We start from the raw sequence: 288,358 nt of genomic DNA, 5'->3' as shown, positions 1-288,358 counted from the left end.
CTGTTTGCACAGCCAGATTTTAAAAGTGTTATGTTTCTGTACTTTTCAGGAGAGCTGAACTGAATTAAATTTGCTGTTTGACTGCCTCATTTGTATAGATTGTGCCAGCACTACTACGTGTTTATTATTTCAGACCCTACCACCTTCAAAAAATAAGTTCAGGAAGTTTCTTAGCAGGACTATTACTATATGTACCCATGTTTATGTCATCATGCCACATGTCAACCCAGGTACAATTTAAATGACACAAAAAAGACATAAGACAGTGTCATGAAGGGCCTTGAACATGCAAATCTAGTGATCCAAAGTGAGAGTCCTAGACCCATATTTAATTATTTTTCTCTCCCAGATGAAGAAAACAAAAATAAATAAAAATGATATAAATAAATATAAATATATATATATATATATATATATATATATATATATATATATATATATAGATATATATATATCCTTGGCCTCTTCCAGTTTGCCCCAACCATCTCTGTCTATCTCGCTGCCTGTTTCTAGTTGCGTATATTAAGCAGTTCTTTGGCATCTTTGTCAACTTCATCTGTCCATCTCTTTCTAGGTCTTCCAATTGGTCTTCGTCCATCCATGCTCCTTGTAAAGAATCTTTTTGGGATCCTATGGTCATCCATTCTAACCACATGTCCTGCCGATCTAAACCGTTGCATCCTTATATGGTCTGATAGTGGAAGATCTTTATATAGTTTATGCAGCTCATAGTTGTATTTAATTCTCCACACACCATTCTCGTGGGTGGGGCCATAGACTTTGTGTAATATCTTCCTTTTAAAAGCATTCATTTTGCTTGCTAAATTTTTTGTAAGTATCCATGTTTCACACCCGTAGGTAAGTATAGGCCTGATTATGGTCTTGTATACCTGGATTTTGTTGTTCCTTTGGATATGCAATGACTGAAAGATGGGTGATAGGGCAAAGTATGCTCTGTTGGCTTACATTTTTCTTCCATGGATTTCTACTGCTTCACTTCCATCGCTGTCTAGGTTGACTCCCAGATATTTAAAATGTTTTACAGATCATAGATTATCGTCACCTATTATGTTCTGTGATGGTCCTCTTTTTCTTGACTGTCTTAGAAATCTTGTCTTATCAGTGTTTATTATCAGGCCTACCACCTTGGCCTGATTGTTTATATTGATATAGGTTTCTCTTACCGCTGTCAATGTTCTGCCAATTATTATATCATCTGTGTAAACTATTATCTGTACAGATTTATTTATTAGAATATTTGTTGGATGTATTGTCATTTTTCTGATGACATACTCTAGGGCCACATTAAACAGTACGTATACGTATTTTAATTAATTTTATCAGTTTATTGGGAATGCCAAACTCCCTTAATAGTTCATATACTTTTTGTCTAATGACTGAATACAGACCATATTTTACAAAGAGGGCCATAGCCCCCATGCCACCAACAAGGCACTATTGATGTAAACTGCAGATTCATTTCAATTTATGTTTCTGAAAATTAATTTAGGAAAACAGCAACCTCTCTGCTCTGCACACAATCTTCTATACTCCTCCAGAATAACTCTCTTGTGTTTGTGCACACTATGTATGGTTGCTGCAGTCACACTTATGTTATATACCATCTAAGTATTATGTACTACAGCACCACAGACAATGGTAGCACTATGAGTAGCACTACAAATGAATAATAAAAATAATAATATTTATTGAAGGTGAATAGTGTAATCCTTATGAGTCTGAGGTCATGCCAGGCAGTCAGATGGTATCTATCTTAAGTGCTGCTCTCATATTCTTTGTAATGTGTTGTTCTGAGGGACAGCATGTACGATATGTTTACTGGCCACAGTCATCAGATTAGATGCTCAGTTCAGTGTGAAAGATGAAGTCTTGTGCCGCTGCTGTGCCATCTGTCACTTCAAGTACCCACACTGCTCGACTACATTCCAGTGAACACACACACTCGCACTCAGACCATATCATTCAAATTTCAACAGTCAAGCTTCAATGTGCTTTCAGTTTTCTTCAACTCTGACCCAACTCTACCCTTCCTCCAGAGAAAAGGGGAAAGACAACAGCCCAGCAAGTGGGACACGCAAAACAGACAGTCTTTGTTCCCTTCTTTTTCTTCCTTTGGCCCGTTTCTTTTGAGGTAAATAAATGAAAAGGCTTACCCAGCCTTTAAGAAGTGGGCATAAAGCAGTGCATAGCCTTTAATCTATCTTACAGAATATTGTTACAAATCCTCTAGATATACATCTGAAGTCTGGGAGAGTGTGTAACTTGACCATAATTACATGACGGAAAGTGGTGTTAGCTACATGAGTTCCAGCACACAAATGCATGTCTGTGTTTCTGTTGACAGACAACTTGCTGGAAAAGATAAAAGTAACTATTTACAACAGTCCACCATTCTGTTTTTCAGCCACCTGCATACTGCTATGCAAGAATGTCTCAGCAATTGTTACACTACTTTGCAAAAGGTGTTTATAAATGTAACAAATTATTGCAATATATTATAAACCATTTACTGTATCCACTTTTAAAGCCTGTTTATCCCATCATGCAGTATACTCCTATGACTGACTTTATTTCTACTCCAACATACAGATTATCTTCTGTTTTGGGTGACACTGCTGAAATAACCCAGCTTCAGCTCCTTCTCAGTACAAAGTGTTTACAGATATTTATCAGCACTAGGACAGTAAGATAATTGTGAATGTACCCAAATAGAGATCAGCACAGACTGCAGTTTGTGAACCATAAAGCTCAACACACGTTAAGTGACATTAGTATTGACGGATCTAAAAAATGGTGTAAAATAAAGAACTGCATTACTGAGAAGGGTCTTGTTTTAAAGGATACTAGAGCCAAAGCATATACGGAAAACGAGGGGAGCAGGTATGTGTTGGTGTAAACGGGTCCTTAACCACTTAACCTCCTGGGCGATACAATAATATCGCCAGGGGGCGCCGCAGCACTTTTTTTTTTATCATGTAGCTAGCCTCCGGCGATCAGAGCAAACGGGAAATCTCGTTCAGAACGGGATTTCCTGTTTGGCTTCCCTCATCGCCATGGCGACGATCGTGATGATGTCATCAACGTCATCCATGTCATGGCGTTAGAGGGAGTCCCGATTCACCCCTTAGCGCTGCCTGGCAGTACACGCAGCTAGCAAAGTGCTAGCTGCGTGTAACAAAAAAATAATAATATGCAAATCGGCCCACTAGGGCATGAGAAATCCTCTGCGGCGGATTACCCCGAGCTCAGCTCGGGATAATCGCCCAGGAGGTTAAGGACTGCAGCCTTAAAACCCTTTAAAGAGACTCTGAAGCAAGTCTACATTTACCTTTTTAACATGCAACCATGTAAAGAACTATAACCCCAGCTAAAACGCCACTATCCAGCTGCAAAACGAGGGGTTAATACCCCCCAAATCCCCTCCGTGGTCCCGGGGAGAGCTTCCTGAAAAGGCAGAGCGAAGCCCTGTAGCTCTGCCTTTCAGCGCGTCAGTCTTCCTTCACAGAGAGGGGCGGGGGAGAGGCAGAGATTCGCGCGGCAATTGACACACATGGATGCAGAGCTACAGCTCATAGCTCTGCCTCCAGGAAGAGCAAAATCCACGACCAACAAAGTAGTGGATTTTGAAGGGGGGGGGGGGGGATTTGTGGGGTATTAACCCCTTGTCTTGCCGCAGGATAGCGGCGTTTTAGCTGGGGTTATAGTTCTTTACATGGCTGCATGCTAAAATAGTGAATTTAGACTCACTTCAGAGTCTCTTTAAGGACCAGACACTTTTTTTTCCATTCAGACCACTGCAGCTTTAACGGTTTATTGCTCGCTCATACAACCTACTACCATCTAAATGAATTTTACCTCCTTTTCTTGTCACTAATACAGCTTTCTTTTGGTTTGGTGCTACTTGATTGCTGCTGTGATTTTTAGTTTTTATTAAATTCATCAAAAAAGACATGAATTTTGTCAAAAAAATAATGATTTTTTTTCACTTTCTGAGCTGACATTTTTCAAATAAAGTAAAATTTCTATATACATTTTTGTCTAAATGTATTGTGCTACATGTCTTTGATCAATAAATAGACACTTATTGGATATTTTTTTTTGTTTGGGTAAAAGTTATAGCGTTTACAAACTATGGTGCAAAAAGTGAATTTCCCCAGTTTGAAGCATATCTGACTTTTCTGAGCACCTGTCATGTTTCATTAGGTGCTAGAATTCCAGGATAGTAGAAATACCCCCCAAATGACAACATTTTGGAAAGAAGACATCCCAAAGTATTCACTAAGAGGTATGGTGAGTTCATAGAAGGTTTTATTTTTTGTCACAAGTTAGCGGAAAAAGTTTCCATTTCTGCTAACTTGTGACAAAAAAAAAAAAAAATGAAATCTGCCACGGACTCACCATGCCCCTCTCTGAATACTTTGGGGTGTCTACTTTCCAAAATGGGGTCATTTGTCGGGTGTGTTTACTGTCCTGGCATTTGGGGGGGGGGGGTGCTAAATTGTAAGCACCCCTGTAAAGCCTAAAAGTCCTCATAGGACTTTTGGCCCCTTAGCGCACCTAGGCTGCAAAACAGTGTCACAAATGTGGTATCGCCATACTCAGGAGAAAAAGTATATTGTGTTTTGGGGTGTATTTTACACATACCCATGCTGGTTGGGAGAAATATCTCTGTAAATGAGTTTGTTGTTTTTTTATTTTACACACAATTGTCAATTTACAGAGATATTTCTCCCACCTAGCATGGTATTCCGTTAGGAGTATGGTGAGTTCATAGAAGATTTTATTTTTTGTCACAAGTTAGCGGAAATGTATTTTTATTGTTTTTTTTTTCACAAAGTGTCCTTTTCCACTAACTTGTGACAAAAAATAAAATCTTCTATGAACTCAACATACACCTAACGGAATACCTTGGGGTGTCTCCTTTCTAAAATGGGGTCACTTGTGGGGTTCCTATACTGCCCTGGCATTTTAGGGGCCCTAAACCGTGAGGAGTAGTCTAGAAACCAAATGCCTCAAAATGACCTGTAAAATCCTAAAGGGTGTATTTTTACATATACCATGCTGGGTGGGAGAAATATCTCTGTAAATGAGAATTTTCTTGATTTTTTTACACAAAGTTGTCCATTTACAGAGATATTTCTCCCACCCAGCATTTGTACGGCGATATCACATTTGTGACACTTGTTTGCAGCCTAGATGCGCTAAGAGGCCCAAAGTCCTATGAGTACTTTTAGGATTTCACAGGTCATTTTAAGGCATTTGGTTTCCAGACTACTCCTCACGGTTTAGGGCCCCTAAATGCCAGGGCAGTATAGGAACCCCACAAATGACCCCATTTTAGAAAGACAACACCCCAATGTATTCCGTTAGGAGTATGGTGAGTTCATAGAAGGTTTTATTTTTTGTCACATGTTAGCGGAAATTGATTTTTATTTTTATTTTTTCACAAAGTGTCATTTTGCACTAAGTTGTGACAAAAAATAAAATATTCTATGAACTCACCATACACCTAATGGAATACCTTGGGGTTTATTTTTTCTAAAATGGGGTCACTTGTGGGGTTCCTATACTGCCCTGGCATTTTAGGGGCCCAAAACCATGAGGAGTAGTCTGGAAACCAAACGCTTCAAAAATGACTGTTCAGGGGTATAAGCAATTTTGGTGACAGTTGTTCTATGAGGGGTCGAATTTTGTGGAACCGGTCATAAGAAGGGTGGCCTCTTAGATGACAGGTTGTATTGGCACTGAAGTGCAGGAAGCGCAGGATGTTCTCAAATCGTGACAGGGACATGGCAGCAGAGAACATGGGCATGTGATGTACTGGGTGCGTAGACAAATAAGACCGCAATACATTCTTTTTGACTAGACCCATGTTAAGAAGAAGGCCCAAAAAAATGTTAAGTTTGGAAACTTGGAGTGGTTTTCACCGAAAAGTCTTGGCATGGTAGCTTCTCGGATTGGCGGTTGCGTATTGTGTGGCATAACATTTGGTCTCAGCCACAATTAAGCCATAGAGATCCACGGTGCAGAACAGATGAAAAAGTCTACAGCTGATCCTAGGTTATCCATCTCCACCTAGACCCCAGACTGTGCAGTGAAAGGGGGCAGTATGGGTGCGGCGGAACCAGGGGATTGAAAATTGGGATTTGCCAGCACCTCTGGGAGACTATGGGTAGTACGAGCCTGTTTTGCTGGTGGCTGCGACTCGGGTCTTAATGCACGTGCCACCGAACCAATTTCTACTACCATGCTGGTGCTCGCCACTTCACCAGGGTCTATGGTAGTACTGGTGCTAGGTCCAGGAGATGCTACGCTGCTGGTGCATGCCTCACCAAGAAAACTAGGATCAGCGCTAGCACCACTCTGCTGTCCTTGAGTCTGATCCTGCGCCACCTGCGGTCCAGTGACATGGGGTGTGGTACGCTTGGCTCTAGCCGGGACCTCAACCTCGTCATTGCCATCGGTCAGAGAGCCACTGCTATTCACCGGTTCGTATTCTGACCCGGATGATTCGTCGGATGAGGCTTCCCAATCGCACTCACCCCACTGGGCCAGAATCTCGGTGGCCTTTTCAGCGGAATACCCCATTTTTGCCATGGTGGACTGCTAAATTTAGGGGGTATTCCTCTGAGTTTACCCAGGAAAAAGAGCACCTACCTAGCAAAAGGGAGTACTTGTGAAGTAGAACGCTGTGGTCACTGAGTCTTAATTTAAAAAATCAAAACTGATCTTTACAGCGCCACAGGTATTGTAGTGTTTTTTGCAGTGATCAGAATAAAAAATTCTATCACTGCGGTGGGGCGGGCTGAATGCAAGTGCAGGCGAACGATCAGGCCTGATCGGTCAAACACTGTGTTTTAAGTGCATCCTAGTGACCCTAATATAGATCTGACTGCGATCAGTAATGGTCACTTACAGAAACTATATAGTAGCAATGCTGATTAGCGACAGTGATGATGCTAATCAGCAACTAATTAGTGACTGCGGTGTGGTGGGCTGGGTGCTAACTGACGCCAACTACCCAACGAAGGGCCCTAGCTAAATAACTGGCCTAACTGTTAACACTAGTGATACTAAAAAAGTGACAGTTTTCACTAGGATAGTGACTGGGGGGGGTCAACGGGGGGGGGGGGGTCTGAGGGGGATCTGAGGGTGTGGACGGGTGACCAGAAGCCCGCAAGGGGCAAATTACGGTCTGATCTGATGGGTAGTAGTGACAGGTGGTGACAGGGGGTGATTGATGCGTGATCAGTGGGTGATTAGAGGGGAGAACAGATGTAAACAATACACTTGGGAGGTGATCTGAGGGCGGGCCTGTGGGTGATCTGAGGGTGTGTGCGGGTGATCAGGTGCCCGCAAGGGGCAGGTTAGGGTCTGATCTAATGGGTGGCAGTGACAGGGGGTGAATGATGGGTAATTGACAGGTGATCAATGGGTGATTACAGGGGAGAATAGATGTATACAGTACACGGGGGGGGGGGGGGTGATCAGGAGCCCCTAGGGGGCTGATTAGAGCCTAATCTAAAATATAGCGTTGGCAGGTAGTGACAGGGAGTGATTGATGGGTGATTGGGTGCAAACAGTGGTCTGAGGGGGTGATCATGGGGGGTCTGGGGGGTGCTGTGGGTGATCAGGGGGGCAGGATCAGAGAGTGTGTGTGTGTGTGTGTGTGTGTGTGTGTGTGTGTGTGTTTATATACACAGCTGCCTCCTCCCCTGGTGGCCGCTCGATCACCAAGACCACCAGGGGAGGAGGCAGCCAATATAATACACTTTGTTCGATTAACAAAGGGTATTATACATTTAGGAACAGAGAGATCGGGGTATTTACAACCCGCCGACGCTGCTAATTGGCCGGCGGGTTGACTTCACGGGTGGGCGGAGCCTAATGCCAGCGGATGCGTGCGCATCCCTGCGTGCGATCCCTGGCTAATTAGTTCCCCAGGTGCCGCCCGCCAATCGGAGTTACGCGGTCCTGGGGGAGCCACCTTGCCGCCGCCCATAGGTAGTGGGCGGTCGGCAAGTGGTTAAAGAGGAACTGTTGTGAAAGTCTTAAAATTTAACACACATACAAATAAGAAGTAAACATACTTCTTATTTGTGTATATTTACATATATTTTAAATTTTAAGATGTTGGCGACACAGGTCCTTTAAGAAACTTTAGTTATGTATGTAAAACAGCTTCACTGAGTTCCACAACCAAAAAAAGTATTAGAAAGCACTGTCTTTTGAAGCTCTTATGTCAAATGTCTCATTGTTTCTTGTTTGTTTATGGTTTTCCTGCAGAGGAAAGTTGAAAAGGTCATTAGCTCTGCTCTGTGAATCCATTTAAAATGCTGAGTGTAATGTGTAAACTGCACATATTAGAGAATGATGCAATGTTACAAAAAAAAAAAAAAAAAAAGCTATGTAACTGAAAAATAAAAATATGAGATTTTTTTTTGCTACTAATGTTCTATTAATTATCCGTACTACACATAGAATTACACATAGAATTATAGAATATTAATTACAGGTACTTCTCAAAAAATTAGCATATTGTGATAAAGTTCATTATTTTCTGTAATGTACTGATAAACATTAGACATTCATATATTTTAGATTAATTACACACAACTGAAGTAGTTCAAGCCTTTTATTGTTTTAATATTGATGATTTTGGCATACAGCTCATGAAAACCCAAAATTCCTATCTCAAAAAATTAGCATATTTCATCTGACCAATAAAAGAAAAGTGTTTTTAAAACAAAAAAAAGTCAACCTTCAAATAATTATGTTCAGTTATGCACAGGGCTGTGGAGTTGGAGGTGGAGTCGAAGTCGGGGCAATTTTGGGCACCCGGAGTCGTAGTTGGAGTCGTAGTTTCGTAAACTGAGGAGTCGGATGATTTTTGTATAAAATCCACAGCCCTGTTAAGTATTAGAATAAGGAGTCAGAGTCGAGGAGTCGGAGCCATTTTGGGTACCCGCAGTCTGAGTTGGAGTCGTGGTTTCATAAACCGAGGAGTCAGAGTCGGAAGATTTTTGTACCGACTCCACAGCCCTGGTTATGCACTGAATACTTGGTCAGGAATTCTTTTGCAGAAATGATTGCTTCAATGCGGCATGGCATGGAGGCTCCCTTAGCTTGCTATTTCAATTGGCCTGGCACTGCTATTGGCCTGAGGAAGCGGGCTCAGACCCGTGAAACGCGTTGCCTGTGCTACCAATAAAATCTTTTGTCCCTACAAAGATTTGTCGTCCTTGAGGTAAGCAACCTCAAACCTTTATCGGTTTTAAAACTGCTTTTAAACGCTTTTATATACCACCAGGGCGCCTCTTTAAACCATTTAGTGCATCCCTAACCCCCATACAATACCCGTGTGAGGGGTGGAGGCAGAACATATGTGTTTTACACCACGGTGGACATCTGCCTCCCTTCTTTTTTCCAAGGAGAGCGACCGCATCCAGGTCCTTAGTGACCTCCCCGAGTGGAGTCGGGTTAATTGTCTCCACCTGCTTCCTGTGGTCGGTTGCCCCTCTGCAACCCACTCTTGTGAGTAGATTCTTATCTTCTACATTGACAATTTTGACTAAACATATTACACTATTGTATATAAGTAAACAAGAGTAATAGAGGCGCCAAAATAGGGTAAAATAATTAAAATCAGTTTAAAAGGAGGGACATGGGTGGATTCACCTACCTCAGGTATAACAATGACCAGGCCGAGTTCAGCTGTTAATTTCACAACTAAATTTATTTTAAAACAATCTACAAAAATTGATGCAACGCGTTTCACGGGCCAACATCCCGCTTCATCAGGCAATTGTAAAAAGAGAACACTGGGGAAGAAAGGGGAAACAAAAGAGGGAAAATAACTCTACTAGGAGGTGCTCAAATACTTCAGCTGTAGTTTTTCAAATTCTTAAGTGATATTTTTTACATGTCCTCCATTATACAATATAGTATTTATGGCAATAAGTAGATCTCATAATGCAATAGAAGAATTGTACCCATCATTTATAAAATGTAGATCAAAAAGTGTCACCGTTCAGACATCTATGTGAGTAATTCCCATCTTTTCAATAGGCTTTGTTTAGTTGTATAAACTCATTTTTCAAATGCCCGACACAAGAAAATCATCATGCACGGCGGCATGTATATAGGATAACGAAGATATCTTGGTACTTACCAGCTGAAGATCAGTATCAAGCCAGAGCGCCTCTATAGAGACTGGACGCTCACTGCTCAGCTGTTTATAGGGGGAATGGCGGCAAAAAAACAGCCGGGCGGGTATGGTGAGCCGGACACGGACGTGACGTATTCGTGGCGTCATGCGTCAATACGTACGCACGTATTGACGCATGACGCCACGAATACGTCACGCACATGCGCAGAGAGTGCCCGGCAACAGGAGCGCGATGTAGGACGCGCTCCGCCGGGCAGCGCAGGCGTACTACTCTGGGTCATTGCGACCCGGAAGTAGTAAGAGGCCCATGGATTGGATGTTCGCACATCTCTAATCACCATACTGTCTGAAATGCTTGTTGGTGTGATTCTGGACAGCATGCAGCAGGTTTTTGTAGCATGTATCCAAATCTCTATAGCCGCACATGGCACAACGATAGCAGTGCCAATTCGGAAATGGGCTGGACATCCAGTGGAAATAGGGCCTTAATCTCCCTGGCGGTGCATTTCTGTCTGCAATTATGAGTCAAAAGTGGTACATTTTTTTCAAGAATTTTAGGCCTCCAATTCTTAAGTCATAACTTAACCAAAATATATCAGAATAAAAGCCTGGTAGACATTCTGCATATAAATAGAAGCCTGGAACACAAAATTGTTGAATTTTTTAAATTTATGAATAAACTAAAAAAATTGTACAAATAAGGCAGGCAGAGAGTAGTCAAAATCCATGCAGACTTCGGTGCAAGCGGCAGGGATAGGAAGTCAAAATCCAGGCAGACGTCGGTGCAGGAGGCAGGCAGAGGGTAGTCAAAATCCAGGCAGACGTCGGTTGGTACCTATATATACACAGATATGGATGTATAAAGTTGAGTCCACTTTAATTTTTTCCCACCCCCCTCGATGACGTCATGCCGACTGACGTCACGCCACACTGCCTCCCTGATTAGCCGCCTGGGACCCCTAAAAGAAGAATTAAGCTAAGGGGATCCTGGCGTCCTGCTGTCAGCGCCGATCAAAACCGCCACGCGCGGGCTTCTCCTGGGTCCCGCGCGCGGCGGTTTTGAGCCAGCCTGAGCTGAACTCGGGCTTACCGTTATGGGTAAGTGAATCTCAGCCCGAACTCAGCTCGGGAATACCACCAGGGGTGTTAAAGAGAAGATCCGGGTTCAATAAAAAAAGATCTAATTACCTGGTGCTTCCTCCAGCCCTTGGCAGCCGTCCTGTGCCGTCGCCACAGCTCCTCCCGCAGCCGGTGGCTTGGGGTCCCCCTCCGTTGCAGATGCCAACTGGCACTTACTGCGCCTGCGGGAGTGCATGGCAGCGCCGCTCGTGACAACGCTCAAGAAGCCTGAAGCTTTCTGCGCAGGCACAGAACTACTGCGCCTGCACAGAATGCTCCAGGCCATGTGAGCACGATCATGAGCGGCGCGGCCGTGCACTCGAACAGGCGCAGAAGATGCCAACCTGGCGAGGGCGGCATCTGCAATGAAGGGGCCCCTGGGCCACCGGCTGGGAGTGGAGCTGTGGCGAGGGCACAAGATGGCTGCCAGGTGCTGGAGGAATCCCCAGGTAGATAGATCTTTTTATTTTGCTTGGATCTTCTCTTTAATGGAACTAGATACTATATACTATACTACACTATATATAGTACTATATGTACCCATATTTATCTCATCATGTCACAAGCAACTTCAGGTATGCTTTAACTTCCTACTTACTTGCCATACAAAACAAGTAAGCAGTTTGTATATAAGTACACTTTAAAATCCTTTAAAATCCTAGTTCAGGAATAGTTTGCAAATGTGTTCAATTGAAAATTATTATAAATTAATTATCATATTTTTGGACCATAAGATGCACTTTTTCTCCCACAAAATTGTGTGGAAAAAGTCAGAGCATTTTATCGTCCGAAAGTATGCCAGGTCTGCCTCCCCTTCCCCCACCACCACCTATCGTTCAGCATGCTCTGAGTCCTTCGTCTATCTCCAGCCAGTGCTCTGAGTTCTCTGTCTATCCCCTGCTCTGAGTCTGCGCTGCAGGTCCTCAGTCTGCCCCCTTCCTCCATCTCCAGACGGTGCTCCAATTTCTCTGTCCTTCCTACTTTCATTGTCTCTGCATGGTGGCACCTGTGCACTATCATGCTTATGCTTATGCATGATAGTGCACAGGTGCCACCATGCAGAGACAATGAAAGTAGGAAGGACAGAGAAATTGGAGCACCGTCTGGAGATGGAGGAAGGGGGCAGACTGAGGACCTGCAGAGCAGACTCAGAGCAGGGGATAGACAGAGAACTCAGAGTCTCTGGAACCTGTGCACCACCATGACATACAGCAGATACAAGCAGAAAGACGGAGCTGTAAAATGGAGGACAGAGCATGACAATGTTCTGTCCGATCATGTTGCTGTAACTCCCATCATCAACACCTTTTGGAGACGGATGAGGAGCAGATGGAGGACTTGGAGTGCCCAGCTGCAGATAGAGGAGGAGTCAGAGGACTTGGAGTACACTGTCTGGATAGGATAGTTTAAGATGGTGGGGCCGCAAAGTTTAGTGTAGGGTAGCTATTGTAGCTGGTGCGGCAGCAGGAGTTAATGTAGCTTAGATAGAGTCAGCTTGGGGGAAAAGCTCCACAAGAAGGCCCTGCAGCATGGATGCCCCAGGTGTAATATATATTGGTTTCCCCCTGACTCTTGACCTCTAAACCTAGGTGCATCTTATGCTCACCAGTGTCTTATGGTACAAAAATATGGACCGTAACAGATTTAAAATTTTTTGTAAGAAGCGAAGTAATAGATCCTCTACTACCACCTGTGACTGACAGCGGCTTTCTAAAACATTTCAAGCTTAAAGGGAACCTTAACTGAGCAGGATATGGATTTTTCCTTTTAAAATAATACCAGTTGCCTAGCTCTCCTTCTGATCCTGTGTCTCCAATACTTTTAGCCACAGTCCCTGAACAAGCATGCAGATCAGATGCTCTGACTGAAGTCAGACTGGATTAGCTGCATGCTTGTTTCAGGTGTGTTATTCAGCCAATACTGCAGCTAATGAGATCAGCAGGACTGCCAGGCAACTGGTATTGCTTAAAAGGAAAAATCCACATCTCTCTCAGTTTAGGTTCCCTTTAAGTAACATGAGCATGGTGTAGGGGTATTGCTTCTCCAGCTGAAGCCAGGCCTCTCTACTGAATGCTATCCTATTATGTATTCATACTCACTGTAAGAGGAGAGCAGGAAGTAATCAGGTAGCTGGAGGTTGCCGAGGAGGAAGTGAGGAACTATCAACTTTTTTTTTTAACTAAACCATTTTGTGTTTATACAAAACAATGTTCTAATAAATACATATGAAAAACTTTGCCAGACCCTGGGACTTTAATGGCTGATTAACATAACATAATAAACTGGAACACATCAGGGGCTACTTTCTATAAATACATGGCACATTGGCGCCCATCAGTTTGGTGCAGAGACCTAAATAACGGCTCACTCTGCTGCTGCGTAAACTCTGGGCGCCTGTAATTACCATTTCCCCCTTGAGTTGTAGCAGAGGAAAAAGTAATTTGGGGTCCGACAAATGCCAGATCCGTGTATTACACGTGCGCAGGGGGCGAACTATAGCAATACCAAGCGCCGGCGCTACGTGGCGCGCGCCAAAGAGCCCTGCTTCAACTTTCTATACCTCTTCTATTATAATAGGATACATCATTTAATAAAGAAGAAATGCTGCCCTAAAAGAAGAATCAAAGACTCTGGGCAGAAGCTGAACAAAACAATATATTGTTCGGTGGTATCTGTCAATGATTGGAAATGTTTAATGTCTTTCCTGGAAGAGTGTGAGAAAGTATGAGAAATATTATCAGGCCCAGTGATGTATGCTGCATTGTTTGAATAGCTAGCCCACTGGAGAGGGTTTCAGATTCATGACATCTTTCATAGCTCATGACCTCCCACAGTATTCCCCAGCCAGGCTGAGGCCTTTTATTCTTGTCCTTCTCTTACTTCCCCATAACTATTCAGCCTCTTGCTACTGCTTGGAGAGCATAGCGTGATCACAAGTACTACTGAGCACACACAGAAATACCTTGTTGTTCAGTCATCATTTTCCTGGCAAGAAAGGAAAAAGAAAAGGAAATGTGGAACATAAAGGGGACTGGTGAACAATAAGAAGAAATTTGCTGTCTATTGAGATGCTAAGTGCCCAGTTTATCCAGCCTGTTCAAACTCACTTTTCTTATATATCAGTTTATTTCCAACGTTATATATAGAAAACAAATCAAAGGAACTGGGAAAAGTCCTCAGTCTTTGCTTTTGAACTGCATGAGTGATTATGATTCAGTTATAAAGACACTGAGTTTCCTCGCAGAAAATGAGTAATTATAATTTGCAAGCCTGATCATATTCTGCAAGGCCAGCCATACAAAAGATGGAGGAGATGACCCAACACAGGAGGGCTGCTGCTCTGTATGCTTAGCTGAAAAGAAATAAAATATCTGTGCCACTGGGGAAGGATATTTGCACTTGGGTAGCATCTGCAAAGAATACAAAAACGGCTCCTTCCATTTACTTTCACTGGCAAACTTTTGCACTCCCAAGCCAGCCTTTTTCTGCAAACAGTAAGGCACATTCGTATGCAAATACTCGGTATTGTCAGCTTTTAACCAATTAGCTGCTCGGTCATCATCAATGTGACATGCAGAGTTTTACATGCAAATGAAAAGCTGGTTGAGAATGCCTTTTTAGCACAACTTGTGGCTCCAATACACAACAAACCACCTACAAAAACCAAATGCAAACACATCTGATCTCATAGTTGTTATATTTTGGAGCAATACATGTTTACATTAACAATAATAAAAACTAAAAGCATAACTCCATGAAAACACCATTTAATCTTGTACTGTATTAAAAGCGTAATGAAACCCAGCATTTCTTCTTTGCTCTAATAGATTATTTACAGCATATCAGTGTTCTCCCCAGGATTTTTTTCCAGCCGGGTGGCATGAAAAAGTAGCCGGGTGGCGTGCGACGGGGAAGTGCAGGACAAGTGCAACTCTGCTTACAGCATAGGGGGAGGATGAGGAGACGAGCCGATGTACCTGCTAGGTACACACGATGCAATTTTCTGACAGATGTACTGTCGGATGGACTATTTCCAACATGTTTAATCTGATTTTCAATCGATTTTCCGTTTACTTGGACATGTTGGAAATAGTCCATCTGACAGTAAATCTGTCAGAAAATTTAATCGTGTGTACCTAGCATTAGGGAGAAAGTATTTCAGATTATGGTGCTCAGGTTACTTTAAAGCAGACCAGCACTCAGAACTTTCTCTCTTCTCTAAAAGATAAGCAACAATATAATACATTTTAATGGAAGACATTTCATTGTTACAGCTGATACAAATTCTACAATAAATCTGCACTGTTTCTACTTCCTCCTTTCAAGGAAGCAGACATTGTTAACCTCCTGTGCTTTCAAAATAGTTTATCTGCTATAGCAGTCAGGTGACACAGGGAAAAAAAAACTACAAATTGTGATTAGACAAGAGGGGTAATTAGACAGGCCAGGCTCTATAAATACATGCAGGGTACATTTCACCGTTTTCCTTCTATGCAAGAGTTCAGGTCCACTTTGTTCATGCAGAGTGATTGTTGAAGGGGGAGGTGGAGCATTACTGATAGGATGCAAGCTGGGGGGTAGATACAGACACAGCAGGAGAGAAGATTGCTTTTTTTTTTTAAACTTTAAGTTTGGGACTCCGGAGCAGAAAAGAGCTGAGTGCAGAGGAGGCTGCCTCGGAAACACCCTGTCACTCTACATGCCCTGTAATGCTCGATCCTCCCCCGAACTGAACATAAAAGTAAAGCAAACGTCTGAGCTCTGAAGTTATATCACCTCTTCTAGCTGATTAGACCAGCAGCTCCTTATCTGAACGGCATTGTTATCTGCTGTCTGCGGGGATGGTGAATGAAGAAGTCGCTTCTGACTGACTGTCCCTGTTTGCAGAAGGAACGCACATGGTCTCTCTCCTCGCATAACTTCTGCAGGCTGCTGAGAAAGATGTGTGGGCGTGCTTGCTTGGCTGCCTCTCTTTCCATTGGCCAGAGAGCTGCCAGCATAAAATAATGCCTGTTTCATTGGAGTGCGGGAGGCAGAGACAGAGCAGAGTTTCCAGCTAGATGCATGGTGCAGCCCCTTACAACCCGCCCAGCCAATCCCTGCTCCACTAGACCAGACAGCGTGAGGTGACAGGCAGAGAAGCGCTCCTCAGCTCCTGCAGTGTACAGCGTCAGCTCTCCCTATTGTGCGAGAGCTGGACGCTGATTGCTAGCAGGCAATGGAGCGCTCCTGCCTGGGTTTTTTTGCAGCTGGGTGGGTGATTGACAGCTGGGCGGGGTCTGAAACCAGCCGGGCGGCCCGCCCACTTAATTGGCCCTGGGGAGAACACTGCATATTATCGACAAGTAGCATTTTTTTTTCTAGAACAGCATTCAAAGGGTTACACACAGGACAGAGGCCCAGTGCACATCAAAAACCTCTAGCAGATCCGCAAAACGCTAGAGGTTTTTGAAGCAGATTTCAGAGCGATTCTAGGCAGGTTTTCTAAACATGCCTAGCGTTTTCTGGGGTGTTTTTGTGTAGCAGATCTCAAATATTGTTACAGTAAAGCTGTTACTGAACAGCTACTATAACAAAAACGCCTGGAAAAACCACTCTGATCTAGCATATTTCAGAGCGGTTTTCCATTTTCCTATACTTTAACATTGAGGCAGAAACGCCTCAGAAATCTAAAAAATGCTGCAGCCCCCGAGTTTGCGTTTGTGGAAAAAACGACCCGCTCTGGTGTGCACCGTCCCATTCACTTTCATTAGCAAAGCGGTTTCCCCCTGCAAGCATTTTAAAAACCGCTCCAGAACCGCTCTGGTGTGCACCAGCCCTTAGAAGTTCCCTGCCAGCACAGCTGGGTGCATCCAAACTTTAGATAATGTTATCTTGTATTTAATTGTATCACGTGAGGAATGTAAATAAACACTTCTCTGACACTGCAGGCTCTGCTGAACAGAGTCAGACAATTAGAAAGCAGTTCTGCTTAGGTTAGAACATGAATAAAGCAGTTATAATAAAATGCAAAGTCAGCTCTCAGGGCAAAAAAAGTGTACTTTGGGAACGTATAATTTCTAAATAAATAATAATACTTATGCACAAAAGCAAATATGATAACAGTATGGTATATAAAAAGTAGGAAAACATGTTTTTATTGAATATTATGTCAGGGTTTTATACTGCTTTAAGTAAAAAACTATAACCAATCTCACATACACCGAGGAAAGCAAAATCGGGACACAAAGCCACAGACTTCCTGTTCCACCTCGAGAAAATGAAAACATTAAAAACTTTACAGACCACAAACAGAAAATACTGTAGTAAGCATATACTGTATTTATTATCACTCATTGGCCCATATACAGTGGGTTGCAAAAGTATTCGGCCCCTTTGAAGTTTTCCACATTTTGTCACATTACTGCCACAAACATGAATCAATTTTATTGGAATTCCACGTGAAAAACCAACACAAAGTGGTGTACATGTGAGAAGTGGATCGAAAATCATACATCATTCCAAACATTTTTTACAAATAAATAACTGCAAAGTGGGGTGTGCGTAATTATTCGGCCCCCTGAGTCAATACTTTGTAGAACCACCTTTTGCTGCAATTACAGCTGCCAGTCTTTTAGGGTATGTCTCTACCAGCTTTGCACATCTAGAGACTGAAATCCTTGCCCATTCTTCTTTGCAAAACAGCTCCAGCTCAGTCAGATTAGATGGACAGCGTTTGTGAACAGTAGTTTTCAGATCTTGCCACAGATTCTCGATTGGATTTAGATCTGATCTGGACTTTGACTGGGCCATTTTAACACATAGATATGTTTTGTTTTAAACCATTCCATTGTTGCCCTGGCTTTATGTTTAGGGTCATTGTCCTGCTGGAAAGTGAACCTCCGCCCCAGTCTCAAGTCTTTTGCAGTCTCCAAGAGGTTTTCTTCCAAGTTTGCCCTGTATCTGGCTCCATCCATCTTCCTATCAACTCTGACCAGCTTCCCTGTCCCTGCTGAAGAGATGCACCCCCTGAGCATGATGCTGCCACCACCATATTTGACAGTGGGGATGGTGTGTTCAGAGTGATGTGCAGTGTTAGTTTTCTGCCACACATAGCGTATTGCATTTTGGCCAAAAAGTTCCATTTTGGTCTCATCTGACCAGAGCACCTTCTTCCACATGGTTGCTGTGTCCCCCACATGGCTTGTGACAAACTGCAAATGGGACTTCTTATGCTTTCTGTTAACAATGCCTTTCTTCTTGCCACTCTTCCATAAAGACCAACTTTGTACAGTGCATGACTAATAGTTGTCCTATAGACAGAGTCTCCCACCTGAGCTGTAGATCTCTGCAGCTCGTCCAGAGTCACCATGGGCCTCTTGACTGCATTTCTGATCAGCGCTCTCCTTGTTCGGCCTGTGAGTTTAGGTGGATGGCCTTGTCTTGGTAGGTTTACAGTTGTGCCATACTCTTTCCATTTCTGAATGATCGCTTGAACAGTGCTCCGTGGGACGTTCCAGGCTTTGGAAATCTTTTTGTAGCCTAAGCCTGCTTTAAATTTCTCCATAACTTGATCCCTGACCTGTCTTGTGTGTTCTTTGGACTTCACGGTGTTGTTGCTCCCAATATTCTCTTAGACAACCTCTGAGGCCCTCACAGAGCAGCTGTATTTGTACTGACATTAGATTACACACAGGTGCACTCTAGTCATTAGCACTCATCAGGCAATGTCTATAGGCAACTGACTGCACTAAGATCAAAGGGGGCCGAATAATTATGCACACACCACTTTGCAGTTATTTATTTGTAAAAAATGTTTGGAATCATGTATGATTTTCGTTCCACTTCTCATGTGTACAGCACTTTGTGTTGGTCTTTCATGTGGAATTCCAATAAAATTGATTCATGTTTGTGGCAGTAATGTGACAAAATGTGGAAAACTTCAAGGGGGGGCGAATACTTTTGCAACCCACTGTACAATTAACTTTTTCTCCTGAGTTTTCCCCTAGGAGATAATTTTTCACATTGCATTTTAAATTTTTCAACACTTTGCAATGGAAAAAATTTCAAAAAGTGAGTGAAAAAAGTACTATCATAATTACTTTGTGTATTTTCTTGCTTACTGGTGGTTTAAAAACCATTTTATTGACAAGGTGTGAAAATATTACCTAGGAGTAAAGTCAGGAGAAAAAGATAATTTCATATGCGCCATTTTCTCTACACTTACAATCATGTTATCAAATTCATTTCTGGCAGGGGTTTGCTTTAAATAGTATGTCAGGCTTTTTTTTTTATTTTTAATTTGAGCAATATCAGTTTTTCTGGATGATTTGAATAAAGTTGTATGGACACACCATAGGTTGGCAGCACATTCTGGGCAGTTGGGATGTTAACACCTACATCACATGCAGTTATATTTCAAGGTTGTTAGAGCACACAATCACACTGTACATCTGATGCACCAGAATGCTGTGTACCATGAAGGACATTAAAAATCATTCACTTTCAGCCAGAGGGCAACATTGAACTTTTTAGTAGCAAGATTGTCTGTGCATTAGCTTCCATTAGTAATGTGCAGTCCATAATTAATCAAAGCCAGTGAAGATATGATCCTGCAGCTCTATCTATTTATTAATCTGATGTTGGACAGGATGTGAATTGACCCAAAGAAAATATGGTGAATCTCAACCCTTGAAATGCCATACAGCATGTAAGGAACAAAATGTGACCACAGTATAACATAGCCAGCACCACAAGCTGGCCATCTCTGATTTCCATAGAAAAAAAAATATCCTGATCATACCATTTCATCTGTACTTGGTGGCCATACATAAATCTGTACATTTCTGGTCCGGATCTGTCCTGTCAGTTTTGCGTCAGTTTTACCTGACTGGAAAGGAAATGTACACCTTTCATGTGTGAACATATCCATAGAAATCCATACAAAACTGATAGGACTGGACTGGAAATGTACACCTTTTATGTGTGAACACACCCATAGATACACATACAAAACTGACAGGACTGGACTGGAAATGTACACCTTTAATGTGTGAATGAACACACCCATAGATACACATACAAAACTGGCAGGACTGGAAATGTACACCTTTTTACAGTATGTGTGAACACAGCCATAGAAACTCGTACAAACTGACAGAACAGGACCGGACCGGAAATATACAGAATTATGTGCGGAGCCCAGCCATAGAAACACATACAAAACTGATGCCAACTGTCAAAAACAGTTTGACAGTTGACTGGACACCTTTTTATATGTGAACTTAGCCTAAATCATATTACTCACATTCACAATGAAATTATGTTTTGACCCTTTCTATGCCCTTCATACTCCCATCTGACCTCATCACACATCTCCCCCTCATCTTAGATCAACAAACATATCCACCTCACACTAATTCACTACACCAAGCATTTCTTTCTGGTCTTGGAGAATTTAAATACTACTTTCTTTTTCTCCTTTTTTATGTTCAAGTGCCATCTTAATATAGCTTTAACATTTCTTAGGCCCTTTCACACTGGCGCAGTACATCGCGGCAATTTACCGCTCTTCTACCTCAGGGCAATGAAAGTCTATGGGTGCTTTCATATTGCCTGCGATGCAGTGTGGTGCTCCAGAGGTGCTCAATCTAACGCGATACATAAACGACATTAGCGCGCGTATCTGTATTGATAAGCGGTGGACCAGAAGTCATGTAAGTCTATGGTGACGCAGATATTTTAAAAATGTTGGCGATGGCGGTGTGGCGATGCAAGCGTGGAAGCAAATTTTTACAATACCCTTCCGTGCACTTCCGTATACCCGAAACAGGAAGTGAACGCAAGCGGGCGGCACTTCCTGTTTGGCCAGATGCCAGAAGGTGAATACCTCATAGTAACGCAGTATTCCCAGAAAGCCTGTCTTTGGCAGTACAGTGTGGTGCAGCAGCCACACCGCTGCCGCTGGTATTCATTGTTAAGCCAGGCAAGTGTTGGCAGTGATGAGATGCCTTTTATATTACATACTTTCAATCAACAAGATTGTTATATGCAAATTTGAGGAGTCTGAGTCAATGGAATCATAAACTGAGGAGTCAGAGATGGATGATTTTTGTATCGACTCCATAGCCTTGGGTAGAACTATCCCAAATGAATTGCACAATCACAAACTGACCTGGCAAAAACTACAAAAAAAAAAGTTAAACACTCCACATTTACAAAAACGTTCGAGTGACAACACATACTGTAATATAAGAAGTCAACCAATGCTAAATATGGAAAATACATTTGAATTTAGGCCTGTCCACGACAGCTTCATTGAATATTTTGTTTAATGATAAATGTCCATCTTACTATTAAGACAGGCTTGTATAATCAATGGCAAAGGTTTCTAAAACATACCAATGCAGTTACATGAGGCAGCAACTTGTGCTTGAGCATTACATTGTCTTGAGTACAGACATCAAAAATGTTGTGTCAAGTGTACGTCTAAAATGGGCTTTTTGTAGAGTACAGTGGCTTTTTGTATTCCTAGAACACATGTGAATAAAGGACGAGGCCCTTGCTGGCTGAGCACAGGCGCCATTGTGTGTGCATGCTTCAGAACACGCCACAGCTAATCTAAGTTCATATTAAATTTATAGGCCGCTAATATGTGGTTAGTATTTAAACAGACTTTCTAATTCTATGTCGCCGAGCGAAGTAAATAACATGTCATGGGGCAGCACGGTGGCGTAGTGGTTAGCTCTCTCGCCTTGCAGCGCCGGGTCCCTGGTTCGAATCCCAGCCAGGGCACCGTCTGCAAAGAGTTTGTATGTTCTCTCCGTGTCTGCGTGGGTTTCCTCCGGGCACTCCGGTTTCCTCCCACATTCCAAAAACATACAGATAAGTTAATTGGCTCCCCCTAAAATTGGCCCTAGACTACAGTACTTACACTACATAATATAGACATATGGCAATGGTAGGGAATAGATTGTGAGCTCCTTTGAGGGACAGTTAGTGACAAGATATATATACTCTGTACAGCGCTGCGTAATATGTCAGCGCTATATAAATACTAAATAATAATAATAATAATAATAATGTCTGAAAATTACAAGCAGATCACTAAATGATTAATGCTGGCTGAATAAACACATTTTAGCAGCTTGTGTTTCCTGTGTGGGCAGGAAGAGTCATAACTGCTGTCTTGCTACATTCCTAGAAACAGAGCTGTCAAGTATAAATTAGGAATGGCTAAACAATCTGAACAACCTATACAAATGGCAAATGGGTTAGGATTAGATGGAATTTCTACTTTGCTGTACAAATATGAGCATGGGAAACCTCCTATGCCAAGAGGTTTACTATAAACCTAATGCCTGGAACACAACATGCAATTTCCCGTCAGTTAGACGGTCGAATCAATCATTTTCGGCAGGTCTAATCTGATTTCCGATCAATTTTTTGATCACTTCTATACAAAATCGATCAGAAAAATGTTCAGAAAGCAGATCGGACCTGTCAGAAATGATCGATTAGACCGTCAATCTGACCGGAAATTGCATGTTGTGTACCAGGCATAAAGCTAAGTACACACCCAGGATAGCGGTCATCCAAAACAACTGTTCATGATGAATTTGGGGGACAGTTTAGGAATAAATGAGCAGAATTCCCTGTTCTATGGAGAGCGAAGAGGGAGAACAAATAGGTACTACGTGGGCATAAAGAGGTAGCGCCACACAGGTGTCACCACAACACCACACAATAATGTCCTTCATTATATCACAATCACTGTGTCATGACATATGGAGCAGTCTCTCTCATAACACCAACACCAAGGGAGTGGTGGAGGTTCTTCATATTGAAGATTTAAAGGATACTGCATATCATTCAGCTTTTGTTATGAGAGAGACTGCTCCATACGTCATAACACAGTGATTGCAATATACTGAAAGACTGTATTGTATTGTGTTGTGGTGACACCTGTGTGGCGCTATCTCTTTATGTTGTTACAATTGTGAAGAGAGAGGGCGAACCGGGAGGGATATACTGCACAGCGTCTTAGCATACGTATTTTGTGTATACAAAACCTATAAGCTAGCGCATTTGTGTTGAATCCTTACTACGTGGGCAGGTCCAGCTTAGAAAAGAAGAATGACATCCCCCAGATCCAAGTAGCAGGCAACACCTGATAACAAACCGCAGTAACAGATACCACATGAGAGGTTAAAGTAACATACAGCACCCTAAGACAGAATCGAATGACAGAAAGCCACATATGACAGGCCCCAGTATCAGACAGAACCCCAAGAAAGACTCCCAGTAAAAGACAATACCCAAGTAACAGATCAGACCTCTTCACTCTATACTCCCCCTCGCAGTCACTTTAGCTGGGGTAGGGCAACAACATTCACTTAGCATACATTTACTCTAGATGCTAATGAGTTTGTTGTGAGTTTTTATTACTGATATTACACAATTAATTCTATATTTATTGTGTTAAACTCATCCTAATCCCTTCTGTCACACTAACTTCTATGTCTACCTGGAAAACCTAACACTACTCCAGCTACACCTAACACTACCCTTCCAACTCCTGACAGACCCAACACTCTCCTACTACGTCTCCTATTAATGCTACACCCACATTAACATCACTGCCGCTGATAACCTTCTTACCCATACACCCCTAACCTTCCTAGCTCTACACCTAACACTACCCTGCCTTCTCCTACTTCCTTTCTGATGTAAGATGTCCCATCGTAGATCGTATTACCATTTTCCCAATCCAAACATAATACAGACTAATCTATTGACGAGTGCCCTGAATCTAAGCACCCCCGCACACCATAGTAGATTATAGTAGTGCTGAGGACGCTGCCTACTTCCTGCACCAAAAGTGAATGCTTTACTCTTATGATACTCCTCAGCCAAGAAAGCATTCATGGTCACACTGTTTTCATAGTGGAGCACAGTTGCACCCCAGTAATCTGATGCCCATGACACAAGTAAAGCTGTGTCATACCTTAGATACATCTCTGGAGGTACGCCACTCATGGAACTACAGTAGTGCTGGCCAAGGTTTTTCTGGCTTGAACAATTGCTGACAGGTACAACACTGACATTGGGGGACACCTGTACACAGGGGCGTAGCAATAGGCCCTGCAGCGCCTGCGCCCGCGGGGGGCACCGCCCCCCCCCCCCCCCCTGGGGCCCGCTCGGGGCCGTTTTTTGGGGGCTGGAGGGGTGGCAGCATGAGGGGAAAGCCTTGCCCACAGTCGGCGGGGAGAGGGGAAGTTCCCCCCTCTCACTCACCTCGGGGCTCTCCCCTCTGCGCTCCCCTCCAGCTAGTTACCGTCTGTGGGCAGCGGGCAGCAGCGGAAGTGACGTCAGCCGCTAGAGCGAGAAGGCGGCGATGGAACGCAAGGAAGAAGGTATGTATCCCGCCGCCGCTGCTGCCCGGCCCGCTGCCCACAGACGGTAACTAGCTGGAGGGGGGCGCAGAGGGGAGAGCCCCGAGGTGAGTGAGAGGGGGGAACTTCCCTTTTCTGGTGTCTGCTGCCCACATTGCGATTTTCTGGTGTCTGCTGCCCACATTACGATTTTCAGGTGTCTGCTGCCCACATTGCGATTTTCAGGTGTCTGCTGCCCACATTGCGATTTTCTGGTGTCTGCTGCCCACATTACGATTTTCAGGTGTCTGCTGCCCACATTGCGATTTTCAGGTGTCTGCTGCCCACATTGTGATTTTCTGGTGTCTGCTGCCCACATTACGATTTTCAGGTGTCTGCTGCCCACATTGCGATTTTCTGGTCACTGCTGCCCACATTGCGATTTTCTGGTGTCTGCTGCCCACATTACGATTTTCAGGTGTCTGCTGCCCACATTGCGATTTTCAGGTGTCTGCTGCCCACATTGCGATTTTCTGGTGCCTGCTGCCCACATTACGATTTTCAGGTGTCTGCTGCCCACATTACGATTTTCAGGTGTCTGCTGCCCACATTGCGATTTTCAGGTGTCTGCTGCCCACATTGCGATTTTCAGGTGTCTGCTGCCCACATTGCGATTTTCTGGTGTCTGCTGCCCACATTACGATTTTCTGGTGTCTGCTGCCCACATTGCGATTTTCAGGTGTCTGCTGCCCACATTACGATTTTCTGGTCACTGCTGCCCACATTGCGATTTTCAGGTGTCTGCTGCCCACATTACGATTTTCAGGTGTCTGCTGCCCACATTACGATTTTCAGGTGTCTGCTGCCCACATTACGATTTTCAGGTGTCTGCTGCCCACATTACGATTTTCAGGTGTCTGCTGCCCACATTACGATTTTCAGGTGTCTGCTGCCCACATTGCGATTTTCTGGTCACTGCTGCCCACATTGCGATTTTCTGGTGTCTGCTGCCCACATTACGATTTTCAGGTGTCTGCTGCCCACATTGCGATTTTCAGGTGTCTGCTGCCCACATTGCGATTTTCTGGTGCCTGCTGCCCACATTACGATTTTCAGGTGTCTGCTGCCCACATTACGATTTTCAGGTGTCTGCTGCCCACATTGCGATTTTCAGGTGTCTGCTGCCCACATTGCGATTTTCAGGTGTCTGCTGCCCACATTGCGATTTTCTGGTGTCTGCTGCCCACATTACGATTTTCTGGTGTCTGCTGCCCACATTGCGATTTTCAGGTGTCTGCTGCCCACATTACGATTTTCTGGTCACTGCTGCCCACATTGCGATTTTCAGGTGTCTGCTGCCCATATTACGATTTTCAGGTGTCTGCTGCCCACATTACGATTTTCAGGTGTCTGCTGCCCACATTACGATTTTCAGGTGTCTGCTGCCCACATTACGATTTTCAGGTGTCTGCTGCCCACATTGTGATTTTCAGGTGTCTGCTGCTGCCCACATTGCGATTTTCAGGTGTCTGCTGCTGCCCACATTGCGATTTTCAGGTGTCTGCTGCCCACATTGCGATTTTCTGGTGTCTGCTGCCCACATTACGATTTTCTGGTCACTGCTGCCCACATTGCGATTTTCTGGTGACTGCTGCCCACATTAGGATTTTCTGGTGTCTGCTGCCCACATTACGATTTTCTGGTCACTGCTGCCCACATTGCGATTTTCTGGTGTCTGCTGCCTACATTACGATTTTCTGGTGTCTGCTGCCCACATTGCGATTTTCTGGTGACTGCTGCCCACATTGCGATTTTCTGGTGACTGCTGGCCACATTAGGATTTTCTGGTGTCTGCTGCCCACATTGCGATTTTCTGGTGACTGCTGCCCACATTGCGATTTTCTGGTGACTGCTGCCCACATTGCGATTTTCTGGTGACTGCTGCCCACATTGCGATTTTCTGGTGACTGCTGCCCACATTACGATCTTCTGGTGACTGCTGCCCACATTGCGATTTTCTGGTGAGTGCTGCCCACATTGCGATTTTCTGGTGACTGCTGCCCTCATTAGAATTTTCTGGTGACTGCTGCCCACATTAGGATTTTCTGGTGACTGCTGCCCACATTACGATATTCTGGTGACTGCTGCCCACATTAGGATTTTCTGGCCCACATTACGATTTTCTGGTGACTGCTGCCCACATTGCGATTTTCTGGTGAACTCTGCCCACATTACAATTTTCTGGCCCACATTACGATTTTCTGGTGAACACTGCCCACGTTACGATTGTCTGGTGAATGCTGTCCACGTTACGATTTTCTGGTGAATGCTGCCCACATTACGATTTTCTGGCCCACATTACGATTTTCTGGTTAACACTGCCCACGTTATGATTGTCTGGTGAATGCTGTCCACGTTACAATTTTCTGGTGACTGCTGCTCACGTTACGATTTTCTGGTGACTGGTGCCCACATTACGATTTTCTGGTGAACTCTGCCCACATTACGATTTTCTGGCCCACATTACGATATTCTGGTGAACACAGTGACCACATTACGATTGTCTGGTGAATGCTGTCCATGTTACAATTTTATGGTGACTGGTGCCCACGTTACAATTTTCTGGTGACTGCTGCCCACGTTACAATTTTCTGGTGACTGGTGCCCACATTACGATTTTCTGGTGAACTCTGCCCACATTATGATTTTCTGGCCCACATTACGATTTTCTGGTGAACTCTGCCCACATTACGATTTTCTGGCCCACATTACGATTGTCTGGTAAAATGCTGCCCACTTTACAATTAATTTACAGTGAAACGATGCCCTATTACGATTATTTGGCACCTATGGGGGGGCCCCCATCCAAATATTCGCAGGGGGGCCCAGTGATTTCTAGTTACGCCCCTGCCTGTACACCACCAAAAGTAATAATGAAGAATAATTTTGGGTGATTAAAGTTCTTAAGTATGTATGACCCTTACCTACCAAACCTTTGCTAGTACTAAGCATCAAACCCTTACATGTTGCTAGGGAGTATGGCACACCTGCAATGTAGATGCTGTGATGTGTAATGGCAGCATCCCATTAAGAGTAGACATTTTTAGCAGTGGGTTACTAGTAACAAGCTGCTAGCAAACAGCTAGCCATTTCCTCCTGTCACTGTAGAACAATGAGGTGGACTATAAGCACGCAGTTTCCCAGCACAGATCACTAGTGAACAGTGATCTGGAGCTTGTTATATTTTAATGGGAGCCCTTAATCTCACCTTCATGAAAGCCATTCCCTTCAGCTTCTGGAGTGACACAACAGCAGCACTCGCCAACATTTCACCCAGCTCATCTATGCAAATATCTGATCACACAGAAACAGTAGATGTGATAGGTAAATCAGTGGGCTATCAATTATTAACCCAACTGCAGGGCTAATTGATCTTGGCTAGCATGCTTGATTTGCCTGCCACAGCTTTTGCTCTATGTGAGAGGATAAGTTACGTCCTGTTGGTTCTTACAGTGTGATGAATGACTTCAATGACCAATGGAGGCTAACAGAGACATTCACGCGCTCCCATCATGACAGCTCTGCATTAATTGCTTTGCAATTAAGATACTCTCTGATAATACATTTTTTCATACAGCCCAGATTTACAATAGTCCTGTTTCAATAGAAAATTCTACTTAAAACTTTATTTTGTAACCCTCTCCTCTATTCTATAGATATACATAAGTACATGTAATTGTGAGCTAAAGAAAAGGCCATGAACAAGTCTATAAAATTAGAGATGCCAAGCAAAGGTGCATACACATGCTCAATGATTGCACACAACAGTTGTGCACTGACCATTAGGGCAACAAGTAGGAGCAAGAGCTATAGCCCAGCATTATATACTGTTCAAGGGAGAGGGGAGGAGGGATGACAGGTGGCGCAGGAGCTAACAGCTTCCATCAGTAAAAGAACAAAGTGTTCACAATCCCAAATAACTTGGCCAAAGCCTGTCTAGATTATGTATGATGCTCCAGTGTTCTTATCTAGTGCTTGATAATTAAACAGAATCTGTACTCTAAAATTCTTACAATAAAAAGCATACCATTCTATTCCTTATGTTCTCCTGGGCCACTCTGTTCTGTTTCTGCCACTCCCTGCTGCAATCCTGGTTTGTAATTAACAGTTTTAGGCAGTGTTTACAAACAAAAGACTGGCTTCCAGAGTATCATAGGCTGAGAACTAGCTTACTGTGTGACTCATGCAGAGCTTGGAGGGGGTGTGTAAAGCTTCTGCCAATGACAAGCAGCGCTGCACATTCCACACATCCCGACAGACACGACAGAGGAAAGGAGATAATATTTATTACAGAGACAGTGCAAGTAGGAAAGGCTGCAGTATGCCAGAGCACATTAGAACAGGCACAGGAACTTATAGGACAGAAGAAATAAGGCTCAAAATTTTGTTACAGAGTCTCTTTAAAGCGGATAGGTAGATCTTTTTCCAGGCCATTTTGTACAGCCCTTCTTACCCAACAATAAAAACATACCTCTCCCTCCAAAAATACCTTCACATTCAGTTGTAACCAAAGTCCCTCATATGTGTGCTTCCCCCTGTGTTCTGATGTCTTCTGGTCCAGTATTCCTTCCACAGTGTTTCTGTGAATGAGCATGGTGCATGCTGCCAACCACCCTTCATTGTTCCCTATGGGAGGTATGGCTACTCAACCCCCCATAGAGAACAATGGGGGCAGTGGGAGGAAGGTGTTGCTATGAACATAATATGCATATTACCTGACTGACTGACCTAACAAAATGTAAATATTTGTATTAGCCAATAAGCCCATTACATTAAGGGGAGCTAGGTTGTAGCCTCCCCTTTTTTTAAGTTGTTTTTCTTTCCCTGCGGTGCTGCAGATACAGTATGGTCAGTTCCACCTATTGCACATTGCCATTGACCATAAGCAGGCACAATAAACTATCCCAACAAGCCTCAGGATGGAAAGCATGCTACACTGCACTGCAACAATGCTGTACAAATGTACATAATGATTCATTGGCTTCTGCATGTTGATGTCTCTTATACCTACTACATAATATGTTGGCTATGACCTAGATGATACATGGAACATTGATACAAGTGGATTGAGAGGCAGTGCATAATACATGGATCAGTATGGATAAGTACTAATGCCACAGTACTCCAGAAGATTACATGAGCATTCTATTCTTCATTTCCACTATAACACATAAATTGTGAGCCGTGGAAGTCAAATCGCATACACTCACTGTTCTACTCTAGTTCAAAATGTGATTACATAAATTGAGCCAAAAAACATTATTTCTTTTAAAGATAAAGCCTGCCTTGAGGGACAAGTACAAAATCGCAGTAAAGCTCACCTCTTCCTACTGATAACCTGAAAGTTACATAATTAAGAATACAATTGGTCTCAGGCTCAGATCACAAATCTGCAAGTTGCCATTTTAACCATGCTGTCCTATAGGCTCATGCAAATGTAACTATTATATTGCATGTATGTTGTGGTGTTAAGTTTACTGCAGAAATATCAGACGCAATACAATTTTCCCAGACAAAAACTGTTTTGTCTTTCATCCAATGCATGGCACCCATTAATTCTGGAATGGCAGTGGACCCCACAATGGCACCTGGAACAGTACAGCGAACGCATGCAATACCAATACAATACATCTCCGCTTGGGTCCAGCATAGCATGAACTGAGCCTAAAGCATCTGTATTTTAGTCTGAATGCATTAAGTGGAACTTTAGCCAAAATCAGAGAATCTTTACTTTAAAGAGGCGCTGTCAAACAGATGACTGAACCAAGAGAAGGTAGTTGCTAATAACAACAACTAGTTGATAGTACTACTGACTAGTCGCTGCAACTAGTTGCTGTCCCTGGTGAATACATTAAACAATAATATTTTTATTTCCCTGGGGAATCAAATCGCTGTAACCTGTGTTATGCAGTCTCAAAGGCTCGGGAAAAGAGGTGGGTTTTAAGTGTACTTAAGACTTGTCTCAACTACTAGTTTCTGTAATACTTTCTAGAAACTCAATCATCCATAAAACTTGGCTCTGAGGCTTCATGCACACTGTATACATTTTCATAATGCTGTGCATTTTTATACGTTATCCTGAATGAGAGCGCATCCTGTGCATTTTAATGACACTATTCACACTAAGTGCAATTAGAATGGGGCAATAGCAATGTTTGCGGGCACTAAGTTATCCAGCAATCCTGATCTCGATGTTTAATGCTGGGAATACAAAATGAGTTTTTTTTTGGGTCGATTTTCCGTCCGATCGATTTTCAATTCAATTTTCCGCCGAATCTCTTATCTTTTCTTATCTATTTCCATTCACTTCTATGAGAAATCGATCAGTAAAATAAGATCGGACATGTCAAAAATTATCTATTGAAACATCTACCTGTCGAAAAAACGTATGGTGTACTCCCTGCATTAAAAAGGTGTTTGCTGGTAAGTAGCTGTTTGCAAGCCTCGCCTTCCTCTTATCAAAATACAGTAGGGTCTCTTTTATCCGGCACAGGTGCAGATTTGCCAAATTTGTGAAATTCCGGTTGCTTGAGAATTCAGGTGGACATCCATGTAACACTAAACCCCCACAGAGCCTTCTCTCCCACTAATGCAAAGCAGCATGCAGTGGGAAACCACATACCAGAGCTCCTGTCCTCTCTACTTCTTACAGCTGATGGCTGTTCTGCTGAATGGGAAGCCCACAGAAGATGCAGCAGAACAGCCAGCAGCTGTATGAAGTGCACTGCTCTGCATTAGTGTGAGAGAGAGAGAGACTGATCCATGGTCCCTGTAAGTTTCGGTTAGTTGAGAGTCCCAGTTGCACTGAGTTCCGGTTTCCCAGGACTTTACTATATAGGCAGGATTCTACTGCATGAGGTGTTTATTGTGCAGCAGTAGGAAGTGTATCTGATCTAGTAATATTTTAACTTTGAACAGAGTGAAAGAGGGTAAAAACATTTAAGGGTTTTTATTGACATCTGTGTTCTAACTGAAGAGAATTTATTTCATTTCCTGTTACTAGGACCACTATGGAGATTTAAAGGGAACCTAGGGTGGGGATTTAAACTAAATAAAAAATGTTACCTGATCCGTAGGGCTGTGCGGATCAGGTAGTAACAATCCTTGTCGCTCTCATGGCCTGCAGTCTTCTCATTTCGGGCGCTGGAAGAGCTGCTCTGTGTGTCTCAGGTGCGGCACAGGAAGCAGCGTGGAGAGGCAGAGCTGACCATTCAGGATCAGAATCAGATTTATTTCGCCAAGTACAACGGGGGTTGTACCCAGAATTATTTTTGGCTCATACAGGGTCGGAGATGGTACAACACATACATGCAATCCAACACATACAATCAGGTACAGTATACACAGTAAACATCTACCTATATATACATAATGCACATAACCATAGTGAAAAGGACGCGTGGAGAAGTCTGGAGTGCTGTGTGAGGGGAGCAGCCTGCCAACTATCGACGGCGCTCGCTCGCTCCACAGCAGTTCCAGATGCCCCGCAGTGTGTCCTGAAAAAGAGTGGATAGAGAAAGAGAGAAGGGATAGCTAAAGAGAGACTGAGGAAGAAGGAGAAGTGGCAAAAGCAAGAGGAGGGAGACAGAGGCAGAGGCCTTTTAGGGCTGCAGATTGAGAAACACCCCTAGTACCGACAATCAGTCCAACAGTCCATCCCTGTGGTCCGGTTCCCCGATGTAGGAAGGTGGGCAACTGGTCTTCAGAGCTGGGTGGTGGAGCAGGCTGGCACGGTCCTCAACAGTGGGTGAGGTAGACACCGGGTGACCGAGCAGGCTGGGGGCTGCGGTTGGTGGAGACCCTCTCTTCGAGCTCAGCTGAGGATCTCTGTCATGTGGGAGGCCCAACAGGAAGCGGCGGTGGTAGGGCCTTTTGTGCACATGAAATGTCCCCTATGCCCTGGTCTGGCGTCCTGGACTCCTAGGCAGCGGCCCACGTGGTGGAGGGGGGATCCTGCAGCCTTGTCATTCCCTGGCTGCGGAGGATGGGTGCTCCTGCAGTAGGCCTGAAAGATAAATCGAATTTAAATCGAAATCGCGATCACCAAGATCACAATTTCAGAATCGTCAAAGCGGCGAATATATCGCGATCACGTCATTTCCACAAGAGGAAGCTTGAAGAACTTGCAACTTGGGGAACAGAGGAGGCACAGAGAGAGACAGCGTGGGCACAGAGAGAGACACAGGAGACACAGAGGGTGCACAGAGAGAAACAGAGTGGGCACAGAGACACAAAGGAGGCAAGAGAGAGACCCAGAGAAGGCATGAAGAGGCAAAGGGGGCACAATGAGAGACGGGGACAGAGGGGGAACAGACAGGCACAAAGGGGGGGGGGGGGCAAAGCTTGATTTGAAGGAAATCGTGAATCAAATCGAAATCGTAATTTTGGACAGAAATCGCTCAATTCAATTTTTTCCTAAAATCGTTCAGGCCTATCCTGCAGTGCTGGTGGCGTCCTGGGTAGCGGGGGTACAGTAGTCCATACGACCCGCACCATGTGGACACTGAGCTCTGGGACAGCAGCTCTCCAGAGAGCCTGCTTAGGTGTGGGGTCTCTGGGGCCTCCTGTAGTTGCGGTGGCTGGAGGAGCTAGCTCGGGGCAGCAGTCGGGCCACAATCGGGGATCAGACGCTGGTCCAGGCCACGGCAGCAGCGGTGGAGAGCTGCTAGTGTGGTCCTGCCTGACACTGAGTGCCAGAGCGGCTGCAGGGGGCAGCATCCTGTGAGGCTGGAGCAGCAGCTCGGTCCTTCCGAGAGCCGAAATGGATGGCGTCAGGGCCAGCGTGGTGGAGTACAGATCAGGGCACGTGGGTGGCCGCCCGATCAGCTGGCATGCCGCCGCCGTCATGCGATGATGATCAAGCGCTGCGGAGAAGCTCTTCTGTGTCCCGACATGTGCTGATGATCGAGCGCTGCGGAGAAGCTCTTCTGTGTCCCTAATTCCCCCCTGGTAGGCTAGGGGGGACCTGGGTGGTATCGCAGATGGTCGATGGTCCGGGGGCACCGGCAGCAGATCAGCAGAGCACAGTACTGCCTCTGCCTCTCCATGCCTGCACGTGGGCCCCCGAACAGCTGATCCTATCGCCGTCCATCGTATCTCGCGATCCGTGGCTAGTGCAGAGCCGGACCAGCAGTGCCCATGTCCCCCGCCTCCTACCTCAGCAAGAGGTGAGTGGAGGAGAGATTTTCATTTAAAAGAGCAAAAAAGGCCGGAGCCCTGTGGCCGAGGCGTCCGAGTCCGGCGCCATCAGTGTTCGTGTGCTGGGGAAGACCTACAGGAATGCCCCCTGTTGGCGTTTAGATGCCTCTGTGTCCCATCTGCCCCCGCCCCCCCCCCCCCCCCATACTCTTTAAAGGAGAGCAATAACCATAATAACATGATAAATTGCTTGTTTTTTTTTGTTTTTATTTTTTACAATATTCATGTTTGCACACTGTAAAATCTTTTCTGTCCCTGATTTACATTCTGAGATTAACCACAGACGGCAACATCATTAGCACTGGCAAGGGATCTCTGCAGAATGTTCCTTTACTGACAGTTCTAAAGCCAGTACAAAAACGTAGCTGGTCTCCCAGAATGCTTTGGGAGGAAAATTCTGCATGATAAACAACCTAGGATAAGACTCGGGGAGAGTGGGGCTACATGCCAATATACAGCAATATAAAGCTATAGGTTTAGAGTGACAAAAAGGAAGGGATAGTGTAGTAGGTTAGGCTGCAGTAGATCAAACAAGGAAATATACATTGCTGTTCCTCTAAGGCAACCACTTTAATGGCAGGTGTGGAGATTATACCCGACCTTACTCGGGCTAAGAAGTCACTCTCTGTAGAGCATGAAGAACAACAATAACAATAACAATAATATTTATATAGCGCTTTTCTCCCTGTGGACTCAAAGCGCTGTGACCCTGCATTATGCAGTCTCAAAGGCTAGGGAAAAGAGGTGAGTTTTTAGCCTTTTTTTAAAACTGTCCAAAGAAGGAGCCTCTCGTACTGATTGTGGAAGCGAGTTCCATAGAGTAGGGGCTGCATAGGAAAAGGCCCGAGCACCAAATGTTAACCACTTGAGGACCTAGGGCTTTCTACCCCTTAAGGACCGGCCACTTTTTTTCCATTCAGACCACTGCAGCTTTCACGGTTTATTGCTCGCTCATACAACCTACCACCTAAATGAATTTTGGCTCCTTTTCTTGTCACTAATAAAGCTTTCTTTTGGTGCTATTTGATTGCTCCTGCGATTTTTACTTTTTATTATATTCATCAAAAAAGACATGAATTTTGGCAAAAAAATGATTTTTTTTTAACTTTCTGTGCTGACATTTTTCAAATAAAGTAAAATTTCTGTATACATGCAGCGCGAAAAATGTGGACAAACATGTTTTTGATAAAAAAAAAAAACCCATTCAGTGTATATTTATTGGTTTGGGTAAAAGTTATAGCGTTTACAAACTATGGTGCAAAAAGTGAATTTTCCCATTTTCAAGCATCTCTGACTTTTCTGACCCCCTGTCATGTTTCATGAGGGGCTAGAATTCCAGGATAGTATAAATACCCCCCAAATGACCCCATTTTGGAAAGAAGACATCCCAAAGTATTCACTGAGAGGCATAGTGAGTTCATAGAAGATATTATTTTTTGTCACAAGTAAGCGGAAAATGACACTTTGTGAGAAAAAAAAAAAAAAAAAAAAGTTTCCATTTCTTCTAACTTGCGACATAAAAAAATGAAATCTGCCACGGACTCACCATGCCCCTCTCTGAATACCTTGAAGGGTCTACTTTCCAAAATGGGGTCATTTGTGGGGTGTGTTTACTGTCCTGACATTTTGGGGGGTGCTAAATTGTAAGCACCCCTGTAAAGCCTAAAGGTGCTCATTGGACTTTGGACCCCTTAGCGCAGTTAGGCTGCAAAAAAGTGCCACACATGTGGTATTGCCGTACTCAGGAGAAGTAGTATAATGTGTTTTGGGGTGTATTTTTACACATACCCATGCTGGGTGGGAGAAATATCTCTGTAAATGACAATTTGTTAATTTTTTTTACACACAATTGTCCATTTACAGAGATCTTTCTCCCACTCAGCATGGGTATGTGTAAAAATACACCACAAAACACATTATACTACTTCTCCTGAGTACGGCGATACCACATGTGTGGCACTTTTTTGCACCCTAACTGCGCTAAAGGGTCCAAAGTCCAATGAGTACCTTTAGGATTTCACAGGTCATTTTGAGAAATTTCGTTTCAAGACTACTCCTCACGGTTTAGGGCCCCTAAAATGCCAGGGCAGTATAGGAACCCCACAAATGACCCTATTTTAGAAAGAAGACACCCCAAGGTATTCCATTAGGAGTATGGTGAGTTCATAGAAGATTTTATTTTTTGTCAAAAGTTAGCGGAAAATGACACTTTGTGAAAAAACACAATTAAAATCAATTTCCGCTAACTTGTGACAAAAAATAAAATCTTCTATGAACTCGCCATACTACTAACGGAATACCTTGGGGTGTCTTCTTTCTAAAATGGGGTCATTTGTGGGGTTCCTATACTGCCCTGGCATTTTAGGGGCCCTAAACCGTGAGGAGTAGTCTTGAAACGAAATTTCTCAAAAATGACCCGTGAAATCCTAAAGGTACTCATTGGACTTTGGGCCCTTTAGCGCAGTTAGGGTGCAAAAAAGTGCCACACATGTGGTATCGCCATACTCGGGAGAAGTAGTACAATGTGTTTTGGGGTGTATTTTTACACATACCCATGCTGGGTGGGAGAAATACCTCTGTAAATGGACAATTGTGTGTAAAAAAAATCAAAAGATTGTCATTTACAGAGGTATTTCTCCCACCCAGCATGGGTATGTGTAAAAATACACCCCAAAACACATTATACTACTTCTCCCGAGTACGGCGATACCACATGTGTGGCACTTTTGTGCACCCTAACTGCACTAAGGGGCCCAAAGTCCAATGAGTACCTTTAGGATTTCACAGGTCATTTTTGTTTCAAGACTACTCCTCGCGGTTTAGGGCCCCTAAAATGCCAGGGCAGTATAGGAACCCCACTAATGACCCCATTTTAGAAGGAAGACACCCCAAGGTATTCCGTTAGGAGTATGGTGAGTTCATAGAAGTTTTTATTTTTTTGTCACAAGTTAGCGGAAATTGATTTTAATAGTTTTTTTTCACAAAGTGTCATTTTCCGCTAACTTGTGACAAAAAATAAAATCTTCTATGAACTCACCATACTCCGTACGGAATACCTTTGGGTGTCTTCTTTCTAGAATGGGGTCATTTGTGGGGTTCCTATACTGCCCTGGCATTTTAGGGGCCCTAAACCGTGAGGAGTAGTCTTGAAACCAAATGTCGCAAAATGACCTGTGAAATCCTAAAGGTACTCATTGGACTTTGGGACCCTTAGCGTACTTAGGGTGTAAAAAAGTGCCACACATGTGGTACCGCCGTACTCAGGAGAAGTAGTATAATGCGTTTTGGGGTGTATTTTTACACATACCCATGCTAAGTGGGAGAAATATCTCTGTAAATGACAATTGTTTGATTTTTTTTACACACAATTGTCCATTTACATAGAAATTTCTCCCACCCAGCATGGGTATGTGTAAAAATACACCCCAAAACACATTATACTACTTTTCCTGAGTACGGCGGTACCACATGTGTGACACTTTTTTGCAGCCTAGGTGCGCTAAGGGGCCCAACGTCCTATTCACAGGTCATTTTGAGGCATTTGTTTTCTAGACTACTCCTCGCGGTTTAGGGCCCCTAAAATGCCAGGGCAGTATAGGAACCCCACAAGTGACCCCATTTTAGAAAGAAGACACCCCAAGGTATTCTGTTAGGTGTATGACGAGTTCATAGAAGATTTTATTTTTTTGTCAAAAGTTAGCGGAAAGTGACACTTTGTGGAAAAAAAACAATAAAAATCAATTTCCGCTAACTTTTGACAAAAAATAAAATCTTCTATGAACTCGTCATACACCTAACAGAATACCTTGGGGTGTCTTTTTTTCTAAAATGGGGACACTTGTGAGGTTCCTATACCGCCCTGGCATTTTACGGGCCCAAAACCGTGAGTAGTCTGGAAACCAAATGTCTCAAAATGACTGTTCAGGGGTATAAGCATCTGCAAATTTTGATGACAGGTGGTCTATGAGGGGGCGAATTTTGTGGAACCGGTCATAAGCAGGGTGGCCTTTTAGATGACAGGTTGTATTGGGCCTGATCTGATGGATAGGAGTGCTAGGGGGGTGACAGGAGGTGATTGATGGGTGTCTCAGGGGGTGGTTAGAGGGGAAAATAGATGCAATCAATGCACTGGGGATGTGATCGGAAGGGGGTCTGAGGGGGATCTGAGGGTTTGGCCGAGTGATCAGGAGCCCACACGGGGCAAATTAGGGCCTGATCTGATGGGTAGGTGTGCTAGGGGGTGACAGGAGGTGATTGATGGGTGTCTCAAGGTGTGATTAGAGGGGGGAATAGATGCAAGCAATGCACTGGCGAGGTGATCAGGGCTGGGGTCTGAGGGCATTCTGAGGGTGTGGGCGGGTGATTGAGTGCCCTAGGGGCAGATAGGGGTCTAATCTGATAGGTAGCAGTGACAGGGGGTGATTGATGGGTAATTAGTGGGTGTTTAGGGTAGAGAACAGATGTAAACACTGCACTTGGGAGGTGATCGGACGTCGGATCTGCGAGCGATCTATTGGTGTGGGTGGGTGATCAGATTGCCCGCAAGGGGCAGGTTAGGGGCTGATTGATGGGTGGCAGTGACAGCGGGTGATTGATGGGTGGCAGTGACAGGGGGTGATTGATGGGTGGCAGTGACAGGGGGTGATTGATGGGTGATTGATAGGTGATTGACAGGTGATTGACAGGTAATCAGTGGGTTATTACAGGGGAGAACAGATGTAAATATTGCACTGGCGAATTGATAAGGGGGGGTCTGAGGGTAATCTGAGCGTGTAGGCGGGTGATTGGGTGCCCGCAAGGGGCAGATTAGGGTCTGATCTGATGGGTAACAGTGACAGGTGGTGATAGGGGGTGATTGATGGGTGATTGATGGGTAATTAGTGGGTGTATAGAGGAGAGTAAACGCTGCGCTTGGGTGGTGATCTGATGTCGGATCTGCGGGCGATCTATTGGTGTGGGTGGGTAATCAGATTGCCCGCAAGGGGCAGGTTAGGGGCTGATTGTTGGGTGGCAGTGACAGGGGGTGACAGGGGGTGATTGATGGGTGATAGGTGATTGGCAGGTGATCAGTGGGTTATTACAGGGAAGGATAGATGTAAATAATGCCCTGGCGAATTGATAAGGGGGGGGTCTGAGGGTAATCTGAGCGTGTAGGCGGGTGATTGGGTGCCCGCAAGGGGCAGATTAGGGTCTGATCTGATAGGTAACAGTGATAGGGGGTGATTGATGGGTGATTGATGGGTAATTAGTGGGTGTTTAGAGAAGATTACAGATGTAAACAATACATTTGGGAGGTAATCTGACGGCGGGTTTGCGGGCGATCTAATGGTGTGGGTGGGTGATCAGATTGCCCGCAAGGGGCAGGTTAGGGGCTGATTGATGGGTGGCAGTGACAGGGGGTGATTGATGGGTGATAGGTGATTGACAGGTGATCAGTGGGTTATTACAGGGAAGAACAGATGTAATGAATGCACTGGTGAATTGATAAGGGGGGGTCTGAGGGCAATCTGAGCGTGTGGGCGGGTGATTGGGTGCCCGCAAGGGGCAGATTAGGGTCTGATCTGATAGGTAAAAGTGACAGGTGGTGATAGGGGGTGATTGATGGGTAATTAGTGTGTGTTTAGAGGAGAGAATAGATGTAAACAATGGATTTGGGAGGTGATCTGATGTCGGATCTGCGGGCGATCTATTGGTGTGGGGGGGTGATCAGATTGCCCGCAAGGGGCAGGTTAGGGGCTGATTGATGGGTGGCAGTGACAGGGGGTGATTGATGGGTGATTGACGGGTGATTGACAGGTGATTGACAGGTGATCAGGGGGGATAGATGCATACAGTGCATGGGGGGGGGGGGGGTCTGGGGAGAATCTGGGGGGTGGGGGGGGTGATCAGGAGGGAGCAGGGGGCAGGGGGGGGGGGGTATAAAAAAAAAATAGCGTTGACAGATAGTGACAGGGAGTGATTGATGGGTGATTAGGGGGGTGATTGGGTGCAAACAGGGGTCTGGGGGGTGGGCAGGGGGGGGGTCTGATTGGTGCTGTGGGCGATCTGGGGCGGGGGGGGGAGAAAATCAGTGTGCTTGGTGCAGACTAGGGTGGCTGCAGCCTGCCCTGGTGGTCCCTCGGACACTGGGACCACCAGGGCAGGAGGCAGCCTGTATAATACACTTTGTAAACATTACAAAGTGTATTATACACTTTGTATGCGGCGATCGTCGGGTTAACATCCCGCCGGCGCTTCCGTATGGCCGGCGGGATGTTGCGGCGAGTGAGCGGCGACAGGCGGAGGCGGAGGATCGCGTCACGGATGACGCGATCGCGTCACGGATGACGCGATCGCTCCGCCCATGCCCAAACAAGGACCGCCGCCATTTGTCAATACGGCGGTCCTTGCGGCGTCTGCTTCCCGGCCGCCATTTGTCTATACGGCGGTCGGGAAGTAGTTAAGTGTATCCTGGAAATAACCAGCTTCATCTTGTTGGCAGAGCGGAGGGTGCATGGAGGGGCATACCACCAACACCTCTGTTTTGTCAGAGTTCAGCCTCAGCCAGCTGGTGTTCATCCAATTTTGTGAAACCACTAGACACGCATTTATGGATGCTGATGGGTCTTGGGTGCCAGGCTTGAAGGACAGATACAGTTGTGTGTCATCTGCATAACAATGGTATCCTAGGCCATAGTTCTGGATTATTTTGCCCAGTGGGAGCATGTAGACTGCAAAGAGTAATGGTGATAGTACAGAACCCTGTGGAACTCCATAGGCAAGTGGCACTGGATTAGAGTAGTGTGTGCCCAGACATACTTGCTGTGTCCTGCCAGATAGAAAGGTCTGAAACCAGCTAAGAACAGTACCCCTTAGGCCACAGTAATTCTTCAGTCGCTGGATTAGTATTTCATGATCCACAGTATCAAATGCTGCAGACAAGTCAAGAAGAATCAGAATTGAGCAATCACCCTTGTCCCTTGCAGTAAGTAGATCATTCATTACTCGGACTAATGCCGTTTCAGTGCTGTGCCTTTTCCTGAATCCTGACTGAAAAGTATCAAAGATGTTATCTGTAAGCCTGGCTTCTAGCTGGTTGGCGACTGCTTTCTCGATAACTTTTGATAGGAATGGTAAGTTCGCCACAGGTCTGTAGTTGGTTACAGATTTAGGATCTAAGGGGATAACACCCCTCCACCAAGTGTGGACAAACTTTCAATGGTTAAAGGAATACTATCAATACCCAAGTGTTCTAAAATTACAATGTACAAATAATGTCTAAGTAGCTGTGTAAACATTTTCCTACTTTTCATGTTAAATATCAGAGGCAAAAGCTGTAATTTATTGAGGGTAGGATTTAGCTATATTGGGACAAATCAATTGCAGAAGGTGTGTCTGCTTCAATGCACAGCCAGAGTTGCATATCAGACTACAGAAATCAAATATCAAACATATCAAACTCTGAAAAGCAAAAACAGTATGAAAAGCTGTGACAATTAGTTACATTTCCTCTGCTCTCTTCAGACACTTCTGTCAGAAACACAGGATCTGCAGCTGTTGGGAGCTCTCTCTCTCTGTCACACACAGAGTTACACATAGAGTTAACTGATCAAGTGTGAGGGGAATTTCCCCTCTCCTCATGGCTCAGTCTGCCGTCAGTTTTGGCGTCAGTAAAGTTTGAAAGCATTTTGATAACAGTAAACAAAGAGGTTGCTACTAAAATGTATACACCAGTACTTTCCAAACAATTCCTTTGTCAATTGAAAAAAATATGTGAATCGATAGTATTCCTTTATTCAAAACAGAGGCGGTCGCTAGAATAAAATACACTAAAAACAGTTTTAAAATGGGAGGTAGTGGTGGACTTACCTCCCCACTGAAAACTCAAATAATCTGAAAAGAAAAATGGATATTGTACTCTACAAGATATTGTAACATGTTTTGCAGGTATCTCACCTGCTTCTCTAGGCAGTAACAGGAATACTTGGTAAAACTCGGAAGTAACGTGCCTATTTCAGGCAATTTGAATCTTCAGTGGGGAGGTAAGACCACCACTACCTCTCATTTTTAGACTGTTTTAAGAGTATTGTATTCTACCTGGTGTTTCTGTTTCTATTAACCATTGCAAGCTATAGGAAGCTGCTGAAAACATGATATTTAATGTAAAAGTGGGTATCCTGAATAATTTTCTGCATTCTACTATACGTCGTTACAGTTCCTCTTTAATATAAAACTGGTCCCCAGTAGTCCCCAGGACAGGGAATGAGGGGCTGCAACAAAAAACAATTCAGGGATTCTAATGCTCACCCATACAAAAATGTTTTATTTGTTACTGGCTGTGAATCTTGGAGAGACTTCCCACTTCCTGCCTAGTGATGGAAGTTTTAACAGATGGGGACACAAATCAGCAATAAAAATCCAAAACAGGGTCTAATTTCTCTCCAAACTGTCCAAAACCAAAATGAAATGTAACAGCAGCAGAGGCCATAACAACTTTCATCCTATAAACATTCTGGCACGTAATTGCACAAATAAACAAAATAAGAACATGTTATGAAATGTTCTAATACTTTCTACAAACAAAACTGCATATTGTTCTATTTAGTGATGATGTTAGAGAATCAACAAATAATGTGAGCAGGAGGTGCTGCTGTCGCAGGTCTTGCTGGTGATAATCTGACAAGGCTGCAGCCCACCATTGCTTTATAGACCACAGATTTAGAACCACTGTCTTCATGGATCCTCAACACTTTTTATGAGCCACATGTCACACAGATCAACTTATGCTACCAAGCAGAGGTCCTTAGTTATGACACGCCAGTGGCATAAGCAGTCTCTGCAATCTCCGTGTGTGTGTTGGTGGGGGGGGGGGGGGGGGGGGTTAGCAGCAAGGAGGAAGGTCTATACTTCTACCTTCCTTTTCCTCCTCTACCAGGCCCGTGCTCCCCTTACTGTGTCCAAACCACAAATCAGCATGGTGATAGTGACTGTGGTGTGGTGGCTTGCCTCTTCCACCACCAGTCTTCTCCGGCGCTCCCACCGCAGCCACTAAGTGTCCCTGTCCTCTCTGGTATCTGCTTTCCTCTCTGTCTTCCACATGTCACATGCATTGTGCAGAGAAACTCAAACCAAGAGGAGGCAGAGACCAGAGAGGACAACTAATGGAGCACTGGAGCAACCCAGCGGCTGAAGCGGTAAGTCCTGGCCATTACTGTCGCGGTGCTGTTCTGTGGGTCTGACACAGCTAGAGGAGCACAGTAAGGGGACCGGATGGAGGAAGTCCAGAACCATCCTCATCACTGGGCCCCTACTCCCCCTTGGTCCTGACTGTAGGAAGGGGGTTCCCTAAAAATTTTGCAGGGGGGCCCTGTGATACATAATTACGCCCCTGGCACACACATTTATGATGTTATGTGCTCTCTACAAAACTAACAACTTAAGGATCATACGTACTTAAAGAGATTAAACTCCACTAAGGTGGCTGCTAAAACCCCCCTTGGGAGAGAATCTGGTGTGTGTACAGCGGTACTGATACTTTGGCGAGGGATCCGGCATGCCAGATAATCTAAATCAAGCGCAGCTTGACACCATTGCTATCAACCTTGCTCCACCCCCTCCATCATGAATTGCATATCGTCCCTCAACCATCCTCCGTAGGGACAGAACCCGTTGTTAGCCTGAAGGCTAGTCACATGTCTGCACAGTCTTCTAATGGCTAGTAAAAATAAATAAATAACTAAAAATTGGGCACAGATGCTAAAATAATGGCTAATATTGCTTGCTAAACTGACAGCAGTTAGAGAAAAACTGAAGCGAGATGGAAATGGAGGCTGCAATACTTATTTCATTTTAAGTAATACCAGCTGCCTGGCTATCCTGTTGATGCACTGCCTGTAATGCTTTTAGCCATAGACCCCGAACAAGCATGCAGCAGATCAGGTGTTTCTGACATTATTGTCAGATCTGACAAGATTAGCTACATGCTTGTTTCTTGTGTTATTCAGACACTGCTGCAACAGATCAGCAGGGCTGCCAGGCAACTGGTATTGTTTAAAACGAAATAAATATAACAATCTCCATATTCTTCTTACTACAGTTGGTATTTAAAGAAAAGTCTTTTCATGTTACTAATATTTCTTTAAAAATCCGTTTACTGCTGATGCTGTGAACAAACACAGTCATTTTAATAAAACGTTAAAGAGAAACCGTGACCAAGAATTGAACTTCATACCAATCAGTAGTTTATACCCCCTTTTACATGAGAAATCTATTACCATCTGATAAATGTCAGAATGTAAATCAGGGAGAGGAAAGATTTTACAATGGGCAAACACTGACTAAATCATTTATACATAATTATTGTAAATATGAAGCACTTTTTTATTACATCATTTTCACTGGAGTTCTTCTTTAACACGCAGAACAAGGTATGCACAGGGAATGTATTATATTGTTGCTGGGACATATATTAGTGATTCTGCAATGGTACATGCAGCAATAAAAGCCTTAGAAAGCTATAATATGAAGTATTTGCATATGTCTAATGTTGCTCTCTAAGATTTATATCATTCCCCATATCCTCTGCCTGCACTGTAAGCAGTGGGCTTTCCATTCCATTTTGTTCTATTTGTTGTTTGTTGGCTGCTCTCACTTTCCAAGAACTAGAAAAAGCTACCACACTTATTTCTCATTGACTCAAATTTCAGGAAATAGCTGGTATTCACACCTCCACCAACCCACTTAACTATAAGTCCACCAATGCAGAGACTGCAGTATGGTCAGGTGACTGGCATGGCTACAGTCTCTGCGGTCATGTTCATTGCCAATAAGGGTAGATACAGTAGGCCTTGACAGAGCACCACACAGGTTGTTCTTTGAAATATGTCCTGAACAGATGGTAAAGCTGCACAGTATGAAGTCTTACCCTTTAGCTTTGCCTTAGTACTATTTAAAAATGTATAACACAGGTTCATATTAAGGTCTGACTACTACACAATTATGAGATTCCAGATGTAAAATTTTTAGTACCTCTTGCAGAATACAGAAGATAAAATGATAGCTGCTGTGAGCAAGAAAAACACATTTTCTTTCTTCCAGTGCTCATGACTCTTTCTAGTTACAATATAACATGTTACAGGCTAACATCACCATATGACATTTTCATGTACACAATGAACCTCAAGCAAATAAGATGATTTATTAAAAGTGAAGTAAAAGAATCTTGAGCGCAATTGGAGCTGCTGTCATACTAACCAATCAGGTTTCATCTTGTATCCCCTAAGAAAATGAAAAAGAGTGTGATGATTTCCTCAGGGAAGTACATTTTCTTTCTACCCAGATGTTCAACTCTGTCCCCCACACTAACTGTGAATTAAAAATACAGAACAGTTGATGTGGTGGAATGGTTTCTCACAGAGAGAACATGGATTACACAAAGTATGGGTGGTCCACATGTTTTAAAATGGACAGGAAAATGGATTCAATGTAATGGCATGGAACCAGGCACACACTTCAGTTCCTTTTAATCCGCTCCATTGATGGAATGGAAAGTCCCGACCTGCAGTCCGGACCTATAACGCAGGGGACACACTGGCCTTTCAGTTTTCTGTGCACGTTTTCCTGCATGCATTCTCTGCACACCATGTTTGTTTGTATGCAGAAAAACGTGTGTGTATTTTCACAGCAGCTGATTACTGCCCAAATGTCTTTTGTTTCATCATTCATGTGGAAACATCAAAGATACCACAAAGGGATGTCACTTTTGTCCTCTAGCTTGGTCACCTCCTCTCACTCTCGCATCCAGGACTTGCCATATGAACGTGTACCAATTTTGGCAATATCTTAAACCACACATTAACTATGTATGTATTTGTACTTATATTGCTGGATGTCATGAATGTACAGTGTCCTGAACTTCTAATCTATGTTTACCAATATTTGTATTTTGTGGTTTGTCTTCTTAAAACAGAATGTATTTGCGACAATTCAGATTTAAGTGGGTAACTGTGGTTAACTACAGTGCATTGTGGGTAACCACAGTTACCCACTTAAATCTGAATTATCGCGAATACCTTCTGTTTTAAGAAGGCAAACCACACTGTACACTGCTTTTTAGTAGGCGGGCTTTTCGGTCTCTTTTGGTCCTCTATGCTTTCCTGGTGACTTTGCCATGATGCACATTGAAGATTCTGAGGCCACATGGAAAAAAGATTTTATGGTCAAATGAGACCAAGATAGAACTATTTGTCCTAAACACCAAACAGTAAATATACCTGGCAGAAAGCCAATACAGCTCTGAGCTCACCATTGAAAGAATACCAGACCTTTGTTAAAGCATGGAAGTGGTAGTAGCCTGTTGTAGGGGTGTTTCTCTGCAGCTTAGACTGTGAAACTTGTTAAGATAGAAGGAAAAATAGATGAGGGGGAAAATACTGTCTAATTCTTGAGGAAAACCTGCTACCCTCTGCCAGAAAGTTGTCAATGGGAAAAAGGTTTACCTTCTGACATGCAATGACCTGAAACATACAACATCATGGAGGACACAGTGGCTAAAGGATAAAATGGGGTGAGTGTCCTTGTGTGGGCTAGTCAGAGTAGAGACCTAGACACTATGGCCTCAATTCACTAAGCTTTTCTCCTGTCTTTAATAACTCTTCTAGAAATGTCACCATGGTGATAAGGCATGTAGTATTCAGGAAACATTTTACCTCAGGCAAACCTAAAGTTAACTCTTCTGTCTTTAAGCTAACTCTTCAATTCTTAAAATAACTCCACAGATAAAGACAGGATGTTTATTAACTGTGTGTGAAAATAACTACAGAGGAGGTCAATTAACTACAGAGGAGGTAACTTAAGGAATGAAGAGATAAGATAACTCTCTCACGTGTGGAGGTAAGTTTTCTCTTGCCTTATTATCTCCAGCATGATCTTAGTGAATTGAGGCCAATGAAAACCCATGGAACAACTTGCAGATTGCAGTCCAGCATGCACCATTCAAATACACTAAGCTTGTCCAATACTATAAAGAAAAGTGGGCAAATACTGCATAGCCTAGCTGTGCACATTTGGTAGTGAATTATCTCAACAGTTTCAAGGTTAGAATAAAAGCAAATGGTGGTTCCACACAGTACTAGCATAGCACAAAAAGCATACACAGCAAGGGAAGAGGAGAACAATAACTTCCAGTGTATAGCATCCCTCCTACCACACAGTAACTCTCTAAATAACAGCCCCACCTACTGTTTCCACCCCACCCTCAATCTACATGATACGATTCTATTTGTACGATTCGATTACGATTCTATTTACGATCCGATTAAATCCAACATGTCCGATAGGGATTAGATTCGATTCAATTTGATTTGCCATTGCAACAATGGCAAATCGAATTGAATCGAATCGAATCCCGATCGGACAGGTCGGATTTAATCGAATCGTAAATCGAATCATAATCGAATCGTACAAAGAATCGTATCGTGTAGATGGGGCTTTATTAGATTGTAAGCCTCTGGCAGGGTCCTCCACTCCCTAGTGTAATCTACAGGATCATGTGCTCCTGTCCTATGACAGCCTGTACTTGTATTACTGGGCCTACCTAACCAGCCCATATTGCATGATCATGTATTTTGTACAATTTGCATGTATAACTTTGTTCTATGTGTATAATATAACCCTATGTCTGTCATCCTTGTATCATTGTATATATTTATTGTCCAGTGCTGCGTAATATGTTGGCGCTTTATAAATACAATAAATAATAATAATAATAATCCCATGAAAGTTCTCTAAAGTGTCTTACTGCAACAAAGTCTATGCTAATAAGTGTTTAGAACAACACTGATTAATTCAGTAGGGCAATTTATCAGCACAGGTGTAAAGAAAACTGCAACAAAAGTGAAGCAGCTCTGCAGATCAACCAAACTGTTCTAAATAAAAAATTCTGATTGGTTGTTGGGAGCAAATGTTCTGATTCCTACCAGTTCTCTTTGCACTTGTCTTGATAAATCAGCCACAATGACTAAAACTGGATACCAATAGGCTACTATTACAAAATATTTAATGTAGGCCAGAACAGTAAAAATGATTGTGAGTCTATTTTTGATGCAGTAGTTACATAGACCTATTTAACCGTAAAAGACAGATTAATCTGATGGGTCTGCTCTTCCAACTGTCAGTTTCCCTGAAGAGAAGACACAAAAAGGGTGCACTCTGCTACAGACGTCAGAACATTGCGCTGTCAGTCTTATCATAGGCAAAGGATCACTGTCTGGCAATGGGATATGCCATTATGCTGATAGTGTGTCTGACACAACTATATCTTCAGCAATCTGCTGCAAAAGTCACTTTGTCAACTGCACTCCAGACTCTCAGTAAAACCAATTATTCTAGCATGGCTATGTCATAGTTGCATCACATGATTCAAAACAGAAATACCAAAACCACGTTTTTGGAGCAAAAAATAAAAACGACAGGCCTCTGACGTGAGGTAACGCCTAGCGCTCATGTACCATTTGACAGCAGTCAAACTCATAAAAGCAGATTAATAATTGTTCTGGGTTATGCCACACTCTTTTACTGCTACAACATGCACACAATTATTTATATTTATGAATTGGTGCCATGGATACAGTATGACATTTATAATTCACCAACATTGAATCCAGCAGTCATTAATATGGAAACTATGCTTCACAACACAGAGCAGCACCACATTACCCTTAGGCAGTTAATGATAACCTTTGTAAAGCCATAAACAAAAGGGCAAACATAAGCAGGCTGTGCAACTGATATCTGAACCGGTTTTGGCATTTACTGAAAGCCAATGTTTTTTCAAATGTATTAGCAAAATGGCTATGCTTATGCAATAACAACCCCATCTAGAATCTCATCAACTGTTTAACACGTACTGTACCTAGCATGATAGCATCACATTGTATGCGGTACCAAACTGCCTATACAGCATTCTCATCAGCAGGGCAACTTCTGGTTTAAACAAACAGTGGTGGGTGCACTACCTAGCTATTAAGTGCTTTCAGCACTAGGAATTTCTAAGCATACTGTACTGGAGATGACACAGTGCTTGAACAGTGCTGTACCTATGTATGTTCAGCGGACTGAGCGCCAGCCAACCGCCAAAGCGGCTGTCCACTGCAGAGTAGCCACACCACATGTCAAATTCTGACAAACAGCAGTTATGAATGCTATATGGTTGCCTTAAATAGCAATAGAATGGTGGTGGACCCTGGCAGATTGGCGATTAGCGGTTGGTATGCCCCAGTTCAACCGTCCATGGGAAGTAGCCCTAGCTGATGGGCTCACCCAAAGCATCAGTTTACCCTGTGATTCTGTGGAATGAGTCAGTTCTTGAGTATCTATTTTTGCAGCCCATTTAATAATTCAGAGAGAATGTGAGGCTGCAGCACCTGCCATGGGCCCTGAGCATGCAGAAGTAACCAGCATAATCCTAGGGAAGGCATACATGATAGGATGCCCCACCATTAGATAACAGTCTGAGACAGTATTGAATGCTGGCTACTAGTAGACCGTTTTAATGCCAGTCAATATTCCCCTTAGGAAACCACTCTCATCCATTGTGGGAAAAAAAAGGGCAAACAGCTCCCTGATCGATTACTGAGAATAGATGTACCCAGCCTCCCATGGGCAGGCAGATCATGGCATAGCTATTGCTGAACTTCCTAGCAGAGGGACCCGGGGCATTTTATAATGTGTGACTGATGGCCACCCATCTACATTGCAGAGGAGAGATCATTAAACTTCCCCAGCAGCCTGCTCATGGTGGGTGTCACAGAGGAGACAGGCTTTGGACGTGACTGTAGCACTATCTCAGCGCTTATCCACAGCAAGCAAAGGAATAAACCGATTACTGCAAAATGCATCTGTTGCCTTGCAGCAGATCAGTCCCGAGGGGGAAGATTCCTAGTGCTCCTAACAGCTCAACTCCCCACCCACCTTACACACAAGTGCTGACTGCACGGAGGCGCCCCATCTTACCTCCGCCAGTGCCTCCTCTCCTGCAGATGCTTCAGCGCCAATGCCTGCTGCTGCTGCTGCTGCTGCTGCTGGGATGGATGCAGGCTGTCCTCCGGAGCGCACACACACAGCCGCTTCTGCAGCCTCTGCTCAGACCAGCATCATCCCAGGCGCGTCCCCGACCCCGGGCTCCCTCCAGCAAGCTGGGGCGCGCGCAGGATCGCCTGAGCTCGTCCCCGGGTTACACGGGCGCGCGCCTGCCCACCTGTTCGCGAAGGGCTGAGGCTCGGGCACGGCCGGGGATAACTAGCGGCAAAGCGGGCGCGCGCGCCGTGTCACTATTCCCTCTGCAGGTGCTTTCTCTATAATACGTCATAGCAGCTCCGCTCTCATTCACAGAACACAGCGCAGGGCAGTCACCCCAAACTTCAGCAACAGCTACAGAGCAGACGTAAAGCCTTCTCTTGTCCCATTCAGTACTTGGGGATGCGGGTTGTGTGGCTGGTGATGTCTGGCCATCAAAATGTAAGGAGATGGGCTGACAATGTTCCTATCAGAAGTGCAGACAGGCAGAGAAAGCCTGTGGTAGAAGTGCATACACTTTTCTGTTCTTATCGTTTAATTGCTGCTCTAGAGAATCTTTATTCGGCCTCTTGCACACTGCAAGCAAATCAGATTCAGATTCAGATTTTTAATCTGTTTTTACATCCGATTCCGATTCAGATTTTTAATCTTAACTGCATGCTGCGTTTTTTGATCCGTTTTTCTGTTGAATGTATTCAAGGAAAATCGGAAACGGAATCGGAATCGGAATCGGAAACGGAATCGGAATCGGAAAACGGATTTGCAGTGTGCAGGGAGCCTTCCCCTGCTTTCCAAATGGCTGTCAGTCACTAGATGTTTCCTCAAGGTTAGGAGCACACTAGGCGGAATTCTTAGCGTTGCGGAAAACGCATGCGTTTTTGCCCATTATGGAAGTCTATAGGTCACCGAAAAAAACGCATCTGCATTAGGGCCGGTTTCCACTCGCCGCAGCGCACGGCTGAGGGCGCGATTCCACTTCAGTGGCGCGTGTCTACGAGACGTGAGCCGGCTCTTCTGGGTCTACGGGAAAGCAGACGAATCCCATCAGCCGTGCCATGCACGGCTATGGGATCTGCAGCCTCCCGCGACGATTTGGATGGAAATGCTGGCCGAATTGCTAGCGGTAGCGATTCGGCCGGCGTTACCATTGCACCCTATGGCAGAGTTTTCCCGCACTATTCGCCTGTGGCTGCGGGGAAACTCTGCGGATTCGCGGCGGTTTCCGCTCAAGTGGAAACGCGCCCCAAGAGACACGCAGCGGTACTTCCTACGCAGACAAATCCCAGAAACCATGCCATGCATGGCTATGGGATTTGCTGCTGCCCGCAAAGAAAAATGTTGCAATGCCACCCGAATCACTAAGGCCAAATCTGCATACAAACACACAGTGTGCAGAATAAAGAGACATTTGCTGAAAACTGAAAGACTAGTGTGACCCCTGCCTCATGCATTTTTGATGCATTTTTTTAAACAATAAGAAAAAGGGAAACAATTGAAATAATGCGAATGCACCAAAAACACACAAAAATGCACCCCAAAATGCGGAAACACAATTCTGCAATGCCAAGTGTGCTCCTAGCAGGAAGCAAGCTTTACCTCACACATGGCACATGGTCTCTTACTTACAAATGACTCCAGTTGCAATGTTTCATTCATACAAATGTTACTACATATTTTGTTGTTACATGTTACAATATTGTATAAACTGTTGTAAATAGTTTAAAACAAATTAAAAGCACACTGAAAACAACCAAAAATAGTGTTTATACTATAAGGGCTTGTTCACACTATGACAGTTTGTGATTTTTTTTTAAAGAAAATCTGTAACGAAAAAACCTCCCATGGGGGGTACTCACCTCGGGTGGGGGAAGCCTTTGGATCTTATTGAGGCTTCCCCCGTCCTCCTCGGTCCCATCGTGGCGGCGAAAAACCTCCCGGAGCGGCAGCGATGTAAATATTTACCTCTGTGGCTCCAGCGCAGGCGCAGTATCTGCTCTTCCCACGGAGATAGGTGGAAATAGACGATCTCCGTCGGGCCGCTCTACTGCGCAGGCGCAAGTCTTCTGCGCCTGCGCAGTAGAGCGGACCCAACGGAGATCGGCTATTTCCTCCTATCTCCATCAGACGAGCCAAAACAGCGCCCCCGCTGGAGCCAGGAAAGGTAAATATTGAACAGGCTGTCGGATTTGTCGCGCCGGCTTTGAAGGGCTGCAGCGAGACCCCCGTGGGACAGATGACGGGGGAAGCCTCATTAGGATTCTGAGGCTTCCCCCTCCCGAGGTGAGTACACCCCAGGGGACGTTTTTCTCGTTACAGTGTCTCTTTAAGCGCTTGCGATTTTGTAAATCACTCTAAACGCGCAATGATTCCCTATGAGAGTGTTCACATTTGAGCGTTTTGGCTCAATGGAAGCTATAGGGAAATCACAAAGCGCTTGAAAAAGCGCTTTGTATTGTGATTTCCCAAGCACTTTTATGAATAAATACTGTATTTATTCATTTCCGAGTCCAAGAGTTCACTTCCTGACTGACATCAGGAATTGTCTAAATCAATCGCTCAGCAAAAGCACTGAGAAAAGTGCTTACACAAGTGCTTTTCTAAGTGCAATGTGCAGGGAAAGGCACTTTGAAAATCGCTCTATAAATTGCTCAGTGTTTGCGATAGCGATTTATAATGTGAACAAGTCTAAATCCAGAGTTGTCCCAAAATAAATCATTTACCCACAGCTGGATATATGTCTTAAATGGACCCTAAGCAGAGCTCAAAAAAGGTATACTGAACTTACCTGCGGCTTTCTCCAGCCCACCGTAATCTGTAAAGGTCCCTCAGCAATGCATCTTCTGGGTCCCCTCTGTTCTTCCGCTGGTGGCTCCGTTAGCTGCACAGGCTAGCCAGGAGTTGTGTGCACCTGCGCATGTGTGGCCTGTCCACGTGCACGTCTCGATCATGCGTCCATCACTGTAAGTGTCCTTTTACCCTTGAAGGACATCCGAGGTGAAAATAAACTGATGAGATAAACATAAGTATCTATCCTCCTCCTCCTAAAAATGACTTTTTAAGATATCCTAAATTTTTATTTTATATTAAATCTAGTTTTTAAGTTTTTACTGTTTCATTGTATCTGCTCAATGACACCTTCATTGAAGTATGCCAGAACAAAAATCTATGAATTATTAACGCTTTTTATATTTTTCCTGCTCACAGAAACCATTTACCGTCAGGAAAGTGTTTCAAGGCTGTAATTCCTTATTATCAGTGAGGGTTATGCTATACTGTAGTCTGACCCAGTCCAACCCGGGCCCAACCTGGACAAAAACTTTCACTTGGATAGCTGATTTTTTAACTTTTTCAGGCATAAAAAGAAAAAAGGAACAGCTCAGTCATTTGTGTGCTTGACACTGTACATACACATGTCTATCTCACCATATCACGTCACCTTGGTTGTCCTTTAATGCATTGGTATGCATTAGTGTGCCTCGGTAGGCATTTTTTTCCTACATGGCAGTGCACTGCCAAAAATCTTTCCATTAAATGCGTATAGTGTGAACTGTGCCATAGGAAAACATGGACATTACTTTGAAAATCAGTTGCATTTCAGTTATAACTGAGAGCAACTGATTAAAGCGGATCTGAGATGAAAAACTAACTATAACAAGTAACTTGTCTATATATCTTATATAAAGTTTAGATAGTTTACACAGCAAATCTAGCTGCAAACAGCTTTAATAGAATATGATCATTTCTTCCTGTGGCAACAGTGACAGCAGCCATGTTGTTTGTAAACATTACACAGAGGCAGGCTTATCTGCATCTTGAGCAAAAAAAACCTAATCCCCCCTCTTCCTCCCTCCTGCCTCTGAAATCTCTGGCTATTAATACCTTCCCCTCCTCCTGCCCAGACTGAGCTCCCATGAGCCCTTGCTGCTGTCTGAAAGTGCCTTGGCTCTCTGAAAACCTGTGGGTGTGGCTTGTTTAGTTTATAGGGAATTAGAGTATTAAAACAAAAACAAAAAAGGTATTTGGCTTGTGGAATGCCCTATAAACAATACGAAAGGAACACAATTATGCAATGAGTAAAAGTTAATCTCGGATCCACTTTAAGTGTAAAAGGGCCCTAAGTTTTGTGCACATGCGTGGTTCTCAAAAGGTTGAATGGCGCATGTCCAGAATGCTCACGGCGACAGGTGTGTGATTGAGACAGGTGCGGGGACATGCGCAGGTGCATACCACTCCTGGACGGTAAGTTCAGCATTCCATTTTTTTGATCTGTTTAGGGTCCCTTTAACACACAAATACAACTTAAAGATAAACTACTGGAAAGTAAAGTGTTTGTAAGTAATGGAAACCTTGTACAGACAACGTTACAACGTTTTAAAGATACAAAGTTGTCTTCTTGTACAAAATACACTACTGTTTTTTATTACAGTACATGTTTTTGTTGCTAAATTTTACATAATTGTATAAACTGTTATAAGAACTTAAGGTGGCCATACACTATACAATTAAAATATCCAATTTTACACCATTTCGATAATTACGAATGGTTGTCCCAAAAAATCTATAGCTTTTTTTTTTATTCGTTTGAGAAATCTGATCGAATTTCCTGTTTTAATTTGATAAAAGAAGATCTGGAGTGTTGGATTTTTTCTGATCAATTTTTATGAAAATTAAATGGTGCGTGGTAGATTGTCAGTTTATTAATATATACTGTACACCCAAGCAAATTTCTAAGAGTTCCTAATCATTTTTATCATAATTGGGGAAAAAGTGAACACTTGTATAGCATTTTGAAATGTTATAATCAGTCAGAAAAATTGATTGCAATTCTTGAATTGAACAAATATTAAAAAAATTGTATGGTGTGTGGCCACCTTTACAAACACTTTATAGGAAAACTGAAGTGAGAGGTATATGGAGGCTGCCATATTAATTTCCTTTTAAGCAATACCAGTTGCCTGGCAGCCCTGCTGATCCTCTGCCTTTAGTCATAGACCCTGAAAAAGCATGCAGCAAATCAGGCGTTTCTGACATTATTGTCAGATCTGACAAGATTAGCTGTATGCTTGTTTCTGGTATTATTGAGACACTACTGCAGACAAATAGATCAACAGAGCCGTCAGGCAACTGGTATGGTTTAAAAGGAAATAAATATGGCGCTTCCATATTCTTCTCACTTCAGTTGTCCTTTAAATGCACATTGAAAACAACCAAAATACATTGTTTATGCTATATGTCCAAATCCAGAGTTGTCCGAAAGTAAATCATTTATCCACATTTTCCCATGTTTAACACAGGACTCAACTTACAAACAAATTCAACGTACAATCTCCCACAACGTAACCTGATTTTAAAGGATACCCAAGGTGACATGTGACATGTTGAGATAGACATGTGTATGTACAGTGCCTAGCACACAAATAACTATGCTGTGTTCCTTTTTTTTATTTCTCTGCCTAAAAGAGTTAAACATCAGGTATGTAAATGGCTGACTCAGACAGGAAGTGACTATAGTGTGACACCTACTGATACGAAATTACAACTATAAAACACTTTCCTAGCAGAAAATGGCTTCTGAAAGCAGGAAAGCGATAAAAAGGGTCAATAGTCCATATATTTTAGCACTGGCATACTTCAATTAATCTGTAATTGAGAAAAATCAATAAAACAGTAAAAACCTGAAAAGTAGATTTAAATATAATATAAAACTGTGGAATATCTTAAAGGGACTCTGAGCACCTCTCATGGGCATGCCTTTAAGACAGACGACTTCCAACAAAGTCGTGCTATGATCCCTCTGGAGGAGCCTCTTGCAATGACCATGCGTGTCACTTCCTCTTCCTGCTTCATTCAGTGATGCACTTCTTTAACTGAGAAGAGAGGGGTGACCCGGAGGTTATAACATAGCCAAGATGGCAGCCGCAATTTTTAAATTGAAATCGAACAAAAACTATTTGGTGTAGAATGGTTCAGATGATTCAGACATCAAATGAAAGAGGAGAGCACAAGCTACAAAATGGTATGCATCTTTAAGTACTTTGCAGTACTGGTCGGAGTCTTAAAGGCATGCACATGAGAGGTGCTTGGAGTCCCCGTAAAAAGTAATTTTTAGGCGGAGGATAGGTACAATTGTTTAATTAGTTTATTTTCACCTCGGGTGTCCTTTCAGTATCAAACAACATATGTTTGATTAGTTCCCGGTATTTTCAATAAATAATTCAATAATAAAGTACAATCCATTTCCCAAATACAAGTTCCTGTCCACATTCGCCGGTTTTATTTTTTTTTAAGTAAACAAACATCCAGAGCTGGTTATAACAAGGCTCTCCACCATCAGAGGCAGAGCACCCCCAAATTGTGTTGCCCCAGTATAGGCATTAGATGTGCCCTCAATATTTGATAGGTCCCCCCTCAGTATACTATAGGTAGTGAGATGTGCCCGCAATTATTAGGTAGCCGCCCTCCCCCTTATAGATAGCAGATGTGCTCCAATATTATTAGATAGCCCTCCATATGCAGTTGTGTGTGGAGTGTGATAGAGAGTTTACTCAACTCTCGGCAGTGGGATCTCTTTTCAGCCAGATTGCAGCGTCCCCTCTCTATGACACCTCCAGCGGCATGCATCACATAATGAGGTTTATTCATTAAAGATTACTGCGCTAAGCAGTGCGGGTAAAACCAGCGAGTGCACGCTCCTGTCAGCGTAGTGTGTGCTCCTAAGCTATGCTTTCCTTGAAGCTACTCACGATCCTTTGAAGTGCCACGCGATGGTATGTTGTGTGACCGCGATACTTTACTACATAGTAGTAGTTGCGCTAGTAAAGTATTGCAGTTGCACTACTGGTGATGGGGGCACTCAGGGGGACACAGACACAGCAATCACAGGGAGGGGTTCCTTCTGTGTCCAGGTCTTTCACTGCAAACATCCCATGTCCATCTCCCACTAGCCTTCAAAAGTAATTTTTTTAAATATCTCCTAAATAAACCTATAAAAGTAATAAAAAAGTAGTAGCCACATGACCAAGGCAGTTTCATGGGTTCATGGCAAGGAAATGAACAGCGCTACTTAAAAACAGACAAGTGCCTACCTGCAAAAGAGTGCAAGCCCCACTTGTGGGATAAAATACACACCTAGCATACACATGACCTGTCTACCACTGGAGGATGTTGGTTTCCGTAACAGCTTGCATGCAACCTATTAAGTACTAGTCCCTCCCACTGCGAAGAAGTCAATCCTCCATGGGAGGGGACCTAACACTAACTAAATTCTAACCTATGTATATGCATAGCCTGGGTGCGGCTAATCAAGTAAATTCAAAAATGTGCGCAGTTTCATGGGTTCCCTCTGTTGCTGCTGTGTTCCAGCCTCATCCTCCATTCATCTTGGCAATGTACTGGGGTACCCAGAATAAGGTTGGAACATGTGGACAGCAGCGGAGCCCAGAAGACACAGGGACATGAGCAGGGGAATGGAGAGCCAGCTGGGACCAGGAGAGATAGCTATTTCAAACCCTTTCCAGCACATTCCACTAATTTTAAAGAAAATCTTCAGAATTGCCGCACCTGTTAGGCCTTGTTCACATTGCATTTTGCTCGCGTGTCCGTCCGTGTTGGGCTGTTGGGTGGGTGATTCGTTTTTGTGCTTAGCGGTTTTCTAAGCGTTTTTCCAAGTGGTTTGTAATTCACTCCATGACGCAAGTCAGGAAGTGAACCGCTTTACTGAACGGACAGCGCACGACCCGCGCTGATATGAACCTTCTCATAGACATTCATTGCACAAGCGTTGGTGGGCGATTTTAAAAATCGCCCACGTGTAAAAAAAAAAAAAAAGAAAACGAAAATGCCTACAGTGTGAACGAGCCCACAAAGTGGAATTAGGGTCATTTAATACTGCATCTACAGTATTGGGCTTGATTCAGTAACCCAGTTAGCACGCCTAAAGACTTTGGGCGTGATAACTAGGGTGCTAACTGGGTTAGCAGCATTTACTAAATTCACATCGCGCGCAAAGTTCCACACGCAAAACTTTGCACGCACACAGCGCGGTGCACGCGAAATGTTGCATCGCGGTGCGACGGAAACGGCGCACCCGGTTCGCCTATAAGGTTGCATTGGGGGCGACTTTAACGTCGCATGGAAGATAACTTTGCGCGCGGGACTTTGAATTTGAAAATCGCCGGTGCTGAAAATATAGCGAAAATGCCCTAGGTGTGAACAAGCCCTAAAGGTGGGTACACATGTAGTATGAGAGCCATACCTGCACAGTCTATTCTAATGAGCTGAACTCCCCATTAGATAAAAATCTTTGCAAGATGCTGCACACAAAGATGATGCACACATGCAAAAGATCAGTATCTGCAAAAGATCAGTTCCTGTAAAATGCATTCATAGTCTATGATATCTGCAGATCCTCATACACACCTTAACAGACCTTCATCTGCAGATCAGATCCACCAGGATGGATATTTGGATCTGCAGATGATTGTCAGATATGCAGATGAATGTCTGTTAAACAAGGTGTGTATGAGATCTGCAGATATCATAGACTATAAATGCATTTTGCAGGAACGGATCTCTTGCATGTGTACAGCATCTTTGTGTCCAGCATCTTGCAAAGATTTCTGTCTGATGGGGAGTTCAGCTCCATAGAATAGACTGTGTAGGTATGGCTCTCATACTACATGGAAGGTGGTAATATTGGTCTGTGATCTTTCATTTTCCAAAGACTTTTATCTGATGTGTGTACCCACCTTTAGGGCTTGTTCACACCTATGGCATTTTCGCTATTTTTTCAGCATCAGCGATTTTCAAATTCACCCTAAAAGTGCTTGTGCTATGAATCCTTATGGGAGTGTTCATATCATTGCGTTTCGTCTGTTTTCCGCTGACCAAAGCACTGCCTGTACCATTTTTGGTACAGGCATCTCACAAAATCACAAACCGCTGGCCTCAGCAATTGCGATTTTAGATGTGAACAAAGTCTGACCCTATTATTATTATTATTATTGATTTATAAAGCGCCAACATATTCCGTGGTGCTGTACAAAGTAAGAAACAAACATGGGGTACATAATAATACAGACAATGCTATACAACAAAATACAAGATACATAATTAGTGACAAAATACAAAGAATGATACAAAAGCAAATTATAGAATTGGTGATGACAGTGATAAAATGAACATGATGGATAACATGTATGATGGTTACCAAGACACAAAAGGGGGAGAGAACCCTGCCCTTGCAGGCTTACAATCTAAAGGCAGACCCTATAAAGGTGCCCATACATCTAGCCATGTATGTTAAATAGACCAAGAGCATGCCTCTCTTTGATTATACGTGTTCATAGCCATTGTCTTCTTAATTCTTAAATTTAAAAAAAAAAAATATAGGAAAAAGAAAAAAATCATGTATATGAATGATTGATCCTCGTCCCATGCCGCAATATGATCAAAGCAGAAAAATGGCTGCCCTATTTGCACCACACTAGACAAATTATATGGAGTAGAGTATAATAAATCACTGTAACGAGCAGCGGGGATATGAGCTCTGCCGTCCCCGCCGCTCAGCCCGGTTCGCCTCGCACTGGCCTCTCGCCGGCGCATAGCGTCAGAGCGACCAGCGGTGAGACCTTTACGCATCTCGGAGACGCATCAGCTGACCTACAGGTCGGCTGATGTCACGAGGAGTGCTCCTCGCTCCCGATTGGTCTGGCTGGCGGGGTCGTGCTTGGGAGTTCCCTGCCAGCATAAAGGCAGCGAGCTGTCAGTAGCTCGCTATCTGCTGTTGCGAATACTTATGTGCTAGCGCTCAGACCTTAGATAGTATCCGGTGTGCTTTGATCTGGGAGGAAACCAGGGATTTCACACAAGACTAGGATTAATGTATTATTGTATATTTGATATTTTGTGTATGACTCTGCTTATCCTCTGACTCTGCTCTTGCTTATCGATTCTGTACTTCTGCCCATCTGATTCTGTTGCTGAACTTGGCCTGAATATCTCACTACTCTCTTGCCTGTCGATTTTGTACTATATCTGCCCGCCTGTTACCGAACCTGATCAGTCTGACCACTCTACTCTCACCAGAGGGCGCTGACTCTGGTGAGGGGCTCTGCACTGTTAGTACCCACCAGCTCCTCTGGTGAGGTATTGCTATCTGTCTGTACTACTGTTGCACTAAGCACTACATTTTCTAACAGCTACTACTTCTGATTGCCTGGTATACTTGTATTATTGGTGATTCTGCAGATCACCATATAATCAGGTATATACAGGGAGTGCAGAATTATTAGGCAAGTTGTATTTTTGAGGAATAATTTTATTATTGAACAACAACCATGTTCTCAATGAACCCAAAAAACTCATTAATATCAAAGCTGAATATTTTTGAAAGTAGTTTTTAGTTTGTTTTTAGTTTTAGCTATTTTAGGGGGATATCTGTGTGTGCAGGTGACTATTACTGTGCATAATTATTAGGCAACTTAACAAAAAAAAAATATACCCATCTCAATTATTTATTTTTACCAGTGAAACCAATATAACATCTCAACATTCACAAATATACATTTCTGACATTCAAAAACAAAACAAAAACAAATCAGTGACCAATATAGCCACCTTTCTTTGCAAGGACACTCAAAAGCCTGCCCTCCATGGATTCTGTCAGTGTTTTGATCTGTTCACCATCAACATTGCATGCAGCAGCAACCTCAGCCACCCAGACACTGTTCAGAATGGTGTACTGTTTTCCTTCCTTGTAAATCTTACATTTTATGATGGACCACAGATTCTCAATGGGGTTTAGATCTGGTGAACAAGGAGGCCATGTCATTAGTTTTTCTTCTTTTATACCCTTTCTTGCCAGCCACGCTGTGGAGTACTTGGACGCGTGTGATGGAGCATTGTCCTGCATGAAAATCGTTTTTTCTTGAAGGATGCAGACTTCTTCCTGTACCACTGCTTGAAGACGGTGTCTTTCAGAAAGTGGCAGTAGGACTGGGAGTTGAGCTTGACTCCATCCTCAACCCGAAAAGGCCCCACAAGATCATCTTTGATGATACCAGCCCAAATCAGTACTCCACCTCCACCTTGCTGGCGTCTGAGTAGGACTGGAGCTCTTTGCCCTTTACCAATCCAGCCACGGGTCCATCCATCTGGCCCATCAAGACTCACTCTCATTTCATCAGTCCTTAAAACCTTAGAAAAATCAGTCTTGAAATATTTCTTGGCCCAGTCTTGACTTTTCAGCTTGTGTGTCTTGTTCAGAGGTGGTCGTCTTTCAGCCTTTCTTACCTTGGCCATGTCTCTGAGTATTGCCCACCTTGTGCTTTTGGGCACTCCAGTGATGTTGCAGCTCTGATATATGGCCAAACTGGTGTCAAGTGGCATCTTGGCAGCTGCACGCTTGACTTTTCTCAGTTCTTGGGCAGTTATTTTGCACCTTGGTTTTTCCACACGCTTCTTGCGACCCTGTTGACTATTTTGAATGAAACGCTTGATTGTTCGATGATCACGCTTCAGAAGCTTTGCAATTTTAAGAGTGCTGCATCCCTCTGCAAGATATCTCACTATTTTTGACTTTTCTGAGCCTTTCAAGTCCTTCTTTTGACCCATTTTGCCAAAGGAAAGGAAGTTGCCTAATAATTATGCACACCTGATATAGGGTGTTGATGTCATTAGACCACACCTCTTCTCATTACAGAGATGCACATCGCCTAATATGCTTAATTGGCAGTAGGCTTTCGAGCCTATACAGCTTGGAGTAAGACAACATGCATAAAGAGGATGATGTGGTCAAAATACTAATTTGCCTAATAATTCTGCACTCCCTGTATCTGCATTATAGGTGATAATGCAGATCACCTCATAATCAGAACTCTGTTTTTGCTGACACATATTATTACAGAACAGCAGACCAAAATGTCTATGGATGCACTGCGTAGCCAGGTTGAGGCCTTGATCACAGCGGTTAATAATTTAACTGTAATAGTCAATACCCAACAGACACAAATCACCCAGTTGTCTGAGGTTGTTCGGACCCTCCAGTCTGCAACCGCACCAGTGCACTCCCCTCCGGTTATTGAGCCTAGGATGCCCCTCCCTGAAAAGTTTTCTGGGCACAAATCTGATTTTCAAAATTTCAGAAATCGCTGTCTCTCTTATTTTGAAATGAGACCTATTTCATCAGGGACAGAGAGTCAGAGGGTGACCTTCATTAAAACCTTATTATCAGGGGATTCACAGACTTGGGCATATAGTCTTCCTAGAGTGCATGAGGTTTTATCTTCAGTTCAGGAGTTTTTTAAGACCATGGCTATCATTTACGATGATCCGGATATTGCAAGTACTGCTGAGAGAAAGCTTAAGACCCTTAGGCAGGGACGCAACACAGTAGAGACATATGCCGCATAATTTAGAAGGTGGGCTGTGTCGGCTAGATGGGGACAGTTTGCCTTGTTAGATTGTTTTCTAACAGGATTATCAGACCCGGTCTCTGATATGCTGCTAGGTCACCCTGAACCTAAGACAGTAGATGAAGCGATTGCGTTGGCGGTAAAGGTTGACCGCCGCATCCGTTATCAAAGACAGACTCGGGGAAAATATTCAGTGAGATCTTTTGCTGATGCATCTCCTTCAACTTCTCCTCCTCTGGATGAACCGATGCAGATCGGACATTCAAAATTATCAGAGGTGGAGAAGAACCGAAGACGGTCAGAGAAACTTTGTCTGTACTGTGCAGAAGGGGGTCATGTTGTGCAGAATTGCCCTAAGAAGTCGGAAAAATCTGCCCCCTAGGTGTAGTTAGAGGTACTACCCTAGGCGAGCCTGTGTCACCTCTAACCGATAATCGTTTACTCCTTCCCTGTTCTATTACCTGGGAAGGTCAAGTGGCATCCACTCATGCTTTTGTGGACTCTGCAGCCAATTTTATTGACTATGATTTTGTTAAGAAATGAGGGATTCCTATAATCCCGTTGGATAGACAAATTTTTGTCACAGCAGTAGATGATTCCCCTCTGCAAAGTAAACAACCCCTTTGTCAGACTCCCGAATTGTTATGTCACATAGGGGTATGGCATAGGGAAAAGTTACAGTTCTTCGTGCTCAAAATGGCTACTTCTACAGTGATTCTTGGTATGCCATGGCTACAAGAACATTCTCCTCAGATTGACTGGAGTTCTGGTCAGCTATTAAGCTGGTCATCTCACTGTCATCATCATTGTCTGGAGAAAGTTGCTGTTTGTGCCACCAAGGTTCAGATGGAAGGGTTGCCCGCATATTATAATGATTTCCTTGACGTCTTTTGTACCAAAGCCGCAGATAAACTTCCGCCACATAGAAGTTTTGACTGTGCTATTGAATTGAGGTCAGGTTGTATGCCCCCTAGAGGCCATTTGTATAACCTGTCGGGCCCTGAGAAACGTGCTATGCAGGAGTACATTAAAGAGAATTTGGCTAAAGGGTTCATCCGTCCTTCACAGTCTCCGGCCGGAGCGGGTTTCTTTTTTGTGCAAAAGAAGGACGGTGGCCTACGGCCATGTATTGATTACAGAGGGTTAAACAAAATTACTGTAAAAAATTGTTAGCCACTCCCTCTGATAGATGATTTGTTTTCCCAGGTTATTAATGCCAGTATCTTCTCCAAACTTGATCTCAGAGGGGCATACAACCTGGTCCGCAAAAAAGACGGCGTTCAATACGCCCAACGGCCACTACGAATATTTGGTTATGCCCTTCGGCTTATGTAATGCTCCCGCCGTCTTCCAAGAATTGACCAATGAGGTTTTCCGGGAGGTTCTGGGGCGGTTTGTCCTCGTTTACTTGGATGACATACTCATTTTCTCACCCAGTTTAGCTGAACACAGGGAACATGTGAAGTATGTGTTGAGAAAACTGAGACATAACTCTCTATATGCAAAACTAGAGAAATGTCTCTTCGAAGTCTCCGAAGTCCCTTTTTTGGGTTATGTCATTTCTTACTGCTGGTCTCACCATGGACCCCAGTAAAGTATCTGCTGTACTGGAGTGGCCACAACCTTTAGGGTTGAAGGCACTCCAGAGGTTCCTTGGATTCGCCAACTACTATAGGAAGTTTATTAAAGGATTTTCCTCTGTGGTGTCACCCCTCACAGAACTTACTAAAAAGGGAGCAGACACTTCTAATTGGTCGGTGGAAGCACATGCTGCTTTTGTAACATTAAAGGAGTTCTGTTCTGCTCCCATTTTGCGGCATGTTAATATCATTCTTCCCTTTATCGTAGAGGTGGATGCCTCTGAAGTAGGGGTTGGGGCTGTGCTGTCTCAACACTCAGGTCTGCAGGGCAGATTGCATCCGTGTGCTTTTTTTTCTCGGAAATTCTCTCCTGCTGAGAGAAATTACGATATTGGGAACCGCGAGCTCTTGGCGGTCAAACTCGCGTTTGAGGAATGGCGCCATTGGCTCCAAGGAGCAGAGCATACGATCACAGTCTATACAGACTGTGGTGATATATTGGGGTGCTGATGATGTAAGGATAACAGGAACATATTTCTTTCATTTTCTATCGCCTTCAGCTATATATTTTGTCAGAGGTGTAGGAAGGCCAGCCAGTCTGGCTTTTGAAAGGTGTCACCTGGATATGTCTGTATGTAGATTAAAACAGTCATTCAGGGCAGAGATCAAAGGAACTGCCAGTGTCTTATTGAATAGACCAGTCACCTTCAATAGGCCAGGAAGGGGCTCATTAGGCCACTAGCAGTCACCTGAGGGAGAACAATAGCAGACAATCTCGGATGTGATTGTCTGTGTCTGTTTACAGGCAATCTTTAGATGTATAGACATTGTAACCTGGGGAAATTGGACGAAGGAAGTCTTTTGTTGGGTGTGTGTACTATAGTGGATGTTGGATCTCTGGAAATCCAATTATGACTGAGGATGTAATTAACCACTTCTGTACCACAGTGTTTTTTGCTGATCGGTGCTGCGTGGGCTCTCCAGCCCGCAGCACCGATCAACTGGCAGCCAGGGCGATCAGACTGCCACCCTTTTTGCCCCACTAGGGGGATGTCCTGCTAGGGCGGGTCTGATCGCCGCTGGGTGCTTGCGGGGGGGGGGGGGGGGGGCTCTTCAAAGCCCCCCTCCGCAGCGCTTTCTGGCCTCCTTCCCCTTCCCTCCCTCTCCCTTCCTCTGTGAGCGGCGCAGGACGGATTTCAGTCCTGCGCCTGATGGGATAGGCTTTAGCCTATCAGATGCCGGCGATCCCCGGCCAATCAGAGGCCTCCTCTACGGTGCTACCGATCGGCTCGCAGGGTGTTCACGGAGACACCCTCCGTGAGCTGACATGGAACGTTTCCATGGAATCCACTTCAGGATTCAGGGGCGTACTTAAGCGTACACAGAATCCTGACGTGGTTAAATCTAGTCGTCCCCCCCCCCGTCCACACAGGCTTACAGCCTCGAGGTGAATTTTTCATTATAAAAACCAGGGGACAGATACCTCAAATCAGTTCTCTTCTGATGGTAGCGGCAGCTGGACTCCCGGCCCAAGCTAAGGGGCTCCTGGTCAAAGCCAGAACTGTGTCCGTCCACAAAAGTCCAAGATTCTTCTATCTGGATCCCTGTATTTGGTAAGCAAATCGCTTTTGTGTGTATCTTTGTAACTCTTAATTTTGTAACTTTTTTACTTTGTTTTTTTGTACATCTTTTGTATATATTATCTTCTGCATTGTTCCATTTTTTTCGGGAATATTAAATTATTATTTAATAAGTTATATATTCAAAAATTAGAGAGGTAGTGAGGCTATAGGTAATCCCAATGACTAGAACATATCCAAGTGTATCCAAAATATCCAAAAAAGTTTTATTCAAAATCTATAAAACATACAATAAAAAGCGTATGGGACGGCCATCCCAACAGGCAACCAACAACACACTACACCTCACTCCAGGCACACTCTAGCTAAACTGGCCAGTTGAATGTTTTCAAGGAGTGCACTTCACCTCAATAGGATATTATTTCCTGCATGTATTGCTTCATACAGTGAATGATGTAGCACCTTTGCTCATAGTATCAATCAGGAAGAATCCAGGCATCTATACATGATAAATGGACAGTTTCCAATAAGCCAGAAAGCCACAATCAGCCAATAGCAAAGCGAGGGATGGATGCAAAGCAAATAGCAATACAGTTTAGACATGAGGGTCTCACCCGATCTTGGGTTGCTCACAGGCTCTCTCTGCTGCGTGTTACTCCCGATGGAGGGGGTTTGCCCGTGAGTAGGTCGTGGTCTGTAACCCTGGTGACAAAGTTAACACCTAGGGGACCAGTGATGAACCAAATGCGAGATCCAGCATGGCTTCCGTGGAAGATGGCAGGCAATGAGGCAGTGTGCAAGGTCTCCTAGTGGTGCAGAGCCCGCAAGGTGATATGTCCTCTCACGGATGCTGATGGATAGGAGTACTTCATGTGTAGGTGCAGAGGTGTGGAGGTCGCCAGCGGGTGGCCGTCTCAGAGGGTGCACGGCCCTAACATGTTTCGCCGGCTTCCGGCGTCATCAGAAGGCGTGGCCCTGTACTGCAGCCCATGCATACAAATACATTCATGCGGCCAATCGCACGTGAGGGGCGGGAGCGGCAGGCGGAAATGACGCATGCGTTCCAAGAGGAGGACGCGTTTGCGCTCCCTCCACTCATGCATGCCGACAGTCCCGCCTACTGGCAACACTTCCCTATCCCCTCAGTCCGAGAGTACGCTCTCAAATATCTTTTTTGGATGCATAACAAACCTACATGGTTTTTATTCCATACAGCTATATTCAAAGGAGGAGGTAGAGCAAATAGCTATTTATGATACAAGACCCGTGAAAAACAGGAGATTTACCATATTAACCCTATAGTGTCCCGACATCTAAACAATGTCATACTAGACACAAGGGGAATCATATATATCAAGCTCAAAAATGTCAGCAAGTGGGAGAGCAAGCATCCTGACTCAAGTTCAGGCACAACCACACAGACAGAACAGCAAAAGGATGGTAAATGTGTATTGTATTGAATCTCAAGGCCCAAGCACAATTTCCTAAATGGGTAGAAAGTGTGCAAAGCTAAAAGACTCATTGAGGCCTGGACTCTGACATGCTTTTAATTCAAATATCCAGCGTGTTTCGCGCTGTAACAATAGGCGGTCAAAATTGCCGCCTCGCAGAGTTTCATAGACTCTATCAAGTCCTACAAACCGTATGTTTTCGCCAGTGCAATTCCGGCATTGCCTTACATGCCGTGCAATAGGAGTTAATGATTCTTTATTACCGATATTTTGCATGTGTTCAGAAATCCGTTGCCACAATGGTCTCTTAGTTTTGCCAATGTAAAACCCTCCGCATGGACAGAGCAAAAGATACACCACTAACTCCGTCTGGCAATTGGGGTAATGTTTTAAAGAAAAAATCTTACCATTAGGAAGTGGGACCGTCCTGCCTACCCCTATGTATCGACAATAAGCACAACCACCGCACGTGTATGTCCCCAATACAATGCAGTGTCGTCTCGGATTAACGCCACCGAAATGGCTCTGCACCAGGGTATCGCGGAGAGACTTCGCTCTCTGAAAAGTAAGGCATGGGCGATCAGGAACTAACTGGCCAACTGCCGGGTCGTTTAGTAATAGATACCAATGTTTCTGTAAAATACCATGCAAAGCAGAATGCTGGGTGCAGTACCTAGTCACAAAACGTAGTGTGCTATCTTCTTCTGGCTTTTTCACTGTATCACATGGTCTACTACACAAGAGGCCAGGACGGTCCCTTCTTTTGGTTTTATTGAATGCTTTCCTCAGTGTTCCATCTGAATACCCTCTATTCAGGAATCGGGTACGTAATAAATCTGCTTGGGCCTTAAAATTCGTATCGGAGGAGCAATTACGCCTCAATCTTAAGTATTGTCCAGTGGGGATGCCCCTAATGGTGTGGAAGGGGTGGAAGCTGGTGGCATGGAGCAGGGCATTGGTGGCTGTCTCCTTCCTAAACAGATCGGTCGCGATCAAACCATTTCCATGATGGAAATGGAAATATCTAGAAATGAAATTGTGCTCTCATCACAAATCATTGTGAATTTCAAATTATAATCATTCACATTTATTTTTTCCACAAACTTAGTCAAATCCACATATGTGCCGGTCCATAGGACGAGAATGTCGTCAATAAACCTGTGCCACGACAGAATGTGGCACAGGTATATGTCGAGATCCTCGTCTGAGAACAATCTTCTTTCCCACTCCCCCAGGTACAGGTTAGCATAGGACGGGGCACAAGTTGTGCCCATTGCTGCTCCCTGCACCTGGAGGTAGTGGGAACCATCAAAAACGAAAATATTGTTGGTAAGTAAAAATTGTAATAAATTAAGAATAAAGAGATTGTGCTCGTATTCCTCACGACTGCGTTCGCCCAAAAAGGCCGCCACGGCCTCCAGTCCTTGGGCATGCGGGATGCTAGAATAGAGGGCCTCCACGTCCAGGGACACCAAAATGGTGCCAGGTGGCACCACTATGTCATCCAGAACCTGTAATAATTGCGTGGTATCTTTTATATAGGACGATAAACTCTGTACGTGGGGCTGGAGGTGCCCGTCGATGTAAATGCTGATTTTCTCTGTAAGTGCTTCTCTACTGGATACTATTGGTCGTCCCGGAGGGTCAGCCAACCGTTTATGCACTTTGGGTAAGCTATAAAATGTGGGGATTATGGGGTTAATGACCTTCAAATATTCAGCCACATTAGAGTCAATAACCCCCCTCTCAAGTGCATCATCGACCAGCACCCCCAGCTCCACCCCACATCTTGTGAACCTGGACGGGGTGACCCTCCGATAGCACCCCGGATGCCCCAATAGATCAAGACACATCTTACGATAATTGTATGTGGTCATTATGACAACATTTCCACCCTTATCGGATGGTTTGATCGTCCAGTCCAATTTGTCCCTCAACCATGCCAGTGCCTCCACCTCCTCCACACTCAAATTAAGGGGGGTGGTATTACTCTGTATATCTAACTGTAAGATATCACGTTCTACTGCCCGTATGAACGTTCTCAAACCTGCATTGGTGGTTAGGGGAGGGAACCGCCGTGACCTGCAGCGGAACTGTTTATTAGTCTCATTGTATGTGTAAGTCTTATGTGTGCTGATACTGGCCTGAGATGGGAGTACTACCTCCTCGGATGCCCCTGACCAATTATTTAATAAGCCTGACTTCTGCTGTACTAAACTAACACTCATAGCCTAGAAGAGACTGAAGTGTAACCGTGTATAAGTTTCATGTCTAATTGTACGCTTGAGCAACACTACCGTATGAGAGTGTAATTGCATTGTGTGTATGAGGCACTTCTGCGCTCGACAGCCGAGTGGGAAGTCTAACAGTATCGTTCGGAACGACTGTTAGTGGTTTTGCTGCACGACAGTGTAACTTGCATTACAAATCAGTGCCTGATTGTGCTGTGTTACTGTACAACTGTACTGTGTGTGTGGGTGCGTGGCATTCCCGTATTCGGCCTAAGCGCAAAGCTGACCCAAATACGAAAACGCGGAGTGCGCGCTGAGGACTCGACAGCAGAGTGGAAGTGTCTAGCGAACCACTAGTGGTGGCAGTGAGAGGTGTTATGAGGGGTCCCAGCCTTGTTTTAGCTTAAATAAGGCTGTTCCCCACTTGATCTGGTCAAACCCGCGGGCCGCGGGCCGGTTCCTGACATAATGGCTGGCAGTGGTGGGATCGTTTAGTACATTAGTACGCAGTTTAGCTCGCTATTCTGAGTACTAAAGGCTGGAAGCTTGCTAGAAGCAACTATCCTACAGAAGTCTACTCAGTGCAGAATATATATACCTTTTTTTGTTTAAAGATACACACTAGGCATTTTGCTTCCCCTCCCCCCGTTTTTTCCTTTTTATTTTGCAACACGATGGCTCAGAAAGCATCCAGCTATGCAAGGCAAAGCAAAGAGATACTACTCAACCTGTGTGAGCACAAAGGCATCGAGACGGTGAGCGGCCAGACTAAGGAGCAGTTAGTTCGTGCCCTCGAGGAGTATGATGAGGCAGAGCAAGCCCGTGCTTCAATGTCAGCGGATGCAGCTCACGACACGCCAGAGGAGGAATCGCTCCCGCCACAGGATGTGAGTGGAGACGATGTCCTGGATGATCCACCGAACACGGAGATGACATCTCTGGAAGCTGATCTACAGCTACTGAACTCGGCTGATCCTGAACTGCGCCTAAAGCTGATCCTACTGCACCAACAGGCAGAGAAGGAACAAGCAGCACAGCGACTCCAGGCCGAGAGGGAACAAGCTGCACAGCGACACCAGGCCGAGAGGGAAAGTGCTGAACGGCGACACCAGCTGGAGCTGGCTAAACTTCAGCAGCAGAACCGGTCTGCTGGACCCGCAAAACGCGAAGGTGAGCGAGTCCACAGAATCCCCCTGGATAAGTTCCCCGCTATGGACAAAGACTCTGACATAGACACTTTCCTACAGGGGTTTGAAAGGACTTGTCGGCAGTATGGGGTGCCCCGTGAGCAGTGGGCAAGATACCTCACACCAGGGCTGAGAGGCAAGGCCCTGGAGGCGTTTGTGAGTCTCCCCCAGGACGAAGAAACAGACTTTGAGGCAATTAAGAAGGCCATCATTGCGCGATACCACCTCACGCCAGAGGTGTATCGCAAACGTTTCAGGACAGTGCAGAGAGGTCCAAATGACAGTTACCTGGATCATGCGTGCAACCTGCGCACTGCCTTCCAGCAGTGGTTCAAAGGACTGTCAGTCAAAACCTTGGACGCCCTGCAGGAGCTGATGATAAAAGACCAGTTCCTACACACCTGTCCTGTTGAGGTCCGGCTGTTTGTGCCGGATCGAGAACCCAAGACAGTGGATGAGGCTGCGGAAATGGCCGATTCCTACACCGCCCATAGAGCACCCGAGTCCCGGAGGACTACTACGCCCAGCTGGAGGGGAGAACAGATTGCTAAACCTGTGTCACCCAGCACCCAGAGGAGGCAAGCACCGCTGTCTCCTGGATTCAGGCAACCAACCACGGACACTCGGAAATGCTTTGTATGTGACCGGGTGGGTCATATCAGCATGACTTGCCCAGAGAGGAAGAGGGAGGCCCCAAAATCCAGTGAGGCCTCAAACCCCAGGGAAGTCCCAACTGCTTTGTGTGCTACGAGAAATGCCAGTGGCTATGCAGAGAATCTGCAGCTTGTCACGGTTGGGGGTACAATTGCCACTGGGCTGAGAGACACTGGAACAGAAGTGACCCTCATACATCCCCAGCTTGTGAACCCAGAGCAGTACATACCTGGGAAAATTATTGCTGTCAGAGGAATTGGGGGTGTCACCCCAGCAATACCCACCGCCTTGGTCCACCTGGATTGGGGGGCTGGCAGCGGACTGAAAGAAGTTGGGGTAGCTGACAAAATCCCCACCAACGTTTTGCTGGGTACTGACCTAGGACGGTTGGTGGCCCGGTATGAGCCTACTCCAAACCCCGTAGAGCCCACCTCCCCAGCAGAAGTTCAGGACTCTTGCCAGGCGCTGTTTGATAATGCTGTGCAAATGGGGGGTGCTGGTGGGTCTCCCGGGGCTACGGACTGTATACTAGGAGCCAGCCCTAGTGATCCTCCAGTGCCTAGGCCTGGAGTGGGACATGTCGATACAAAGAATGCAGAAACTGATGATGTCATTCATGACGCACGGACTATCGAGGTGATCGATGCAGGAACTGTTGAGGCTACTTGTGAAGTGCTGGGTAGCACTGGGTATAATGCGGCAGATAATGTTGATGTGGAATGTGGTGTTCTAAATGTCAATATGTGTAAGACGGATAATGCTGATGTCATATGTATTGTGCTACATAATGCTGTGTGTAATGTGGGCGCTCCCTCAGCTGCCGTGGTAACCCGCAGCGCTAGCGAGTCTACAGCAGAGGGACTGTCCACTGAAGTGACAAATGTTGCTGGGTCAGCCACATCCAATTCAGAACCTGGCCCTGAGGGCCCAGGGGCCTCTCCGTCTGCAGCCTTCCTGGAATGCGTGACAGGCAGCACTGAGCTCTCTGGGGCTGGTCGATTTGACAGCAGCCTGGAACAGCTCAGGGGTCTGGCCAGCAGGTCACCAGCTGGGAGTGGCGGGCTGAGAGGGTCCTGGGAAGTTATTCCCTCGGAGCTGTCCGAAGTGGAGGAGGCAGACCGGCAGATAATCGTTTCCCAAAGGGACCGAGAGATAGCTCCTGCCACTATAGAGAAAGTGCGTGTAGCGACGGTTGGAACCCTTCCCCTGCTGCAGCACGGTCTCTATGGTTGCGAATTCACGGTCGTCACTGACCCGCATTCCCCTGGTTTGTTACGTCAGGTTGCCAAGGGCAACGACACATTGCAGCAACCTGACCTAGCTTTCCAGTCGTGTAGCTTGGAGCTAACTGACAGGTGGGGAACCCTCCTGAGGATGCTAAAGGGTTACCCCACCCGGCCGTCAATGTAGGCTTTGGCAGGATAATTCGTTAGAATCATCTGCCAGAGCCATTCTAAAGAGGGGAGGTGTGGTGATATATTGGGGTGCTGATGATGTAAGGATAACAGGAACATATTTCTTTCATTTTCTATCGCCTTCAGCTATATATTTTGTCAGAGGTGTAGGTAGGCCAGCCAGTCTGGCTTTTGAAAGGTGTCACCTGGATATGCCTGTATGTAGATTAAAACAGTCATTCAGGGCAGAGATCAAAGGAACTGCCAGTGTCTTTGTGAATAGACCAGTCACCTTCAATAGGCCAGGAAGGGGCTTATTAGGCCACTAGCAGTCACTTGAGGGAGAACAATAGCAGACAATCTCGGATGTGATTGTCTGTGTCTGTATAGATGTATAGACATTGTAACCTGGGGAAATTGGACTAAGGAAGTCTTTTGTTGGGTGTGTGTACTATAGTGGATGTTGGATCTCTGGAAATCCAATTATGACTGAGGATGTAATTAAATCTAGCCCCCCCCCCCCCCCCCCCTGTCCACACAGGCTTACAGCCTCGAGGCGAATATTTCATTATAAAAACCAGGGGACAGATACCTCAAATCAGTTCTCTTCTGACGGTAGCGGCAGCTGGACTCCCGGCCCAAGCTAAGGGGCTCCTGGTCAAAGCCAGAACTGTGTCCGTCCACAAAAGTCCAAGATTCTTCTATCTGGATCCCTGTATTTGGTAAGCAAATCGCTTTTGTGTGTATCTTTGTAACTCTTAATTTTGTAACTTTCTTACTTTGTTTTTTTGTACATCTTTTGTATATATTATCTTCTGCATTGTTCCATTTTTTCGGGAATATTAAATTATTATTTAATAAGCCTGACTTCTGCTGTACTAAACTAACACTCACTGAAGTGTAACCGTGTATAAGTTTCATGCCTAATTGTACGCTTGTGCAACACTACCGTATGAGAGTGTAATTGCATTGTGTGTATGAGGCACTTCTGCGCTCGACAGCCGAGTGGGAAGTCTAACAGTATCGTTCGGAACGACTGTTAGTGGTTTTGCTGCACGACAGTGTAACTTGCATTACAAATCAGTGCCTGATTGTGCTGTATTACTGTACAACTGTACTGTGTGTGTGGGTGCGTGGCGTTCCCGTATTCGGCTTAAGCGCAAAGCTGACCCGAATACGAAAACGCGGAGTGCGCGCTGAGGACTCGACAGCAGAGTGGAAGTGTCTAGCGAACCGCTAGTGGTGGCAGTGAGAGGTGTTCTGAGGGGTCCCAGCCTTGTTTTAGCTTAAATAAGGCTGTTCCCCGCTTGATCTGGTCAAACCCGCAGTCGGGAACCGTATACGCAGGTGTGCCGCGGGCCGGTTCCTGACACAGACCATAAGAATTTAGAATATATCGAGGGGGCCAAGAGGCTTAGTCCCCGACAAGCCCGTTGGTCCTTGTTCTTCGCAAGGTTCAGGTTTGTCATTACTTACAAACCAGGAAGCGAAAACATCAAGGCAGACGCTCTGTCTAGATGTTTTGAGCCTGAGACAGTACAGCCACCAGCCCCGGAGAATATCCTGCCGGGAAAAATAGTCTTGGCAGCCACTGAGACTTGGGAAGATTGGTGCATTACTTTAGGCCCCTATCAACAAGGTGTTCCCGAAGGAAAACCTGATGGGGTTCTATTTGTACCGCTTCCTTTTCACCTGTAGATCTTACAGTTGTTTCATGCACATAAGAATGCAGGACACCCTGGAGCTGCTCGGACACAGGATCTGCTTTCCAGATGTGTCTGGTGGCCTTCTCTGACTCTAGATTGTAGAGAATTTGTGAAGGATTGTTCCATTTGTGCCAGGAACAAGCCGTCCCGTCAGGCTCCTGGGGGCACGCTGCAATCATTGCCAGTGCCTAAGGAACCCTGGACCCATTTGTCCATGGACTTTGTGGGAGAACTCCCCAGGTCAGAGGGTAAAACAGTCATTTGGGTGGTAGTTGACAGGTTCAGTAAAATGGCTCATTTCATTCCTCTGGACGGACTCCCCTCTGCCCAAGAGTTGGCAGATCTCTTCATTCAGCACATTTTCCGGTTGCATGGCATTCCGGAGAATATGGTGTCAGATAGGGGAGTTCAGTTCGCGTCCAGATTCTGGAGAGCGTTCTGTCATCATCTTGGGATGGACCTGTTATTTTCCTCTGGCTACCACCCACAAACTAATGGACAAACTGAAAGGGTTAACCAGTCCTTAGAGCAGTTTCTCAGATGTTATGTGGCTGATGCGCAATTGGAATGTTCGAAATTTTTGCCATTCTCAGAGTTTGCGCATAACAACCTGAAAAGTACTTTCTCTGGCTTTTCTCCCTTTCAGGTAGTAACGGGGAGATCTCCCAAATTTTCTCCTTTGCCAGTGGTGTCTCCTCCTTTTCCGGCTTTGGAGGAGTGGCAGGGAACTTTGAAGGAAATTTGGGCTATGGTTAAGAGGAATTTGGAAAAGGCTTTTCAGACACAAAAGAAACTGGTAGATAAAAAGCGGTCAGTGGAATGGGAATTCGTGCCAGGAGACATGGTGTGGGTATCAACCCGACATCTGGCTCTTAAACAGCCTTCAGCGAAGCTGGGCCCCAGGTTTATAGGGCCATACCCTGTTTTTAAAAACATTAATAATGTCTCTTATGTCATTTCTCTGCCACCCAGTATGAAAGGGGTAGATTCCTCTACCCCCCCCCCCCCCCCCCCGTGATGATTGAGGGTGAACCTGAATATGAAATTGAACAGATTTTGGATTCTCGTCATGTGCGTAACTCGGTGCAGTACCTTGTTCATTGGAAAGGGTATGGGCCCGAGGAGAGGTCTTGGGTACGGAGGAATGCGGAGGAACTTAAGAAAAAATTCCATGAGTTGCATCCTGAGAAGCCATGCAGGACGTGTCTGGAGTCCACGCCTCAAGGGCGGGGGTACTGTAACAAGCGGCGGAGATACGAGCTCTGCCGTCCCCACCTCTCAGCCCGGTCTGCCGCGCACTGGCCTCTCGCCGGCGCATAGCGTCAGGACTATGCGCGCGCGCGGCCAGCGGTGAGACCTTTATGCGTCTCGGAGACGCATCAGCTGACCTACGGGTCGGCTGACGTCACGAGGAGCGCTCCTCGCTCCCGATTGGTCTGGCTGGCGGGGGCGTGCTTGGGAGTTCCCTGCCAGCATAAAGGCAGCGAGCTGTCAGTAGCTCGCTGTCTGCTGTTGCGAATACTTATGTGCTAGCACTCAGACCTTAGATAGTATCCGGTGTGCTTTGATCTGGGAGGAAACCAGGGATTTCACACAAGACTAGGATTATTGTATTATTGTATATTTGACATTCTGTGTATGACTCTGCTTATCCTCTGACTCTGCTCTTGCTTATCGATTCTGTACTTCTGCCCATCTGACTCTGTTGCTGAACTTGGCCTGAATATCTCACTACTCTCTTGCCTGTCGATTTTGTACTATATCTGCCCGCCTGTTACAAAACCTGATCAGTCTGACCACTCTACTCTCACCAGAGGGCGCTGACTCTGGTGAGGGGCTCTGCACTGTTAGTACCCACTAGCTCCTCTGGTGAGGTATTGCTATCTTTCTGTACTACTGTTGCACCAAGCACTACATTTGCTAACAGCTGATTCTGCAGATCACCATATAATCAGGTATATATCTGCATTATAGGTGATACTGCAGATCACCTCATAATCAGAACTCTATTTTTGCTGACACATATCGTTACAATCACCTTTATTTAAACATCAAGAATAAAAACATTTAAAAACAACAGGGATCTGGAGTCCACAATTATGAGTATAATATTCTATACAATACCAATCAAAATAGGATACAATAATGACATAAACAAGTGGAAGTACCTCTCAATGCCAAAAAAGATAAATACATACAAATAGACACAAGATAATGGTCACACTCACAGCGTGTCTAAAATTATGAAAAAAGCACAATGCGCAAAAATGAATATTTAGGATGCTACTATGAAACAATTACCAAAAATATAAATCAATATAGTGAGATCGCTCAAGGCAAAGTGATCAAATTACAATGGATTGGTATATAATCTAACGTGCATAAACATGAAACAAGAATAAAGTGCAATGAGTGCAATATATTACTGTACATAGTCGCAACCTTGAATGAAAAAATGTGTGCAATGTAATGGCACAAAGATGAAGGAATATAAAGTGCAAGGAGTGAGGCAACGCTGCATTTACTGAATCAATGGCAGAAGAGAGGACCCACACCCCGGGATCAAGGCCTAAATATTCATTTTTGCGCATTGTGCTTTTTTCATAATTTTTGACATGCTGTGACCATTAGCTTGTTCCTATTTGTATGTATTTCTCTTTTTAGGCATTGAGAGGTAGAGATGGCCCGAACGGTTCGCCGGCAAACGGTTCCAGGAGGTTCGCGATCGCGAAGAACCACACACTTTTCTGGAAGTTCGGTTCGCCCCCATAGTGCACCATTAGGGTCAACTTTGACCCTCTACATCACAGTCAGCAAGCAAATTGTAGCCAATCAGGCTACACTCCCTCCTGGAGCCATCTACCCCCCCCCCTTATAAAAGGCAGGCATCGCCCCCAATTTAATCACTCGTGTGCCTGTAGTAAATAGAGAAGGGACAGCTGCTGCAGACTCTCTCATAGAGAAAGATTAGTTAGGCTCTTGTAGGCTTCTTAGCTTGCTCCTTGCTGATTCTTATTGCTAAAATAGCACCCCACAACAGCTCTCTTGAGAGCTAATCTTGTTCTTGTGATCTATTTTTTTTTCTGTGTGTCCCACTGACACTTGTGTTGCATAGACAGCCTTGATAATTCATACTGTGTGTGCCACTGCCAGGCCCAGCACATTCAGTGACTACCTGTGTGTGTGACAGGTGCACATTACCCATCACTGCATATACCTACCTGTTGTTCACTGTGCACCCACCCACCTACCTGAGCGCAGTGTCACTGTGCCTGTCCGCTACCTGTCTGTGTGTGACAGGTGCACATTGTAATACCCATTACTTACTGCATATACCTACCTACCTGTTGTTCACAGTGCACCCACCCATCTACGTGAGCGCACGCAGTGTCACTGTGCCTGTCCACTACCTGTCTGTGTGCAACAGGTGCACATTGTAATACCCATTACTGCATATACCTACCTACCTACCTGTTGTTCACAGTGCACCCACCTACCTACGTGAGTTGAGTGCACGCAGTGTCACTGTGCCTGTCCGCTACGTGTCTGTGTGTGTCAGGTGCACATTGTAATACCCATTACTGCATATACCTACCTGTTGTGTTCAGTGAACCCACCTACTTACGTGAGTGCACGCAGTGTTATATACCACTCCGTGCATACCTGTTAACTGCACCTGTGTGACTGCTCATTGTATTAGTCAAGTCAGTGCATACCTTCCACTTCATCCCCCCCAATATGGACAAAACAAAAGGCAGAGGCAGGCCACCTGGCAGGTCTGTTCGAGGTCGCGCTGTCATGATTTCGTGCGGCCCTCGACCAAAGTACAGTGTTCAGAAGAAGGCACGTGCCATCAACCCCCAATATTGTGAGAGCGTAGTTGACTATTTAACACAGAACACCTCATCTTTCTCAGCTTCCGCACGGAAACGTGACATATCTTCCTCCTCCTGCTCTGATTCTGGCACACCACTTAACACTCAGTCGGCCGCCACCACCAAAGTGCCATCACCCCAGGGCTCTGCGGTGTGGACATTTTTTTGTGTGTCTGCCTCAGATGAGAGCAATGCCATCTGTACTCTCTGGCACCGAAAACTGAGCCGTGGAAAGACCAAGACCCGCATAGGGACAACTACCTTACGAAGGCACATGATTACAAAGCACAAACTGCAATGCGATGACCACCTGAGGAAAAGCAGCACACAAAAGCAAAGCCACACACCGCAGTGGAAGAGATTTTTTCTCAAAAAAGGTGATACCTAAACTGTACCGTGATGTTGAAAGGCAAGTGGTGACATCTCTGGCACACAGCGTTGGGTCAAGGGTCCATCTGACCACGGATACCTTGTCTGCAAAGCACGCTCAGGCCTGCCCAAAGACTAAGTCAGTCCCCACACACAGCATCTCTGCCAGCACGCCGTGTGACTGCCTGCCACAAGACTAAGTCAGTCCCACACACAGCATCTCTGCCCGCAGGCCAGTTGACTGCCTTCTTCGCCACCACCAACAGGGTCCAGGACTCCAGGCAGATTCCTGAATTTTTAAGGCGACTGCTAGCAGCGGCCGCTATACTAATTTTTCTGGTGCGTGTACATGCCTGCCTAATTTTTCTGGCCGCACTGCAGCTGCAACAACAAAAGAAAAGGCATGTACATGTGCCCATTCCCCTTCATGATCATTAACTTGCTGCGGTGAAGGGGCTTGCATATCACAATGAAGCAATGACTGCCGGCTATATGATATATATTTCTCGGGGAGTGGCAGACCAAAGATAATAAGGTTGTTGCTTCATTGTGGACAGACCAAATTTGATCAGCTGGACAGTCACTGTTGTTCTATCATTGAGCTACCACAGCCCGGCGACCATATGGGCTTGAAAACCGGCACAGCCTGCACTCTGGCCATGGTGTGCACCAGTCCAGCATGGCCGTTACTACACAAACAGCTGTTTGCAGTGCGTTACACAGTGAGTTTGGTGTGTCAGTGTGAAGCAGTACTCTAATTACAGTACCTGATTGATGTATACACATGCAAGATGTTTTAAAGCACTTTAGGCCTGCAATTTGGCATTCAATGGGATTTCTGCCTTTAAAACGCTGCTTTGCATCCAATCCGGATTTTTGGCATGTATCCCACTCCGCCATGCCCCCCTCCAGGTGTTAGACCCCTTGAAACATCTTTTCCATCACTTTTGTGGCCAGCATAAGTGTTTCTAGTTTTCAAAACTCGCCTCCCCATTGAAATCTATTGCAGTTCACGAAAGTTCGCGTGAACCGAACTTTTGCGCAAGGTTTGTGAACTGAAAATCGGAGGTTTGGGCCATCTTTGTTGAGAGGTACTCCCACTTGTTTATCTCATTATTGTATCCTATTTTGACTGGTATTGTATAGACTATTATACTCATAATTGTGGACCCCAAATACTGTTTTTACATGTTTTTCTTCTTGATGTTTAAATAAAGGAGATTTATTATACTCTACTCCATATCATTTGTCTAGTGTGGTGCAAATAGGGCAGCCCTTTTTCTGCTTTGATAATCGTCGAATATTTTGCCCTCTGCACACCTAGTGATTTATTGCTATTGAAATTATTTTGCGGTGCTGGTTCTTAATTTCCTACCTTGCCCCAAGCCGGTTGTTATCGGCCGCCCCAGCCCAGTTTAAACTAGTGTGTGTACATAGCTTTAGTCTTGCCACATTTTATGACGTGACAGGTTTACTTTAATGTGGAATAACAAAAAGAACCAAAATTATAATAATGGCCTCCCACCCAACCACTCATCATGCTGTCCTATAGTGTATATAGCCACTATAATTTGATAATAATGTAAATTGCTTTTAAATGAGAACCTGATCAATAATGTAAAGTAACTGCATTATTGTTCTTGGCCATGGCGAATATACAGAGAACAGCCAGGCTATGAGATCAAAAGCTGTGTGTTGGAAGCATATATCTGTCAACCTCTCTCTAAAGTACCCGCTGTTTGATCCTTTAACTACCTAATGTGCCTCCTAAGTGACAACTTGGTGGTGCTGGGTGCAAAACAGTTTGGTCACTTCTAGGACCTTGAAGTGCTGAGATGCAGCTTCTGAGGAATCTGGGAATTATTTATTTCCTTCTGTGCTATCTGTTATCTTGGAAGTCAGGTTGAATTGTGATGTATCTGTGTAATAAAGGGAGTGCCCTATAGTGCATTAAAAGCATAGTTTATTTCTGCATAAAATCTTAACAGACAGGCTCCCCTCTGCCTCACGCTGTCATCCAGCTCACTTCATGGCCGATGGTGCGGGCTCCAGATGACCGTGGAATCGGGAAGTATCAGCGAGGACTCGTGGGCATCATAAGAATTGTGATGTATGTTATATCAGAGTGCTGCTTGCCAGATAACTGTTCATTCTGTCCGTTTACACTACATATATGTTCCATATTATCATAAATCCATTGCAGTGCTAAGCGCCCACTCATGTTCAAAGCAACACCTAATGCATTGAAAATCAGCTGCCACACCCTCAGCTGCTGCATGTTTAGCAGTTGAAATTAATTGAAATATACACCTGTGAAATACCGGTAATACAGATTAACTGATAAATGTCCACTTCTGAGTCCTAACAAACAAGCCGCTTATCCGTATATCTATCGCTGCCACTATCGCACACCTGACCCCTCCCTTTTTAAGTGAGATCTTTCTGTCTGGAGTGATCAATTGTTTCAATAGAATTCAGATGGAAATTGAGTAGCTAGGTTGTGTAATTGATCTCTGGCAGATTCAATCATTGGGCCTGATTCACAAAGCGGTGATAACTCAGTTATCACGCCTAAAAGACTTTAGGCGTGATCAGCTTTGCACCACTGAGTTAGCACCGTTTTGTGCTCTTTATCGCGCGCAAAGTCCCGCGCGCAAAGTTTTGCGCGCGCAATCGCGCAACTCCATGCGCAGCGCCCATAGGGTTTTGCGCGCGGGTTTCATTTTATCACGTTTAAACTGAGTTTAGGCGTGATAAAGGGCTTTTCACAGGCGTGCAAACACTTTGCACCGCTTTGTGAATCAGGCCCATAGTGATCAAATCTGCTGGAGAAAATTGGCAAGTGTAAGGATACCTTTATTCACTTATCCTAGTCTGCCTGCACACAGGTTAAGTGTGCATACACACATCCAATTCTGATTGTCCAATTGTACCATTTCCATGTTGTATGAGGGCTTTCATACTTCATGGAAGTGGTAAAATTGGTCAGCGATTGGTCAATTAAAATTGGATGCGTGTACGCACCCTTAGGGGGTTCACAGTGGGAATGGTGTTGGGGCCCTGTAAAAACAAGAATGCAACGGAACAAAAAAATATCACTGCACATTATACGACCATTGCGTCACATGCAGTGGATAAAAAGTATGCATTATTAACACGTGCGTTATGCGGTAACACATTGCTTGCAGTGCATTGGGATTCGGCACTCCGATAGCTCGCACCACACTGCCCGCACTGTAAAAGTCGCATAGATATTGAATGAAGTGCGACTTTCCTCATTACAATGCGGCTGTTATATTACTTCGCAATGCCTCACTGTGATCACAGCCTTAGGCAGCCCACTTGGGAACCATTTTTCTTCAGTCCTACCCATTCTGAACTCTGCTGCTCAACCAATTCACTTTTGTTGCTGGTCCCCTCCGTTATCCTCTCTATTAACTGCTACATAGTCAACAAAGATGGGTCAGCACCGCCAGAAGTGAATTATAGCTCTTTTATTGGCAAGGCAGCTGCTGCCTTCCCAATAAAAGAGCTATAATTCACTTCTGGCAGTGCTGACCCATCTTTGTGGACTTGTACTGTGTACCCCTAAAAGTGATGGGGTAGGGGTTCTGGCACGCCACTTCATTCATTGGGTGCGCCTTCATTGCTTCATTGTTGTTCTATTAACTGCTACATAGACACTATAAATTAATTTAGACCAGCACGGCTCCTGGTAGAGCCTCCCCTGAGGTGGTCTTTACCGGCTTCCCAAGCTGAGTTTAGAGTGTGTTATTTAGCTTAAAGAACACCTGAAGTGGGGTAATAAAGTTGACTTTAATAACCTGTGGCTTCTTCCAGGCCCCGTAGCCTTTGTGGCCCCCTCAGCGTTCTCTGGGTACCCCTCATTGTGCCATTTCTAGGAAGCATCCATACTTTAGGTTATGTTAGTAACACATTCGTTTTTATTGTACATCATGATGCAAAACATAATGAAACATGAAAATGCAGCATGTAAATGTATGTTATGTACCTATTGTATTTGTTTACACAAGACTGACATTATTCCTGTTTTACGTTGCAGAGGATATTGAACAATACCCACTTCTCTTAGTCCATTTCTGGGCCCCAAGCTAACCTAACATCGTTAACAAACTCTGAGCTAGGTTCCCTAAAAATGGGAGGACAGGTTATTTGAAATTATGATAGCCTTTCTCCTTTGGCATCATATCAGTGATGCTGTAAATTAAAAATCTTTGTTAAAGGAATACTATCGATGTATGCATTTATTTTTAAATGCTGTATGTTGTAGCACATATTAGGGCAAGTACTAGGAGCAATTTGATTCCTCACACAGCTCTGCCTCTTAGCTGTAAAATCCTCCGTCAGTTTTGGCGTCAGTGTTGGATACAAAATGTATCTAATACTGAGCTCCCAGAGGGCTAGACCATATCTCTGCACAGGGGATTTGCTATCAACTCCTCAGTTTATAGTTTAATTATCACCTTGCTGAAAGAATCTTGTTGATATGGTGGTAAGGGGTTAAAGATTCTAGCAATGTGTGTTTATTATCTTTGCTTCTCTTTACTGATAAAGATACTAATAATGCTAATTGTAGACAGTGGTCTGCCCCTCTCAGCAGCTTGTAAAGTGGATGCAGCCTAGAGTGGGATCACCTCAGCAGGCAGCCAGTCTGAGTGTAAACACAGGCTATTGTTATAGCTAGTTATATTCCAGCAATATTCCAGCTCATTTAGTTACCTGTTACCACCTCAGATCAGCCTATTTCTCCTCATGTCTGCTGCATGCTGTGAGACTGACACAGTGACATATATTTGTGAGCAGTGTGACAGAGTAACCAAGCAGCTCAGGGTGACCCAAACTACTATGAGCTGTGTGAGAAATGAATTTTTAAGCAGGGATAGTGAGAGAGAGACCTGGGTGAATAAATAAAGTGCCCCTAGCACTAGTGGTAATGTGTACACTAATATAGAGTATTAAAAAAAAAAGTCGTTTCAATCGATAGTACTCCTTTAAACAGAAGTCCTCTAAAGAGGAAATACAATAATCATGTTTCTGCAGTGACAAGACAGCAAGTTCAGAATATGGACAATTTGGGTCCCTTTTATACTTGGCGCGGTGCGATTTGAACTATTGCACCATGCGTTATAGCCTCAGTGCGACCCAAGAAAAAAAAAAATAAACGCACTTTTGGGATTAGCGTGGTAATGGCATGGTAACACCCTGCAGCTTCTCTGCTACTGGGAGCACTTACATCACATTGCGTCGCTTTGCAGGCAGTATGTCATGTTCCATTGATCAGAATGGCCATTGCAATAAAAGTTCAGTTCGAAGAGTGTACCGTGACCCAACACAATGCAGTAAGTGTAGAAGGGCCCATAGGCGTATACTATTTAACTGAAATCATCTCTGAGCTTGTGCAGAAGGCTATTCTTTTTTTTTCAATAACCTTACCTTTTTTTGTTAATTAAGCCTTCTATGGCCAGTTTGGAGGGAATTTAGTTAACCTGCAGCAGTGGCGTATCCAGACAAGGGTTCTGGATGTATGGAACACCCCCCTGAGACTCCTGTGCCTTTAAAAAAAATTCCCTGAAATCGCTGAAGCAGACAAGCTGGTAAATATACAGAGGCTTGCCTGCAGGGTCTGTGGGAAAAACTCAGCTCTTTCCCTATTGCAAAGACTGCATGTAGACAGCTACATAAGTTATGTCACAGGTTGAAAAGTTTTTGACAGTCCCTAAACTCCAGGAGGGCTGCCTGCAGCTTGTGTGAGGGGCTGACCATCCCTTACATCCTCCACACCCCTATGGACGGTATATCTATATCATTCCCCTATTCCTACAATCCTCCCCACCATGTTGTTAATGTTTTGTTTTTGCTTTGGCAATGCTAAATGTATTTGGTCCTGCCAATAAAGCTTTTTTTGGATTTGGCTGGCAGGGACAGGAGACACAGTACATGCAAGTAGCCTCTGTGTGATGTGGGACTGCAATACAGATACGCTATCTGCTCTATCTCAGTCTCTCCACTCCACCTGGGGGGCAATCTCCCCCCAGGCCCCCTTTCATTCAGTGATTTAGGGGTGGTGTCTGGTGTATTCAGGTTTGTTGTTGTAAGGCAATGCAAAATACTAGGCTAGCTGATAAAACTGCAATTAAAGGGCAGGCAAGCTGGTATATATACACAGCATGATGCAGAGCTTGTCTGGAGGGTCAGTGGGCAAAAATCTGTCTCTCCCCTATGTCATAATGACTGCATCTTGTTAAACAAGGTGAACATTTTTTGACAGTCCCTAGACTCCAGGAGGGCTGCTTTCTGACTTGTGTGAGAGGCAGGGACAGGAGTCCTATTACAGGCAAGTAGCCTCTGTGTGATGTGGGACTGCAATACAGATAATGCTCCATCTCAGGCTATTTTCAATTTCTCTCCACTCCTCTTCTCTCTGGGCTAGTGCACGCCAAAATCACAATAGCAATCGCTAGCAATTAGTGAGTGCGATTTTCAGAGCGATTTCTGAATGAATCACTCAAAAAAAATGCTGCATGCGGTATACCTGCGATTTTGAAACAAAACACAACGCTGCTGTGGGAACACCCACATAGAGTAACATTAGCCAAGCGCTTTTCAAATCAATGTTGATTTGAAAAACGCTCAGAAGCCCTCTTGGTGTGCACCAGCCTCCTTTATTCACCTTTGTTTCCCTCTTCCCCTAGTGCTGCTGGCTGTGTCTTCTTGTCATACAGGAAAGATAAATAAAAGTGCAATCCTGGTGAGGCAAATTATTATTATTTAGTATTTATATAGCGCCGCCATCTTCCGCAGATGCATATATCCCTGCATCATATGGGTATCGCTTGCGCTATGTGACATGTGACATATTCCACTGAATTGTCCAAACTAAGTCTATCTCCCGTTCCTCTCTCGGGGAGTTGTTCCAGCGGTGTCCCATGTTCAAATTTGCTGCTTCCAGAAGCCCTCAGAAACACTTGTGTCCTTGAGTACTTCCAAAGATAGGCAGCTCCGTAATACGCCAGCGCACTTTTGTGCATGGGCAGTATGGAGCCACCTGTATTCGGAAGCACTCGGGGACATAAGTGCTTCTGGACCTTTCAGGAATCCCCCCCTTAAAAATCCTGCGTTTGCCCCTGCTGCAGGTATGTTTTCTGAATCTGTGAGGGACCAAATGGACAAAAGAGGCAAAGCAAGAAAGCACAGAGATATGTTCATGCTGTAGCTACATGTGTTTTATGTTCCTTTACTAGATCCCTACACTCCCCTCTGTCTCTGTAATCACTCCTTGGAAAATGTGACGTTCTGGTAATGTCAAATTTTCAGACAGGAAAAGGCAGGCTTGCTGCTATGTGCCTTCCCATTACCCTCCCTTATGCTCGAGGGGTCATGTGACATGATGAGACAGACATGTGTATGTACAATGCCAAGCATACAAATAACTAGGCTGTGTTCCTTTTCTTCTTTTTTCTGCATGAAAAAGTTAACCATTTATGTATGCAAGTGACAGTTTCTCTCCAGCATAGCCCTCACTGATTCACAGCCATACAAATATTTCCTGGAAGAGAACAGCTTCTTAGTGTAAACAGATATGAAAGGGCAGCATGGTGGCATAGTGGTTAGTGCTCTCGCCTTGCAGCGCTGGATTCCCAGTTTGAATACCAGCCATGGCAAAATGTGCAAGGAGTTTGTATGTTATCCCTGTGTCTGCATGGGTTTCCTCCAGACAGTCCGATTTCCTCATACATCCACAAAAACATACAGATAAGTTAATTGGTTTTCCCCTAAATTGCCCCTACATACACTACCAGATGCATACATAGGCATAGGACTATTGCAGGGACTAGATTGTGAGCCCCTCTGAGGGACAGTTAAGTGACAAAAAAATATACTCTGTACAGCGCTGTGGAAGATGTCGGTGCAATACTTATACTATATTAATAATAATAAAGGTCAATAGTTCATATATTTTAGCTCTGGGATATGGAGACTGTGTGAAGGACTGTATCATTCATATGAGACAATAATACATTAAACTTTCCTTTGGATCTCATAGAGCCTTCTCAGTCCTCTCTGCCCCCCTCATTTCACCACTGCCCCCTGGTGAAGTTATTTGACCAGCTTGCTCAAATAACTCTTCAGGATTGCTCATGCAGTTGGCCCTGGTTGAAAAGGAGGGGGAGTTTATTTGATTGCAGCTGGCACCTGCATGGTGCTGCCACTGTTTGGGCCCCAGACTCTGCACAGGCCCCATAGGCGTTACCAGTTGTACCGCCTTGGTGGTGACCCTGGACCAAACAACTGCAGTGGGTGGTATCTCAGCTACAGTATTTGTAGTTGAGATACCGCCCACAGGTGGAGCACAGAACTACACTGACCACCATAGACTAAAGGGGTCATGTGCATGGGGGCAGTAGACATCCACAATAGTTCATGCAAATTCTGCTACCAGCATGAAAACTGAGGCAATGTTCATGAGGCCCAAATAAGTAAAGAATAACAGTATGCAAAATATACCCTGATGAGACTTGCAAACAAGAAAATAAATGGCCAAAGCCAGACTAATGTTTAGCTGGTTGGAAGCAGCTGTCCCTTTAGCAAATGAAAGTAAACTGTTCATGTATAACATGGGTGGTGTCAGCACCTTGGGGTTGGTTGCAATGGTGTTTCTGTTATTGAATTGCCAAAGTCAGCTATAGATATTGGGCTCTAATCACAAAACTTCTCATACATGACTTATTTATCACCTAATTAATATAAATAACCTTTCAGCATATTTACAAGCAAAATAATCACTCAAAGGCCTGGTGCACACCAAAACCCGCTAGCAGATCCGCAAAATGCTAGCAGATTTTGAAACGCTTTTTCTGTAGCGTTTCACCTAGCATTTTGCGGTTTTGTGTAGCGGTTTTGGTGTAGTAGATTTCATATATTGTTACAGTAAAGCTGTTACTGAACAGCTTCTGTAACAAAAACGCCTGCAAAACCGCTCTGAACTGCCGTTTTTCAGAGCGGTTTGCGTTTTTCCTATACTTTACATTGGAGGCAGAAACGCCTCCGCAATCCAAAATCTGCAGTAGCCCGGGAGTATGAGTTTCTGCAAAACGCCTCACGCTCTGGTGTGCACCAGCCCATTGAAATACATTACCTTAGCATTTCCACATCCGCAATCGGATCTGAAAACGCGACCGAACCACTCTGGTGTGCACTAGGCCAAAGTAAGTTGTTCATGATTAACTTAATTTCAATATTACTTTTCTTGCCTTAATTATATATATATACACTTGCTCTTACGTGCTTGGCTTTACTATAGCCGAGCCTCCGCCGCAAAAAAAACATAACCCTCTGCTGCACTGCAACCAAACCCCTGGCACTTAATAAATAAATAATAAATAAACTGCTCTCTAATGTAGCAATCATTTCAGTGCATGCTCTACCCCACGATGTGCCTGACCTTGGTGCCATCAGCAGGGTGAGCTGTCATTTGTCTGACCTTGCCCCCAACTGACCAGGCGACGGGATAATACGTCCTGCCCTCCCCGGAGTGCTTGGCTAGGCTACAGAGCACCCATTGAACAAGCAAACCGCCGGAGCTGAACTCCACTCAGCTATATTATAGCTGAGCGCACATCCCTGAAGCACCAACAGGTTCTACCTCCCAATATTTTATTGGACAATTTGTTTTGTGCATTTTATATTTACTTTACATGCTTATTCTGTACCTTTTTTTTCTGCATAATTCTAAATATTGTCTTCTTTATCTTTGTTGTAGATTTTCTTTCTGCTGCTTTCAGCCTTTTATTACTAGTGTTCTAGTGTTACAGGTAAAGAATGTGCTTTAGAATAAAGAACATGCTTTAGGGTTTTCAGCAGGGTTCAATGCATTTGACTTGCTAATCCATAAAAAATAATGTTTTATTTAAATGGTATAAACTGGCTAGACAACATTGCCCAATTGATAGATGACCTAATTTATTCTGCCTCCTCTAAATATATTTATATTTATTAGGAAATGTAATTATTTTAGTAAAGGATTCCTTTGAGAGAGTAAATCAATTTTTAAATACTGTTTTATCAAATACCCTTTCAAATTAGTACAAAAAAAGAGTACCTTCATTTTGCATTATTTTATTTCTTACAAGCATAAGCTGTTATTTGCATCAGTTAACCATACAGTTAAGTCCACATTTGGGAGGTATTCAATGCCTCTGAGATGTTGCATGTGACAGTTCACTGGCATAATGACCGAGGAGCACGGCCCACTTGTGATTCTCCCAATGCAACCTCGTTACTGTGATGTCTGATCAGCATTGAACTAGCATTGGGACAAAAGGAGATGGGGAGAGCAAGAGTGGGGTTTCCAGGGAGAGAAGATCGCTGTGTATTGCAAGAGGTAAACGTACAGTTGATGAATGGGAGGCAGATAGCAGTGTGGGGGTGCGAGGAGGATGGCACTGCAGGGGTCAGTACTTTTCTGCATAAGGGTTGAAGGATTCTGCATAAAGGTTGGAGGAAAAGGCTGGGCACTGTGGAGGACATATAGCTATACTGGAATGGGAGGCAGTAAGCATTTGTGGGTGCGGGGAGGACCCTGCTGGAGTTACTCCTATTAGGGTCATAACTCTCCCTAGTCCCTACTCATATGTGTTTGCTAAATAAAGATGTAAATCTTCTTGCTATTGTATTTTAGTGGAACTAATGATCATGTGACTACCCTAGGCTGCGTCCTGCCTGTACCAGACCTCATACATGGGATTGGAGCTGTGGAGGTCAGCTTCATAGAGGTTCATGTGGTGATTTCTGCAAATGTTGATCTCCCAGGATTCTTATGCCTAACAATCTCTAGAGTTTTCTCAAAATGTCAGTCCACAGCCAACTATTACTTCCAAGATATTTCAAAATAATTAAAGTAGTGTTCCTTGTACCCATAGTAATAGTTCATTGCTTGATTAATGGGGCAACACCAGTTTTCATTTCCCTGGTTGTGCAATTGGCTTGGGAAGAAGGGAATATTAATTTAATGTGCCAAGCCAAAAAAAAATCATTTTGCAGTGAATGTATCCCTTAACACATTTTCTGACTTGTTCAATTCAAGGTCATAAATCTTGCCTTATGTCTTGTGCCTCTATAGTTGCAAACAGACATACTAAGGTGTGCTACAGGTCATTAATCTCACACCCATATGGTGCCCATATGCAATTAACTTTTTCTCCTGAATTTTCTCCTAGGTGATATTTTCAAAATTGTCAATATAATGCCTTTTAAACTGACTGCAAACAAGAAAATACTCAAAATCATTTTGATAGTACTTTTTCATCTGGTGTTGGTACTTTTCCAGGTAAAACATGCTGAAAAGCTATTTAAAATAGAAGATAAAAAATTATCTCCTAGGAGAAAATTCTTGAAAAAAATGTAATTGCATATGGGCCCCAATGTAGCTTAATGAAAAACACAAGGGCCCATATGCAGTTAAGTTTTCTCCTAGGCGATACATTTTAATTTTCTGTTTAAAATAATTTTCAGCACTATGCAGTTGAAATAATACCAAATGTAGGTGAAGAAGTACTGTCAAAATTAGTCGGTATATTTTCTTGCTTTATGGTTGCTTAAAGGACTTCCGAGGACAAATAAAAAAAAAAAAGTGAAATACCTGCATCGCATATAAAGGCACGGAGGACGCTGTCCGCGCCCTCCCGCCGGGTCCCTGCTGCTCAATAGCCCCCCGGCCCGGGCTCTCCTGCCTCCACAAACATGGCCGCATGAGCTGGCCACAGCTGCGCAGTCCGCATAGCCACGAGTGCGGCCGCGCAGTTCTAGGGCCTACCCCCCCCCAATCCACGCTACAGGCTGTTTCCTGTAGTGTGGATCAGGTTGGTAGACCCTAGAGCTGCGCAGCCACGGCCAGCTCATGCGGCCATGTTTGTGGAGGCAGGAGAGCCCGACCCGGGCTGTGAGGTCGGGAGACGACCTGGGGGCTATTGAGCGGCAGGGACCCGGCGGAACGGCACGGAGGGCGCGGACGGCGTCCTCTGTGCCTTCATATGCGATGCAGGTATTTCACTTTTTTTCGATTTGGCCTCGGAAGTCCTTTAACGACAATTTATTGACAAGATGTAAAAATATCAACTTGGAGAAAACCAAGGGGAAAAGTGAATTGCGTATGGGCCAAGAGCCCTTATTCAATTAACTTTTTTCTCCTAAGTTTTCTTCTATGAGAATTTTTTTTTTAATCTTCCAGCACTTAGCAATTGAAGGAGTACCAACAAGTAAGAGAAAAAGTTGTGTAAAATTATTGCCCTGCTTGCTGGTGTTTTAAAGGGCATTTTATTGTTCCGGTGTGAAATTATCACTCTGGAGAAATCTTAGGAGATAAAAGGCCTGACCCAATTCACTTTTTCTCTTAAAGGACAACTAAAATGAGAGGTATTTGGAGGCTACCATAATTATTTTCTTTTAAAGTATACCTGAGATGTGGTGGGGTAGAAAAAATGTATACATACCTGGGGCTTCCTCCAGCCTTCTTCGGCATTATTGCTCCCTTGCCGCCGTCTTCCGCCTTCTCCTTAAGGGCTTCCGTAAGTTTGGCCAGTCGGTGCATGCGCAGTGCAGCTGTGCGTGCTTCCCGCACAGACTGCTGCCAGCCACGGGAGTGCAATGGGGGGTTTGCGCACAGCTGAAATTACGTGAGCCCTTACTGAGAATCCAGAAGACGGAGGATGGCAGCAAAGGATGGATCAGGCTGAAGGGTGCTGGAGGAAGGGTGCTGCAGCTCCTAGGGACAGGTCAGTGTAGGGAGGGGGGCCCCGGAGAGGGATACCTGCATGCGGTGCCCCCTGCTGGTCACACGACTGAGGTCTCTCTCCTGTCTATGGCCACCCGTTTCAACTCTTGTTGGATTTGGTACTGCAGACACAGGTGCATGTATTTGCATCTTTTTATTAGCTGACAGGCTGTCTGTGGACCCATTTAAAAGGCAAATGCTGTCTTGGAGGGTGCATTTTTACCCTGTATTTGGAATTTCACTTCTGTGGCAGCCGTGGGTGGTTCCCCCAGTTGGTGGGAGCACTGTGGTCCACCTGCGCTGCCCTTTTGGTGTTGCATGTGGAGTGGGGGTCCCGGCGCAGTGGCAGAGCCCAGGGCCCCTGCTTCTCATGTGCCCTAGTGTTTTTTGTCATTTAAACTCTTACTTATGCAGCTCCTAGGGAAAGGTCAGTGTAGGGAGGTGGGCCCCGGAGAGGGATACCTGCACACGGTGCATTCTGCTGGTCAAAGAATCTAGGATTGTGTGCAAGTGACGTCTCTCTCCTGTCTATGGCCACCAGTTTCAACTCTTGCTGGGTTTGGTACTGCAGACATGGTGCATGTATTTGCATCTTTTTATTAGCTGACAGGCTGTCTGTGGACCCATTTAAAAGGCAAGTGCTGTCTTGGAGGGTGCATTTATTTCCTGTGTTTCCTGGCATTACTCAATAATACATTGCTCTGTATTAGTCAATAATACAATAATAACAATAATAATAATAATAAATGTGGCACAAGCCAACTTTTTGCTTTATATAAGTATCATACATATAGTGCTACATTTCAGCTATACTCAGGCTCTAACTAACATTAGATACAAAAAGGAGTCGTTATACTTCACAGAAAAGATCTATGAAAGCTGAAACACATTAGACATTAACCCTCCTGGCAGTAAGCCCGAGCTCAGCTCGGGGTATGCCGCGCAGGAGGATTTTTCAGGCCCTGCTGGGATGATTTGCACAATTTTTTTTAATTACACGCAGCTAGCACTTTGTCTTTCCTCTGTTCTATAATACAAACACAGAACTCCTCAAAATAACAAGCTGTAGTACTGCCTGGTGCAAAAAAGAACCTTTCAAGCAGTGTCCGATGTGTTGCACTGTAACAAGGTGGGCACTGGATTTGCTTTCACATGGACTCTTTCTTCTCACTTGTCCATTGCAGTTCTGTGCTCTGACCTGTATTATAACAACACATAACTTTGTTTATGATTGCAGAACACGTTGAGATTCATCAAATGAATGGTACACTCCTGATTTCAATCAATTGTGCAACAGGAATGTAACTCAGCATAGGGAAAATGTCACATTGCACATTATGTGAGTGTTGCTTCACATACAGTGCTGCCCAATTATTCATACCCCTGGCAAATTTTTTCTTAAAGTTACTTTTATTCAAACAGCAAGTAATTTTTTTGACGGGAAATAACATAGGTGTCTCCCAAAGGATAATAAGACGATGCACAAGAGGAATTATTGTGGAAAAAAAATTCTCAGCTTTTATTTACATTTGAGCAAAAAGTGTTCAGTCCAAAATTATTCATACCCTTCTCAATATTCAATTAAAAAAAGCATATTACAGCAATCAAACGCTTCCTATAAGTGCAGACCAGCTTTTGACATGTCTCCACAGGTATTTTTGCCCATTCATCTTAAGCAATGAGCTCCAAATATTTCAGGTTGGAGGGTCTTCTTGCCATCACCTTGACCTTTAGCTCCCTCCACAGATTCTCAATTGGATTCAAGTCAGGACTCTGGCGGGGCTACTCCAAAATGTTAATGTTGTTGTTTGCTAACCATTTCTTCACCACATTTGCTGTGTGTTTTGGGTCATTGTCATGCTGAAACGTCCACTGGTGCCCAAGGCCAAGTTTCTCATCAGACTGCCTGATGAGGTAGTTGAGAATCCTCATGTATTGCTCTTCTTTCATGGTGCCGTTTACTGTGATTAGGTTCCCTGGTCCATTGGCTGAAAGAAAACCCCAAAGCATTAGGTTCCCACCACCACGTTTGACAGTGGGGATGGTGTTCCTTGGGTTGAAGGCTTCTTTTTTACGCCAAATAAAGGAAACATCATTGTGACCAAATAATTAATTTGTTTCATTTGACCATAACACAGAAGACCAGAAGTCTTACTCTTTGTCCAGCTGAGCATTTGCAAAGGTCAAGCAAGATTTTTTTGTGCCTTATCTGGAGAAGTGGCGTCCTCCTTTGTCTGCATCAGTGGAACCCGGGAGTGTGCAGTGTCCATTGGTTTGTCTGCCTTGAGACATTGCCACTAGCAGAGCCTAGATTCACCAGGCTGGCCGTGGTGGTGATCCTTGGATTCTTTTTCACCTCTTTCACAATCCGCCTGGCCAGCACAGGTGTCACTTTTGGCTTCTGATCACGTCCTCTGAGATCTTTCACAGTGCAGAACATCTTGTATTTTTTTTAATAAAACTTTGCACTGTAGCCACTGGGACTTGAAAACATTTAGAACTGGCCTTGTAGCCCTTTCCTGAGCAGCCTCAATGCGCAGCTGCAGGTCCTCACTAAGCTTCTTTGTCTTACTGTAGAGTGCTGCTGTTTTTCACCTGTTGAGTTGATTAAAACAGCTGTTCCCAATTAATCAGGGTAATTAGGATGCTTTAGAACCACTTGGACTATTTGGATTGGTATAGAACTTTGGATTTTCCCACAGACTGTGACAGTTTGTGAAGGATATGAATAATTTTGGACTGGACAATTTTTGCACAATTGTAAATAAAAGCTGAGAAATGTTTTTTCCACAATGCCTCTTTTACATCATCTTATTATCTGTTGGGAGACACTTATGTAATTTCCTGTCTAAAAAATTACTTGCTGGTTGAATAAAAGTAACTAAGTCAAAATTTGCCAAAATTTTAATCATTATGGGCAGCACTGTACAATACAGCATACAGGCAATGGAAAATATACGTCACTGTCACTGTTAATGCACCAGTTAAATCAGCAGTTGAAAGGTTAATCATTAAACACTGAAGTTTTATTTGTGACAGAATTATTGATATGGAGTACTGGTGGGTGCAACAACACATTTCTCAGTAAACACAATATAAAGCAGAGGCTTTATCCAATCAACTCCATATGATATTTACAGTATTTAACGTACATCACTTAATGCAAGTTGACCCACTAGGAGAGGGAGGAGAATCTCTCGTGAATGGCATCCTCAGCAGATGGGGGGAGGGTTACTAGCAGGTTAGATCTGTGAACAGAGTTGCGTTGCACTCTTACCAAGAACCAAGCCAATTTTTACACTTCTGCTATGCCTTTGCTGGAGTTGAAAGATCTTGTTTTTCTTTTCAGAACAAACATGGCTTTCATTTGATATCATTTACCTTATTTTTCAGACTATAAGACACTCCAGACTATAAGACACACCTAGGTTTAGAGGGCAAAAACCAGGAGGAAAAAAATACTAAACCTAGGTGCGTCCATGTTCCAGGAGTGTCTTATGGATCTTCCCCCTCCCTGAGTACATAATATCCCAGCGTTGGCCAGTTGGGCACAGGGTGAGCCGAATGACGGGTCTCCCTGCTGCCGCTAAACTCCCCAGGGGCATTTAATACTAATTCCCATATGTAATTCGGGGTCTGGCAATCGCCAGATCCCAAAATTACTCTTATGCACCCCACACAAGCCTAAGCTGATTAGCTTTGCGCCTTTCTTCCCCAGTGCATTATGGGAGAAGTGGTGTTTTTTTTCTTATTAAACTAAGAACACACACCACCCAAACATTCCTCAGCAATGCAGGTTTCCAGCACTAAAGATGTCTCCATCTTTGATACATTTTAGAATGTAAGTCAGGATGAAGAAAGATTTTACAATTGTTAAACACTCCTTTATAAATGATTCTTGGAAAAAAAAAGCACTATTTTATTCATTTTCACTTCCATTCCTCTTTAAGAGAAGCTCTACTGTATCAGCTTTAGCTATTGTAAAAAGAATAAACCTTCCCACATTTAAGGTGTCAAGGCTATTCTTGCATTGTGCCACTTCACAACCCTAAAAATAGATTGTAACAGAAATGTGTCAATAAAGGTGTGAAATACACACTTTTCACCTTTATTGCTAAAAGTGAATTACAGCTGACTTCAGCTTGTTTCAAACATAGCACCCAATCTATCATAATTAGCTTCCTAAAAATCCATGAACCATTCCCATAAAATACTGTATGTGACTTCAAGAACTGGCACTTGTCATATTATTGTTACTGCCATGGCTCTCCGTGCTCATGTCTGAAGAAAGGTTGGTGGAAGTAAAGAAAGGAGGTAATTGGAGCACACGGTTATGGGTCATATATGCCAGTCTGTGCAGGACACTGACATGAGGCCTAGTTCTGGCAGTCAGTAATGGATACTGACATGGGTAATGGAGCTGGCAGTAAATCTCGGAGTCAGTACAGGATATTGACATTTCATAGATCTGGCAGGATACAGACATGGGTCATAGATCTGAAAACATGTAGAGGATACGGACATGGGTCACATATCTGGCAGTAATTGCAGAAAAGAGACATCGGTCATAGATCTGGCAGTCAGTGCAGGATAGGGACATGGGTCAAGTATCTGGCAGGCAGTGCAGGATGCAGACATGGGTCATAGATCTGGAAGTCCATGCAGGATACGGACATGGGTCATAAATCCAGCAAAGTCTGTGGAGGATATGGGCATCTGTTATGGATCTGGCAGTCAGTGCAGGATACAGACATGTACACATAGAGCTGGCACAATGTGGAGAATACTCACGAGTCGAAGATCTGGCAGTCAGTTCAGGACAATGACTTGAGTCATAGATCAAGCAAACTTACATGGGTGATAGATCCAGCAAATTTCATGCAAGACACTGACATGAGTCATATAATCAGCAAAGGCAGTGGAGAATACTGACATGGGTCATAGATCATTAAGAGCCAGACAGGAAGTTTTGATTAATGGAGTAGTAGATTGATGGCCCATAGAATTGCACTGCATCAAGCAGCACAACGCTGTGGATCGATAGATTTCATGCTGAAATCTAGCGAATATCTATGGGCAGTGTGTAGAAGGAATAAATCCCTCTCTTTCAGATTTCAGTTTTAGAGGATCTAGATTTTAAGCATATCAGGCAGCCATCTACCAATGGCCACCTTTAGCTCTCTGAACTTCTTACATTTTCCCTTAGCCATTCTCTTCTTATATTAGTAGAAATGTATACTTTATGTGAAATTTCATATAGACCTACTCCAATATATTTTATTAGCACTGTTTGTGCATAATTTTTCGCATTTTTACCTTTAATATAAAATAAAAAGTGGAGTCCGAGTGTGGCTCCAATTTAATAGTAGCATTTATATGTATATTTGAAAGAAACAGAAACCTCAAAAACATAAATCCATGTTTTAATCTTTATAAACACTACCCCAAGCTATTTCAAAACTTGTAAATGTGACGAACACAGTTTATATGAAATACACCATAAATGGTATAATCCGGCAATCTAATACTTCTCAGTCATGATGAAGCAGTTGTGCTCCATTTTCAATTCATTCCCTCAGGTATTAAGGTTGATGAAAGCAATGTTTACGAATTCACAGAATCCATTAAAAAGAGTGGCTTATTTTTGTTTCATGTAGGCTGTGTAGGTTTCTTTGGCATCCCTTTTACATTATGCATTTTATTTACTAGTGTCTGCTCTTGATGCATTGAATTATGAGCTTTAAGTGGACCTGGTTATTGATTTTTAGAGCATTTAAAGATTTAAACTTCTCACAGGGGTATTGCTTCTGTTCACTTTAGAATGTGAAAAGAGAATAAGCTTTGTTTACGCCAATTTTTTACAGATCAAACATTTCACTCCATACAGTTAATATTTCCTGTAAAGATTTCAGCCATCTTGTTGGGAAGAGGGTGACAAGAATTAAAGTTAGGAGGGGCACAATTCCAATAAATAAATAATGCAGATCTGCAGGTCAGTAATGACAAGTGCAAGAACTTTCTTCAGCATTTCTGTAGATACTTACCATGTTCTGTAAAGCATATACCAACACAAGGAAAACAATGAGGGTACAAACACTTTTTGAAATTACTGTAAAAAGTTTGTTTTAGCCTATTGCAAAATTATTTTTTACAAAAGGATCCATTTAACATAATAAAAGGAAGCAGAGGTGCCTTTTACTTACTGTGTTATTCAAATAAATTGTGTCATGGCGAGCATCCAGAAGAGACTTCCAAGTTAGGATTGTGCAATCCATTTCCCAAAAAGCTGGGACGTTACACAGATTGTATGTGAAAAAGGTTATGATCTGTAAATAATTCAAATTTAATCAATCATTTAAACAATTACACAATCATTTAAACAATTGAAAAGGCTACAGAGACAACATATGAACTCTGTATGACATGTGACTCTAGGTTTACACAATCTCTGACAATGGGCCTTTTAGTGTCCTGTTAGCCAATGGGAAAAAACAAAACAAAAAAAACCCTGTGAAAGTTCCCAAATACAATCTCATCAGCGTGCAGTATTGTCACTGGTTTTTATCAACAATCGAGAACTGTATTTAACAGCTTTGGAGAAACGTTTAAAGCTATTGCAAATGTTCAGTTTTCTTCTGAATACATGAAAAAAAAAATACTGAAGTTAGTTGCGTCAATGATCTTAAACATTCCCAAATGTTAGGAGAGTTTCCCAGTACTTTTGTCGAACTAAATAGTGTGACTCTGGATTTCATGTGTGTGGGCTGGAGTCATAGTGACAGCTGAGGGATCACAAATAAAGAAAACTAGAAACCAGCGTTAGCAATCCTTAGTGGAGGTCATGTATCATGATGAAGGAATTGGTATATGTGCAGCAATATAACCGGAATCAGCTGTGAAACATATCAACAAACAAGAACACGCTGCCATGGCGAGGCTTGAAAAGTTTATTAAAATCACACACATACAGGGAAAACTTTCCCTGTGAAGAGTGGAATAAGCATGGAATTGAGGTGTACCACCAGAGCAAGTGCCATGGCACAACGCAGCTCCAACTTCTACCCTATCCAACCACCCCCACTGAGGGGTCACATGGTCACTATACATTTTGAGGGACAATCCCTTCATCAGGTCTGATGAAGGAGGCTGGCCCCTGAAATACCTAGTGACCGCGTGATCTCTCAGTGGTGGTGGATGGATAGCACAGAAGTTCTTCTTGGAATATACACAGTAAAACATTTCTACTCATTTTGGGAACTATAAACTTGTTTCGGCCAATAAACAAGAGTTTTGTCCAAGCACATACAGTATATGTAGTGCTACATTTTTAAGTTAGTTTATTAGGATGCTCACACTGCTATTCCCAGTTCACAGCAATTCACAACAACATTTTATTTGAGCCTACAGCCAATTTACATACACAGAAATTACATACTTAAACATAAAATTAGAGATAAAAAAAATACACTTCACACAACTAATTAACCAGTTTATATTTTATTGAACACATGGGCAAGTTTTCAGATCTATAATGTGAACTTCCATAAAAATGTGAAACTGTCAGCAAGAGAGCCTATGAAAACCCTGTAAAAGGCTACATTTTAATTGAGTTTAGTTCTGAATTTTGGCAAAATAAAACAAATTAAAAAATTATTACACTATTTAAAAAAAGGATGCAGAATGTTTCTAGTAGTTATGAATTAAAAACATGGAAATGGAGCTTTTTAAGTTTACAAAAGGCAGTAAAGCTCCTTATTGTTGGAAGTAGTTAGTATAGTACATGAACACTAAGTTAGCTACGAGGACAAATACTACCGATTTCAAGTATCAATCCAAAAGCAGAAGAAAAATAAAACGTCTTACAGTTAAAAATGATAGCCCTGCAGTGATTTTTTTTCTTTTAATTGTTGTTGAGATAAGATGGTTTAGAGCCAAAATTCATAAAACACTTAAGTGTAGCTGAAAGAAAATCTACCTTAGAATTTACAGCTGATCTATAAGTTCAACCAAATGTATAAAATATGAAGTAAAAGAGTGTCTGTAATACCTATACACTTACCAGACATTTAACTTAATTCCAAATGTTAACCACTTACCAGCTATGGGGCACAGATCTAGACTAAATTGTGAAAGCAACACACATGGGAATGGATTAGCAACCCTTCTCCATCCCATGATGTGCACTACTGTGCCTATGGGGTTATGCAAATAAAAATAACAGTTTCCAGGCTGAAAGGTTGCCATGCTAAGCACAGACTGCTCCAACTAGCTGGGAACTGTATGCCAATCAGGGTTTCAATTACACCCGTAAGAAGGCTGCTATCTTTACCTGACTTCAAAATGCTGATTCCCTGCCTGTAATGCTGATCCTCTGGCTAGAATGGTTTCTAAATTACTCATCTAGAACAAGTATATCCTCCCACTAGGGTTATGCCATAGCCACTTTTCAGCCAGCCAAGGTGTGGCAGAACATCCATCAGTAATGTTGAAGGGGATGAAATATCACAAGAACACCGGTGGCTCAGTAGCTTTTAAACATTATTATGATGACTTTAAGCCGGGACATCCATGATACTGAAAACCCCTGAATTATGACAATATCTACATTATAATGTATATATCGTATCTGGAGTCCTCTTTGCAAACCTCAGAACAATGGTAGCCTGACTGCCAGTAAATGTCACAGCCAATGTTACCAGCGATACGCAACTGCCCATCACTTCTGATCCTGCAGTGAATGCCAGTCAATAAATATTATACAGTATGGGCTGTCTTCTGAGGTTATGGGGGCTGCACTTTTTGTTTATTTAGAATGCCTTAACTGGTGATGTTTATCTGACAGACCTAACGATTAGCAATCAAGCCAGTAAACTACAGTAACATTTTTACAATCTGGTAAAGATGACTCAAGTTATTAAACCAAAACACCTTCTCAATCACAACAAAGTAGCCTCAAATCACACAGGGGTTAAACATAAACCATATATTTTGGTTTTTAACATGGAACCAATTTGTAAAAAAAAAAAAAAAAAAACAAACAAAGTAAAAAATGTAGTTTCTAATTGAAACATTGCTTGAATTCTGAATGTGAATTTGCGAAGACAAGAATACTTGTATTGCCTTGTTTTGAAAGTCGGTTTGAAGCCAGTTCCCTAGCTAACTTCTTCCATGCTTTCACCAGTCAGTAAATAACTCACCCAAAATGAGAACACAACCCAATTTAAATGCTGCAGCCAGATATCTAGGAAACAATGTCAACTGCTAAACTTTAATAATCTGTTTTATTTTACTTAATCTACAGTGTTGAATAGACATTAGTAGATCGTGGCAGTGATGAGTAATACCTGTAAGCAGTTATTGTAAACAATGTTTTGGAGCAGTAGGCAGCTTAAGCTAGGTACGCACACTGGATTAAACTTGACAAAGGTGGACGCCAAGGACCCTCTTGGCCAAGAATGTGGCGTGTATGGTAGCCCCTGCCCTGACATCGCCTAAAGACCTGGCATGATGGATGTCACTAATGGGATATCCTCTTAACATGAAGTGTGCATGCCCTCAGGGGTACTTATGTTGTGCTCAGGGGTTTACCAATTATACTAAATTTTGAGATTAAAAAATTACAAATATTGTAGAAATAAGCGTAAATAAGTATTTCAGGTATTTAAAAGCATGAAGGAATGTGTGAAAAGTATTTTACACAATTATAGAGGTAGAAAAAAACAAAGTCTTGTAAAAGTAATACCTTTTAATGGCTAACTGATAAAGGTATTACTTTTACAAGACTTTGTTTTTTTCTACCTACGGTACATAATTTGTTTGGCTAACACTGTTCAGAAACATTTTTACTACTATATACAAAATTATAGAATATTTCTATTAAATATGTATGTGTTGAGGAGTACTCAAGATTATTTTCCAATAATAGGGGGCATATGGCAAATGTAGTCATTTATAATGCTTTAAGAATGTGGAGAAACTCTGCTATTGAGGTCTTTGAGTAGATATTTAATACAGTATATAAAAAATTATTCAGAGCACTAAACAGCTCTCTTCCAGGAAAGGAATCATTCACTATATCTACACTTTAGACAGATTAGTATGTGTAGAGGTTAGTGGTTTAGACTTTGTATCATGCCTCCAAAATGATTCAGAAATATATATTTTATACAGTGCAATAGTCTAGTTTTAAAAGCTACCGTAATTGTATAGTGAGTTAATCGAATATCAAGTTGCGCCTACTTATGGAAAGATCGTGCAATAATAGATCAGGAAAATATACATTATCACTTTTTTGTTAGTTTTTTTTTTGCTCAGCAGCAACAAAAACTTATCTGTACAAATATAAGTGCTATAATTCATTATTAATGATACAGTCAGGGGTATACCTATAGGGGAGCTCAGGACTGTAGTGTGCCCACTTCTACTAACCTTCCCTCCCTTTTTATACAGGGATCCATCATCCAGATCAGATTTTTTTTTTGTGGCTACACTTGTTATGGATGTGAAGATTATGAGCCTTGCAAGATGGGCCCCCGGGCTTTGAGGTTCACCAAGAAGAGACAGCAGAAGGGATGTAAACCTTTGGGTGTCCCATGGTTTGTAGTTACACTTCTGTTGTCAGTCGAGAAGTGATTCATTTTTTTTAGCAAATGCACTTCTAGAAAACCTTATTAAAAGCTTTCCAGCAATCTGATTAGGTGAAGAATTTGTACGTTTCTGAATAGATGGTCACGATCATGTGATCGTATCTCACTTCGGCTTCCTGTTTTAGCCTACACAGGGAGTAGAAGATGACTGCTTGATTGCAAACAGTTATTCCAAGACTTACGAATCACCCAATACAAATAATAACCTGATCAAATTGATCACATGATTCTCCATGATTTTTTCTCAAGGGGAATTTATGTAGATTAAACATCTCTCTATACTAATGTTTAACAAGAAATATACAACTCAAACTATCTGCAATAAACACCATGGTGCTTCAAATGGATATTTTAAGGTTTTTTTTATTGAACTAAAAACGTTAAGGAAGTTGTGGGCAACACAACCATGTAATAAGCATAAAGTGATAAACTCTAAAGATAAATCAGTATAACATTTATCATCTTCCCTATGAACAGCCTCCATTCCAATTCCTATTAAATGCTTAGCAGGAAACAATTAACTAAAATATGTATTGTGCTGTAAGTCAAAGATTCATCCTCCACTGATCTGACTTCAGTTAACCAAAGTGGGATTGGCTGGAAGAACTGAATACGCCTTCGGCTCCCTGCACACTGAGTAAGCAGTGACACATGGAAGCACTATCAGGAAAGTTAGATACACTATGTGGGAGGTCCCCACCTGTCAGAGCCACAAACATGACAATCAGATCAGTCAATGACAGATTGCATTAGTATATTCAGTGAAACTCTGTCTTTCTTTCCCCAAATTAAGTTAGCACATGGGGTGTCTGGACCCACCTCCTCATTGGGTGTATTAGCAATGGGTGTGTGGGAAGGAGGGTATGCAGTCAGGTGTCCCCTCCATGATTGCATCATTGACTGCTAAGGTACTTCATTTTGGTCTATCGGAGTGCCTAGGCTAAATTCTGATGATAGAGCTTGATGCAATCAAATTTAGATATAACAAATTATTAACACTACTATTCATGTCAAAGGGTTAAATGCTTGCATTAAACAACAACTGTGCATAAACTGAAATTGTATAAAAACCTGAATTCTCACTGTACACCAGAGTAGTATGACTTAGTAAAACAAAATGGAAGTAGGGTGCCCTACCTTCTGGGATATGAGATATATTTATAAATATATTATGCATCAAAGGGATATGGCATAGAAAGGTTTTTTATTATTATTTGGAGATCCAGGAGAACAGAGGAAAGAATCTGATAGCACAGGAGTCCGGCACTACATTAGAAAACAACATTAGGGACAGTAGCATTTACATTACAAAACAATCAAAGACTTCACACCTCAGATTCAGTATACGATAAATATCTGTTGGTGGCAGATTTCCCTCAACTTGAAGTCTAACATGTTCATTTCCTTTAGAAAAGTAGTGAAGAGGATGCAATTTACAAGAATGTGCTTTGCGTGGCAGGAATTTCACTTTGCAGCCTGCTGAAATCAATAGCAGATTTTAAATAAATAATTATGTATAAAGCTGCACAAGTCCAATGGATCAATAAAAATGATAAAAGTAAGGAAGATTATATACAATATGTACACCTTTTCCTCTGAGAAACATTGCCCATCAATAAAAAACCTACTTCAAAGGAAGCAGTGAGGTCCTTCTCTCTGCAAAGGAATTCTAAGCAGTACCTCCACAGACCGTGATCCCTTTACCCCTTAGTTGCCTCAGATTATGTAAACACCACATCAGTAATGTGGTAAATATTACAGAGCCTAGATGGTGCCATCTGCAGATACAAGCCTAAAAACAGAGCCTGTGGCATACATCTGTATCATGCATGCAAATTTACAGCTTGGAAATCAGTGGCATGCCTTCATACATCTCTCTTTTTAATTTAATCCAGTCACACATATACTGAATAGTTTTTCTTTCTTGCTTCAGCAGCTTGGCAGCTTTCATCAGTTTCCTCTCATTTCGCTCCAGATAGCGCTGACCATCGGACTGTAGTTGGTTAAGCTTTTCCTTGCGGTTTTCATCCAGTGGTATGTCTTCATTCATGATGGGGTTGAAGCGGAAGTATGTGTCTTGCGGCAGCAAATCATCCAGCGTTTTGTGCACTTCTGCAGTTATACAAGAAACCATGCATTAAACAATGTAAACAACAGTGTGCTTAAATTATATGCAGACTTAGGCCTCGATTCATTAAGACTTATCGAATCAATTACTGACAGCTCGGTAAAATACAGAACTCGATAAGTTGATTTTAGGATTCATCAAAGTTATCTACAGCTGTTAGCGAGCATTCGGTAATCATTCGGTAATGATGCAATCAAATGGAAGAAAGTGCAATTCATGAAAATGAAAGTGGGTGTGGTTTAGCGTTACATTTAGGATTAGTTATCTCCTTCACTGCTCTGTCGCTATTCCGGTCAGATCATTGCTGACAGAGAAGATGTTTAGACAATGATGAATCGAGGCCTTAAATTGTTAAAACTTCTATATCCCTTTGCCCTGATTTCCCTTCTAATACTCTCTAACGTTGCCCACACCTGAAAGCAGCCAGTCTTTTCTCTGCACCATAACTGGCCTAATCACAACATCTATATCGTTCTGGCAGCCTAGCCACAAACACTGCAGTATATGCATAGCTCATATTACAGAAAGGTAATGTGGAGGGAAAGGAAGGGTTTGTAACTAGTTCCCATAATGACTATGTACCTCTAGTGACAAGAACCGTCACCAAACACCATTATCTTCTCTAAGTTAGGAGGAGGATAGGTTCATACTGTAGCATCTGAAGCAAAGTGTTGGGGTACAGATTGTGTTCATTTTGCTATTCCCATAGAGTTTTCTTGAAAGCAGACAGGTCTATATATTTAATTTATTAATAATTAGGTTAGAACCAGTGACAAAAAATTACATAAGGACCACTTGCGAAACACCAACCACACATGGATGGATACCCATTCTAGGTATCCTCACACCGAGTTGCATTCTGAAATTTATCACAGATGGTGACATCTTTAGTGCTGGCAAGAGCATTGCTGCAGAATGGCTGTGTGTTGTGTGATCTGAGCTGAAAAGAAAAAACACCAGGGCTCATATGCAGTTAACTTTTTCTCTTGAGTTTTCCCCTGTGATATTTTCAACCTGGTCAATAAAATCGCCTTTTAAATCACCAGCAAGCAAGAACATACTTACAACTGAACTAGTCCTCAGTTCTGCTTCTATACACACCAGAATCCCAGGGCTGTGCAGCATGAGAATACCCATTACTCCTAGGCACCTGCACATCATGCTGTCCGATAGTCTTTTATTGTTATATGTGCCATAGGTTTACTTTAAAGCATTTTCCACAGAAACGTCCCAGGGTATGTATTCAGTATGTGCATTATTAAGTCCTGTGCAACCTCCTTGTAGGACACAGCATAATGGTTCAGTGATGCATAAAGCATTCATGCCTTTGAATGTATATGCTTCCCATGTGCCACAATGTTTACAAGACAAGTGTTGGAAAAGCATCATCATTTATTAACAGCCTGTGTGCCGTCTCCTGAATCAGCTCTGCAATGCGCATTGGAGTTAGGTTTCAGTTGAATTAATGTTGGCTGTGCTCAGAACTGCAATCCACTCAACTTGTGAATATGCTGAGATGGCAGAGCAGGACAACATCAGCAGATTAAAAATAGCATCAACATCACTTTTATTGTTCGCTTGAAACACTGAGACAGTGACCATGGAAGCCAGTGAAAGTAAAAAAGAAAACAACCATGGATATTAACATGCTTTTACAGCGTTTAAATAGCAGTATATTCTCCTGGAGAGGACACATCAGTTTCAAATGTGTTAGTGTGATAATTAAGATATTTAAGATCATTATACATTTATTAGCATTAAAAGAAAGCACTAAGTGTTCTTAATATTTACATTATTTGTAGACCAGCAGTTTTACTAGGAATACCAACCTGAAAGCATATTTTTCTTCTTCCAGGATTAAATATGGGGAATGGATAGAACCTCTGTCAGGTTGTTGTTGCTTTCTCAATACTGATTTGGAAGATTTACCCTTAAAGCGGAACTGAAGATTACAATAAATCAAAGCGTTTCACTTACCTGGGGCCTCTGCCAGCCCCATACAGCCTTCCCGTCCCACGCCGGTCCTCCACGATCCTCCGCTCTCCTGCCGCCAGCTACTTTTGTTAACGTCGATGGCAACGGCGCCCCCCAAGCCATGCATATCTTTACAAGTCGACAGTAACGAAAGTAGCTGGCAGTGGGAGAACGGAGGATCGTGGAGGACCAGCGCGGGACAGGAAGGTTGCACGGGCTGACAGAAGCCCCAGGTACGTGAAACACTTTGATTTATTATAATCTTCAGTTCAACTTTAAAGGACAGCTGAAGTTAGAGGGCTATGGAGGCTGCCATATTTATTTCCTTTTAAACGATGCAAATTGCCTGGCTGTGCTGCTGATCCTCTGCAGCACAGCACACATAAAATATTAGAATAGGTTAGCCACAGACAGGCATGCAGATCAGATGTTTCTGACTCAAGTCTGATTGGATTAGCCACATGCACTACTACAGCCAAAGAAATCAGCAGGACTCCCAGGCAACTGGCATTATTGAAAAGGTATTAAATCTGGCAGCCTCCGTATCCCTCTCACTTCTGGTGTCCTTTACATTCCTGAGCTCTAGGCTAGAGGCCTGCAGCGGGTCGGGTACTCACGGGTTACAAGAAATGTGGGTCGGGTGCTGGTACCCGAATTGATTCGAGCTGTGGGTGCGGGTTGAGTCGCGGGTAGCGAGTTGAGGGTGCGGGTTGGGTAGCGGTTCTGCGGGTCGGGTCGCAGGTAGTCAAAACAAGCATAAGATAATTCTGTATGTTTTGCCTTCCCAAAATCTGTGATGAATGCTGGCACCAGAATTCTATCTTGCTGGCTTGTTTACTACTTCTCATCTTTAATGCCAGCAGGCTCCTACCTGCTCTCAAGCTGACACCTCCATACAACTGGGAACATGCCAGTGTGAGATTGAAGATGTGTTTTTCATAGAGGACCAGAAATCACTGGGGAATGCTCTTAGAGGAAAAGGTGCGATAGGAAAGCTGTCTGTTAGTGACTGGGGATATTTGATAGGACAATAACTAGAGAATGTTCTGGCATGTTCTCTAAAGCTGGAGGGAGGAGGCACAGAAGCACATGGCAGATAGAGAAACACATATCACATGTGACACGATCTGCTGGCAGACAGTGTAGCTGCATCCACAGCTACATAGCACACACAGGTATGTGTTTGCTGCATCTGAAAAGAATAATTAAATACAGGATTTTAATATAAGACAGGTACAAGACAATAGGGGAGATTTATCAACACAAGTGCATGCAAAATGGAGAGAAATCTATTGCAAAAGTGAAACAATTAATGTGTGTGCTGCTTTTTATTTTCTTTTGGTTGTGATAAATCTGTTCCAATTAACTTTGATTTTGATTGGCAAGTCCTGAGTAGGTGTGCATATACAGTATATTTGTTCTCCCTGCTTAAAAGCCTTGTTATACTCTTATGCAATCCTGATTTTCTTAATGAATTGCTGTTTATTTTGCTGTTGAGCTACTGTAAAGAAGAAAAGATAATTTAGGGTGTATATACACATCCAATTTGGATTGGCCAATTACCTCCCAATTTTACATCTCCCATGTAGTACGAGAGATTACCTACTCGATTTGCTCATGGTCGTTACAGCCACATGACACAAAGCCTAGTACACCTAATCGCACACACTCGAATCCATGTCGTTTCAAGACAAGTTATTTTTGGCACATAATACTTTTTCTCAGGCCTGCACGTTTTTGCACAGGTAGATCTGCCAAGCACCTCCATTCAGCAGTAGCTCATCATTAACAAATAAAGGTTCTAACAGAAGTACCGTATTTTTCGCCGTATAAGACGCACTTTTTCTTCCCCAAAATTGTTGGGGAAAAGTGGGTGCGTCTTATGCGGCGAAGGTACAGATTTTGGAATGCAGAGGTGCGCAGGGAAGCGGTATATACGTTACCTGCTCCTGCCGCCGCGCTCCTGGCTCCAGTCCTGCTTCGGGATCCTCTTCTCCCATCTACCGCTGTTGCAGCCGCCGAACATCGCTGGCCGGTGAGTCCTAATTAGCCGCGCGGTGATTACGCAATCAGTACACGTGCGCCGGGGTCATGCATGCGTGACCCCGGCGCACGTGTGCTGATTGCGTAATCCCTGCGCGGCTAATTAGGACTCACTGGCCATCGATGTTCGGCGGCTGCAACAGTGGTAGATGGGAGAAGAGGATCCCGAAGCAGGACTGGAGCCAGGAGCGCGGCGGCTGTAGCAGGTAATGCATATACTGTAATTACGCTGCTGGCACAGGGGGATATGGACAGGGGGACATGGCCAGCACAGCGGGACACGGACGACACAGGGGACACTGACAGGGGGAAATGGCTGGCAGGAGGACACTAACAGGGGGACATGGCTGGCACAGGGACACAGGGGGGCATGGCTGGCACAGGGACACAGACAGGGGGGCATGGCTGGCACAGGGACACAGACAGGGGGACATGGCTGCCACAGGGACACAGACAGGGGGACATGGCTGCCACAGGGACACAGACAGGGGGACATGGCTGCCACAGGGACACAGACAGGGGGACATGGCTGCCACAGGAACACAGACAGGGGGACATGGCTGCCACAGGGACACAGACAGGGGGACATGGCTGCCACAGGGACACTGACAGGGGGACATGGCTGGCACAGGGACACTGACAGGGGGGCATGGCTGCCACAGGGATATTGACAGGGGGGCATGGCTGCCACAGGGACACTGACAGGGGGACATGGCTGGCACAGGGACACTGACAGGGGGGCATGGCTGCCACAGGGATATTGACAGGGGGGCATGGCTGCCACAGGGACACAGACAGGGGGACATGGCTGGCACAGGGACACCGACAGGGGGGCATGGCTGGCACAGGGACACCGACAGGGGGGCATGGCTGCCACAGGGATACTGACAGGGGGACATGGCTGGCACAGGGACACTGACAGGGGGACATGGCTGGCACAGGGGGACACTGACAGGGGGACATGCCTGGCACAGGGACACTGACGGGGACATGGCTTGCACAGGAGGAGACTAGTGTTGGGCGAACACCTGGATGTTCGGGTTCACGAACGTTCGCCGAACATGGCCGCGATGTTCGGGTGTTCGCGCCGAACTCTGAACATAATGGAAGTCAATGGGGACCCGAACTTTCATGCTTTGTAAAGCCTCCTTACATGCTATATACCCCAAATTTACAGGGTATGTGCACCTTGGGAGTGGGTACAAGAGGAAAAGAAAAGTTTAGCAAAAAGAGCTTATAGTTTTTGAGAAAATCGATTTTAAAGTTTCAAAGGGAAAACTGTCTTTTAAATGCGGGAAATGTCTGTTTTCTTTGCACAGGTAGCATGCATTTTGCCGCCATGCAGTCATAAATGTAATAAAGATAAGAGGTTCCATAAACAGGGACCGGCAACGCTAACCCAGCAGCAGCACACGTGATGGAACAGGAGGAGGCGCAGGAGGAGAAGTCCACGCTTTGAGACACAACAACCCAGGCCTTGCATGAGGACAAGAAGCGTGCGGATAGCATGCATTTTGCCGCCATGCAGTCATAAATGTAGTAAAGATAAGAGGTTCCATAAACAGGGACCGGCAACGCTAACCCAGCAGCAGCACACGTGATGGAACAGGAGGAGGCGCAGGAGAAGAAGGCCACGCTTTCAGACACAACAACCCAGGCCTTGCATGAGGACAAGAAGCGTGCGGATAGCATGCTTTTTGCCGCCATGCAGTCATAAATGTAATAAAGATAAGAGGTTCCATACACAGGGACCGGCAACGCTAACCCAGCAGCAGCACACGTGATGGAACAGGAGGAGGCGCAGGAGGAGAAGGCCACGCTTTGAGACACAACAACCCAGGCCTTGCATGAGGACAAGACGCGTGCGGATAGCATGCATTTTGCCGCCATGCAGTCATAAATGTAATACAGATAAGAGGTTCCATAAACAGGGACCGGCAACGCTAACCCAGCAGCAGCACACGTGATAGAACAGGAGGAGGCGCAGGAGGAGAAAGCCACGCTTTGAGACACAACAACCCAGGCCTTGCATGAGGACAAGAAGCGTGCGGATAGCATGCTTTTTGCCGCCATGCAGTCATAAATGTAATACAGATAAGAGGTTCAATAAACAGGGACCGGAAACGCTAACCCATCACAGATGGTCATTGTTCATGTTACTTGGTTGGGGTCCAGGAGTGTTGCATAGTCGTTTCCAATCCAGGATTGATTCATTTTAATTTGAGTCAGACGGTCTGCATTTTCTGTGGAGAGGCGGATACGCCGATCTGTGACGATGCCTCCGGCAGCACTGAAACAGCGTTCCGACATAACGCTGGCTGCCGGGCAAGCCAGCACCTCTATTGCGTACATTGCCAGTTCGTGCCAGGTGTCTAGCTTCGATACCCAATAGTTGAAGGGTGCAGATGGATTGTTCAACACAGTTACGCCATCTGACATGTAGTCCTTGACCATCTTCTCCAGGCGATCGGTGTTGGAGGTGGATCTGCACGCTTGCTGTTCTGTGGGCTGCTGCATGAGTGTCAGAAAATTTTCCCACTCCCAAGGACACTGCCGATACCATTCCCTTTTGGGCACTAGCTGCGGCTTGTGTTGTTTGCTGCCCTCCTGGTCGTCCTGGGTTTGCGGAAGTCAGTCTGTCGGCGTACAACTGGCTAGAGGAGGGGGAGGATGTCAATCTCCTCTCTAAAGTCTCCACAAGGGCCTGCTGGTATTCTTCCATTTTGACCTGTCTGACTCTTTCTTCAAGCAGTTTTGGAACATTGTGTTTGTATCGTGGATCCAGAAGGGTATAAACCCAGTAATTGGTGTTGTCCAGAATGTGCACAATGCGTGGGTCGCGTTCAATGCAGTCTAGCATGAATTGAGCCATGTGTGCCAGAGTCCTGCCAGAATCCTCATCATCCTCTTGTGAGCGTTGTGATAGTTGTGATGCATCATAATCGTCACCTTCTTCCTGGTCTGCTTCTGCTGACCATTCGCGCTGAATTGTGGAAGTCCAACGTGCACCACTCTGGCCCTCGTCAGTGGTGGCATGAAATTCCTGCTCCAACTCCAGCTGTTCCTCCTCCTCTTCTTCGTCATAGCTGCTGGGGCCAGCGTTTCCTGAGGCAGATGGCCTGATGTTGGTATCATCACACTGATCGTTTTCTCCTTCAGATTCCCCCAGTTGCATCATGACAGCTGTTTCCTTGATTTTCAACATTGACTTCTTCAGTAAACACAGCAGTGGTATGGTAATGCTGACTGAAGAGTTGTCACTGCTCACAAGCAACGTGGATTGCTCAAAATTTTGAAGGACTTGGCAGAGGTCCAACATGTTGGCCCAATCGGATCCACAGAAGCTTGGCAGCTGTCCGAATGCGCCTCGGTACTGCGCCGTCATGTACTGGACCACTGCACTCTTCTGCTCGCAAAAGCGGGCTAGCATGTGCAGCGTAGAATTCCAGCGCGTAGGGACATCACACAGCAAGCGATGGTGGGGGAGATTGAAGCGCTCCTGCATCTTGGCGAGTGCCCCCGAAGCAGTACTGGAATTTCTGCAATGTTTGGCCACTCGTCGCACCTTGAACAGAAGATCGGCCACACCTGGGTATGTCCTCAGGAACCGCTGAACTACTAGGTTCATCACGTGCGCCAGGCAAGGGATGTGTGTCAGCTTAGCCAACCTTAAAGCGCGAATGGGATTACTCCCATTATCACACACAACCATGCCCGGTTTCAGGTCCAGCGGTGCCAGCCACAAATCCGTCTGTTCCTTTATTCCCCTACAAATTTCCTCCCGTGTGCTGCTTATCCCCAAGGCAGATCAGCTTCAGCAGCACTTGCTGACGCATGCCAACAGCTGTGCTGCACTGCTTCCACGATCCTACTGCTGCTGGGTTAGCGTTTCCGGATGAGGTACAGCTTTGAGATGCGTTGGAGGAGAAGGAGTCAAGAGAGGTAGGTGCTGCTGTTGTTATCCAGTGGGAGGGACGGCGGTGCAGCTGTTTGCGGCGTGGGCAACACCCGCGCCGTAGCAGGTGAGGAATCGCTGCCAGGCTCCACAAGGTTCACCAAGTGCGCGGTAAGGGAGATGTATCGACCCTGGCCGAACGCACTCGTCCATGTGTCAGTGGTGAGGTGAACCTTGCAGGCAACGGCATTCTTCAAGCTTCGGGTTATTTTGCTGAACCACGTGCTCATGCAACTCAGGCACTGCAGAGCGCGCAAAGTGGTAGCGGCTGGGAACCACGTAACGTGGGATGGCCACTGACATCATGCCCTTGAAGCTTTTTGTCTCCACCACTCGATATGGCAGCATTTCGCAGACCAGAAGCTTGGCTATGCTGGCTGTTAGTGCCACGGCCCGGGGGTCATTTGCTGGCAATTTCCTCTTGCGCTCAAGCATCTCCGAGACAGACAACTGAACCGTAGGGCTGCACACTGAACGGCTGTTGGTTGTTGTGTTTGATGACTGGGAGACCTCAAGAGCACTATTCCGGAAAGTGACAGTGTCAGCGTCGTCTGATGTTTGTGAATGTTGTTGTGAACCACGCAATGGCTGGGCTACTGCTGCTGCTGAGGAGGGTCTGGTGGTGAGTCTGGTGACCCCAAGGGAGGCAGTGTTGCTAGTACCCTGTCCTGGCGGCCACAGAGTGGGATGTTTGGATACCATGTGGCGGGTCATGCTGGTCTTGGAGAGGTTGTTAATATGTTTCCCCCTGCTCAGGCAGGTCTTGCACACCTTGCAAATCACCATGGTACCATCCTCACTGCAGTCTTCAAAGAAAGGCCAGACTTTGGAGCACCTGCCTTGCTGGCGATTTCTGTTTGCGCCTCTTTTGCGTCTCACTTGAACTTCCACGCTTGTGGTGCCTGAAATTTCGCGCTGCCTACCTTGTGGCACAAGGCGAACTCGTGCAGCAGTGGGTTCTTCAACAGACTCATCTGTGCTGCTGCTACGACGGCGATGTTCTCCTTCACATACAAAATCTGGGTCTCTGTCAACATTGTCCATACCCTCCTCCTCTTCCATCTCCTCAAACTCGTCATATGTGATTGTGGGCCGCCGCCGTGGCGTAGAGCTCCCCACAACAACCTCTGCGCAGCACACTCCAACGTCGTCTTCAAGATCTTCTCGGCCGACCTCCTGCAATTGAAACCCCTCCTGCCCAACTTGCTCTGGGATTTGGGTTTCAAAGTCCTCCTCGGACTCGCCTTGCATTTCAGTGCGCGGTGCATTTCCCACAGTCAATGGTTGTGAATCCGGGCACAAAATTTCTGGCTGTTCCATTGACCTTTGAAAGGTGGAAGTTTGTTGGGCTGGGAATAGCTCCTGCGAATACCCCATTGTGTCCTGAGGAAATTCTTCGGACTGGTTATTTGGCAGTTGTGTGCGTGGTGTCGCTGCCGGTTGTGTCAGCTTTGTACCCACTGGCTCCTTGTAACTGGCTGAGGACTCGGACCTCGTGTGTGATGTGCTGGTGCTGCTTAACCCACTGCTGGACGCTTGAGAGGTCATCCAATTAATTATCTGGTCCTGTTCTTTTGGATTTGTGAGGGTTGATTTCCTGGACAACATGGGCGGTATTGAGTGGGTTTTCTTCGGTGCTCCACTGTGGCCTGTACGTGAACCGTCAGGGGAAACACCTCTTCCCTTGCCCCTCCCTCTTTCACAGGATTTCTTCTTCATTTCACTTATCCTTAAAGTACACGCTGACTGGCAGCAGTACAGTGGCAGTACAGAAATGCTATACAGTGGCGGGTGAGCGGTGTACTACTATTCCCAGCAGCGACACAGAGCACAATGCTATACAGTGGTGGGTGAGCGGTGTACTACTATTCCCAGCAGCGACACAGAGCACAATGCTATACAGTGGTGGGTGAGCGGTGTACTACTGTTCCCAGCAGAGACACAGAGTGGCAGTAAACACAATGCTATATAGTGTGGCTGAGCGGTGTACTACTGTTCCCAGCAGCGACACAGAGCACAATGCTATACAGTGGTGGGTGAGCGGTGTACTACTGTTCCCAGCAGAGACACAGAGTGGCAGTAAACACAATGCTATATAGTGTGGCTGAGCGGTGTACTACTGTTCCCAGCAGCGACACAGAGCACAATGCTATACAGTGGTGGGTGAGCGGTGTACTACTGTTCCCAGCAGAGACACAGAGTGGCAGTAAACATAATGCTATACAGTGTGGCTGAGCGGTGTACTACTGTTCCCAGCAGCGACACAGAGCACAATGCTATACAGTGGTGGGTGAGCGGTGTACTACTGTTCCCAGCAGAGACACAGAGTGGCAGTAAACACAATGCCATATAGTGTGGGTGAGCGGTGTACTACTATTTCCAGCAGCGACACAGAGCACAATGCTATACAGGGTGAGCGGTGTACTACTGTTCCCAGCAGACACACAGAGTGGCAGTAAACACAATGCTATATAGTGTGGGTGAGCGGTGTACTACTGTTCCCAGCAGCGACACAGAGCACAATGCTATACAGGGTGACTACTGTTCCCAGCAGACACACAGAGTGGCAGTAAACACAATGCTATATAGTGTGGGTGAGCGGTGTACTACTATTCCCAGCAGCGACACAGAGCACAATGCTATACAGGGTGAGCGGTGTACTACTGTTCCCAGCAGACACACAGAGTGGCAGTAAACACAATGCTATATAGTGTGGGTGAGCGGTGTACTACTATTCCCAGCAGCGACACAATGACCGGGGGACCCTGGCTAGCCTGGCTGGAGAGAGAACTACCCTGCCTGCCTACCCAAAGCTAAACCCACAGACAAATGGCGGAGAAATGACGTGGATCGGGTATTTATTTACCCGAACCACGTGACCCGTTCGGCCAATCAGAGCGCGTTCGGGTCCGAACCACGTGACCCGTTCGGCCAATCACAGCGCTAGCCGAACGTTCGGGTAACGTTCGGCCATGCGCTCTTAGTTCGGCCATATGGCCGAACAGTTTGGCCGAACACCATCAGGTGTTCGGCCGAACTCGAACATCACCCGAACAGGGTGATGTTCTGCAGAACCCGAACAGTGGCGAACACTGTTCGCTCAACACTAGAGGAGACTGACAGGGGGACATGGCTGCCAGAGGGGAACATGGTTGGCACAGAAGGGCATGGTTGGCACAGGAGGACATGACAGGCACAGGGGGAAACAGCAGGCACAGGGGGACACAGGAACAGCCAATCCCTACACTGACCACATAGGGGAACACAGGCAGGCAACATGGGAATAGGCAATCATTACACTGTCCCCTTATGTGGTCAGTGTAATAGTATGTAGAGTAACTGGGGGGTGAAAAATCCATAAGACGCCCCTGCATCATAGACGCACCAAGGTTTAGTTTTTTCCTGATTTTTGCCTTCTAAATCTGGGTGCGTCTTATATGCCGGAGCGTCTTATACGGCGAAAAATACGGAAATTGCACTTTGGGTGCATACACACACATGCACACAATTTTGATTGGCTCTCATACTACAGGGAGGATCAAGATTGTGTGTGTATATACACCCTTAAATCTGAAAATTATTTACATGAGACTGGACGCAGTGTCTATGCCTTGCAACTCATAGCTGCAGCAGTGGAAGGGTCACCCTGGCCACCACAATGCATGCTGGGACATATAGTACATTAATGTGCCTACATCTCCTGTAATTACATTAATGTACAACGTCTCCCAGTGTGCATTGCAGTGGCCAGCGGGGAGGGACACTTCCAGTAGATGTAGTGTAGATGAGGAGCAGCCTACAGCATACAGGGACAGGGATATGGGTGCTCTGCTCTACTATTTGTTGTTTGAGCAGGACTGTTACTTCTCGGTTTTTATTGATTTTAATAAGAGTAAAAAAAAAAAAATTAAAAAAAAAAAAAAAGGCTTTAAAACACTTCTTTGGCTTTGGTTTGTGTATAAAAAAAGGGTTTTTATTTACTTTACAACTCCCCAATGTTGCTTTAAATGTGCACTTTAGAAGAAAATGGAAAAAGCGGGTTGCTGGTCGGGTAGCCGGGCTGCGGGTCGCGTGCAGGTAGCGGGGCTGCGGGTATCAAATTCACCTGAAAGCGGGTTGCAGGTCGGGTGCGGGTATCGGGTATGAAAAATTGGACCAGCGCAGGCCTCTACTCTACGCAGAGTCAAAGAACAGGAAGTATTAGCGAAACTCTCATGAAGGTGCGGTATAAAAAAACAACTTGTATAAAGAAATGTAATATATGCAAGTTAGGGCAAATTTTCTCAAAGAGTAAATAGACAATCTGATACATGTTCTAATTTTTTTCCATATGAAAGGATAGAGTTGAGTGTATTCCACTTTGATTCACTGTCACAAATCAATTATCACTGGCGTCTGGAAAAATTAACTTGAACCTCAGTAAAGAACCAATGTTCTTTAATATCACAGGACAAAAATCCAAGCAGTATGTGCTGGAATTCAGCTGGCAGTATTCAGCACGGGGCTAATTATTAAATTTAAATGTTAATTTGTACAGTGAGATACACAGTACAGGGCAGGAGTGAACAGGTGCTCAGTGTGACTTATCAAAGCTACTTAACTCATCTACCTGAGAATCCAGCACATTTACAGGGGCTGGAGTTTCTAAGAAGAGAGTATTCCCATATTACAGTAATCCTCCATTCAACTAGGAGTCTACATAGCACCCTTCACTTGCAAAGCAGCAGCCAGATGAAGTGGGCTGAACCTGCTAGTCAACCTTTCCTGGAATTGCTAGGTCTGCTAATTTCAGTCTGGCTGGTGATCACTTTAAGACTGAGGTGAAGATTACTATGGGCCCCACTCACCACTGAGAAAGCATTGTATGAGAGTGGGGTAAGGAGACAGGAAAAAGACTGGAAGAGAAGAAAAGCACATGGGCACAAGTGTAGGAAGATGGCAAGGACAGGGCAGCAGAAGGTTGTGGTTGGAGGACAGAAGGGAGTAAAAATGTGTGGGGGTTCGGGGACAAAGGGACACAGGTAAAGTAAGTGGGTAGGAAAGGGGTAAATAGGTGTGCCAAGACTGGGAATATAGTTGCAAGCAGACTGTATATGCTAGAAAGTGGTGAAGAATAGATAATGGAATTAATGCTCACCTTCTGTATCAGTAGCGCTGCTGATCACATTGGTTATTTTAGCTTTCAGACTTGTGTGGGTTGCTGTGCTCTTGCCTATACCTTCATAACGACCCGTTCCTAGTGAGATTACACACTGGAAATCCACACCGGGCCACAAACGTTTACATTCATGAATTGCCAATGCACATGGGTTGTTAATATGCAGTCCTCCATCCTGTAACAAAGAACAGAGATATTAAAATCCGTGAAGAAACAGAGATGATGGCAGTTTCCAGCTCTATCATATTAAAGCAGCAGGGTCAGCCATACTATGCCAGGATAAAAAAATAACACATAAGTGTAGATAACTTAACGACATGCTCTGCTTACAGAACAGATTTATTATACTGTCCAAATTTTGATTTCTGTGAATTTTATATAGTAAATAAAGAGAATTATCTTCCAAGCATTTGCCATCTTGATTCCCTCTGACTGAAGCCAATACTGATGTCATTTCTTCCCTTACTTTTTTCGCCTAGAATCATAGCTAGATAGCGTTGTAAACATGTGAGCACAGCAAGATCAGATGTAAGCCTTGTGTCACACTGAACTGCCCTCAATCAATCAGTGAGGAGCAGGGATGTGGGAGGGGAGATGACAAGCTTCCTTGTCATCGGCCAGTCTGACTTCTAACAATCTTTCCAAAAAGATTTTAAGCAATGCAGGAAATGTCTAAAAAATATGACCTAGAAGGCTTTTACTATGAATACTTTTAGTTAAAGCAGCAGGATCAGCCATACTATGCCAGGAACAAAAACATATATATATATATATATATATATAAGTAGATAACTACTAATCTACTTACATAACAGATGTATTGTACTGTCCATGTTTTGATTTCAGTTAATTTTATATGGTAAATAAAGAGAATTCTGTTGAAGGCATCTTTCATTTTGGTTCCCCCTGACTGAAGCAAATACTGATGTAAGTTCCACCCTTAGGGCTGGTGCACACCAAGCGTTTTTGATAGAGTTTTCAAAACCGCTGCTGCCTGTGAAACCGCTTGGCTAATGTATCTCAATGGGATGGTGCACACCAGCGGTTTGAGGTTTTTAGCAAACCGCAAACGTGGCTCCCGCAGCATTTTTGCGGTTTGCAGATGCGTTTCTGCCTCAATGTAAAGTATAGGATAGTGAGACAATACTGAGTAGGAAGGAACGTTAAACAGTGGATGGTACACGCCTATAGGAAAGTGGAAAAGTGCTCTGAAAAAATTTAGATCAGAGCGATTTTCCAGGCGTTTTTGTTACAGAAGCTGTTCAATAACAGCTTTACTGTAACAATATATGAAATCTGCTACACAAACACTCCAAAAAATGCTAGGCATGTTTAGAAAACCTCTCTAAACATGCCCACAATCGCTCTGAAAATCTGCTTCAAAAACCTCTAGTGTTTTGCAGATCTGCTAGCGGTTTTTGGTGTTCACTGGGCCTCACTCCTTTTTTCTCCTAGAATATGCTCTAGCTAGCTTGCTTTGTAAACAGGTGAGCACAGCAAATTCAGGTTTAAGCATCATGTCACAATGAACTGCCCTCAGCCACTCAGTGAGGAGCAGGAATGTGGGAGGGGTCATGACAAGCTTCCTTCTCATCTGCAATGCACCAAATAGAGGCAGGCTGATAGATGAGATTTATTACAGTAGAAACATTTCTAATTAGAGTGGAGTGTTTGCAATGCATGGTGAGGTTCTAGTCTGCATAGTGAACACAGAGCAGTGGGTAAATGGAATTTGATTTTGTGCCTGACAAGTCCTCTTTGAGACATCCTAGAGTTCCTGTTTAGACTATTAAGATCAGGGGTCTTAAACTCGCGGCCCGCGGGCCATTTGCGGCCCTCGATACAATATTTTGTGGCCCTCACTGGCAAAAGCTTCCTTATAGTTCGCTTCAGTACTCACAAGTAATTTGCCGCATCCCCGCCGCTAAACAAGGGCTGCAGAGCCCCCAAATCGCCCAGGGGGCAATCCGCCGGCATTTCCTGGAAGGGGCAGAGCTTTGAGCTTAAGCTCTGCCCCTCCTGATGTCAATCACCGCACGGATCGCCGCCTCTCCCCGCCCCTCTTGTGAAGGAAGAGTTAGAGGGGCAGGCAGAGGCGGCGATGCGCCGCGATTGTGAAATTCCTTATGCGGCCCAGCCTCATCCTGACTTTGCCTCCTGCGGCCCCCCAGGTAAATTGAGTTTGAGACCCCTGATTAAGATACTGTATATTTCGGGATGTGCGTGAACAAGAGTGCCAACAACTTCAGCCAATATGCTGCTCATACAACAAAACCTACGTGTTATACTACAGCTGCTATTTAGAGATACTAAAGTTACTACAACAATCATGCTAAATGATAAGAACACTAAACATAGAAAGGGAAAGACAAAACACTAGCTTTGTTCTATACCTAAATCATTTTTAAGATAAAATATTATGAAAGCAACAAAAGCTGTAATAAGCAAAGTTTGTGAAAATAGAAGCTCAAACAATTGTATGGCATGAAGCAGCACAAAAAATAATGTGATGACTGCATAAACTAAACAACCTACGGGAATTCACCTTACAGCAGCCAGACAAACAGATGAATAATGTTCTCCCTCATTGCTGAGACACTGCACTGCACACAAGAGCTGAGAACTAAAAACTGGAGCAAGCAAATCTACAAATGGCACGGTTTCCCACAAACACAAGCCAGCTGTTATTTATTCACTGAGAAATTGAATCTAGGAATAGGACTGGCTGCTTTGGGCAACTGCTCCACTTTTCTCTAGACTTCATTTGCTCCAGTTTGCCATTGTTACCGTACTGTCCTCATGAGCTCTGAGCTTTTTAATTATAGAGTGAGAATCAGGTATGTGTACCTGGACAAGGGATGCTAATAGCATCACAGACTCAGTTTAATGTATCTTCTTTTTTTCCCGCCGGATGCAATTACTGTAGTTAGGCATTAGAATTCACACCATTCTCAAATGATCTGTGACTACGAGCATTTTCAGTGTATTAATGTCACCCTTTGAAATTCTCCCACATAAACCAGCCCCCCTCCCTTATTTCTTTTGAAGAGAACCTTGAGAGATCATCATGAATTATTAACTGGTGATTCATACAGAGAGGGATCCCTTTACTACAGCACAGATGGATGCATAAGGGATGTTAAATTGGGCCAAAGAAAAAAATATCTTCAAGTTTTCAAAGGCTTGGATAGATACCTAGAAACTTGAATTTTCTCAAAATAAGTGCAATACTAATGAATGGAATAAATAATAGACCAAATTTATGTAATAACTCCAAACCACTGTAGATTCTGTTTTCTGTATAAAGCATCAAATGTTTCACAACAGCATGGACTGTCTAAACAAAGAACAGATATATACTGTTTATTACCACAGATAGAATAATCTGAGGATAAGTCACACACACACACACTACAGTGGTAAAAATGTTGGGGCTTAACTTAAGTCTTAATAAGTACTGTCATTTGTTAGCATTAGTTGTCATTACTGTATAGGGCACCTCACACATGCCTTCCCGCAATGTTTTCAAATGCGTAAGAGAGGCAGCTTTAAGTGGAAAAATATATGGCCTGCCAGAGCTCTAGATACACACATACCAACACACATACACACACACACACACACACACACACACACACACACACACACACACACACACACACACACACACACACACACACACACTGCCGTGACCGGCCAATAAGTGGACCCTAATGAGCTACCCTAGCGCCCCGCGTAAAGAGTGTGTTGGATACATGCCTGTGAAAGCATAGCTACCTGTCCTCACTTCAGCTTGCATCCTCCTATCTCCCCAGCAGCTTCCAGGCTCACTGTCATGAGACCACAATGGGCCTGGACCTCTAGTAGACAGTTCAGAAGCTGCTGAGGAGACTTAAGGATGCAAGGATACCTGGGTGGTATCCGGCAATTATGATAAAAGGTATTTGCAAAAGAAAGTGGATGTTCAATAAACCACAACTTTTGTGTTTGTTCTGAATTTTTGTTTTTAATTTTTTGTCAAGCCAGTAGAATGCCATAATCACACTGAAAATTGTAATAATCTCCCAGTGTGGAGAGCTCTGTCATAACAGGGAAGCTTTCATCACAGCATATATTTGTACACCCATATTGGATATTTTGATGTGGAGGATATTGAGCAATCAATGATAAGAAGCATGAGGATGACTGGAATGGTTTGCTTATACATTAACCTGCCAAATAGCGGAAAAGCTTTTCCAGGAAATAGCATTCCTATTTAAGTGGACAGTCAAGACAATGTCAACTAACTACACTACATGACTAGAAATACTTCATTACTGCTAGAAACAATGAGCATGCTAAAACAGGTAATAAGGTAACCAACAGCTCAGCCATATTATATGAGACACATCTTACATGAAGTGGCTAATAAACTAGTAAATAGTGTTCAACATACACAGGAAACCACTTGCAGCAAGTCTACTCCTTTCCTATACAGCTAATGGTGGTATTTATGCTGCTGTATGCTCATTTTCCCTACAGTTTGTTAATGCTTTAGCTTCTGACCTAAAAGTTCATTCATCATGCATAATCTAAACTCATGCTTGGACCTTGTTCACACCACTGTGGCTTGAAATTGCATTATTCATTAAGCAGCATTATTACGCTGTGTTAGCCATCAATTAATTGTCCTTTTTACTGCATCTATTGAATTCTGTCATAGTGGACAATATAATCACATCCCAAACAATTACATTTTATTTCTATGGTACGTTCACATTGGGTGTGGTGAGTTTTGTTGGAGTAAGGCTGCTTCCACACAGGGACGTTACAGGCGTAACGCTCCCCCAACGCACCGCAATGTAACACAAGTGGAGAGCCAGCTACAGTAGCCGCGCACATGGCTACTTAATATTCACTGCACTGGCGGCCACTGATTGGCCGGCGGGACCACGTGATGCGGAGTGTCTCGCTCCGCATCACGTGGTCCCGCCGGCCAATCAGCGCCACTCTGGGAGACCTTATAGGGATAGAGCCGCCTAACGCGGCTCACTCTACCGTCCTCTCTTGCAGCACCATACGATGCGTTAGGTGCACGTTATGCGACCTTAATGTGGCACCTAATGCAACGTCTTGGTCTGCAAGTAGCCTAACTTGCAGCATACATTGCATTTACAGGACAACGTGCGCATTTTAAGTGGTAGTGAAGCATACTTTCGATGTACTATATGCTCAAAACAGGTAAAGAGGGCGCCAGAGGCACCCTGGTAAATGGGTGCCATCATAAGCACTTATGTAATTTGGGAGCTTTATGCCAACATGAGACCTAATGCAGCAGCATTCATTTCTATATTCCGTTATCACGTGAATATGCAGAAGCATTCATTTCTATATTCAGTTATCATGTGAATATGCAGCAGCATTCATTTCTATATTCAGTTATCACGTGAATATATGCACCAAACATGTACCATGCAGGTTATTTTCAGTCTGGCACAGGGCTCTATTACATAAACTAAATCCCTGCTTTACCTGGCTCTGACCTGATAGCGTTTAGTTACATTCAGCTAAAAAATGGGCTGCGTTGCATCCTGTAACAAATGTTTGCATTTTTTAAGAGCGGGTAATTCAATGGCCCATATGTACCGTATATACTCGCATATAAGCCGACCCGCATATAAGCCGACCCCCCCACTTTTACTTAACAAACCAGTAAAAAATGATTGACCCCCATATAAGCCGGGGGTAGGAAATGCTGGCCGCCTTATTCCCCTAGAGTGTCCCAGTATCGCTAGTATAGTGCCCAGTATAGCTAGTATAGTGCCCAGTATAGCTAGTATAGTGTCCATTATAGCTAGTATAGTGCCCAGTGTAGCTAGTATAGTGCCCCAGTATAGCTAGTATAGTGCCCATTGTAGCTAGTATAGTGCCCATAATAGCTAGTATAGTGCCCATTATAGCTAGTATAGTGCCCAGTGCAGCTAGTATAGTGCCCCAGTATAGCTAGTATAGTGCCCAGTATAGCTAGTATAGTGCCCCAGTATAGCTAGTATAGTGCCCCAGTATAGCTAGTATAGTGTCCATTATAGCTAGTATAGTGCCCAGTGTAGCTAGTATAGTGCCCCAGTATAGCTAGTATAGTGCCCATTATAGCTAGTATAGTGCCCATTATAGCTAGTATAGTGCCCATTATAGCTAGTATAGTGCCCATTATAGCTAGTATAGTGCCCAGTGCAGCTAGTATAGTGCCCCAGTATAGCTAGTATAGTGCCAATTATAGCTAGTATAGTGCCCAGTGTAGCTAGTATAGTGCCCATTATAGCTAGTATAGTGCCCCAATATAGCTAGTATAGTGCCCCAGTATCGCTAGTATAGTGCCCCAGTATCGCTAGTATAGTGCCCCAGTATCGCTAGGATAGTGCCCCAGTGCCCCCCCGCCTCCCCTCTCCCCCGCGGCCGCCGCTGCTTTTATCTTAGCAGGCGCCGCTTCTTCTATTCCCCTCCTCTCTGGCTCCGTAGGACAGCAGCACTCTTCACGGTGGCTGCTGTGATCAGACAGGAAGCAGCGAAGAGCGTGGCTTCCTGTAGCGGCGGTTGCTTTGGGAACCGCTCTCTCTCTCTACTGCAGCCGCCGTGAAGAGCGCTGCAGTGATTTACGGAGCCGGACAGGAGGGGAATAGAAGAAGCGGCGCCAGGCAGGTAATTGCAGCGGTAGCGGCAGCCGCGGGGGGGGGGGGGGGCGGGATCGGTTTTGACAGTGCGGGGGGCTCGGACCACCATCACCAGCACCAGACTCGCATACAAGCCGACCCCCCAACTTTTGACCCCCTTTTTGGGGGTCAAAAATTCGGCTTGTATGCGAGTATATACGGTACTTAACGTTTATAGAAATCATTTTCATATTCTCTTTAATAACTTCAAAGCATTTTACAATGGAAAAAATACCTACAAGTTGGTGAAAAAGTACTATCCAAATTATGTGTGTTAAAAAAGGTGTGAAAATATAACTTAGTAGAAAACTCAGGAAAAAAAGTGAATCTGGGCGTACCTTGGCTATTCATCCTACACCGCAGGGGGGGGGGGGGGGGGGAGGGGGGGTGTCTATGCAGTGTAAGCACAGAGGTATTGCCTTCAGGCTGAGCTCTACACTCACCTTCCACTATCCATAAACCAGTAAACCTCTCAAGGGCCAAAAATGGTGCTGTCATTTGTCTGGATAGCAGAAACCAGCCATTCTTCAGATGAGCTTAACATTAGTAAAGTCTCCATCAGCACACAGAAAAGTTTTAGGGGGGGGGGGAGACTTTTTAGCACATTTTTTGTGCTGAAAAATTGAACAATTAGGCTTATACGAGAGTATATAAAAGATACAACAATACTAAAAACATAAGTACAGGTAGTCCCAAGACTTACGAACGACCCGCCGATACTAACGACATGGATTCTGTGTTTCCATGGGAACAAGTAAAAAAAAAAAATTTTCAAAGTGGACTTGCAGTTTTTGAGAAAATCTATTTTAAAAAGAAATCAAAGAAAAAATGGCTTTTAAACTTGTATAAACAGGTACAAAGGGCAGAGGTGACACAGAAGGGGACACTGGAGGCACAGGGGGGGCACATAGGAGGTACAGGGGACAGAGATGACACAATGTTCCGACTTAAGAACAGTTTCAGGTTAAGAACGAACCTACAGTCCCTATGTCGTTTGTTAGCGAATTTCATATGCATTAAACAGCAAATTTATTGCAAAAATGTGTATAGGCAGTATAAGTCAGAAATATTTTAATGGTGGAGCCAACATAACACTGTAGAATTGTTGCTGTCCTAAAGGATGCTATTTTTTAATTATACAGTATATTTGTTTAATATTAAACTTGAATTCATCAAAACACTGTTTGTTTCAGTTTTGTAATTGCCAACAATGATTAAATGCTTTTTATATACTGTATAGTGCTGAGGGTTTGTGAGGTTTTGTCATTTATAAGAAGAGACGGGCCCTGGCCCACATGCAATTCACTTTTTGCTCCTGAGTTTTCCTCTAGATCATTTTTCATCTTCTCTTTAAAAGTAGGTAAAAAGTACAATCAAAATGTTGACTATTGTCTTGCTTTCTGGTGGTTATAAAGGCATTTTATTGGTAGGTTGTGAAAATATCACCTAGAAGAAAACCTAGGAGAAAAACGTAATTGCATATGGGCCAAGGGTCCTTATTCAGTTTAAGTTTTCACCTATTTGGTATTTTCACATCTTCTAAATAAGCCACCAGCAAGCAAGAAAATACTCAGAATAATTTTGACAGTACAGTATATATAAAAAGCATTTAATCATTGTTGGCAATTACAAAACTGAAACAAACAGTGTTTTGATGAATTCACATTTAATATTAAACAAATATACTGTATAATTAAAAAATAGCATCCTTTAGGACAGCAACAATTCTACAGTGTTATGTTGGCTCCACCACTCAAATATTTCTGGCTTATACTGCCTATACAGATTTTTGCAATAAATGTGCTGTTGAATGCATATGAAATTCATCAGTATACTGCTCTTTTGTTCCCCTCAGAATGTACAGTGCAGTAGAATACAAAGCAATGTGCATCAGAATGCAGTATGCACAGTGAGATATATGACTTGGCACATACAGCTGTGATATTTGGGAGCAAGGTCTGCTGACTCCATAGTAACCATTTCACAGTGTTTCAAAAGACATGCTTTGCATTGCTTTATATTCTCTGAGTTTGCTTCCCTCATTTACAGACACTCAGAATAATGTCCTTCCATTACTTACAGGTGCCCCTTAAATATTTATTTCATCAAATTTTAATTCCAATAGTACAAACTAAAGAATTCTTCACATCTTGTTTTATTAAAAACAAAAACCCTTTATCTTGTTGGCACTATGCGTACAAGTAAAAAGGGTGCCGTGATAATTTGGGAGCTAACAGATAGTTGAATATCAGTAAAGTGACCAATACTCTACTATTGGGCAGTGGTTATTCCGATAGTAGAACATCAGTAAATTTTACTGATATTTTACTATTCCTAAATCTTATCCTGTTCTCACATTAGCCCTTTTCTCTGCCGATGCCTAACCCTAAATGACCCCCCAACTGATGCCTAACCTTAACATACTTCCGCCCTAGCCTCAAAATCCTCCAATATTTATCACTAAGCCTAACCCTATTCTAACACAAGCCCACTATTTAGTGATACTTGCCTAAAGAGAGGGAATACTCAGGTTCCTACTGAGACTTCCCTCCCTGCTCTGATGTGCCCCGTCGCTGAGCGCAGGCCCCTGCAAAATGGTCACTTTCAGCTCATCCCATCACACTGGTCAGGTATAAAAGGTCCCATAGACTTTGATTGCCGAGCATTAACATGCGGTAACGCAACGCAATGAAAACGCACCAGTGTGAAGGGGGCCTTAGGAAATCTGATTTCCCATTTTGCTCATTTGCTTTCCCTTCTATCGCTATTTGGACTATAATTTGCTTTGAGCACCTGTAATACTTGAAAATGGTTGTGTTGTACTTAAAGATATTTGTAAATCCAAAAAGTATTGCATAAACCTTTAGGTCCCTTACATGACTAAGTGCTTCAGCATTAAGTTATCAAGCATGAGATCTTCTATGTATAAAAATGTGAAATATTTTGGAAGCAGTCTTGTCTTCCCATAAAATACCAATGCACAGAGTGTTGTAAATAGTCAGAATAGCAGACAGACACGATACGTTGCTAAGCAGTTTCCCTTTATTTAACACTGTGTGTTTACTTCCATAAATAAAGTTTAACAGACTTAATTCATTAAGGCAATGTAAATGAATACATTGGAATCAAGCAGCAATTACCCTGCATTGTTTTACACTGCTCTGCAATGAAGACATGCAAGTCTGACTGACTTTATTAGAGATGCCAGAAGTGGAGTTCTCTTAGGTAAATGACCGACAATTCAACAGCATGGTCTGTATAGGTCTTGTGACAGGGAGGCCACAGTATTTGGTTGGAAAAATGGGGGAAAACCAACTTAGTATTCTGTAGTTAGACAGGGAAGACATAGGTGTGAACTCAACAGATCCAGTGGTTGAGAGGACTTAATGGTACTTGGCAGCTGCCAGATTCCTGGCAGGAGCAACAGTTCTGTGGAGTGCAGCTTCAAAGTTATATTTACCAGAAGTATCTGGCAAGAAACAAACAAGGCTAGACTCTAGCAATGACCCTAAAAAACACTGCAGTAGTCAAAGCTGTAAACTAAGCCTTTGGAAATTTCCTTGCCAGACTCCAGTATCCAAATTCAATCCTGGCGATGTTTATCATGGAGACATGTGGCAACAAAATGTCCTTTGGTTGTAAAGACTAATGCGAGTTAGCTCAACAATTGTCTTTCTGGCCATTCTGCAAATGAACCTCCAGTACTGCTTACAATAAGACTGGATAAAATGGGTGGAAGGCCTGTTCAAGTCCTGCCATACATGGTATAATTTTGTTCATCCAATCTTACCATTTCAATGTAGTATAAGGGTAAATTAAGTGAATATACTCAAAGGATCATTTAGGCAGTTCCCCTATATTACATAGAAATGGTAAGATTGGATGGAAAAAAATTGTACCGGGTATGGGCAGCATAAGAGTGGTGATATGGTTATGCTTGGACCTTGTAACCTCAGATCAGTTCCAGGACCAGTTTATGGATGCTTTCATGGGGTCACCAAGCACTACCCTTTATGCTGGGTACTGTCTGATCCCAGCTAGACCCTGAAAGAGTGGTGATGTTGGGATGTAAAGGACCAGCAAATTAAAAAAAAAACAAAAAAACTAAGAAACTATAGCATGACTGTAAACATATACATATACATGACTGTAAAGATAAAGATGCAACAGAGAGAAGTAAACTCACAAGACATAGTTATGAAAAATAAATTGTGTTAATACTGAGTAGTATAAGCACACTAACAGCACAAAACATACATTACCTGTGTGCTGGTGCTAGGTAGCAGGGACTATCCCCATGCACACAATGAAGAACAGGCTTTGCTATATGAAGGGTAACATTGTTCTACTGTATTTGTAAAGCTTGGCAACTGATGCCAGAAGGCACAATATTCTGCTCACAGTAATAGTTTTTATTAGTGTCAGGACTGTCAGTCTGAAACCAAATCATTCCAATACAGATTTATTTTTTTGTTTTAATGGGATCAGGTCAAACATAGACTAGAGAGGAATAACGAAGTGAAGTAGGGGGAAGTATTGGACATGATTATCCAACAGCCTTCAGGCGCATTTACAAAGCTGTACTCTGTGATGATGTTCTAATAAATGTTGCACACACGCAATACTCCATCATGCTATGGGAGGAATAGCTTATTCTATGCATTACAAAGAGAAGACAATGGGTAATCAGAAGCCACACTTACTTGATGCAGGTCATTTCCAAGTAAATACTCCTGAAAGTACCCAGGTGCTGCAGAAGAGGCTCTAATTGCCTGCCACAGATAATTCTGACATCCTCCTAAATAATGAGATTTTACACCTGGAAAATGGTTGTAATTCCTGAACACATACGCTTTGAGAGGTAATCCTCTATTAACTATGGTGCTCACAGCCGCAACCTAGAAGACAGTGAAACAAAGTTTATGAGGACACCGATAGCACAAAATTACAAAAAGGTTATCTCTACATTATATATAAAGTATAAATGTCTAAAAGAGAGATTGCCTGAGGCTTGTAAATTAATAATGGCGTAAAGTTGGATGAAAAGCCAAATCCAAGCACATTAGACAAGACCAGTTATTGCTCTAGTTGAAAAAAAAAATGTATAAAAAAAATAAAAATAAAACAAATTATATACCGTGGGACTTTGGTTTGTGAGCATAATTTGTTCCAGAAACACACTTGTAATCCAAAGCACTCATATCAAAGTGAATTTCCCCGTAAGGATAAATGGAAACTCAGAGGATTTGTTCCACAATCCAAAAGAATTTACAGAAATATATTTAATATAAAGTACTATATAAAGTACTATATAAAGTAAAAAAAAAAAAAAAAAAAAAAAAAATCACTATAACTAAGGGCCTGTGCCCACTGACGCAGTTGTGTTTACTTTTCAGTTACACATCCGTGGGTACTTATCCGTTAGCCGGGTGCATCCGGCAGGTGGCGGCAAAACTCCACCAGAGTTGCATCTTTCCCTACTATCCATGGCGGCCTGGAGGGGGAATAGTAATTAGCGCCACCTGCCGGATGCGCCTGACTAACGGATAAGTACCCATCAATGTTACAGATACTGAATAGCAGACAGAAGCGGACACAACTGCATTAGGGCTCGTTTCCATTAGCGCAATTTAAGCCGAGCTTTTGGAAACGTGATCGCAGGGACATCAGAGTGCATAACTGCACTGTCTTGATGTTTCCAATCCATCATATTGCATAGTTGCACGCATTTTGTCATGTTTGCGCCGATATCCCATGCATAATAAATTAATGGGATCTCAAGCACCACCTCTGGGGGAATCACGTGCAACGCAGAGCCGCGCTGATGCACACCTACCTACATTGCAAATGAAAACAAGCCCTTAGTGGGCTCAGGCCCTTACAAAATCATTGCTATCTGTTAGCTCGCCCAACCTTTTTTGTGTGGCTTTAACAAGGAACTTATACAATGACAGCTGCTTCTGCCTACTTTTGAGCTTTTCAGGGAAGTTAAAGGGAACCTAAACTGAGAGTGATATGGATGTTACCTTTTAAACAATACCAGTTGCCTGGCCGTCCTGCTGATCTCTTTGGCTGCAGTAGTGGCTGAATCACAGACCTGAAACAAGTATGCAGCTAATCCAGTTTGACTTCAGTCAGAGCACCTGATCTGTATGCTTGCTTGTTCAGGGGTTGTGACTGAACGCATCAGAGACATAGGATCAGCGGGAAAGTGGTATTATTGTAGCCACCCTGGCGTTCTATTTCCCCAGGATTTCCGTGCAAAAAGTGGTTCAATTAATTTCCAATAATTTTCAACCAATTTTTTTTTTGCAATCATTTTTTTTATATTGAATTCAATACGGGTTATTGTATTGAATTCAATTAAAAAAAAAAAAGGGTTTGCTGCGAGATTTTGATGATGCTGTGTGACACTGGTGCCATCAACGCCGATCAACGGGGGACATGTGATCGCCGAGGGAGAAGCAAAATCCGCCAAGGGACATGGAAGAAGGCACTGGGGAAGCTATCAGAGGTACGCGACGAGGGATCAGCATGCCAATGGTGAGTATAAGAACCAGATGTATTAGGCAGATGTACAGCCAGGTATAGTTAGCAAGATGTGCAGCCAGGTATTTAGGGAGCAAGATGTTTGCCAGGTGTATAGGAGACAGATGTGCAGCCAGGTGTATAGGAGACAGATGTGCAGCCAGGTCTAGGGAGTCATATGTATAGGGAGCCAGGTTTGCTGGTGCCTCTGCCCCCCTCCCCATTGCCCCCTGACTGTGGCCGGGTGTCCCTTCTGTGGGGGGGGGCTCCCCTTCTGTGCTGGCTGGTAGTGGCCGGCGGGGATCCCCTCTGTGGGAGGGGGGGGAATCCCCATACTGTGCGTGCGGGTGGCCCTTCTGTGTGTGCGGGGGGCGGGTATCCCCTCTTATGGGGGCTAGCTGTGGTCGGTCGGGGACACCCCCTTCTGTGGTGGTGGGGGGGAGGTGGGTGTCCCCATCTATGCGGGCTGTGGGTGGCCTCTCCCTCCTCTTCCCCCCACCCCTCCCTCCCGATCCCCCGTGTTCCCCCCCCCCAATCCCGTGTCTCCCCCGTCAGAAGCCCTGATCTACTCACCTGAGGGCTTTCTCCTGCAGCGGAAGCGGCGCACCTCCTCCTCCATCGAGAAGTCTTGTGTTCTCTGTAATTACAGTAGGCGGCTTAGTGACGTCACCAAGCCGCGTACTGTAATTACACAGACCGGGACTTCGGCGATGGAGGAGGAGGGTGTCCATCGCGGCCGGCGCAGGAGAAAGCCCTCAGGTGAATAAAGCAGGGCTTCTGACAGGAGGGAGACACGGGATATTGGGGGGGCACGGGGGACAGAGGGGGAGGGAGAGGCCACCCACAGCTTGCATAGAAGGGAACACCCACCTCCCCCCCCCCCCCCCGCACAGAAGGGGGTGTCCCCGACCGGCCAAGACCAGCCCCATAGAAGGGGATACTGCCCCCCCCCCCCCGCACACACAAAAGGGTCACCCTACATGCACAGTATGGGGATCCCCCCCCCCCCCAGCACAGAGAGGATCCCTGCACCAGCCACCCGCCGGCACAGAAGGGGAATCCCTGCACAGCCCCGCACATTCTCTGCCCCGCTGGCTGCACAGGGATACCCAGGGTGGCTGGATGCTAGTTCTGTATGCTGTGGGTAGCACAGATCGCTACCCACAGCGTGCTGACAGGCATCCAGCCATCCTGGGGAATCCTTCTGATGAGGGAAAAGTGCAGCCGTCGGGGCAGAGAAACAAGAAATCTCCCTGGCGGTATTGACGAGCTCAGCTGGTCAATACCGCTTTCAGCAAGTTTTTCCTGGACGAGCTGAGCTCGTCAATACCGCCAGGGTGGTTAAAAGGAACAATCCATATGCTTCTCAGTTTAGGTTCCCTTTAGGTAGAGTTAAGTACAAGCCTGCATCGTAAAAGGGAGAAAAACCATTGGCTCAGTTGTGATGAGGTGACTTGCATATATGGTACATTCCGTGATTGTATATAAAGATGTTGCGTGTGTGTTTGTGTGTGTGTGTGTGTTTAGCATGCCTATGCTGTGTAAGACAGTACTAGATATCCATTAACTGAATAGCATGCTATGCAAACTGCTGACCGTTAGAACTAACAAAGCATTCAGAATGTTCTACTGAGCCTTATAAACTATAATTCACATGATGATCCAGCACTTCCTGTGGGTAAGACTCACTCAACACGGAATCATTTAAAGCACAGTGGCGACACTCATTAGGAACTTTTTTCCAGTTGTACAGGCAGCGTGGCTGACATTCAGAAAATCAGTGCGTCTGCTGCCTCCGTCAATCGAATTACTATTTTGCAATGTAGCATTTTATAAAGTGGCCTTTGTGTTTTACAGAAGCCAAACAGCATTACATCATCACTTGATAAAGCAGAACATAGCAGTGAATAAACTCCCCAGCCCACAGTTGTATTATGTTAACTGAATAATTGATCTACTTAAGGGTAAGTGATGCTTTTCAAAACTGGAAAACAACTTTCTTTTCCAAAAAAACTTTTATATTGAAATTGTTAAGCAGAAATAGCCATTCATATTTTTTATTTTCATTATTCTATAGAAAGGAAAAAAAATGCTGAGCCTCTGATTTGCTTGTCTAAGAACTGAGCGCACTAGTTATATTTATACTAGGCATGTTGGCTGAGGCACCAGAACAAAGAATTGGCCCAGTATTCAGGTACGTTTCTCAACATTATCACAGCACATACCCCTTTATTAATGACAGTGATGGCCGCTGTGAGTAACATCATCCCAAGTACCCCTTGGCACATACATATTGCTTAGCCATACTTCATAATTGTGTATTCATGCCTTTCAAACACTCCTTGATGGTTTTAATCGACTATATACACTTATTATACTCCCTCACACTGAAGGAAAGTGGGGGGAAAAGAATAACATAATATGGCTGGGAAGGAGAAGGAAGTGGTATTTACAAACATAATAGACATCGGAGGCCCAGGCATGACATAATGGAGCGCTGGTAGTTCCAGCATAGTATAATGTGACACTGGTGGCACAGAAATATCAATGGAAGCTCACGTGTTTTATAACATATTAGTAGTATAGGATAATGTGACACAGAGAATTAGAATGACATAATGTAGCTCTTAAGGCAGCAACATTGTACAATGGTACACTGAAAGTCTACATATGACATATTGAGGCTCTGGAGGTAGCAGCACAAAGTTGATGGCACTGGAAGTTACACAAAGGGTTATGCAGTGGCCAACAGGTTATTAATAGTTGCCTTGCAGCTTTAGAGTCCATTGATTTGAACATGATCACAACACACTGTATGTAGTTGACATGTTCTACATAAGTTTGTGTGGGTATTATTCCACATGCCAAAAAACAGAACAGCAGGTGTATACACTGGTTCTAGGTAAGGAAGTCAACAAATGTAAAGGATCAGTATGAAAAAATAAAAAGGTGTAGCACCTTTTTTTTTTTTTTTTTTTTTAAGAAAAAAGTCAGCTATAGTAGCTTTAGCTAAAGATCTGCTTTAAATATATATTTATTAATCTCTTGCAGTTTTAATAAATTATATGGCTCATAGTATTAAAAGCATATTTTGACAAGCTATTCATCACAAGTACTCTGCCCCCAGGTAGCCTGTATTACTAAAAAGACGGCATGGTTACCTCTTTAAATATGTACAACTACCTATCAGAATGGCAGACAGGTTGTAGTGCTGAACATTATTAATACATTAAAAATGCATGTGTTTATGGAGTCAGTGACAGAGGAAGAGGATTACCTTCTCTGACTCTGCTCCACTTCCAAGACTACTAAAAGACAATATGAACATGATGCTCACATATTCATTTTTGATTGATGCTGAATGTCAGAAGTAGCCTACATTCTTGCCACCAATAGACCTTGCATAATAGTGAGGAAACACTGAATAATAGCATACAGTATTGATTCATTAATTTATTAGGTTTCCTGATGAAGACTTCCACATTCTTTGCTCCCGCTAGATGCTAAATGAAATCACTACACCAAAATGTGCAGGTTATTAATCATAGAACAGGAACAGCTGAAATAATGTGCACTTTAAAGGTAATGTGCTGGAAAAAAAAAACTAGGTTTTCTATATTTTAAATAGCAATGGTTGACGATTTTGTTCTCGTCTTAAAGCAAACCTATGAGGTTTGCAAATTAAAAATGTGATACTTACCTCAGTAGAGGAAATCCTCTGGATCCTCTAAGGGCTTCCAGCGTCCTCCTCCAACAGGCCATTCCAGCGCTGAGAGCCCTGAAGCTCATGGACGCCAGGATGCACACCGTTTGTACAGTAGCATACACCCGCTTGAGCTTCAGTGAAGGAAGCCGAGCCTAATCAGGTCCATGCTACTGCGCAGGTAAAGATGGCTTGCACATGCGCAGTAACCCAGACCTGCTCAAGCTTCAGTGGAAGAAGCCGAGCCTTATCAGGTCCATGCTAATGCGCAGGTACAGATGGCTTGCATGTGCGCAGTAGCCCAGACCTGCTCATGCCTCAGTAGAAGAAGCCAAAGCTAATCAGGTCCATGTTACTGCGCAGGTACAGTTGGCTTGCACATGCGCACTAGCCCAGACCTACTCAGGCTTTAGTGGAAGCTGAGCTTTATCAGGTCTATGCTACTGCGCAGGTACAGATGGCTTGCACGTGCGCAGTAGCCCAGACCTGCTCATGCCTCAGTAGAAGAAGCCAAAGCTAATCAGGTCCATGTTACTGCGCAGGTACAGTTGGCTTGCACATGCGCAGTAGCCCAGACCTACTCAGGCTTCAGTGGAAGCTGAGCTTTATCAGGTCTATGCTACTGCGCAGGTACAGATGGCTTGCACGTGCGCAGTAACCCAGACCTGCTCATGTCTCAGTGGAAGAAGCTGAGCCTAGTCAGGTCCATGCTACTGCGCAGATACAGATAGCTTGCAAATGCACAGTAGCACAGACCTGCTCGGGCTTTCGGCAGAAAAGTCCAGCCTGAACAAGTCCATGCTACTGTGCAAGCAGTCAAAGGTCTTTCGGGGTGATACAGCACTGGGACAGTGAAGGACGATGGGGAAAGCCTCTGGATTATCCAGAGTCTTCCCTCTATTGAGGCGAGTGCCCCTTTGGGGCACTTTTTTCCCCTACAGGTACACTTAAAAGGCAACGTCCCTGTAAATCCTTTAAATATTCAAAGGCTATCCAGCTACATATTTAACTTAGCAAAGTCTTCAATACCTTCTAGTTCAGTTACAGTTGTACAGCACGCTGTATTCTTAGCTCTGTCCATCAAGGACATTCAAAATTAGTTGTTTCCCTGCTGAAGCAGCAGAAACAATGGATCCAATTTACTAAGGATACCCCCTAAACTGGAAAACACTGGGTGGCACTGGAGATTGCAAATGATCCTGTAACCTTGGCCTGGATTCATTAAATATTGTCTGGGTTCCCAAGTTTTCTGGGTCATATAAGATAATAGTGAGGAATATGGAATGGACAGTCAGTTAGACTTCGTGTGCCATTACAGCTGTGTGTACAGGCCTACAGCTGGAACCATTTTAGGAAATGCACGTTTTCTTGGATTTACTTAAAAAAAATTATAGTGACCAAAAGTAGGCATGAGCAGCACACAAATGACCAGTGTGCACTGGAAATTTCACCTGTATACTAATAGGACTTAACAGTAAATGACCAAAGGGATCCGTTCCCACTCTGATAACTTCCACTTATTAAATATTTAAAAAAATAACACAATGGGATAAAATCACACATTTTCAATGGTAAAATGTAGTGTTGATGCCAGTGACACCAAACCTTACTAACTTGGTCACTGAGTGACTGTGTGTCAAGGTTTAAAAAAGTGGGCTGAGCCAACAACAACCAAATTAATACCTGGCAACATGGGTTTTCAGCGAGTATATATTAGTAAAGTGTTGTATATATACTGTAATATAAATGTATTGTTCACTTAAATAAAATGCATACCTTGGGACAATTAGGATTTCTTGCTGTCTCAATCATTAGCTCTGAACCCATTCTTTCCCTGTCAGACAATAACACAAATGTCAGTTTAAATCTAGAAAACAATGTCAGAGATATTGAAAAAAAGTATACAACATACTCTACTCAAAAGAAAAGCTGAAGTGAAAGGACTAAGAAAGATACGATTATGGATTCATTCTGCTTGCTGCTCCTCTGCCAAAATTTAAGTATGCAGATCAGATGTTCTGAATCAACTGGCTGCATTCTTCTTCTTATTAATATTTTTTATGACAGTTGTGTGTGACTATATTACCGTATTTTTCGGACTATAAGACACTCCTGACCATAAGACGCACCTAGGTTTACAGAACAAAAACCAGGGGGAAAAAATATACTAAACCATGATGCAGGGACATCTTGTGGATTATGCCCCTTTGTACCTTATGCCCCCTTGTACCTCTTGTGTCCTCCTCTGTCTCCCTTGTGTCCTCCTCTGTCCCCTCTATGTCTGCCTCTGTCCTCCTCTATGCACCTTTGTGCCCCCCTTGTGTCCTCCTCTATGCCCTTTTGTGTCCCAGTGTCCTCCTCTGCATGGGCACAGTACAGTAAGTCCCCGACTTTGCAGCGAGTTGGAGGTACGTAATGGCAGGCGTTCACAAGTCAGGAACTCCCTGCATTTGGACTATAAGACGCAGTGACTTTTTTGCCTCACTTTTTGGGGAGAAAAGGTGAGTCTTATAGTCCACAAAATACAGTACATTCTGATAAGAAGGAAGAGAAAATGTAACTTGCACATTGTTTATAAACTACAGCACAAAGCCTTCTCTGCACTTTTGTCTTGACTCCTAGACCTATACCCTGCTAATGTCTTCTGTGGTGCTGAATAGAGTAATAAACAGCAAAATCGAAAGAGGTCGGTACCACCAGTAGTATTAAAGCTCAATTACGTTTATTTGCGCCAAACACATGACCGTAACAAAGACAGACCGCTGTTTCAGACTTTCGTCCTTCTTCAAGCTGCATATATAGACTATATGCAGCTTGCAAAAAGACAAAAGTCAGAAACAGCGGTCTGTCGCTGCTATGGCCGTGTTTGTTTTGCATTAATAAACGTAATTGAGCTTTAATACTACTGGTTGTGCTGACCTCTTGATTTTGGCCCCTAACGTTACCAGGGAGCTGGTCTTGGCACACCGTGAAATATTGTTTTTGAGTGCTCCTTCTCCCTACAGTTTAGAGTAATAAACAGTGGTACATGATACAGAGTTATTAGTCAACAAAAATATCAGTGAAATTATCGATAGCGCCGGATGAATGATCTTGCATGAGCAGAGACACACAGATGTAGATTTACGGCCTTCCATAGGGGCAAAACTGGGCATTTGACCAGGGCCGACAGGTTCCCTCAGTGCTGTCTGAACAGTCTATTCTATAAACTCATATAAGCAGGACTCTGGTCTTTTGTGTTTTGGTTTGTCTCGTCTAGGGATGCTCATTCAGAATCCAGGAAAATGTAATTTCCGCATTTCCGATTGGAAATTGCATTCCTGCATCGAAATTCGGAAATCGGTAATTCAAGTGCCGTAGGCGGTTTTTCACGGAAATTGCGGAAATTTCCACCGACTTTAACATCAATTTTATCAAAAAGTACAAGGTCTTTTTGAAAGATTTTTTTTCCTGTCTTGTTCCCACTATTCTGCTTAACAAACTCTAAAAAATTTGGTGTTTCTAGCACCTATAGGGGGCTTTGCTATTAACCTCTAAAGTCTGCATCCTACCACATATCGGTAATGCAGATTTTCTGCATTATACATTACAGTGTACAGCTGCCGACATTAGCAGTTTATAGCAAAGCTTCCATAGGTGCTAGAAACACCAAATTTTCATATATTAAGCTAAAAAGAGTAGGAACAAGAGGAAATAAAATCTTTCAAAAATACCTTGTACATTTTGAGAAAATTGATGTTAAACTCGGCAGAAATTACCGCGAAAATCTGCATCGGAACCACTATGCGGTATGATGCCGACTCTAGAGGTTAATAGCAAAGCCCCCACAGGTGCCAGAAACACCAAATTTTCAGGGTATGTTAAAGGGGTTCTGTGGGGGAACCTTAGGAAAAAAACCACCACTTACCGGGGGCTTCTATCAGCCCCCTGTAGCAGTAATGTCCCACGCCGTCCTCCTCCGATCCGCCGTTCTCCGCCGCCGGCCCCGGTCTAGCGCAGCACACCGCCCAACTGCGGCTGCGCAATTGTGGCCTGCTCGCTACCTCCCGCATCATCGGAAGGTTACTGCGCAGGTGCAGTGCAAGAAAACTTCATACTGCGCAGTAAGCTTCCGAGGTCGCGAACGGCAGCGCGCATTATTAGGCTATGTCAGACGAATAATGCCCGGTGCCGGGGAACAGCGGATCGGAGAACGGCGTGGGACATTACTGCTACATGGGGCAGATAGAAGCCCCAGGTAAGTGACAGTTTTTATCCTAAGGTTCCCCCCACAGAACCCCTTTAAGCAGAAGATTGGGAATAAGGGGAAAAAACAAACTTTCAAAAAGACCTTGTACTTTGAGAAAATTGATGTTAAAGAGAGTCTGAAGCGAGAATAAATCTCGCTTCAGACCTCATAGATAGCAGGGGCACGTGTGCCCCTGCTAAACCGCCGCTATCCCGCGGCTTAACGGGGGTCCCTGATCCCCCAAATCCCCTCCGTAATGCGGGGGAGCGCTTCCTGGTTGGGGCAGGGCTAGCCGCTGCAGCCCTGCCCCACCGCGTCTGTCAGCGCGTATCTCCGCCTCTCCCCTGCCCCTCTCAGTCTTCCTTCACTGAGAGGGGCGGGGGAGAGGCGGCGATGCGCCGCTGACAAACGCGACTGGAGGCAGGGCTGCAGCCGTTAGCCCTGCCTCCAGGAGCGACCAAGTCTGCGACCAAGTGTCGCAGTGGGGGGTTTGGGGGTCAAGGGACCCCCGTTTAGCGGCGCTATTGCGGTGGTTTAGCAGGGGCACACGTGCCCCTGCTAACTATGAGCTCTGAAGCGAGATTTATTCTCGCTTCAGAGTCTCTTTAAATTCGGTGGAAATTACAGTGAAAATTCGCATCTGAATGTGAAAATTGGTAGCGGAATCGGTAGCAAGAGCGGTAATCGGTAAGGACGGAAAGCGGATTTTCCGCGAAAACGGAAATTGGCATTTCTGACCATCCATACTCTAGTCTTAGTGTTGCGGTTTCTGTTTTACTGTCATCTATATATGCATTAAGTAAGGAGTGCCACACAACTACGTATGATCTAGACTGGTTTTGTTTGACATGTAATTTGTTCTTCGTACATACTATATTTCTACACCACAGCAGAAATGTTCTCTTGGCACATCTATTATGCAACGTGACATGCGTACATTATTTTAATGTAAAATATATCGTCTTATAGACGGCATTTTCATTTTCTTTGAGCAGTAATATGTTATTGCGCATGTTCGAATTTGGCACTTGCACCGTGCAAAACACTGAAGATGACCGCACACAGGGCCATCTGCTTCTTAACTTGGTGGAGTGCTATCAGGGACGTAGGTGTATTAAGGCTGCTGTAAGAGCAGCCTAACAAGGTGGAAATGATGCATACATAAAAAAGGTGCAGGGGATTGCCGCTAGTAAAATATCGCTAAAGTAAGCTAAGTAATATTTACCGATATTTTACTATGGCTAATCATAACCCTATGCTCACACAGAATCCTTTCCTGGTGGTGCCTAACCCTAACCCCCCTCCTCCCCAGGTGGTAAATAACCCTAACCACCCCCCCCCCCGGTGGTCCTAACCCTAAGACCTCCCTAATGGTGCCTAAACTTAACACACTCTGGTGCCGCCTAACCCCAAATCCCCCCCCTAAAGCTAACCCTCCCTCTCTCGCAAGCCCACAATATTTTGGCACCCCAAGGCACTCCGTGCTTGGTATGCAATGCCGCAATTTTGCTATCCGCAAGCCAATTTTGTTTTCCGCATGCCTGTCCGCCGAAATTGCCCCCTCTTGCCGCTAATTGGGCGCCAAAATTTACCTGCTTAGCCACATAATGCGGCTATTCTAAAAACTGTTCAGTAAGCCAGTATTGTCATGCGCTGTTTCCGCACATCGATAATACCATTAGTTAGTGCATCAGGCCCATTTTTTTATGAATAAAGCCCCTAGAATGGGAACAAGTGTTTAGACGTTTGTGGGTGCATGTTTTTTACTGGTCAGTGAAAGCAACAGGCAGGGAAGCCATGGGAAAGAAAACACCCCAGGAGTTCACATGCCTAAAAACAGATTTAGCAACAGTGGCTCCAATATTTCTATCCATGAAAAACTGCATTAACATTTATGTGTCAAAAAATATTTGAAAATGTTTAAGGAAGACTCAAATTAGGCTGGATTTACACTGAATTGCATTATAACATAGGTGCAAAGTGACCCCCGGGGAAACATGGAAAGTTCCTTCTCATCAGCTATCCATTGCGTTATACCTGACAGCAACTAATTCAGTGTAAATCCAGCCTTAATGTTTTCTCGCTTTTCTCCCTTCAAGCTACTCCTATTACTCATAGCTATTCCACCTGCTCAAGATTGATTGTCCTATATAAACCACCCACATTGTGCCTTGTCAAGGACTGACTCATAATTGAATATGCCTACATTGGTGGCCAAAGTTAAATGTATATCTCAGCAGGACTGCCAGCATAGAAAGAGTCTGATAAACTGTTTTTATGCTGCCAGTCCTGAGTTGTTGCTCAAATGCTGTACATTTAAAAGTCATAATATTACCTTGTATTCACAATCAAACAAGTGCACTAGAAATGATTAAATATATGGTCTTCATCTTTTGTTTTATAAAGAAGGGGGGTGTGTACCAACCACCATCCGCCAATCCCAAGATTGAAATAAATCACTACATATAATCCCAACACGGCTCATAGTGGTTTGAGTGAAAAGAAATTGTAAAAGAAAAGCTGAATCCAATCTGCAAATCAAAACACTCAAGAGTTGTGCAATTAGAAATATGAAAATAATTTATTAACCTCAATTAAAATACTAGCAGAAAGAAAAGAGAGAACCGGCACTAGATTCTGCAGCTGGAATAGGGAATGGCTGCCCTGGGATTATGTACCCACAAAACACGTGCACTCAGGAACAAAAAAATCCATGTGCAACGAAATAGAGAGTGAGGCACTGTTCAAGCTGTTTTGGGCAGTTTACGCTTCCTCAGAGGCTTCAATGGTTAACTGAGGAAGCGTAAACTACACAAAACAGCTGTCAGGCTTGTTAACCCCCACTGCATACACCGCTGTTTGTTTGCCTGATGATTAAAAGGTTCCTTTTTGCATTGAACAATGCCTCACTCTCTATTTCGTTGCACTTCAATTAAAATATATGCAATACAATGCCTAAAATACCCTCCAAAAGGGCAGTATAAAGAGACACGGCCTGATAGGGCACAGCTCCCAAAGACCAGCCAAAAATAGTATAATTTGTAAGGATGACTTATAAAACGAAATGGGCCTATAAAAGTATCACATTGGCAGTCCCATAAACAATATGCTTCCAGTGTGCAAGATTTTGATTATACATATCACTGATGTCCAGTCGCAGCATCCGTGATAATCATAATGATAGTTCGCTTGAATAATCTGCCAGATCACAACAATGGTATGTCCAGATGTGTATGGTTACTGGTAGATATTGATGTCCAATCGCAACATCTTAGCCCTGAATATAAGAAATTAGTACAAGTGTTTTCTGATGTTCTAATGCAACATACTGATCCTCAATGCAGGAAGTTATAATTGTGCAGCAAAGTCCAGCACCCAGCATGAATAAAAATCCACAGTGATGTCCAATCACAACATCTTCTACTTTCAACAAATGCATTGGTATCTCAATGTGCTCAGAAAAAAGATATGTATAGTGTCCATGGCAGATTATATTCTAAGAGTAGCAAAGTGATGAAAAAAAATAGAGAAGCAATAGGCATAGCTACCATATTTTGAGGACGGATCTGCTGGACAAAGTCCTTAGGCCTAAGCCATGCATGGAAGAGCGTTCGCTGGCAGTACGGAGCTGATAATTATGGGGCTTGCACCAGTTTGAAAGGTCGACCGGTTTCGCAGGGGTACCCGGCTCTTCAGGACCCAAGACCGTGTGGAGCCTGCCGTATCATGATCATCATGGATGTTGAGATTGGACATCAGTGATATCCTCTTCATCTTTTGTTTACTTTGCAACCATCTAGGCTTAATACGGGTCTTTGTGTCTCTCAGATCTATGGGCAGGACATGGTTGGTGTTGGAAGGAAGGTTGGTTGTTGGGAAGGAGAGGCAAGAAGTGGGTGGATTGGGGTAAGCTATGCTATTTTAGGGCTATTCTCACTAGTGCATTTTGCGATCCAATTACATTGCGATAACTTAGTGTAATTTGCCTTCTTAAAACAGAAGGAAACTTGCAATAATTCAGTTAGCTTCAGCTAGCTGCTTGGTTACTCTGTTTTACTGGAAAACAGCGCTTAGGCTATGTTTACATTATAAATCGCCAGCACTATCGCAAGCACTGAGTGAGTCAGCGCATTTCCTTGCGCTTTACGTTTAGAGAAGTGCTTTTCTAAGCGCTTTTGCAGGGCGATTTGCTTTTTCCCTTCCTGACGTCAGTCAGGAAGTGAACTCTGACCCAGAAAAGAATAAATGTATTTATTCATAGAATCACTCGGGAAATCGCTATACAAAGAGCTTTTTCAAGCACTTTGCGATTTCCCTATACCTTCCATTGAGCCAAAGCGCTCAGAAAAGGGTACAGGCAGCGCTTTTGAAACCGGATCACAATCGAACCACCCATATGTGAACACTCTCATAGGGAATCATTGCACAAGCGCTTTTATGGTGATTTCTAAAATCGCCAGCGCTTAAAAAAATACACAAACGCTCATAGTGTGAACAAGCCCTGACTGTTAATTTAGGCAATTGTCATAATTTGGAAAATGTATCGGTATTTTCTTCCCTTCTTAAAAGAAGACAGACAATTGTCAGTTCAGTAGGTGAAAATGATTATCCAATAAATATTAACCAAAAACGTTCCTATACCACGGTCCGCAATGCAGGCTTAGCTTCTTAGTGAACCTGATGTATCCTATGCAAAGCATGCCTAGTCTGCCCAACAATATTTGAGTGTGTAAAACAGATACACAACATACAGACAGTACATATACAAAACTGTGACATGTAAATGGCTTCAGGCTTTTGTCACCCAGGCAAATACTGAATTCACTCTCTGTTTATTGTGCTCCATTAGCATATAGTTTTGCTGTTTAAAGAAATAGGTCTTTCCACCACTCACAGTGTATTATTCTACATCTTGTAGAACTGGCTATGAAAACGTATGGTTTGAACGTTTTGCCCTATATGCTTAAAACAAATGTTGATCCTTAGTACATGCATCCCATCACCATTGAACATTTCTACAGTGCCTTTATGTGACTTTACTTTGTGTGGATGAACAACGCTAACACTTTTCCAACACTGTGTGTTGCTCAGCAGGAAAACTGAAGTGAGAGGGATATGGCTACAGCTATAGCTTTATTTCCCTTTCAAAAGTCAGCTGCTTGGCAGTCATGCTTATATTTTGGCTTTAGAGAGTTCTGAACATCTGCAAACAAGCATGTAGCCAGTGGAATAAGAGCAGCTGAATTATCAAAACAGGGGCAAGGAAACAGAAGAGAACTGGTGGAGTTCCCAGAACAGGCGCTCAGAATTCTAAAAAGGTGCAAGCCAAAAACTGGTAAATTTTGCTTTGAAGATTCCCTGAAGCAAATACCATTTGTCTTAGCGAATTTTCTAAAAAATACAATTCAGAATTAGCTGCTTTTTTCCCCTTTTGTAAAACTTACTGATAGAGAATGTAATACAATGGAATTGTCTCTGAAAGACTATCCATTGTTTTCTACCCACTTTTTTTCAAATGTATTTTTTATTTCTTTTAGTCTCTCCCTTCTCCCGCTCTCCTCCAGTTTTCCACAATCTCAGTCTGCCTTCTACTGGCTCTGTTCTCATGATCATCTGTCAAAAATGTTAGGTCTTATCTCAATAAACTGCCCGTGGTGCGATCTGTCACTGGCCCTGCATCTTCTTTGAGACAAGAGTCTGATAAATTCCCTCTCCCTTCTCCTGTAGAGTGTCCTCTTTAAAGCGGACCTCCCTGTATCCGCCGGCTTGGCCCTGCCCCCCTGCAGAAAATGTATGGCAATTGTGTTTTCTCTACTTAAGATAGATAAAACAAGGCATTTGTCTGCAGGGGCGCAGGACTTCGCACCGGAAGACAGTGGATACAAAGCTCAGAGACAGATTTGGGGGAGAGGACACAGCAGGTAATTACAAGAGGACCAAATACTATTTTCCAGCTTACTCCTGGCTGAAAGTCATAAAATTGCAGGTAACGGGGTAAGGTAAACAATCTTGAAAGAACATAAATAAATGGATGGGGGGACTTGTGGAGGACAAACATTGAACAGTAAAGTAATCCTACATGTGTATATATAGTGTTTTTGCCCAATTGATTACCCAAAAAATTGCCCACAGATCCCCCTTGCATGTCCTGTGTCTAATACATAGATCTCTCCAGTTCTCTTAAGCAGCAGGAAAAAGTGACCTTGCTGAACCATGTGAGAGCAAGCTTTTAGAATCAATTACATTGCTTGTGAAAAAAGATGCTGAGTTGTCTTACTTGCTATAACTGCACACATAACACAAACCCCGCTTAAGGCCTAGAAAATAGGGTATTGTAAACAGAAGTGGGTCTTAAGTGGCTTGAGCTGTTCTAACAGCTCTCAGTAGACAGCTACGGTAAACAAATGGTATAAGGTTACATTTTCAAGCATGCAGGTGCCTCAATACATTAGAACCAAAGGGGATAAATTACATAAGCAAATTATTCAATGAAAACACTCAAACACGTACATAACTATAAATGAAAAAAAAAATCTATTATTTCCTGGTACAATTTGATTTTCTCTTCTACAGTCAATTATCTCTTATGTATCAGATCAACTATCTTTTATGGCTTCTCCACAAAAAGTGGAGGGTGTAAAGCCCCCAATTATGATCATGCAGGCCAAGATGACAATCTACTCTGGAACCCTAAAGCTATTAAGAAGCTGTTGGAGGATGACAAGGCACTCCATGCATGCGTCTGCTGCACTCTGTCACAGATATTGTTAGGTTGTCACAGATATTGTTAGGTTGAACTGCCTAACACTTTCACACGAGGCTATTGGGATCTCTACAGGCATATATATTGGGCCAAGTGATCAAAAAACACAGTTTTTCTCATAAGTACAAGCTTTTATATAAGCAGATTTCACACTTACTTTAGCATTTTTTCCCACATTTCACTGTCATAATAGGCATGGCTCCAACCCATTTTCACTGTTCCCAAAATAACATTCTGTTTGAAAACGTCATTTCCTAATTTCCGATATAGTTCTTCACACTCATCCAGTGGGATTTGGAATACACCTAACATAAAGGCCAGGATTGCCCCTAGGAAGAAAGAAGATATTTATAAATGTGGTCTGGAAATACCGGTAAGTGCTTAAGTGCTTTACATCTGAACACATATCAAGTGACAGCTCAGACACAACCACCCAAACATCCAGCCTTTGTTTACACACACAAATGCTGCTCTGCCCAATGCTTGCTATACCGTAGCTAAGAACATTATATTCCAGACGACGCTCTCACAGCCATTCCCTAAGCTAAAGCAATCACTATAGTATAGGGATTAGTGGGCCACACATGAGATTACAGAATTAAAACTCAAGAAAAAGAATACGGAGCATCATAATGTGAATTAAATAGAACTCAGTTTCACAATACACATCATGAAATTAAAATGCTAGCAGCTACTATTAATAAAATATTATATATATACATACACGTACACATACATACATACATACATAATAGTTACCCAACAGTAATTTTCCTTTCCCTGATGCATACATGTCAACACATGTGGGTAGATGCCACGACCCCTCTACCCCAGAGGGCCCATAGTCTATAAATTTGCGCTAGTACCTCCCCTGTCCAGTCTTCAATATATCTTGAGCTCGACAAATTAGAAGGGAGGGAGTCCCTGTGCTGACATGTATGTATTGGGAAGGGAAAATTCCCATTAGGCAAGTACACAATTTTCCATTGTCCCTATGCTTCCATCTCAGCACATGTGGGATTTAACTGGTTACCAGAAAAAAAAAAGTGAGGTAAACATGTTGCCTTTGTTATGCTTATTTAGTGACTATATTTACTTACTTATAATAGATTGTGATATCAAAACAGATTTTACAAAGTTGACTGAGGAATTTGCTGCCAAATCCACTGTGTAGTGTTGCATAAATGTCCAGTATACAATGTCCAATGTCCAATATACAATGATCGATGTCCAATATACAATGTCCAATGCTTTTGAGGCTCACCAATGGTTTACATCTTGTGGTGAACCCTCTGTATTCTCTCTGGTGAAGTCTACTCTTGATTGTTGACTTTGACAACCAAGTATTAAAAAGTTAAAGTTTAATTTATGATTTGTATTCTGTCCCATTACTTTTGGCCCCTTAACAAGTGGGAGGCACATATGCAAACTTGCAATTCCTACACGGTTCACCTGATTCGGATCTAAATATCCTCAAATTAAAGCTGACAGTCTGCTGTTAAAGCACATAGGCTATCATTCATAAAGCATTACTGCATGCGGTAATGCTGAAAACAGCTGACTTTACTAAACACTTAGCAAAATGTAAATTCATAAAAGCTGTTACCGCATGAAAATTTCAAATTACAGAGCAGTGAGGCAAAATTACCGCCTTGTGGGGAAATTAGCTCAACACATGTCACTAAATGTCAATTCATAAAGATAAGAGCAGGCGGTATTGGGACAGAGAATACCGTTTGCTTGGAGGAAATGATAAGCATGCGGATAAGAGCAAAGTAGGCTGTGCAGGGAGCCAAAGTCTCTGCGAGTCAGTCTGTGCGAGTCTGTGCAGAGAGCCGAAATCTGTGTGAGTCAGTCTGTGAAGGGAGCCGAAGTCTGTGTGAGTCATCTGTGCAGGGAGCCGAAGTCTGTGTGAGTCATCTGTGCAGGGAGCCGAGGTCTGTGTGAGTCATCTGTGCAGGGAGCCGAAGTCTGTGTGAGTCATCTGTGCAGGGAGCCGAAGTCTGTGTGAGTCATCTGTGCAGGGAGCCGAAGTCTGTGTGAGTCATCTGTGCAGGGAGCCGAAGTCTGTGTGAGTCATCTGTGCAGGGAGCCGAAGTCTGTGTGAGTCATCTGTGCAGGGAGCCGAAGTCTGTGTGAGTCATCTGTGCAGGGAGCCGAAGTCTGTGTGAGTCATCTGTGCAGGGAGCCGAAGTCTGTGTGAGTCATCTGTGCAGGGAGCCGAAGTCTGTGTGAGTCATCTGTGCAGGGAGCCGAAGTCTGTGTGAGTCATCTGTGCAGGGAGCCGAAGTCTGTGTGAGTCATCTGTGCAGGGAGCCGAAGTCTCTGCGAGTCATCTGTGCAGGGAGCCGAAGTCTCTGCGAGTCATCTGTGCAGGGAGCCGAAGTCTCTGCGAGTCATCTGTGCCGGGAACCGTAATTACAGCTTGTGACAAAAGAGAGATATTGCCACACTTCTGCTGTATCACTCAATGGGCTGCGGTAATTTATTGAACTTCAAAGGCAGCTGTGAAAATCTTTATGAATTATCACACAAAGGTCTAAAATACCGAATGCTGTATTTTCCCGCCCAAATTTTTTTTACCGAGGCTATTGGGATCTCTACAGGCATATACATTGGGCCACTTTTATGAATGATAGCCAAAGTGTTCGTTTCATTTCAAATTGATTGTGGTTGTGTATAGAGCCAAAATTGTTTGAATGGTGTCGATGTCCCAATATTTATGGACCGGACTGTATACAGTGCATCCGGCAAGTATTCGCAGAGCATCACTTTTTCCACATTTTATCATGTTACAGCCTTATTCCAAAATGGATTAAATTCATGGTTTCCTCAGAATTTTACACACAACACTCCTTAATGACAACGTGAAAAACGTTTACTTGAGGTTTTGGAAACTTTCTTTAAAACTGAGATCACGTGTACATAAGTATTCACAGCCTTTGCTCAATGCCTTGTTGAAGCACCAATTACAGCCTCAAGTCTTTCTGAATAGGATGCCACAAGCTTGGCTCACCTATCCAGTTTTGCAAATTCCTCTTTGCAGCACCTCAAGCTCTACCAGGTTGGATGGGAAGCATTTCATGCATAACCTATTTAAGATCTCTCCAGAGATGTTCAATCCGATACATGGTATATAGATACACACACACACACACAGTGAGGGAAGGAAGTATCTGATCTGCCGCTGACTTTGCTCATTTGCCCTCTGACCAAAAAATTACCAGTCTATAATTGTAATGGTAGGTTTATTGCAACATTGAGACACAGACTAACAGGAGAAACCTCTATAACCCAGTGCTCCAACATCAGTGCTTCATATGCATTGTAATGAGTGAGTAAGAATTTGATCCCCTATCAAAAGATGACTTAGTACCCTTTTCGGCAACCACAGAGGTCAGATGCTTCCGGTAGTTGGCCACCAGGTTTGTTCACATCCAAGGAGGCATTCTGGCCCACTCTTCGACAGGTCCTCTCAACGTCAGTAAGGTTTTGAGGCTGATGTTTGTCAACTGGAAACCTTCAGCTCCCTCCATAGATTTTCAATTGGATTAAGGTCTGGAACCTGGCTAGGGCACTCCAGGACCTGCATGTGCTTCTTCTTGAGCTACTCCTCTACTGCCTTAGCCATGTGTTTTGGGTAATTGTCAAGCTGGAATACCCATCTATAACCCATTTTTAACTCCCTGGCTGAGTGAAGGAGGTACTCAACCAAGATTTGATGGTACATGGCCCGTCCACTGTCGTTTCAATGCAGTAAAAGGTAAATACCTTCAAAGCGTACGTAATGTGTCCACCTCCATGTTTGAAAGTGGGGATGTTAATTAAGGGGTAATAGACCGCATTCTTGCTCCTCGAAACACAGCGAGATGAGTTGAGGCCAAAGATGGTCTCATCTGACCACAACACTTTCACCCAGTTCTCCTCTGGATCATTCAGAGGTGCATTGGCAAACGGCACATGGGCCTGTACATGTGCCGTTGTGAGCAGGGGGACCTTGCGGCATACATTTGAAATCGGCACAGGAAGACTGCCGGTATATGGCTGATCCTGCTGCACAAGTCCCGGCCACGTTAATTACTATTCCCCCTCCAGGCCGCCATGGATGGTGGGGAATGATATAATTCGGCTTCCAGCTATTGCGGGAGGCCGAATTATTGCGTTTAAAAGTAACTTCAGCTCCGTCTTCTGACTGCACCGACGTTACTCACTGAGCGCCGCTATAGATGTAATTCCTCATTATAGTCTATGGTGGCGCCGGCTGCGCCCAAATCTTCCTGCGCTGGAAATGACCGCTCCAACCTTGCGGGCTCTGCAAAATTTGAGTGCGTCATGGCGCAGTGTATTACCTATTGTTTTCTTAAGTGACTATGGTCCCACCTGCCCTGAGGTTATTGACAAGTTCCCCTGTGAAGTTTTGGGATGTTTTGCCACTGTTCTCATGATCATTACAACTCCACAAGGTGAGATCTTGCATGAAGCCCCAGACAAAGGGAGACTAACAGTTATTTTGTGTTTCTTCCATTTGTGAATTATCACACCAGCTGTTGTCACATTCACATGAAACTGATTGGTGATAGTCTTGTTGCCCAGTCCATTCTCGTGCAGGTCTACAATCATGTCCCTGACATCCTTAGACATCTCTTTGTTTTTGTTTTTTTATATTTTGTACAGGACTTGTATAAAGTCAGAATTAGGAGCACTTCCTTAGCGATGGTGCTCTCAGCACACTACCTGCATGCGGTGAAAACACCTAGGAGCCTGAAAATTTGCAGGTTGATAGAGGATCAAATACGTAGTCACTCATTACAATGCACATCAAGCTCTGACTTTGGGGCATTGGGCTTTGAGGGTACTTTTGGATGTTATTCTGTTTCTCACAGCTATAATAAACCTACCCCCCCCCCCAGTGGTGTCTAAACTTACCCCCCTGTGATGCCTAAACCTAACCCCCCTTCTGCCACAAAATGCGGCTATGAAGGTAAATTTGGACGCTTGGAGGCGCCCAATTACTGGCAATTACTGTTGTGGCTTTGAGGACGCTGCAATTTGCATCAAATATAGTAAAATTGAACACTCTGAGACGCCAACTAACGGCCGCCATGCGCCAAAATTTCCCCCTAATGCTGCTAAATGTGGCTTTTATCATAGGCGCCCATAGCGACACTGTTCTTTCCGTAAGGGCTCCTATGCCCTTTTTCCTGCTTCGGCGTGTGATGTATGTATGTATGTATGTATACATACATGGTGGCGTAGTGGTTAGCGCTCTCGCCTTGCAGTGCTGGGTCCTCAGCCATGTGAACATCTGCAAGGAGTTTGTATATTTATCCCTGTGTCTGAGCCCCTCTGAGGGACAGTTCGTGACAAGGTGATATACTCTGTGTAGCGCTGCAGAATTGGATGGCTATATATACATATACATATACATACACACAGACACACACACACACACACACACACCATTACGATCTATTATATGTCTTTTACACTTTTATGTACAGCTCAGGATTGGTAAACAGCCATATGTTTTTTGATATTTCATAATATTGTTCTGATTACCACCAAAGGGCACGTCAAAAGCATTGGTCATGCTCTATTGCAAGACCATTTCATAATTAGAGTGAAAAGAAATTGTTTGTGTATAAAATAAGAATGCTCCACTACTGCCATCTAGTGTGTGCATAAACTAACAGAAACACAGTGAAGTAATGCTGATCTTTGCCCACAGATCACAAAAGAATATCTATATTAAATTCAACCTCATGCTTTTATAGTAAATATAAACATTCAATATCAATCAAAAAAAGAATGCATGTATAAAAACACTAAACCTCATGCTTTTATAGTAAATATAAACATTCTATCAAATACATCTTTATGAATACAAATAAATAACTTTGTACTGGGATCACGATTCATAAATTGTAAGGTGACTATACACAGTCCAATTTAGATTTTTTTTCCTCAACTGAAACAATTTGATCACTTATACTGTGTGAAAAATCATACCAGTTTTACTGTTTGGAGAATCATTTTATCCTATCTTCCACTATTCACTTGTCTGGAAATGGAATACGAATTTTCCCACAGCTGACTAGCTAATTTTCCAAAAGTTTGAGAAAATTAAGTGAATCAAATTACCTGCACATGGAGCTTTCTAAAAAAAAATACTGTTTTATTAAATAAACAAGACAATGAAAAAGGGTGACTGTATCAAAGACCATTGCACAAGTGTGCAAGTGTAGTGTTGCAGCTACACGCTAACTAGAATTTACTGTTAATCACTTCACCCCAAAGCTGTTTTTACCCTAACGGACAAGAGAGATTTTCACCTTTCAGTGCTCATCCCTTTCACTTGCCAATAGCTTAATCACTACTAATCACAATGAAATGATCTACAGGTCCTTCTCAAAAAATTTGCATATTGTGATAAAGTTCATTATTTTCTGCAATGTACTGATAAACATTAGACTTTCATATATTTTAGATTCATTACACACAACTGAAGTAGTTCAAGCCTTTTATTGTTTTAATATTGATGATTTTGGCATACAGCTGTGAGGAATCGCAGGGAAGCAGACGCCTCTTCTCAGCGTGAGGCGGCTGCTTCCGTGAAGGGCATGGCGGAGCGCGGAAGAACAGCTGCCTCCACTCAGCGTGAGGCGGCTGCTTCCGTGAAGGGCATGGCGGAACACGAAGAAACCGCCGCGTCAGACGGGGCGGTTAGCGTGCATGGCCCTGTCACGGATACACCGCAGAGCGGTGATGGTGTGGCTGGGACTCGTGGTCCACCAAGATTCAGAATGACGCGCGTGCGCGCAGAGAGGCAGAACTTATATGGCAGCCAGAAGTAGGTCAGCTGACCAAGCTGGTCAGCTGACAATTCAGAGTCCTCTCATTGGTCCAGCACTTGGGGAGGTGCTGGAGAGTAGCTGTGTATATATACTGCTGGCTGTTCAGTTGCTGGTTGTCTGGCGTTGCGATACATAGTGGTAGCACTCAGACCTGAGTCAGATCCTAAAGTGTGCCGGGACCAGCTGGAGCTGTAATCCTACACTTAGTTCGATTCTGTTGATAGTTTAAAGTACTAGTTTGATTGTGATTATCTGTTATGACTTTCTGCCTGCCTGACTATTCTCCTGAACTCTGATCCTGTACCTCGTTATTCTGATACTTTGTTGCCGAACCCCGGCTCGTTCTTAGACTCTGCATCTGCCTTCTGATTTTGTACCTCGATATCTCTGATACCCTGTTGCCGAACCCTGCCTGTACCTTAGATTCTGCCTCTGCCTTCTGAATCTGCACTCTATCTGTCCGTGTGGTTACTACCTGGCTTGTCCGACCTCAAGAACCGACCTTACTGTTAGAGACGGTTCCCAGTCCTAGTAGTGACACTCCCCCTTGAGTGTCACTCTCGTTCCTTCTCTCTGCCTGACTCCTCCTGAGAGAGTCTAGAAGGAATTGTGCTGGACTCCTTACTGTTCTGAGGCCCAGTCCTCTGTATATTACTGTTTGCACCAAACACTCTTACTCCTCAGGTGACCAGAGGTTAGTTTATATATCTGATTATCGGTGATACTGCAGATCATCTATAATCTGGTATATATCTGTATTCCCTGTGATACTGCAGATCACTGGTAATCAGATCCTCTCTCTGTGTTACACCGATCGTTACAACAGCTCATGAAAACCCAAAATTCCTATCTCAAAAAATTAGCATATTTCATTAAACCAATAAAAGAAAAGTGTTTTTAAAACAAAAAAAGTCAACCTTCAAATAATTATGTTCAGTTTTGCACTCAATACTTGGTCGGGAATCCTTTTGCAGAAATGACTGCTTCAATGCGGCGTGGCATGGAGGCAATCAGCCTGTGGCACTGCTCAGGTGTTATGGAGGCCCAGGATGCTTCTATAGCGGCCTTAAGCTCATCCAGAGTGTTGGGTCTTGCGTCTCTCAACTTTCTCTTCACAATATCCCACAGATTCTCTATGGGGTTCAGGTCAGGAGAGTTGGCAGGCCAATTGAGCACAGTAATACCATGGTCAGTAAACCATTTACCAGTGGTTTTGGCACTGTGAGCAGGTGCCAGGTCGTGCTGAAAAATGTAATCATCTCCATAAAGCTTTTCGGCAGATGGAAGCATGAAGTACTCCAAAATCTGATAGCTAGCTGCATTGACCCTGCCCTTGATAAAACACAGTGGACCAACACCAGCAGCTGACATGGCACCCCAGACCATAAACTGACTGTGGGTACTTGACACTGGACTTCAGGCATTTTGGCATTTCCCTCTCCCCAGTCTTCCTTCAGACTCTGGCACCTTGATTTCCGAATGACATGCAAACGTTGCTTTCATTCGAAAAAAAGTACTTTGGAGCAACAGTCCAGTGCTGCTTCTCTGTAGCCCAGGTCAAGCTCTTCTGCCGCTGTTTCTGGTTCAAAAGTGGCTTGCCCTCGGGAATGTGGCACCTGTAGCCCATTTCTTGCACACGCCTGTACACGGTGGCTCTGGATGTGTCTACTCCAGACTCAGTCTATTGCTTCCGCAGGTCCCCCTAGGTCTGGAATCGGTCCTTCTCCACAATCTTCCTCAGGGTCCGGTCACCCCTTCTCGTTGTGCAGCGTTTTCTGCCACACTTTTTCCTTTCCACAGACTTCCCACTGAGGTGCCTTGTTACAGCACTCTGGGAACAGCCTATTCGTGCAGAACAGAAATTTCTTTCTGTGTCTTACCCTCTTGCTTGAGGGTGTCAATGATGGCCTTCTGGACAGCAGTCAGGTTGGCAGTCTTACCCATGATTGCAGTTTTGAGTAATGAACCAGGCTGGGAGTTTTTAAAAGCCTCAGGAATCTTTTGCAGGTGTTTAGAGTTAAAGGGACACTGTAGGGGGGTCAGGGGAACATGAGTTGAAGTTACCCGGGGCTTCTAATGGTCCCCCACAGACATCCTGTGCCTGCGCAGCCACTCCCCAATTCTCCTGCCCGGCCTCTGGTTCACTGCTGGAATTTCAGACTTTAAAGTCTGAAAACCACTGCGCCTGTGTTACCGTGTCCTCACTCCCGCTGATGGCACCAGGAGCGTACTGCGCAGGCCCAGTATGGTCTGTGCCTGCGCCTTGCGCTCCTGGTGACATCAGGGGAAGCGAGGACACGGCAACGCAGGTGCAGTGGTTTTCAGACTTTAAAGTCTGAAATTCCAGCAGTGAACCAGAGGCGGGGCCGGAGCATCGGTGAGTAGCTGCGCGGGCACAGGATGTCTGCGGGGGACCATTAGAAGCCTTGGGTAACTTCAACTCATTTTCCCCTGACCCCCCTACAGTATCCCTTTAATTAGTTGATTCAGATGATTAGGTTAATAGCTCGTTTAGAGAACCTTTTCATGATAAGCTAATTTTTTGAGATAGGAATTTGGGGTTTTCATGAGCTGTATGCTAAAATCATCAATATTAAAACAATAAAAGGCTTGAACTACTTCAGTTGTGTGTAATGAATCTAAAATATATGAAAGTCTAATGTTTATTAGTACATTACAGAAAATAATGAACTTTATCACAATATGCTAATTTTTTGAGAAGGACCTGCATATCTTGTTTTTTTCACCACCAATTAGGTTTTTTAGGGGTTGATATTTGTTTTCAGTAATTACTTTATTTTCTATGCATTTGAAAGTGAAAAAAAAGGAAAAAAGTGAACAAAATACACTATTTCTCCAATTTCATCCCCTATAGGTTTTAATATAAACACTGCTACTGTACATAAAACCCACACATTTTATCTGCCTATTTGTCCTGGTTATCACACAATTTTAAATTATGTCCCTAGTACAAAGTATGGTGGCAATATAGTATTTGGAAATAAAGGTGTATTTTTTGCCTTTTATGCAAATATTGCAGCATGCATTGGGCCTGATCCAATTCCCTGTGGTATTTCACATATTTCAACAAAATTCCTTTTAAGCCATCAGCAAGCAAGACAATGCGGAGAATAGTTGTTACAGTACCTTTTAGCATACTTTTTGGTACTTTTTCAATTGAAGTGCTAAAAGCTATTTTAAACAAACAGGGGGTGAAAATTATCTCCTAGAGTCAGATTGGGCCCATTGTGGACGTGACCCAAATTGTGCTATATGTGAAACACGGGTTACGTTGCTTGCATAAACATTGGTAGAATTGCCAAGTGCTGTATGTGCACTGCTATTTTACCATAGTTAAGTGAATCAGCTCCAAGGATTCTTATTGGCTGCTATGAGTAGCTGCTCCAATTTTTCTATAAGTTTAATTTGCATACACACACCCCCCTCCCCTTGGTTCCATCCTCGATATGCTGTAGTTTAAAACATCATCAGATTATACTTTACCTGTGCTAACACCACAGATGTAATCAAAGAGATGATGAATCGGTTTCCCTGTGAGTTCTTCTAGTTTATGGAGAGTTTGTAGTGCCACTAAACCTCTGTAGAGATGAAAAACAAATGAGATTCTAAGATGAGTCCCAGTAAGCAGTTATTTACATGATAAAAGAAACCATTGTTTCAAGTGTAAAGCATTAAATAAGAACATCAACTTATTTAAAGTGCATAACACAATTCTAAAATAAACATGCAACTTACTATAGAAAAAAACCTCATGGACAAAGCAAGAATATAGTGCAACGATGCAGAAATATATAGTATTTTATATTAAGCAGCCATTATCAAGTACAAATAGCCAAAAATGAATATGGTAATAATGGTGCCTTAATTTATTCTCCAATTTTAAAAGGCCTCGGCACTCATATGTTTGGACATTAAAAATGGTCGAAGCCAAGGAATTTATAGGACTGTGTTTTAAAATGAAGCATAATATTGACAAGCTTGGAGAAGATGTCTGGCCTTATTAAATCACTACACGTCCATTCACTACTTTCTTAATAAACAAAAAGAAGTGCAGAAATGAAATAACACATCAATCGCAGCTTTATTTTACCTAGTTCCTCCACCATCAATTGTAAGAACTCTAATTCCTCTGCCTTTAACGGGATCAGTATAACCAATCAGGGCTAAACATTCTCTTACTGCAGCCTGTAAGCTTTCATCTTGTGTTTGTCGCAGTCGCAATAAACATGGAATGGCCTTTTCCTGCAATTAAAAAAGCAAACAAACACAAAATAAAGAATTGCATTAACAATACTTTATCAACACAAGTGTTCACATCAACATTTTTATGACCACACATGGTTAAATGTACGCCATGTTCATGGATGCTTAGTCCTCGTAGGTTTTTACTAGCCCGGCTTCTCACGCTCTTGCCATGATCATATGCATGTACCATCATGAACTCTTCTATGGAGTTCTATGTAAGGATCAGGAGCCAGTTTCATTGGCTCCTAAGACAGAAGAACAATCCCTGCGCTATCTTCAACTGTTAGGAGGTTTGACGTCAGACGGCATCCCCGCGACCTGGCTCCGCCCACCGCTCTCGACTCCTCCGCTAACAACCACGCTCCCCGCTGCTCTGGCCAAGCACGGGTGACAGGAAGCGATTGCCGGCAGGCTGTACAGGCGCATTTGTACTACGATACACTGTGAGTGTAACTTTTTATTGCGTGTGAAGTAAAAAGGTTTATTGCACCAGCGGTGCGCTCCTGTTTTCTTTTCTATCATTGGCTCCTAAGCCTGTGATCACTGTGAGCCAATCACAGCAATCACAGGGCAAGTATTGCAAACAGTGTGCCCAGTCCTTAAAGGGAACCAGAGATGAACGTTTCACACAAAATAAACATATCAGTTGATAGCTTGTAAAGAATAAATGCTCTACCTGATAATTTTGCCGCTCTGGTGTGCCTTTTTTAGTGTTTTTTTATCCATTATTGCTCCAGGAAAAATCAAATATGGCCGCCGGCTCATATCCCTTCTCCTTCCGGGTTATATGAGTTGTTCTGGATGTGCTGTCAAGGCTATATGAGACTATGCTGCTATCTAGGCTAAATGCAGCCTTTCATCTATGTGCTTTCATTTTGGTATGATCTGCCTGTAGGAAGTGTCACTGATAATAACTGCAGTTTCATTCCTATGAGAATCTAGTGCACACAGAGCACACAGGGATCATATTACAGCCACAGAGCTTCTCTCTCAGGAGCAGCAGCCCCTCCCAGTCATCACAGCTCTCAGTATGCAAAGCAGAAGATCTAAGCCAGGAGGGGGAAGGCTTGGGCTTGAAAGGACTCCACAGAAGAGTGACTCAGCTATAATGATTCCAGGTCAAACCTCGACTGAATAGTCGGTGGATTCTTATCACAGTTGCTAATAGACTAATTAAGCAGATAACAGTGAAACTAAAAGCAGGGTAGGTGTTTACTGTCATGTTCCCACTGATAAATGTAATAAAATACATGAGGGTGCTTCATCTCTGGTTCTCTTTAACCCATTCAGGTTCCGTGGTTTTCACGAGAGAAATGTTCACCTCCTATTCATTAGCCTATAACTTTATCACTACTTATCACAATGAACTGATCTATATCTTGTTTTTTCTGCCACCAATTAGGCTTTCTTTGGGGGGTACATTTTGCTAAGAGCCACTTTACTGTAAACGCATTTTAACAGGAAGAATAAGAAAAAAATGGAAAAATTCATTATTTCTCAGTTTTCAGCCATTATAGTTTTAAAATAATACATGCCTCCATAATTAAAACTCACGTATTGTATATGCCCATATGTCCCGGTTATTACACCGTTAAAATTATGTCCCTATCACAATACATGGCGACAATATTTTATTTGGAAATAAAGGTGCATTTTTTCCATTTTGCATCCATCACTATTAACAAGTTTAAAATAAAAAAAATATAAAAATATTTCATCTTTACATTGATATTTAAAAAGTTTAGACCCTTAGGTAAATATTTACATGTTTTTTTTTTTATTGTAATGTTTTTTTTTATTTATAGTAAACATTTTATTTGGGTAGTTTTGGGAGGGTGGGGGGTAAACAATAGATTTATAATGTAAATGTGTGTTGATTTTAATTCATTTTTATTTTCAGGTGTAGTATTACTTTTTGGCCACAAGATGGCGGCCATGAGTTTGTTTACATGACGTCACTCTAAGCGTAACACACGCTTAGAGTGGCGCATCAGGCAGTGAATGGCCAGAAAAGGCGCAGCTTCCGAGAGAAGCTGTCGCTTTTTCAGCGGGGGAGAGGAATCAGTGATCGGACTTCATAGTCCGATATATTGATTCCCTGACTACCGAATCCGCGGCCGGGAGTGCGCGTGCACGCGCGCGATCGGCCGCGGGGGCGCGCGGTAGCGCACATGGTTTCTGGACGTAGTTTCTACGTCCAGAAACCAAAATAGGTTAAGGAGTGCCTCTCCTGTTAAGAACACCTCTTCCCCTCTTAGATTGCCAACAAGCTGCTTGTCAATAGATTGGGGGGGTTGTTCAGGGAGCTGTGCTGAGGGGGCACAGAGGCATGTCCTTTAGCTATACCTCTGTGTCTGATTTGCACACACTAATCTGCCTCAGGTATACTTTAATGTCATGAGTCTTAGGCTACATACACACTTGAGCTAAGAGTCTTTGGAAAAGGCAAGATCACAGACCAATTTTACCCAATTCCATGTAGTATGAGAGCCATACTCTACACTGTCTATTCTATTGAGCTGAACTCCCCATCAGATACAAATCTTTGCAAGATGCTGCACACAGAGATGCTGTAACCATTCAATAGATCAGTATCTGCAAAAGATCCGTCCCTGCAAAATGCATTCATAGTCTATGAGATCTGCAGGATCATCATACACACCTTGTTTAACAGACTTCATCTGCATATCTGACAATCATCTGCAGATCTGAAAATCCATCCTGGTGGATCTGATCTGCAGATGAATGTTTGTTAAATAAGGTGTGTATGAGAATTTAGACATGCCAACAGTGTATTGCAAAGCATCATATAGACTGACGTATTTTTCGGAATATAAGTAGCAGGGAATAGAAGGCGCCCCAAAAGTGAGAGGAAAAGGTCAGTATGTCTTATGTTCTGAATAATACATTTGGACCAGTGCCAAGGTGTTCCAGGTACCTCCAATGTTGCAGCCATCTGCTGCCATTACCTGCTAATCACGGGTGCCCTCTATGGCTTCAATTCATAAAAGGCTTTGCGGTAAAAAAAATCTGGACGGGAAAATACCGCATTCGGTGTTTTAGACCTTTGTGTTAATTCATAAAGATTTTCACAGCTGCCTTTGAAGTTTCGTAAATTACCGCATCCCATTGAGGGCACAGCAGAAGTGTGGCGATATCTCTCTTTTATTCCAAGTTGTAATTACGGCTCCCGGCACAGATGACTCACACAGACATCGGCTCCCGGCACAGATGACTCACACAGACTTCGGCTCCCGGCACAGATGACTCCCACAGACTTCGGCTCCCTGCACAGAGGACTCACGCAGACTTCGGCTCCCTGCACTTTGCATTGGTAAGACCTCACCAGAGGTGTCTAATTATCGTCTGGCTTACCGCTTGTTGAAGGCTTTATAAATTGACATTTGCTGACAATTTACTGGCATGTGTTGGAGGCAATTACAACCAAGTCGGTAATTTTCCTCACTGCTCGATAATTTCAGTTTTTCATGCGGTAACAACCTTTTTGAATTGACGCTTTGCTAAGTGCTTGGGAAAGTCTGCTGTTTTCAGCATTACCACATGCGGTAATGCTTTATGAATTGAGGCCTATGTGCTCTTTGCACTTTTTTTGTGGAGGCGGTATTTCACTGGTGCCAATGGTCTCATGAGCAGGACCAAACCTCTGTCATTGGGGCCAATTACTGCACCATCTCAGTAGCAACCTATCAGATGTCAGTGGGCATTGTTCATTAACAACGAAAAAAATTACACCCCATGACATCTGATCGGTCACAGCCACTCAGAGAGTGTGGGGACTGGCCCCAATGACGGAGCCTTGGTCCTATCCCAGAAACCATCAGCACTAATAAAATACCACCTCCACAAGCAGGAGTGGACTGGCCTGCCTCCTACTCCTGTATTAACAGCTGCATGCTATTTCCCTGGTTTTTGGCCTCTAAACCTAGGTACATCTTATAGTCCGGAGAGTCTTATAGTCTGCAAAATACAGTAAGTGGCATATGTCTGGAGACTTCATAAACTTTGCGAAAGACCTGGGAATACAGGTTGATAAGTAGCAACCATATGTAATGTCATGCAGCAGTAGCTAAAGCAAATTAAACTCTGTAATGAATAAAACAAGAAATAAAAAGCATGAGAAGCTAGCATAATATTCCCTCCTTATAAAATCACTTGTAAGGCCTCATGAAAGGAACGTGATATAATTTTGGACACTGCACCGTAGAAAGGTCATTAAAGTTTTACAACAGGTACAAAGATGGGCAATTAAAATAATCACAGTGAGGCCTGGAACCCACTAGCAGTACGTTACTAAGCCAAGCGCTTGTGATTTGAAAAGCTCCTGCTAAGGGCTCTTTCATATAACCAAACCGATTCCGTGCACACTATAATTACCTGCGGCGTGACGTCGGGAAGTTGCTGTGCGACGCAGATTAAAGAGGAACTGTAACGACAAAACGGCCCCTGGGGGGTACTCACCTCGGGTGGGGGAAGCCTCAGGATCCTAATGAGGCTTCCCACGCCATTCTGCGTCCCTCGGGGGTCTCGCTGTAGCCCTCCTTACAGCCGTGACGCAATATTTACCTTCCTGGCTCCTGCGCAGGCGCTCTGATGCCTCTCGGCGCCGAAGTAGGCGGAAATACCCGATCACCGTCGGGTCTGCTCTACTGCGCAGGCGCAAGTTTCCGGCGCCTGCGCAGTAGAGCGGACCCGACGGAGATCGGGTATTTCCGTCTATTTCCGTGCAGAAAGTCGCCACAGCGCCCCCGCTGGAGCCAGCAAAGGTAAATATTGAACTGACAGTCGGCACAGTCGCCGGCTGTTCGGAGGGCTGCGGCGAGACCCCCGTGGGACAGAGGACGGCGTGGGAAGCCTCATTAGGATCCGGAGGCTTCCCCCACCCGAGGTGAGTACCCCCCAGGGGATCTTTTTAATGTTACAGAGTCTCTTTAATGTCGGTAGTTCTAATTCACCCGACGGAAAAAGCCGCGCCTGGACGATTCGAGGCTCCCAGATGCGTTACAACGCAACACTCTGGAACACTTTGTCTAATGTGAAACTTTACATGAAAGTCAAATAGACTTTCACGTTAAGTCTAAGCACACGGATCAGCTCCTAGTGTGAAAGAGCCATCAGGTAATGCTAGATGTGTGATCCAACTTGAGCAATGTGATTTTATAAAAAATCTCCCACAGCATTGCATTAGCAAGAGCTTTTCAAATCACTAGCACTGCAAGGCTGCTAGTGGATTGCAGCCCTGGTGGAAGGTTTCACGTAGAAAGAAAGGTTAGACTAACTGGGCTTATTTTGCTTGGAAAAGAGACTACATAGACGTGACATCAAGGGCTGTGTTCCCTTTTCTCCTGACAGTTTCCCCACCTCCACCTGGGGCTCTTCTGCTGTTTGTGTTCATCTTATAAAGCAAATGTCACACAAGAGCCAACAGGATACACTCGCACATGGATGAGAGAGGATCCACAGATCAAGATGGATGAATCAAGGAGGGGTTTACTACATTTTGAAATTATCCGATTACTTTTGTTTGCCTTCTTGTGATCTGTACTCGTATGGTAAAGGTCTCTTTTGGACCTGACTGATTTGGGATGTATTTACAACTGATGCTGCTACTGCAATTCTGTTACAGTAGTATGTAAGTATTTAGGCTTTTTTTGGGGGGGGGGGGGGGGGGGTTGCGACTGTATTTGCTGTTTTGTTAATAAAACCACTTTTAAATCGTTGTAGAAGTAGAGGTGGACAATATATCTTGGGGTACCAGGAAATGCTTGTAATGTGAAGTCTTGTGGAGACATACCAAGTGTACACATGCACATTTACTATCCCCTGTAGCTTTCAGGACCCAACAGCTAGGATGATAATTCCCAGCTTGAGCACATACAGATACAAACTCAGCTACATCTGAGTGATGTGTCTGTTGCTATGGAATGGGAAGGAAGGATGATAGTGCGACTTCCACTGGTGGGGTAAAGAGTGGAATAATGTGCTCATTCATCTCTGTCATTTAAAAACCAGGTATAAACCTACCATAGAGGCAAAGTTTAGTGTTAGGTATATCTAGAGTTAAGGTTAGAAATAGACTTGAGTTTTTTAATGAATGTTAGGTGCAAGTAGCGTTACAGATTCAAAGGTCAAAACCCGTGCTCCAGAATGAGAGTTCCTCAGTCTAATGAACCACATTTGTGGAATCTCTCATCTTTACACCCTGCTGTCAAAATCTTAACTGACTTGTTGGACCAAAAAGGTCATTTCAAAATGGTTTAATTGCCAAAGTAGCAATTGATGCAAATTGGAGCACGTTTCCTTCCTGAAGCTCCACCTGCATCACAGCTGTGCCGGACACTTCACCCACAACTTGAATGCACTTTCTCCACACAGTCAGTCATTTACTTACCACTAGAAAAGAAGGGCAAATAACATCTGTTCTGGCAGCCTGGTGGCATGTGAAATCAGCTGACTGGTGCTCTTTGTATAACCTCCTAACTGAACACTATAAACCATCTTTCCTTTTAGGCCACTTTCACACTAGGCCACTTTCTTAGCATTGCGCTACCCTATCTGCACGCAGGGTAACGCAGCAGCAATGAAAGTCTATAAGGCCTAGTACACTAACCAAGTCGCGATGTGCCGAAAGTGTCCGATTCGCAGTAAAGTCAACAGCATGTTATGGTTGAACTTCCATGAGAGACCGAATGCATGTAAGTTAATGGGCGAAGCAATGCTCTGGCTAGTTGTAAAACTGGCCTTAAAGGACCTTTTTCGTGAAAATCTTAAAATTTTAAATACATGTAAACATATACAAAAAAGAAGTACGTTTCTTCCAGAGTAAAAATGAACCATAAATTAATTTTCTCCTATGTTGCTGTCACTTACAGTAAGTAGTAGATATCTGACAGTACCGACAGATTTTGGACTAGACCAGGCATGGGCAAACTTGGCCCTCCAGCTGTTAAGGAACTACAAATCCCACAATGCAATTGCCTTTACGAGTCATGACTGTGGCTGTCAGACTCCTGCAATGCATTGTGAGACTTGTAGTTCCTCAACAGCTGGAGGGCCAAGTTTGCCCGTGCCTGGACTAGACCATCTTTTCAGAGGGGGGGGGGGGGTTTCTCAGGGGGTTCTTTATCTTTAAAAGCACTTAGTGAATGTCAGTTGCTCCGTCCAATTGCCAAAAAAGTGTGCAGCGAGCAGGGATGCTGGTCAGCATCTTTGTACAAATCTTTTTCAGGGAATGTCTTTATAAAGAATAAAGACCATACTGAGAATCCCCCATGAAGAGATGGACTAACCCAAAACCTGTCGGTAATGTCAGATTACTACTACCTACTGTAAGTGACAGCAACATAGGGTAAAAGTAATGTATGGCTCATTTTACTCTGGAAGAAATTTACTTCTTATTTGTATGCGTTTTAAATTTTAGGATTTTCGCGACAGTTCCTCTTTAAACAATACCAGATGCCTGGCAAACTGCTGATCTTTCATGAATCAACAATGTCTGAATCACACACCTGAAACAAGCATGCGGTAGATGCAGTCAAACACTTCATCTGCATGCTTGTTTAGGGTCTAAGACAAAACATATTAGATGCAGTGGTACAGCAGGACAGCCAGGCACTCTGCATTATTTAAAAAGGAAAAAATAATACATGCTACTGTAATTAAAACTCACATTTGCCCATTTGTCCCGGTTATTGCAGCGTTGAAAAATTTTCCCTAGTACAATGTATGGCGCCAATATTTTATTTGGAAATAAAGGTGTATTTTTTTCAGTTTTGTGTCCAGCCCTGATTATAAGCCCATAATTTATAAAGTAATTGTAATACAACGTCTTGACATACATATTACAACAACAACAAATAACATTTGTAAAGCGCTTTTCTCCCGTAGGACTCAAAGCGCATAAGCATGGCTCAAACCATCGTGGAACAGAGGAAGAATTTTAGTCCGGAAATGCCAGGCTAAACAGGTGGCTTTTCAGTCTGGATTTGAATAGCTCCAGGGATGGTGCTGTCTTTACTGGGTGTGGCAGGGAGTTCCAAAGAGTAGGGGCAGCATGACAGAAGGCTCTGTCTCCAGATTTTTTGAGGTGCACTCTGGGAGTGGCGAAGTTTATAGAACTATAGAGCTGATCTGAGGTTGTGAGAGGTGTGGTGTAGCTTCAGCAAGTCCTTCATGTATCCAGGGCCCAGATTGTACAGGGATTTGAATGTCAGCAGTCCAATCTTGAAGAGTATTCTCCATTGTACTGGTAGACAGTGCAGTGAGCGAAGGATCAGTGTAATGTGACAGTGGCGAGGCTGGTTTGTTAGCAATCTGGCAGCAGCATTCTGCACTAATTGCAGGCGACGCAGGTCCTTTTTGGGTAGGCCAGCATAAAGGGCATTGCAGTAGTCCAGCCGTGATGTGATGAAGGCGTGAACTAGGGTTGGAAGATCCTCTGGGGGAATCAGATGTTTAATCTTTGCAATGTTCTTCAGATGAAAGTAGGAAGATTTAACTACAGATGAAATTTGGTTTCTGAAACTCAATTCCCCATCAATTAGTTGGAGCTGTTTATGTCTGAATTCCCAATCCTGATTGGTGTTGCTTTAGGATACAGCTGTTTTGATGGCGAGCGCTGGCTTTGGACAAAAAGGACCTCAGTTTTGTCAGCATTCAGTTTCAACCAGTTATCATTCACCAATGCCTGTAGCTCAGCTAAGCAAGAATTTATTTTTGGAGTAGGGTCTGTTCCACCAGGTTTGAAAGACAGGTATAGCTGTGTGTCATCGGCGTAGCAGTGGTACTTCAGGCCATGTCATTGGATAAGTGTACTGAGTGGCAACATGTAGATTGCAAACAGCAGAGGGGATAGGATTGATCCTTGTGGCACTCCAAATTGTAGAGGTGCAGGTTTGGACATGATAGGTTCTAGGGATACTCTGTGTTCTGTCAGTCAGGAATGATCTAAACCATATTAAACCTTCCTGGGGGTAAGCCCGAGCGGAGCTCGGGCTATGCCGCGCAGGAGGATTTCTCAGGCCCTGCTGGGCCGATTTGCATAAATTGTTTTTTTTGTACACGCAGCTAGCACTTTGCTAGCTGCGTATACTGCCCAAACGCCGTCGCTCCCCACCACGCTGCCCTTCCCTGAGGGGTGGATTGGGACTCCCTTTGACGTCACCAACACGTCACGACGTCGATGACGTTGGTGACGTCATCCCGCCCGTCACCATGGCGACGGGGGAAGCCCTAATGGAAATCACGTTCAGAACAGGATTTCCGGAGGGGCTTGATCGACGGACACGATCAAAGAGAGTGGGGGGATGCTGCTGCACAGCGGCTGTCATGTAGCTAGCACTAGGCTAGCTACATGATTAACCACTTGCCGACCGCCCACAGCCCATGGGCGGCGGCAAAGTGGATGCCTTAAGGACCGCAATACGCCTTAGGGCGTTGCGTCCTTTTCCTATGCCGGGGGAGCGATCGCGTCATTGATGACGCGCGCTTCCCCCGGCAACTGGCTCCGCCCACCCGCCGTAACATCCCGCCGGCCATACGGAAGCGCCGGCGGGATGTTAACCCCGCGATCGCCGCTACAAAGTGTATAATACACTTTGTAATGTATACAAAGTGTATTATACAGGCTGCCTCCTGCCCTGGTGGTCCCAGTGTCCGAGGGACCACCAGGGCAGGCTGCAGCCACCCTAGTCTGCACCCAAACACACTGATCTGCCCCCCCCGCCCACTGATCGCCCACAGCACCCATCAGACCCCCCCTGCCCACCCCCCAGACCCCTGTTTGCACCCAATCACCCCCTAATAACCCATCAATCACTCCCTGTCAACGCTATTTTTTTTTATTCCCCCCCCCCTGCCCCCTCCTGATCACCCCCCCACCCCTCAGATTCTCCCCAGGACCCCCCCAGACCCCCCCCCCCCTGTGTACTGTATGCATCTATCCCCCCTGATAACCTGTCAATCACCCATCAATCACCCCCTGTCACTGCCACCCAACAATCAGCCCCTAACCTGCCCCTTGCGGGCAATCTGATCACCCACCCACACCAATAGATCGCCCGCAGATCCGATATCAGATCACCTCCCAAATCCATTGTTTACATCTATTCTCTCCTCTAAACACCCACTAATTACCCATCAATCACCCATCAATCACCCCCTATCACCACCTGTCACTTTTACCTATCAGATCAGACCCTAATCTGCCCCTTGCGGGCACCCAATCACCCGCCAACACGCTCAGATTGCCCTCTGACCCCCCCTTATCAATTCGCCAGTGCATTAATTACATCTGTTCTTCCCTGTAATAACCCACTGATCACCTGTCAATCACCTGCCAATCACCTATCACCCATCAATCACCCCCTGTCACTGCCACCCATCAATCAGCCCCTAACCTGCCCCTTGCGGGCAATCTGATCACCCACCCACACCAATAGATCGCCCGCAGATCCGACATCAGATCACCTCCCAAATACATTGTTTACATCTATTCTCTCCTCTAAACACCCACTAATTACCCATCAATCACCCCCTATCACCACCTGTCACTGTTACCTATCAGATCAGACCCTAATCTGCCCCTTGCGGGCACCCAATCACTCGCCCACACGCTCAGATTGCCCTCAGACCCCCCCCTTATCAATTCGCCAGTGCATTAATTACATCTGTTCTTCCCTGTAATAACCCACTGATCACCTGTCAATCACCTGCCAATCACCTATCACCCATCAATCACCCCCTGTCACTGCCACCCATCAATCAGCCCCTGTCATTGCCACCCATCAATCACCCCCTGTCACTGCCACCCATCAATCAGTCCCTAACCTGCCCCTTGCGGGCAATCTGATCACCCACCCACACCATCCGATCGCCTGCAGACCCGCAGTCAGATCACCTCCCAAGTGCATTGCATCTGTTCTCTCCTCTAAACACCCACTAATTACCCATCAATCACCCCCTGTCACTGCTACCCATCAGATTAGACCCCCATCTGCCCCTAGGGCACCCAATCACCCGCCCACACCCTCAGACCCCAGCCCTGATCACCTCGCCATTGCATTACTTGCATCTATTCCCCCCACTAATCACACCTTGAGACACCCATCAATCACCTCCTGTCACTACCTGTCACCCCCTAGCACACCTACCCATCAGATCAGGCCCTAATTTGCCCCGTGTGGGCTCCTGATCACTCGGCCAAACCCTCAGATCCCCCTCAGACCCCCTTCCGATCACCTCCCCAGTGCATTGAGTGCATCTATTTTCCCTTCTAATCACCCCCTGAGACACCCATCAATCACCTCCTGTCACCCCCCTAGCACTCCTATCCATCAGATCAGGCCCAATACAACCTGTCATCTAAAAGGCCACCCTGCTTATGACCGGTTCCACAAAATTCGGCCCCTCATAGACCACCTGTCATCAAAATTTGCAGATGCTTATACCCCTGAACAGTCATTTTGAGACATTTGGTTTCCAGACTCCTCACGGTTTTGGGCCCGTAAAATGCCAGGGCGGTATAGGAACCCCACAAATGACCCCATTTTAGAAATAAGACACCCCAAGGTATTCTGTTAGGTGTATGACGAGTTCATAGAAGATTTTATTTTTTGTCAAAAGTTAGCAGAAATTGATTTTTATTGGGTTTTTTTCACAAAGTGTCATTTTTCACTAACTTGTGACTAAAAGTAAAATCTTCTATGACCTCGCCATACACCTAATGGAATACCTTGGGGTGTCTTCTTTCTAAAATGCGGTCACTTGTGGGGTTCCTATACTGCCCTGGCATTTTAGGGGCCCTAAACCGTGAGGAGTAGTCTAGAAAACAAATGCCTCAAAATGACCTGTGAATAGGACGTTGGGCCCCTTAGCGCACCTAGGCTGCAAAAAAAGTGTCACACGTGGTATCGCCGTACTCAGGAGAAGTAGTATAATGTGTTTTGGGGTGTATTTTTACACATACCCATGCTGGGTGGGAGAAATCTCTCTGTAAATGGACAATTGTGTGTAAAAAAAATCAAACAATTGTCATGTACAGAGATATTTCTACCACCCAGCATGGGTATGTGTAAAAATACACCCCAAAACACATTATACTTCTTCTCCTGAGTACGGCGGTACCACATGTGTGGCACTTTTTTACACCCTAAGTGCGCTAAGGGGCCCAAAGTCCAATGAGTACCTTTAGGATTTCACAGGTCATTTTGCGACATTTGGTTTCAAGACTACTCCTCACGGTTTAGGGCCCCTAAAATGCCAGGGCAGTATAGGAACCCCACAAATGACCCCATTCTAGAAAGGAGACACCCAAAGGTATTCCATTAGGTGTATGGCGAGGTCATAGAAGATTTTATTTTTTGTCACAAGTTAGCGGAATATGACACTTTGTGAAGAAAAACAATTCAAATCAATTTCCGCTAACTTGTGGCAAAAAATAAAATCTTCTATGAACTCACCATACTCCTAACGGAATACCTTGGGGTGTCTTCTTTGTAAAATGGGGTCATTAGTGGGGTTCCTATACTGCCCTGGCATTTTAGGGGCCCTAAACCGTGAGGAGTAGTCTGGAAATCAAATTCCACAAAATGACCTGTGAAATCCTAAAGGTACTCATTGGACTTTGGGCCCTTTAGCGCAGTTAGGGTGCAAAAAAGTGCCACACATGTGGTATTGCCGTACTCGGGAGAAGTAGTATAATGTGTTTTGGGGTGTATTTTTACACATACCCATGCTGGGTGGGAGAAATACTTCTGTAAATGGACAATTGTGTGTAAAAAAAATGAAAACATTGTCATTCACAGAGATATTTCTCCCACCCAGCATGGGTATGTGTAAAAATACACCCCAAAACACATTATAGTACTTCTACTGAGTATGGCAATACCACATGTGTGGCACTTTTTTGCAGCCTAACTGCGCTAAGGGGTCCAAAGTCCAATGAGCACCTTTAGGCTTTACAGGGGTGCTTACAATTTAGCACCCCCCAAAATGCCAGGACAGTGAACACACCCCACAAATGACCCCATTTTGGAAAGTAGACACTTCAAGGTATTCAGAGAGGGGCATGGTGAGTCCGTGGCATATTTCATTTTTTTTTGTCGCAAGTTAGCAGAAATGGAAACTTTTTTTTTTTTTTTTTTGTCACAAAGTGTCATTTTCCGCTTACTTGTGACAAAAAATAATATCTTCTATGAACTCACTATGCCTCTCAGTGAATACTTTGGGATGTCTTCTTTCCAAAATGGGGTCATTTGGGGGGTATTTATACTATCCTGGAATTCTAGCCCCTCATGAAACATGACAGGGGGTCAGAAAAGTCATAGATGCTTGAAAATGGGAAAATTCACTTTTTGCACCATAGTTTGTAAACGCTATAACTTTTACCCAAACCAATAAATATACACTGAATGGGTTTTTTTTTAATCAAAAACATGTTTGTTCACATTTTTCGCGCTGCATGTATACAGAAATTTTACTTTATTTGAAAAATGTCAGCACAGAAAGTTAAAAAAATCATTTTTTTGCCAAAATTCATGTCTTTTTTGATGAATATAATAAAAAGTAAAAAAAAAAAAATCGCAGGAGCAATCAAATAGCACCAAAAGAAAGCTTTATTAGTGACAAGAAAAGGAGCCAAAATTCATTTAGGTGGTAGGTTGTATGAGCGAGCAATAAACCGTGAAAGCTGCAGTGGTCTGAATGGAAAAAAAGTGCCTGGTCCTTCAAGGCGTAGAAAGACTGTGGTCCTCAAGTGGTTAAAAAAAAAAAAAAAAAAATGTAAAAAAAAATAGTGCTGCGCTGCCCCCTGGCGGTTTAAATTGACTGCCAGGAGGGTTAAAAAAAAAAAGTTCAGGTCCTAAGGTATATATAGATATATATATATATATATATATATATATATATATATATATATATATATATATATATATATATATATATATAGATAGATAGATAGATAGATAGATAGATAGATAGATAGATAGATAGATAGAGAGGAGTGTGGGAGGTCAGGGGCTTATTTAAACCGTAAAAATGGGGTACAAATAGGTCAGTTTACTATTTGGCGACAAGATGTCCTCGCAGGTGTCTTCCGTATGTGTAGTATTACGACGCAAACAGGAAGCACTGTGTGGACGGACTTTGTGAATGGCGGCGCCGTGGTCATTCACACGAGGACTTAGATCAATGAATGGGAACTGTGTTCCCATTCATTGATCTAGTGGTTAACGATCGGCGGCGGTAACAAGCGGGGGGTGAGCGGTAACGCACGACGGGGAGGAACGTGAGAGCTACACCCATACAAGCAGTTGGCATTTTGCAGGGACGTAGTTACCCGTCCCGGGGGAGGGGAAGTAGTTAAACAGCACAATGTACTACAAAATGTAAATAGAACCTGACGTTTGGCATATTATATTGGTACTATCAACACTGTTGAAACAAAGATCAGACATTTCCATGCCAGGAATGGCAGGTCGTTTTTCATGTGACAGCATGTCATATTCAACAACACTGGAAAGCTGATGAACCATTACCACTGCATAAGGCTTACCTTTACGGCAACCCCTCTTGTTTCTGGAAACTCCAGAAGATGGCAGTTCAGCTCTTCAACCCGATTAATGCACAGTCGCCGATCAGTGGCCCGCTTCAGTGCCTGAACCAGTGATCTTGTTCTGTTATCCACACTCACACGTGCAATAATCTATGTTTGCAGTATTAAAAAAAAAAATAAAAAATATATATATATATTTTTGAGATACATTAACATCTAAAAAACCCCCTAAAAACAGTATCATGCTGTAGGAAACGTATTTATTACATATATAAAGATACAACGTTCAGTACGGTATGTAGATGTAATGCCATAGCAGTGTTCAGTTCTAAGTCTTCCTAACTCCGGAAATACAATTATTATTATCGGTTTCTGTCAGTTTTGAGGTGGCCACTAAGGGCCTGAGCCCACAGACGCAGTTGCATGCACTTCTGTCTGCTTTTCAGCATCTTTAACATTGATCTGTAACTGAAAAGCAGACACAACTGTGTCAGTAGGCTCAGGCCCTAATGAGGGCTTTACAGTAACCATGAAGTGAAAATATATGGCCGAATATTTACAGTGTGCATTTCCTTTGAAAAAAATACCAGTTTCCTGGTTGTCTGGCTGATATTTTGGGTTCAAGAGCACCTGAATAGCAGGCCTGAACAAAGCTTGTGGTTACGCGTGGTCATGTTTTAAGAGAGCACCTGATCTGCATATTTATTATGGGTCAGTGGCTTGACACACTGGAGGCAGAAGATTACCAGGACAGACAGGCATTTGCCATTGCTTAAAAAGAAATACACATGGCAGCCTCCATAACTCCCTCATTACATTCACACTTCTGAGCTTTCTAGATTTCTTTTCCTATACCTAAAGTGCATGAATCACGATCAACAATGTAAGATGCATCAAAAAGCTCATCTAAGATATACGGTAAGTAAATATGTATATTAAAATGCAAGAGTGAATGGGATCAGATCCTTTACAAACACTCAAGTCAGGTATCACTTCACTGGCTTCATGACAGGCTACTGTATGTCTATGACAGAGTGAAACTAAGAAGTTAAGCAAGTATGATAGCCCTGCAGGCAGCATCATTAGCTCGCACGTCAACAATGGCAGTTTGATATTTATATCCAGAAACCTTTTGACACTAGCAATCCCCATGCAAGGCACAGCTCACAGTATGTGTAAGTGAGAAGGCATACATATAATCTAGTAATGCCATTGGCAACAGTGGAGAAGAATCTGTGACACAACTTCCTATTACTAACAATGAAAAATAAAAGCACTACATAAAAAATTACCTGTACTAGGCTACAGCTGCTAGATACACATTAGCCCATAAGTCTGCTCCAAATTCTCATTTTCCATAACTAATGGTCAAAAAGGTCTTATTTTTGCTGCACCAACAGCATCCTTACATGGAGCTATGCCTGCATCAGACGTTTCTAATTCTGGTGGGTCAAGTTTCCATACACCTACGTTTAAGCGGACCTAAACTCTTGCACAGCAGACATGGGAAAACGCAGAGAAACTGTGTTTCAACAACTGTGCATGCGCGCCCCGAGCTAAGTGGAGCTTTCTTCGCATTCCATCCCGTAATAACATCCTGTGCCATTAGCGCCAATGTGGGCTGGAACGTGAAGAAAGCTTTGCGTAGCCGGGGTGCACAGGCGCAGTTGCAGTCGACTTACAAGTTGATGGTAGCAAAACGAGCTGGCGGCGGCAGAACAGGGGATTGTGCAGGACTGGTGCGGGACAGGACAGCTGCTGGCGGCTTGGGGAAGCCCCAGGTAAGTGAAACTGTTTGTTTTTTAAGGACTTCACAGTTCCGCTTTAACCCTATGTGTGTTTACAGAGAACCTACTGTCTAATTCTCCCTTATCTGCAAGAAATGAACAATTTTAAATCAGGGCTATTAAATGTGTGAACTGTGCCGACTTCTGTGCTAATAACGTATGTAAACAAAGGACGTTAACCCTTGCTGTGCTCCCAGGAAATCAGGACGTAAACACTGCAGGATCTCTGTTGGGGTTCTATAAGTAACTAAGAAATGTTTTTCTTTAAATGTTATTATGCTGTTGCTTATCTTTTAGAGCAGAGAGGAAGTTCTGAGTTTAGATCCGCTTTAAGTGGTACGTACATATGCACATGCCATCTATAGGAGCTAGGACCACCATAACTTTATGTTGAGCAAGTGCAGCAAAGAGAAGATCTCATGTACCACTTCTTGTGGAAAATGCAAGTTGGAGGCAACAGAACTTATAGGCTAATGCTGAACTAGTCGTAGTGGCCAAGTGCAGGGCAGTGAAAAAATGTAAAACAATTTGAATACATACATATAAGATGTACATTTGTTCCAGAGTAAAATGCACTATAAATTACTGTTTTTCCACTTGCTTAACCACTTGAGGACTCAGCCTTTACCCCCCCCCCCCCCCCCCCCTTAAAGGGAAGGTCCAAGCAAAAAAAAAAAAAATGAGTTTCACTTACCTGGGGCTTCTACCAGCCCCATGTAGCCATCCTGTGCCCTCGTAGTCACTCACTGCTGCTCCAGTACCCCCCTGGCAGCTTACTGACCTCGGAGGTCAGGGCCGCATTGCATACATTTTTACGCATTCCAGCTAGTGCAGGAACAAAAATGTATGCGTTGCACCACTAACGCATAAAAATGTATATGTTAATGTTCCTGCACTAGCGGGAATGCGTAAAAATGTACGCAATGCGGCCCTGACCTCCGAGGTCAAAAAGCTGCCAGCGGGGGACTGGAGCAGCAGTGAGTGACTACGAGGGCACAGGATGGCTACATGGGGCTGGTAGAAGCCCCAGGTAAGTGAAACTCATTTTTTTTTTTTTTGCTTGGACCTTCCCTTTAAGGACCAGCGTGGTTTTGTATGATCTGTGCTGGATGGGCTCTGCAGCCCCCAGCACAGATCAGGTTACAGGCAGAGCAATCAGATCGCCCCCCTTTTTTCCCCCCTATGGGGATGATGTGCAGGGGGAGTTTGACCGCTCCTGCCTGCCTGGGTGTTGCAGGGGGGGGGGGCACCTCAAAGCCCCCCTCCGCGGCGAAATTCCCCCCCTCCCTCTCCTACCTCTCCTCCCTGGTGATCGGGGCTGCACAGGACGCTATCCGTCCTGTGCAGCCTGTGACAGGCTGTCCTCTGTCACATGGCGGCGATCCCCGGCCACTGATTGGCCGGGGATCGCCGATCTGCCTTACAGCGCTGCTGTAGCAGCAGCGCCGTTCAATGTAAACAATGTCTATTGCGTTTACATTTAGTCTGCGAGCCGCGATTAGCAGCTCGCAGGCTATTCACGGAGACCCACTCCGTGATCTAACAGGAAACGGCCGCTCGCGCGAGCGGCCTTTCCTGATTAATTAGGGAGGCACCTGCGTCGCTGGTCCTCCAGCTACCACTTTGCCGCCGCACGGTATGAGTGTGCGGTCGGCAAGTGGTTAAGGTGCCCATTAATTAAAGGTACAAAATTTTCCTCTGATGCGCTCAGATGTGTACGATCAAATTATACAGAAAACTAGTATGTGGAGAAAGCCGGCTTGAAACTATTCTATGGCCAATTGGCACACGGAATTCAGTTGATTGGAATGTTGGATTTTATGATTGTATCTGAAGAGAGAACATGCCCTAATTTACCAGTTTATGGGAACAATAGATAATTACCTTCCGATTACTTCCAATCCTGCAAATCTGATCAAATGATTGCATCTGAGGAAAATAATGTTTTGGACTAGTCCATTTACTTACAGGGGTTTGTTGTGATTTTCTTTATTTTCAAAAGCACTTACTGAAGGGTAGTTGCTCAGTCCAATGGCCAAAATAGTGTGCAAGCAAGTAGGGAGGCAACTGACATCTTCGTATAGATCCTTTCCAGGAGCTTCTTTGGTAAACAAAGGAATACTAGGAATCCCCCATGAAGAGATGGACTTGTCCAAAACCAGTCAGCTTTTTTTTTAGTAATTTATAGCAGATTTTACTCCGGGAGAAATGCACATCTTACAGTAGAAGTATGTGGGAGGCAGACCCTTTCTCAGTGGCGCAGCAATAGGGGATGCAGAGGTAGCGACCACACCAGGGTTCCTGTACCAGAGGGGCCCTCCTTCAACCACTTTATTAGCTCTTTATTGTTGCTAAGTAGGTAATGACACCCTTTATATGTGCTTTGATTAATTATAATCATTAATAGACTGTTCTCCTTCCCAACCACCACCTACCCTACACTGCAGCTGTCCTTGGCAGGTTTTGGTGCTCCATATTAATTGTTATGTAAAGTACACTTGAGTGGGCCCAATGTAAAACTCGCACTGGGGCCCAGAGGTCCTAAGCCTCACTACTGTCCTTGCTCAACCCCTGTGTGCTAATCGCAGCAGTTTTTTCTAATGATTAGGTTGGGTATTTTTCCACTCATTCACTGGTCAGTCAGGCCACTTGATACAGAAATGTCACGTGGCCTAAACAAACCAACAAGGAGTCAGCAGAAGATGTTAAAAGAATTGCAGCAGTGTTAAATCCTACAAAACTGGCCCATTATAAACGGGCTTGTGCTTTGGTTTTCAGTGCCCTTCAGCAATGCTGAGTGAGTTATACAGTGTGCTCTATCACCACTTTACAAACAAGCCCCTGAATCACTGACCTAGCATAAGACCATAGATGAGGTACTCTACTGGGTGCATGCTTGTTCCAGGCATATCACCAATACGCTAATGAAGCCAGAAGATCAGCATATCAGCCACACTATTTTAACAGGCTAGCAGGACAGCCTCCATATTGCTAATGATTTCAACAAGGCATTTGTGAAGCTTTCTTTTAAAATATGTTCCGGTGTCGCTCAGATCCACAACTGCTGTAATCAACTAAAACTAGGCACTGTAACTTAAAGTGGACCTAAACTATAAATACTACAAGGAATGGAATGCTACTTTGCTGACCTTGATCTATAAAGAAAAAATGCTGCTTATCTGGTTGTGAACTGATCTTTGCATTTCATATTTTCTGAGTCATAAACCTACTTATCCAGAAGGAATAACACACTGACATCCAATGTTCACCCTAGCTTGGTGCAGGTGTGTGACTGCTGAAGTCATAAGATATGCAGTGTGATATCTAGACAATCAGTATTTCTGGAACCAGGTCACCAATGATGGCCTTCATGATCTCTCAGTAAAGATCCAAGTGCAAAATGCAGCAATGTAATTTATAGACAGGGCTTCATAGCATAGATTTCATAATCTCTTAGTAAAGATCCAAGTGCAAAATACAGTAATGTCATTTACATTGCAGAATAGCAGCACAACATTTCACACCTTCCAATCTTTCTTGGGTTAGCACCAATTCCACATTGGCAAGATATGTGTAGAGATTTACAAGATATAAGTAACTCCTTAAAATGTAAGCACTTGTAACATTCCCCTTAATGTGGTCTTCTGCTGCATAAAATCAGCATAGGATGATGTCAATAATATTCAGTCTGCCTCAATCTGGGGGTGTGTCCAGAGCCACGTCCATTTCTCCCAGATCCCCACCTGCTCCTTTCACTTTCTTGGCTGCTTGTTTAGGTAGAGGATTGTGTGTTTGTCACTTAAAAGAAAACTGTAGTGAGAATAGAAGGCTGCCTTATTTACTTCCTCTTAAACAATACCATTTGTCTGGCAGCCCTGCTGATCTATTTGGCTGTGGTAGTGTCTGAATAACACCAAACACAAGTATGCAGCTAATTCAGTCAGATTTGAGAAAAAAAAAGTTAGAAACACCAGATCTGCATATGTTTGTTCAGGATCTGTGACTAAAATTATTGGAGGCAGAGGTTCAGTAGGATAGCCAGGCAACTGGTATTGCTTATCCTATATAATAATAGTCAAGTGTCCCTGTGTCATCATGTCCGTGTGTCCCCCTGCTTCCAGACTTGACAGTTTACTGTATGTGAACCTCAATGCATTGTGGGAAATAACAGCTTTTTCCAACTGCCAAGCAACCAGTATCTCCCTGTGTGCGTATACTTTGGACAGTGGTGGGAGACGGGTGAGCAGGACGCATCGGTATGAACGTTGCCGGGGTTTAGCGGCCGTGGCCTAGCGCCTGTTTTTTAACGGGCGGGCCTTTTTTACTAGTAAGGATATAAGTATGACAGCCTCACTTCATTTGTTTTTTAAAGCCTGTTCACAAATGAACTACAGGTCCTTCTCAAAAAATTAGCATATTGTGATAAAGTTCATTATTTTCTGTAATGTACTGATAAACATTAGACTTTCATATATTTTAGATTCATTACACACAACTGAAGTAGTTCAAGCCTTTTATTGTTTTAATATTGATGATTTTGGCATACAGCTCATGAAAACCCCAAATTCCTATCTCAAAAAAATTAGCTTATCATGAAAAGGTTCTCTAAACGAGCTATTAACCTAATCATCTGAATCAACTAATTAACTCTAAACACCTGCAAAAGATTCCTGAGGCTTTTAAAAACTCCCAGCCTGGTTCATTACTCAAAACCGCAATTATGGGTAAGACTGCCGACCTGATTGACACCCTCAAGCAAGAGGGTAAGACACAGAAAGAAATTTCTGAATGAATAGGCTGTTCCCAGAGTGCTGTATCAAGGCACCTCAGTGGGATTGCTCTTTAGGATCTTGTAAAATGTTATTTTTCTCCATATTAGTGTCTTTTGCAAAGTATGAGTTTACATGATTGGATATGAAATTGTACGTTTCCCCAAAGTTAGTAGTGAGATAGCTAGCATGGAACAGGCCCACCCTGGAGTCAGAGCCTTCATAGGCAGAGTCTACAGGGCTGGCTTTGGTGAGATGAGAGGTAGTTTCTTCTTTGCCACTTTCCCCAGATTTACCTTCTGTACTATCACCCCCCCCCCCCTGAATCTCTGCGAGGTAAATATTTACGTACCGCGATCCTGCGCAGGCGCATTAGCCACTCTTCATTCGGGTTAAGGCGTAAATAGCCGAGCCCGATCGATCTACTCCACTACGCAGGCACGAGTCCTTTTATGCCTGCTCAGTATAGCGGATACAATTGGGTTTGGCTATTTCCGCCTAGCCCAAACTAATTGCCGCTACTGCACCTGCGCTGAATCCTGGTGAGGTAAATATATCAAGCCTTGTCAAGCTTGTCAGGGGAGGATTGGGGTAGGATTCGGGGGAGCCAGCGCTGAATTCCCTGAAGCTACAAGGGAGAGGGAAGCCTCATTGGGACCCTGAGCCCCCCCCCCCCCCCCCTCCAGGTAAGTATCCCCCAGGGGTTTTTTTTTATGTTACAGTCTCTTTAGTGAGAGAACATAAAGCGAGAAAGAGATAGTTTATTCAGCTTGGTCAATTGAGAACCATTATTATCCCTTTTCAATGACTGGAGTTACACTTTAAAATTAATGGATAGCCAATGAGGTGCAAATAATTTGGGTTGATGCAGGGTTATGTACATTTTGAATACAAATTTATACAGCTAGAAAATGGACCAATCTATTTCCACCTCGGTGAGATCTCATTGGTCCCACTTTCAAGCTGTATAAATTTACATACAAAATATGCATAATCCTGCATCAAATCGGATTTGCACCTCATTGGCCCTCCCTACTTCAAATAACTGGCAAACCCACCTTTTCCCTTTGAAGAGACAGTCTCTTGGCTTTGTCCTCCATAGCCTTTTCTTTACTTATTTCTTGCTCACTTTTGCTCTGAGTCTCCCCTGGTTCTTGATCTTTCCCTTTCTCCTCCAACATGTTCTTCTGATCTGTCTTCATCTTGGGCACAAAGCCTCCGAGATAGCTTCCGACAAAAGACTGAACATTACTGGACTGGTTTGACAGAAAGTTTGAAATACTTTGTTTGGTAGAAACTGAACTCTCTTCTGCTGTGGATGAGCCTTCTTTTTCTTTATCGTTGTTTACATCCGTTGATTGCTCTTTAGGATCTTGTGAAATGTTATTTTTCTCCATATTAGTGTCTTTTGCAAAGTATGAGTTTACATGATTGGATATGAAATTGTACGTTTCCCCAAAGTTAGTAGTGAGATAGCTAGGATGGAACAGGCCCACCCTGGAGTCAGAGCCTTCATAGGCAGAGTCTACAGGGCTGGCTTTGGTGAGATGAGAGGTAGTTTCTTCTTTGCCACTTTCCCCAGATTTACCTTCTGTACTATCACCCTGTGTGGTACTAGCTTTACTTATTTGGACGTTTTCATCTTTACAACTGTTGGAGGGATGTGGCTTTGAGCGTACGATCCGCGATAAGAATTCACTATGGGTGCTTGACACAGCTTTGGTGACAGAATCAAATGTATTCTTGATTCGTGACATAGACGTCTTAGCTACTGATAATGCCTTTGAGGAAGTAGTGGTGAGTCTGGAGCTTTTATGGAAAGCAGTTGTTTGCTTATTAATATGGATTAATCTCCTTTGCTCAGCTTTCTGTGTAGATGCTTGCATTGCTGTACTCTAATACCACCACATTGGTTGCTTGGATCACATAAATGCAGGAGCTTTAAATCAGATTTCCGCCAGATGCTCCTTTTGGAAGTCAGAATATAAATGTATGTATCCAATAACAAGAGTATAGACATTACTTAGGAGTCTGTCCGTTCAGGAATAGGGCTTTATAACCATCTGAAATAAGAAAATAATAAACAGTTTCAGAAAAATGCACTTTTTTGACTGTAAACACAGAATGATGACTGATACATCAAACCCTATACTAGAAGCGACTGGCTGGAAAGTATCTGTAGTGATAGGTCTCCTAATGCTGGGGAATACATGATGAGTTTTTTCGGCATATTTACTGGCCAATCGATTTTTCGATTTTTTCCCAATCAATTTGCATTCACTTCTATAAGAAAATGGATCAGACAAACATTCAAAATCCGATCAGACCTGTCAAACATTATTGATCAAGCCATCTATTAGGCCTGAACGATAAATCAAATTTAAACCGAAATTGCGATCACCAAGATCACAATTTCGGAATCATCACAGCAGCTATTATCGTGATGACGTAATTTCGCATGGGGAAGTATGAAGAAGCAGCTTCAAGCTCCCGGCGCTTGCGGCCCGCAGCATCGGCAGTGTTGGAAATACCTTCCATGCGAGTCCAATGCTGTCCGTCTGCCTTCTCATATGCATGGTATACTTCCTGGTTCCTGTATGCCACATGACATACAGGAAGTATGCCATGCATGAGAGCCTGCAGGAGGCAAAGTGGATAGACAGGCATCGCTGGACTCGTGCTGGAAGCTATGTCCAGCACTGCCGCAATTTGGGCAACAGAGAAGGCAAAGAGAGAGAGAGAGAGAGAGAGAGAGAGGAGACACAGAGTGGGCACAGAGAGACACAGAGGAGACAGAGCAGGCACAGAGAGATGCAGAGCGGGCAAAGAGAGACACAGAGCAGGCACAGAGTGAAACAGAGGAGACATAGAGAGAAACACAATGGGGGCACACAGAGAGACAAAGGGAGCAAGGGAGAGACCCAGAGGGGCACAGAGAGAGACAAAGGGGGCACTAAGAGAGACACAGAGAGTGCACAAAGAAAGACAGGGACAGAGAGGCACAGAGGGGGAACAAAGCTTGATTTGAAGGAATTCGTGAATTGAATCAAAATCGCAATTTCGGACAAATCGCTCAATTCAATTCTTTCCCAAAATCATTTAGGCTTACCATCTATCTGCCCAAAAAAACTTGTGTATTCCCAGCATCAGATCCCAGTTTTATTAATGAAGCATTTCCAGAACCACTGCAAGGGTCAGTAGCCACTGCAACCATGTCCATTTCTGCACACAACTGCCTTTGGGGAGCATGTGATGAACTGTCTTGAGGAGAAAAAAGTAGGGGGGGGGGGGGGGGTTGGAGGGAGAGGAGCACTTTTAGTGGTCTCCAAATGTTGGCATTTCATATGATTAATAAAAACAGATCTTGGAAGTGCCAGCTCCTCTTCCTGTTTTCTTGTATCTATATTGCCAGTGACATTCACTCACAGAGCCAAAAGTACCCACTTCACTCTACATTTGGTATAACATGGGGTACGTGGCATATAGCCTAACCCTGTATAGCGAGTATCAATAATTAAGGAATATTTTTGGGCATCTATGACACCTTGAAGTAAATAGAAACGTAAAACTCATAGGCTGAGATATAGTGAGTCAAAAATAGGGCTGTGGAGTCGGAGTTGTAATCGTAGTCGAGGAGTTGGGGCAATTTTGGGTACCCGGAGTCATCATAAACTGAGGAGTCGGAGTCGGATGATTTTTGTACAAAATCCACAGCCCTGTTAAGTATTAGACTAAGGAGTCGGAGTCGAGGAGTCTGAGCCATTTTGGGTACCTGGAGTCGGAGTTTCATAAACTAAGAAGTCGGAGTTGGAGTCGAAAGATTTTTGTACCAACTCCACAGCCCTGGTCAAAAATACTTATGCTGGGTACACACGATTCAATTTCCCATCCAGTCAGTGGTTAATCTGACAGGAAGTTGTGTTATGTGTACACGTCCAAACTGTTTCCCGATCAATAACGGGATCGTTTTTACCATGATAATTTCAGAATATCGATCTCGTTATCCAACGAGATGAGATTGGACGTCAGAAATGTTTGTCCAATTCCCATCAGTTGGATGGGAAATTGTACAGTGTGTCTTTAGTATTAGCTTGTAAAACAAGTACTCTGTCCACCAGTTTGTTTCTACAGATGTTTTCCATCAAAATGAAACTACAATTTGCCTTGTATTTGCTACAGTGGGAACACAGCTATTCTCTTTATGCATGTGGGGGACTGATACGTTTTCAATAAACTAATCAATGGGATGTGACTGGGTTAAAGCCGAAAAAGCCATAATAATGTCTAATTTTCAACAACACTGCAATCCAATAGGATTTCTGAATGGTAAATCTTTATTTTTATTCTTTTCCTACTACTCTTGGTTACTGAACTTTGCCTCATTAAAAACGTCAGACTGGACTCCAGATAAATTCTTTTTGGATGAAATCATCCTGCTTGCTAGAAACTCTCACTTGATTTGTCTTTAAATTTGTTAAGGAGTGCAAAATACTCTTTAATATTCCTGAAATACTCCCCCATTCAACCCCCCCCCCCCCCCCCCCCCTTACACTTTAAAATTACAGGTTATTACAGACCTACAGAATATGTTGGCGCTACATAAAAAATAATAATTTTTGTTCTGAAAACATACGTCTGGCAAACCTTCAGTAAAGCCTTAATACAATAAAGCACGCCCACTACATATAAATGAACAGAAACATGTCCACCTGGTGCATGCTACCTGCACCTGAAATAAAATAATAATTAAAAAAAATAAATTGTGATTTCTTTGTACACTGATGAGAACTGTGAATACTCATGATCCAAGAATTCACTATAGAGAGGGATTCAATTCAATAGCTTAGGTCCTTGGCAAAGATTTGTTTTTATCTGGTCAGGTTTCATATCTAGGAACAGACACTCCTGTTGTGTCCCACCAATCACAGCCCTGAACAAAGTACACACCTCCCAGCTTTCACGGAAAGGCTAGTTACTCTTAGAACACCGGACTATATACAGTACAGACACATTCCAGCACTGTAACATGCAAGATCATTCTGCTTCTCAGACTTCAACCCCACTCTCCAGAATAACCAAACACATGCTCCTATAGCTAAGTTACATACAACTTATGTAAGGAAGAAGCAGGCAGGTGTTTTGCACCTGACAACAGAATATACATAAGAATATTTAAAGGGAGTTTCACTTACCTGGGGCTTCTGCCAGCCCCCTACAGCCACCCTGTGCCCTCGCCATCACGGAACGGTACCCTACCGCGGGTCAGTTTCGGTATCGCCGACTTGCAATTCGATGGCTACTCTGCCTGCGTGGCCCTGGCTGGGCGTGTCCTCATTCGTGCTCCCATCGCCAGGTGAAGTATGAGAAAATCTCTACTGGCTACAGGAGCACGAATGAGGATACGTGCAGCCAGGGCCGCGCAGGCGCAGTGGCCATCAACTGCCAGAACCCGAAAGTGAGACACAGTGGGGGGGCCAGAGGATCATTCAGTACCAGCACGAGCTTCAGGGGGCTGGCAGAAGCCCCAGGTAAGTCAAACTTTTTTTTTAACTTATTTCAGGTTCCCTTTAAAGGGGGTTCTCTTGCCTATATAAAAAACAAAACAAAAAAAAAAAAACTCTATCGGCCCCCTGCAGCTGGAATGTCCTGTGCCATCCTCCTCCAATCACTCGTTACCCACCACTGGCACCGGTGTATTTATTCGTCTAACTAGACTAATAGAACTGCGGCTGCACGTGGGAGCAAGCACGTGCGCCTCATCAGGATCTTACTGCGCAGGCGCAGTACAAGAAAACTTTGTACTGCACCTGCGCAGTAAGCTCCCAATGACGCACGCGGAAGCGAGCATGCACTTGGCCATGGCCGCGCAATTGCAGTCCTATTCATCTAGTTAGACCAGGCATGGCCAAACTTGGTCCTCCAGCTGTTACGGAACTACAAGTCCCACAATGCATTGCAGGAGTCTGACAGCCACAGTCATGACTCATAAAGGCAAATGCATTGTGGGACTTGTAGTTCCGTAACAGCTGGAGGGTCGAGTTTGCCCATGCCAGAGTTAGACAAATAATTAGCCTGGTGCCGACGGCAGGGAATGGAGCATCGGAGGAGGACGGCGCTGGACATTCCAGCTGCAGGGGGCCGATAGAAGCCGCAGGTAAGTGGCAGTTTTTGTTTTTTTATATAGGCAAGAGAACCCCCTTTAACCACTTGAGGACCACAGTCTTTCTACCCCTTAAGGACCGGCCACTTTTTTTCCATTCAGACCACTGCAGCTTTCACGGTTTATTGCTCGCTCATACAACCTGCCACCTAAATGATTTTTGGCTCCTTTTCTTGTCACTAATAAAGCTTTCTTTTGGTGCTATTTGATTGCTCCTGCGATTTTTACTTTTTATTATATTCATCAAAAAAGACATGAATTTTGGCAAAAAAATGATTTTTTTAACTTTCTGTGCTGACAATTTTCAAATAAAGTAAAATTTCTGTATACATGCAGCGCGAAAAATGTGGACAAACATGTTTTTGATAAAAAAAAAAACCATTCAGTGTATATTTATTGGTTTGGGTAAAAGTTATAGCGTTTACAAACTATGGTGCAAAAAGTGAATTTTGCCATTTTCAAGCATCTATGACTTTTCTGACCCCCTGTCATGTTTCATGAGGGGCTAGAATTCCAGGATAGTATAAATACCCCCCAAATGACCCCATTTTGGAAAGAAGACATCCCAAAGTATTCACTGAGAGGCATAGTGAGTTCATAGAAGATATTATTTTTTGTCACAAGTAAGCGGAAAATGACACTTTGTGACAAAAAAAAAGAAAAAAAAAAAGAATCCATTTCTTCTAACTTGCGACAAAAAAAAATGAAATCTGCCACGGACTCACCATGCCCCTCTCTGAATACCTTGAAGTGTCTACTTTCCAAAATGGGGTCATTTGTGGGGTGTGTTTACTGTCCTCGCATTTTGGGGGGTGCTAATTTGTAAGCACCCCTGTAAAGCCTAAAGGTGCTCATTGGACTTTGGGCCCCTTAGCGCAGTTAGGCTGCAAAAAAGTGCCACACATGTGGTATTGCCGTACTCAAGAGAAGTAGTAGAATGTGTTTTGGGGTGTATTTTTACACATACCCATGCTGGGTGGGAGAAATATCTCTGTAAATGACAATTTTTTTCATTTTTTTTACACACAATTGTCCATTTACAGAGTTATTTCTCCCACCCAGCATGGGTATGTGTAAAAATACACCCCAAAACACATTGTACTACTTCTCCCGAGTACGGCGATACCACATGTGTGGCACTTTTTTGCACCCTAACTGCGCTAAAGGGCCCAAAGTCCAATGAGTACCTTTAGGATTTCACAAGTCATTTTGCGGAATTTGATTTCCAGACTACTCCTCACGGTTTAGGGCCCCTAAAATGCCAGGGCAGTATAGGAACCCCACAAATGACCCCATTTTAGAAAGAAGACACCCCAAGGTATTCCGTTAGGAGTATGGTGAGTTCATAGAAGATTTTATTTTTTGTCAAAAGTTAGCGGAAAATTGATTAAAGTGTCATTTTCCACTAACTTGTGACAAAAAATAAAATCTTCTATGAACTCACCATACTCCTAACGGAATACCTTGAGGTGTCTTCTTTCTAAAATGGGGTCATTTGTGGGGTTCCTATACTGCCCTGGCATTTTAGGGGCCCTAAACCGTGAGGAGTAGTCTGGAAATCAAATTCCGCAAAATGACCTGTGAAATCCTAAAGGTACTCATTGGACTTTGGGCCCTTTAGCGCAGTTAGGGTGCAAAAAAGTGCCACACATGTGGTATCGCCGTACTCGGGAGAAGTAGTACAATGTGTTTTGGGGTGTATTTTTACACATACCCATGCTGGGTGGGAGAAATAACTCTGTAAATGGACAATTGTGTGTAAAAAAATCAAAAGATTGTCATTTACAGAGGTATTTCTCCCACCCAGCATGGGTATGTGTAAAAATACACCCCAAAACACATTGTACTACTTCTCCCGAGTATGGCAATACCACATGTGTGGCACTTTTTTGCACCCTAACTGCGCTAAAGGGCCCAAAGTCCAATGAGTACCTTTAGGATTTCACAGGTCATTTTGCGAAATTTGATTTCCAGACTACTCCTCACGGTTTAGGGCCCCTAAAATGCCAGTTCAGTATAGGAACCCCACAAATGACCCCATTTTAGAAAGAAGACACCCCAAAGTATTCCAATAGGAGTATGGTGAGTTCATAGAAGATTTTATTTTTTGTCACAAGTTAGTGGAAAATGACACTTTGTGAAAAAAATAAAAATCAATTTTCCGCTAACTTTTGACAAAAAATAAAATCTTCTATGAACTCACCATACTCCTAACGGAATACCTTTGGGTGTCTTCTTTCTAGAATGGGGTCATTTGTGGGGTTACTATACTGCCCTGGCATTTTAGGGGCCCTAAACCGTGAGGAGTAGTCTTGAAACCAAATGTCGCAAAATGACCTGTGAAATCCTAAAGGTACTCATTGGACTTTGGGCCCCTTAGCGTACTTAGGGTGTAAAAAAGTGCCACACATGTGGTACCGCCGTACTCAGGAGAAGTAGTATAATGTGTTTTGGGGTGTATTTTTACACATACCCATGCTAAGTGGGAGAAATATCTCTGTAAATGACAATTGTTTGATTTGTTTTACACACAATTGACCATTTACATAGAAATTTCTCCCACCCAGCATGGGTATGTGTAAAAATACACCCCAAAACACATTATACTACTTTTCCTGAGTACGGCGGTACCACATGTGTGACACTTTTTTGCAGCCTAGGTGCGCTAAGGGGCCCAACGTCCTATTCACGGGTCATTTTGAGGCATTTGTTTTCTAGACTACTCCTCGCGGTTTAGGGCCCCTAAAATGCCAGGGCAGTATAGGAACCCCACAAGTGACCCCATTTTAGAAAGAAGACACCCCAAGGTATTCCGTTAGGTGTATGGCGAGTTCATAGAAGATTTTATTTTTTGTCACAAGTTAGTAAAAAATAACACTTTGTGAAAAAAACCCAATAAAAATCAATTTCCGCTAACTTTTGACAAAAAATAAAATCTTCTATGAACTCGTCATACACCTAACAGAATACCTTGGGGTGTCTTTTTCTAAAATGGGGTCACTTGTGGGGTTCCTATACCGCCCTGGCATTTTACGGGCCCAAAACCGTGAGTAGTCTGGAAACCAAATGTCTCAAAATGACTGTTCAGGGGTATAAGCATCTGCAAATTTTGATGACAGGTGGTCTATGAGGGGGCGAATTTTGTGGAACCGGTCATAAGCAGGGTGGCCTTTTAGATGACAGGTTGTATTGGGCCTGATCTGATGGATAGGAGTGCTAGGGGGGTGACAGGAGGTGATTGATGGGTGTCTCAGGGGGTGGTTAGAGGGGAAAATAGATGCAATCAATGCACTGGGGAGGTGATCGGAAGGGGGTCTGAGGGGGATCTGAGGGTTTGGCCGAGTGATCAGGAGCCCACACGGGGCAAATTAGGGCCTGATCTGATGGGTAGGTGTGCTAGGGGGTGACAGGAGGTGATTGATGGGTGTCTCAAGGTGTGATTAGAGGGGGGAATAGATGCAAGCAATGCACTGGCGAGGTGATCAGGGCTGGGGTCTGAGGGCATTCTGAGGGTGTGGGCGGGTGATTGAGTGCCCTAGGGGCAGATAGGGGTCTAATCTGATAGGTAGCAGTGACAGGGGGTGATTGATGGGTAATTAGTGGGTGTTTAGGGTAGAGAACAGATGTGAACACTGCACTTGGGAGGTGATCGGACGTCGGATCTGCGGGCGATCTATTGGTGTGGGTGGGTGATCAGATTGCCCGCAAGGGGCAGGTTAGGGGCTGATTGATGGGTGGCAGTGACAGGGGGTGATTGATGGGTGATTGGCAGGTGATTGACAGGTGATCAGTGGGTTATTACAGGGAAGGACAGATGTAAATAATGCCCTGGTGAATTGATAAGGGGGGGTCTGAGGGCAATCTGAGCGTGTAGGCGGGTGATTGGGTGCCCGCAAGGGGCAGATTAGGGTCTGATCTGATGGGTAACAGTGACAGGTGGTGATAGGGGGTGATTGATGGGTAATTAGTGGGTGTTTAGAGGAGAGAATAGATGGAAACACTGCGCTTGGGTGGTGATCTGATGTCGGATCTGCGGGCGATCTATTGGTGTGGGTGGGTGATCAGTTTGCCCGCAAGGGGCAGGTTAGGGGCTGATTGTTGGGTGGCAGTGACAGGGGGTGATTGATGGGTGATAGGTGATTGGCAGGTGATTGACAGGTGATCAGTGGGTTATTACAGGGAAGGACAGATGTAATTAATGCACTGGTGAATTGATAAGGGGGGGGGGTCTGAGGGCAATCTGAGCGTGTGGGCGGGTGATTGGGTGCCCGCAAGGGGCAGCTTAGGGTCTGATCTGATAGGTAACAGTGACAGGTGGTGATAGGGGGTGATTGATGGGTGATTGATGGGTAATTAGTGGGTGTTTAGAGAAGATAACAGATGTAAACAATACATTTGGGAGGTAATCTGACGGCGGGTTTGCGGGCGATCTAATGGTGTGGGTGGGTGATCAGATTGCCCGCAAGGGGCAGGTTAGGGGCTGATTGATGGGTGGCAGTGACAGGGGGTGACAGGGGGTGATTGATGGGTGATAGGTGATTGGCAGGTGATTGACAGGTGATCAGTGGGTTATTACAGGGAAGAACAGATGTAATTAATGCACAGGTGAATTGATAAGGGGGGGTCAGAGGGCAATCTGAGCGTGTGGGCGGGTGATTGGGTGCCCGCAAGGGGCAGATTAGGGTCTGATCTGATAGGTAAAAGTGACAGGTGGTGATAGGGGGTGATTGATGGGTGATTGATGGGTAATTAGTGGGTGTTTAGAGGAGAGAATAGATGTAAACAATGGATTTGGGAGGTGATCTGATGTCGGATCTGCGGGCGATCTATTGGTGTGGGGGGGTGATCAGATTGCCCGCAAGGGGCAGGTTAGGGGCTGATTGATGGGTGGCAGTGACAGGGGGTGATTGATGGGTGATTGACAGGTGATTGACGGGTGATTGACAGGTTATCAGGGAAGATAGATGCATACAGTACACAGGGGGGGGGGGGGGGGGTCTGGGGAGAATCTGAGGGGTGGGGGGGTGATCAGGAGGGGGCAGGGGGCAGGGGGGATAAAAAAAAATAGCGTTGACAGATAGTGACAGGGAGTGATTGATGGGTTATTAGGGGGTGATTGGGTGCAAACAGGGGTCTGGGGGGTGGGCAGGGGGGGGTCTGAGGGGTGCTGTGGGCGATCAGTGGGCGGGGGGGGGGGCAGATCAGTGTGTTTGGGTGCAGACTAGGGTGGCTGCAGCCTGCCCTGGTGGTCCCTCGGACACTGGGACCACCAGGGCAGGAGGCAGCCTGTATAATACACTTTGTATACATTACAAAGTGTATTATACACTTTGTAGCGGCGATCGCGGGGTTAACATCCCGCCGGCGCTTCCGTATGGCCGGCGGGATGTTACGGCGGGTGGGCGGAGCCAGTTGCCGGGGGAAGCGCGCGTCATCAATGACGCGATCGCTCCCCCGGCATGCCTAAGGACGCGCCGCCTGAAGGCGTATTGCGGTCCTTTAGGCGTCCACTTTGCCGCCGCCCATGGGCTGTGGGCGGTCGGCAAGTGGTTAAACCGTGTCTTTCACTAATTTTGGGTTACCTTAAAACTCTTGACCAGATTGTTCAGTTTTATGCTGGGTACACACGTTGCGATTTTCCCGCTCGATTCGCGGGATCGAACAGATCGATTCGATTATTTCAAAGATGCTCGATTGGATTTCGATCGTTCATGCCGTCGATTTTGCATACGTAACATATAAAATCGACGGCAGGAACGATCGAAATTCAATCGAGCATGTTTGAAATAATCAAATCGATCCGTTCGATCCTGCGAATCGAGCGGGAAAATCTCAACGTGTGTACCCAGCATGAGGCCCTTCAAAAGGACCACTATCACAAAAAATGTAAAATGATAAAATACACATGTACATTTAAGAAATACATTTATTACAGACCAAAATGCACTTTAAATGACTGTTTCCAATGTAGCTGACACAAGAGTAGGTAGTATTAAAGAGGAACTTTAACCAAGAATTGAACTTCTTTCCAATTAGTAGCTGTTACTCCCTTTCCCACAAGAAAACTTAACATTTTCGTGAATAGAGAACGTTCGAAAGAATTCGCTGCCAGGAGACTTGGGCGCAGGATACAGCCGGTATGGCTTATCCTGCTGCTGCACAAGTTCCGGGCCGCGCTAAATACTATTCCCCCTCTAGGTCCACGTGGATAGTGGGAAATAATGTTATTCGGCAAGGCGAATTAGTGTTCTAAAAGTAACTTCTGACTGAAGTTACTGACTGTGCGCCGCTATAGCATTAATTCCTATCACAGTCTATGGTGGCGCCAGTGGCGCCCAACTCTCCAGCGCTGCATTTCCAGTGTTCACATCAGGGGGTCTGTATGGCTGATATTGTGCTTAAACCCCTTCTACAGTGTGATGCCATGACCATGGTCCTGACAGTTTGTTGTCCGCGAACCTTGTTGCATTGTGGGAAATGACAACCTTTTCCATCTGCCAAACAAGCAGTGGTGGTAGTTACACAAAAAAAGTTATTTGCAGTGCATTTCCTCTGGGACAAATATACATCTCATATGCATGTGAACACATATTTAAAATATTACAGTTTTTCATGATAGTACCTGCCGCATTTATAAATGGTGCACGGCTGTCAGCCGTAGCACGGTTTATACACGGCGGCTGGTTTGCGTGGATGCCCGTCCCCTCGCTACAAGTATCCCACATGACCCAGCAGCAGAGTCGAATGATTTTTGTACCCACTCTATAGCTATGCAAGGGCTGTGTAGCAGGAGTTGGAGTCAGATAAATTTAGGGTACCTGGAGTCGGAGGTTTCATAAACTGAGGAGTCAGAGTCGGATGATTTTTGTACCGACTCCACAGCCCTACATGTGACATTGGCAAATAAATACATCTTAAAAAACCAAGCCAGCAAGGTAGTAAAATATGAATGCAGAAATGTTTTTTGTCCAATGCATTTCATAGTATATGATCCATGCAGTGAGAGCCAGGAGGGCGCGGGGGACCTCGCGGCCTACGGTGGGCTGGAGGAAGCCTCAAGTAAGTACAAATTGTCTTTTTTTTAAAGCTGCACAGTATCCCTTTAAACAGATGAAAAAACATCTCTTAGGAGAAAACTTTGAATTGAAATTGAATTGCAGATGGTCCAATACGTGTTAAAATAAACTTGAACTGGGTTTTGACAGTATATAATATAGATTCAGGGTCTCTCTGTTATTTCATAGAATTTAGAACCTAGATGAAAAAGTATAAACTTGGACACAACATTTAGGGTCCATTCTCACTTGAGTGGGAATCGCGTGATTCCCGCTCAAGGCAAACTGCTGGCGGTTTTTAAAATCTCCTAGCGGTTTTTAAAATCTGCTAGCACATGTAACACTACGGCAGTGTTCTCGCTGCCGCGTTTGCGGTTAGCTTTAACCGCAAACATGTTAAATGCAGCGGTTTGCCGGCGATTAGCGATTGCCATTAGCATGCATAGCACCGCTAATCACGGTCACTCCGAAAACGCTGCAGTGTCCAGTGATTTTTTTTCGCGTTTATCAGGAAAAATCACTCCCGCAAAACGCCGGCGATTGCGGTTTTAGATGTGAACGGAGCCTCAGGCTTGGTTCCCACCTGCTGCTGGTGCAGCTAGCAGGAGCTGACAGTGTAGTAACCGCTCTGATGGTCCACTGTGGTCCGGCTGTAACCCGGGGCAGATGCGTTACGCACACAGACTATATGGTGCATACATCCGCCTGCCTGGGATTATAGTGCACTGCACATAAGTGCGACCTGCTTACTGCAACGGGTCTCATGGATCCATCACACCCTGACAAGTGTGAACGGCTCTTATTTATAAAATAGGAGCCATTCACTGTCAGTTTCACGATAAGCAGAAAACTGACAAAAAATGTCCGTTCTCAGCTCAAGTGGTACCTGTGCCTTACTCCCTGCATCAAGGTAAAGCATCTCAAGTATCCGCTTTGTGGAGTGTGATTTTAATGATTGGCATGTTTTAAATGTTAATGTTTCCCACTATACTTTACCATTTGCCTATAAAGCAAAGTTTATACGTCAGGAATGCATACCAGTGTGATTAGTAGAGGTTGAGCAATTATAGGCAAATGAGGCATCCTCCCTAATAAGGATGCTTCTACACAGAGTAAATGAAATGAATCACAATCACACTCATTACCATTCCCAAACACAACAAGCATAATATCCAATGTCCCCAACTCCTACTGTTTTAATAATTGTGTTAAACACAACGTTAGAAAACACGTATTTTAACAGAAGCAGAGTTACACTTTAAGAAAAATCCCCAGCTACGTTTCTGATTGAAGTAGTAATAAGGTTAAATTAACTTTACACCAATTATTCAATAGCTACATGGGAAGCATGAACCAGTCAGTCAGTACAGAAGTAGACTGATACTCAGATCACATTCTGCTGCCAGCAGGTATGAAGTTATGATGACACCCAGAAGCCTCTAGAAGCCCCAGCTGTGCCAGGACAGCAGCAGAATGAAAGAGAGAGAAGCCAGGCAGGTGAGTGATCCCTGTGTCGCTATATTAGCAGAGAAGGATAAGAGCAGTCAGTCTAGAAAAGAGAACAGTGCATCACTCACAGTTACAGGCAGCCAGCGGTGGGAGGAGGAGACCAGCGGGCTGTCACCCGAGCAGAACACACTACATCAGCTGTGGCCTGACACTCGCCTGTTTTCCTCTCCCATCACGTGACTTACATCAGCACTACGGCAGCCTGCTAGGGGCAGGAATAAACACAAAGCGTTTTCTTCCTGGTTGTATTGTGTACACTGTATTTAGGGAGTTGATGATTCATGTTCATGTCTTTCGTTTGAATCTTCATCACTGTGCCCCTCTTTCCTCTTTAGTTGTCTCCCTCAAGCTTTATGTTCGGATTGAGATAACTAAATTACTTCATTACTCACTGATTACTTTTTATAAACAAAGTTTTTTTTCTGGTACGGTATTGTGGTATCCTTCCTTTTTTTTTTGCCGATGGAGATAATTCTAATCTAGGCATCTGTCTATGAATGTATAAAAACATGATATTTGCTCATAAACAAGCTAGACGGCCCAGATTCCAAGGAGTTATTTTGATGTTATGTTCTTAGGGCTTGTTCACACTAGGGGCTCGATTCACTGTAGCTATCACAGCAGCTACCACGCGAACTGCCGCACGCAAAGGTTTTCATGCGAACAGTGTTACTACCTGTAATAAGCAAAGGTTTGCACGTGATTATGTGCACATTTCACGTGAATTGCGCACGTGATTGTGCGCAAACCTTCGTTTATCACGCGAAGTAAAGCTGTTCGCATGAAAACCTTTGCGCACGTCAGATTGCGCGATAACTGCTGTGATAGCCGTTATCATGCTACAGTGAATTAAGCCCTATGAGCATTTGCTGATTTTTTTTTCCGGTGCTAGTAAAAAGGGCGCACAGGGATAGTGGACAAAAAGGGCGCCGCCATAGACTGCAATGCTAGTTAGCAATCATGTGACCCCCAACAAGACAAATTCAGCAATCATGAGGCCCCTATCAAGACAAATTCAGAAATCATGAGGCTCCCAACAAATCATGAGGCACCCAACAAGACAAATTCAGCAATCTTGAGGCCCCCAACAAATCATGAGGCACCCAACAAGACAAATTCAGCAATCTTGAGGCCCCCAACAAGACAAATTCAGCAGTCATGAGGCACATAAATAGACAGCATTTCACATAAATAGGCAGAATGCCCCCTTAATATGGTAGACACCTCTCACCTGGCTTCTGAATTCTCCTCTACTGGCTGCTGTGCCTGGCAATACTGTTTTTGGCTGGATTGGGGATGATGTGTGAGCTTAAATGCCTGGCAGTGATGCTGTGGCCTGGCTGGCGGTGATGCTGTGGCCGATGTTGTGGCTGGGTTGGCTGGCAGTGATGCTGGGCTGTGCTTGGCTGGTTGAAGTAAATGCTGGCCTGACTGGTGGTGATGCTGTGGCCTTTTTGACAGTGATTCTGGGCTGGTTGGCTGGTGGTGATGCTGGGCTGGCTGGCCTGGATAGTTTAGGTAGTGACAGGTGCCCCCTAGTTAAGGTAGCGCCAGGAGTACCCCAGTTTAGGTAGTGACAGGAGCCCCCCAGTTCAGGTAGGGACAGGAGCCCCCCAGCTCATTTAGTGACAGGAGCCCCCCAGTGTATGCAGTGACAGGCACCCCCCAGTTAGATAGTGAGTGACAGCAGGGACCCCCAGTTAGATAGTGAGTGACAGCAGGGACCCCCAGTTAGGTAGTAAGTGACAGCAGGGACCCCCGTTAGGTAGTGAGTGACAGCAGGGACCCCCGTTAGGTAGTGAGTGAGTGACAGGGACCCCCATTAGGTAGTGAGTGACAGCAGGGACCCCCATTAGTTAGTGAGTGACAGCAGGGACCCCCATTAGTTAGTGAGTGACAGCAGGTACCCCCATTAGGTAGTGAGTGACAGCAGGGACCCCCATTAGTTAGTGAGTGACAGCAGGGGCCCCCATTAGTTAGTGAGTGACAGCAGGGACCCCCATTAGTTACTGAGTGATAGCAGGGACCCCCATTAGTTAGTGAGTGACAGCAGGGACCCCATTAGGTAGTGAGTGACAGCAGGGACCCCCATTAGTTAGTGATTGACAGCAGGGACCCCATTAGTTACTGAGTGACAGCAGGGACCCCCATTAGTTACTGAGTGACAGCAGGGACCCCCGTTAGGTAGTGAGTGACAGCAGGGACCCTTATTAGGTAGTGAGTGACAGCAGGGACCCCCATTAGGTAGTGAGTGACAGCAGGGACCCCCAGTTAGTGAGTGACAGCAGGGACCCCCAGTTAGGTAGTGAGTGACTGCAGGGACCCCCAGTTAGGTAGTGAGTGACAGCAGGGACCCCTGTTAGTTAGTGAGTGACAGCAGGGACCCCCGTTTAGGTAGTGAGTGCCAGGCGCGCTCCCCACCCCACCTACCTTGCCGGGTGTTCCGACGTGATATAAAGTGCTGGAGCAGCGGCCGCGTCAGACCTCAGGATCAGCGGGCGACCCGTCCAGATAGAGCGGGCGCCGGGCACAAACATGCAGAAGTGATGTCACTTCCGCATATCAGCGGTGTCCGCTGGGTCCTAGCGCCCGCTCTATCTGGTCGCACGGCACTGATCGAGGTCTGACGCTGCTGTGTGGCAGTGGGGACAGCCGGGGGGCAACGGCGGCCGGGAGATCCGTGGCACCCCAGGACAGATTGGGGGCATGGGCCCCCCCAAAATAGGGCTAGCGACGCCCCTGTTGTCTTGTCACTAACTGTTCATCAGAGGGGCTCACAATCTAATCCATACTATAGTAATATGTCTATGTATCATGTATGTACCATGTCTATGTATCATGTATCGTGCTTGTAGCATAGTCTAGGGCCAATTAAGGGGAAAGCCAATTAACTTATCTGTATGTTTTTGGTACGTGGGAGGAAACCAGAGTGCCCAGAGGAAACCCACACAGAAACAGGTAGAACATACAAACTCCTTGCAGATGTTGACCTGGCTGGGATTCGAACTGAACGCTAACCACTACACCACTATTACTTTAGATTGTAAGGCCTTGTGCGCTTGAAATCTAATGTAATAGGGGAGGAAACAAGAGGTGGGGTAGTATGCAATATTCATACCTAGAGGCCGGGTGCACACATGGCAGAAACGCTTTCGGAGCGGGAAACACCATGTTTTTGCCGCTAATAGAAGTCTATGGGCCGCAGGAAAAAACGCATGTAAAAAAGATGCATTTCCGTTTTAGATGCGTTTTTACAGTAAGCGTTCCGCAAACGCTGGCAGTGTTGTATAATATGCAGGATGGCTGCCAAAATGCACAGAATGAAAGTCAATAGGAATGCATGGTATGCGTATTTCATGCGTTTTTACTTAAAAAATTGTTTAGTGATGGATTTTTTCTTCCTGTTGTCTTTCTTGTGATTTGCATAAAACGCAATAGAAAAATGCATGAAAAATGCATACAAAACGCATATGCATTTTTTCTATTAGCGAATCACAAACGTGTACAAATGCACACAAAACGCATAAAAACCACAAACGCAATAAAAACACACAAAAAAAACGCAACACACATGCCAAAAAAACGCTACATTTCACGCTATGTCATATGTGAACCCAGCCAGAGGCAGTGTGCTTTTTGGATATCTAGTAGAAGTGCAACTTGGCCTTAGATCAAAGGGGGATTGGCATAAGGTAAAGCGTATGCTTGTCGGAAAAGTACGTTTTAAGGGGAGAGTTTAAAGATATCACATGTTGGAGAGTAATGGATGTATTGTGGAAGGGCATTCCAGAGTAGGGGTGAAGCATGTGCAAAGTCTTGTATACGTGAATGCGATGATGTAGTTCTAGAGGGGCAATAAGGAAGGTCATGTGCAGATCTGAGACTCCACTCACATCTGTCTTTTTTCAAAGTACAATTATTATGATCTAGTAAATGCAGATATTGATTCATTGTACCTAGTAAAACAGATGCATTTTCTTTCCTCCTTTCCTTATGTTATTATTGCATAATAACCTTAAAAGAAACACATTTCTTTGTTACAGCTGATACAAATTCTGCAATAAATCTGCAGCGTGTCTCCGTCCTGCTTTAATGGAAGCAGGCATATTGTTAACATCCTGTGTTTACACAATAGCTGTGTCTGCAGAGGACTGCTGAATTTCTGTGCTGACACAGCTGAGAGATCAAATTACACTTGTTATTACTTACAGATGGGGGGTTGGACAGGCTGTTCTCTCTAAAAACACACAGGGTGCATTTTTTTCTGTATTCCTTGTGTCCTGTGCAAGAGTTCAGGTCCAGTTTAATAAGTTTAATAAGTGGAGGCGCAGTTGCCATGTCGACTAAAGCAAAACTGGCTGGTGGCGGGAGAACGGAGGATCGTGGAGGACCGGCGCGGGACAGGAAGGCTGCAAGGGGCTGGCTTGTTAGAGCTTGAAATGTTTAGAATAATTCAATGTGGTAATTATACCTCTATCCTTATAATTTATCTATTCTAGATTCCAGCAAGTTTTACACTGCCCCGACCCTCCCCCTCCCAGCTCCCTATACATAACAATTCCTGCAGCATACTAAAACCTGCCGAGGACAACCACAGTGTTAGAGGTGCAAGAAGGGGATGGGGAACAGTTTGTTAATGATTACTACTATTCGAAGCATCTATAGAGGCAATCATTAGCTAATACTGTGGTTGAGGTAGAACCCCTCAGGACCCCTCTGGCCCAAGGGCCTGGTGCGGTCGCTGCATCCCCTATCGCTACACCTGATTAGCTTTGTGCTGATTGTTATATCGATTAAAAACAAATTTTAATGGTAAGTGAATAGTGTATGGCCAGCTTTAGTGCATGTGTGCTGACTGCCAGGGCTAATGTTGGTGCAACTTGTAGGCAGATAGTGTGTGCCTGCCTGACTGTTCCTGAGTTCCCGCCCCCTTTCTCCCCGCCCCACCAGTCTGACAGCACAGCCAGGCCAGAGCCAGCCCACTCCCCTCTGGACTAGAGCAGCCCCGCCCACAACAGCTCAGCTATGAGACTCAGCCCAGCGGCAGCCATCTTGTCCAGCCACAGCACTAGTGATGGGAATTCCGGCTCTTCTCAGAGAATCGGCTCTTCTGAATCGGCTCCCATTAAAGAGCCGGCTCTTACGGCTCTCAATCGGCTCTTCATTAAATATCACTAGACACCACTCAGAATCGAAGTAAAAGCCCCGCCCCCGTCTCCATGACAACTCCAGACTGCTTCTCTGACTGGTGCAATCCCTCCTGCTACTGCTCTGATCCGCCCCATACACTCCTACAAGCGGCGAGAGGAGGACTACATCTCCCAGCATGCCTCAGCGCCCTTTATTACAGACCAAAGCAGGGCTGTGTGGGGCGGCTGAGGCACCGGCTCTTTTGAAACTGAGAACCGGCTCTTGTCATTCGTAGCAAAGAGCCGGCTCTTAGAGCCGGCTCGTTCGTGAACGACCCATCACTACACAGCACAGCGACACGGAGAGGTACTGGTCACTGAATCCGGCACCTGGCTTGTCTGTGAGTGATGAGGAGAGAGCTTGCCAGGGACACACACAGCACAGACTGGCAGACACAGAGCACTACTAGTCCCAGACTTCTCCACACAGGCTATCTAAGCCTAACAGAACAGGCCAGTAACAGCACAGACACACACACAGCACTACTAGTCCCAGACCTCCCCACACAGGCTATCTAAGCCTAACAGAACAGGCCCATAGCTCCCAACTGTCCCTCTTTCGGAGGGACAGTCCCTCTTTGGAAGCCCCGTCCCTCTGTCCCTCTTTCCTCCTCATTTGTCCCTCTTTCAGGACTTTGTCCCTCTTTCTATAAAAATATATATATTTCTCTACTAAAAAATGTGTATGATTGACTCAAACTTTATTCCCATCCTTTAAATTGATATATTACTAATTTTAAAATGAGGATGATACCATTTATTGGCTAACTACAAATGAATAAGAATAAACAAGCTTTCGGCCTTGCAGCCTTCGTCAGGTTTACATCCTGTTAGTTATTAACAGGATGTAAACCTGACAAAGGCTGCAAGGCCGAAAGCTTGTTTATTCTTATTCATTTGTAGTTGGCCAATAAATGGTATCATCCTGATTTAAAACTTCTTGCTTTTACTGATGGCTAACATGGTACAATACCCTACTGCTACTAATTTTAAAATGTTAATATGAAGGAAAATGAACCAGGATAGAGAGGACCAGTGTGGTTTGAATTATACAACAACATATTTTCCTTATGAAATCTTTATGGTATGCGTGACTAGGGTTGTGTTGGGGCGTGATTAGGGGTGTGGCAGGGGTGTGGCTTAAGTGTCCCTCTTTCTCATCTCAAAAAGTTGGGAGGTATGCAGGCCAGTAACAGCACAGACACACACAGCAGACCTCCTAGTCCCAGACGCAGCACTACTAGTCCGAGACCTCCCCACACAGGCTATCTAAGCCTCTCAGAACAGGCCAGTAACAGCACAGACACACACGCAGCACTACAAGTCCCAGATTTCCCCACACAGGCTATCTAAGCCTAACAGAACAGGCCAGTAACAGCACAGACACACACGCAGCGCTACCTATACTGAAGGCCCCTACACCTAACTACACTATACCTGGCTAACTATACTGAAGCCCCCTACACCTAACTACACTATACCTGGCTAACTATACTGAAGGCCCCTACACCTAGCTACACTATACCTGGCTAACTATACTGAAGGCCCCTACACTTAACTGCACTATACCATACCTCCCGACATTTTAATTTCAGAAAACGGGACACAGGTCACCCCCCCTAACCACACCCCCAACACCCCATAGTCACGCCCACCAATTTTTTTTTTAAATAAATATTTTTATTTTATTATTAATTAATATTACTCACGAAAGGGGGGGGGGGGCCGTGACGGTGCCCGCGGGTGGGGAGGAAGGGGGATGCTGTATGCTATGTGGGATGCGTGGCCACTATTTCTTCCTCCCTCCCTCCTTATGTGCCCTCCAGTGTCCCCCCCCCCCCCCCCGCCTGCAGAGAGTTAAATGCGCAGCGGAGCGCGCTGTCATTAATCTTACCATTGCCTCTCCGCACCGGTATTATCATGGGGTCTTCTCAGCTTCCTGCTTCCTGGAAGCAGGAAGCTGAGAAGACCAGATGAGATCCCGGTGCGGAGAGGCAATGGTAAGATTAATGACAGCCTGCACCGCTCCGCTGCGCATTTAACTCTCTGCAGGCAGGGGGGGACACATTAGGAGCGAGGAAGGAAGAAATAGCGGCCAACCATCCCATATAGCATACTATACTACCGTATACCTGGCTACCTATACTGAAGACACCTATACCTAACGATACTATACCTGGCTACCTATACTGAAGGCCCCTACACCTAGCTATCAATACTGAAGGCACCTATACCTATCTACCTATACTGAAGGCACATATACGTAGCTACCTAAATGTTGGTAGCTCCTGGACTCGGAAAATGTAAAAGTAGCTCGCGAGCCAAAAAAGTGTGGGCACCCCTGGTGTAGATAAACCCTCATACTACATGGAGGTGCTAAAATTGATTAGTGATTGGCTAATCTTAAAATCCTCGGCGTTCAATTTCTGATGGATTCCTGTGTAAAAAGTGATCCAATTCATTTTCATAGCCTTTGTTCCTGTAACTTACCAAAATGTTTCAGGCAAGGGTCTAGTGTACATTTTGAGTATAATAAAAGCTTGAAACACAAAATCTAAACTAAATTTCAAATTTACTCCCCAAAATCTGATCATTTGCATTTCCAAGCTGCAGCTGCTCAACCTGCACTAATACAAATGTAAGGGTAGCCATACACCTAGCGATGATGGGCAGATTCAACTAAGAGACAAATCTCTCTAACCAAATCTGATTAGAGAGAGATCTGTTGGCTGACCATACACCGCAGGCCAATTCCTGATCGATTTCAGCATGAAATGTCTCAGGAATGGGCTGCATCCACCACTGCCCCCCAGTGTATAAATGTACCCCCGTGTGTGCATTTATACATCACCTGTCCTGTGTCGCACACCACGGTGCCCATTTGTCTTCTGGATCCGCCACAGTTTACAAAAAATAAATATTAGTTTGCCGCCAGATGTTGATAACACTGCGTGACCCGTGACCATCATCAACACTGATCACCGGGGAACATGTCACCACCGGTGAGGGATCAGCATGCCAATGGTGAGTATAAGTGCCCCCTGTATAGGTAGCCAAGTATCGGTGCCCCCAGGATAGTTAAGTCAGCTATAGGTGCCCCAGTACAGATTATCCAGCTATAGATGCCCCAGTACAGGCTAGCCAGCTATAGGTCCCACAGTATAGGTATCCAGGTATAGGTCACCTCAATATAGGTAGACAAGTATATGTGCCCCAATATACTGTAGGTAGCCAGGTATAGGGGCCACAGTAAAGGTAGCCATGTATAGGTGCTCCAGTATAGGTAGCTAAGTATAGGTGCCATCTATAAAGGTATCCAGGTATAGGTCTCCCCAGTATAGGTAGCCAGGTATATGTGCCACCAATGTAAATAGCCAGGTAAAGGTGCCACAGTAAAGGTAGCCATGTATAGGTGCTTCAGTATAGGTGCCAGTGCCACCAACAATGGTATCCAGGTATAGATCCCCCCCCCATATAGGTAGCCAGGTATAGGTTAGCAAGTTCTAGGTGTCCCCAGCCTAATTTAGCAATCTATAGCTATCACCGCTAAAGGTATTTAGGTGTAGATACTATGGAACAGGTGCCCCCCAGCCCCTAAACCCCCTGCCCAAAACCCCCTCCCACATGCCCCCCCCCCCCCCCCCCACCGCGGGAGAAATCCCCTGCACACTTACTCACCCAGCCTCTCATCTCTCACCGGCAGCAATCGCTGCAGCTCTGATCGCTGCATCCCTACCGCTCACCACCCCGGTCTTCACTGTATAGAGAATCGGGAGCCGGCGTCATGATGTCATCAACGTCATGATGTCAGACGCTCCATACAGTGAAGACCAGGGCTGTGTGCGGCGGGGATGCAGCGATCGCCACAGGTGAGAGGCTGGGTGAGTAAGTGCGCAGGGGATGGGGGGGGGGGGTGTTTCAGTGGGTGGGGGACACCTGTTTCATAGTATCGATGCATAAATACCTTAAAGAGACTCCGTAACAAAAATTGCATCCTGTTTTTTATCATCCTACATGTTCCAAAAGCTATTCTAATGTGTTCTGGCTAACTGCAGCACTTTCTACTATGACAGTCTCTGTAATAAATCAATGTATCTTTCCCCTGTCAGACTTGTCGGCCTGTGTCTGGAAGGCTGCCAAGTTCTTCAGTGTTGTGGTTCTGCTATGAACTCACCCTTTCTGGCCCCTCTATGCACACTGCCTGTGTGTTATTTAGATAAGAGAGAAGAGAGAAGCTGCTCTAATCAGCTGGATAAATCGTCCTCTGAGCTGGCTGGGCTTTCACATACTGAGGAATTACAAACAAGGGCAAAGCTGTTTGCAGGAAGAAAAGAGCAGCCTGAAACTTCAGTGCATGGGGGAAAGAAACACACAAATGATCTCTTGAGATTCAAAAGGAATGCTGTATACAGCCTGCTTATGTATGGATGTATTTTCTATGTGTGGACATACTGTACATCAACCTACTTCCTGTTTTGGTGGCCATTTTGTTTGTTTACAAACAAACTTTTTAAAACTGTTTTTAACCACTTTTAATGCGGCGAGGAGCGGCGAAATTGTGACAGAGGGTAATAGGAGATGTCCCCTAACACACTGGTATGTTTACTTTTGAGCGATTTTAACAATACAGATTCTCTTTAAAGGATACTGCAGCCGAAAGGCTGCAGAGAGATAAAACCTGCATTGTGTAGGTAAAGAAAAGTACATACTCACCGCTCCCCTCGCTCCCTGCCGTCGGGTCCCGCTCGTCAGCCACAGCTCCCGGTACTGGCCGACTCTCCTGACCCCTGACCCGGACATACTGCGCCGCACATGCGCAGTATGTCCTGTAATCTTTGCTTCTGGCGTTGCATCATGACGCCAGAAGTACGGACACTCCCCCGCCTCCTGCGTGTGCGCTCCAGCGGCTTCACTATAAAGCTACATGCTAGCTTTATAGTGGAACCGCTGGAGCGCACACGCAGGAGGCGGGGGAGTGTCCGTACTTCTGGCGTCATGATGCGACGCCAGAAGCGAAGATTACAGGACATACTGCGCATGTGCGGCGCAGTATGTCCGGGTCAGGAGAGTCGGCCAGTACCGGGAGCTGTGGCTGACGAGCGGGACCCGACGGCAGGGAGCGAGGGCGGAGCGGTGAGTATGTACTTTTCTTTACCTACACAATGCAGGTTTTATCTCTCTGCAGCCTTTCGGCTGCAGTATCCTTTAACCACTTGCCGACCGCACGCTTATACCGTGCGTCGGCAAAGTGGCAGCTGCAGGACCAGCGACGCAGTATTGCGTCGCCAGCTGCAGGCTGATTAATCAGGAAGCAGCCGCTCGTGCCGATGGCGGCTCGCAGGCTAAATGTAAACACAAGCGGAAATAATCCGCTTTGTTTACATTGTACGGCGCTGCTGCGCAGCAGCGCCGTAAGGCAGATCGGCGATCCCCGGCCAATCAGCGACCGGGGATCGCCGCCATGTGACCGGAGACAGCCTGTCACTGGCTGCACAGGACGGATAGCGTCCTGTGCAGCCCGGCTTACCAGGGGGGGCCAGGCAGGAGAGGGAGGGGGAGGATTTCGCCACGGAGGGGGGCTTTGAGGTGCCCCCCCGCAAAACACCCGGCAGGCAGGAGCGATCAGACACCCCCAGCACATCATCCCCCTAGTGGGGAAAAAAGGGGGGCGATCTGGTCGCTCTGCCTGCACGCTGATCTGTGCTGGGGGCTGCAGAGCCCACCCAGCACAGATCATCTAAAACAGCGCTGGTCCTTAAGGGGGGGTAAAGGGTGGGTCCTCAAGTGGTTAAGCAGGGACAGTTAGAGACTGCTAAATTAGGCTGGGGATTCAAAACATAGCAGAAATCCTCCTGAGCGGCACCCCTGACACTGTCGGGCATACTGCTTTTAGCTTCTTTTTCTTGTGTCCGCTGAGGAGGTTAATTGAAAGTATCAGTACCAGTCTTTAAACTTTAAACGCAGTGTGTCTGACAATCTGTGCTGTAACTGGCCTGTTCTTAAGCACTGGCCTGTACACACTTTCAATTATGATTGGCCAATTGCTGACCAATTTTATCACATGTATGTAGTATGAGGGTTTACCTAGACAATCTGTTCATAATAATATTTGTTGACCATAATACTAAATGGGAGGTGGTAAAATTGGTCAGTGATTGGCCAATCATAATTGAAAGTGTGTACCAGGCTTAAAGAGAACCTGTACTGAGTAAAATTATTTAAAATAAACACATGAGGTAACTTCAAATGAACATTACATAGTTACCTTGCCATCAGTTTCTCTCAGAAGCTCACCATTTTCTTCTGACAATAATCCCTTCCAGTTCTGACAATATTTTGTCAGATCTGAAATATATCAGTTGCTGTCAGTAAAATATCAGTCGCTGTCAGTTATAGCTGAGAGGAAAACTGATGTACCAGTTAATGTCCATGTTTCCCTATGGCTCAAGTGGGCGATGTTACAGTTTAACTGTGTGCTGACCAGAAAGCTGTTATGAGTAACGGCCATTTTCAAAATGGAGGACGGAAAATTCCCTTAATCACAGTGAACAATCAGGACACGGGACAGGAGAAAGACACTGAGGAGTAGACTACATGGAAGGTAAGTATGACTTGTGTATGCTTATTTTGACTTTTAATTTTCAGTTCAGGTTTTCTTTAACCCCCTTGGCGGTATGAAAAATACCGCCAGGGGGCAGCGCAGCAGTTTTTTTTTTATTTTTTTTTATTAAATCATGTAGCGAGCCGAGGGCGGCATCCCCCCAGCCCCGCTGATCGCCTCCGGCGATAGGCGATCAGGAAATCCCGTTCAAAGAACGGGATTTCCTGGAGGGCTTCCCCCGTCGCCATGGCGACGGGGCGGAATGACGTCAGCGACGTCGGGACGTCATTGGGAGACCCGATCCACCCCTCGGCGCTGCCTGGCACTGATTGGCCAGGCAGCGCTCGGGGTCTGGGGGGGGGGGGGGGAGCGCGGCACCGGATAGCGGCGATCGGGCGCGCGGCGGGGGCGATCGGGGTGCTGGCGCAGCTAGCAAAGTGCTAGCTGCGTCCAGCAAAAAAAAATGAAGTAAATCGGCCCAGCAGGGCCTGAGCGGCACCCTCCGGCGGCTTACCCCGTGTCACACACGGGGTTACCGCCAAGGAGGTTAAGGCACACATGTTGCTAAGCAAAGCAGGTGTCCTTTGTGTACAGGAATGGATGGCACCTGCCTTGCTCTGTGTTGTAGCAGTGATTCAGTTACATTAGATGGGACAGGACTGTGTTGCACACAGAAATGCATACAGCAGTGTGGCAGCACAACACATGTATGTGCCCATCACACAGAGCTTTTTCCACACTGATACATGTTGCTGAAATCCGCTCTGTAATGTAAAAGTTTGCTCAGGGCCTTAGAGCTCGTTTCCATTACAGACGGGGCGGTGGGTTTCCCTACACGTGAATTTGGACAAGTAATTGCAGCAGATTGATATTAATAGGCTGCTTCGAAATTTATGCGCGGGGAGAAAAATGGACGGTCGGCAGCATTTTTTTCGTATCATGCATGCAAATTCCTATATCCAGGTTTAGCATGACCAGAAGGGCTCAGATATGTACTTGCAACAGACTAAGTGGCGGCGTCCATTGCGAAGACAGATGTCGGCACAAGTGGAAACAGGCCCTAAGACTAACATGGGTATGCACATCCAATATTGACTGGACAGCTTTACCCCTTCCATGTAGCTTACCTACACAAGTCTGTTGGACCTCATACTACATGGAATGGTAAAATTGGCCAATCAAAATTGAGTCTGTGTATGCACCTTTAGGGCCCTTTTCCACTAGCAATCGCAATCACAAACGCCATGATTGCGATTTTTCATTAATTTTGTTATGCGATTGCGATTCTTCATTTGCATTGCATTATTCCTCTTAAAATTGCTCCAGAAAATGATTGCGATTTTCAAATCGAATCACTATAGTGGAATATACTTCTCATGATTTCTATGATAAAGTAGCAACCATAGCGATTTAAAAATCACTAGCGATTTTGCGATTCAGCTGTGTAGTGAAAAAAGGCCCTATAGCTTGTGAACAAGTAGTCGGTGTGATGTACTTTTATGTTGTTGCCATTATTTGTCTCTGTTCACATAATCTGTGATGTGTGTTTTCTCTGTGGAGTGCTTTGGGCACTGCTTGGGACCCATTTCAGTAATTTGGTACAGCCCCCACCAGGCGTGTCATTAGGCGGATTGATCCGAGGCACCTTTCCAAATCTATCGCAGTGTTGCCCTGAACGTTGCCCTGCCACAGTGTCCCGAATGTTGATGGATGTCAGAGAGGCATCTCTGTTGCTATGGCACCGTGCACAGCCATTAGGCCTCTCGCACACTACATGCGATTCCGATTGAGATTTGCGATTTTAATCGATTTTCACATGCAATTCTGATTTCCTGTAATATGTATGAACAGAGGCGCCAAGCAGAGTAAAACAATGTTCTAAAAATGATAAAAAGAGGGAAGTCGAGGTGGACTTACCTCCCTCTGGTAGTGGACATATACTCAAATGCAGAGTAAAAATATATATACAATTTATTCACAACTCCATAAATTCACAACTCCATTTATGGAGTTGTGAATAAATTGTATATATATTTTTACTCTGCATTTGAGTATATGTCCACTACCAGAGGGAGGTAAGTCCACCTCGACTTCCCTCTTTTTATCATTTTTAGAACATTGTTTTACTCTGCTTGGCGCCTCTGTTCGTACATATTACAGCACTATTAAGTCCACCCCTGGTGGAGGGGTTCTTTCCCCATTTTCCTATCTACAGAGAGCGAATTTTATACCTGAGTGGGGTCAGGTACTAATACTCCCCACCTGCCTGTCAAGTGGTTGCCTGATGGTAACCCACCTTTGTGAGTATAAGAACCTTTGACATTATTTTATATATTAAGCTTACCAGACAATATTGCACTATTGGGCTCTCAGTGTCCTCTGTTTTGTTTTTACAAATTCTGATTTCCGATTTTTAATCGGTACTGCATGCTGTGTTTTTTTTCCTGTGTTTTTCTTTTGATAGCATCCAAGGGAAAATCAGAATCGCAAATCGGAATTGCAAATCGGATTTGCAGTTTGCGGTGGGGCTTTACAGTGGGCCATTACAGCAGTGCCCAGAAATCCTTACTTGGTATCCAGGGGGTGGAAGCATGCAGGTGCGGAGCTACAGATGCCTTCCACTGCACAGCAGCAGACATCACATGGGGCGGGGCAGCCAGGGAGGGAAGAGTGAGCCTCACTTTTCCCTCATAAGCTACCCGGCAGCCAATGAGGCTGAGAATTCCAAACTATTTTTCTGATATATTGTAACATAAAAAAATTTGACCAAAGTATCACACACATGTTCAATGTTACCCAATAATGATAAAAATGATTGAAAACTCTGAAAAACTTGCTTGTGTCTATACATCAGTAAACTGACAATCTACCCTACACCATTCAATTTTCAGAAAAATTGATCAGAAAAATCCACTACATTTGATCATCATATATCGGGGGAAAAAAAAACAAAAAACTCTTCATTGTATGGTGTGTGGCCACCCCAACAGTGTAGTTATAATCAAAGACATTTTAAAAATGTGTTGAAAATCCATTCCACCTGTGGAATAATGACAGAACGCAAAGTAAACAATATAATTAGTGTTTATTAATGATTTACAGTTACATACATAGCAAAACATTGCCTAGTTCTTACATATGGAGGATTTGTCTTCAGCAGGGCGGCTGTTGCCTGAAAAATAAGCGTATGTTCCACCAATCACATTACAGATTGCCACGTTACCTGTTTATATATTTTACTCTCAGTCTCGGTTAAGCTATTTTGTTATAAGCTGATTTAAAAACAGAGTCCTCTAGTTCAATCAATTGGCCAAAAAATACTGTATAAAAAGAGTTGTCCCTGTTATCTCTCCTGTGTTGTCGGCCCTTTATAGGCTACATGAGGCTTCTAGTGTCCATGAAGGGAATTGCTGGCAGGCAGCTACTTGTGTGCAGTAAAATGTCTCCCATCAGGACCAGCACAAGTGAGATATGACAGTGTGTGATACACAAGAGGACCCCATAGTGTGACAGGGAGAGATACTCCAAGTGTAAGGTTGCATTTAGTAGACAATAAGCAAGGGTAAGGGTAACAGATGGCAGAGGGGCCATACATGGAATCTATATGTGTGCTGACTAGTGATAGATAAGTGAATGTAATGTAAATAGGAACAGGGAGCTAATGGAGGAGTAATGTAATGGTACACCATACAATTTTCTGGCAGATTTACCTGGCAGATTGATTATTTCCAACATGTCTGATCTTAATTTCGATCGATTTTTGTTTTTCCGAACGACTCTCCGATTGATTTTTTGATAGTTGTTCTAATCAATTTTCATATAAGTGAACGAAAATCGATAGGAAAAACGATCGAAAAATAGATCTGAAAAACAAAAATCGATCGAATTTCAGATCGGTCATGTTGGAAATAATCGATCTGGCAGGTAAATCTGCCAGAAAATTGTATGGTGTGTACCTAGCAGGTTGAGCAAGTAACAGAGATTTTGGCCAAAAGATCTTAAGCCTGCCACCAACGCCAAGGTAGACTCTTCTTGGGCAGGACCTACACTACACTACGCTACCCTAATCTAATAGATGCTAGTCATCCAAGTCTTTTTTTTTTTTTTTTTTTTTTTGGGGGGGGGTTGTTTTGTTTTTTTGTTTTTTTAAATAACAAGTATTGGTAGATTCTCCTCCGGAGCACCATTTGCTATGCACTTTTACTGTGTTTCTGTGATGCTCCATTCCTGAAATATTTCCTCTTCCTCTGTGAAGACCAGCAGCAAATCTACTTTGAGGAAGCCGGATATGGAAGGAATGGGACTTCACAGAGATAAAGGTTTGTAGCTTATAATGTCTCATGGGAAAATAACCGATGTGTCTGTTTGATGCCTCATTTCTCAGGTATTCCCATTTCCTCCCTGTAAACTAGCAGGAAGTGGGAATTTCTGCAGAATGGGACTTGCCAGACACTAAAAAGGGAATCATGCTTCAGAGGCGAATGTACTAATACCATTATATTAATTAGATGTCCAGAGTTGAGGAACTGTTATGGTGAACATACACGATACAATAAAAACGTTCGATTAGCCCGTTTTTTCCGATCTAAACGATCGAATCGAATGAATGTTGAAAATATTTTTTTTTGCCATCAAGAAATTCGAACGATTATCCCGTTTTTTCGCGAAAAATCTGATCGGACATGCTGGAAATTTTTTTATATTCGATCTAACGTAATAATCGAACTAAATTATCTAATTGAAAACAAATGAGAAATTGTACCATGTATGGCCACCATAAGCCTCACCTAACCACCTAACCTGTGCTCTCTACCCAGTGGCGTAGCTTAGGAGCTGTGGGCCCCGATGCAAGTTTTACATGGGGCCCCCCCAAGCACTCTATTCATAACAATTGATGCGGCGCACCAAAACCTGCCAATGGCAACTACAGTGTCAGAGATGCAAGAAGGGCATGGGGAGCAGTTTGTTAATGATTACCACTATTCAAAGTATCTATAGAAGTGATTATTATGAGCACAGGACCAATAGAGAGCTAATACTGCAGTTCAGGGAGGGCCCTACGGGGCCCCTCTGGCCCAAAGGCCCCGATGCGGTCGCAACCTCTGCACCCCCTATTGCTACGCCCCTGTCTCTACCCTATCACTACAGTCACTGAGAGTCTGCCCAGGTTTATTCTGTCTTTCAGTCTGCTCATCTGTGTCAGTCCTAACATCATAACATAACATAACATGGAAAAGGGGGGGTTTGGGAGGGGGGCTTTTTTTTAATACATTTTTTTTTGTTTGTTCTTTTTTTTGGGGGGGGGGGGGGGTGTTAAAACAAAAGAAGTAAAAATGGAAAAGTAGGTCATTGTCCTGAGTTGGGAGGATTATACTAACCCTGCTGAGTTGGGAGGATTATACTCCCCTTTTTTGAGATGGTTAGCCTGTTGGTTAAGGTGTACCTGTGCTCTCTACCCTGTCACTACAGTCACCGAGAGTCTGTCTAACCCTACGTCTCCTAACCTGCATGCTGTACCCTATTGCTACACTCAGTGAGCGTCTGTTTAACCCTACATCTAACCTGCATGCTCTACCCTATCACTATACTCACTGAGCGTCTGTCTAACTCTACAGCTAACCTGCATGCTCTACCCTATCACTACACTCAGTGAGTCACTAATAACGTCAGGTCTATGTATTTTGTTAAAGTGGGCAAACATCATTAGACATTTTAATAATTTAGAAATTTGACAGTACAGTATCACTAAATTTGAATGACACCTAAGTCAGTCAAAAAAAAAGTCAAATTATTTTTGATTGGCATATCACTTAACCATTAATTTAAAAATCCTTTCCCTCTCTTGATTAGCCAGCAGGTGCAGGGGTCCCCCACCAGTAATTTGCACAATTAGCCTGGGGGTGCAGGGGTCCCCCACCAGTAATTTGCATGATTAGCCAGGGGACGCAGGGGTCACCCACCAGTAATTTGCATGATTAGCCAGGGGGTGCAGGGGTCACCCACCAGCAGTGGCGTCCCTACCATGGGGCGGCCAGGAGCGCTCCGCTCCGGGTGTCAGCTCCAGGGGGGGTGTCATCAAGGCCTCCCCAGAAGCCTTGATGACACAGGAGGGGAAGCAGCGCTGAAGGAGGGGTGGCAGCGTCGGCGGGGAGGGGGGAAATACCCCCCACATCTCCCTCACCTGGGTCCCCTCCTTCCGCGCTTCCCCTCCACGGGCGCCGGCAACGGGCACTGACAGGGCGGCTGATAGCCGCCCTCAGTTTACCCGAGCAGGGCTACGGGAAGATGGCCGCCGAAGCCCGCACTGGAGACAAAAATAGACGGCAAGATGGCCGCCGACGCCATCTTGCCGTCTATTTTTGTCTCCAGTGTGGGCTTCGGCGGCCATCTTCCCGTAGCCCTGCACTGATGACGCAGCAGGAGACGGCGCGGGACATTCAAGAGGAGCTGCGGAGGCTGCCTGGGACTCGGAAGACATCTGCAGGTAAGGTTTTTTTCTTTTACAGGTGCACCGGCCCGGCCACCCACCGCTGCTGCCCACCTACCCACCACTGCTGCCCACCACCTACCCACCACTGCTGCCCACCTACCCACCAGGCTACCCACCACTACTGCCCACCTACCCACCACTGCTGCCCACCTACCCACCGCTGCTGCCCACCTACCCACCACTGCTGCCCACCTACCACCACTGCTGCCCACCTACCCACCACTGCTGCCCACCTACCCACCAGGCTACCCACCACTGCTGCCCACCTACCCACCACTGCTGCCCACCTACCCACCGCTGCTGCCCACCTACCCACCAGGCTACCCAGCAGGCTACCCACCGCTGCTGCCCACCTGCCCACCGCTGCTGCCCACCTGCCCACCGCTGCTGCCCACCTACCCACCACTGCTAGCAGGCTACCCACCACTGCTGCCCACCTACCCACCACTGCTGCCCACCTACCCACCGCTGCTGCCCACCTACCCACCAGGCTACCCAGCAGGCTACCCACCGCTGCTGCCCACCTGCCCACCGCTGCTGCCCACCTGCCCACCGCTGCTGCCCACCTACCCACCACTGCTAGCAGGCTACCCACCACTGCTGCCCACCTACCCACCGCTGCTGCCCATCTATCCACCGCTGCTGCCCATCTACCCACCGCTGCTGCCCACCAACCCACCGCTGCTGCCCACCTACCCATCACTGCTGCCCACCTACCCAGCAGGCTACCCACCACTGCTGCCCACCTACCCACCACTGCTGCCCACCTACCCACCACTGCTGCCCACCTACCCACCAGGCTACCCAGCAGGCTGCCCACCTACCCACCACTGCTGCCTACCTACCCACCAGGCTACCCAGCAGGCTAACCACCACTGCTGCCCACCTACCCACCGCTGCTGCCCACCTACCCACCGCTGCTGCCCACCTACCCACCGCTGCTGCCCACCTACCCACCAGGCTACCCACCACTGCTGCCCACCTACCCACCACTGCTGCCCACCTACCCACCGCTGCTGCCCACCTACCCACCAGGCTACCCAGCAGGCTACCCACCGCTGCTGCCCACCTGCCCACCGCTGCTGCCCACCTGCCCACCGCTGCTGCCCACCTACCCACCACTGCTAGCAGGCTACCCACCACTGCTGCCCACCTACCCACCGCTGCTGCCCACCTACCCACCGCTGCTGCCCACCTACCCACCGCTGCTGCCCACCTACCCACCGCTGCTGCCCACCTACCCAGCAGGCTACCCACCACTGCTGCCCACCTACCCACCACTGCTGCCCACCTACCCACCACTGCTGCCCACCTACCCACCAGGCTACCCAGCAGGCTGCCCACCTACCCACCACTGCTGCCTACCTACCCACCAGGCTACCCAGCAGGCTACCCACCGCTGCTGCCCACCTACCCACCGCTGCTGCCCACCTACCCACCGCTGCTGCCCACCTACCCACCAGGCTACCCACCACTGCTGCCCACCTACCCACCAGGCTACCCAGCAGGCTGCCCACCTACCCACCAGGCTACCCACCACTGCTGCCCACCTACCCACCACTGCTGCCCACCTACCCACCACTGCTACCCAGCAGGCTGCCCACCTACCCACCAGGCTACCCAGCAGGCTGCCCACCTACCCACCACTGCTGCCCACCTACCCACCACTGCTACCCAGCAGGCTGCCCACCTACCCACCAGGCTACCCAGCAGGCTGGCCACCTACCCACCACTGCTGCCCCCCTACCCACCATGCTACCCACCTACCCACCACTGCTGCCCACCTACCCACCAGGCTACCCAGCAGGCTACCCACCACTGCTGCCCCCCTACCCACCACTGCTACCCAGCAGGCTGCCCACCTACCCACTAGGCAATCAGGCTGCTCACCCTTCACCACCTACCCACCAGGCTATCAGCTTGCCAACACTCAAATCTGCTACCGATATTGTGTATTTTGTGGTCAGATCTGCTACCGACATTGTGTATTTTGTGGTCAGTTTAACTACCGTCATTATGTATTTTGTGGTCAGTTTAACTACCGTCATTGTGTATTTTGTGGTCAGTTTAACTACCGTCATTGTGTATTTTGTGGTCAGTTTAACTACTGATATTGTGTATTTTGTGGTGAAATCTGGTGCTGACATTGTGTATGTTCTGGTCAAATCTACCGCAAGATTGAATGATTTTTTTCTGGTCAAATCTGCCGACATGATTGAATGTATTTTCTTGTGAAATTTGCTCACATAACGTGTAATGTCTGGTGAAATGTTCTCGCATTACGTGTATTTTATGTTGAAAGCTTCTGACATTTTGTGTATTTTCTGGAGAAAAGCTGCGCAATGATGTGAATTTTCTGGAGAAAGGTTGACTAAAACTTGGGTGCACTTTTAAATTAGCTCCGCCCCATCCGGTCATAGCCACGCCCATTTTTTTCGCCGCGGCGCGCTTCGCGCGCCGCAGGTAGTGTACCGTGGGGGGGGGGGGGTGTCTTTCAATACCTAGGTGTCAAATGCCCTAGGTACGCCACTGCCCACCAGTAATCTGCATGATTAGCCAGGGGGCGCAGAAGTCACCCACCAGTAATCCGCATGATTAGCCAGGCGATGCAGGGATCACCCACAGTAATCTGCAGCCACATAGCTATGTACTGAATTGAGAGGTGTGAGGTTAGTGACATGGCATTTGGAAATTAGAATTAATATTGGTGCAAGGTGGTAATCAGGTAAAGGATCAACATCAGGGGGATATTGATCTTTTATCTGACCTACAAAAAAAATCTAATAGTGTGTGCCCAGCTTTCTGTCTTTTCAGTTCATAGTCATCTGTGTCAGTCCTAAAATCATAAATATAATAAGAAAAAAAACGTAAAAAAAAATACTTGGAAAGGGAAGGTTTTTTTTTTGTTAATACATTTTTAAGGTTTTTTTTTTTTTTTTTTTGGGTGGGAGAAGGGAAGGAGGGGAGGGGGGGGGGGCGGGCTAAAATAAAAGAAGTGAAAATGGAGCCCTGAGTTGTCCTGAGTTGGGAGGAATATACTCACCGCTCCTGAGTTGGGGAGATTATACTCACCTCTTTTGAGAGGGTTAGCCTGTTGGTTAGGATGGTTGCAGAGGGGCCAGATGCTTTATAAGCCGGCTTGATGTTTGCGGTGTGGAAGCAGAGGGCATTGGCATGTTGGAGGCAAGCTGCAGCTTGGAGGCAGAGGGTATTGCTGGGGTGGATGGAAAAGCTTTCTTACATGCAAATCATCACTCGCCCAGGATGATGAGATTACTGCTGGACATTTTGAATCATTTACACATTTGATGGTATAAAAATTGAACAATATAAAAATTCTAGTAATAATTACGTTTTTAGCAAATGAAAGCTAATTGCCAGCTCATTAATTGGTAGCTGGATTACATGCCTCACATGCATCACTTGGCGGCTGGAGTGGTGGGAGGCAGGCAGGCAGGCAGGCAGGCGTTGCCAGTTGAAAGGCCTCTCCCAGGGTTGGCATTTTAGGCCCAGTGAATAATCCTTGGGAAATTCGGTGATCCTTCTGTTGATGAAGCACTGCAGAAGATGCGGCCTCATGCACTGCCGGTTGTAACCGCACAGTGCGTTTCCAATGGAGGCCAGCAGTTCGTAGGCATTTGCGATGGAGTGCACAACACAGGAGTACTTGTCCAGGATGGTGCTTTCCTGTTGTTCCACCATCAGAAGTGTACAATTTTTCACTGGATCCTTCACATAATCCTTGTAGCTCTTCTGAATCTGGTTTAGGGCCACATCTCCAAAATCCTGGTAACAGCTGTCTGCCACCACCACCTTTCTTCCATCGCATGCAGTGACAAAGGAATGTGCACGCTGACTGTCAGCATGAAGCTGGATAGTGGGCTCTGTTGTTGGTTGGATGTTTGAACCCACATACCTTATGCAGGGAAGACCAGAGGCATCCTGAAATTGTTGTTTCAGCAGCTGCACAGCTGCCAACAGCACTGAAGTACAGATCATCCCAGTGCCTTGCAGGTGCTTCTTGTCATCCATGTCCAGCCCCAGGTCTGGCAGCCATTCCTCTGGATCGCTCAGCCTCCTTCTCTTCACCCACCGCTCTCCAGTGGTGGCCTGGCTGCTGTCAGCTGGCTCCTCTCTTTTCCTCTTCATCCCCTTCCTCGGTGTGTCTGTAACATGGCTTGGATCACTCAGCCTCCTTCTCTTCACCCACCGCTCTCCAGTGGTGGCCTGGCTGCTGTCGGCCTGCTCCTTTCTTTTCCTCTTCATCCCCTTCCTCGGTGTGTCTGTAACATGGCTTGGCTCCGGTTTCATTATCCTGTTGCCCTATTTAGCCTCTGTCACTGTCCTCTGGTCTCCTTCTTACCAAAAGTCTTCTTTTTAATAGTAAAAACTGTCTAATTCAGCTGGGGAGTCTAAAGCTGCTGCAATTCAAAATGGCCGCCGGCTCTAGACTGATTTCCAACTGACTTTAACTGCCAGGCCGCATGCAGGGAGCTCATGCCGATGATGTCACTCTGCAGCAGAGCTGAATCCTCTGAGGTTACTGGTCAGTTGGGAGATGGCTCTTCTGTCCAAATATTAATTTCTGACATTTTCTCTACTGTTTACAAGCTAGTAACATCTTTTTTAACCATTTTTGTTAATAATTACATTCTAATTTCTGATATTATTTGAATGAATGTAAGTTAAAAAAAAGCATAGCGGTTGTCTTGGTTTATTTTTTTTTTTTGTCATTTAGTAGGTAAACACTTGTGAATTGATCACACTTCATATATAAATCGTATTCAGTTAGTACATCATTGATAATAAATATACATTTTAGTCTAACGTTTAATCTTAAAGCAGAACCACTAAGCATTAACCTTAAGCTCCCACTTACCATTTATGGGCATAAATTCCAGCATTTACAGGTAGAATGGCTGTCATGTGACCACTGGGGAGCCATTGGGCTTGATTCAGAAAAGAGTGCTAACTGTTAGCACGGCCGTTTTCGCGCGAATTTTCACGCAAAATGATAAAGTTTTTGCGCGCAAACTCGAATTTTTGAGCGAAAACAATATCGATTTTGCGCGAAAATTCGTGTTTGCGCGCGAAAACATTATCGTTTAATCGCGCGCAATGTGAAAATTCGCACGAAAACGGCCATGCTAACAGTTAGCACCGCTTTGTGAATCAGGCCCATTGTGTGACAGCAGCACGCTGCTAGCCAAGGCCAGGTGCCAAGTCAGTCCAGGGCATTCATGCCAAACTATTACATTCATGAATAATAAAATAAGACTTGGTTCACACAAATAAAGGTGTCCAGTCCTGTCATTTTTTGACAGTTTGCATCAGTATTATTCTGTGTTTCTATGGCTCTGTTCACACATCAATCTGTACATTTCCGGTTAAGGGCCCGTTTCTACTTTGAAGTGAAGCAAGGGTGGCTACATAGCCGCATCGCATCACTTCCACTTGTAGTCGCGTCGCATCTCCCAATACAGAAGTGACTGGAGGAGATGGGACGCGGATGCAGCATGCTGTAGATTCTCGAATCGCTTTGCACCGCTCCACATAACCAAGATGCAATGGAAACTGTTCCATTGCCGTGCATTGGTTACAGTTCAACCGCGGTGCGATGTGGCTATGTAGCTGTATCGCACCGCGCACAGTGGAAATTTGCCCCAAGGCTTCACATTAGACAACGTGTGCAGGAGCCGTTTCCTGCACGCATTATATGGCCTGCTGCGTGTCGGAATCTGCGGTGCGCGCAGTTCAGCAGTGGTAGTAATTAATTAACCCGACAGCAAAACGCCGACTCCTGATGATAAAAAGCTCCCGGGTGCGTCGTACCGCAACGCATCAAAACGCAGCATCGGTTGTGAAAGGTAAAATGAAAGTCTATGGACTTTCATTTTCCCTTGGTTAACGCAAAATATCAACTTTCTGTTGAAACGCAGAAAAAGGGCTCTAGTGTGAAAGAACCCTTAGTCCTGTCAGTTTTGTATTAATATCAATTTTTTGTGAGTGTGTTTACACATAAAAGGTATACAGTTCTAATCCAGTCAGGTAAAACTGATAGAAAACTGATGCACAACTAACAGGACCAGACTGGACCGTAACGGAAATGTGCAGATTTTTTGTGTGAACCAAGCCTTAACTTATTAGGCTCGAAAACAAATATTGTATCCCAGCCAGCAGGATAGGTATGTGGGTATACAGCCCACCAACTAGCAACCTCGCAGAGAGGGATGATGCCAAGGGAGCCTGGCTTGTAGTGGCGGAGGTTGAGTTATTTTGGGGGGAGATTTGTGTCTCTAGCGGTGGTGGGCAGCGGATGTCGGGTGTGAATGCAATAGGCATGGTGGATCTCGTACAAACGTTTTAAATGAATGTGGTTATTCAGACTGGTACTTTGTAACCTGCAGGGTCAAATGAAAGCTCGAGACCAAGAGAAGGGGAGAAAAATCAGAAACCATGTAGCAATATTATAATCCGACATAAAGCTGAAGAGACATGGAAACTCAGGAAGCGCGCACACACACACACACACACACACACACACACACACACACACACACACACACACACACACACACACACACACACACACCCTTTTTCGGAGGGACAGTCCCTCTTTGGGACCCCTGTCCCTCTTTCACCCTCATTTGTCCCTCTTTCAGGACTTTGTCCCTCTTTCTATGTAAATTTCTATACTAAAAATGTGTTTGACTCTAAACTTAATTCCCAACCTTTAAATTGATATATTACTAATTTTAAAATGTTAATATGAAGGGAAATGAACCAGGATAGAAAGGACCAGTGTGGTTTGAATTATAAAACAACATATGTTTCTAATGAAATCTTTATGGTATGCGCGACTAGAGGCGGGGTGAGGGTGTGGCCATGGGTGTGGCAGGGGCTTGGCTTAAGTGTCCCTTTTTCTCATCTCAAAAAGTTGGGAGGTACACACACACACACACACACACACACATACCACACGCACAGCACATAAATGTATTCAGTCTTGTGCACTGAGCTCACCACGATTTATTGTGAAAAGTCGCATATGCAAATTTGTATAAAAGAAAGACGTTTGTGACAATTGCTATGACAAGTGAGAAGGCACCCTTAAGGTGGCCACACACGATACAATAAAATGTTTCGATTTTACGTCAATTCGATAAATATGATCAGATCTTCCGAAAAAAATGGAATGCTTTTTTTTCATTTGACTGAAAAGTCCAATCGGATTTCCCGTTTTTCGATTTTAATTGATCCGGAATGCTGGAAATTTTTCTTCAATTTTTCTAAAGATTGTATGGTGTGTGTTAGATTGTCAGTTAATTAATATACACACCCTAGCAATTTTCTCAGAGTTTTCAATCAGGCTCGGATTGACCCACCGGATCAGCGTTAAAAAATCCGGTGGGCCCCTTTGAGAAGGTGTGACGTCACAGGTCACATGACCAGAGGGCCCCTCTCCGCTTTTTCCCGTCCCATGGGCCAGCCGCCATCGGCGCCGCGTGGTGATGTCATCACGCCAGCCACACGGTGCGGAAGAGGCCTAGAAGAAGATCAAAATCAGTGCATGCTCCGCCCGCACCGCTCGCGCATCACGTGACCGACGTCACTGCGCCTGGTGCCAGACTGCGAGGACACAAGCCTGGTGGAGAGTGGAGTGGAGACGCCGCTGCCGCACGCTGGGGGACCGCTCACCGCTGGCCTGCCCTGAGGCCTCCTCTCTCTGTCTGAGACGTGACACGTGGGCTCTGGCTGCTGCTGCCTGCCTGCCTGACACTGAGGGACAACACACACCTGACACTGAGGGACAATACACACACTGTGTTGGGTGGTCACGGTGCGCACTGAAGGGAGGGGAGGAGGCTCAGGACAGGAGAGAGAGGGACGCTTGGTTGGTGTTGGTAGTAGCCTGCCTGGCCAGAGATGAGGCAGCTTAATTGTGTGGGCAAGCCGCAAGGCTGCAACTCTCTGGCACACAATGCACTGAATGCAATGCATTGCAGTGTGTTTGTTAGTTTGGTGGGGTCAGTATGTGAGTGTCACGCTTGTTTTGTCTGGGGCTGGGGGAAGAGATGCAGGAGATGTGTGGTGTGGGTGCCCGTAATGATTTCTATGTGCCTGCTCATCACTGACTGCACATGCTGCCCAGTCCCAGTGTTCATACTCTGGAGCAGACCTCTGTGCTGCGTAATACGAGGAGGAAAAGGAAGGCAGCCTGCAGTGACAGGTCATTATGTGACAGCCAGGGAGAGTGCGAGCATACTTGCAGACTTGGTTGCCAAGTCAGGTAAATAAGAGTTCTGTATGCTTTTAATTGTATAACAGCCAGGGCCGGATTTAGCATTAGGCACCCTAGGCACGTGCCTAAAGGCGCCTTTAAGGTCAAAGGCGGCTCCCTGAATGTCCCCTATGCATTAGAAAAGTGAGGAGCGTGATGTCATTGTCACTCCCGCTTGCCCCGCCCACTCACGCCGCGGTCGCGTCTCTCAGCAGCCGCTCACAATAAGATGCAGCCAGCCGATGTCCCACTCATCAGCCGCCGTCTGCTGCCCTCACTTGCCATTGCAGTGCTGTGCTTCCTCTAAATCTCTGCAAATAGCTGCCCCACTCTGCAGACATCCGGCGCCTGGTGCTCTGTCACAAAACCGGAAGTGAAGCATTCCATTCTCTCCCCGTACAGCTGGCTAGGCACTGCGCGCATCATACCGAGGATCCGATCCACACACACTGCTGTAGTGCTCATGCCTATCTCCCTTCTCAGTGAAACAGGCAAGCAGGTATTATGGACAGGAAACTTTTAACTTGCCGTCTCTGTGAAGAATGGCACATCAGGCTGCAACACTACAGGAGTGAGTGAGCGGTGATCAGCTCACTCACTTCCTCCTGGCTTTGGCTGTCCATGAGTCTCATCAGAAAGACGGCAGCCAGCTGCTCTGCACACAGAGAACAGGGACGTCTTGGCTGCAGGGAGACACAGGCAGGAGCAGTGAACAGGGGGAGCTGTCTGATCTGAGGTCAGATGCAGAGATAGGGCTTAGGTCACAGCTTCTGTGCAAGGCTAAGATCAGTTTGCACCACAAATCAAGTTGTCCTGTGCCTTCTTCCTCCCCTTCATGTATTTTTAACCCTTGTGGAGGATACAAAACCTGTGAAGTCCCAAGAGACAGCATGCCCACTCAGACCATGCTTAATTACCCCCCAAAAATCCTGTATTAATGCAGCTTTTCAGTTTTATGTCACTGGGGATGAGTACACTGCATCCGAATGCTGTTCCAAATAACTCAGAACAGAACATGGATTTGGAGCACAGTGGGCTGCAGCATGGGGGGGGGGGGGGGGGTAAGTCACCCTTGACACCTTCTCTGTGTGCTGCCCTACATGGTATGTTCCAGTTCACAATATTACTAAGTTGGAATCCAATATTAAAGGGATCCTTAAGTAATCTGGTAAAAAGGGTTTCACTTACCTGGGGCTTCTACTAGCCCCCTGCAGCCAACCTGTGCCCACTCCATTCCTCTCCGATTCTCTGTTTTCCCTCTGCAGCTTAGTTTCGTTTGCGCCGTTTCGAAACAACACGTGTCCCTGGTATCTTTGCTGTACAGGGTTCTATTGCGAACGTCAAAGCGAGCAGGTATACGCGTTGCCAGGGCTGCGCAGGCGCAGTGGCCTGCCAACTCCGGGTCTGCGAAAATGAAACTAAACCATGGCAGGGGACCAGAGCATCTGTGAGAGGCTGCGCGGGCACAGGACAGCTGCAGTGGGCTGGTAGAAGCCCCAGGTAAGTGGAATCCTTTTTTTCCCAGATGACTTAAGTATCCCTTTAAAGGAATCAGGCAAATTTGCAAAAATCTGCTTTACTCACCTGGGGCTTTCTCCAGCCCCTTGCAGTCGACTGTCCCACGCCGACCGATCCGCTCTCCGCCGCTGCCCCACTGTCGCCGCATGGTGCAGAGGACGACCACAAGGTCGACCTTACTGCACCTGCGTCAACCACCGCTGTCAATCACGGCCATGTCCGCAGCATACTGCACAGGCGTAGTAGTTCTGCGCACAACGTGGCCGTGATTGACAGCGGCGCTTGACGCAGGAGCAGTAAGGGCGACCTCGTGGTCGTCGTCTGCATCATGCGGCGACAGCAGGGCAGTGGCGGAGAGCAGAGGTGACTGCGTGGGACAGTTGGCTGTAAGGGGTTGAAGAAAGCCCCAGGTGAGTAAAGCAGATTTTTGTAAATTTGCCTGATGATTCCTTTAGGGCTGGAACCCACAGGAGCGCTTTTGGCAGCGTTTTGGCAGCACTGCGATACGCTAGCAGTTTGCCAAAACGCTGGGCTAATGTTAATGGATGGGGCAACTTCCACAGGAGCGTTTGCGTTTCCCAGAAACGCAAACGCAGGACCTGCAGCATTTTGGGAGCGTTAGCGCTTCAATGTAAAGTATTGAAACGCTAGCAGAAACGCTCAGCAAAACCTAAACTGAGCGGTTTTGCTAGCGTTTTGCGGTTAAGCACACTGTAACAAAATGAAAAATAATTCACAGGACCAATCAGGATAAAAACGCAAAACGCAAAACGCTAGGCACCCGCTGGGGAAAAAAATACAATGTTGCAAAACACGACCAAAAACGCGCATGAATCCGCTTGCAAACCGCTCAGACAAAACGCTAGCGGTTGCGTTTTGCGTTTGCGGTTTTCAGTGGGTTCCAGGCCTTAAGGAGGAAGTAGCTGGCGAGCTGGAAGACACCATTGAAGGCATTGTCACAGGGTGAGTTAAACACCCAAGCTGCAGTCCGCTATGCTTTAAAATCCGTGTTCTGTTCCGAGTTCTGAACAGTGTTCGATGCAGAGCACTCATCCCTAGATCTCACAGACGTGTAAGACATGCTGATTCTTGTGTTTCCACAGGCTTTGGAGCTATTGGTAAACATTCTTGTATGCCAGACAAATCTAACACCAAATCATTGCCTAACCAACTTCCTGATCACTAAAATACACACTAAAGCTGGCCATACACTGGCCCGATTTGCCGCCGATTCGACAGCAGATTCGATCACTGGGATCGAATCTGCTGCCAATCGTTCGCGCTAAACGCACCCGCCGATCCGATTTCCTCCTGAAATCGGATCGGTCAGTCGATCGCGCCGTGCGGGTTACTTCCGTCGATCACCCGCGGGTAGGGAGCGCGTCGCTAGCGGCGGCCGATCCGATACAGTTATACATTACCTGACTCTGGCTCCCGGGCATCTTCTCCGCGTCTTCTCCGCGCTGCACCGCTCTTGCTTCCATCCCAGCGTACATTAACTTCCTGTGTCACTCCAGTGACCAGGAAGTTCAAATAGAGGGCGCTCTATTGGAACTTCCTGGTCACGGAGTGACACAGTGTACGCTGGGATGCGGTGCGGGGTGCAGCGCGGAGAAGACCCGGAGCCAGCTTCAGGTAATGTATGCGGGGGGGGGGGGGGCTGGGACAGGCCGCAGCGGCGGCTCCACAGATTGTGATCGGTTTCAGGCTGAAATCGATTCACAATCTGTTTGCAGTAAAGGCAGCCATACGATCCCTCTCTGATCAGATTCGATCAGATAGGGATCTGTCAGTTGGTCGATCTAATGGCAAATCGATCAGTGTATGGCTACCTTAATGCTAAATCCCCATCAGATCATTAACCTAGAAACTATCACAATTTTTATAAGTAAATTTCCTTGTGATTTGAACTATCTGCTTGTTGGTAATATTTTGATAATTCTGCATGGTGTTGGTAATGTCTGCATATTGTTGGTATTCTCTACATGTCTGCATTACCTTGTGTGGTTTATTTCATAAGAAAATGGACCGTGATTTGTGGGCGTGGCCTGTGTTGAAGGGTGGGGCTTAGGGCGGCAAAACCTTTGTGCCTATAGGCTCCTGAGCTGTAAATCCGGCCCTGATAACAGCGTTTGCTCTGATGGAATGTGTGGAATGTGCAGTGATGTCCATGACAGGCTTCCCATCCCAGCACCCTGCTCTTCCACACAGAGTAATGGCACACGGAGTTAATTTGGGGGGAAGCAGGCTTGTTATACTCTGCAACATTGTGCCTGGTATAGTATTGTATTAGTCCATCAGTATACAGTATAAAAGTATAATACCCTCTAGCCTTCTTTGCTCTCAGTCCACTCTGTCTTTTTCCACTTTACCTCTTGCTCTCTTTTCACACTCTCTTGTGTTTCCTCCACATTTTGTCCTTCTCTTATTATTATTTAGTATTTATATAGTGCCAACATCTTCTGCAGCGCTGTACAGTGTATATTTTGTCACTTACCGGTCCCTCAAAGGTGCTCGCAATCTAATGTCTATGTATGTATCATATAGCGTATGTATCGTAGTCTAGGGCCAATTTTTTTTAAGGGTGGAAGCCAATTAACTCATATGTATGTTTTTGGGATATGGGAGGAAACCAGAGTGCCTGGAAGAAAACCCACGCAGACACGGGGAGAACATACAAACTCCATGCAGATAGTGCACTAGCTGAGCTTAGACCCGGGGAGCCAACCCCTGCTGTCCTCCTTTCTTGCTATAGGCAACCTCTTGCTCTAGCTCCCTGTGTCCACCCTCTAAAACTTTCTATCTACTCTTGGACTTTTTGCTCGCCATTTCTTTCTCTCACTTTATACTCTGTGCTGCTAAATATGTTGGCGCTTTATAAATACAATAAAATAAATATATACAGGTCCTTCTCAAAAAATTAGCATATTGTGATAAAGTTCATTATTTTCCTTAATGTACTGATAAACATTAGACTTTCATATATTTTAGATTCATTACACACAACTGAAGTAGTTCAAGCCTTTTATTGTTTTAATATTGAAGATTTTGGCATACAGCTCATGAAAACCCAAAATTCCTATCTCAAAAAATTAGCATATTTCATCTGACCAATAAAAGAAGTGGTTTTTTTTTTTTAAAGTCAACCTTCAAATAATTATGTTTAGTTATGCTCTCAATACTTGGTCAGGAATCCTTTTACAGAAATGACTGCTTCAATGCGGCGTGGCATGGAGGCAATCTGCCTGTGGCACTGCTGAGGTGTTATGGAGGCCCAGGATGCTTCGATAGCGGCCTTAAGCTCATCCAGAGTGTTGGGTCTTGCGTCTCTCAACTTTCTCTTCACAATATCCCACAGATTCTCTATGGGGTTCAGGTCAGGAGAGTTGGCAGGCCAATTGAGCACAGTAATACCAGTGGTTTTGGCACTGTGAGCAGGTGCCAGGTCTTGCTGAAAAATGAAATCTTCATCTCCATAAAGCTTTTCAGCAGATGGAAGCATGAAGTTCTCCAAAATCTCCTGATAGCTAGCTGCATTGACCCTGCCTTTGATAAAACACAGTGGACCAACACCAGCAGCTGACATGGCACCCCAGACCATCACTGACTGTGGGTACTTGACACTGGACTTCAGGAATTTTGGCATTTCCCTCTCCCCAGTCTTCCTCCAGACTCTGGCACCTTGATTTCCAAATGACATGCAAAAGTTGCTTTCATCCGAAAAAAGTACTTTGGACCACTGAGCACTGGCGTAGGGCCCGCGGTCGCAGGGGTCGCCGTGGCGACCGGGCCCACCTCCTGAAGAGGCAGGGAAGGGGCCCGGGCCCCGGGGGCTGTGTGTTGGCGGCCCCCCTGCTCTAGTCGCCACTTGCTCGCTCCCTCCCTCCCTCTAGCCGTCAGACCTCGATCAGGCGGCTCCGCGGCGACCAATAGTGGGGGCGCTAGGACCCAGCGCCCGGTCCTTCCCACCGTTTGGTCTAGAACAAACACAGGGAGAACATATAAGCTGTACAAATATAGTGTCCAATCACGGAAATTAACCCTAAATGTGAGCACATGCAGTGTGTCGGAAAATAAGATTGATTGCGGTGCTTGTGCAATTGTTGGTAAATGCATTGAGATGAACGTTGCTATTCATCTCAGTGGAACTAAATCTGCTGAAATGGACTGAGATTTTCAAAGCCAATGACTTATGAGCCCCCATCTAGTTTAATATACTGGATTTCAAGCCTGAAATGTTCCAGTGGGAACATCCAAATATAACCGGCCAAAGGGCTTCTTTATATCCATATTAGAAGGGGGATAGGTTAGGTGTTTCAATGAGCAGCATGGATCATATATCAATCTCCTGAGTACTATCTCTAACATCATGAAAGGAGATAAAAACTGCCAAATTTCTAGAGACTAAAGTTTGTGCTTTAGTCTAACATTTGTTTGCACTTAATCAATTAGTATGCGTTAGTGTGCGTTTGTATGCATTAGTGCACATTGGAACGCGTTTTTTCCATAGCAGTACATTGGGAAGAAGATTTCAGTTAAAACGCATTAAAGAGGAACTCCAGTGAAAATAATGTAATAAAAAAAGTGCTTCATTTTTACAATAATTATGTATAAATGATTTAGTCAGTGTTTGCTCATTGTAAAATCTTTCCTCTCCCAGATTTACATTCTGACATTTATCACATGGTGACATTTTTACTGTGGGCAGGTTATGTAAGCTGCTCCTAGCTGTTTTGGCTGTTACAGACAGCTGTAAACAGCCATTTCCTGTCTGTGAACATTGTTACATTGTGGCAGTTTGCCCAGAGTACTGCGGTACCAGAGCCTCTTGTAGGAGGGGTTTCATCACAAAATCAGTCATACAGCGCCCCCTGATGGTCTGTTTGTGAAATGCAATAGATTTGTCATGTAAAAGGGGGTATCAGCTACTGATTGGGATAAAGTTCAATTCTTGGTCGGAGTTTCTCTTTAAGTGTGAACAGTGCCATATTAAAATATGGGCATTACTTTGAAAATCAGTTTTCTTTCAGTTATACTGAGAGCAACTGATAAAGTGTAAAAGGGGCCCTATGCTGCGAAATTGATAATGTACCATGATCCTGAATATTTTCTGCACATGGGAGGCTTAGGCCAGGTTCACAGTGGCTGTTGCATTGCATTCTCTTTGACAGCAAGAACGCAATGGATTAGGAAAGTGGTGTCACATGTTACCTGCACATTGCGTGGCATACAGTAAACCTACATTTAATGAGAATTAGTGGGCTCGTTTTGCTGTAACGTGCAGTGTGTTACCATGCCGCACTCCGCTGTACTACATTGCACACACTGCACTGTGAAAATCACAAAGGTGGTGCCAAGTCCAGATTTACTATAAGGCACTGTAGGAATGTGCTTGCAGGCGCCTGATGATGGAAAGGCCTCTTGCTCTCCTCCCCTAGTTCTAGTGCCTCCCTCCTCCCCTATTCAGGGTCCCAAGCAGAGCGTTAATGTGAGGTTACACACCCAGATCTCTGCGTTCCATTGACGAGATCTCCCTTCAGTTGGGGGCACCATTAGCTACATAATACTTGTGGGAACCTCTAGCTACTTAATATTCAGGGTACTTCGGGCTACCTAATACTAAGGGGAACCTGTACCTACCTGTGAACATAGCTCCCAACTGTCCCTCTTTTGGAGGGACAGTCCCTCTCTGAGAACCCATTCCCTCTGTCCCTCTTTCTCCCTCATTTGTCCCTCTTTCAAGACTTATTTACTATGTAAATATATGTATTTTTCTACTGAATTATGTGTTTAATTGACTCTACTTTATTCCCATCCTTTAAATTGATGTATTTCTTATTTTCAAATGTTAATTTGAAGGAATATGAAACAGAATATAAAGCACCAGTGTTGTTTGAATGATAAAACATATTTTTCTTATGAAATGTTTATAGTATGTGTGATTAGGGAAGTTTCTGGAGTATGGTAAGAGGTGTGGCAGGGGTGTGGCTTATGTGTCCCTCTTTCTGATCTTAAAAAGTTGAAGAAGAAGGAAGTAGGAGAGAAGTGGTACAGCCAGCACACTGTGGTTCAGCGGGGGTTTGTATTTGTAGGTTCTTGGAGGGGGGAGTCTAAGGCACCAGGACATCTGTGCCTATAGGCTCTAGAGATGGCCTGAACCTCCGATTTTCAGTTCGCGAACTTCGGTTCACGCGAAACTTCGGTGCGCACGAAATTTCGTGAACCGCAAATGTTTCTAGTTTTCAAAGTTTCAAAGGCGAACTTTGAAAACTAGAAACATTTATGCTGGCCACAAAAGGGGTGGAAAAGATGTTTCAAGGGGTCTAACACCTGGAAAGGGGCATAGACACCATAAGTCCCGGGGATAAATCTGGATTTGACGCAAAGCAGCGTTTTAAGGGCAGAAATCACATTGAATGCTAAATTGCAGGCCTTAAGTGCTTTAAAACATCTTGCATGTGTATACATCAATCAGGGAGTGTAATTAGAGTACTGCTTCACACTGACACACCAAACTCACTTTATAACGCACCGCAAACCGCTGTTTGTGTAGTGACGACCATGCTGGACTGGTGCAGGCCGTGGCGGTTTTCAAGCCCATATGGTCGCCGGGCTGTAGTAGCTCAATGATAGAACAACAGTGACTGTCCAGCTGATCAAATTTGGTCTGTCCACAATGAAGCAACAACCTTATTATCTTCTATGTGCTGCGCTGAAGGTCCTTTCTGATGGGACGCTTGAGGCAGGGCAAGACAGAAGTTGGATGGCAAATTTGGACAGCTCTGGCCACAGGTCAAGCCTGCGCACCCAGTAGTCCAAGGGTTCATCGCTGCTCACAGTGTCTACATCCACACTTAAGGCCAGGTAGTTGGCTACCTGGCCTGCCAGTCCAGGCATTGGTGGAGGGTGGATCCGGAAGGGCTAAGGCAAGGCATTGGACTAAAGAATGTCCGCATGTCCGACATCACCATGAGATCGCTGGAGCGTCCTGTCCTTGCCTGCGTGGACATGGGAGAAGGATTACTGGCAGTGGTACCTTTATTGCGTTGTGCTGTGACATCACCCTTAAATGCATTGTAAAGCATAGTTGCCAGCTTATCCTGCTAGTGCTGCATCCTTTCTACCTTGAAAGATGCCATCTGCACAAAGTTGGATCCAGGCGTACTATCCATCTCCTCTTGCTCTTCCTCAGTGACGTCAGGTAAGTCCTCCTCCTCTCCCCAGCCACAAACAATACTACGGGAACGTTGAGCAGCACAAGCCCCCTGCGACGTCTTCTGCGGTTGTTCTTCTGCCGCCGCCTCCTCCTCCAAAGAAACACCTTCCTCATCATCCGTGTCTGACTACTCTTCCCCACACGACAGTGGCCAGGGGTTTTCATCACGTTTTGTTGTTCGCAGGCAAGAGAAGCAAGGGAGAAGGGACAGCTGGGACATCCAGCACACTTACGGAGCGGTTTGGCGAGTGTTTGTAGGTTCATGGAGGGTGAAGTCTAGGGTGCCAGGACATCTGTACCTATAGGCTCTTGTGATGTATACTTGGCCCTGGGTGGTGCAATGCAATGTGAGCTGTGTTACAGAGCGGTCGTTATGCCACACAGCAACGCACCACTGTGAATGTGGCCTCACACTGGTGTCATTTCCTGTAAATAAATCATTTTCTGAAGGCAAACAATTAGGTTGAAGCCAGGACCTTAGCAAAAGGCATCAAATGTGTATTGTGGAGAAAGGGTGGAAGCTTCAATACATAGAAAGGTCCTTACCATCTTTTTGGAGAACTGTTATCAAGGCTCCTTGGGAATAAGCAGTTAGAGTTTGACCATCTATCATAGTCTGGAGCATCTTGACTTGTCCCTGAAGTATAACATTCAAGGAAGGCTTTATAGTAAAGGATATCTGGGCCATCTGGACCAGGTGCCTTAGCAGTTTGAATGTGTGGAACTGCGAGAAGAATTTATTTTATCATTCTATGATTTATTCTATGATATTCTGCTCTGGGTCTGAAATGTCCTCAGGAGAGAGTGATGGTAATCCAGAGTAATGTCTAAGCACTTCTGTTATGTTATTCTCACAAGTGTGGTGCTAGTAAAAAAGGGCGCACAGGGATAGTGGACAAAAAGGGCGCCGCCATAGACTGCAATGCAAAATATCGGCTATTCGGCGCCCGACAGGAAAAAAGGGCGCCCGAGAAATAGCGGTTACAGGGATTGTGTTAACAAAAGCTTTCGTTTACAGAATAAGGTTTATAACAAATATCGTTTACAAGTTCGTTTTGAATTTGTGTTATACTTATTTTTTTCGTTTTTAAATTTCGCTTATATCAGTTTTTACTTATTTTTCGTTTAAAAATTTCGCTTACAAAAGTATAACTACTAAATTTTTGTTTACACTTCTTTGATCATTTAAAAATTTGTTTTCATATGTATAATGCGTAAATACCTATTCTATGGAAACAGCGCTCAACAACCTACATATTAATACACAAGATTCCACATTTAAAAAGTCCACAACACCCTCAATAGGTGTGATCCACAGGTATCCAGTTAATAGTCCAACCAATAATTCTTCATATACAGTTCATAGCAGTAATGATATATTCTCACCGGAACAATAGGCCAACCACTAACGATTAGCAATCACGTTTTTGGACCATGCCAGCACACGAACTCCTCCACTGATATAGGACTCCTCAGATGTGTGTATACATGTCATATGAAAGAGAGACACAGCAATAGTGTGATACCGTTTACAGAGCATACACTATCCAGCACCACCAGTGCTCCCACTCCACTCACGGGTCACCCTAAAGTGCCTCCACCAGCTATGCACTCAAGCCTCTCACCAGATAATATGGCCGACCCTTCACAGACCAGCAGCTCTAGCTTGTTGTGATGACTTTCTCTTGTGTCAGCAAAGAAATGATCTAGGGCTCAAACAGGTGTACCATAGCGTAATTCCATTTAATAAAATATATTAAAAAGAGCAAGTGCACTTACAAACATCCAGTTAAAATGCGCATATAAAACAATCCTCGAGGTGATCCAGCGTCTGACCGGCTCCTACAGCGCCGCCCGACTAGTTTCGTCACTTGGACTCATCAGGAGCTCCCACACAAGTTAGCGGAAAATGACACTTTGTGAAAAAAACCAATAAAAATTTCCGCTAACTTGTGACAAAAAATAAAATCTTCTATGAACTCACTGTACTACTAACGGAATACCTTGGGGTGTCTTCTTTCTAAAATGGGGTCATTAGTGGGGTTCCTATACTGCCCTGGAGTGAGGAGTAGTCTTGAAACAAAAATGACCTGTGAAATCCTAAAGGTACTCATTGGACTTTGGGTCCCTTAGCGCAGTTAGGGTGCAAAAAAGTGCCACACATGTGGTATCGCCGTACTCGGGAGAAGTAGTACAATGTGTTTTGGGGTGTATTTTTACACATACCAATGCTGGGTGGGAGAAATATCTCTGTAAATGGACAATTGTGTGTAAAAAAATCAAAAGATTGTCATTTACAGAGGTATTTCTCCCACCCAGCATGGGTATGTGTAAAAATACACCCCAAAACACATTATACTACTTCTCCCGAGTACGGCGATACCACATGTGTGGCACTTTTTTGCACCCTAACTGCGCTAAGGGGCCCAAAGTCCAATGAGTACCTTTAGGATTTCACAGGTCATTTTTGTTTCGAGACTACTCCTCACGGTTTAGGGCCCCTAAAATGCCAGGGCAGTAAAGGAACCCCACTAATGACCCCATTTTGGAAAGAAGACACCCCGAGGTATTCCGTTAGGAGTATGGTGAGTTCATAGAAGTTTTTATTTTTTTGTCACAAGTTAGTAAAAAATGACACTTTGTGAAAAAAAAACTATAAAAATCAATTTCCGCTAACTTTTGACAAAAAATAAAATCTTCTATGAACTCGTCATACACCTAACAGAATACATTGGGGTGTCTTTTTTCTAAAATGGGGTCACTTTGTGGGGTTCCTATACCGCCCTGGCATTTTACGGGCCCAAAACCGTGAGTAGTCTGGAAACCAAATGTCTCAAAATGACTGTTCAGGGGTATAAGCATCTGCAAATTTTGATGACAGGTGGTCTATGAGGGGGCGAATTTTGTGGAACCGGTCATAAGCAGGGTGGCCTTTTAGATGACAGGTTGTATTGGGCCTGATCTGATGGATAGGAGTGCTAGGGGGGTGACAGGAGGTGATTGATGGGTGTCTCAGGGGGTGGTTAGAGGGGAAAATAGATGCAATCAATGCACTGGGGAGGTGATCGGAAGGGGGTCTGAGGGGGATCTGAGGGTTTGGCCAAGTGACCAACACGCCTCAGTGCGTTAGGCGGTCGGGAAGTGGTTAAGGATTAAATATATTATTGTTTATATGTGTTTAGGGGATGGTTAGGTTTAGGCATTACCAGGGGGGGCTAGTGGTTAGGGATAGGTACAGGGAGGGTTAGGTATAGTTACAGTATAATATACGCAATCAGGGGGTGGTTAGGGTTAAGCACCACCAGGGGGGTCTTAGGGTTAGGCACCACCAGGGGGGTCTTAGGGTTAGGCATCACCAGAGGGGTCTTAGGGTTAGGCACCACCAGGGGGGTCTCAGGGTTAGGCACCACCAGGGGGGTCTTAGGGATAGGCACCAACCGGGGAGTTCTTAGGGTTAGGCACCACCAGGGGTGTCTTAGGGTTAGGCACCACCAGGGGGGTCTTAGGGTTAGGCACCACCAGGGGGGGTTTAGGGTTAGGCACCACCAAGGGGGGTCTAGGGGTTAGGGATAGGTACAGGGAGGGCTCTGTGTGAGAGTAAGGTTAGGTATAGTTACAGCACAATATATGTAATATATACAATTTATTAAATTATATATATTTAAACAAAGAGGGGTCTAGGGGTAAGGGATAGGGAGAGATCTGTGTGAGCCTACAGTTTGGTATAATTACAGTAAAATATCTGCAAAACCTACCATTGCATTGCTATGCTTAATACAAGTGTAAATATCGTTTTTCTTATAGACGGTATTTGACGTTTCTTTTCAGAATTCGTTTGTTGTTATAGACGGTATTTTGCCATTTAATTTCTGTTTATTTAACCTATTTAGCACTAAATTTTTGTTTACAACCCCTTAAAAGAAAAATATGGTTTTGCATTAAAACTTAAAATTTCGGCTATACCCCGTGCCCTTTTTTCCAGGCGCCCTTTTTTGATACACGCTTTTTTTTAAGTGCTGGGGATTTTGCAAATCACTCTAAAAGTGCTTGTGCAATTATTTTCTATGAGAGTGTTCACATTTGAGCATTTGGATTTTTTAAATCGCAAATTCACTTCATGTACCATTTTCTGAGCGTTTTGGCTCAATGGAAGGTATAGGGAAATCGCAAAGCGCTTAAAAAAGCGCTGTGTATTGCGATTTCCCGAGCGGTTTGATGAATAAATACATTGTATTTATTAATTTCCAGGTTAAAGCGTTCACTTCCTGATTGACGTCTGGAAGTGTAAAAACAATCGCTCTGCACAAGCGCTCATAACGCTCATCTGTCAGCGTTACTATTATAGCTTTCACCACTTCTCTATTATATACCAACTAGTGACGGGCTAAGTCTGTCCCTAATGCGCCCACTGCGTGTGATGATCCGCTCAGCTGGCTGCACTGGCAGACAGCTGTTTGACCATTCCTCTAGTCTGTGGGCTGCAGGTCTCTGGAAGAGAGACCTATCTTTCCATTGCAAGTTTCTGGTCTGTTCTGCTGCTAAGGAATTTGCATACATTCGTTATGCAAATCCCCTACCTGCCTCCTTTGATGACTGACAGTATAAAGAGCTATGTTTTCCAGAGTCCTTGGCTGGTCATTCCTTCAGGGTTTGTAGTAAACACTCCTAGAGTGTCAGCCATGCTACTTCTTGTTAAAGTTATCTTAGAGTAATTCTTAGGACTGCACTAGGCAGTTTCCCTAGTGCAGTTAGGATTGCATATCTGTTTGTTTGTCTGTTGCGATTGTCCTGTCCCAGCGGTGGTCGACAGGAAATCGTTCTGTTTGTCTGGGGTGCTAACCGGCGCTGCGGTAGTTACTGGTAGCCCCTTCTGATCTGTCTTGTCTGGATCGCAATAGCCTCTGGTAGTGGCTGTGGATCCTTCTGATCTAGTTTCTGGAGTGTAAGCTGGAGCTGTGGTTGCTTCCGGCTACCTCATCTGATCTGTCTTGTTTAGATCGCACTAGCCGCTAGCGTTAGCGGCTGTGGATCTTACTGATCTTTGTTCCTGCTTGGATCATATTTGCTCTGGCGGAAGAGCGGTGGATCCTTTCTGCCTAGTTCCTGTTTCTCGTTTGTCTGTCTTGTCTGATACGGGCGCTAGCTGTAGGCTCGGTGAGGTAACCGTTAAGCAAGCGTTCACGTTCTTTGTTTCGTGTTTGTCTGTCGGTGGTTAGTTAGGCGTGCTTGTCTCTGTTGTGCTTAACACGCAGAGACCGCGCTATAAACGCGTTCGCTGTTGCGAATGAGTGCGGCGTTTAGTTAGCGTTTATTTTCTTTATCATTCTCATTGTATTATTTGCTGTGCCTTTGCTCCTCTTGTGTTCTGTTCTAGTCTGTCTTGTGTCACTTCTGGCGATCGCCTTTCTCGCGATCGCGTTCCTACTTTTGTTTCTGCTGATGTGTGTTCACCGTTGCAGGGTCGCGACTAGATTGGTGAACACACATTCGTCCTGTCCCTGTGCTCTTTCTCTTTATGGGCTGTTCAGCCCCGCATTGTCTTGATCTGTACAATCCCCATCTGGCATCTGTGGCCGTGCAGCGATTGTACTCGTCTGCACTCCACAGCGCCATCTGCCGGTGGGAATTGCCCTCTGCTGGTGCATTGCACCTAGCCTGGGTTCACCCAATTATACGCTTGTGGAAGGTTTTCGCTGTGTCAGTGCGCATCTGGTGCGCTGACCACGAAAACGATTCCGCAAACGTTACACTGCGCACCTGTCGCGCACGTGCACGCAGCGCGCACACCCGCCGTGCGTGATGCACACACGCCCGTCCCTCCTGGCCCCGTCCTCCTCTGGCTCTCTGAGGTGTCTCTGTGTCTTGTCCCTGCACATGCGCAGTGCTAAAAAGCACTGACACAGGGACGGACCCCATCGCACTTGCACCCCGGACTGTTGTGATACGGTAGTCACAGGCGGTCCTCGGTAATAGGTAGCCCCAAGTTGTTGGTAGCCAGAGGGAGCCCCAGTACAAGTACCCAGAAGTGTCCTCCAGTCTAGGTAGCCAGAAGGGCCCCCAATATTAAGTAACCAGAGAGGGACGCCCAGGAGTGCCCAATTTATGGCTTGATGATGGGTGGTTATCCCAAAACAGTTCATGGCCAGTGTCTGTGTCCATAATTGGTAGACACATGTATGGACTTTAAAGCACCCCTGAATAAGGGGAAAAATGGCTGAATTAGTCCATGGAGGGCTAGATTATTTCATCCTGAGAAGCCTGATGCCGTTGGTTGTCGTCAGGGACGGCCAATTCCCCATTCCTGGCCCTCTTCTGTCCTCAGCTTTATGGAAGGTCCACCGAGCAGCGATGAGTGACTGAAGTGCACATGCACCATTTTCGAACCACATATCTGCAGTTCACAGGCAAGTGCTTCTTTTTGCTATGCACATAACATTCGGCACTCACGCAAGCGCAATTCTGAATTACACGTCACCGCTGGTCGAAATTTCAGAGAGGCTCCTTGACTGAAAGCTTATGTGAACCGAAAATGCCTCCAAACAGATACCTAAGGAGAGGGAAGGCTCTGGGTCCTATAGAGCCTTTCCGCTCCTCTCACCGGTCCCCTCATTCCAGCGCTGTCACTCCCGGTAGCAGTATCCGTCCGATCAGTCAAATACTACTCTCTGCTACCGCAGGAGCCTGAGTGCTCTTAAAGACAGGCAGCTCCGTATTGCGCCTGCGATAGCGACCTCTCTTGTGCGCTCACGCATGCGCAGGGTAGAGCCGTCCTTCTTTAGGAACATCTTCGCCCAGCGGCGGGGGATTCAAACTGAGGTGACATTGCTGGAACGAGGGGACTGTGGGAGTTTCTTCACATTGAAGACTTAATTGCGATTTGGCGGCCAAAATCTTGCGATTTACTGCAATTTACGCTTGTATATTCCGTTCAGTAGAACGATAATCACAGCGCAATCATCATCAAAGCACTGCATGCAGCCCTTTTGCGATTGATTGCAATCACAAATGCTGCAGTGATAAAGTATCCATAGGAATACATTAGCAGCAGCGTTTGCTGATCGCCAGCAATCAGCAAAGCGCTGCCAAAGCAGCAAGTGTGAACCAGCCCTGAGAGGAACAGAAAAGGTTCCCAGGACCCAGAGCCTTCCCTCTCCTTAGGATCTGTTTGTTTGTTTGTTTCAGTTACTATTAGCTTGAAGGATCTGGTCGAAGAACAAGAGGAACAGGGACAGAAGGAACCCTAAGGACAACAAGCAGACATCAAGTTTTTCAGGATGAGGTAATCTAGCCCTCAATAGGCTTGATTCTATTTTTCCCTGATTCAGGGGTAGTTTAAAGCAGGGTTGTGGAGTCTGAGCAATTTTTAGGTACCTGGAGTCAGAGTCAGTAGTTTCATACACTGAGGAGTGGGAGTCAGATTATTTTTGTACTAACTCTACAGCCCTGGTAAGTATTAGACTAAGGAGTCAAAGAGTTGGAGCAATTTTGGGTACCTGGAGTCGGAGTCGGTTGTTTCATAAAATGAGGAGTCGGATTATTTTTGTATCAACTCCACAGCCCTGGTTTAAAGTGTACTTGTAAGGAAAAAAGTGGCCCAAATACATACTTCAGTAGGAAAGTATCTGTATAATCCAGAGGCTTCCCCTGTCCCCCTTCACCTCACGTTCCAGTTCTGGGATCCCCCAAAGCTCCTTGACAAGGGCTTACCGACAGGAACGTGGCAGCACTGTTCACCGGAAAGTATGCCTCACTTTATGGTCGCACCGCACTGGAAAGCATTAAGTGTGAAAGGGGCCACCGAGTATACAGAGGCAAATTAACTTTATGCGGATGAGCAAGCACTCCTGATAACAAAGAGCTGAAAAGTTTTAAGGCAGCTGAGTGAACCAGATTGAAGGACACATTAAAATGGCCTGTTGTGCAACCTCCTGAGTTAAATAAAAGGATGAGATAAACAATTGTATCTATTCTCCTCCTTAAATTACTTTTTTTTAGACATCCCCCAGTTTTATTTAATGTTTATACATTTACAAAGTAAGTTGTAGATTGCAGCGCTGTATTGGAAATATCAAAGGTTACTATAAATTGGGCTGCTAAGAGAAATGGGTCAGTGTTCCTTGGCCCATAAATTTGAACAACATATAAACAGTTAACTCTTGCGCCTCAGCCAATAATTTAGCCAGAATCTCCTTAATAGAAATATGTAAAATAGCAGAATATTACCACAATGGATATAAAATAAAATAAAATGTATTGTTGTTATTACCAATAAAATAGTCAGAGGATCTCAAACATATGGCAAACTGTCAGACCAGCAAATGACCAAGTGCCCCTCCTCCTCTCCCGTACACGTATCTCGCTGGGAAGGATTTTAACTCACGCAGACCACAGGCGTGAGTATCAAGATCGCATGCGGCAATATATTTTTTGACGCTTTGGTGCATATAGTTGAAATACGCATGGTGACTTGGAAACAAGGACACATATATATTCATTTTGAGCAAAACAACGCCATTGGACACCATTCTGCTGCTGAAACAGGAGATTCATCTTATTATTAATATCCAAATTTAATGGAGACACTGTTCATTGTTTAATGAGAAGACTATTGTGTCCGTGTGGAATTTTAAAAGCTTATATATAGTTTTGCTTTCAAGGTATTTCAATAGAGGAGAGGTCTGCAGATATAGGTGTAATAGCAGGTTGCCAGCAAGTTTGTTCAGGATGGCCGTCTTGTAGTTAGGACTAGGGGCACTTGGTCATTTGCTGGTCTGACAGTTTGCCATATGTTTGAGATCCTCTGACTATTTTATTGGTAATAACAACAATAAATTTTATTTTATTTTATATCCATTGTGGTAATATTCTGCTATTTTACATATTTCTATTAAGGAGATTCTGGCTAAATTATTGGCTGAGGCGCAAGAGTTAACTGTTTATACATTTACAAAGTAGATTGAATGTTTTATTGTCTCCGCTCAATGGCAGTCTATTAAGTGTCCCAGAGCTAAAATACATGAACTACTGACCTTTTTTTCTATCCCATGCTCTCAGAAGCTATTCTCTGCAAGGAAATAGTTTTATGGCTGTGATTCCTAATTAGTGAGTTACGCTGTAATTGACAAGGGTATGACAAGACAAAACCTGTCACTTGTATGACGGAAGGTTGAGCCTTTCAGTCAGTAAAAGAAACACAGCCTGGTCACTAATATGTTTATTTGGGTACATATAGGAGGCGCCCGGGAAAGGATAAACAGATATGTATTAAAAGTACTCTATACGGTAGTATCCAGCTATTAGAAAAATAGGTTGTCCTACCTTGTAGGTGTCCCTTTTGAAGATAAAGACAAAAGGGAGTTTGAATGTAAAAAGGAATTATTTTAATGGTGCACTAGACTAGATGACGTGTTTCACGGTCACAGCCGCTTCATCAGGTCAATAGCAGTGCCTGTAGCTACGAATGTCCGTAAGTCCGGGCGCCAATAGTCTATTGGCACCCAGACTTACGGACATTCATAGCTACTTCCCAGGCGCCTCCTATATGTACCAAAATCGTCTACACCCCTCTCGATAGTAGGGGAGATTAGGCCGATTTTAGTCGACCAATAAATCACTTTTTGGAGCAGCGACCTTCGAAGAACCGAAAGGCCGAGTGGGGACGGTGCTTCCCCACCTGCGGACACAAGTGGTTGCCTTTACTGCAACCCATGTTTGTGAGTATAATTTATGCTATTTAATAGCCACATCCTGATCTACTAACCATATTACACCAGATTGGGCTCCCGGACCTCTTTGTGTTTTTTTCCTTCTGCTATCCTTCACTAATATGTTTGGCACTGTACACTCACATGCTTATCTCATCATGTAACCTTGGGTATACTTTAACACCTCTGGTTAGTTCTGGACTGTAAACAATGCAGGTTCAATTCCCTTTAAAGTAGCAGGGTCAGCTATACTATGCCAGGAAAAAAATAGTTTATAGTACCTCCCTCAGTCACATATTCCTATTTTCAATTTAACGGGTTACATTTTAAAGTGTCTTTTCTGTCCGCCTCGGCCAAGCTTAATCTGGTGTGTGTACGAATGTAAACGGTGTATGCACGCATCCAATTTTAGCTGACCAATGATAGGCCAATTTTACTATATCCATGTACCGTAGTATGAGAGCTTACCTACACAGTCTATTCGTAGTGTTCAAAATCTGTTTGCCCTCATATTACATTTAAGTGGTACAACTGGCCAATTATTTGCCAATCAAATCTGGATGTGTGTATTCACTCTAAAACCAAGGTTGCTATTGTTGACACTTATAATTTCCCTGTTCTAAACAAATATAGAATATTACTGATATCCTGCACATTTGTGGAAGCAGCGTAACAACATTAGTTCTGTGCTATATCCTTTACTTACCATTAAACTATACAATGAGAATGGCACATTGAAGAAAACTGTTTCTTCCCTCACATTTCTGTTGCCTTGTAGAAGCTCAAGTACATCTTCTAGTAGCTTTATCTAGAATTTTATGCGTGGCCTTTGCACTTAATTTATTTGCAGCAAATTGTTGGTTTGAATTCTCAGTGGGTAAACATCTCTGGAACATACACTTGAATAAGGGCAACATGTACTTAACATAATTTTCTGAGATGTGGAGTGCAGCAGAGAAGATAATGATTTCTTGGAAGGCAGATGGATGTTTTGTATTTGATGGTAAAGAACATAAAGGCAATCGCTGTGATGCAACAGTTACAGTAAGTACTAATATACAGTATATTTTTACAATTGGGAAAGGAAGTCTGCTGAAATGCCAGCCGAAGCTTACAGCTGCCTGTCCTGAAAATAGATTACCATGGCACTAAAAAATAGAGCATTTAAAATGACTGACTTTTTGATTTGTGATGTTTAGTTTATTGTTACATGAACCTTAACTTATCATACTTGTCCTCATACATCATTCATCACATTTACATGAATCATCATATATATATCGCAGGTGCTTATTTTACAGGATTACATAGTTACATAGTTATTTTGGTTGAAAAAAGACATACGTCCATCGAGTTCAACCAGTATAAAGTACAACACCAGCCTGCTCCCTCACATATCCCTGTTGATCCAGAGGAAGGCGAAAAAACCCTTACAAGGCATGGTCCAATTAGCCCCTAAAGGGAAAAATTCCTTCCCGACTCCAGATGGCAATCAGATAAAATCCCTGGATCAACATCATTAGGCATTACCTAGTAATTGTAGCCATGGATGTCTTTCAACTCAAGGAAAGCATCTAAGCCCCCTTTAAATGCAGGTATAGAGTTTGCCATAACGACTTCCTGTGGCAATGCATTCCACATCTTAATCACTCTTACTGTAAAGAACCCTTTCCTAAATAAATGGCTAAAACGTTTTTCCTCCATGCGCAGATCATGTCCTCTAGTCCTTTGAGAAGGCCTAGGGACAAAAAGCTCATCCGCCAAGGTATTATATTGCCCTCTGATGTATTTATACATGTTAATTTGATCCCCTCTAAGGCGTCTTTTCTCTAGACTAAATAAACCCAGTTTATCTAACCTTTCTCGATAAGTGAGACCTTCCATCCCACGCATCAATTTTGTTGCTCGTCTCTGCACCTGCTCTAAAACTGCAATATCTTTTTTGTAATGTGGTGCCCAGAACTGAATTCCATATTCCAGATGTGGCCTTACTAGAGAGTTAAACAGGGGCAATATTATGCTAGCATCTCGAGTTTTTATTTCCCTTTTAATGCATCCCAAAATTTTGTTAGCTTTAGCTGCAGCTGCTTGGCATTGAGTACGATTATTTAACTTGTTGTCAATGAGTACTCCTAAGTCCTTCTCCAAGTTTGATGTCCCCAACTGTATCCCATTTATTTTGTATGGTGCTAGACCATTAGTACGTCCAAAATGCATGACCTTACATTTGTCAACATTGAATTTCATCTGCCATGTATGTGCCCATATAGCCATCCTATCCAGATCCTGTTGCAATATGTCCCCATCTTCCTGAGAGTTGATGATTCTGCACAATTTTGTATCATCTGATTATGATGTATGAAATCATAGCACCATTAGATAATGATAAAAAAACATTCCAGTATTGCTCTTCTTGAAGGCTGTCTCATTTCATGTCTTCTCTGTATACTTAGGACTCAATCTTTACTGTACTTTCTTTATTAATGTAAGAGATCAGTCAGAGACACATGACAAGCCTTAGTTCCATTACTAGGGCTTGACCACAGCCAGCAGTGGGTGTCCCCCATACCAGTGCTTCAGCAGCATTGCCTGTTTTATGTAGTACTTCATACTTCATTATAGTATCCCAATGTTACCAGCTTTCTACAGCCCTCAACAGTGTACATCTAGTATATCTACACCCCGAGTTGTGTGTCCCAAGCTTTGTCATATCCTCAGCTCTCATGAAATGTGTTCTCAGCTTTTCAGGACCCCCCAGTGGTGATTCAAGCTATCCAGTGCCCTATATAGTGTTTTTAGTCCTTGACTTTATTCAGTGTATGTCCCAGTATGCCAATGCACCCATAAAGTAAACCCCATTCTTCTCTTTTACATACCTCCCCCACCACACGCACACACATACAATTTCCCCTTAGCCTTTTGTCCAGTCACTCTTAGGTTCCCTCTGCAGCATCCCTTTCCTTCCCTGCCCTTTCCTTTTCTGCTCTCCCATCCCCTTCAATCCTTTTTTCTCTGTCATCATTTCCTTGTCCTTTCCACTTCCATCACCCCTCTCCTTCCCAAACCCCCCACCACCCCTTTGCCCCTTCCATTCTCTACCTCATTCATTCCTCTCTTCTTCTTTTCTCCCTTCCCCTAAAGTTTAGCCTTTGTTCCTTGCTGCATAAAATGCCAGATCCTAATGAAGTATTGTTTTATCTTATACACAGTACATACAGTATGGGATAATTGGGACTGTAATGTTTTTGACCGATGTATTGTGCTGTTTAGACTAGTAAGCATATGTTTAGATGTCTTTTAGGATGGGAGCCATTTGTTCATGTTTCAAGTTATAATTGTTCTTTGATAAATTGTTACCTTTACTGTACAACTTTCAATTGCTTTACTTGGAGGAGGAGGAGGAGTTAATACACCTTTACATCACATTTGTTATGTACACATTAATTATTGCTGCCTTAAATTACTCATGAGGGGAGGAGCGGGGAATCGAATCCGGCGCACGCGGGGACGCGGCGGGTACGCGGAAGAGGCGATCCGGCGGCTAATCGAGCCGCCAGATCGCTACAACATCTCTCCGTGTAGACGGGGCTTTTAAGCAGTTTGACAGCTGTGATAATTGATAAGTGAGCAATACCACCTAAATCATAATGCTAGCTAAAGAAGATCTGGAAAAAAATGCCTTTAAGGGCACTTAATCACTTGCATTGGAAAACATTGTCATAGAGCATTGACTTTGATGAGACCCCCAAGTAAGTTTGTCACTGAATTTATGAAGGCACGTTGGTCATTCCAGCTGAGTAATCCACATCAGGAAGAAAACAAAATTAGTATGGTATTTCTACAAGCAATATGGGAAAGTCAATGGGATTAGAATAAATCCAGTTCCGTTCAATAAATCCAGTATATGTGGAGGAAGTCTTGCCATTAGTGCTGAACACTTCCATCATGACTGCAAGATGGGTCCTATTTTCAGTGGGGTAACAGAAAAAATAACACTAAAAATCTTATGTTCAAATAATTTGCATTGATATCATAGCTTAGAAATGTGTAACACATTAATCCACTGCATTAACGTTTATAAGCTATTTTATTTCATATCTGCCTTTCTCCATATGAAATTGGCATCAACCGTTAATTCCTGGAAATGGACAAGAGAAGGTAATCTACAGCAGTGAGAGCACTCAAGCACAGCAGGCTGCTAAATGTATTCATTCCAGCAAAGCTGTTTAGTGTATTAGTGCAGTCTTCTCAAAACAAATGGCAATGCACAGGCTTGGAAGATCCAGTACATGAATGAAGGCACATTTGCTCATGATGAAGAACCTTACATTTTATTTTAGCGAAAAACTCCATTGTACAGCGAGCGCTCTGCGTAACTCAAGCACAAACGCAAGCAATGAGCCGCAGTCAGTTGGCCTGAGAGAGACATACATTTGGCTTATGCTGAAGTTTCTGTCCTTGGGATCATTTTCATTTCAGCCACAATGGGAAACGTTACCGTGACTGTGCTATTGTGGAACAGGAGGAAGAGGCTGTCTCGAATGTATGTGTTTATGCTTCACTTAAGCTTGGCTGATTTAGTTGTGGCTTTTTTTCAAGTTCTCCCACAACTGATTTGGGATATTACAGATGACTTTATTGGACCAGACGCACTGTGTCGTATCATTAAGTATTTGTATAGTTGGTTGGAATGTTTGCCTCTACGTATATGATCGTGGTAATGACTGTGGATAGGTTTCAAGCCATATGCTATCCCATAGTCACATACCAAAAGAAGAGAGCCCTGTGGAACACTGCAATGTGTACGAGTTGGTCTGTTGCCTTTATTTTTAGTATTCCTTAGGCTTTTATTCTCTCCAGGACAGAGATTGCTCTGGGCATCTTTGAATGCTGGGCTCAGTTTACTGAACCGTGGAGATTAAAAGCCTACGTGACTTGGATTTTTATAGCCGTTTTCTTCATTCCAGTTGCTATACTTACTACATGTCAAGTTAAAATTTGCAGAACAATACAAAACAATGTCTATATGAAGCAGCACAAAAGACCGACTTCTCCAACTTCAAGTCTGCAGAGAGCTGTAGCATACCAAGTAAGCAGTATCAGCATTTTATCAAAAGCCATGATTAAGACGGTGAAATTTACTGCAGTTACCGTGGTTTCTTACATCCTCTGCTGGACTCCATTCTTCATAGTTCAGATGTGGGTTGCCTGGTCTAGAGATTCTCCAGAAGGTAAGGAGATAATTCTATTTTTATATTTTATAAGACATTATTTAGATTTTAAGGTAAGGTTAGGTGCGCAACGCAGGGTTGTAGTTGAATTGAGTCAATGCTGCAATGAAGAGCAATGCGGCTGTAATGCATTTTTGCATTGCAGTGAAACGGGTGACTCTGCCCTGGCCCTAAGTAAATAAAAACTCACAAGGTTCCATTGTAAATAAAAAAGCGGGAATTATCAATACAAGTAACAGAGTAACTAAGCGGCTCCGGGTCATTACACTAGGCAATACTGTACAAATAAACTATATTAGTGAATAAGTATTGGGACGTCTGGCTTTACATACATGCATACATACTTATATACACATGCACTGTAAAGAAGACCTAAGGTGGGGAAAAAGTTGAGATTTACTTACCTGGCGCCAGGTTCCTTGCAGTCTTCTTAGTCCCCTCAGTTGTACCACTGTCCTCCTCTGAAAGATCGCCGACAGCGCATGCCTGGCCACGACCTTATCCCTCCTCAGTCGCGCTCCCATGGCTGGGGGCATTCTGTGCATGTGCTGTTTAAGTCTTTAGGAATTACACATACGCAGAATGCTCGCAGCAATGGGAGCACAATCGAGGAATCGCGTGGCCGAGACCTGGCATGTGAGGTAGCCCACGCGACCCCCATGACTAGATGATTTTTCAGAGGGGGACAGCGAAGGGGACTGGAAGGACTCCGAGGAACCTGATAGAGTGCAGGAGGGTGGAAGAAGCTCCAGGTAAGTAAAATGCATTTTTTTTACCCACCTTGGATAATTTTTTTTTATGACATTCCATTACTAATCCATAGAATTTAAGTTCACCCACTATTTGCACCTGCTTTGCATTTCACTAGTTGATGTAAGGCTTGGAAGCAGCCACTTGGTCATGAAAACTCATTCCATCAGGCTCTTTATGCGCTGTTCTTGAGCTAAACTGTAGGCCTCATGAGGTTTAGAGATCTGCAGCCATCAGGGCCGGTTCTAGACTTTTTGCTGCCTGAGGCAAACTTGTGGGGATGGCCCCCCGATTTGGAACGATCGCACAGCACCTGACAATTTGCTCTGCTTCATTTAATGTTCTCCCATGACAAGCTGCAGCTCAACACAATAGCAAACTGGCTGGCTGTGAGTCTGTGAGTTTCACTTCTCATCCTACTCTGACTGCATGCTGTTAATGTAAACACTGTACAAGAATGCTGCCCCTGTAATTTCTGCACCTGATGCAAATGTCTCACCTTGCTTCATGAGAGAACTGGCCCTGGTAGCCATTGACTTTGCAGAAAGTTGGCAACCTCTGTGCAATGTGCACCTCAGTATGCACTGTCTTTGCTCTTTGACTTTTTGTGGCCTACCGTTTTGTGGCTAAGTTCTGTCGTTCCCAGTGGCTCCTACATGATAATGCCACAGGGCGACCTATTTTTTCACAAATGTTTGTAGTAATTTGCATGCCTAGGTGCTTGATGGCAATGGAAGTGATTGGAACACCTGAACTAAATAATCTGGAGGGATGTGCCAATACTTTTGGCGATATGGTGTATTTTGCATTTTAGAGTTAATAATAATTATCTTTCTAGGTCCATAAAATAGCAATTCAATTTCACTTTGCAACTTTTTTTAATTTTGCCAGGAATTAAAACTTTAATCTGTAATTGTATTTATACTTTTTTTTTAGGTTCTACATTCACAATCCTAATGCTTCTGGGGAACCTGAACAGCTGTGTCAACCCATGGATATATATGTATTTTTGTGGTTACATTTCACGCTATAACAAACAGATAAAGCATGCCCCAAATTATACTTCAGCTCACAGGAAACTCGTCAATACAGGCACATTCGATATATTCGAAGTGCAAGCTACTCGTGTGTAGGACAACTTTGTACAGACGAACTAGAAATGATCATGCAACACAACTTCACTTTAAAAAGTAAAATTCATTGGGGTGAAGAATTCACCTGAAAAAGCCAAATAAATAAGTTTGGTGTCCAATATCTGGATCTCCCGTTTTTTGAGTGCTAAGTATTAGCAAGTAGAGTTTTGCTAATACCTGTTTTGGGGATTCTGGGACTTTCAAATCTTCCCCAACCCATCTATGTAAGCTAACTCTCAGTGGTGTAGCTAAGGAGCTATGGGCCCCAGTGTGAGTTTTACATGGGGGCGCCCCCCCCCCCCCCCCCCTATGCACTCAAAACATAACAAATGATATGGTGCACTAAAACCTGCCAAGGACAACACAGTGTCAGAGGTGCAAGAAGGGGATGGGGAACAGCTTGTTAAAGAGACTCTGTAACAAAATTTTCAGCCTTATTTCTTCTATCCTATAAGTTCCTATACCTGTTCTAATGTGGTGTGTTTTACTGCAGACTTTCCTAGTTGCACAGTGGCTCTATTATCTCTGTTATATAATCTAATCTTCTTTCCTCTGACGACTTGGTCTGGCTCAGGCACTCAGGCTGAAATGTGCAGATTTGCTTGCGATAGGATAGAAGCTATACACACCCTCTCCACGCCCCCTGCAGGCTCTGTGTGAGTCACAGACTGAGCTATTCTAAGCCTATCACACTCTGGTTAGCAGCCATGTCTTTTGTTTGCAAACATTGCCTAAAACTGGCAATTACAAGCCAGAATTGCAGCAGGGAGTGACAGAAACAGCACAGAGGGGCCCAGGTAACATAATGAATAGAATGGTATGCTTTTTATTGTAAGAATTTTAGAGTACAGATTCTCTTTAATGATTATTATCATTCAAAGCATTTATAGAAGTGATCATTACAAGTACAGGACCAATAAAGAGATAATACTGCAGTTAAGGGGGAGGGGGGGGGGGCGTATGGGGCTCCTCTAGCCTAAAGATCCTTGGTGCGGTTGAGACCTCTGCAACCCCTATTTCTTTGCCCACTGTTAAGCCTAACCTTCACTGTCTACCATGTCTAAAGTTATTCAAATTCTTCCTTGCTGATTCAGACCTCCTGCCCCATAACACTTAGGGCCCATTCACACCTAAAATCGCTAAATGCAACTGCAAGCGCTAAGCGGTTTTCTGGCGTTCTCCAGCGTTTTTATTTTTCACTGTATAGAAAGCGTTTTTTCAGTGATTAGCTAATACTTAACATTGAAACGCCAATCGCTCAGGAAATGCTGCATGCTACGCGTTTGCGTTTCACCAAAACGCTAAACACTTAGATGAGAAAAGAACCATAGACAATACATTGAACAAGTGCTTTTTGAACCGCTAGCGCTTTTGCTGAAAGCGCTAGTAAAGCGCACAAGTGTGAAAGGGCCCTTAACAGTGACATAACACTTTAATGTTATACCCTTCCCGGTTTGGTACCCAACCATAAAACAACATGCCAACGTTAAACTTTTGTCACCCAGAATTGAAGTTGATGACCATTTGGTGGACTTTTAATTGCTGACTACTGTACAGACATGCTGCTACACTTTCTGTTCTGTGGAAAGGGAGAAGGGCAAACAGGAAGCCTTTGAAGAGAGAGTTAAAGATAAATTGGGAGATAGATTAGATGTGGACACCATTTAAAGGGAAGAGGTTAATTTTAGGCAAGTGCATTGTTAAAGAGAACCTAAACTGAGAAGGATATGAATTTTTCCGTTTAAAAAAAATACCAGTTGCCTGACTCTCCTGCTGATCCTGTTTCTCTAATACTTTTAGCCACAGCCCCTCAACAAGCATGCAGATCAGGTGCTCTGACTGAAGTCAGACTGGATTAGCTGCATGCTTGTTTCAGGTGTGTGATTCAGCCTCTACTGCAATCAAAGAGATCAGCAGGACTGACAAGCAACTGGTATTGTTTAAAAGGAAACATCCATATCCCTCTCAGTTTAGGTTCCCTTTAAAGGACAACTGAAGAGAGAAGTATATGGAAGCTGCCATGTTTATTTCCGTTTACACAATACCAGCAGGGATGATCTGCAACCTTAATCACGAGTAATCATGAGTGATTACTCGTGATTCAAATGAGGATTAATTACAGCAGCTGAGCAGCGGGGATTGGAAGGGTTATTTACCCATAAATCTGCGTCCTCCCCGCGGTCCATGCGTCCTAATTGTAGAGTTCCAAGCCTCGCTGCCGTCACTTCCTCCTTCAAGCCGGAAGGAGGAAGTGACGGCAGCGAGGCTTAGAACGCTACTATTAGGACGCATGGACCTATATGAAGCGTGGGGAGGATGCGGATTTATCGGTAATTAACCCTTGCAATCCCTGCCATTCAGCTGCTGTAATTAATCCTCATTTGAATCACGAGTAATCCCTCGTGATTAAGGTCGGAGATCATCCCTGAATACCAGCTGCCTGGCAGTCCTGCTGATCTATTTGGCTATAGTAATGTCTGAATCACACCAGGAACAAACATGCAGCTAATCTTGTCAGGTCTGACAATAATGTCAGAAACATCTGATCTGCTGCATGGTTGTTCAGGGTCTATGGCTGAAAGTATTAGAGGCAGAGGATCAGCAGGGCTGCCAGGCAACTGGTATTGCTTAAGAGGCATTAAGTATGGCAGCCTCCATATAAATCTCTCTTCAGTTGTCCTTTAAGCTGCATGCACCTGCAAGTTTCACTACCCAAAACAATTGCTTGTGATCAATTTTAGGTGACATATGTACAGGTGCCCCCCCCCCTTCCCCCCCTCATATCAATAGGAGACATCAATGAGTGGAGACATCAATGGCCACCTTCAGACATAGGTAAAGGGGTCAATGTTATGCATAGATAGGGGAGAGTTATTGTTTGGGTCAGGGAAGTGGATAGTAGAATATTGGTAACATTACCAATATTCTAATATTGGTAATATCGTCTACACAAATTAATGGGCACCGCACCTCGATTAAATGTACACTGATTAACTATACAGACAGACATTTCCGCTTCTCTTTTCAGCATTAAGATTATTATTGATGACTTTTTGTACGCTCACTGTCATTTTTCAGCATTACCAGAGTACCATCTAGTGGTACACTGCAAAACTGCAAGATAGTTCAGTATTTATATAATCATTGTACTGTATATAGCTTTATGTATATGGCTTATGTACCTGTATATGATTACTTTCTCAAATAAAAAAATAGTAAACTATGCTGTATTAATTTGATTATTAATAATTCAACTATTAAAATGTATATTGTCATTTTAAACATATTTTAATAAAGTAGAAATGTATAATTTATAATTGTAAACTTTTTTCATTATCTGTAAATGTATTTGTAAATAAACTATTCGTTGTTGAAATTAGTTCTCAATTTGAAGCCTGTAAATAATATTTTTTCTTTTTCTGATTTTTTTTTTTTTTTTTTGGGGGGGGGGGGGGGGGGGGGGTTATCACACGTAAAGGACAACTGTAGGGAGAGGGATGTGGAGGCTGACATATTTATTTCCTTTTAAACAATACCAGTTGCCTCGCAGCCCTGCTGGTCTATTTGGCTTCAGTAATGTCTTAATAAGTAAACAGCTGTTATTTCCCACAATGCAACAAGACTCCCACAGTGTGATGTCAGAACCATTGTCCTAACATCACACTGTGGGAGGGGTTTCACCACAATATCAGCCATACAGAGCCCCCTCATGATCTGTTTGTGAAATGGAAAATATTTCTCATGGGAAAGGGGGTATCAGCTACTGATTGGGATGAAGTTCAATACTTGGTTACGGTTCCTCTTTAACTGAAGCAAGTGAGGCCTGTTATATATTGTTCTTGGTTCTTTTGTGACCTCTTGAATGAGTTGTTGCTGCACTCTTGGAGTAATTTCTGTAGGCAAGCCACTCTTGGGAAGGTTTACTACTGTTAAATGTTCTCCATTTGTGGATAAAATAAAAATCAGGAAGGGCAAAAATAACTTTTCATAGCATTGTATGCCATAGAAAGTGACAGGAATTAAGATTCAAATTCATAGCCTGTACTCACAATGTAGGCACAGAGGTGTCCACTTTCTCAGTGGGTTTGCAATTTGCTCATCTGCCTTCATTTTAGCAAACGGAGGGATGAAAAAAAAGAAAAGCTAAACCGCTGGTGTGTAGAAGTTCACCTGCAGTTAATGTGTCTGTGGTGCAAAGCAAAACATTCTTTTTTACTACTTTATTCCACGTCTTTAATTAAGAGTAAACAATGTAATGTTAAATGTATCATAATTTTCTTCAAAATTAAACATATATTAATATACATATTAAATAGGATTAAGATTTTACTTGTGCAAATTTGAAAAATTGTAAACTATAAAATACACGTGTATAAAGGGCACATTTCTCCCAGAGTTAAATGCACTATAAATTACTGTTCTACTATGTTGCTGCCGCTTACAGTAAGAAGAAAAAATCTGACAGGTTTTGGACTAGTCCATCTCCTCAAGGATTCTCAGTATTTCCTTTATTCTTTACAAAAGCACTCCCTGAAAAGGATCAATACAAAGATGCCAGCCAGCCACCCTGGCATTATTCTGGCAGTTGGAGTGAGCAACTCCCCCTCAGTAGGTGCTTATGTAAATAAAGAAAACCCTGAGGCTACGTTCACATCATGAAACGCCATCAGCGTTTCTATGCATTGCGGGCTGATCCCATTCACTGAAAGTGAATGGGTCAGCCGCGCTTTTTTAAAAAAATGCGTGCAGCATGCGTTGTGAACATCAGACAGTGCAGTCTATGCACTTCTGATATCATGTGCGTCGGCCTCCTGCACGTGTTGCCGAAATCTGGACGGCAACATGTGCAGTGTGAACGGGGCCTGATAATCCCCTATGATGAGATGGACTACTCCAAAACCTGTCACATGTGTCAGAGAAAATTACATGTGCTAATGACTGGGTTGTAATTCCCTCTTCTACCTCTGGAGGTCCCTCCAGATATAGTATTACACGTGCTGAATGACTGGGTTAAGAAAAAATGAGTAAGGCCTCGTTCTAAAATCGTAATCGCACTCCACTGCGCGCTTTGTTTTTGGTAAAATCGTTTTTTTAAGCACTTTTCCAGAGCGGTTTTGTCATTCGCTCCCTGATGCAAGTCAGGAAGTGAACTCTTTGACCCGGAAAATAATAAATACAATGTATTTATTCTAAAAACTGTAAACACAATCACCCCATCAATCTGTTTTGTGAGTGTTTAGTGCTCTTCCTATACCTTCCATTATAGCGAAAAACGCCCCCAAAATGGTACAGGCACCGCTTTGCTGACCACAAAGTGGACACAACTTGCTGATATGAACCTTCTCATAGAGAGTCATTGCAAAAATTTTTTTAGGCGATTTGGAAAATCGCCTGCGCTGTAAAAAAGGGCAAAACCGCCCTAGGTGTGAACGAGCCTTGAAACCTTTGCTTTTCAGCCACCGTGGCAGAACTGCTTTCGATACAGGAGGCTGTGAGTTCATTTCTTGGACTTTCTAATTTAGCTGCCTAATAATGTACGTCTTTCAGGATTTCAGCAGCTATCACACACAACAGCACACCTTCAGAGGTATGTGTGTGTGAGAGCTGTGTGTGTCTGGTTACTGGTAGAGAAAAGCTGTCACATAATGTAAATTAGCATTTCCAGGAAGCTTTGAAATCCAAAGCTATGCTTGAAAATTGATGTCTAGTACAGTATCTACCCATCAGCAGAGTAAGCAGACTAACTTATTTTATTTTTAACTTATTGGGTCAGATGGCAGCAGCTGCTATAATTTCAAACACCTCTAATTATAAAAGGTATATCCTTGAAGGTGTAATTACACAATTATAAAATGTTTGCATGAAAGTTAAAGTTGATGCATCACCAGGACAATCCATAAATGATCTGTCCAGAAAAGCAGACCGAATCCCAGCCAGGGAACTATCTGCACGGAGTTTGTATGTTCTCCCGTGTCTGCCTGGGTTTCCTCTAAGCACTCCGATTTCCCCTCGCATCCCAAAAACATACAGATAAGTTCATTGGCTTCCCTTAAAATTGTCCATAGACTACAATGGACATATGACTATGGTAGGGATTAGATTCTGAGCTACTCTGAGGAACAGAGACAAGACTATATACACTGTAAAGCGCTGCAGAAGATGTCTGCACAATATAAATACTAAAATGATAATAATTGTACAAATTTTACATGAATCATGCAGCAACACACTGCAGAGTTTGTGGCGAGCTTGTGGCGAGTTTGCTAATTCCATCGCACCACATTGTGTCACCATAGTCTCCATAGACTTACATTGCCATTGCGACGAGCTGCGACGGGTGTACTGCGGCACAAGGAAACGTGGTAAGTGTAAAAGTAGTCTCAAGCAACTGGAAAAAAAACACATATCTTCTTACCTGATCTTCTTACACAGCTCTCGCAGGCCACGCTCTCCTCTGTGAATGAGCATACACACACTGCACAGGTTCAAAGTACAACCCGTGCCTGCACAGTAGCAGGAGCCACCAGTGCATGGCCTTTTCCTCCTTGCATGAGAAGCTCTGTGCTACTGCACAGGCATGAACCCTACTGGCACCTGCACAGTATGGCCATGCTCATACACGGAGAGAAGCATGACTGAAAAGACGAGGATCCCAATCAGCAGCGGAGGGTCAATGAGGATTGGGGAAGCCTCTGGATGCTCCAGAGGCTTCCCTCTACTGATGTATTTCACACCTGAGGTGAGAGGGGTACAGAAGCTGACATATATATTTCCTTCTAAACAATGCAGATTGCCTCTGTCTGAACAAGTATGCCAGTCAGGTGTTTCTAGCTGAAGTCTGACTGGATTAGCTGCATGCTTCTTTCAGGTGTATGATTCAGACACTACTGCAGCCAAAGAGATCAGCAGGACTGCCAGACTACTGGTATTATTTTTAAGAAAATATATATGGCAGCTACCATATCCCTTTCAGTTCTAGTGTACTACAGATTCACTTTAATTGTGCTCAAGTGACTATTATTTTTTAAAAAGATGACACTTGGGGTCAAAAGCAGGTAGTTCTGTCTTCTGAATCTCAGAAACCGTGCCATGCATGGCTATGGGATTCGCTGCCTCCCGCACAAAAAAATGCTGCAATGTCGGCCGAATCTCTAACGGCTGACGGCTGGAGCATTATCCCCTATGCCAGAGTTGCCCTGCGTGATTTCCCTTCAGGCAGGGAACACACTTGTCTTTCAGTTTTCTGCGCGCGTTTTTCTGCATACTTTTTCCGCACACCAAGTGTGTTTCTAGGCAGGAAAACACGTGCGTTTTTTTTACAGCAGCTGATGTAATTGATAGAGAAAACTGACAAAATGTGCAGAATCAGGATGCAGAATGTCCGTTTTTTTTTCTGCGTGCGAACAACATATTAAGTGTGAACTAGCCCATTGATTAACATGAGTTCTCGTTTTTTTCTGTGCAGAAAATGCGCACGAAAACAGTCAGATGTGTTCCCTGCCTTAGGAAAACTCTGCGTATTCGGCCCAATTTCCGCAGCAGTGGAAATGGGCCCTTATTGTATTTCATTCATGATGTGTGCATGGAGTGGGTGGCTTGTTTAAAGGGACCCTGGCCTGAACAGTGATAATAAATTTAAATCTGGACTTACCTGGGGTTTCCTCCAACTCCCCCTTGCCCACTAGGCTACTTGGTGTCATCTCCGTGGTCCTGCTGGTGGCCCTATTAGCCTGGCGACTTTGGCCGAAGTCGTGAGCAAATGCACATGCATGGCTAGTCCATGAACCCAACCCGATCACACGCATGTCGCCATAAGCTTCCTGCGCATGCAAAGTTCAGTCTTTCAAGAACTTTACATGCGCAGAAGGCTTATGGACGACACATGCGTGATTGAGCCGAGTGCGTGGGCGGGCGCAGTTGCTCACGACTTTGCCTAAAGTTGCCAGGCAAACAGTGCTGCCAGTGGGACCACGGAGGGTACCCAGAGGACGCATAGGGACTTTGCAGGCTACGGGGGGCTGGAGGAAGCCCCAGGTAAGTCCAGATTTGTTTTGTTTTGTATCACTGTTCAGGGTACTTTAAAGTTAAGAAACAGATACAAAAGGTTGACGTGTCCTTTTCTGTTTGAAATCTTCTAACCTTCCCTGTTCTATCATAGCCTGGAGAAGGCCAAATAGGAAACGCTCAGTCAGCTGCTATTATTCTCTAGCCTTCTGACAAACAGCTGGCATACTGGAATCTCAAAGGATGGGCAATACATGCCAGAAGGTTTGCTAAAATGTCAGTAGGTTGCTTAAATTGAAGCATCAGACTTGCTTTGTTATAAAGGCTCCCTTCCTCTGGTAACTACATTACTAAAAAGTAAAACACAACAATAACAAATCAAGGAAGAGTGACATGACTTCACTATAAAAACTTGACAAATAAACCTAGCTGAAGCAGTGGATGCAGAGTAGCATGTGTTTACCAGAAATATGACATTTTGTTTTCCATGCTGCTGTTCCCCAGAGACAGAGATGGATGCTAGAAGCTGAGGCAACAATTGCATATGCCAAGTCTAAAAGGAAATTCATAACTATGAGCCTGAAACCGTTTCATGTGATATTTTCTGCTGACGCAAGATATCTCAACGCATACAGAAGAGAATGAAGATCATCAAATGGGATTTGTAACACCGGCTTTCTGGAAGATGTATTTGCTCTTGTGACCCAGCCTAGGACTTGTGGCAGTTCTAATACAGGCTGACTTAAATGAATCATGACTCTTCATTTAGGTTTGTGTCTAAACATCATACGCGTGTATTAGGATGTTCCTAAGAGATCTACCTAAATTCTTATCTGCAATTGTATAACCCCCAAAAGCCTACTGTAATTTTATGTTTTGTGTCTTATTTATTTGTTGTTATATTCTCCCAGTCTGGTCTCTCAGTCTATCATTCTTCTGTAATGTGAGAACAGCTTCCATATACATTAAACAACACATTCCTATCATTTTCTCACTGTTTATTAATCTTTTCAGCACCCATAAATCCCGTTTTAAATTAAAATGCTATTAAAATGCTATATAAACCTTCACTTACACTGAAATCATTTTATTCTCTTGCTAGGTGTTGAAAATAAATTCTATAGCATAAAGTCAGATTAAAGGGAACCTATTTCCTTGTAAACCATGCCAGTTGCTTGGCAGTCCTCCTGACCCTGTGTCTAATACTTTTAGCCATAAACCCTGAACAAGCATGCAGCAGATCAGGTGCTCTGACTAGGCTGACTTGGTTTTACTGGATTAGCCATATGCTTGTTCCAGGGTTTTGACTCAGACACTACTTATGCTAAAAGATCAACAGGTCTGCCAGGCAAATGGCATTGTTTACAAGGAAATAAATATGGCAGCCTCCATATCCCTTTCACCTTGGGTTCCCTTTAAGGGCAAGCACTTTTCTAAGCACTAGTCATTTAAAGGGAATCTTAAGTCAAATACATTTATCAAAATAAAATATTCACCTGAAAGCCTGTACCCTGCGGATCATTTTCGCACCAGAACCGCCGTTCAGGACTAATAATTTATTCTTTTAGAGCCTGGTTTCATTTTTATAATATATTCAAAATTGTGCTGGCCGCCGGAACTACTTCCAGGTCAGCCAGCGCTTTATTGTATAGTTGCTCATGCACTGCTTTTCTCTGCTGCAGTGCACAAGCAGAATATTTAGAAAGCGCTGTTCCTGAGTGCACACATCCCGGAGCATGCACAGTATAGTAATTACGGGCACGGCAAGGTATGGCTATAAACAGTGAGTGTGTGCCAAATCTATACGTACTCCACAAGCAGTTGCACGCACGTAGCAAGAGCTCGCAGGGCTCTGGTACTGCAGCATGGCAGGCAGCGTTAGGACCAAGGAAAGGAAGAAGCTATTGGCTCCTTACACTTCCAGGTCATCCGGCAACTCGCGCCAACAGGCAGACTTAACGGGAAGAATTGCAGGGCAACAGAGGACTGCATCAGAGAACAGGCACTGTGGTAAATGTCTTCTCTGCCTCCACTGCAATGTAATATGTTTAAAAAAAATTGACTTATGTGCCTAACAAAAAAACAAAACAAAAAAAAACACTTGCTAATGTAATGCTTTGTGTAATTTTTTTTTTTTAATCACATGATCAAGTGGGAACACACATAGCAGTACATTAGCAAGAACTTCTTCTTTTAATCACTGGCGCTTAGAAAAGTGCTTGTAGTGTGAACCAGCCCCAAGGAGCCTGGATCCTTTCTAAACCAGATCAGGAACAGGAGAATTGAAATGAGAGAATTTCATAAATCAGATTGCAAATTTGAAATTTATTTTGTTCTTCTCTGGTTCATCTAGCTTTTCTCTGGTTTCAACTGGCTCTGCTAAGTCGTCCAGTCAGAGCCAGCTGGCGCAGGCACAGTCCAGCCGCATGCTCCCCCACCTTGCTTCCATCGCAGCGAGTGTTCTGCACCTGCGCAGTAGTACAACGAGAGTGAGGCAGGAGCGCGCACATGGCCGCGTATGCACAGTTGGCCCCAGACTGGAGGACTCTCCGGGGCCAATTGCTGAAGAATGAGGAGGCGGAAGAAGATGAGGAAGGAGTGATCAGGCTGGAGGAAGCCCCATGTACAGTATGTATATTTTCTTTTTCAAGCCCTATCTCAGGTTCTCCTTAAAGAGACTCCGTAACAAAAATTGCATCCTGTTTTTTATCATCCTACAAGTTCAAAAAGCTTTTCTAATGTGTTCTGGCTTACTGCAGCACTTTATACTATCACTGTCTCTGTAATAAATCAATGTATCTTTCCCCTGTCAGACTTGTCGGCCTGTGTCTGGAAGGCTGCCAAGTTCTTCAGTGTTGTGGTTCTGCTATGAACTCCCCCTTCCAGGCCCCTCTATGCACACTGCCTGTGTGTTATTTAGGATTAGAGCAGCTTCTCTCTTCTCTCTTATCTTTTATAAGCTGGATAAATCCTCCTCTGAGCTGGCTGGGCTTTCACATACTGAAGAATTACAGACAAGGGCAAAGCTGTTTGCAGGAAGAAACAAGCAGCCTGAAACTTCAGTGCATGAGAGCAGGGGGAAAGAAACACACAAATGATCTCTTGAGATTCAAAAGGAAGGGTGTATACAGCCTGCTTGTGTATGGATGTATTATGTGTGGACATACTGTACATCAACCTACTTCCTGTTTTGGTGGCCATTTTGTTTGTTTATAAACAAACTTTTTAAAACTGTTTTTAACCACTTTTAATGCGGCGAGGAGCGGCGAAATTGTGTCAGAGGGTAATAGGAGATGTCCCCTAACGCACTGGTATGTTTACTTTTGTACGATTTTAACAATACAGATTCTCTTTAAGGTTGTCCTGTGTGTATTGCATTGTACCAGAATGTCAAAATTAGGTCAACAAATATCCTGAGCAAGACAGATTTTCTATTGTGGCTTCACTAACTACTTCTCCTTTTCTATCCAAAGATACATATCTTCAGATCTTTAACGTTAACGGCCCCCCTCAAGCAAAGTTTAGTATAGTGAAAATGCTCTATAAAAATATAAGGCCGGGGCTCTACGTTATGCATGGGTTATCCCATTATGCCTTATTGTAGATGAGAAAATCTATTTACAAATCTCCCACTGAAGACCAAACAGAACATCCATACAATTCAATTCCACATTATTGCACCATAGCAACATCAAAGCTGTTCAGATTACTGTCAGTGATTTTTAACTTTTCATCTGACAGCAAATGTTCCTGCCTCAATTGTGCAATAAGAGCTTCCAGTGATGTCAAACGGGACAGAGTTACATTTTCCCGCACTTTTAGAAGTGCCATTTTGGACTACAGTTTAGCGATGGTTTGTCTGAGATGATTTCTGTCAAATTCATGTTTGCAGTATGAATGCTCGGTTTCTAAGAGCTCATCAGCTCGGCTTGGTTCCTCAGAAAATGTATTTTTCAACATCAAAGTTTTCTTCATCAGTGATTTGTCGATTATCCGCGATGACCTGACTTGTCAGAACAGGCTGTCTCTGAAATTCCATCTGGCACAATGATTGCAATAACAGATTCTCCATTCAAGTCCAGTTGTTCTATTGTTGGCTTAATTGCTGTGAACACGAGTGACTTGTCAGAGGCTTGTGGTTTGTTGCTGAAATTATCTACGTGAAATGTATTTAGATTTTCTGTCACAATGTCAGGCTGCTCTGCTAATGGAACTTCAAAACACATCTTCTAGTCTGATATTGTGTTAATAAGTAGCTTTTCCAGAGATGCATTATTCAACTCAAAAGTCAGAACTTGACAGGCTGACATTTCATATTCTGCCTTTGTCTGACCGCAGAATAAAGCTTTGCAATCTGAAGTGTACTGCTATGCATTGTGATAGACGGACAAAAATGGCAAAACCTGGGAAAAGACATATATCCTTGACTAATATAGTGTCGGACCACCTCTAGCATTCAGATCTGCTTGCAGTCTCCTTGGAATCGATAAAAAGACATTCTGTATAGTTTTCAGGGAAATATTTCTACGGAACATTGACAAGCTCCATTAATGATGATGGTGGTTGATAGCGTACTCAAACCTTTGTCTCCAACACTGACCACAAGGGCTCGATGATATTGAGGTCAGGTGATTCAGAACAGGTGCTTTGTCCTTTTGATGAACAGCATTAGCATAAAGGTACAAACTTTGCACCATGGAATAGACTTGGTCACGCAAAATGGTCACGCACTCATTGTCAGTAATGTGACCTTGCAAGGTAATAATGGGTCCAGCAGAATACCACAATATGGCTGCCCATACTATGACTGAGCCTCTGCTATGTTTCACTGTTAATAGCAAACAATCTGGATTGTTACCGTAGAGTGGAATGGCAGCGCATCTAAACCAAGCTGCACCTGACTGACCATCTGTATAAAGCTGCAAGGCCTCTTAGACACAACTGTGCTCATTACATGTAAGACAGGTGCTAAACACCTAAGAGTATGTACTAGACTCTTCCACTGCGATGAGGTCATCGTGTTGGAAGGAACCCTAAGCAACAAGCCATAAAAATGGAGAAAGGGGTGCAGCATGGACCCCCTTCCATTTGAATTGCTATTTGCTAGGGTCCGTTTCGTCAAGATGACGGCATCGCAGTGGAAGGGTCAAGCACAAAATCCTTTGCATGCAAATTAATTTGGAAGCAAACATCCTCCTTGACCTTTCAGCAGCTTTTGACACAGAGGACTATCCTCTACTTTTCCAGTCCATGGGTATTCATGACCTCATCCTGGCCTGGCTCTCATCCTACCTCTCCAACCATGGTGGCTCCCCTCTGTGAATCCCTCCACTGGCTTCCTATCCAGTCCAGAACCAGATTCAAGATACCGTGTCCGTCCTACAAATCTGCCCAACCTATATTTCCAATCTTACTCAGAGGTACACACCTAGCCGCCCACTCCACTCCTCCAATAAATTTAGCCTGACCACCCCCAACATCAACCAGTCCATGCCCGCCTCCAGGACTTCTCCAACACTATGGAACTCCCTACCTCCCCCCATTAGGGTTGCTCCCTCCTTCAACATCTTCAAGAAGGCCCTCAAAACGCACTTTTTCACTTTGCCCCCCCCAACTATTGCGCTAAACCCGCAGCTGAACTCTGGTCCCCTACTTTTCGTGTCTCTACCTCTTCCTCTATATTGTAAGCCTTCGGCAGGGTCCTCCTGCCAGAGACGTGATAACATGCAGCAGACAGGGTAAGTGGAAAGAAGGGTGCTCTTGGCTGTAAGTCTGCTGAAGCAATCAGAAGGGTCAAGGGCTGCTGTACACATGCTGGATTCTCGGCAGAGGTGGTCACACAGGCAGCCTTCTACCCCAGAGCACCATTTACAATAAACAGCACAACAAACATTCCACATTGCTACCATCTGTAATCAATTGAATAAAGTAAATTAGGGCGAGGAAAGATTTTTGCAATGGGCAAAACACTGACTAAATAATGTACAGTATTAATGAATATTGTAAAAGATAAAAGGTACTTACATATTATACAGTCTAGCAAATTTGACTGCCCCCCTTTTAAAAGATATTACTATCCTTTGGAAATTTATATCTACAAGAGTCTTGGCTTTCACTTGCACTATGCAACCAGACTCTCCTGACTGACCAGTTAAGTTGTTTTCCGCAAACAATATTTACAAAACTGTATGATTAAAAAAAAAGATAAATTGTTACAATTGTGACATGAACATAGTTTGAGACGATTTCTATATGTGGCCTTAGTTCAGCTTTAAACCAATTAAATTTGAACGAAAGGATCACTGTTGTAAAATTAAATCTCAAAATCATAGGTTTTATCTGCTACTACTTTGTAAGGGCTGTACTTGCCTTGGGGCAACATATGTGAACTTCTTTTTTGAATGGATGAGCAGCTAAATTCACAAGAGGGTCCCTTTGAGGCCTGAAAGAACTTAAACGACCACTCCAGCAAAAAAAAAAGTAAGCAGTTAAAATCAGACAGAAGCAACAGGTTTTGTACTAGTCCATCTCCTCATGAGGGATTCTCAGGGTTTTCTTTGATTTCAAAAGAATTTCCTCAACGGCAGTTGCTAAGTCTATCAAAACAGTGTGCAAGTGAGTAGGGAGGTTGGCTGGAATCTTACTGTTTTGGCAGTTATACTGCCATTCAGAAAATGCTTCTGAAAACAAAGAAAACCATGAGGAGATGGACTAGTCCAAAACCTGTCAGTTCTGTCAGATTTTAAATGCTTACTTTGTCGCTGGAGTGGTCCTTTAACGGACAACTGTACGGAGCGGTATGTGGAGGCTGCCATATTTATTTCCTTTTAAACAATACTAGTTGCCTGGCTGTCCTGCTGATCCTTTGCCTCTAATACTTTTACCCATAGACCCTGAAAAAGCATATGCAGATCAGGTGTTTCTGACATTATTACCAAACACAAAAGGAAATGCTCACTCCCTGACAGCACTCTGCCACTTATATATAGTTTGCAGACTGCCAGTCAGCCAATAAGAAGTGCAAATACATTACACCTAGTCTGGAGATAAAGAATTCATTTTTCAGCACGACCTGGCACCTGCTCACGGTGCCAAAACCACTGGTAAATGGTTTACTGACCATGGTATTACTGTGCTCAATTGGCCTGCCAACTCTCCTGAACTGAACCCCATAGAGAATCTGTGGGATATTGTGAAGAGAAAGTTGAGAGACGTAAGACCCAACACTCTGGATGAGCTTAAGGCCGCTATCGAAGCATCCTGGGCCTCCATAACACCTGAGCAGTGCCACAGGCTGATTGCCTCCATGCCACGCCGCATTGAAGCAGTCATTGCTGCAAAAGGATTCTTGACCAAGTATTGAGTGCATAACTAAACATAATTATTTGAAGGTTGACTTTTTTTGTTTTAAAAACACTTTTATTGGTCGGATGAAATATGCTAATTTTTTGAGATAGGAATTTGGGGTTTTCATGAGCTGTATGCCAAAATCATCAATATTAAAACAATAAAAGGCTTGAACTACTTCAGTTGTGTGTATTTGAATCTAAAATATATGAAAGTCTAATGTTTATCAGTACATTACAGAAAATAATGAACTTTATCACAATATGATAATTTTTTGAGAAGATCCTGTACATCTCTTTGCACATATCATTGAATTGAGCCCGAGTTCAACTGTGGGGATTCTTTTTTGTACCCTACCCAGTGGTTTATTTATACAGTGGGATGCAAAAGTTTGGGCAACCTTGTTAATCGTCATGATTTTCCTGTATACAGTAAATCGTTGGTTGTTACGATAAAAAATGTCAGGTAAATATATCATATAGGAGACACATACAGTGATATTTGATATTACGTTTATTGGATGTACAGAAAGTGTGCAATAATTGTTTAAATACAATTAGGCAGGTGCATAAATTTGGGCACTGTTGTCATTTAATTGATTCCAAAACCTTTAGAACTAATTATTGGAACTCAAATTGGCATGGTAAGCTCAGTGACCCCAGACCTACATACACAGGTGAATCCAATTATGAGAAAGAGTATTTAAAGCAGAAGGATTAGTCATACTGTACCAGGGGGAAAAAACACATATGTAAGTAGATAAATACTTGATCTACTTACAATAACACATGTATTGTACTGTCCACGTTTTGATTTCAGTGGATTTTATATAGTAAATGAAGGGAATTCTGTTCCTGGTGGGAACCATGTCTTTTGCCCACAGTTTGAGGCTAAATACTGACGTCATTTCTGCCCTTTTTTTCTTTTCTCCTCCAATTGCTGAGTCACCTCAGCCTTGCTTGTAAAGTTAAACACAAGTGAGCAGAGGATCGTGTACAGATAGGCAGCTAGGCAGGGAAATAAATGGAAGAGGAGGGATATATTATAGATAAAAAGAACTCCTAGCATGCAACTGTTTGGCACTGACTATTAAAGGGCCAGTGCTCCTAAAGTATGTGATAACTCCAAACCATAACAGCAGAAAAAGTTTTGAATACTGGATAAGCATCTGTATCACTTAATACATTCAGACCAGTTGCTGTTGAAATTTGATTTTTATGGTGACAATCGCGCTTTAAGGGGGTCAATTGTAAGTTTTCCTCCTCTTTTAATTTTCTCTGAAGAGTAGCACACATGGGGGTCTCAAAACAACTCTCAAATGACCTGAAGAAAAAGATTGTTCACCATCATGGTTTAGGGGAGGGATACAGAAAGCTGTCTCAGAGATTTAAGCTGTCTGTTTCCCCGGTTAGGAACATATTGAGGAAATGGAAGACCACAGGTTCAGTTCAAGCTAAGGCTCGAAGTGGCAGACCAAGAAAAATCACAGATAAACAGAAGCGACAAATGGTGAGAACAGTCAGAGTCAACCCACAGACCAGCACCAAAGACCTCCAACATCATCTTGCTACAGATGGAGTCACGGTGCAATGTTCAACCATTCAGCGCACTTTACACAAGGAGATGATGTATGCGAGAGTGATGCGGAGGAAGCATTTTCTCCACCCACAGCACAAACAGAGGTATGAGGTATGCTAAAGCACATTTGAGCAAGCCAGCTTTATTTTGGAATAAGGTGCTGTGGACTGATGAAACTAGAATTGAGCTATTTGGGCATAAGAAGGGGCGTTATGCATGGAGGAAAAACAACACAGCATTCTAAGAAAAACACCTGCTACCTACAGTAAAATATGGTGGTGGTTCCATCATGCTTTTGGGCTGTGTGGCCAGTGCAGGGACTGGGAATCTTGTCAAAGTTGAGGGATGCATGGATTCCACTCAGTATGAGCAGATTATGGAGACCAAGGTCCAGGAATCAGTGACAAAGCTGAAGTTGCGCCGGACAATGATCCTAAACACTGCTCAAAATCCACTAAGGCATTCATGCAGAGGAACAAGTACAACGTTCTGGAATGGCCAAATTTATGCACTTGCCTAATTTTGTTTAAAGCCAATGGGTACCGTTTAAAGAAAGAAAAAGTCAGATACTCACCTAAGGAGAGGGAAGGCTCGGTCCTAATGAGCCTTCCCTCTCCTCTCCCGGTGCCCTCGGTGCTGCGCTGGCTCCCCCGTTCGCGTCCGCCGCCGCAGGGACTTCGGAGGTCTTCGGGAGCACCCGGGCTTCCGAAGACGGGCCGCTCCATACTACGTACGCGCGAGCACGTCATAGAGGGAGCTCGCGCATGCGTAGTATGGAGCGGCCGCGTCATCGGGAGCCCGAGTGCTCCCGAAAGCTCCCTTCGGCATGCGGAAGTGGCAGTATTTGACCGAACTGGTTGAATACTGCCACGGGGGATCCTGCGCGGGACCGGGCACCGGGAGAGGAGAGGGAAGGCTCATTAGGACCGAGCCTTCCCTCTCCTTAGGTGAGTATCTGACTTTTTCTTTTTTTTAACGGTAAACATTCACTTTAAATAATTATTGCACACTTTCTGTAAATCCAATAATCTTCATTTCACTTCTCAAATATCACTGTGTGTGTCTCCTGTATGATATATTTAACTGACATTTTTTATTGTAACAACCAACGATTTCTACAGGAAAATCATGAAGATTAACAAGGTTGCCCAAACTTTCGCATTCCACTGTATATAGCGCTGACATCTTCTGCAGCACTGTATAGAGTAGGCAATAGGAAGAGAGGAGAGAATGCCAGCACTGCTGTCAGTTGCGTTTTGTACCACCCTCTCCACACCATACAACGCTCACTGCAGTGCCAGTGCTTCCACCTTCTCCCCATTTGATACATGACTGTATAGAGTACAGAGTTTCATAACGGTTAGCTTCATCCACTAGCTGACTACTCCTTTTCCCCAAAACTTGCAGTGATACGCTCATCGCCCCAACCCGTCAACCCTCCCATCAAAAAAAATGTGTTGGTTTTTTTTTTTGGGGGGGGGGGGGGAGGGGAGGAGGAGGATGGGGTGTCTGTAAATAATCAGCACCGGGTGCCAAATTCCCTAAGTAACCCACTGGGTATAGTAAACTATGTGTCTGTTCCCAGCCAAGCCCCATCAGGGCCGGATTTAGGGGCAGGCCACTGCCTAGGGCGGAAGATTGCTTGGGGCAGGTAGTTAGCCACCCGCAACATTTACTCTTCCCACAGTCCAGTCGGTCACAGCCGCCCGCTTTGCACACTGCAGCTTGTCCTTGTGTGCGCAGTCAGCGAGCGGCTACAGATGAGTCAGGAAGCCGCTGCCCTGGTTCTGTGCACGGAGATCGCTCTGCCTGCTGCGCCCCAGCACGTGGCTGACGTGATCTGATCAGCTTATAGGAGCGTAACGGTCAGAAGCAGCGAACAGACATGGGAAGGAACAACGTCTGCTGATACACGGAGGTCTCGCCACGTGCTCGGGATGACACAGATCAGAAACTCCCAGGGCGCAGCAGGCAGAGCGATCTCCGTGCACAGATAGAACCATGGCAGCTGTTTTTCCCTTCTTCCTTCTAAGTCCCAACAACGAAGCAGGATGACAGTGTTAGCACGGCGGGGGAGGGAGAGAGAGATCAGCTGATTAGCTCAGCTGCTCGGGACTGGAGAAGCAGGGTTCTGTGTGCAGCCTTCCACGGTGCACAGAAGAGAGGGATCTTTGGATGATCGGATTCCTGACATTCCGAAACTTCTTCCGCTGTGATTGCTTGCTTGTAAGTATCTGCTGCTGGTGTGACTGCATGCTTGTGTGTACACCCTCCCCCTCTCCCCTTTCCACCAAGGTAGTATTTGTCCCTCCCCCTCAGCATGTCGTCCCATTCCAAAGAGGCACCACAGCTGCCAGCATTCCCATCCCCCACTATAGGGTCACCATAGCTGCCAGCAAGCCCCACTCCCCTCTATAGAGGCACTACAGTTCCAAGCATGCCCTTCCTCTATATAGTATTGGGTATCCCCTAGGGCTGGCTGGTGTAGACCACCTCGTCCCCCCCAAAGTGATTAGTGGTTCCCTGGAGCCTCTGCAGCGTATTCGCAGAGGAGCTTTTTACCTGTCCGGCATGCTTCTCTGTGCTCTATCTCCCTAGCCCAGCAGCATATGAGTATGTACATGCCACCAAGTCACGGAATTAAGGCTTCTACAATGATGAAGCACATAGATGGGGGAAGCACACTGGCCGGACAGTTGAATGCACTCCACTGCAAATACAGGGACCCCAGGGGACCACTATTCACATTAGAGGGGACCCAACAGCCAGCTCTGTGGCCCTCGGGGACAACCCAATACTCTATGAAGACTGAGAGGCATGCTGGGAACTGTGGTGCCTCTGTGGAGCGGTAGGGGCATGCTGGCAGCTGTAGTGCTTATATAGAGGGCGGTGTGCTGAGAGCAGTTTTAAGTTTGCCCCTATGGAAACACCCGTCCTGGCTAGCCCCTCAATTCTCGACCTTACCCTGGCTGACTTGTTCACTCTGATCACCACCTCAGTTCTGGCTGCCCCCTCTATAATTTTTTTCCTCACCCCCTACCTCAACCTGAAACACATAAAATAAACAAACTGATGCTTAGCTTTTAGTAATGGGAAGCCTCTGGATAGTTTAGAGGCTTCCCATATCTTCCTGTACCCCATTGTTCCAGTGCTGTACCCCTCTCTGTTCAAATAGGTTTCTTCAGTGTGCAAGTGTGACCATATTGTAACTGGGCATGCACAAGTAAGGTCTGCACATGCCCAGTATAATTAAGTGCTTGTGCACAGAAGAAAAATGCTAAGCAACCTAGTTCTACTGGGCATGCACAGACCTGACTTCCACATGCCCAGTATGGATATGGTAGCCCATGACCACGCCTGCACAATTAAGTGATTTATTTAACCAGAGAGGGACCTAGGCTTCAATTCATCAAAGGGTGTTCGATAACAAAACCCCAGTCCTTAAAATACCGCATTCGGTATTTTACACTTCACTGTGCTAATTCATCAATATTTTCCCATGTGTGGTAGAGGTTCGTTAAGTTACCGAACTACTAGGCTTCAATTCATCAAAGGCTGTTCGATAACAGCAGAGTGGTGCAGAGCAGCTTGGAATGTCCGTGTGTTGTTACAAGCTGATAACAATAGAAGGCATCCAGACATCCCTTTAGATGTAAAGGTGTTATAGTTACTGTTATTTATACTGCCTCTGCTGCTCTGAATCTGTCGATCAGTCTTTCTTAACATTTTATTTATTTGCCACAACGTAGATGAACTTCCTGGAGACATTACAAATGCCATGCTTGGTGATTTCACCACCAGCATCTTTGCATTATCAAACAGGGCCTGAAAGGGTTACACCACCGAAGGGAATCTGGGGATATATTTTGACCCGTTCTCTCTGCTCACTGCTTGGGGGGTCTGAAAGCTTGTGTGGAGAAGCCTGTGTGACCTATCAGCCGCACTTGCAGGAGAACAGGGGCTGTTTCTATTGGCTGCCTGCTCCTGCTAATCATGAAAACATTCACACAGAAGGCTTTCGAAGCCTGTAACGACAGGGGAGAGCTTGAGATAAACACCGAATGTGTTATCGAATGTGGGAACCTTGATGAATTAACATTTGTTGAGCACATGTCGGTAATTTATCTCATTGCTGTGTCATTTCAGCTTCTCATTCGGTAACAGCTTTGATGAATTAACATTTTCTAAAGTGCTTCGTTAAGTCAGCTGTTTTCAGCATTACCGAATGCGGTAATGCTTGATGAATTGAAGCCCTAGTCCTGGAACGGTGTGACGTAAGAAGATTTATTTTGTTATGGATCTGTGTTTGCTGGGGGAGGGGATTGTGTTTTGCACTTGTGTATTGATTTGGGGGGGGGGGTGCTGTTAGTTTAAGGGGGCGGCTGGTGACAGTGGGCCTTGGGCGGTAAAAAGTACAAATCCGGCCCTGAGCCCCATTACAAGTATATGGGAGTAACACCTGGTATAGTTAAACCCTGATATAACAGAACTTCTGTTATAGTAAACCTGTTCTTGGTCCCTGCAGTATTCAGTACCCAGTTATAGTGGAAAGTGGACGGGCGCATGCATCATAAGTCAGTCGGAAACCCATGCGCTGTGGTCAGGGTGGCAGCCACTTGTAGCCTGCTCACTATCTGCACGCTACTCTCGCCCAGCGTGGATTACCTCAAAAGCACCAGCCAGTGAAACCTATGCTTTCAGCGTAAGCTACTGCCTGATTACTGAGGGGTTGCCTGTCATCTGTGACTTGCTAGTGTATGGCTGCAATGCTACAGTATTATCCATACTGCACAGGCGTGTGGACATACTATAAGTAATGTACCTGCATTTAAAGGGGACCAGCAGGGGCGGCGCCAGGGGGGTGCAAGGGGGTGCTCAAGCACCCCCTAGAATTGTCCAAGCACCCCCTGGCGTGAACTGACTTCAGGCGTCTAAGAGACGCCGAGTCAGTTCACAGCGGCAGCCCAGAGCAGCAGGCTGGGCTACGGTAAGATGGCCGCCCGAAGCCCTGCTCTGCAGACTTCGAGTCTGCAGTGCAGGGCTTTGGGCGGCCATTTTCCCGTAGCCCTGCTCTCAGCATGCAGGCAGGAAGTAACCTGACGTCCGGAAAGAAGAGGATCGTGGGAGCTGCGCGCCACAAGGAGGTCGGGACAGGAGGTCGGGAAAGAAGGTCTTCTGGCTGTAGGTGAGTAAATGGGTTTTTCTTTTCTTTTTCAGGTGGTACTGCTGATTGTGGTCACCTGCTACTGATTGTGCATATTGGGGTCATATCTGCTACCGATTGTGCATATTGGGGTCATATCTGCTACCGATTGTGCATATTGGGGCCATATCTGCTAACGATTGTGCATATTGGGGCCATATCTGCTACCGATTGTGCATATTGGGGCCATATCTGCTACCGATTGTGCATATTGGGGCCATATCTGCTACCGATTGTGCATATTGGGGCCATATCTGCTAACGATTGTGCATATTGGGGCCATATCTGCTACCGATTGTGCATATTGGGGCCATATCTGCTAACGATTGTGCATATTGGGGCCATATCTGCTACCGATTGTGCATATTGGGGCCATATCTGCTAACGATTGTGCATATTGGGGTCATATCTGATAACGATTGTGCATATTGTAGTGTTGTCCGGATCATGAACGATTCGGATCTTTGATCCGAATCTATTTTATGAGTCGATCATCCGAATCATCAAAATGAGTGATTGGGATCGGAAAAAGGGGCGGGGCACGGAGCGACACGCCCCCTCTCAGCGGGCAGCGGGGTCCTGGAAGCAGAGCTGAGATGGATCGCTCTGTTGGATGGGAGGCAGCCTTGCAGGGACAGGTAGATAAGAGAGGGGACATGGGTGCCACTGCCAGATATGTGTAGAGCACACATACTGGCTGCAATGTGCTTCTCATTACAGGCTGTCTGTTCGTAGTTGTGCACAGTGAACACATTGGAAGCTTTTGGCTCAGCACAGCTCAGTAACTTTGCAGGCACTGTGATTGCAGCGTAATATGATCCTCCTGCACTCGGCACAGCTGCACTTATCTTCTGGGAATGCTTTCCTTCACTTTGAGACGTTTGCATGGAAAGTACACAGATGAGCATATAGGTGAAATATATGTAAAGCATATGATTGCAGCATGTAGGTATTGTGTGCACAAACATTTCTGCTCTCTGCTCGTCCCTCCTCCCTTCTCTGTCCACTCCCTGCCCTCGGTCCATCTTCTCCCCTTCTCTCTGTGTGTCCACCCCCCTCCCCTTCTCCTGTCCACAGCAGGGAAAGACCTGTCCTGCTAGTCATCTCACCCCGAATGCGTCGGTAGTAAAATGATCCGAGATTCGGATCAAAGATCCGGATCTTTTCAATGATCCGATTCGAATCATCCGGATCATTGAAAAGATCCGAACTTCCCATCTCTAGCATATTGGGGTTATTGAACATGTTTTTTGTTCAAATCTGCTCACATTACATGTATTTTCTTGAGAAAACCTGCACAATTATGTGAATTTTCTGGGGAAAGGGTCACCAAAACTTGGGCCCTCTGTCTTTGCGTTGCACTTTTAAAGGGAACCCGAGGTGAGAATAATATTGAGGCTGCCATATTTATCTCCTTTTAAGTAATACCAGCTGCCTGGCTGCCGTGTTGGTCCTCTGCCTCTAATTCTTTCAACCATAGACCCTGAACAAGCATGCAGCAGGCCAGGGGTTTCTGACAATATTGTCAGAACTGACAAGATTAGCTGCATGCTTGTTTCTGGTGTAATTCAGTTCACTACTACAGCCAAATAGATCAGCAGGGCTGCCAGGCAACTAGAATTTTTTAAAAGGAAATAAATATGGCAGCCTACATATCACTCTCACCCTGGGTTCACATTAAATTACAGTTAGCCCCGCCCTCATCCGGTCATGACCACGTCCATTTAGGTTTTAGCCACACCCATTTAAGTTTTAGCCACACCCATTTTTGCAGCGACGCACTTCACACGCCGCAGGTCATCAGCTACCCCGGAAATTGGTCCAGCACCTGCATAGCACCTCCTAAAAAAAAATCCTGGAGCCGCCACTGGGGACCAGAGATGGGGACATGAAAAAGATGTTATACATACCTGGGGCTTCCTCCAGCCCCATACGCTCTGATGGATCCCACGCCGCCGTCCTCCGCTGCCCGCAGCTATGAGAACCGGGACCCCGCTCTGCCGTCAGTCGGAGCCAGTCTAAGCGTAAGGGAAGTGCGCTGTTTGCGTATCTCTGCAGCAGCCGCTGGAGAGATACGTAGGGGCCGCACTTCTCCTGCGTAGCTGGCTCCGATGACGTGACGGGACCCGGTTCTCATAGATGCGGGCAGCAGAGGACGGCGCATGGTATCGACTAGAGCGTATGGGGCTGAAGGAAGCCCCAGGTATGTATAACATCTTTTTCATGTCCCCATCTCTGGTTCCCTTTAACTGGTGAGACCTATGCGAGCTGTTGTGTGATTATAGCATGCAAATTGCTGCATATTGAGCACTGTGCAGTTTGATCTAGTATAGACGAGACGCTGTCTGTGATTACTTGCTAAAATATCAGAAAGAAAAAATGACTCCCAATTATTGACGGAATTAAGATCTAGAACTATAATATACTTTATGACCATTTCTGATATAGTAAACTTATGCTAGAGTTAGCCACTTTTTCGGTCCCTTGGAGCTTGCTATAATACGGAAAATTGAATACTTACCTACCGGTAATTTTCCTTTCCATATGTGTCCATGGCAGCACGGATGGGTTAATGCCCGCCCACCTAACCCCATAGGACCATACATGCATAAATTTCTCCCAGTTACTCCCCCCCAGTACTCTTAACTCGGAATCACCGAATCTTGGGAGGGAGCTCCGTGCTGCCATGGACACATATGGAAAGGAAAATTACCGGTAGGTAAGTATTCAATTTTCCGTATTCCATACATGTCCATGTCAGCACGGATGGGAGTTAACTAGAAAGAACAATACAGGGAGGGATGAGGTGCAATGCTTGAACATAAAGTTTAATGTTACTTCACATCAATTTTAATACAGCAGTTCCAAACTGTACAGAAGAATTAACTGCAGGGTCTACCCTATAATGCCTCATGAAGGTATTAATCGAGGACCAGTTAGCAGCCTGACAAATTTTTTCAGCTGGCACTTTGTTAAAGGCGGCCCAGGATGCCGCTATTCCCCTTGTCGAATGGGCTGTCACCTGTTGTGGTGGAGGTAAGTTGTTGGCCCTATAAGCTGCCTGAATAATGAAAACTAACCACTGAGCTATTGTGCGAGATGATGCTGGTTGTCCTGTCCTGTAACCTGTTGGGACTACAAACAATTTTTCAGTCTTTCTTATTTGTCTCGTTCTCTCGAGATAGACTTTTAACGTGCGTCCTACATCCAAAGGATGAGGTTGAGCACTGGTCTCCTCTGTTAAAGTTGGCAGCGTCCACTCCTGGTTAAAATGATAAACCGTTGCAACTTTGGGTATAAAATGTTGAACTGGCCTTAGCACTACCCTATCTGGATAGAAGGTCAATGCTGGTTCCTCGCACCCCAAGGCTTGGAGTTCCGAAATCCTTCTGGCCGAGGCCATTGCCACCAGGAATACCGCTTTATGAGTTAACTGTCTCAGAGTGCAGTTTTCCAGATCTAGAAAAGGTGGCCGTGACAGTGTCTCTAAGACTAGTGGAAGATCCCATTTAGGAAACGTAGCCTTGATTGGTGGTCTCTCCTTCATGACACCCCGAAGGAATTGAACCACTAGGGGGTGCAATGCCCACCTTTGGTCTGTGAGCGCTGAGAGTGCAGATATTTGGACTTTAAGGGAATGGAATCCTAGTCCTTTGTCAAGGCCTGACTGTAGAAATTGCAAGATATGGGTCACTTGCGGCTGCAATGGTTGGAAATGTTGTTGCGATGCAAACTCCTGAAATCTTGTCCAGACTCTCTGATATGAGCTGTTGGTTGAGGGCTTTCTCGCTTTCAGTAACGTTTCAATGACTTCAGTGGAGCAGCCTAAAGATCGCAACTTCCCCCTCTCAATCTCCAGACAGCCAGGTTCAATCTGTGCGGATGAGGATGGTATACTGGCCCCTGAGACAATAAGTTGTTGATTGACGGGAGAAACACTGGTTGCTGAGTTTTGAGGTACCACAACAGTGGGAACCAGGGCCTCTTGGGCCAGAACGGAATCACCGCTATCAATATCACATTTTCCCTTATCAGCCTCAGTAGTAGTTGATGAATCAGTGGGATTGGTAGATATACATAGGCCAGGGTAAAGTCCCAGGGTGCTAGAAGTGCATCCGTTCCCACTGCTTTCGGTGTTTGTCGCCTGGCGTAAAACTTCTCGCACTTGGTATTGAGTGAGGTTGCCATCAGATCGATCTGCGGGGTTCCGAACTGCGCACAGATGGTCTGGAATACCTCGGTGTTCAGTGACCACTCGTTGTTGTCCAGTTGTGATCTGCTGAGATAGTCTGCTGTTATGTTCTCTTTCCCTGGGATATAAACTGCTGAGAGACTGCTGAGATACCTCTCCGCAAATAGAAAAATTGGGGCTATTTCTCGAAGAAGAGTCCTTGACCTTGTTCCACCCTGTCGTCTTACGTAGGCCACCGCTGTTCGATTGTCCATCCGGAGAACAACATGTCGTGATTGTAACTGTTCCTTGAAGCTGTGCAGAGCTAGCAGAGCTGCTCTGATCTCTAGTATATTGGCTGGGACCTGTCTCTGCTGCTGTCCCCACTGGCCCTGAGCCGTCTGTAATTGAAGATGTGCTCCCCAGCCCATCTGGCTGGCATCCGTAGTAAGTATGATCGTGGATGATGGCTGAATAGCTAGAGGTGTCGATAGGTTTTCCCGACGTGTCCACCAAAACAAGGCTTCTCTCATCTCCGGTGTTATTACTATCCTCTGATCTATGTGTCTGCTGACCCACTGGGTTAAGAATCCGATTTGCCAAGGTCTTGTATGCCATTGCGCCCATCTTAGCATCGGGATTGTGGAAGTCATTGAACCTAACACACTGAGACATTGTCTCGCTGTCAAGGTCGACATACATATCGTGTTCCTTACTATCTGTTGGATTTTTAACTGTTTCTCCTCCGGAAGACTGATCAGGTTGTGCCTTGTTTGGAGACGTGCACCCAGAAATATCAGGTCCTGTGATGGCTGTAACTGGCTCTTGGCAAGATTTATTCTCCACCCGAATCTTTGTAACTCCTGTAGCAATATCTGTTTGTGTTGAATGATGACATCTCTGTCCTGATGTAATAACAGTAAGTCGTCGAGATAATGATAAAGTCTGAGACCCCGTAGTCTTAATATTTCGACTAATGCCAGAAGTATTTTTGAAAAGGTTCTGGGGGCTGTGGATATGCCGAAGGGCAAACAACGGAACTGTAGGTGTTGACTTCCCACTTTGAACCTTAGGAACCTTTGGTATTGAGGATGTATTGCAATATGCAGGTAGGCATCCTCCAGGTCTACAGAGAGGGCCCAATCGTTTGGCATAAGAATCTTCACTATCGTCTGAATGGTCTCCATCTTGAAGTGTTGTACCCTGATGAAAGAATTTAGTTTCCTTAAGTCCATCACTGGTCTGAGGTCGCCCGATTTCTTTTTGACAAAAAAGAGGGGTGAATATACTCCTAGGCCTCTCTGTGACAGTGGAACTTCCATAATAGCATTCTTTAGCTTTAGATCGTGAATGTAACTGTTCAGAATGTCCCTCTTTTCCTGGCTTTTGGGCATACTTGTTGCCCTGAAGATGTTGGGGGGTTCTCTGAGGAATTTCCAACGATGACCTGTTTGTATCGTGTGCGTGATCCATCGGTTTTGCATTGTTTCTGCCCAGATATTCGCGAAGTATTTCAATCTTCCCCCCACCGGAAGTATCTGGACTGGCTGACCGTCAAAAGGACTTTTGCTGATTTTGGGGCTGCGTCTTCCTCTGCTTGTTCAATCTTACTAGCGTTGTTTGAGAGCTCTGCCAGGTCTTTCTAAAGTCTCTACCAGGTCTAGAAGGTCCACTAGCCCTGAATCTACCCTGGTAGGAACCTCTATGATAAGTACTTCTTCTTGGTTTCTGATCCTGTGGGATTAGGCCGGACTTCCCTCCAGTCACCCTACGGATCGCCGTGTCCATCTCTTCCCCGAAGAGATTCCTTCCGTCATACGGAATTTTACACCAATCTTGTTTTGATGTTGCGTCCGCCGACCAGCCCTTCAACCAAAGCGCTCTCTTCGCTATAACGGAATGTAGCATTGACCCTGACGAACATCGAAGGATGTCGACCGCTGCTTCTCCCATGAAATCAGCTGTTAATTTGATGTCGTCGAGTGCAGCAATGATTGTGTCTTTGTCTGTGTCCGCTCTTATCGATTCCTCGATATTATATAACCAGGATCTAAGTGCTTCGGCTACTGCTGTCAAGGCTATTGCTGGTTTACAAGCGCCTCCAGACGCTACATAGGCTTTTTTACACTCTGCATCAATTTTCCTGTCAAGGGGATCCTTGAAGGAAGCCGCGTCTTCTCTAGGGAGCGTCACATGCTTGGCCAGGCCAATGACTGAGGCGTCCACCTTGGGAGGATTCTCTAAGGCAGATAACTTGCCCTCCTCCATAGGATATAGCTTATTCAGTCTATTAGAGACTACTACTTTTTTGTCCGTCTTTTTCCATTCCTCTATAATGATCTCTTGTATAGTATCAATAAGAGGGAAAGCTTTCACCGATTTTTTCAAATGGGGGTAATACTCCCTCTGGGAAGACGTCGCTGGGTCCTGAGTGTTATCCTCCTGCCACTGCATGGCTTCCCGTACTGACTGTACGAAGGGCTGGACTAAATTGAAGTTAAACCCTACGTCAGGAAGATCTGGTTCATCACCCGATTGTGAGGTCCCAGGTTGTGCGGCTGCTGTCTCTGTCGGTGCAGGAGGAGGAGTCGGTAATGACTTTATGTAATCGTTCATTGACTCCTGCACTGCCTCCCTGATCATGAGCCCTATGTCTTTCGGCTGGTCTGTGCCGGCTGACATGGATTTGAAGCATGAATAGCACACTAATTTGTCAGGCATTACTTCACGTCCACAGGCCCAGCATCTTTTCCTCGACGAATGTCTATGATATGATCTTTCTCTACTGGAAGATCTACTATGGTGACGTCTTCTACGTGAGGATCTTCTCCTTGAGCGAGATCTGCTTCTGGAGTTCCTTCTCTTGCGGCTTCGTGAGCGTGACTCTGAAGGGTCTCGACGCTTTGGAGGCTCCTTGCGTTTCTTTGGCTCTTGCGGCTCTGCTGGCCTGCAAGAGAACCATAAGTCAGCTCACCCCCTTCCTGTATAACAAAGCACTTACCCCTAGTAGCTTAGTGCCTTACCCACTGCTTTGACTGTCTCCCTGGTCAATAGGTTCCTCCTGCTCCACATCAACAGCATCTGCTGCAGAAATAAACATATATGACTAAGTATAAGAAACCGCATCCCAAAGATAATGCTGACAATTAGCTACACAAATGCAGGCAACCTACCCTGTGACATCTTAGATCTCGCTTGGCCTCTCCTTGCTATCCTGCATCAACCTCCGTCTGAGCACACTGACAGGCAGCGCCGGACGCTGCGCTGTCAAATTTAAATCCCCCACCCTGGGCAGAGCCCTCCAATCAGCGTAGGGGAGGCGGCGCCAACAACGGCTAGGGACGTCCTGACGTCACCACGACCCGCCCACACAACAGAGGAAGGCGGAAGCTCTCGCAGAGCGCACGGATAACGCCTAGCAAACGCACCACGTGGAGCAGGCAACCGGGCAGCGTTTAGCCACACAACAGGCAAGAGAGCCGGAGGATTTACCTCACCAGAAGCCTTAGTCCGCGGCCAGCAGCGGATCCTGCCTAACAAGTGAGCCATTTAGACTCTGATTAGGCGCATCACGCAGGAGGGGTGACCTGCATGGGAGGGGGGGTTAGACACTTACTACTGTAAACTTTACTTAGCTTTGCACGCATGGTCCTGAGTAGGTGATGACGAGGACAAAAAGACTACTGGGGGGGAGTAACTGGGAGAAATTTATGCATGTATGGTCCTATGGGGTTAGGTGGGCGGGCATTAACCCATCCGTGCTGACATGGACATGTATGGAAAAAGGGATTCAGCAGCCAGAAGAATGCTCAGTTGAGGCAAAGCGAAAGTACACGTTGACGTTAGACAGTTGCTCCGCAACCGGGAACCTAATGCGTGCTACGTGACGCGTTCATCTCTGCCTCTTTGGCACTTGAGTCTACGCATGCTCAGTACACTCTTCATTTCGCGGTCAATATTCCGTCCCAGCGGATAAGGAGCTGTCAGCGGAAGTGACGCAGGGTAACTCGGCAAGTAACAACAGCCTTCCACGTGCTCCTAAAATCACATGTTCCTCAGGCGGCCAATAGCGCAGCGTGTCGTGTAGCTGAGCGGCTGGCTTCGGAGGGGCGGGGATCCGGCTGTCTGTACTGAAAAGGGCTGAGCTGTAGGGCAGCGGCGGAGTAGCGGAGCAAGGTAAGTGTGGCGTGTGTATGGCTGCTGCTGGTATCACGGGCGATCGCTGCTGCTGGTTGCTTGTCAGCATTCAGGTGCTGGAGGAAGAGACGAGCCTTCACCTCCTGCTTCTTCTTCGTTGCCAATTCTGTGCCTGTTGTAGAGGAGCCTGTAGACTTTCTGCTTTAATGCGTTGTTGATGTTACGGGGTTAGCTTGTTGTCTTGGTACGGTATAGAGGGTAATGTAGTGGCGGTGTTTCATTGTTACGCGCTGTGGGTATAACTCTTTGCCAGGTTAAAAACACACACGCAAATGGTCAGTCTTCGTGGATACCATGATCTTGAAGTGCATTTTCTGCTTTAACCTGGCAAAGCGTTATACCCACAGAACGTAACAATGGTGTGTGTGTGCATGCTATTTTCAACAGAAATCTGTTTTACATTTTTGTAAAGCAACTCTTCTTGAAATTGTAAAATTTAGAATGCCTTCCTACAAATTTACTCTTCTCCCAGAGCAAAATTACTTTTTTCCCTTTCACTATTAGGTAGTGAAAATCTGACAGGTATGTCAGACTTTCGACTAGCCCATCTCTTCATGGGGGATTTTCAGTTAATTCTTTACATATGCACCTGCTGAACTGCGGTTGCCCAGTTCATATGCCAAAATAGTGTGCAAATGAGTAGGGAGAGCTGGTTGGCATCTTTGTATAGATCCTTTCCAAGGAATGCTTTTGTAAAGCATAAAGGTAATACTGAGAATCCTCCTATGAGGAGATTAGGATTAGTTTGTTACTTGGGGTGAAGTGTACATTTTATGTATTTTAAAGGATACCTGTAGCTACCAAGGAAATAAAGTTACATGCCCACCTTAGAAGAAGGATCTGGATCCACAGAGCCTTCCTTGTCCTCTCCCTGTCTCCTCATTCCTCTGCCAGGCCACCATTCCAATTTCCTGCTGTTTGTATCTTTGGGTCTCCTCTGAAGGAAGTTGAAGTGCTCAGCACACCAAGTACTTCTAAAGAGTGGTTCCATATTGTGCATGTGCGAGTCTGTGCTTGCATGTGTGCAGTAGGGAGCCACTTGTCTTCAGAAGTACTTGGAGAGGTGACTACTTCAGCTGCCTTCTGAGGAGACCCAAAGGCTGCTTTGCTGGTGCTAAGTTCTTACTGCCCAACCAGGGCAGGAGCGCAGCTGACAGGTGGTGAATTTGCTGCTTGTCAGCTGCCTGTGTGAAAGTGGTCTATGGGTGTTGATTGACTGTTTCACCTCTTATTGACAAATGTTCAGGCCTGTCTGATTTGATAGAAATTTGATTGCTTTTCTCCAAAAATCGAATGAAACTATCTATCGTTTTGGGGAAAGATTTCTGGCAGATTTGATCAACCTGAAAAATCCTTAAAGAATTGCTTGGAAAAATCACACAAAAAAAGCGCTGTTTGTGATTACAGATTACTAGCGCTTTTTGGTGTGCACTGGTACTAAATGAAATTTTGATAGATTAGACAGGACAGAAGTTCCGTTGATTGGGGTTAGCAGGAGCAGAGGTTGATTGGCTGTAACATTGCTATTCTACTTCGAGTGGAAAGGGTTAAACTACAGTATTGCTTTTCAGCAGTTTTGATGGTATTCACTGAAATTTTTAGCTTGCTAGCATTATGGGAATTCAGGTCAGCAGGAAATGGCAGCAGCCATTTATTTTGGTCTGGCAGGATGCCCCTTGAGATTAGTTGCTTTGTGGTAATGGGATATAATAGTGTGGTATTTATGGATAATGTAGATTTCAGAAAAATCTTCATTGGAGAATATCTCTAGGCTAAAGCCCCATCTACACGATACGATACGATTACGATTCTATTTACGATACGATTAAATCCAACATGTCCATTTGGGATTCAGTTCGGCTTGCCTTTGCAAAACAATGGCAAATCGAATTGAATCGAATCCCGATCGGACATGTAGAATTTAATCGGATCGTATAAAGAATCGTATCATGTAGATGGGGCTTTAAGCAACTAATGGGTGGGAATCTTACTCTGGCTCCCCTTATTGCTGGTAACAAACCTTCTCTCTTCTCCTACAGGGACCCCGGCGATGGCTTCTGCTCAGTCTGTGCTCACATTTGCTGTTTGCATCCTACTGATATCAGAGGTTATATTGGCAAAAAATACTTACTATGACATCTTGGGGGTTCCAAAAACTGCCTCAGAACGACAGATCAAAAAAGCTTTCCACAAACTGGCAATGAAGTATCATCCTGATAAAAATAAAAGCCCTGATGCGGAGGCTAAGTTTAGAGAAATAGCTGAGGGTAAGTGTTTTTTGTTTGATAATTGGAAAATATTTACAGTGCTGCATTCGTGTAAAGTCACCAGTACATTGTGTGCCAGTCCTCTTAATACTTTAGAACCTGAAAGTAGGAAACAGACCTCCTACATAAATATAAAGTGTTTGTACGGCTCTTCTAGAATGTCAACATAAGTGCAAAAGTTCCTTGGCACTGAATGCATGCTGGACGCTGCACATCTTTAGTAATTGGGGGGGGGGGGGGGGCTACGGCACAACTCCAAACAATGCACAGACCAGCACCATTCATATCCACATTAGTATGCAGCAGAGTTCTAGACTACTCTACATTCTTGACATATCAGCATGACAGGCATAATTATTGTGAGGCAAATGTGATGAGTCATTGTGATGTGATTATATTTCCTATCAAGTATTCGGTTATTAAAATGAATACACAGTGATTCATATTTAATTCCAGCACAAGAATTTACTTTAATAAGAGAAGCAGTAGAGCCTTAAAGGGACTCCGAGCACCTCTTATGGGAATGCCTTTAAGATTCCGACCAGTACTGCAAACTACCTAAAGATGCATACCTTTCTGTAGCTTGTGCTTTCCTCTTTAATTTGATACCTGAATCGCCATTCTACACCAAATGGTTTTCATTCAATTTAAAAATTGTGGCTGCCATCTTGGCTATGCTATAACTTCTGGGTCAATTCTGTCTTCTGTTAGAGAAGTGCATCACTGAATGAAGCAGGAAGAGGAAGTGACACGCATGACAATTGCAAGAGGCTCCTCCAGAGGGGTCATAGCATGACTTTGTTGGAAGTCGTCTGGCTTAAAGGCATGAGAGGTGCTCGGAGACCCTTTAAAGAAATATCCAACAAAAATTACTCTACATAATGGATAGCAAAACCAAGAAAGCTGCAACGTGGCAAACTTTCATAGCAGCAGGCAGTGCTACCTAAATACCCTTTATTTTTAAACTGCTTATTTCTTCACTGTCATCACTCGCGTATATGCCAGCTGCTCATCCAGTTCCAGGCTCTCCACATGGCAGATTATATTGTGGGGTAAAGGAGAACATGTTTTTCACGTGGCTGTACTTTCCAGAAACCTATCTGGGCAAAATGCCTTGAGAGAGGCTAGGTGTTTCTAAAGATGGGACTGCTATTAGTTACTATGAAAGGATAAGAACCATAGTGTTGTAGCCCATCTAGAGCAGGGGTCCCCAAATGTTTTGGGTCGAGGGCCGGGTCAACATACTTCAGACTGCTGGGTAACCGGAGTATACATAAAATGCTGTAGAAGTCTTTGCAGGCCAGACAGTGAAGCATACCTAGGTGACAACCTGCAGTGGACAGAAGTCATCTGATGTGGAATTTGATTGGAAACCAGCAAGTTACTGCTTTGTGGCTTCCATGTGGATGGGTGGTGCCAGCACTGCTATTCTAGATGCGGGCCACCAATATTTAAAGATGTAGCTGACCACATCTATAAGTAATACATTTTGTGTGGGGGCCGGTAAAAAAAGCCTCGGGGCCGCTTTCGGCCCGTGGACCTTTAGTTTGAGGACCACTGATCTAGAGCCTTCTATGGTGGCATTAGAGCTGCAAAGTCTAAAACCATGTCACCAACCACGCCATGGAGCCTTGCACACAACACAATGGCCTCACCCTGAGCAGCTTCTACAGACAGACATAGGTCCTTGTCCTGTGTGCAGCACCAACGCTGGTGGATAGAAGCATAAATAAACTTTAGTGCTGCATTAGCTGTGCACAGACCTTAACCACCCTGGTGTTCTATTAAGATCGCCAGGGCGGCTGCGGGAGGGTTTTTTTTTTTTTAAATAAAAAAAAAAAAATTTCATGCAGCCAACTGAAAGTTGGCTGCATGAAAGCCCACTAGAGGGCGCTCCGAAAGCGTTCTTCTGATCGCCTCCGGCGGCCAAAAGTAACACGGAAGGCTGCAATGAGTGGCCTTCCATGTTTTGCTTACTTCGTCGCCATGGCGACGAGCGGAGTGACGTCATGGACGTCAGCTGACGCCAGCCGCCTCCGATCCAGACCTTAGCGCTGGCCGGAACTATTTGTTCCGGCTGCGCAGGGCTCAGGCGGCTAGGGGGACCCTCTTTCGCCGCTGCTCGCGGCGGCGATCGGGCAGCACACGCGGCTGGCAAAGTGCCGGCTGCGTGTGCTGCACTTTATTTGATCCAAATCGCCCAGCAGGGCCTGAGCGGCACCCTCTGGCGGTAATGGACGAGCTGAGCTCGTCCATACCGCTAAGGTGGTTAAAGGAAACCTGAGACAACATGTAATAAAAGATTCATAAATACCTGGGGCTTCCTCCAGCCCAATCTGTCCATCTCCGCCGTCCTCCACCTTCTAGATCCTCAGTAAGGGCAGCGCATGTGCAGTGCGGCTGTTCGTTGTCCAACCCCTCGCCCCATGGCTGGGAGCATTCTGCACCATGCAGAACTTGCAGAAGATCCGGAGGGCGGTGGCGAGGGAAATATCAGGCTGGAGGATGCCCCAGGTAGGTATGCAGTTCACCTCAGGTATATTTAAATGCACAGGCTCAATAATTGAGTGTAAATGACAGCAGGGCTGTGGAGTCGGGGCAATTTTGGGCACCCGGAGTTGGAGTCATTGATTTCATAAACGTCTGAGTCGGATGATTTTGTACAAAATCCACAGCCCTGTTAAGTATTAGACTAAGGAGTTGGAGTCTGAAGATTTTTGTACCGACTCCACAGCCCTGAATGACAGCACGGTATGCAGAAGTTGCGCATAAATTACAAAATGTAGTGCCATAATTGACAGTATATAGAGTGAAGGTCAAGTGGAAAAAAAAAACCTATAGCCAGTACAGTCATACCGTTTCTGATCTAAAAGTTGAGAGCTTTCAGATTGCATATATTCACCCGATGTGGTCACACCTCTATATGAATTTCATTCTCTAATGGTCAGTTCACAAGCTTGTCAGCTGTATTAACGTTCACTGCAATCTCATACCTCCAATAAAATGGAGTCTTAACTTTTGTCAAATGACCTACTGTGCTGCTAATATCAAATGTATTACAAAAATAACCCCCCCCCCCCCCCCCCACACACACACACTCCTTTCCACCTACCTGACCTATACTCTGTAGGATTTCTCCCTCCAACCATCACCTACATTCTGTGCCACCTATCTTCTAATCTTCCCAGTGACTGCCTGTCCACCCTTTCTGGCACTCCAGTCTGTGCTCTGCCCAGTGGGGGCATATTTGCTAGTTTGTATTATTTTTTTTTTTTTTTTTTTTTTTTTTAACGTTGTGGTAATTTTGAGTTTACCCTAACCCAGGCACTCTACTTTTTGTCTTTCAGCATATGAAACCCTTTCAGATGAAAATAAACGGAAGGAATATGACCAGTTTGGCCATGATGCCTTTACAAATGCTGGTGCAGGGGGAAGCCACAATGAGAAATATTTCCACAAAACTTTCAATTTTGATGATCTCCTCAAAGACTTTGACTTTTTTGCAGAGAGTCAGTATCCTAGATCAAAAAGACACTTTGAAAACCACCATTTTAGAAACCACCAGGACCCTTCCAGTAGGCACAGGCGTCACTTTGATGATTTTTCATTTGGTGGAGGCTTATTTAATGACATGTTTGAAGACATGGAAAAAATGTTTACATTTGAGAGCTTTGGGAACGTACAACACAATATGAGAACTGATCAAAGGTTTCATGGGTCTAGCAAGCACTGTAGAACTGTCACTCAGCGAAGAGGAAACATGGTGACTACCTATACAGATTGTTCAGGGCAATGAATTCTGCTGCATGCCCAGGAAGCTATGTTTCTGCAAACTCCAATGTGTGAACTACCAGTTAGTGCTGTATGGATTTAATGTTTGGTCGTTGTATGGCATGACACACCACTTACAGCAACAAGCAGGAGACAGGCGAACATGTGCACAGTAACATACGGTAGATATTGTAATGAAGTAGGGTGCTGCGTAATTACTGATATGCAAATAATTTAGTTTACCGTTCTAAAGTAACGATATAATGTTGCAAATGCCTGATATGGGTTTAACATTTCTTGATCACTTAAACCTAATGCAACTGTGGCACTTTTTTCCCTTTTTGAGGGAATTTTCCTTGGTAGTTTTATAATTCTGCGGTTCCAAAGCCATCTTCAAATTCATGAATCCCGCCCCATTTTCTGCTACTCAAGCCCCTTTTACACTTAAAGCGGAATATAACCCTGCATTTCAACTTTGCTCTAAAACATTATTTACAGCATATTATATGCAAAAAGCTTTTTTTTTTTTTTTTTTACTAGACCAGCATTGGAAGGGTTACACACAGAGGTTTAAAGTTCAGTGGAGATATGCAGAAGTTCAGATAGATACATTCTATATACTTAAATGTATCTATTGAGAAATGTTACGCACTTCGGCTGTCCTCCAGCTCCTTCTCAGTCAGAGAGTGAGTCCCATTCAACACTTAGATACATTTATGTAAACAAAATGTATCTGTCAGCTTCCGATGCGTCTGCAGAAATCTCCAGGAACTTTAAAGCCCTGTGTAACCCTTCCAATGCTGGTCTAGTAAAAAAAAAAAAATGCTGGTTGCATATAATATACTGTAAATAATGTTTTAGAGCAAAGTTGAAATGCAGGGTTATATACCGCTTTAAAGAAAACCTGAGACATCAGGGTATGTATATAAATTATCTGGTGCTTCCTCCAGCCTTTTCCTATCCATCAAAAGCCTCCTGGATCCCCTGATAGAAGCTCCATTATCTCTGCCAGTCGTGTCGTACTGCGCATGCCCGACCGTGCACTCCTGCAGCTGGGAGCGATCTGTGCTATACTACTGTGGAGGTGCACAACTCTCCCAGCCAAGGCAGCGTGCAGGCGGACTGCGCCAACTGGCAGAAGATAACAGAGGATTTAGGAGGCTTTGGATGTCTGCAAGGGAGTGATGGGCGTGGAGGGGGCTGGAGAAAGCCCCAGGTATATATATAAAACTCTTATGTCCTGTCGTCTCAGGGTTAGTATGGTTTAATCCCACCTTGCTTTAAAAAAAATAAAAAAAAATGCATTTGATTGGCCCTGATCCGTGTCACAATTTTACTTTTGCAAGCAGCCTGGTATTATTTGCATCCCATCTTTGAGCCTCTCCAAATATTCTGTGTAGGTTATGTTGATGACTTATTTGTAGGGATTGTTAATGAGGTGCAAATTTAATGTTTAAGCAGCTTGAAAATGGACCAGTCAAGTGTGACGTGTCCATTTTCAAGCTGCATAAACGTGCAAAAAATTACCATTTGCATTAGCATAACTTTCACCTCCCTTCCACTGACTTCCCTCACTCTGGAATGGCTTCTAAGCCAGCCTTACATGGCACCTTCTGCTTCTATCTCCTCTTCACAGGACAATGCATAGAGCTGGACAGGCACCACATGAACTGTCATTGACTGCCAGCATTGTGAACTGGGATGAGTTGGCTGACTGTGTACAGAAATTGTGAACAGTAGGAATAAAGTAGCAGTGTCTAACAGTTGATTTATGCAAAACAGCACTGATCATGATTACCCCTGCTAGGAGATTGCAGCAGTCCTAGAATGTCCCCCGGATAGTCTAAACCAGGGCTTTTCAACCCTGTCTTAAAAGTACCACCAACAGTGCATGTTTTGTGGAAATCCACCAAGGCAGTTAATCAGCTCTGCTGAGACACTTATTACCACACCTGTGAATGTTTGTGGTTTTCTACAAAACCTGCGCTATTGGTGGTACTTGACAGGGTTGAAAAGCCCTGGTCTAAACTATATAAGGGTGTGTGGGTTTTTTTTTTTTTTTTTTTTTTTTTTTGCGATTCAAGTCATTTGAAGGGAGAGGCATATGGGGGCTTCCATTTCCTTTTAAATAATACCAGTAGCCTGGCACATGCTGATCTTTCTGGTCAGTTTCTGAATCGCACATCTGAGACAAGCATGCAAACAAGCTTGCAGCTAATCTAGTCAGACTTTAGTCTGAGTACCTGATCTGCATGTTAGTGCAGAGTCTATGGCTGAGGGCTCGTTTCCACTATTGCGTTGCGAAATCGCTGCGGCAAAATTCGCATGCAGATGCGAATTTTGCATGCGTGTGCGTGCGAATTCGCACGGATGATGCATGCGAATTTAACCATGGCAATGCCGGTGTGCTTTTCCATTGATTTCATGCAAATTCGCATACCAAAACAGCATGCGAATTTCCTATTAAATACATTAGCGGCGACTTGCATGCGTTCCACTCTCAGGCGAATTCGTTGGCTCTTTTGTGCGTTTTTTCACCGCTGAAAAAAACGCACTTCAACAACGCTACAGTGGAAACAGGCCCATCCACTTGCATTACATGTGCGAATCTGCATGCGTTGGACGCATGCAGATTCGCGATAGTGGAAACGAGCCCTAAATCTGACAAGATTAGCTGCACTTCTGCAGTCAAATAGAGCTGTAGGACTGCCAGGCAACTGGTATTGTATGAACAGAAATAAAGGACAACTGTAGTGAGAAGTATATGGAGGCTGCCATATTTAAGAGGCAGAGGATTAGCAAGACAGCCAGGCACTTTGCATTGCTTAAAATGAAATGCCTATGCCAGCCTTAAGATCCCTCTCACTTCAGATGTGCTTTGTTTGATGCTTCCATCCCTGTGTTAAATATAAAATACACCATGTAACACTCAATACTGTATTTGCATTTATGTACACTTTTGAAATGGCTCTTTCTGGGAAGATTGTATACCTGAAATGCAACTTTCAAAATTTACTTTTTCAGTAATATGACCCTACTTTTGCTTCTGTGACGATGCTTTGTAATGTGCTGTGCCCATGTTTACTTCAGTTGTTTGGTCTTCCTAAATCTTGCTCCTGCTTTGTTTCTGTTATCCTAGCAACTCCCTACAGCCTTTATATGCCCACCAAAGCATACTCCAGTTCCCCTTTTTTTTTGTAACAGGGAATTAAATTGGCTTCCATTGTAATTCGAGCAATACATGGTGGTTTAATGCTGGGAATACACCATGAGATTTTTTTGGCAGATGGTTCAATAATTTCTGACATGTCCGATCTAATTTTTCGATCGTTTTTCTATTAGAAGTGACTGGAAATTGATTGGAAAATCGATCGGACAGTAAATCTGAGAAATCTCATTGTGTATTCCCAGCATTAGACTGCTGCAGCTATGAAGCTCTTTGATATGTGCAATATTTTTACTGTACCCTAACATGTGCTTTTTTTTGTTTTGTGCAGAGTGATCAAAATGTTCTTTTTGTTTTAAGTATTTTCGCACTTTCTGGCATACTCCATAAGACTATTAATCCAATGGATATTGAATGCCATTTGTTCTAGCTCATATGAGATGAGTAAAATAAATAGTTTCTGCATAAGTACCGTGTGTGTGTAATGTTTAACCACTTAGCAACCTCTGCCACGCTTATCTACGCCCCTCTAAAATTCACCTGGGTCACAGGGGCGTAGATGGGCAGATCCTGTTTTCCCGCTGTGAGTGATCGCGTGCACGTGGATGCGTGGCCGCGTTTGGCACCCGCTGGTCAGCCAATCAAAGTGCTTGCAAGTTTGAATGAGCACTGCCAAAGCCAATGACAGTGCTCATTCATTCAGAATGTGTGTAAACATTGTATCAGTCACTATGATCTCAGTAACTGTAACAGCACTCGTGAGAGGATCTCAGATAACTAACACAGCATTAGTGAGTGATCAGCATCAGTGAGGTGTTTTTTTTTTTTTTTTTTTTTTTGTTTGTTTGTTTTTTATAAATTATAGCCCCATTAACCCTTGCCTCCCTGAAATGTTAAAATTGCTGTGGGTTTTAGGTGAAAATCCCTGTGGTAGAGAAGTGGTTAAGATGTACAACTGCTTCCCATTTTGATTGGCAAATCGCTGACCAATTTTACCATCTCCATGTAGTAGAAGTGGGAACAGATACAGAATACTATGAACAGATTGTGTAGGTAAGCTTTCATACCACATCTACATACATGGAAGTAATAAAATTGGCCAATCGACATTGCTTCTGTACCATTCTTTATTCTTAAAGTGAACCGTTTTAGGCCTATGTCAAACTGTCAGTTTCAGACTGCGTTCCCTGCTTGTCATCTGTTTGGTTCACGCACTGGATGCCTGAAAGCACTTGATACTGGCATTTGCAAGGTGTCAATGCTTTGGAGGACACTTCTGAGGGGGAACAAAGTTCCCAATTTGGGTACTTCAGTATAGAAAAGCCTCTGTCTTAACCACTCCACCCACCTGGGTCGACAGAGTTCTATGCCTTTGCTGTAACATGCATTCAAAAGGGCTTTGCCTTTTCTGCCAACTCTGAGCCTCAGGCCTGTGCAGGCGCCAGCCATGCTACACAGTGCGGACATGCTCATTCCTATGGGAGCAAGGCCAGGCGCTTTACATAAAGGTGGAGTAGCACAGCAGAAGTCTTTGGAGGATCCAGAAACTTACCTGTACCAAGGTAAGGTGTGTTTCTCCCCCCCCCCTTTAAATTATTAGCATCTCATTGACCATCTTTGATCAGCGCTTTGAAGTTGGAACGTCTGGTCTTCATATTAATTTGGATTAGTGACAGTATTACATGTAGAGCTAGCAACCTTTTTCTAACTGCAGTCATGGAGATTCTCAACAAGCACAATAGTGACAGAATGCCTGTAGGCTAGCAACATGTCTGGACAAATTTGGCCATGAACTGTGTGTGAGAGCCTACCTTAACACCGAGTTTACATGGTGTAGTCACTCATTCTTATTTATAAACCTCAAAGTGTACTATTGCAAGAATGGTAAAATTCACTATATCCAGGGCTGAGATGAGAGGCTTTCCCTCTGTTGCAATTCTGTTTTTACATGAAACTCAATGCCCCAGTGTGAACCTAGCCTTAAAGCACAACTGTAATGAGAAGAATATGGAGACTGCCAGATTTTGTTCCTCTTAAACAAGACCAATTCCCTGGCAGCCCTGCTGATCTGTCTGCAGTAGTGTCTAATAGCTGAAATGAGCATGCAGCTAATCTAATGATATCTGCCAATGTCAGGAACACCTGAGCTGTTGCATGCTTGTTCGGGGTCTATGGCTAAAAGTGTTGAGGCAGAGAATGCACAGCATTGCCAGGTAACTGGTATTGCTTATGAGAGAGGAAAAGAATATGGCAGCCTTTAAATACCTCTTGCTTCGGTTGTCATTTAAGGTTTACATCATCTCATTATGGGGTTGATTCACTAAAGAATGTTAATCTTACAGTATGCTGAAAGTGGAAGTTAGTATTACCGGCATTTACATACTGAAGCTACTTATGCAGATTGTGTAACGCACCATATACATGCGTCACTTGCCTTGCTTGCGTAACATGCAACATTAGTGGTGCATGTATACAGCATGTTGTGCAATTTGTATAAATGCTTGGCTACCTCACATGTGCTATCTGCACATGGTAAGATTAAAATTTCTTTAGTGAATCAACCCCCATGTTACATGACAATTGAGAGCCATACAGAGTGGAGGTATGCTGCACAGCATATGGCTTCAGTGTAGAGGAGAGTGTGGTTAGACCTGGCACTGGAAGCAGGTCAATGTTGTGCACTGCTCGGTTGTGCTACTTTTCAATACAGCGAAAGAGGTGTGCAAACAGTAGTGTACCTATAATAGCTATGCAAGGGAAAAATAGGTGCAAAATAATAGAATTTTGGTCATTTTACCTATATTATTCATTACAATATCAGAAATTCTACCAATGTTCTATTATCCACTATAGTAGAATATATAAGTTCCCTGCCCATGGTTTGAAAACCAGGTATCTAGTCAGATGGGCCTTAGCCCCAACACTGTGTGCGAGAGATTGGTTGACCTGCACTGCACATGCCTGTACAGGTCTGGGATGTCCATCTCAGAAAAGGATTTTCTTTCTGGTACCTTCCACTGCAGTACTGCAATGCCTACCTTTTTTTTTTTTTTTTTTTTTTTTTTAAAGGCCTTAGAATTGTGTATGGTAAAAGCTAGCAGTCCAACATTGGGCCATTATTTCAGTAATTCTGTTTTAATTCAGGATTCATTTCAGTTGACTCTGTGGCAATGAGCATGAAGGCGGAGTGGAGGACAACTGAGAACGAAGATGGCAGAAGGTGGAACACAATGAGACTGGCTTGTGCCTTGAGTGCTTCTTAATGGCTTCATCATACTGGACCTTCTCATCAAAGGTGTTCCTACATAGGTACTGGTCTTCCCATGCCTAATTAGCTGCTGGCACGGGATGCAGATGGCATTGGTTCTGTCAGTGGCACACTCACAGCAATATTTCCATACTAAAGAGCCTTGTGGTGCCGGACTAGTACCGCTAGAAGTGACAAATTGCAGTGTCTGTTTGTCTCCTGTCCTCTGCAACTTTTCCCTGCATCTCACCCTTTTCTTCCCTCTCCGAGGTATTTCTCTTTACTCCCCCTTGTTAGCATGCATTAACTCCCTTGGCTGTCTGATTCTTTCCAGATGTTAGGGTCTAAAAGTGGTGCTTTTTTTTTTTTTTTTTGTGTGTGCACCCTTTCAAACCCTAAAACCTGGGGGGGAGGGGAATCATGCTGCCAGGGAGATCTGCAGCAGCCCAGCAATCACTCATCTCCCTGGCTCTAGTGCTGCAGTTATGCCTCCATCCTCTGGGTGACACTGCAACTCTAAAGTGAAATTGCCGGCTGTCGTCATGACAGCTGGGGATCTCACTAGCAGGAAGCAGAGCCGCCCTGCAGGAGAGGAAGAAGGCCAGCCGACGTCAGGATTCCCAGGAGGTATGTAGAAATGCTCCTGCTGCGTGCATTGCTCTGCATTTAGCCTCCGGTGGCCACCCTGAGCAGAGGTCGGGATCACCACTCTTAGCTGCGGTTTTCTGCCCAGACCCTAACTCGGGATAACTGCCAAGGAGATTTAAGACATCCATCATCACCCTCATCATCGCTTACAGCTACAAGCTCCCAGTAGGCTTCAGCAGCAGGGATATTACACCTTGTGGTGTCCGAGTGTCTGCCTTGCGCCACTACTTCATCTGATGTTCTGTCAATTATGGGAAATAGCTTCTCTGAGCAATCAAATTCAGTTGTGGTGGTGGTGGTGGTGTTGCAGTTGACCACAGCTGAAGAGGAGGGCATAGGAACATTGGCAGTAGAAGAGGTGGAAACTGAGTACGTCAACCACCTCTTCTGCATTCTGGGAAGTAATGGCTTTATTCTGCAGAGCGTCAAATATGACACACAACTACAACCCCTAGAACACCGTAAGATGCAGTAACGCTTACACTCTTGCCAGCAAAAGGATATTGTCACAAATGTCCGTTAAACTTTATTTGTTTTTTTTTTTTTTGCATCGCACACTGGTTGATATCACTGAGAGTAACACACAGTAAGGTGACATGGGTGTGTTGGTGTGACACTGTGTGGGGGTCAGTGACAATCACTTATGCACACATTGACAGTG

The 288,358-nt window shown here is 44.5% G+C and overlaps 5 protein-coding genes, 2 long non-coding RNA genes and 1 pseudogene across 34 annotated transcripts in view; 4 read left to right on the top strand and 4 right to left on the bottom strand.

Annotated features, from left to right (window-relative positions):
- Positions 1–50,081, bottom strand: part of NRCAM (neuronal cell adhesion molecule) — a 276,104-nt gene extending 226,023 nt beyond the window's left edge. For 13 of the 27 annotated variants that reach the window (XM_068276521.1, XM_068276532.1, XM_068276529.1 and 10 more), the window contains exon 1: positions 49,909–50,081. The gene's annotated coding sequence lies outside the window, so the exon portion shown is untranslated. Of the gene's footprint in view, positions 1–9,703; positions 9,819–49,908 lie in introns of those variants that run through there. The other 14 variants (XM_068276537.1, XM_068276539.1, XM_068276538.1 and 11 more) reach the window with 4 other exon arrangements.
- Positions 50,082–55,261: 5,180 nt separating this feature from the next.
- On the top strand, positions 55,262–101,891 carry LOC137563709 (uncharacterized). Its single transcript, XR_011030412.1, has 3 exons — positions 55,262–55,334; positions 80,400–80,521; positions 101,651–101,891. It is a non-coding gene; the product is annotated as an uncharacterized lncRNA (long non-coding RNA).
- PNPLA8 (patatin like phospholipase domain containing 8) lies at positions 98,683–179,249 on the bottom strand. Its single transcript, XM_068276520.1, has 9 exons — positions 178,320–179,249; positions 170,706–170,855; positions 155,982–156,133; positions 155,375–155,469; positions 145,174–145,345; positions 135,802–135,859; positions 128,498–128,692; positions 117,085–117,280; positions 98,683–103,959 (listed from the first exon to the last, which is right to left on the bottom strand). The coding sequence occupies exons 1-9, from the start codon at positions 179,145–179,147 to the stop codon at positions 103,685–103,687; spliced, it is 2,121 nt and encodes a 706-aa protein (XP_068132621.1). The 5' UTR covers positions 179,148–179,249; the 3' UTR covers positions 98,683–103,684.
- On the top strand, positions 176,676–254,538 carry LOC137563707 (uncharacterized). 2 transcript variants are annotated; one of them, XR_011030411.1, is made up of 5 exons: positions 176,676–176,748; positions 191,886–191,973; positions 234,463–234,559; positions 252,607–252,871; positions 254,456–254,538. It is a non-coding gene; the product is annotated as an uncharacterized lncRNA (long non-coding RNA). The 2 variants fall into 2 exon arrangements; XR_011030410.1 differs by lacking the exon at positions 234,463–234,559.
- On the bottom strand, positions 206,907–214,695 carry LOC137561435 (uncharacterized). Its single transcript, XM_068272735.1, has 2 exons — positions 213,338–214,695; positions 206,907–206,947 (listed from the first exon to the last, which is right to left on the bottom strand). Exon 1 carries the CDS (start codon positions 214,574–214,576, stop codon positions 213,614–213,616), a length of 963 nt encoding a protein of 320 aa, XP_068128836.1. The 5' UTR covers positions 214,577–214,695; the 3' UTR covers positions 206,907–206,947; positions 213,338–213,613.
- LOC137560760 (isotocin receptor-like) lies at positions 241,469–244,098 on the top strand (annotated as a pseudogene).
- Positions 254,539–255,774: 1,236 nt separating the features above from the next.
- THAP5 (THAP domain containing 5) lies at positions 255,775–256,328 on the bottom strand. The gene is given in 3 exon segments (XM_068273642.1): positions 255,775–256,041; positions 256,043–256,120; positions 256,122–256,328. Coding segments are annotated over 3 exon segments (552 nt in total).
- Positions 256,329–274,420: 18,092 nt separating this feature from the next.
- On the top strand, positions 274,421–284,270 carry DNAJB9 (DnaJ heat shock protein family (Hsp40) member B9). The gene is made up of 3 exons (XM_068276519.1): positions 274,421–274,577; positions 276,638–276,865; positions 280,213–284,270. Exons 2-3 carry the CDS (start codon positions 276,649–276,651, stop codon positions 280,659–280,661), a joined length of 666 nt encoding a protein of 221 aa, XP_068132620.1. The 5' UTR covers positions 274,421–274,577; positions 276,638–276,648; the 3' UTR covers positions 280,662–284,270.
- Positions 284,271–288,358: the final 4,088 nt, after the last annotated feature.

Source organism: Hyperolius riggenbachi, chromosome 3 (assembly GCF_040937935.1).
Source record: "Hyperolius riggenbachi isolate aHypRig1 chromosome 3, aHypRig1.pri, whole genome shotgun sequence".
Lineage (NCBI taxonomy): Eukaryota > Metazoa > Chordata > Amphibia > Anura > Hyperoliidae > Hyperolius > Hyperolius riggenbachi.
Note: the sequence above shows the minus strand (reverse complement) of the source record. Positions and strands in the feature narration are given on the sequence as shown.

What these genes read in the sequence shown, in the direction of transcription:
- PNPLA8 (XM_068276520.1), bottom strand. Translation starts at nt 179,147, where the DNA reads ATGCAAGCATCTACACAGAAAGCTGAGCAAAGGAGATTAATCCATATT. An exon ending in CATCTGTGGTGTTAGCACAG is followed by an intron (nt 145,346 to 155,374) that starts GTAAAGTATAAT and finishes CTTTCTTCCTAG; the next exon opens with GGGCAATCCTGGCCTTTATG. An exon ending in ATGTGGGAAAAAATGCTAAA is followed by an intron (nt 135,860 to 145,173) that starts GTAAGTGTGAAA and finishes ATTGTCTGACAG; the next exon opens with GGAAAGAATGGGTTCAGAGC.
- LOC137561435 (XM_068272735.1), bottom strand. Translation starts at nt 214,576, where the DNA reads ATGAAACCGGAGCCAAGCCATGTTACAGACACACCGAGGAAGGGGATG.
- DNAJB9 (XM_068276519.1), top strand. Translation starts at nt 276,649, where the DNA reads ATGGCTTCTGCTCAGTCTGTGCTCACATTTGCTGTTTGCATCCTACTG. An exon ending in GTTTAGAGAAATAGCTGAGG is followed by an intron (nt 276,866 to 280,212) that starts GTAAGTGTTTTT and finishes TTTGTCTTTCAG; the next exon opens with CATATGAAACCCTTTCAGAT.